The sequence below is a fragment of the Echiichthys vipera genome (genome assembly GCF_963691815.1).
Source record: "Echiichthys vipera genome assembly, chromosome: 5".
Classification (NCBI taxonomy): Eukaryota; Metazoa; Chordata; class Actinopteri; order Perciformes; family Trachinidae; genus Echiichthys; species Echiichthys vipera.
In genome coordinates, this window is record NC_139830.1 from 26,594,086 (window position 1) to 26,856,694 (window position 262,609).

Genomic DNA, 262,609 nt, shown 5'->3' on the forward strand with positions numbered 1-262,609 from the left:
TTACTGGCAGCCCACGAGGCTGAATTGGGAGTGAGGAAAGCAGGTCCAGACCCGTTGGTAAGTCCCAGACTTAAGGGCAGTGACTACATGGAAAAATTAAACACACATACTGTACACATGCACATGAAAACACTGAACCCACTGACACACAGCCATGGCTCAAGCACATCAACGTCAAATACCTTACATAAGCTTTGTGCTAGAGAGTGGTGTGGGGGATGCTTGTGCTGCTAACAAGGTGACAGTGATCTGTGCTATCTTGTTCCAGAGCTGGTCATGTTACCCAGGGTTCCTCTGGAAAGCACAGGAATTTTCCTCCTGCGAGTCAACACAGAGAGTACGTGTTTGGAAAGTTCTCTGTTAAGGCACATAAACAAAGTAAAATGAAACATGATCAACATAATTGAATCCCCTTTTGTCTCACCTCTCAAAATAATTCCCACTGATCTGTTGCCAGGTCTTGATTTTTAATGGTGCCAAAGCACAATATGTACTTTTTTATCTTGGCAGATGTAATTGGAATGTTAAAAGGGTTTTTTTCTCTGGATCATTACCAAACCCAAACACGCAAAACATGAGTTTTGTTGGAAGAAACAAGATCATTAAAATTTGTTTCTAAAAATGCCAGTACTTCCACCTGCTTTACTTTCTCTGTAACGACCAAACAAGGGGTATGGATGTCAAGAGGCTCATAAATCCATCATGGTGTTAATGGAACAGTCCCAAAGGGAAGTCAAACTCAAGTAGGCTTGTCCTTCTAACCAATGTTCATTTCTCAGCAGCTGCTTCCCCTGGAGCCCTCCGGCTTTTTATGGGACTGAAACAAAGTGCTGACACCTCCTGCCACATACTGAAGCACATCCCACAAAATGCTCCATCCAAAGAGAAAAAAAGGGGGCACTTGAATCCATCGTTCTGTGTGCGAGTGTTACGCAAGAGAAAAGAGTGAAGACGGATGCCTCCAGCGTTTCAAGGTCAAGCAGGTGTTCTTTTAGCAGTAACGCAATCCACGTGCTGAGCTTATATGACTGCATGAGTAACCGGAAAATTCTTCTGTTGTTTCACTTCATGTGAATAAGTCAATTTTCACTTAATTGGTGCTTTAATTGCATCCATATGCTGAGATTTGTTTTCTTTTATCTGTGAAAAAAAAGGAAGGCTATGTTTCATTTCATGCTGCTTAAAACATTTTTCTCTTTGGGGCACTTTAACATGTTCATCATGAAAACGGATCATGCTATATGTAAGCTGATTTTGCCACACCTCAAATGTTATGTTGGGTTCTGTCTTATTACAACACCCATGCCATTTGCAATTATACGTCCGCTGATCTTTTGCCACAACTGGTCATTAAAAGTGGAACAGTAAAGCGGCCTGGTGTAATTCCTGCGGACTCAGAAGGAGCTGGCTGTGACCTTAATAACACACTGTGGTGTCCTGCTGCTGCTCAGCTCGGCTTCACAAACACACAGCTGCTCAAAGCCATTGTTGCTCCAGGTGCTGAATCTGTGCATAAACACACTCACACATCAACAAACATGCCTTCCTACTGCAGGTTATAACTGCAGTGTGATTATTAATGTGTTTCAATTTTCATTTCAATTTAAGACTAACTATTTAACTATATTTGGGTAATTCTAACTTCCACATCTTTTTCTCTTTTTTGTTTATTGTCATTACCTCCACTAAGGAGATGAAGGTTTCAGCTTGGTTTGTTTATGTGTTTGTCTTTCAGCTGGATGACAGAAAACTATGGCCTAACTTTTGTGAAACTTGGACAAAACCGAACAAACCGTTCCATTTTGGAGCAGATCCGAATCACAAGGCGGACACACGTTATTTTTCACTTTTTTAACATTGCAAGATAGGGCATTTAAGGTGACTGATGAGGCGTCAGAATAATCACTAAGATAAGTCCCTCCCTGGGAAAATTGAGACTGCATTAACATTGTGAGATAGGGCATGTCTTGGCAGATGTTTGCTTGCCCTTGTAGTTTTATGTACGTGTTAATTTGAATGTAGATTAGTTTGTTTAATAACATTTTTATTTATTTTAGGGAGTCTGGAAGCCATATAATAACCATTTAACAAGTAAAATCAATTTAATCTCAAGTTTTACTTCATGGAGAGAATGTATTATAGTTGTAGTTTACATTTCCAAAAGTTTACTTTATTTCTTGACTTTAATATGTGCAGATTCCTACTTGTATCCTCATGCCTTGACATAGATTAAAACACTCGCACTTGCATTCCTGTACTTCTGTGTTTGTAAAGACCTTTCACTTAAGCCTCATTATTCAAATCTTAACTCTGACCTGAAAAAAAGGTCCTTACTGTCAAGGTCTACCAATCAGTCCCCACACAGAGAGAAGTACAAGAACTGTCTCTCTCTCTCTCACACACACACACACACACACACACACACACACACACACACACACACACACACACACACACACACACACACACACACACACACACACCCTATTGCACTGAATATTTTTGCGTGACTGCTTAATTGTTGTAAACTAAACTCTTGGTTTCCTCAGTCCTCAGAAATCCACCATAGTTTCTACACACGGTGATTATTGAGATGTGTGAATGCAGAACTGCTGAATATGCAAAAGGTCAGCGGTGAGTTGACAGGGTTTCCCCTCTCCACCTGTCTTGCCTTCCCCGGCATCCTTCTCACTTCACACCTGCAGTTTAAGCCGAGATGTTTATCGCAGCCTGAGTCAGCAGACCAGATCTCTTCTTCTCTTTGTCTCTTCTTTTCTCTCTCATTTTTATGTTAACCCTTGCCAGCTCTTTGAAGACTCCCTGGCCGTTTGGAGTTATCACCTGAACTAAACAAGGCAGGCGATAGGGGAAGAAAACAGATGGAGGCGAGTGAATGAACAGAGAATAAAAGACCACACACCTCTGCTCCTCAGCTAAAATGTTTTAGCACTAATGTCTACAAATCAAAAATGAACTCGGAGAGATGGAACAACATACTCACAAATGAGAATCTTGCATTTCCTTTTCAACAGATGGTGTGCTCTTTTGTTAGTACATAACCGGTAGCTAACATCATAGCTTAATACAGAGAGGATCAAAGACAGAAGAGAAACTGAACCCCTCTTCAAAGCGAAAACTACAAAGGGAAAATATGATAAACCATGTGAGAGTGTCTGAGTGTGGTTTTAAAGCATGCTGTGCCCTGACTCATTTACTGGACCTCAGTGAGAAACGTTTTCTAAAAAAGGAAAGGTACCAATTACATCTCTGGACTGGCTCCTTCTCACGGTTCCGCCCCTCCGTTTCCTTCCTTCTCAGAGTCTCTTTCTCTCTGCCTCTCTCTGTCCCTGGACACAGAGGGACACATTTTTCCCCCTATAAACAACTACCATCTCCCAGGGTAATAAACAGAGCAGAGGATCTGACTCTGGGGTCTGAAAAGACAACACTGACCATTTAAACACCAGAGGAGAGGCAGACCCTAAACAGCAGTGTATTCTCACAACCCACGACTGAGGAACGCACCCCTGTGGGTGATGGTGACGGTGGAAGTGGAGGAGAATTGGGGAGGTTTGAGGGTCCCATTAATAGCCTGAAGCTGCTCCTAGCTAGGCTATTGCACAAGCATGTGTAACTCAATGAGTTTTTAATGAAGGGTTTCTTTCAACGGTGTTTTCTAACATCCCTGAACATCTTTTGGGGGTTTTCTGGATGTATTAAAAACTACCTGCTAATATACTGTTGCACTGGCTTGTCAAATTTGAACCGTTTTAAATATTCAGTTATTGTTTTGGTCAGTTGGGGACAGAAACATTAGGATGACTGTCAAATGGCTTTGATATATGATTACCTTATAAAGTCTTTTTGGCTAACTATAATTAAAGTCCCTTTTTCAAATGCACTGCAAACCTAAAATTATTTATACATTACCCGGCTGAGCTGTATGTATGAAAGCAAATGTCTGAATCAGTTGGATTGGACATTAAACAGACTTTACCATGCCAGCTCCCTATAGTACAAAGTCTTTGTAATCTCAGAGTGAGTCATGGGTGAATATAGCCACTCACTGTGCTGCAAGCAAGTAGGCATGTTGATGATGTTTCTATTATGCGGCTTGTGAAAGCAAAAGAAAATAAATCTCCGAGGCAGAAAAAGAAGAAGAGTGATGCTGTCTTGCCCTCATTGTCCTCTGTGAACTTTGCTCGAAGTGATGTTGCTGTGTTTCATGTGGAGTGAGCTCTGCGCCAGACTCCATTTTGAAATAACCTTCTAAATGCTACTGTTTGTCAGCAACAGGTCATATTGTAACTTCAGAGGCAATTTGGCCTTATGTTCTCCGAATAATTTGGCCTGTAGTTCTCACACCAGTCATAATTTAGTTTTCATGAAAAATGAAATCCTGGCGTTTGGTGTTCTTTGGCACCACTGCTTTGGAAGAAGGAAATTAGGGGAGCACAGGTGAACGAGCTGTAAAAGTGACATATTTTCTTTTTAAATATGACCGTGCAGGTGTGAATGTAAAGTTGGTTAATGTCATTTCCCAACATAACTGGTAATTCACTAACAAGACCACACCATTGTACGATATTGGAGAAGTTTAATTGGAATAGTCGGGGAATACGAGAAGGTGGGGTGAGGGTGCGTTTAGGTAGGATATAGAGAGGGGTCGAGGGAATGAGGAGATGGCCGGGGATGGAGAACAGAGTTGATTGCCAGGGATAAGGGCCGTGGGTCGATCGTCGGGGATAAAGGACGTGGATCGATTGTCGGGGATGAAGGACGTGGGTCTATCGTTGGGGGATGAAAGACGTGGGTCGATTGTCGGGGATGAAGGACGTGGGTCGATTGTTGGGGATGAAGGACGTGGGTCGATTGTTGAGGATGAAGGACGTGGGTCGATTGTTGGGGATGAAGGACATGGGTCTATCGTTGGGGGATGAAGGACGTGGGTCGATTGTTGGGGATGAAGGACGTGGGTCAATCATTGGGGATGAAGGACGTTGGTCGATCGTTGGGGATGAAGGACGTGGGTCGATCGTTGGGGATGAAGGACGTGGGTCGATCGTTGGGGGATGAAGGACGTGGGTCGATCGTTGGGGGATGAAGGACGTGGGTCGATCGTCGAGGATGATGGCCGTGGGTCTATCGTCGAGGATGAAGGACGTGGGTCGATCGTCAGGGATGAAGGACGTGGGCCGATCTTCAGGATGAATGGTGCGAAGCGGGTTAGGGTGTGTATGGATGTCAAACCTGCCCTGGGAGCGTGGCTCAGAGTGGGGTTACGCCTTAATGTGCACTGCTGCTTCATCAACCCCCCCGGTTCATGTCCAGAAGCCTTTTATTGTAGTGTGGACTACTGAGCTGCTGTCTTAAAAAGGAAAAGGGGAAGAGAGGAGAAGAACGGGTTTTCGAGCGGGGTAGTGTTGTGAAAACTGGGCAAGACACGAATATATATATGGTTGCACAGGTGGTTGTGTTAATGGGACACAGGTTGTTTTATTGTGAGGCGTGAGTGGTGGAATTAGTGAAGGGAGAGGGGTATGGTCTTGTTCCTGAACCTCAGTTAAATTAACTACATATATTTCAAAAACGTTTGTTGTGAACAGAATAGAGGCGGTGCTATAGTGAGTGTTTAATTACACACCTGTTATTTTTCATGAATGTATTTTGCACAGTTATCCGGCCAGGGGTGTAAAGTGGAGGAACCCTTCCCTATTTTGCACCTCTCCACTAACAGCATTTCCCCCTGTCATCTAATTTTATGGTTATCCAACATGCCAAAGCGCACTTCCAACCCTGCACAGATGGAAAAGAAAATGTTTAACAACAAGTTTGGGAACTTTTGTTCTTTCACAGGAAATTAGTTGATTAGTCTATCAACAAAAAGTTTACCAGCAACTATTTTGGTAATCAGTCAGTCACTCAGGCTATCTAGGTTTCTAATTTTTGGTCAGAAAATACAATCGCTTTGAAGACACTGGCTTTAGGATACTTTGACTGCGAAAAATTGGAATTGAATTTTAATACAATTCAATTTTATTTATAGTGCCAAATCATAACAAAACTTATCTCAGGACACTTTACAGAGTAGCTATAGACCACACTCTGACTTATTTATGGTTTACAGAGACCCAACAATTCCCCCGTAGAGTACGGTGGCAACGAAAACCTTCCCTATAACAGACAGGAACGTTAGAGACTGATCAATTAATCGTTTTATCAAGAAAACAATCAGCAGATGAATCGAGAATAAAAATTATACAAAACGATAAAAAGATTGTTAGTTGCAGCCCTACATGACCTGTTATGGTATGATTCATCACATAAAGAAAAACATATTAAGTGACAAGTGGAGATAAATCCTGTTTCTTTACCATGGATCAGGCATCTCCTATCCTGCTCCTGGAGGGCCACTGCCCTACATGTTTTAGGTTTCTCCCTGCGCCAACACTAATGCAAGTCTAATGCTCGCGTCATTATCAAGCTTCAGCTGCTCATTATCAAGTACCTGAAGCTTGTCACAGGTTTGATCATCATTAGACTTAGGTGTGTCAGGAGCGGAGATGCCTGCCATAGATTGTATCCTACTTTTAACATTGCATTGTTGGATCATTGTTGACCCCTATACAGGATCTAATAATGCTAACTAAACGCTACACTCCACAACAGCACACCATGTAGTGCACTTTACAGTGGATAGTGAATAATCGTGAATACAACCAAACCAGTGGAACAGAGGCATGATGGGAGACGGGACGGGGCTTCAGCGCTCCAGAAACCCCAGTGAGCCTTGCTGAACTGAGGCTGTGACCCTCACCAGTGGGAGTAAACTTAAGTTCATTCACACTCTATTACTCTCTCTCTCTCTCTCTCTCTCTCTCTCTCTCTCTCTCTCTCTCTCTCTCTCTCTCTCTCTCTCTCTCTCTCTTTCTCTCTCTCTCTCTCTCTCTCTCTCTCTCTCACACACACACACACACACACACATACACACACACACACACACACACACACACACACACACACACACACACACACAGACATGCTGCTGACCCTAATCAAGAGAGGTGTGACTAAAGACACAAATCACCCACACTGGCGTTAAACTGACACAGTGGACAGGAAGAAATATCATCCTCCTGCTATGTGAATACACACACACACACACCACACACACACACACACACACATATTGTCTGTATCACATGGTAACCTGACTCTTCTTATTGGATAAATGGGAGGTTAGGGAGGTGTTAGCTTGGTATCGGCTCTGTTTTAGATTAGTCAGCCATGATCTGTGGCCTCCTGGTTCAGTGGGGCTCTCAGCTGTATTGATAGGCGTACAAGGGTTATGACAGCAGAGAGAAAGGCTCGGCAGCCTGTTCCTCCATTGCCTCCACTCAGAGGGACATTAGGTCAGCGTGCCCCCACCCCTCCTTCCTCTCCCTACTGGCTCTGAATTCCCCAATGAACAACACATTCCTCCTTCCCAGTCCCTCTGTTTATGACACGCCATCCTTTGAAGCAGCATGTGAGTGTTTGTGTATGTGCGTGAGCATGAGCACCGGTGCACAAATGTGCGTGTGTTTGTGTGTTAGCCTTGAGCAAGTGAGCCTTGGTAAAAAAACATAAACGTTTCAGCATGACACTATGAAAGTCGGAGCGCGTGTTTGGAGCGTTGTGAGTACACTGCGGATCGGACACACCTGAGCAGGTATGATAAGGGCATACATCTGTGTGACAGCTGTTTTTTACAGCGCTGCACCGAAGGCAGAATCTAGGCCAATTCCATCACACAGAGAGAGGGAGGGAGAGTGCATGAGAGTGATGGGTGGAGGAGAAAGCTATGAGTCACCACCAAACTTGGGATGCGCTCGTTTTAAGAGGCAGACACTGAGAGGGGCAGACTGGGTGTTGAAACGAGGGAAAACAAATGAGTTGGTTTTCCAATTAAAGCGGCCCTGGAGGAGAGGGTGGGGTGTTAGGGAGTTGGGGGGGTGGAGGTCAAAGCCAGCTAAGTCATTCCTTTACACCCATATCCTGTGATCGGGGCACAGCAGGGTGAAATTATGTGTTTGGTTTATGCAATCCTTCCTCATTCCTCCTCCCATTCAATGCACTCTCACACGCAATCACATTATACACGTTCCCTTGAGAACATATTCAAACACAGCGGTTCATACATGTGCAGTACTGTATATATGCACGTGCTCACGCATATACATGAACTTATACATATGCAGTCAGTGGCATACACAACAGGTCTTTTTCCATATCTGTTCTCAGAGAGAAATATTACCTCAACTTAATCAGGAAAAACAATCAATTTGTTTTTAAAGATTTACTTTTATTCACTACTTTTACTTTTAACTGCATGTTCTTTCATCTTCTATACCCCTTATTTTTCACTTTTAACTGGCGTTGGAAAGTAACTGATAACCAGTAGATTTAATGCGTGATTATAATACTCCTGTACAAAACTTGAGTATTTCAGTGGTATACTTTAAAAACTTCTACATTTCAGTGATATATAGTGATTTTTAGTTTGTAACTTTGCAGATTTTACTGAAAAAACAAAATACATTCCATCTCAACCAGCTACATTAAAGTGCTGTGTCCCCTCAATGCACCAGTAACTAGAAGGGCCCTCGGAGAGTGCAGACCTCCGCCAAGGCCATGCCCTATCTCGCAATGTTAAAAATCATTTGTGTATCCGCCCAGTGATTCAATCTACTCCAGAACTGAATAGGTTCTTCCTTGACCCACAAAGTTTCATGGATTGTAGCCCAAGATTTGCAAAAGTCTTGCAACATGGTTCAGGTTAGACATTAACGTTGAATGTTTAAGGTTAGTAAAGGTCGTTAGGAACTAGATCGATTGTATTCCTAATGTCTTCTTTATCCATTTTGAAAGTTAAAGTTTCTTCTAGTCATAGAAGTTGGTTATATGGTAAGGATGTCCTCTTACCTTTTCTTAGCTGACAGTTTTGGCTGTACTCCAGCCTTCCTTCCTAGTTGGGAACTGTTTCTCACAAGAGACACAGGTACCATCGAGACGCAACTCAGTAAACAAAAAAAGTGAACTGAAATATAACTTCCTTGCCAGAGAAAATAATAATCAAATGATGTGTATAGCACAGTATAATGTAAATTGTCTACATAATCTTTTGATATATAAGTTCCTTTCTGCTGTTAATGTTAACATTTTGAATGCAGTAGTATTTTGACACTGCGGTATTCATTTACTGTAAGTAGGTAATCCTAATACTCAACCCACCACTGCTTTTGATCATGCTCATTATGTCTCACTTTTGATGTTGATCTTCTTTCTCTGCCGACACCTCCTCCTGCTTTATTTCAAATTACCAAACAAATAAATTGGACTTGACATCCATGCCATAAACACTGACACATGCACACACCTACAGTGCACATAGAACACACAGAAGAAGCCAGACTTCAAAAGTGGGCACTAATTCAAGCCAGTCTATCTTAGCATGGGCACCACAGCCTGGCCCTCTAGCATTGCTGAATCATAAAAGCTGAATCCACCGGAACGGCTCGGAGCTCCACGCACAGCATGCCTTTCTTCCCTAGTTGCATCTCAGCCCTCTTTGACAAAATAAATTTAGGGTGATCAGGTTTTTGATCACAGTGATGATAAAGAGAGAGGTCATAAAGTCTATTGCATTTCACTGGGGTCCAATGAGAGATTGTAAGATGCCATATGTGTCTCAAAAAAAATTTAAGTCAGTTTGGGGATAACGATGACCTGGACAAATGAGATTATTCACAGGCTTATGCCATATGTGGTTGATTTCTGGGTCACACAGCCTGATGAACTCCTGTGACTGAGCCACTGAGTGTGGTCCTCATTTTCTCTTAGATGAACTTTACGCTTTCTGTACTTCAAATAGGTGCCAAGAGCCGTCTGCTCGAGAGAGAGTATTGATGCTGCCTCCCCTGCCTGGCCACCCAAGTGTACAGGATGTGAACTAATACTTTACAGTAAGGAAACAAACTCCTTAGAGATAAAAAAAAAAAAAAAAAAAAAGGCTCAGGGATGAGTCTGGAAGGCACCCAAAGCTCTGTCAGTGGTTAATGCTAACTGACAGGAAAGTCCAACAGAAAGAGAAACAGGAAGAGGAAACTCTCCCCCTCCACATCCTGGATGGCTTGCCTATGTGTGACTGGATATTTTCAGACACTGCGCAGGGTTTCTGAGTCTGTATTTGTGTTTCACAGCTGGTATTAACATGGCAAAGTTTTACTGTCTCATTAGTGACTTAAAAAGCATCTGTGTTCCAGTTTGTGTTTGCCCACTATTACGCAGTGGTTGGGAAAGTAATGTTGCTCTACTGACTGATGTTTACAGTTTGTCTTGAACACTTGTGACAGGGGTGTCTGTCTGCTGCTCTGCTTGTTTGTTATTGCTGTCTCGCCACATTGGATCTCAGCTATTCACGCCACTTGAGACAATTCGGCCGCATTACGAGAGGCTGCGATGGTTTTTTCAACAGTTTCTCTTTCCACCTTGTTTGCAGAGCCCTTTGGAAGTCTTCCTTCTCTTTTAAGTCCCATAGTCATCTAATGGTCAGAGTGCGTGCACCCAGACATCCTGAGTCACTTATGATGTGGGTACCCTTCTGTGGGAAAACTTGACCATGTGCGCTGTGTGTTGATTGCTCATAAACAGTAGGAGCACAGCCTGCGATGTAAAATAAACTAGCCGCCACAGCATGTCGTCGCTACCGTTAACATCACCACCAGATGAAAGGACTGCAGCGGGTCACACCACCGCTCTGCTTGTGCACCACTGTCACTTTGACAGGTTACTCCAGGGCTCTTTCTTGTTTTATGAGCTCCACTGTTAGAAGGTTGCCGTCTAGCACATTAGCGGTGTGACGCAGAGCCTGTCACAAAGCTGGTGTAACCTCCAGGTGAAATGAGCCAACAAATACTGCACTGTCTGACTCCAAGTGAGCTGTTGGTGTCGTCCGCAGCCTGAAATGAGCACTGAAAAGGTGTTGTTGAGAAAAACAAGGTGACCGGGCAAGCTGACATGCAGTGAAATGGAAGTTTTTGAACCCTTGATGGTTTCAGGAGGATGGTTGATGTCATAGGGCGACGCAGAGCAGCATCTGGGGTGGTCACTGTCTATAAATATTATACTCAGGGTGTTCCTCCTCTCTCTTTCCTCTCGCTCACACACATATAACAACCTTTTCACCTCCAACTTTTACAGCCTCTTGATTCAGTGTGTCTATTTCACATCCTCCACAGTCCGCCCTGCTCTATCTATTTGCATTCCTCTTTTTCTGTCTTTCTCTCCGAGGCGCACGGACACGGGTCTATTTGCTTGAATTTTCTCATTTCCTGTTTGGGGTGTGTATCCGATCCCTTGTTCTCGTGCCCAGCACACATCAAACACTCATGCTGCTCAAAATGAGAAAAAGAGACAGAAAGAGGATATACAGAAAGCATATAAATGAGGGAATGATGGCAAAAGTTGATGTGAATGGGAGAGGTGTGTGTGTGTGTGTGTGTGTGTGTGTGTGTGTGTGTGTGTGTGTGTGTGTGTGTGCATGCGTGCGTGCGTGCGTGTGTGTGTGTGTGTGTGTGTGTGCGTGTGTGTGTGTGTGTGCGCGTGCGTAAGTGTGTGTTGAGAGAGTTGGGATGACTGTGAGGACAGTGGAAGGGAAAATCCTGACTGATGACACAGACGCAGCGAAAACCACAGGAAAATGAGAAAGGAGTAGTAAACACAAAGTGGTTAATTATGATGATACTCACAGATATGGCCAAATAAGGTCAGACTCGTGCCAAACGCTCCGTCCGTACTGCAAAAATCGTTTTTCATCCTAATCTCATTCTTAAGGATAATGGGGCTGCTTTCACTTCCCAGCGCAATTAGTTTTTATTTATTGTAATTATCTGTTTAGCTGGTCATTTTCTAAATTTCCTTTAACAAGGCTGTGGTGCCAGTCGATCCGGGGGTGGCTGCTTGGTATGAGCCATAAAAATAAAAAAACACAACCTCCCATAGTCTGCTTCACATTTCCACCGTCGAGAATTGATTCCATTCAGTCTGTGTGTGTGGGCTTACACCCAGGTTTGAAGCCGTTTTTCTAAAAATAAGTCACAGTCTGTTCTAGCAGCAAATAACCTATAATATAAAACCAATACTGCTTTTTGTTATCAACGTAGTGAAATGAAAAAGGATGTAAATGATGAAGGATGGAAGAGTCTTTGAGACACACTGGAGACAGTCAATTTAAAAGCAAGTTTTTCTTTGTGGAAATAAGTTTTTCTCATTTTTTAAAACAAATCAAAAATGTCAGCAGTAACATCTTAAACCCCTCTGAAACATGCATTGTTTTATTAAGCTATAAATCCATAGCGACACTCTGATGTGGTCATTATTATCAAGCATAGAAAATAACTGAATGTTTATTTAGGGTTGTTATACCTAAAATTGGGAAAGGCATGTTTCTTGTGCCGTCACTGGGCAAAAGAAAAAAATCCACAAGACCCTTTTGAGCAAGGTGGTCTGAGAGAAAACTCGACTTTTGCACCTCCTCTTGGCTCTATGTTCAGGCTTTTAAAAGATCTAGCCTGTGACGTAGACTTTGGCCAATCACAGGTCATTTCAGAGGGAGGGCATTCCTATTGGCCATTCTACAAATGCCAATGTGTGTGCACGTCCCTTCAGAAGGTAGGAAGAAGAAGAGATCTAAATAATGTTCTGACAATTAACACAATAAAACGTGACAATATCGCAAATGTAGATAAATGTTGCTTATAGTTTGCTGCTAACTGTATCGTGTTTATGTAGCTAGCTACTAGAGCCTAGGCTGTCATCTCAAAGGGCTTTACAGGCCCACAAGTTTTCAAAGAATCGAAAAATGGACAGAATACCAGTCATAACACAGAGTCACCACCAAAAACTTGGATGTCAGAGACATTTGAGTGTTATTACTAAGAACACTCCACTTATGCTGTTCTTTGTTCTTTATTGTTTGTTCCAAAAATCAATAAAATATGCAGGTTAGCACTGTCGCCTCAAAGCAAGAGGGTTCGAATCCCGGCTGGGGCCCTTCTCTGTGGAGTTTGCATGTTCTCCCGTGTTTGCTTTGGTTTTCTCCGGTTTCTTCTGCTTCTCCGGAGTGTGAATGGTTTGTCTCTATGTGCCCTGTGATAGACTGCCGTCCTGTCCAGCATGTGCCTCACGCCTGATGTCAACGGGGATCAGCTCCAGCCCCCGACAGGGACAAGCGGTTGAAGATGGATGCATGGATGGTTCCCTTGTCCTGAAGTAGATTTTTTGAATGGGTTTTTGGTTAGATGGCTGAAATAAAGTCTGTCTAAAGTAATCCAAACACAGGCTGAATAGATTTTCACATTCCAATGTTGAAGCTTGTAGGCGATGCTAGAAAGTGACTAAATGAGACTACAAATGTCATGACAAATCTCATGCCAAACACGAGAAATCAGTTGGAAGCTAGTGGGTGGTGTAGTTTATTTACAGCCTAATGTTAGGTTTTTATCTCTGGCAGTTGCAATTACGCTTCAAAAATCATAAAGGTGGTGTTTATTTGTGAAAATTATCTTGAACAAAATGTGTAAGCATTTTCTGCAATAATCCAAAATCCCAAGGAAAAATCCTACTGGCTTTTTGTCGAGGGAAAGAGAGCGATGCTAACTTAAAAAAGACCTCATCCCTGCAGCGCTCTATACAGCACGCACATATGCCCGTGGTTGTCTTGATGAGGAGCGTTGGTCACTACCTTTTAACAAAAGCCCTTTTGAATAGCTTCATAGTGACTAAAATGTGTTTAATTGCATAAGTTAGAAAATAATTGAAAGAAACAAACAAAGCAAAAACATTTGAATTGACCTTGAATCAGATTCATATAAAACCATATCTGCTCACCAGGACTTCCACTGCAGGCACTGAAGGACAACCTTACTTTATACTTAAAACAGCCCTACAAGAAATGTAAACAGACGCTCAACAAAATATAAACACAATTGCCTTCTATACCCTCCTCCAGTCCCCAGGCCACCCCTCACCACCCTGGTTACAAGTCCAAGAAACACATGGGGGGAAAACAGAGGGGGGTTTAATGTGGAAAGGTAAATCCAGCGGCAGAACTTTTACGGCAGGTATGCATCATGTGTCTTTTTCCTATTACATGAAATTTCCAACTCCTCACTCCTGTGTAACGCAAATAACTTCAGTGAATGTGTCATTTCAGGATTTACACACTGATCACCGGGGGGTTCACTGGTACATGGAGGAGATGCTTTGTAATGCTGCCATATAACGTGAGCAATAACTGAGATTTGTAGATGACTCAAAGAGTATCTGCGGAAAAAAAAGTCGGCTTACACAAGAACTTAATCTAAATGGAGCACAGGCTAGATAAAGGGGAAATAAGAAACAGGAGGAAGGGTGGAGCTCGAGAGGATTTCTCCCCCCAATTTATATTTAATTTTGCTTGAAGTCCTTTGCCCTGCCCGCTAGAAAAACATATGGTTCAAATAAGTGCGACCCCCCACAGACCCCCTGGAGTCAAGCTCTCATTAGTGAATTATCTGGACGGAGTAGAGCAGAGGAGGAGGAACAAGCCCGCTGCTATTTCAGCTTCCAAAAAATACTGGCAAATCCTGACATGGCCTTTAAAAGGGTGGCGTAAAAGAGTAACAGGGGGTGTTCGAACCACTTACGCGGCACTGGTCTTACATGCTACAGGATAATAAATAGTAAGATTGTCTGGATCAGGTCTATGTAACATATACTCCACTGACTCGGAGGCCTCATCATTCATTGGCTCGCGACCTTGGAATGTCACTCACATTCCCCCTGACCTTCGTGTGTCTCTTTCTCTGGTTGCTCGTATATCTGTGCGCTCCTCCACTCGTGTTTGTTTTAACTTTCTCAGGACCCCTCCAAAACCCACGCTCATGCATCGTACACCCAAGAGGACAGCAATTTCCCTCCTCCGTCCTCCCGGCAAGCCAGATTTTCTCTCCCTCCCTCTCTCTCTCTCCCTCCCACACCGTCTCTCCCACTCACTGTCTGCGTTTACTCTCATGTGGGGCTGAGGCCGTAACGTCAGCTCGTTCTCAGTCAATCTCGTCGTGTTTTTTTTTTCTCCTCCCTCAAGCGCTACTAGTAAAACCATCACAGAGCTAGACGTGTTAGGGCTCAGAGAAAAAGACGACTCATAGGTGCTCTCTCGAAGAGAAAGTGAGCTCACACTGTGGTGTTCGACGGAGGTCACGGTGAGTCAGCCGGCTGCTTGGCCTCTTACTCTTCGCTGCGGGATGTCGCTTGTGAGTCAGGGCGGCAGACTGGACTGGGCTGTATCCTCTGTGTCACACGCTTCTCATTCTGTTGAACTTCTAACCCTACCCATTTCAAACCCAAACACACCAAACCACAAAACCATATCTCAAAGGGTTGACTTTTCCTTTCTGGTAAGACAGATGTCCCTGTCCTGACTCCACTGACAACAGCACTTTTTTTCACTACAGACAGTGTAGGGTTTCAGGCGAAGGAAAGGTGTTTCAGCTTGGATGTGTTCCTGTTCAGTAGGGTACTTGAGAGGAGGGGGGTTGTGGCAGGGGCCCCCTTTGGTGCTCCCATATTTTAAAAAAACAACTTCAAAAGTGCCCCCTGAGGTAGATAAAACATAATAAAAATGCCCTCAGGGTGCCATTGAATGGAGAAAACGTGATGAAGTGCCTTTTAGGGTGTCCTTTGAGTGGAGAAAACATGATCAAGTGACCTCCATGGAGAGTGGTTCCCAATCTTTTTTGGTCTGAGGTCCCCCCTGCAGCCCATTCATCGATTCCCAATATGTTCTAAAATTATATCTAAGTGGATATCGTTAATATTTGCATACAATCGAACTGACAACACTAGGGCTGGTTTTGGTTAGCAACTGTACTACTATTGGCTACTATTACTTGGAGTGAATGTATCAAGCGTTTATCCATTATTTTAAGAGAACAATTTAAACTGTTTATCCCAAACTGTAAGCTAATTATTTAAACTGTTTAGTAATAACTTTTAGCTACTTATTTCTATCACTTATTCATTATTTGTATGTATCTGTTTTTACCTCTGTGCTCACTTGTTTTCACTCACTCTTAAATAACTGCAACATTGTGTTCAGGTATTACAATGGTTAATGTTAATATGTGGATGTATTACTTTAATCGAATCATAATTTCTATTATTTATTGGTGTATTTTCCACGTATACCCCGTGGCAACTGCAGAAGGACCCCTGTTAGGAATCACTGCTCTAGGGTTCCCTTCCAGGAGAGAAAAGGTGATGAAGTGCCCTCTGGGGTCCTTAAAATTGAGAAAACATCAGCTGACATGCTAGAAAACTTTCTGCGTGCTCGTGCCCCGTCGTGTGCAGCTGCTGCCCTCTTTACTTACCCCTCAGAGAGCCTGAGTTCACCACTGTTTCTGCTTAAGGTTGCTTGATGTTTTTACACAGCACTTATTTGAGGCTGGGGTGCGTCAGATGCCACGTGCGAGTGACTAAAGTTGTGGAGATGTGCACCTGTGCCACATTTGTCCCCTCATTGCCAGTAGACCTACCAGTCTGTGGGTGCCCGGAGGCCAACATTGTTGCATTCAGACGGCAGGAAACTTCCACTGCAACATCTTCAAGCCCTGAGGCATCTGGAAGCGAACCAAAATGACTTGTGACTGAGGCTGTACTTTTGTGTTACATAAGCCTACATTTGAATTGATGGGAATAGTACTGCAGTTCAGTCAGAGAGCTTTGAGGTCAGGGCATCTCTGAAAATGTAAGTCCTAATTCCTGATTCGCCAGGGGAAATTGGTTCCCATGTGAATCATTTACCTAATCTTTAACTAATGATTCAGTTGTAAAACATTACTCACTAACTGAACATTTCTTTGGTCAACCTCACATGAACAAAGTTCCCTTGATCAGCAGTCTTATGAGTACCTCCCAACCAGTTATGCTGCTACAGATCATGGGTTTTTCAATGAAGGTCTATACTGACCCCTGCTGGTTTATAAAGTAAAATAGCCAAAATCGAAATATTCCTACTTGATATAACCATCTTTCAATATAGGCTATATATCCACCAACACATAGGCCTCACTTTCATTTAAACTAATGGGACACAAATACAAAGACCTCAACACAATTACACAATGAATTCACCACAGAATAGTTTAACCTGAATTGATGTATTGTAGTTTTGCATTAGAATTATTAATCAGAATCAGAATCAGGTTTATTACTAAGGAGGTTTACACTCAAAATAAATGTGTCTTGGTATTTTGGTGCATAACAACAAACAATTAAGAATGACTTAACAACTTATTTATAGCTTTGTATTAACTTGTCGTTTACCACAGTGTATGTTGTATTTATCCAGTAAGCTAATAATAATAGTAATAATAAACATCTAGGCCTAACAACACAAAATATTAACTTTGAATACAATTTTAGGGCAATCATAAAAAGAAATAGTAACACATGTACGTTGGGTTCTCCATATATTTAGGATTAATTTGTATGCAGAAGTTTTTTTTTCAATTATTTAAGTTAACTTAAAAAAAATACCTCAATCATTTAAGTTAACTTTAAAAAATCGCCCTTAACATTTAAAGCGGAAAAAGGGACTTTGCGACATTTGCGACGGCGCAGTCAATGGCGCACGAATCGGAATACGGCAGTGAGAAGAAGATGGCGGAGGGAGGTAATGATGCAGAGTTGCTGAAGGAGAAGGCGAATAAGTACTTTAAAGGTAATGCGACACACCTGTCAAGTCAATGGCTTAATATCCGAAGTGTATAACAGACAACGATGTCACTGTTCATCACAGTAGCGACATAATTGTGTGGCGACAAGCTGCAAGCCGGAGCTGGTGGCTAATGGTCAGCTAAGCTAATGTTGCTGTGAAAGCATGCTAACCGTGAACCCATTCATTGGATTACTGCTCTGAAGTGAGGTTAGCTGAGGGAGCTAACGCCAGCTAGCTGACATAGCGTCGACGTTAACACATGTCGTCACGCGTGGCGGCTACAGTGCACCGCTAACAGGGTCATATCTGGTGTTTTGTGAGGGTTTGAACCGCAGTGTTCACCCGTGTGCTCGTGTTCAGTCGTGTTAGGAGCTTGTCGGGCAGCTTAAAGCGAGATTCACAGAAAATAACATAATAAACAGAAAATAGTGTGTTAGCCGGCGGGCGCGTGAGCAGCAACAACAAATCAGTCACATAACGTTAATATTCAGTGTTTCATTGTTTCAATGCAGTTACTATTTCATGAAGATGCACATTGGACAGCAGTTCATTTTCAGTCACAGTGTGCCGTTTTTGGGCCAATAAATAGTTAAATTGCCAGTGGTGGAAGAAGCATCACTCAGATATTGTAGTCAAGGGAGAGTAGCAGCAGTGTTAGCTCATTTGAAATAGCTTATATACTGCTGGCAGCTTAACTTTTGAGTCTTTTTGCTCTTTTGTAGTTTATATTTTTGTTCTATTCACATTTCTAACTTCTAATTATTTGACTTTTGTTTATATATCTGCACCTATTGCATGGCCTGCAGCAGCACATGGGATTTCCCTCTTGGATCAATACAAGCTTATTTGAACCCATAATTATATATCAATAATTATATATCAATGTATTAGTTTAGATGTATGTTTTGTATTAATCTGAATCTGCAAAAAAAACTGGTGACCAAAGCTTCAAAGTAATTGTAGTGCAGAAAGTATAGTGGAGTAGAAGTTGCATGAATCAGAATCAGGTTTATAACCAAGGAATTTGCATTACAAGGAATTTGCCTGGATTTGACGGTGCGTACATGGAAACAGACATAAACATAAGCCTTAAAATAAACCTAAGCAGAATAAACTGTTAACCATAAAAATAGAAAGTATATACATATATGTATTTACACAAGTAGTGCAGGAGGTAGCTTGCAGTTACAGTGTCCAGTGATGAGGGGTGAGGGGTCTTTAGCTGTGTTCCAAAGCTTGATAGCATTTTTAAAATGTATAAATGAAAATACTCAGATACAGTACATGAGTGCTTAGTTATGTTTAACCGCTGTCAATTTGACAGACGGGAGCATCACAGTCAAGTTCTCTGCCTTCGGCCAACTCTGTAATCTCTGTTTAGATGGCTTCTTAATTTAGGTGTATTTTAAAATGACACTCAGCTGCCTGATTTTCCGAAGGCCAAATACTATAGAAGGTTACTCATGTTATTTTGGGAGATTTCAGGATATGTGTCATATATCTGGGATTAATAGAATAAGGAATGTATACATACAATTTCAAACATAGAATGCCAAATGTATTAGTTCAGATTACAGTATTCATGTATGCATTATTTTCAATTGCCATCAATTCTTGTAGGGAATAATAATAATAATAATAATAATATAATAAAACAACTTGCAGTGTTGCACATTTGTATTGGAACTTTTTAGAGTCTCAAACTTTCCAGTGAAGATGTGACATTTGTTTTTCAGAGAAAGACTATGAAAATGCCATCAAGTACTACTCCGAGGCCTTGGAGGTCAATCCATCCAATGCCATCTACTACAGCAACCGAAGCCTGGCATACCTACGCACAGAGTGCTACGGGTATGCCCTGGCTGATGCCACAAAGGCCCTGGAGATAGACAAAAACTACATTAAGGGATATTACCGCCGTGCCACCTCCAACATGGCACTGGGCAAGTTCAAGGCTGCACTTAAAGACTATGAAACGGTAAGAAATATATCATCTTTGACTATTAGTAACTTCACACTTTGAACTGTCATGTAGTCTGAACCTAGAACATGTGAGGCATGAGCAATGTGCACAGTAAACTAAATGTTTTTCTGATATTCTCAAAAAGAAGAGCTCTCCAGTTCCATCTGTTTATCTGTCACCATGAGTTAGGCTCTTCATCTTGTCCTAACAGTCTGGAATAGGGATTATCCTTTAAACCGGTCATGATGCCAATTAGATCCAGTTTGAGTATACTCATACCACAGCTAATTTGGTGTCTATTGTCGTTCGTGCTGTTCTCATAATAAGCAGTATAAATACACTGAGGCTTTGGCAACAAAGGCCTCTAAAGCGCTGCCATAGTCAAAGCAATTTATTGCACAAACTTGACCATGACAACAGTAAATGAGAGCTAATCCTTTTAAAGCTAGAGGGAGAGGTTGGAGCTAGATTTATTTGTATTTATTTATAGATCTATAGATGTAAAGGAAATACCAGTGACAGATTGTGAATGGTTTAAATAGTTCTCATCCAGTATAAACTGTGGAAAAATTAACAAATAAACTTTTAATATACTTTTATTAGTGTTTACATCCTGGTGTCCAGCTGCACAGTCAATTTCCCCATATCTGCCTTGATGCCAGTTGATGATTAACTAGTGTGGTTAATTTATTTAATTTCCCTGTTCTCATGATAGGTAGTGAGGGTTCGACCAAATGACAAGGATGCAAGGATGAAGTATGCGGAATGTAACAAGATTGTGAAACGGAAGGCTTTTGAAAGAGCCATCGCCAGCGATGAGATTAAAAAATCAGTTGTCGACTCTCTGGACATCGAAAACATGAGTAAGTTTCCTGTTATTGATACAAATATACAGTATTTATCTGTAATGGTAATGTGCTTTCATCAAAGTTGTGCTGTAAAACAGGCCCGTCCACATGAAGATGCATTTTCCTGTAACCCCACACCTTTTAGTATCGTTTTGGCCGACCATCCACATGCAGCCGGCATTATCAGAGCCTGAAAACGGTCTTTTTTGTAACCAGGTCCCAGAGTGGGACGTCCCCTGTGGCGTTGTTGTCTGGACGGCGAAAACACATACTTTGCCGTCATCTTTCCACCTCGGACCACTGACCCCCGCTGTATCACATAACAACAACAACAGCGCTGCTGCGTAGAGAGAGACTCAGACCCACAGACTGAACTGGACTCTGAGCCACATGCATAGGAATGAATTAGGCCGACCATATAGTTCTCCCTTTTCCCTGATGGTCTGAATAAGTCCCTAATTTTGTAGCTACTAGCTTTTTATAAATAAAGTTGCCAAGAAGGTCGCAAAAAGTAGCGAGACGGTGCCCGACTGTGAGTGCTTTGGGACTGGGAAGGGCTCACTGCAGCACCCGCTGCTCAGTGAGCAGTTACTACAGAGTGGTTCGCGCATCAGAGTCCAAAATGCCACAAAAGTCTCCAATAACACCAGAAACAGTCAACAGATTTTTTTATAGGATGGAGGAGGATTTGGGAAGTCTCCAGATTTTTCAAGAAAGTCTCTGGTGTTTGTATTCTCCACAGCGTCTCCCCGTATTTTCTTCTCTGTTGTTTGTGTATTTCTGTGGCAGTTACAGCACCACATCTAGTACTGTACTACAGCTTTTTCAGCTGGTTTCATGTGGACGCGGATATTTCTTGAGCCGAGCCCGCGTGGACAGAAAACCTTTTAAGAACAGAGAAAAAAGGGGTTGTTTTCGATCGTGTGGACGTTCCCTTAAACTACACTGATGTGAACATTGTGTGAACCACTCGATTCTTCCCTGTGATTCTTGATTTTTCACCTAAAATTAAGATGATCTTGTATTGCAGCGATTGAGGATGACTATGAAGGCCCACAACTTGAAGATGGGAAGGTTACATTGAAGTTCATGAAGGAGATGATGGATTGGTTCAAAGACCAGAAGAAACTTCACAGGAAGTGTGCTTATCAGGTAAACATGTTTGTTCTTATGAAACACATAAGAACAACAAACAAACTTGCTTCTACCAGTGATTAAACTTTTCTGTACTCTTTCAGATTTTGGTGCAAGTTAAAGATGTTCTATCGAAACTACCAAGTCTTGTCGAAATCACATTAAAAGAGGTGAGGACTTTGAAGATAATCACTAGTGAAGTGACTTAAAATTACTGGTGGTTAATGTGCAACAAATGCAACTGTAGACTTGTATTCTTCGATCTGCTCTTAATGGGACTGCAGTGGTGAGAGTCACAGCACGGGACTAGAAACATAATATTCCTGTTATTCTTAATGCTTATTATATATATTGATCTTTTCTGTTCTGTTTTTCATTGCCACAGACAGAAAAAATAACAATTTGTGGTGACACCCATGGGCAATACTACGACCTCCTCAACATCTTCACGTTGAACGGCCTACCCTCAGAGACCAACCCCTATGTATCCCTTTCTAAAGCCACCCATCAGCTTTTTAATTTGTGTTCCTGTTTGCATCATTGTTCGTCTAAAACCCTCAAATCATGTGCGTCGTAATGCTTAACCACAGAATTCAGCTCTTCAATGGCGACTTTGTGGATCGTGGCTCTTTCTCTCTTGAGGTCATTCTTACGCTCTTCGGCTTCAAGCTGCTCTACCCCGACAACTTCCACTTGCTTAGGGGTGAGTGCCCCTACAGTGTTTCTGTGCATGAGCCTGTGTATGCAAGTGTAATGTTTGTAGTAACATGCTATAATAATGTGGCACACTTGTGATGAAGTTCAAAGCACAACACTGAAATGAATGTATTAACCTTTTTACATGTTCACATTTCATTGTTTTCTATTATTTATGTTAATGTATAATATTTAAAGATTGTTTGATCAAGAGTTTTGCATGCAGGTAACCACGAGACGGACAACATGAACCAGATGTATGGATTTGAAGGGGAGGTTAAAGCCAAGTACACAGCCCAGATGTTCCAGCTGTTCAGCGAGGTCTTCCAGTGGCTTCCTCTTGCACAGTGTATCAACAGTAAAGTACTGGTAAGTAGTGGCTTTGTGAGCTGAAAGAAGTCACAGGGCCATGCAACTCATATTGTTATTCAACAGGTCCAGTTGGTGTTTGATATTTCTGACACCAGAAAAGATTTTGGGATAGAGTAGAACTTGCTTTGTGTACAGTTCTGAAACTGGGTCCCAAATCCTGTTTTACGTGTCACGGTCTCGTGAACTCAGCAGCATGTGCTTCAGAGACATGGCTGCACGATCAAATTCCAGACACAAACGTGACCATTGCTAGCTTTAGATGGTACAGGCGACAATAAGCATCTCTCAAGCACCAGATGTCAGGCGTTCTCCTCCTCTTCTGCTATCACTGCTCTGTCACCCAGGACCATTGTCATTGTTTAAAAGAAATACAAACAAACCAGTGCGGTTTTACCCATATACTGTACCAGAATGATAAGTAGGTGTAGTGAGACTCCAGTATTGACACAGAGCAGTGGTGATAGGTCTGGTTATGCAAGACTTAACAGCCATAATTCACCCACATCTTACTGATGACTGTTATTTTTGCAGCCGCAGTGGTTTGATATTTTGTACTGTGCACGCAGTCCTAAAAAGATTCTGTGTCTCAGGTTATGCATGGTGGACTGTTCAGTGAAGATTGTGTCACATTGGACGACCTCAGGAAGATTGAAAGGAACAGACAGCCTCCAGACTCAGGTAGGCTCAGACTCCATATCCACCACCAGGAGAAAACTGGCACTAATAAACCATCTCTCTAGGAAAAAGAAAAACAGGTACATTTAACACCTTCCTCCGCTCTTTCACAGGGCCCATGTGTGACCTCCTCTGGTCTGATCCACAGCCTCAGGTCAGTTCCCATCACCCAATGCCTCATTAGTCTGTTTGCTCAGAGTATCCTCCATCAAGTGGTTTGTTTTAGAGCAACATTCAGTCCACGTCTATCTCGGACTAAGAAGTAATGTTAAAATTCCACTTCTCTCTCTCTTTTGTACAGAACGGCCGGTCAGTCAGCAAACGAGGAGTGAGTTGTCAGTTCGGTCCAGATGTGACGGAGCGCTTTCTGGAACAGAACAAGCTAGACTTTGTTGTGCGTAGTCATGAAGTCAAAGCTGAGGGCTACGAGGTCACTCACTCAGGGAAGTGCATCACCGTGTTCTCAGCACCCAACTACTGGTACGTAATCATGCTGGCTAATGGAAGAGTGCACAGTCAGCTGTTACTAAAGCTGTCCTTTTAAAGCGTGTGTGTTGTATCCTGCTTTCCCCCAGTGATCAGATGGGAAACAAAGGAGCATATATCCACCTCAGGGGATCAGACCTCAAGCCAGAATTCCACCAGTTCACTGCTGTGGTCAGTATCCTATACTCTGGAAATACTGTTGTTCATAACAATTACTAACCACTGGTTTTGGAATTGGGCTTTCTAACTGTTGGGTCTTTTTGTCATCATGCCAGTTAGTTTTGGTTATAATTTACTGATGGGCTTCAGTGTACAGATTCCAAATAAGGAGTGGTTTTTTTCTACTAAAAACACCTTTGGCTAATAGTTTGGGACTAACTCAAAGCTGCAGTCGGCAATTGTTTTGATCATATTCACTGAAACCGCCACTATGCTCTGATAGAACAACGTAACTCATCCGGTTTTAAAAGAAAAAAACGCTCCTCTACGTCTGCCTAGAGCCTGTTTGTTTTACAAAAATCGACCGTGCCCGTATCATCCTGTCCACTCAGCACAGGGCTGTGTGAGAGCTGACTGTCAGTCACAGTTCATGCACACGCCACAGATCCCCCTACCCCCTCATGCATGTTACAATATCACATACCTCAAGCTAGGCATACGTTAAATGACTTTAGCAGTAGCTATCTATGAGTAAGTCAGCCAGCCTACCTCCATGTAGCGTGTACCCCATGCTGTTTATTGATGAGAGAAGACACATGCGCGTTCACAGGAATCTGGTGGGAGGGAGGTGGTAAAGGGGGAGGGGCCTGTGAGTTGTAAACATTCAAAATTTGACCGAGTCAACTCGATCTGCCAGACTTGCCGACTGCATCTTTAACAACAGGGTATCAAAAATTAATTTGGGGTCTTTTAAAACATATGTTGAAGCATGATCTAATGTTTATCTGCCTCTCACTCTCCTTTACAGCCTCATCCGAATGTCAAGCCCATGGCGTATGCCAACACGCTAATGCAGTTGGGGATGATGTAGAGGCCATGCTTATCTGTCTGTGACACTGACGACCTCCCATCTGACCTGAACCATCCCAGCCACCTCACCCCCTACAGTGCTCGGACATGCCGTCGCTCATGTTTAGCCTAAGGGATCCCTCTCCCCGACAAACTTCCACTAGTTGTGTACAGAAAACACGTGGTATAGTTCAGATGGGAAGAGATCACTTAACACCAGCCCAGTTCCGTTCAGAACTGGGTCCGTTGTTTCATGTTATGAGTTAAAACTGGAGAATTTTCCATTGTCTATTTGCCCGATCATGTGTTCCATCAATGGGTAAAACAACCTTTCAGATGAGTCTCCTTGGAGCTGCTTGGTTTTAAAATATTTGATATACTTAGCAGGTGGGATCAATTAGCTGATATGTACCAAAGATCTGTAATGAAAGTGATTGTTCAGTTTTTACAAGGAGCTTCTTGTGACTCTGAAACCTAGCATTGTACTGTTGGCCTGTGTACACAGCTTGGAGTATTGTAAACTGGGTTATGAGCAGCATGTCTCTCAGTGTTTCCCAAACTATCCCACAGTATGTCCACTTGTTTTATAATTTTACAGGAATACAAAAATGATTACATGTACGATCCCAGTCCAAAAGAAAACAAATAGTCTCTGGGTGCACTCTTTAAGGTGCTGTTTGCCATTAGTGGTGTATTAGTTGGTTCAGTCATGTAGCTGGTAACACTTAATTTGCACTGCTGCACTGCTTCCTGTTGAGGAAGATATTGCTGCTCTCCATGTTCTGTCTCCTCAACCGTCATTGTGCCACTCACCCGGCAGCTCCCGCACAGTCTACTCTCCAAACTAGCTTTGGTGTGAGGCAAACACTGATAGCACTCTAGTCTCCAATACACATCCAATTACTGGTGACCCACATGTGGATTTCTTCAGTACACAAACGTCCAAAATGAAATCCTGTCTTGAAACGCACAGCTGCATTGTCCGATGGCCCTCAACTTTTTAGATAAAAAAGAAGTACACCGATGTGTATGTATATATACTGTACCATTTAAAAGATTCCGTGTAATGTTTGGAGAAAAGTATTGAATAAAAAAATCCAATCCAGTGATTTTTAGAAACAATCTGGTATATTTTTTTCTCTATTAATGTGACTACCTATGCTTATTTTGTAACAGTGTTATTTGTGGGCAGGGTTTCTCACTATAACTACCTAGATGTTAATTGACATATAAATATTTTTAAGTTATTACTAAATTCACCAATGGTGGAAAGTCCATGTATGCAAATATTCTACTTTGGAGGTATTTGAGCTTTCTGCTCAGTTTCTATTCCACAATTCAGAAGGAAAATTGTTCTTTTTACTTGACTACATTAACTTGATAACCTTGATTACTTTGCACATACATATTAATACAAAACATAAATTATGTATTATGTATATATATCCATTGGTGACATTCAAAAGTTAACTCAGCAATATATACAGTAAAAAAAAAAGCACTTCAGCCTTTACCAGCTGCATCATTAAAGTGATGAGCATCAACAGCTATATGATTTTATAATATACATTACTTTTTGTAATATGTGTGTTTTGCGAGTGCAAGTGGCCCAGAGGGTCGCCCGCTTCAGATTAGAAGTGTTTTAATCTGATGACAGAGGAGGCCCAACACGGGAAATGCAAAGTTAGATTGCATTTAAACATTAGGGGGCGTGCAGAGCCAATATCATCCATTAAATGTCACTCTTTATACAATTGGTGATAAATATCAATATTAACACCGGCACTGATGTGTTTCATCACCGTAGAGCCAAATCATTTAATTTACAGCAAAAAAAAGAACATTTTAAATGGACACTACATAGACTTAGCGGTGGGGCCGCCATATTGGCCTGGTCAGTGTAATCTGTGGTGAAATTAACTGTCAGCGCGTTTAATTGATCATAACTCACTCACTGAATATCTAACTGATTTTCACACTTTTTTTTTTTTGCTGTAAAGGCCATACATGTAGCTATGATACAGGACACATGGTTGTCTTCAAAAACAAAACAGGGATAGTTTTTTTTTGGTCTATCCTACCTACTTCAAATATCACAGTGATATGTAAAGTAGGCTATGATGGGTATTTTGCAAATCACACACACTAAATATGATGGAGAAGCAGAAACACAGGGGCAGTAGAGTCAGCAACTTTAATAATTTGCAAAAACAATATATGATTAAGCTATATATATATATTTATATACACACATGTAAAATCTATAGTATATAAAAATATACGATCAACCTGGAGGGCCGATAATGGTTGATGGTCTCTCCCAGCCTTCCTTTCTCACATTGGACAAAAGAAAAATATCGTACACTATGAAAGGAAACATTGCAACTCATTGAACAAAAACAACAAACGTAGACCTACAAAATATGGAGTAGAGGAAAAAGTTGACATCATAGAAAACCCTCTTCATTCACTTCTTGAATCAAGCAACATCAGTCTCGCTGTTGTTCAGGCCAGGTTTGGCATCCACCGAACACAGCAGCCTGTACAAAAAATTAAGAAGGTATTTAACGGGTTCGCATCAATTATTTCCAAAAATTAAATTGGAAAACATTAAACCTACCTTTGTGATGCATGTGGATGTGAAATGGGAAAATGCAGAGTCTGAGGTATTTTTATGCCTTTGGGCCATGCAGATGGAGCGTGAGCTCTCTGTAGTCCTTTGTGTACTCATGGCCCTGCGCTGCCACGAGGTCTATCTGGAGATCTGTAATGGAATGAGCAAAAAGGAATACGTCCCATCAGATAATAGCTAAGGAGTTTAAGAATAGAGAGATTAAGAATAACATGAACATTAAGTGTCACTAAGTTTCTCTTACCTGAGTAGAATTTAAGTTTCTCTCTCAGCTCTTCATTGATGAGGTTCCTTCACTCAAACCCCCCAAAAGACTCTTCACTATGGTCTTTGCCCTCTTTTCTCTGGCCACGGCATTCTTCTTCTCCCGCTCCAGACTTTCCACTCTAGCCAAGGCCTCATTGAGTCTGGTCCTAAGAGCGGTAAGAGAAGCAGGAAGTGCATAGCCATGATCCTAGCAGAGAGAGGGATGAGCATGTTTGAGTCAGGGTTCACTTCACAAACAGCATTTTGACACCACTAGTTTATGGGCCACATTCTTTCTCATAGTAATCACCTTTCAAAGCCACTGCCAGCACTGTGTGCGTGCCAGGAATGCATGTTCAACGTGTCTTCAATCGTGTGTGTATGGGTTTAATTGTGAGTGTGTTTAATATGAGTGGCAGCAAACAAGTGAGATTTTAATATTTCCATGACCATTATGATATGATGTTTAAAGTATGTAAATACTCACATCATTAGGCTGAGGTTGTGGGTGTGAGGTATTCGTTTCTGGGGGATCCTGAGAGGCCACAGACAGGCTTTCTTTAGCTCTCCTGGAGGTAGACGTAGTCCTGCCCTTTTTCAACTAAAATGAAGAAGCATGTTACAATACGCATGCGCGCGTGTCTCACGCCGTCCTTGTATATTTTTTTATCTATTAATGTGACTACCTATGCTTATTTTGTAACAGTGTTATTTGTGAGCAGGGTTTCTCACTATAACTACCTAGATGTTAATTGACATAAATATTTTTAAGTTATTACTAAATTCACCAATGGTGGAAAGTCCATGTATGCAAATAGTCTACTTTGGAGGTATTTGAGCTTTCTGCTCAGTTTCTATTCCACAATTCAGAATGAAAATTGTTCTTTTTACTCGACTACATTAACTTGATAACCTTGATTACTCTGCACATACATATTAATACAAAAAATAAATGATGTATTATGTATATATATATATATATATCCATTGGTGACATTCAAAAGCTAACTCAGCAATGTATACAGTAAAAAAAAGCACTTCAGCCTTTACCAGCTGCATCATTAAAGTGATGAGCATCAACAGCTATATGATTTAATAATATAATTGTTCTGAAATGGGTCATTTTGTACAATTTTATTTTAATTGTGAGTGGCAGCAAACAAGTGAGATTTTAATATTTCCATGACCATTATGATATGATGTTTAAAGTAGAAATACTCACATCATTAGGCTGAGGTTGGGGGTGTGAGGTGTTCGTTTCTGGGGGATCCTGAGAGGCCACGGACAGGCTTTCTTTAGCTCTCCTGGAGGTAGATGTAGTCCTGCCCTTTTTCAACTAAAATGAAGAAGCATGTTACAATACACACACACGCGCGCGTGTCTCACGCTGCTCTGTGATTGATAGTCGATATTTACATGTATGAATGCTAACAGCCTTATGAGGCTACACCTACTCTTTGGAGGTGGCCCGGGATGCTGAAGACAGATGGAGTCACACCATCTCGGAGTCGGACAATCTGACCCGTCCTATCAAAGTCGCCCTGCTTAAAATGTTCACAGCAGAGCACTGACGAATCACTCGCTGTGAACCCTTCTCTCCCCATAGCCGCTTCCCACTTCTTCCTCACAGCTTTGTCCTTGGGAAACCTTGAACATGTGACAGTTGTAATCAGTTGTAAGTCAGTGTAAAGGAATATCACTTACGAAGTTTCAGTTCATGGAGGGCGCTAAACATAGCCTAGCTAGCTGGCTACAGTAATATCAAAGATCCTAGCTCTCTCTGGTAATGTTCTACCCACGACATACAGCCAATAGTACGGTAATGTTAAATCTTACTTGTGAAAAGTGATCCCCCGAGCCCTATTTGCGATGGTCCGGCGATTTGAGCAGTAATTCGACGCACAGTGCTCTGGCATCTTGCTTTCTTCTGTAGAAGTATGAAAAGTGTGACCCGGTCCAAGATGGCGGCCGCATTTATTGTACCCAGCAGCCAATGCGGCGTCGACTCCATAGACATAAAGAGTAGACGCCTCATCGAACGTTGGGCCTATTGGCGCTGACGAGCGGTGGGGCCGCCATCTTGGCCCGGTCGCCCGCTCCACTCAGTGTAAGGACAGGACACGGTTCGGCGTATTTTAATATTCATAGTGGGATTAACAGTAATAGAATATTCTGATATATGATATATGTGATGTATGATAGGTGTTTTACAAACACTATAAATATAAACACAACAATAGAAATCATTTATAGAGTATTAATAGGCTATATTTCATACATGAATACATACATCTCTCTCTCACTCACTCTCTCTCTTTCTCTTTCTCTCTCTCTCTCACACACACACACACACACACACACACACACACACACACACACACACACACACACAAACACACGCACGCACGCACACACAAACACACGCACGCACGCACACACACATACACACACACACACTCAGAGAAAATTAAAATACATATAAATCAAGAGTATCAATACAATTAGGTCAGAGAGAGAGAGATGACATTTTGGACACATCTAAATACAAGTCAAACAGACACACTTTCATTTAAAGCACTAAAAAAAACAAGAGCCGAACCCTATATGTTTATAAATATTCAGAAATGATCCATGCTCTGCCAGTCGCATAGTCGTGGTAGTGGAGAGGAGAGGGAGCGAGTGTGTGTGGTATAAAAATATATATAACATTTTGTTAAATCGATCATTTTCACACTGTTTTGTTATTGCACAATTACCAATGAGAGTGTAGCTCTAATTGGTAAAGACAGTGATGTTGTAGGAGTACTTTGTATAGTATCTAAAATGACTGTGTCCTTTGTTTTTAGGCAAGGTCTAATTATGTGAATGTCTTCTTTATTACATATTTTAATTATGTAGTAAATGTATTTAATGTGCAAACAAAAACATGGGGCATAGTTCAGTAATATCAATTTTAAATTATACAAATGATTTAAGATTTTTCCTTAGTTAAATAAATGTATGATTTTTTCTTTTCAGACTGTTTCAACTTCTGTGGTACAACTGAACTAAAAAAGCCTGGACTCATCAGCTCTGGTTTACAAACATGTGACGTTCGTCCTGCTTTAAGTGGAGATGTGGAGAACCAAGTAAAAATGTATGGAACATTTTGTTCAGCTGTGAGAATATCGGGCACAGAGTGGAAATACATGTTCACGCTTGCCTCGTAAATCTCTAATTAATTCTTTATAATAAAGCCCACATCATGTTGCTCCTGTTTGATGAAACAGTTTCACAGCAAAGGATGTTGATCAGATTCTGCCACTTCTACTTTGATAGACTAAACTTAAAAAAAAAAAGTGACATGACGTGAAAAATGATCTCATAATTCATCTCAATGTCATGTTCAATATTTAAAAAAACAAAACTGAGAATATCTGAGGTGACCTGAGATGAACTGTCTCTGAAGTGTCTTCCTCTCATGAAACCACAGCACATCCTCCGCTGACCTACTGCTGGAAATGTGCAACCATTTACACTAGACCACATGTACGACAACCCCTCTCCTCCCTGCTTCTCCTTTCATATCTACACACACACACACACACACACATCTGGCGGGGGGTAAATTAACTAAGATTCCCACAGAGGCTAATCTCCACGCCTCTACTGTGACAAGATAATAATAATAAAATAAGGGACAGCAGCTCCTCTGGCAGCTAAATATGTATCTACCTGCCACAGCCTGAGGGACTCACTATAACATTCAAAAATGCATGGATTTATGTATAATTGTTTAAAATTGTACTGTACCGTACTGATTATGAATTGTAATATTGTAATATTAGATTAGAGCAGGAATACGCTGCTCAGTGCTCTGGCATCTTGTTCCTTCTGCTGCTCAACTCATAGGCTCAACGAGTCACTCATAGAACTAATCTGGTAGGATGACCGGTCCAAGATGGCGGCCGCATTTCTCGCGGCCCAACGTTCGATGCGGCATCTACTCTTTGTCTATGGTATGGCTAAGTCGCATTTATTTGACGTCACGACTCTCAACAGCTGATCACCACTCGTCAACTATGCGCCAGCAGTTGACAACACACCAGCAGCACGCTTCCCTGTTGTCACCTTGTTGTGAACCCGGTCGGGCACGAAGAAAATCACGTCCAGAAGCGGCGCGGAGATGCCCAAATACTGTTCAGTCCAGAGCTGCAGGAGTGACTCCGGGGACGGCAGCGACAGGAAGAGCTTCTACAAGTGAGCTGCTGCTGCTGCTGTCTTTAATCTGTGGGCTCATGTTAGCTGTGCAGGCGTCATGTCGGACTTTAAGAGACGTGTTCCTATCCGATGACTCAGTCTTTCACCACATCTACGTGTACAGCATGTTTGCTGACTGTAGTTAGTAAATATCTGATTTTATTCTGCTGTTTTTTTGTTTGTTTTTGGTCTGTTTGGTAAAGTTCAAGTTTGCGTCGCCTTGTTTTGACCTTTGAGACACTTTGACTTCCTGATTGAATCATAGTTAGAGGCTGTGAGACAGTCTGTGGCTGAGTTTGTTGACAGGAAAATTCCCTTTTTCAGAGGCATTTCACATATTTATTTTGGAAATGTGCTGTTCAGTTTGGTGGATTTGTGTGATGGTGGAGGGTTGACTATAGTGATAAATGTCACCCACATCTGGAGTTGGTTCACAGACAGGAACAACTGCTGGGACAGTGGCGGGACAGGTACTCAGCAAATAGAAAGACCATAGTCAAAAAATACTCTAAACGTTAAAGTCCTGAATCCAGTTAGAATAAATCATGCTGAATGGCTCTTTTCACAGTGTTAGAATATTAGAATATTAGAATATTAGAATATTTTGGTCTTATCACTAGTGAATACATGAACAAGCATGTTAATGTTCTGCAATGTGGAGCACATTTAAAATACTTTGTATATAAGATTCAGGAAGGTAGAGCAACAAAGAAATTAAGAAAGTGACTTATAATTAATAGATAAATAAGTTAAATACCTAACAGAATAAAAAAAACAAGACGACAATTATGTACATGTTAAACAGGTGCAAATGGGCAATGAGCTAGATTGATATCATACAAGAATATTCCACTATTTTTATATTATAATTAAACAACACATCAAATAAATGTAGAGGAGTAAAAAAATATAATATTCCACTGAAAAATAAAATAAAGAACAATAGTTCAAGTTTGTCAAAATGACTTGGTACTTGAGCAAGTGTCCTCGGTTGAATTCCACCACTCATGATGGTTTTACTGGGAATTAATTTTGAATTCTTACAACTGGGAGCCCTCCATTCAAATCTAACACGGTGCTCACAGTGACTGGAACGATAGAAGCCTGTCTACAACATAAAGCAACAGGCTTTCATGTGTGTGACAGTATCGTTTCAAAACGTGCTTCTAATATCAGAAACATCCAACAACATGAATGGAATCAGATACGTGCGTTCAAGCCAAAACATGCTGCGTTCACAGCATGAGTCAGTTCCCTGATGGCAGCATCAAGCTGATGCTCAGATTTCCAGTGTATGCAGGTATTTTTTTTTTAATGTTTGTAGACTTCACTGTCAAATTCATTGGAACAAGCGCAGCTTATACTCAGTCTTGCGGTTTCTTTTTTGATGCCAAACACTTCACTGGAAGGAGCCCGGGTGTGACCAGTGTCTCACGTCTGGAGTCTTTATTGTATTCTAGATTCCCTCTACAGGACCCGGTCCGGCTGCAGCAGTGGCTGAGGAACATGAGGCGTGAGAACTGGACTCCCTCCCGACACCAGTATATTTGCCACGAACACTTTGCACCTTCCTGCTTCAAAGTGCGGTGGGGCATCCGTTACCTTGAGAGCGACGCTGTGCCCACAGTTTTCCAGGAGGCCGAGGTAAAACAAAAAGACAGTCTTATTCTGAAAATGAAGGGCCGCACAGTATTGGCAAGTCATTATAGTGCCATTCCTTTGCTGAATACAGTTTTCTTTTTAATAAGCTGGAGATAGTTCTTTAACATTTGTACCATTTTAAATTTTGTTTTTCTTCCATGTTTGTTTCATTTATAAGCCAGAAATTTGTCTCAGCAGCACAAAATAGTGTTTAGGAGTTGGTCTTCAGCAGACATCTCTCTGACAAAGTATTTACAACTTTATGCAACATGGAAGTTGAAGTACAGTAGTTTATATACGTAAGTATTCTTACCAGTTTTTTAAAAACATTTCCAGTAAATTTCAGCATGATAGCAGGGAAAACCACCTGTTGAGGGGTGATCATAAATTATATTTAAAAAGATTACTCTAATAGTTTATTAAGGTCATTCCAGGTAAAACAAACAAACCCTAACAAATAATGCGAAGCTACGAAAAAACAAATCTGTTTCCTTGATTAAAGTGTCATAGGTATGAGGACGAAAATCACATATTTGTAAGAAAAGATGTTGTACCACACTGCTTCACAGTGTCTTTTCAAAGTCTGGATGCTTCTGATCATAAGTGGATTCTGGGCTAAAATCATTTTAGTATTTCTAGTGCTATAAATTCAATTGCAAGTTATAACTGGATTAGGTCGTCCACTGCAGGCATAAACACAACAGGAGGCAGCGTCTGTGGTGTGAAGAGGTTGATCCAAGCTTGTGATGTGGTGTGACAAAAAAAAACCCACCATTTTTTTCCCCATGAATGTACAACTTTAATCTAGGAGGTTTTTAAATTAGTAATAGTTAATATTACCCTCTCACCCCGCTCGGTAATGTATTTATTTTACCTACTGTGGCCCTTATACGCCCTCGTACAAAACAGAGGTGCTTCTTCTTAGTTTTCTGTAATTCTCATTTTAATACATTTATGTTTAAATCATCCTCTTATTTCTAACTGTGTTGTGAGAACATTGTTGTGTTATGTAGTACGATAGCTTCCCATGCTTTGGTCAAAGTCAGTAAGTCAAGAGGGAAGAGCTGGGATTACAACCATAAAGTGAAACTCCTTTGATAAACACCCACTCCTGCTTCTTTCTAGAAACGGAGAGCCACGGATCACAGTGACAAGAAGCCAAAACGGCTTCGAGCTAACGCAAATCAAAGCATAGTGGTGTCGGATGACAGGCCGGTGGCTGTGGACGCCGTAGAGATGGAAAGTACGCTGCACACGATACACCTGTACGAGATCGCCGTGGACCCGGCGCAACAGGGAGAAACCAGCCTGCTGGCGTCCAGTGATGTTGGAGAATCCGACTGCTCTCTCCAGACAGACCTGAACCCGCTGACATCAGTGGACGGATTTGAAACAGGGGCAAACTTCCCTTTAACTTTATTCCAGACAGTTAATGATATAAGTAACAGTGGAGAGGTGGTAGTCGTGTCTGAATGCCATGCTGGTGAAGGTCAAGATGAGCTCCTGAATAAAATCACCGCTGCCATTTTAACTCAGGGCCCCGGGCTGGTCGTGAATGACTCCACACTCGGCTGCACTGATGAGGCCGCGGTGTCCCTCGGCGTTGAAGACGTGCCCTGTGCGACAGAGGAGTTCTCAGCTGCCCACGAAGCCCACGAAACTCAAGTCATCGCCTACTTTGAGACGATACCAAACGTTTTCCCCAGTGAACCCTCAACCCAGATCACCTTCCCTCCGGATACGGTGCTGTCGTCCGCTCTGAGCTCCAAGCCCATCACATCTACTCTGCCCATAGTGTCCAAACACGTGCCACCTTCCCCCACATCTCTGGTCCTTACTTTGGAAAGACTGTACACGGATGAGGGAGAAGGAGACGACGGCAAGTCAGAGGAGGATGACACAGAGGGGCAAGATCACCAGCTGGAGGAGCACTGGTGAGCATGGACTCTCCGTTTTACAGACCTTTCTGTTTTCAGGTGCAAGCCACACATTCTAGAGCTTTACCCTGTATTTAAAGGGATATTACACATTCTACTGTAGGTAACACACTGACTATCGATAAATACCTCATGCAAACACACTTCAAAACAGCCAAACTATCCCTATAACTAGGAAGTCACATTAAGATTAAAACCTCTTTTGCAAATGAGACCCAGCTAAGACGGTCACAGAGCAGCATTCAACACAGGGCAACAACAGATCTAACAACATTACATAAAACCGTGCATTAACAAGGTAGCAGTATTTTCTCAAGTGTTAGTTATCTGAAGGCGCTTTAACACCTGATGGTTCGTTTCTATTCACTACCCTATTCACTGTGCACACCACATGCGAAAATTAATAGTTTTTTGGTTTTTTCCCCCGCTGGTCTGGTTCAATTTCACACCTATTCATCTGATCTGGTCCGAATAAGTTGATGACTTGCTGAAGTGAACTAAAATGAACAATTCATAAAGCAGACCGAGACCACCTCTTCAACCAGGTCTCGGTCCGCTTATTTTGTCCACTTCTGGTGCGCCCCCGAGTACGATCGCTGCATTCACACCTGCACAAACGAACGGTAGCAAATAGGGAAACAATCCAGTTCCATCCTGCCGAACTAAATAAGGCTGGTGTGAGAGTGCTCTGAAACATATTACATCTCTTTCCATTCTCTCCACGAGCAGCTACCATAAGAACAGCCTGAGTAAAGAGCAGCTGGAGGCCATTGTGTCCGAGCTGCAGAAGAAGGTGAAGGTGCTGCAGCAGCGACACCGCCGACACCTGGAGAAGCTCCTGGGCCTGGAGAACACGGTCAGCCAGCTGAAGCAAAACAACCTGATGAACGAAGAGCGACTGCAGCTGCTAGAGAGGGTGAAGAGCTCGAAATCTTTACACAAAATATGTCCAGGGTTATTTCAAGCTTCGAACTGCTATTTTAAAGTTTGTTCTAGCCGTAGGTGTATTCAAATATTTCATCTGGAAATATCGAACTCATTATCTTTTTGTTGCCTCCTCTTTCTCAGGCTTATATACAAACCAGTGGAGCAGTGTCAGACGCTGGTCAGACTGTGGCCATCATCTACGGAGAGGACGATGCTGCATACCTGTATACTCCACTAATTAACACAGAAGAAAAGCTGTGAGATCGTCTAGCCCATCCGTGTGTCTCTCTGCTGCCCAAACACAGTGACGTGCTACCTAATTTCTTTCTCTTAACTAGATGAGATCTGGTTATGACATGTGGCAGCGTGTTGTTGGATCCGCTGTGAGCTTTGCACAAATATGAATGAGTAATATGAGACAATGTTGAGTGTGGGTTTGTTTTTTGTTTTTTTAAGGTTTTCACCACTCCCCTTCATTCTCCAACCACTTTTTGTTTGACTCAAAAGTTTGTGTGATGTACATATCAAATAAAAAAAAATAGTTTCCATGGATTTGTGCTTTATTTCTATAGTTTCTGTGCGTTTATTCTGTTAAAAGATCCAAGAAAGAGTTAATTTAATCAACATCGCTGACAACTTTGACCCCTTCCTCCTCCGCCGGTGGCAGCCGACAAATCTGCAGTAACTGCATGATGCTATCGAGTCACTATGGAACAATATGTCAAAAGAATGTTTCCAGCAGCTTGTTGAATCTATGCCACGAAGAATTAAGATCGTTTTGAAGGCAAAGGGGCATCTTACCGGGCAATAGCCGGTGAGTGTATTTTTAATTAGATTGGAGCATGGTGCTATATAGTGATTAATTTAACAGCGCAGTCAGTTAAAATGTGAAAGAAAACCACACGTTGTACAGTTGTGATCACTTCCATAGTTGATATGGCCCAAATCTTCTATCCAGATAAAGATTATTTCATATCTTGATAACGATATATGTCACAGTATAGCATGTTTTCTGGTAATAGTCTATATGAAATAACCACATGGTAAACCCTATTTCAGCATATTCCTGTGTGAAGTAAATACTTGACAAATGAAAATGACTTTAGCGCAAAATGAATATAACATGCAAGCATCAGAACGTGAAGTGTCATTACCATTTTGACAATATATATAATCAGATCCCCTAGCCCCTAAAATGGTCACATCATTCTTGATACCATGTAGCCATGTTTCTTTTTAAAGAGTTTGAAAACGTAAATGACAGTTGTCAGGGCATAAAACCAGCGATCTGTTGATCTCTACAAATCAAGACTCCATAGTCTAGCAATGCCACAGCATTCAGTGCTGAAAAAAGAAAGAAAAATGATGACTTCATAATTATGATCATGGATTGGGGGGAATCCTGACACCACTGGTTTTGAGGGAAATTACTCTTCAGGATAGTGTTTCCGTCATCTCTGGAATAACTTGATCATGTATATTGGTGTTAAATCACATGTTTTCTAATATTCACTCTGGGTGATTGCACTAAAAGTTATGAAAACATGTAATGCTGAGAAGAGAAGCTAAGGAAGATGCAACAGGAAATGACCATCTGAAAGTGTACTGTGGGGAGAGGAAGGAGATTAATTATTTTAGAGCAGATATGACTGATAGCAGACATGGTGAGTTTTCCACTGGGATTTTATTCACTTTACAGTAAAAATTGTTCAATTAAACATGTCTGGCACATTTCCCTCTTTGCACACGGAACCATTTCAGAGTTCGAACACGCGCATGTTTCTCCCACCCTTTGAATAAAGTCAGGGAGGACGAGTTCTGTCAGCAGCTCATTTACGCTGAAGGACACGAGCACCTTGGGCTCAAATGATCCACAAATGGAAATTCCCTTTTGATTTGCCATCCTTTGACAGAGTGGGCAGAGATCAGGGTCAGCTACACCGAGAAATGCTCGAGATTCACGCTGCTGCTTTAAGACACTCCAACAGGGTCGATGAAATAAACCCACATCCTCCAGCTGATGTTTTCACTCACCTTCCTGTATGATCTCACCAACTTCTGGCACTTCAAAATGTAAATCCATGTATTTGCTAAACCACTCATCGTGTATCTGTATACCCTATCGGTCCAAGAATGTCTTCAAATCTGAATAAAGGTTTTCAGAATAATTCTACACAAAACAACAGATGATACATTAGAAGTCATGCAGTCAGATTGCCTGGACGCTCTAATCGCTGATATTTATATCTTGAATTTTCAGCAGTAGCTTTCGCAGCACTTCTCCTCATCTCCTCCTCCACCTTGTGTATGAGCCGGGATATAGAAGTGGTTCTTCAGCTGCCTGGCTTGCAGCTGGTCCTGGTGGTGGGTGTAGGGGTGAGGAGGAGCGGAGGGGTGAGGCAGAGCGGAGAGGCGGCTTTCCTCTTGGCAATGGGCACGTGCCAGGCAAGGAGATGGATGGGGGCAGTGGCTGGATGGGGGCATGCTGGCACCAACCTGCACATTTAGTTTTGTCCCAAAAAACAAGATAGGTAGGTCGGTTCTTTATTGTCGTTATAACATGTAACGTACAACGAAATTTAAAATGCCAACCAGTCAGTGCACCATTCATACATTATCTGAACTAACAATAAATAAAAAGAGAAATAACTAAAATAAATAACATGATAAATAAAGAAACATAATCACACACAAACATACACAAGTGTCAAACACGAGTTACTTATTTCTATATAAATATATATTATTAAGTTCCAATAGTCCATTAAATGGCTTTTTGTACCTTTTTAAAGTTATTGAACTGTCATACCGTCACTATCACTACCATGACTATGTGTGGAATTTGCTGTAAAAGCCCCATTACTTTTAGCCTGATTAGTGATTCACTCGACACACATTTACAAGCATGCTTTCCATGTTTCCCCGTTGCGTCATGCGTCTGTTTTGTGTCAGGAGCCCCAGTGTTATTTGTGGCAGCATCGGGGCTCACCTGTGGCGTGTTGCTGCCAGTGTTTCTCAGGTCATCCAGGTCAGTCATCCCCAGCTTCCACCTCTGCCATTTCTTCTTTATCTCTGCCTGCACCTGCAAGCAAAGGATGAGTTACAGTTAAATAAAGAAGAGAGAGGTAGGGTTATAATGATGAGGAGAGGAGGTTTGCAAAGTGTGAGGTGGGCCTCCCCAGGGCGGCTCCAAACTGTTTCAGTGGAGGTTCAGTTAGCATCTTATATTAGTTTCTGTTCATTGTTAGCTTGTTAGCTTGTAACTATCAGTGGCTGACAGCTATAATGGCGGTGTGTTTTCTCTGTGTACTGACAGTCTGCTCTGAGCTGGAGGTTTCAGGTTTCTTTGCTGGTTTTTGCATGTTAAACAGTGATTGGCTTCCGCATTGTGACATACCAACTATAACCTACGTTAGATATGTTTGACTCTCAGAGTTTAGAGAAGTGCACAGACATCTCCTCCTTCAGGAGAGGAATGTGCAAACACCTCTGTAGTGACAAACCTTGCACCGATACAAGTCAGTATAGTCAGTGTCAGACATTGTATGGGACAGAAACAGAAGAAAAACACATATTTGACTGGAGGGGGACTTGAAGAGATAGTTCATAGATAAGGGCATTTTGAGGATTTTACAGTAGTTTTTCCCCATTTCCAGAGTCCGAAACAAATAAATCCTTTAGGACAGACCTTTTATATATTTCATATGAAGTTATGCCCTTTTCCAAGCTTTGTCTGAAGGGAAGCCCACGATCTCAGACTTTATTAGAAATGACAGATTACTGTGCTTTCTTACTAACTATGAATGACCAGAAACATGTCAGTTGGTGATTGAGTGAATGAGGAGAAAATCACACACACACAAAGTTTAATTTCATGCAGCGAGACACTATTCTTTACTAAAGATAGAAAATGTAAAACAAAAGCATGAAGACACCTTTACACTGAGAGAAATGTGCACAGGGGTGATAAAAACACCAGAAAACTACAACGTCCTGCAGACACCCACCCACCCGGACACACAGACAGACAGACAGACACACACACACACACACACACACAAACACACACAGATACATCACTTACCTCCTTGTTGATGAAACAGTAGAGGATGGCTACAAATAAACCCTGTGAAAAGAGGAAATGACTCTCTATGTCAAACCCAACATTCAAATAAACTGAAATGTGTTTTTGCGATGCTGCTTTTCTCCAGAAAAAGAACGCAGATGTATTTAGCCTGGGTTGATGAACATAGTCCTGACTGTACCTGGAAAGAGTTGAGGAAGAGTTGGAAAAAGAGGTTAACGTTGCGGAGGACGCCAACTGTGTGCTCCTCTGTTAGCACGGCAAAGACCACTTCATGGATCCCCAGCAGAGGGATCAGGGTCAGGGTGGATTTGGCCAGTCTGGACACAAAGACACAAAACAAAAGTCCTTCTCTTTGCTCTTCCTTCTTTTTGGAAGGTGGAAATACAGTGGAGTGTTGCCTTTATATCCTGTGTCAGTCAGTGTTTTGTTCAGAGACACTTGCTTTGCTTTGTTTGTTGAATACCTGCTTTCCTCCAGCAGAGCATCATGGGAGATAAGGAAGAAGCTCTGCTCGATAGAAATGATTCATGTAAATCAGTGCATTTGTGCTCGATAGCCACCGGCTGTGTGTGTGTGTGTGTGTGTGTGTGTGTGTTTGTGTGTGTGTGTGTGTTTAGTCTGAAATATATGGCAATAAGGAGGGTGTAACAAGATTAGGTGGATATATTGCAGTGGTGGAAAGTAAGTTTAAAATTTGATATACGATATGAAATATGATCATCTTAGAGATAGCATTGTTAAAGATTAAATCAATGGTTCCAAACATTTCTGGCTTGTGACCACCAAAGAGATACGCATCAGTATTAACACTCTACTGTAATGTCAAATAGAATATACACTGGAGACCAAAATTAGAGAATAAATTATAAATTCATGATTTATTCTGAAATACTGTTATTTTTTAATGTTCATAATTTGATAGACCATCAGCTGTGGCTATACCACTGCTGTGCTAGCATGGCACTGAGGGCACTTCTTCAAAAACCTTGTGAGAAAATCAGTGATCAGAATTAGAGAACAGTGTTCATTGTGTCAGAAGAGAAGATTCAAACATGTTTTCTTCTATAGGATTCAAAATGGAAGTGTAGAGGCCACAGCTTTGAATGAGTTCAGCACATCTGCACCCACAGGACGTCACTAGTTTCTCACACTGCTCTGGTTTGATCTGTGTCCATTCTGACTCAGTCTCTTCCACAGTTCAGTAAATGTAGTGGGTTTCTTAGACAATACTTAGACACACTTTGGGTTCGGTAGTTCCCCAGTCCGACGCCAGACATAATGATAAAAAAACATACTAGTACAGCAGTGGTATATCGATGATAAATATTCTATCAAATTCTGAACAGTAAAAAATAACTATTTATTTATATCAGAATAAATCAAGTATTAATAATTTGTTCTCTAATTTTGGCTCCATGTGTGTATATACACATTTTACTTTTGATACTTGAACTTTGGGTCTTATATGTTTTTTTATGGTTGCAGGCTTTAGTTTATTGCATATATTTTACATATTTATGTGCTTCATGTCTCATGTTGTTTCCCTACATTTCCAAATAAATAAAAATACATGCGGGTCATCTGAAAGCCAACACTCAACACAAGTTCGTGTCAAGATACCAAAGTGCTGACATGGTCTCTGTGCACCTCCACTAATGTTCATTCTGCTGTGATCCTTTATTGTTCGAGTGAGGAAGTTTCCCACACTACAGGTCCTATAGTGTTCACATGTTCACCACGTTCACCATGTTTCCAACTTGACCTGAATACCTTTAGCCTAATTACTGCCTACGGCAAATGCCCTTTTTCCTTGAGTGAGGGGATGTGTTTGTAGGGGGGAATGTATTTGTAGGATTTTTGCTGTCTTACCTGAATTTATATTCAGTGTATCTCATCTGATGGGCTTTCAGTTTGGATACAAGGATCTGGATGATGCGGATAAAGATGAAGAAGTTCACCTGAGGAGAAAAATGTGTTGCAAATGAGGGAGAACATGGTTCAGAACATAGATTCAATTCAGAATTTAGTACAGCTTATAGATATAAATGTTGTCTATGATGATGACAGCTTTGTTCTCTCTAATGTCATCACTCAGTATGCATGGATGGAGTACTGAACAGGCACACTGGGCACAGGCCCAGGGGCCCATAAGGTCAGGGGCCCTGACAAAAAAAAACACAAAACAACCACGAAGAGATGCTAAATGACTGAAAATAGACACAAAGCGACCAAATTGAGACAAAAAAATACAACACAGACACGCACAATGTTTAAAGACAGATGTAAAATGACCACAGAGAGATCAAAAAGATGACACAGGAATGTAAAATGACTTCAGATAGATGCAAAACAATCACAAAGACATACAAAACAACAAAAAATGGACTTAAAATGAGCACAAAGAGTCCCAAACAACTACAAAACAACTAATGGTAGACTCTTTGAATTTAGGTGTCTTGCTCCTTCGTAGACAGAGTGGGGGGCTTCTTACATATCTGTGCCCGGGGGCACATTGTCTCATGATCCATCCATGTCTGTATGCATGAATTTTAATCACTGACTGACTTCTGAAAGTCAAATATAACTGCAGACATGTCCTACCTTATTACATGTACATGTTTGTGTGTGTGTGTGGTTCATGGTTGAGTAATTAGATTGTGTAAGAGTGCTGCAGGTCATGTACTGTACATGTGTGCTATCTGCACTGCGAACTGCGAGCAGGCATGATGTCACGGAGAGAGAACGCCAACAAGATGCAGATAAGATGAGAAACATCACATGGAAACACAATGTACGGATCACATGTACCAACCTGTCTGCATTAATACTGACTGAGGAGTTAAATAGGCTCTGAAACATCCTGTGAGTGTGTGTGTGTGTGTGTGTGTGTGTGTGTGTGTGTGTGTGTGTGTGTGTGTGTGTGTGTGTGTGTGTGTGTGTGTGTGTGTGTGTGTGTGTGAGAATGTGCCTGTGTGTGCATTACCAGAATGGCGAGCAGGATGGGAGTGCGGATTATCCACCAGTGTGCCATTTTCTCATTTATCTCCCAACACCTACAAGAAGAAGAAGAAACACGTTATTAATCCCTCAATGGTGAAATAAAGAATGTACACTCTTTTGTGGTTAAATTCCACAGCAAGGCATGTTGGGAAACTACAATACTGGAAAGGTGAAACATGAAATGTTGAAGTGAAAATCTCATTCACATCTGTGGAACAGATAAAGATCAAGGGGGAAAATCCTCTATAAATGTATTAAAGATAAAAAGATAAAAAGGACTCACCTTGTGTTTTCAAACAGGTAACGTACAATAATCCAAGGAACCACAAATAACACTGGGGCTCCTGACACAAAACAGACACATGTAAGTAGAGAAAGTTCACAACACAACAGCAGATACATTAAATCAGTTTACACCCAGTGTAGTCTGGCTCAACAGATGCAGTGCTGGGGTGTACAGACCAGGGGTGTACGAAGACAAATATAAAGCCGAGGAGTTTTGGATGGAGTGGCCTTTCATGAGAGCGTGTTAAGGACACCTGTAGAACCTTTTTTGGAAGTGATTTTACTAGCTAAGGTATTCAGGCCTAGACCTTCACAAAAATGAAATCCCTCATCTTCCTTGCTGGAGCCTGAACGTGCCTGTGCTTAATGTAGAGCTACATTTGCATGAACATTTAGTAAAATTAATGACATTAATAACCTACACAATTACTGGGGCACCTGGGGACTCAGTGGTTAGAGTGGGTGTCCCATATACAGAGGCTAAAATCCTCAACGCAGCGACCAGGATTCAATTCCCACCTGTGGCCCTTTGCTGCATGTCTCCCGCTCTTTCTCTCCTGTTTCCTGTCACTCTTCAAAAGCTGTGACTATCAGATAAAGGCATGAAAAGGCCCAAAAAATTATCTTATAAAAAAAAACATACACAATTACCAAAAACTAACAATTGAACGGTAACAAAGATTTCTAATTCAGCAGAACGTTACATTGAAGGCAATAGTGGCTTTTCTCTTAATTTCTGATTTATATCATTTGAAACATAATCAAACTCTTTGCATATGTTTTTGTTTCTATTCATAATACAATTGCCTATCCAGCCCTGCACACTGCACTTGTACCTTTCATTGTATCTTTGCTGGCTCCTCCTGCCTGTCCTCCTCCTTCATCCTTTTTCTCCTCCTCATCATCACCACGACTGGAGTCACCCTGTGTCCCAGCATCACCTCCACTATAGTCACTGGACTTGACTAATAATAATAATAATAATAATAATAAACTTTAATATGTTGCTGTTTTTTCCTTTTTCATCTCAACTTCAGGGGGCAGTCCAAGTATGGAGGGGCTGTTTCGGCCTCTCGCACCTCTCTCTAAATTAAAGGTATTAAACTGGACCAGTCTGAGCATTGCTGAGGGCCGTACCGCCACCTGTTTTAATACGCCCATGACTGCAACTAACATTTGATATTGAAATATGACTGATGTGACTGCCAATTCGGTCCAGGATGGACCAGCCGTTCTGGATTTTTCCTGAACCTCCCGATGGCCCATCCACCCCTGGTACAGATGTTCATTACTGGGATAAAGCCTGGCATCAATCCGGTGTGTGGCCACAGAATAAGTTTATAATATTAGCTGTCCAGACATTCTAGCCAGGGCTTGAGTGTGTGTGTGTGTGTGTGTGTGTGTGTGTGTGTGTGTGTGTGTGTGTGTGTGTGTGTGTGTGTGTGTGTGTGTGTATACCCCAGCCAAGGAGTAGGTATCCACAGAAGTAGCGATTTTCAGAGAACACCATCAGCACCAACAGGTTGTGGAGATACAGACCCTCCACCAGCAGCCAGTAGTAGTTGGCTCCCACACAGTACTGCATCAGCACCTGAGCCACGCGGCAGCCCGACACTGCCTGGGGTGGGAGGGTGTTGCTTTTACATTTCAAGTCTTTCGAGCGTCAAGTCTCAGTAAATCAACAGTTTTGACATCAGCTATCACTTCAGTTCTCTAACTGGACCAGTGTCAATCATAGCTATGTGATAACCTTGGTCAATGTCAATAATCATTTAGTATTATTAGCTGTAAGTAAAAACTTGTGATCAGTAAAGGCTAGTGTGTGTGTGTATGTGTTCCAACCTGATCACTGAGTACTTCTGAGACGTCCCTCGTGTCTCTGAACTCAGGAGTGTCTCTGCTGAGCAAAGCATCTCTGGTCAGGATGGAAACAGCTCGCAGAATGAACGACGCAAACAAATTGGTGTGGATGTAGTTTCTGTGGCAGTGCAGCTTCCTGCAGGCATACATACGTTAAATGTGTGACACACAGTGGCTGAAGTTCCAGCACTCTTCAACCTTTTCTTTGTTTTGATGATGGAGGTCAGTGAAGAAGCTGACCTTGAAAAAAACTCATCTCAAACTGTCAGATATTTGTTGAGTGTTTATCTCAAGTCCGGTTCTTTTCTTTGTTCATGGTTGGTGCTTGTTGCTGTGATATATTTGCACATCATTTCACTTTACACAACTAACAATTCCTTCTCCTTAAGCCTATGAACAGCATCAGAAGTCTGGGGAAAGGTGGAGGGGAAAAACAGACATTTTTTATTTTTCTTTCTATATATGGGAAAGAATGCCTCATCAAACTGATGATAGGGAAAACGATAGGGGAGATAGTGGCATACTCATAGCCATGATGCACATTGATTTAATAATCCACTAACGTTTCGAGTATTGACTGCTATACCCTGAAGGCTGTTTGTCGAAATGTTACTTTCTTTATAGCTAGCACCTCTCCTCTCCTCTCCTCTACTCTCCTCAAAAACAAGCAAAACACTGTACACAAACATACTGGCTGTGGAGATAGTAGTTCCTCAATAATAAAAAGTGCAAATAAAGAAACAAAAAATAGGCTAACATATAAAATAAATAGAATAAATAAAATGTAAAATAATAGATAACAAGACAGGAAAATCCCAAAGCAGAAAACAGATTACAGAGATGTAGATAGCCTACCTGAAAAAGAGCAGAATAATCAGAGCCAGAGAGAGACTGGCCAGACTAACACAGTAACCCACTGTGTACATGACTCTGAAGTAGGCCAAGATCTTCATCTGCTTCTCCTGTACACAAGGCAACCATACAGTCAACTGGGTTAGTACTGTTGATAGAAATGTGTTTTTTGTGTGTGTGTGTTTATGTGTGTGTGTGTGTGTGTGTGTGTGGGTGTGTACCTGAGCTTCCTGTTGACTGTTGTCTGGTTTGCACTGAGAATGGTCGCTCCAGGTGCGGCTGGAGTTGCTTGTGGTCCAGTTACCATCAGGACCACACTCCCGCAACACAAAGCCGTTTCGCACTACACAAACACACAGCGGAGGATGAAACACACACCCTTGATCACACATTGTATGTGTGTGTGTGTGTGTGTGTGTGTGTGTGTGTGTGTGTGTGTACATGCATTGCTACCTTGGTTGTACCAGGGCAGGTACCAGGGGCAGGGCACCTTGACTGTAGAGTTTGGTTTCCCATCTGACCAGCAGGCGTACATGTCAAACATACGACCACAAAACACTCCTGAGGAGAGAGGAGGAGAGGAGACACCTTTATTATAGAGCTGTTACTGTATATGCACATGTAATCATAATTTTACAATGTGTACATACTGTAGTTAAAATATGTAGGTCTCCCTGTATTTTATGGAGTGAGATGCGCGTTGTTTTCACCTTGTGAGTCTGTGTGTGTGTGTGTGTGTGTGTGTGTGTGTGTGTGTGTGTGTGTGTGTGTGTGTGTGTGTGTGTGTGTGTGTGTGTGTGTGTGTGTGTGTGTGTGTGTGTGAATGTGTGTGTGTGTCCACCTAGTTGGTCCTACCACAGAGGCAGTTTTGAGTATTTTGCCAGATATTTATATGCTGTTCTTCCGTCTGTCTGTCTGTCCGCCTGTCCGCCTGTCTGTCTGTCTATCCGTCTGTCTGTCCATCTGCCAACTGTCTATTCGTCCGTCCGTCCGTCTGTCTGTCCCTCTGTCTGTATGTCCGTCCATCTGTCTGTCCGTCGGGTTTGTTCATAAGGAAGGGGCTATTGCCCTTATGGCTGGTGTGATTCAATCCGTCTCTAGTTTTAATTTATTTCTCAAAAAAAAAGAGGGCATTTTTGTTACCTGTGGGTCTGGGTTCTGTGCTTATCCGGAGCAGACATTCATTCCTGTAACGGGTCCATTCCTCCAACAGATCCTTTGCAGTCCTCCCTGACACACACTACACACGCACACACAGTAGAGCAAACAGACCTTAAGTTAATATCAGTCAAAGCCTTTTTTGAAGGAATTTGCTCTTTGACATATAGCTATCTATATATCTATCTATCTATCTGACTAGTGATGTTGTGTTCTGTCCGTCTTGTTGTGTAACAGACAGAAAAGAAGAGCCTGAAAAGACACTGACGAGGGTGAATAGAGAGGATGAAGGCAAGTCATGGAAGTCTTGCATTGGACTACTATTACATTCACTGTAGTTAGGTGTACCTACTAAACTGGCATGTCAATGATTGTTGCACAGGAACTGCTTGATATAAATCATCACAGAACAGCTTAATTCTAAGTTAATAATGTTTATCTCATCTTCAAATAGGCTGTTACTGCCAAACTATTTCCCTCAAACATAAAACCTACGAGAGCAGAAAAAGCAGCAGTTGAACATTCTTCTCCAGTATTCTGCATATTCTGACATGACTTGCTCCTCAAAAGCTGCTGTGTCATCAGTGAAACACCTCTCCAGACACATACCAGAGTCCTGTAGAGGAGGAAGAGGATGAGGAATGTGTGAGACGCCTTCATCACTCAGAGGTATGCCAGGGCGGCCGCTGGGAGATCATTTCACAGCTTTGGAGGTAAACCACGGGGTCACTGAGAGGTCATCAGAGGTAAAGTGGAGGGTCGAGATAAGCAAATAAAAATCATACAAATCAGAATAATAATCAGATGTCTCCTACTCTTGAAACCTCCCAGCCAATAATGTAACATTGGTTTTGGTCGCCGTCCTGGTGATAAACCTGGAAATGTTATGAACTGATAATCAGCGCCATTGTACTCTGTTAGTTTTGGTGACTGTGGGGTTAGAGCCATGAACATATGGGGCCTATATTGTGGGGAATTTAGTTTGAAAATGTAGAGGATTGTCAATCTGTTGATGTTTGTGAGGTTTGTGAGTATGCAGAATAATTTATATCTGTGTTTTAGACTTTTATACAGACTTTGGACCTTCCTCTGTGTCTATACAAAGAGTATAGAGGGTGGTATATGAAAGACTGCAGAATAATCCCATCTCTAATCCTCCGGTCAATACTGGTGGGAAGCTAATGCGACTAATGAGGAGCACGAGAGAATCTAAGAGCAAGGAGAAAATGAGAAAGGAGAGGATTAAAAAAAATCGATCACTGACAGATTCATCTTAATCATGGTGAATTTAAGCCCTGACTTGACACTTGAGCACATCTGAAATTTTCTCACTGAAACTAACGATATGTTGCCTCAATTTTATATGTAACAGTGTTTAAACTTTAAACACTGTTACATCTCTTTTCCAGGTTAACTTGACTTAAGATGTTAAGATATTGGGCCATAAATTAAACTAGCGAATGTGCTGGAAATAATTAGTAGGGTTTGACTGTGACGTTCCAGTTCCTCTGAACTGGATGTCCCTCTGTAGATATCATCATGTTTATCAGATCATCAGATATGTAGGTTGTATCACACTTGATAGCATGTAGCCTTTTTAAAGAAAGGTTTTAAAGAAGTGAATGTAAATGACAGTTGTCAGGACATAAAACCAATGATCCCTTGATCTTTTACGGATGAAAACTCCACATTCTAATGCCCCTGACACACCAAACTGACACTTAGGTGTTGGTCAAACTTGGGCCAACATTTACGTCCGCCGCCCTATAGTTTGTGCGATGTGTCCCGCACCTTTGGCACTAGTCGGCCCTCATCAGCAGCTTGCTAGCAAGTTGAGCATGTTGAATCGCTGGCAGACCGAGAGAAGTCACTCTGATTGGCAGTTCAGTCCAAGCAAGAGAAGAGAAATGAAAGAGGAAAGTAAACAAAAGGGTAAACGGTAGACGGTCTTCTGGTCTCCCCTCTTGAATGATGAATACAGACTACAGCGGCCTTAAACTTTGACCCCTATGCTCATATAAGCTGCTCAGAGGACTGTGGTCAGAATAGCCAGAAAAGCATGCTGGCTTGCATACTACAAAATGCGTCCGGATGCAGTAGAACCTTCTGGTGTTTTTTCATTCTACATTTGGCACATGTATTTATTTGGACATACTACATGGTACATGGTAGTATGGGTATTAAAACATTGCTGCAGTTCCCTGAGCCTACTCTCTCACCTGATTCCACTTTCCTTTATCAGCCATGCAGGTTACAACCGGCCCTTTTCCACACACTCGTTATACTTTTCAGTATGTCAAATTTGCCATGTACGTCATGCCTTTATCCTCTAGCATCTGTAATCTGTGTGCTATCTGTGCTCGGGTCCATCTCATGTTGTCTACATTCACCGGCCGTGACAGTGAACTATTAAATCAAATATAACAAGCACATTTTCTACTGTAAACACCTAAAGACACAATATGCTACAAAGGGTGAATTATTGTCAAAGTGATACACTCCTCCTTTTAAACTACAACAGACAAATAAACCAACAAATAAACATATCACACCATTTAAACCAATCAGAGTATCTAAATATTAGAAACACTCAGCACCACAAAATAAAATGCGTCCTCTAAAATGACCTCCTTTCACAGTACACACTATACATTATAACCATTACCTGTATAATGGATTCATTCCAGGGATGTGTAGACCGCATTAGTTTAACCTACCTAATACACTGTATATTTACATTGCAATGTTAAAAGTGACACGATAATATAGTTCTTATAAGTCAAATGTTAAATGAAAACTTACACAAGCTGTAGAGACACCTTCACCTGAATGATGAGGCCCTTTACGGAAAAATCCACAGAGATAAGTCTGTAATGAAAATCCAGTGATAAGAAGCTCATCAACCAGGGCGTTTGAGGCTGTACCAAAAATGATGAGCACACAAAGACAAACGTTTTTTTATTGAACTAATAATCTATGATGCTGAGAAGAGAGACGCTTAATGTGACTCTTGCGTAAGGCAGGTGTTAGTGATATGGCTGTGTGGTTACTGGAACCGCAGACACAGCTAAGCAGGCCTGCATTGAGACCTATGGTTTAAACTAATGCAGTCTACAACATCCCTGAAACCTTTATGAAAGTAATGGTTATTATGCAATAACAATACAGTTTTTCTCAGTCGCATTTTTTCGAATCATCCTCAATATTTGCAAAAACAGTCTTTTTCTCAAAACAGTTGGTACAAAGCATCATGGGTTACTGCAAAAGCCAGTCTCTTGCTCAAAATTTTTATCTCGCAAAAGTAAATATCTGTGTCAATGAACATGTCAGTGCCATCAGAGTGACGAGTCCTTGTGTCATTGTGTACGTATAAGACAGTCAAAATGCTTAGTCATGTTGTCAATATAACATTGTGCTCCGGAGGGGTGTTCTGATGTAAACTACAGCTAAAGCTCTGATGACAATTATTGTAAATTGTAAGTTACGCCTTAGTGTATGTGGGAGACAGGACAAGATCCACATTTACACTTGTAAGTACTGTACTGTTGGTACTGTAATATGTTGACAGACCATGTCATTCGATACAGAAAGTGAAAGACAGCTCCGCAGAAGTAGAAATGTAAACATAGGACAATCTCCTGAGGGAAAACGGTACATGCAGTGCTGTGAGAATGACAGTGCAGTCTCCCTACACCTCCTGACGTTCCAGTCTGCTGAGCCACAAATTCTCATCATGTTAGAGCGAGGGGGCTGCCAGTGACCGGCGCCCTGAGCAGTTGGGGGTTAGGTGCCTTGCTCAACAGCACCTTGGCAGTGCCCAGGAGATGAACTGGCACCTCTCCAGCCACCAGCCCACACTCCATTCATGGTCCACACAGGGGCTCGAACCAGCAACCATCCAGTTCCCAGCCCAGGCACCTATGGACTGATGACACTATGGACTACTACCGCCCCTATTAAGGACAGATTTAGAAAAAAAGTCTAATGGAACTTTACAGAAATATATTTTACAAATTATGAGAACTTGTTCAACCGTTTTGCATGTCAAGACTTATGTGGTAAACTAATCCCTAAATGTTAACAGAGACCCATTATAATACGTTTTGATCAACATGACATAAGCAATTGTTAAAGTAGGAAACAGCAGATAATTGTACAGAATCATTTGCATGGAATTATTAAAGCATTTGTAACTTGTTCAAAGAAATGAGAAACAGCCTTTCTGATGTGCACAAGTGACACAGTGATGTGAAGATTTGACCCTGGAAATGTACCAAAGCAAGAACAAATGTTATATGATTTTTAGAGGCTGTATTTTATTTTGTGGTGTTCTTGGGTCGTATTGTGTAATACTGAGAGTATTTAGTCTACTTTCATTGGTTTAAATGGCGTGATCAGTTTATTTGTTAGTTTAGTTTAAATTGATTTTGTCTCTGATGACCCACAACATGGCTTCACTCTGCTGCTGCATGTCTGAACAGCTAGACGTTTCTCTTTTTTTTTGTTTTGACTTGTTTGACACCTAAAATGTGTTACTACTGCAACACTGCACTCGATCACAGATCATGTCTAACAGATCTTACAGTAAATGTATACAGTACATTTACAGCAAAGTGGCCTCAACCTGCAGGACGTAGCCGACTGAAACTATAGGGGCAAACATATTTCATAAAGAACAAGGAAGCTCCTTGAAAGATGCACTCACCAGTGTTCAATGCCTCTCATATTATTTCCATATAGTTACTGCTGCTTAAATTCTGTTAGGTGTGTTTGGCCTTAATGATACATCATATTAAGGGAAAACACTGGTCCATGTTATGATTGCATTTTCAGTTGTCATGTAGAGCATACCTCTACATAAGCAGCATTTCACCACTGTCTCATATTTAAAAATGTGAATTAGGAGTCAAATGAAGATATATTGCAAACGGTTAAAAGATAAAAAGCACATTCAATCAAAAACACATTAACAATCAACCGCACATTGTTAAACATTATCCTACCTGTGCCTTTTTGTTGAGTGACACTTAAAAACCTCACACAGCTTGTTGAAAAATGACACTTTTAGGAAAAGCATCATTAGCAAGGATATTCTAGAGAGGTACACGACAGTACATGAGAGATGAAGAGAAGGGAGGTTGGTTTGTTAACAGGCAGATAAGGACTTCTCCATATAGTGAACACATTGATGATGTATTCTGTATGGACAGTATGCTGGCAGAGCAGTTTTGCTTGAGCATTATATAAGCAACATGAAACAAGTGTAGGAAGAAGGATGTCATGAAGGAGGTAGATGATTGTGCAAAAACCCAATCTGTCATGAGTCACTCAAATCCACAACATTTTGTTGGTCCATGATTGTTTCAAACATTTCCTTGGTTACATCATTGGATGAATACGTCTCTTTTAAAAGCAGTAAGGATTGTCAACCAGGAACAAGGGGCATGTGCAGGGGTAGGAAGTTACCTTTGAACTACGTTAAACTTGCTTCGTGCAGGAAAGGTAGGTACCTCTGCACAAAATATTTACAATATGCTTCAAAGAAAAACTAATGATAATGTCAGTCTTGGAAGCGCCACTGTTTGTTGTCCAAAGTCATGCAATTATGTGTGTTGTTAACAGCTTCAGCTGGGAAACAACAGCAGAACTATATAACATTAGATTCCCTTTAACAGCTAACTCTTACTTTGTGTGTGATTTGTCACAAAACTGCAGACCATAACCAAACATTTGTGATTTACAAATCCACACAGCTTTTTACAAAATCTCATATCAACCATGAGCTGGAGAATTAGCTGAATTGAATGAGCAACGATAGGCCTTTAGTCATTAAATGTTCAGAAGCTGCACAGTATATTATGAGCATGAAAAAAGCTCATTGTGTATGCAGCATTAACTCATAAGAGAGGCATAAATAGACTGAAATATCAATTGAATAAAAGGTTGTTAATATATTATATTTTATTAAATATGAAAAAGAGCAGCAGCAGGCGGTGGCTGGTTTGCTCTGCATATCATCCATGAGTGTGTGATGTTTACTCCAATGACTAAAATACTGATAGATTAAAAAGCATGCAAAAATCTGACCTCGGAACATACAGTTGTCTTCTTGCATCCCTAATGTGAATCTTCCTTTTTCTTTGTTTCTTGATTAAAGAGGCTCACACGCTTTTGTCACATTATAGCAAATTGTGCTACACCCAAGTCTTTCTAAACACATCCTCCATCTCCATCTGTCTACACTGACCCGAGGATTGATAAGCTCTTTCCGTTCGGAGGAGTCACTTGCCATGTTTAATGAAGTTCAAATGTTCAGCATTTCCTCCTAAATGAGAGAACTCCCTCTGCATTAGCCATCAGTGTAAAAACTAAGAAGAGGAAGTGTGTGTTGCATGAGGAGAAGGGAAAGACCGTCCTGCTGTCTGTTGAAAGGCCATCTCTTGTCTTTCCACGTAACAACAAAATGATCTTTCCTAAGAAGAGCCCTCAAATTTCCTCTTCATTGTCTGCATTGAAATTCTACTGGTTTTGTGGCATCACATACTGCAGATCAATAGGTTTTTCGTTTAAGCCAAAACCCAAGAATAAATAAAGGCCCCCTGTTATCAGAAAAGCGGGGTCCAGGGGTAAACTATAAGCACTCAATACAACAGGAGATGCCGAATTCAAGGCCTGCTTTTACTTATTAGATTGATCACAAGGAACAGGATTTAAACAAAGCACACAAATGCATCTACTGTCTGCTTCTGTTGTTTTAGATTCTTCTCTCCACTTATTTATTTTGGTGTTTCCTTTCATATCCATTCAGGATTAAATAAAATGGATAGTTCAGATATTCTGAAGTGGGGTTGTGTGAGGTGCTAATCAATATATTATCCTTATTGTAGTGGCCCAGGGTTTAAGTCTGACCTGTGATCCTTGGCTGCATGTCATCAACTCTCTCTCCCTCTTCCCTTTCTACCTTCAGCTGCATCTGTCGTAAAGGCAAAAGCCCCAAAAGAATTGTTAAAAAAGAAGAACATTTTTCACTGATTTCCCTTTCTCTCAGACAGAAAAGTAACAAAACTAACAAACTGAACAAACAAGGCAGCGGCACAGCAACTTCTGTGTTCTGCCAGATAAAACGACTGTTTTTTCTACCAGCTGCCATCTACTGTAATACACTGACTATGGATAAATACCTCCTACAACCACACTTAAAAAAATGAACTATAGACTCATAGTGAGCAGCATACAGTATTTCTGGTGTGGGTGAATTCTTTTTTTTCTGTTAAATCTCAGAATCTAATTTAGGATACTTCAGTTATAATGGTGTTGCAGGCATACACACATACAGTATACACACTTTGCCCATTAGTCTGAATAACCCTGCAGCCAACAGGTCTCAGTTTATGTAACAATGTAAGCATGCTATGTGTGTAGCAGCCAGTCCCTTAGCCATGTGCGTGTTATGATTCACACCACTAGTATAACAAAGGAATTAGCACCCACATTATGTTGTGAGTGACAGACTTGTTCAGTAATGACTGTGAAATTTCCTCGTTCTCTGTTTGTCACTCACTTTTTCGTTTTTCTTTCTTGTTTCTTTTTTTCATGAAATGCTATACACCAACAGCAAGGTTCCCTTAGGTGAACACTTTAATTGTAACTAATGATCTTTTTCATTAATCCTACTAATAATATCGACAATATCAGAGCCCACAGCAACGTTTTAAAATACATTAAATTGTTAATTGATTATTAAAGTGATCATTAAAGGTCGAATATGTTGAATATTTATTAAAAGCTATATTTTTTAAAATAACAATACACCCACGGGCGCTTTGAGGGGTACAGAATGGAAGAATTGCTTTTTTACAGAAACAAGAATCATTTTGAGTTGAGAGCTAATGGATTACACAGCACTCACAGAAAAACTTCCAGTTGAAGACTGGCTAACATTAAATACTGTTGGAAAAATGAATTGATTAGTCCAAATTAGTCGTTTCCCTGTGTGTTTCATCACTTGACACACTAGGCAACGAACCTGTCAACCTGACTGCTGTAATCATTTTTTGTTGTTGCGACTACGATCTTGAGACACTAGATGGCGGTGTTCTGCTCATTCTCCACATTCAACCTTTAATTGATTGTTTTCAGTGACTTGTGTCTAACAGATCATTGGGGAGCCTGTGTCATTTAATTGGAAAGTTATCTATTTTTTTTCTTGCTCTCCATTCAAGAGACACCTCCTTGGCCTAAAATCACTTGGATTTTGTTCACTGCCTCACCATTAACCTGTAAGCCCCTATTGTGTTTGCACTGGTGATTGAAAAGTGCTTTTGCAAAATTGTGCCATTATCATTACATGCAGTGGATGCTGAGGAGGTTGCAGAGTGTTTTTGGACCCCAGAGATTAATGTTCTCAAAATAAGCAACATGATAACTGTTTCTCTTTCACCTGACTGTTAAAATACTTTGTTCATGAGGACTGCCCTCAGAACATGGTTAAGACACTGATGTTGAAGTGAACTTCATGTTCTCTTCCTGCGCAAGAATAAATATCATTTTATTAGAACTTGTTTCTGTTCAGAACTGGTAATTGAGTGAAGAGTGTTTCTAACAACTGGGTTTCACTGTGATAAGCATTCACATTGTTACATTGTTATCCACTGCTTCTTTTTCTTTCTTTTTTTTTAACTGTGAAGTCATTAGAGGTTTTGTTTACATTTGTGTAGTGCTTATTCTTTCTGTTGAAGTGTGAAGTCATTAGAGGTTTTGTTTACATTTGTGTAGTGCTTATTCTTTCTGTTGAAGTGTGAAGTCATTAGAGGTTTTGTTTACATTTGTTTTGGGTCTTTGTGTTTTTCTGTCACTTCCATTTACTCTGGCAGACAATTACCACGCTTACATAATCCCCAAATACCACCGGCCATATTATCATGCTATAATAAACAACCACAATGAACAATTTCTAATTATCATTCAGAAAGAAAAGGCATACCAAACATTGGGAAAGGCTGTTAAACTGTCACAGAACACGAGGCTAAGGCTGAGAGATGAGAAGGTAATGGAAAATAACATGGACCTCACCTTTAGTCATGTTTTCATGTTTTCACTGTGAGAGTCTGCAGCCAAACCCCAGCAAGTCCGCGTCTGTTCTCCCGAGGGCTGTTGACAGTGACATCCAGGGAAAACACAGGCACAACCACCACTCTGCTGCGATCACTGATGGATCCAACCCGCCTCTCTCTCTCTCTCTCTCTCTCTCTCTCTCTCTTTCCCTCCCTCTCTCTCTCTCTCTCTCTCTCTCTCTCTCTCTCTGAAGGATGGGTCGGGTGTTGGCAGCGCAGGATGTCTCACTTCTTCTTTCCTTCAAAGCAGCTGCTTCCACACTTTTATTAAAACAAAAAAGTTGATATATCTCGATATTAAAGAATAATTTTACTGTATACTACTACTACTGTACTAATAAACATAGGTTAGTAAAAGTGATTAATCATTTCAAAGAAAGGGTTTATTTAGTACTCTCACATGTGAATATGTGTTCTTCTGTGAGAGTTGCAGCTGTTGTAGGTACCATATCCTGCTTCATTAATCATTAGCCAAGGATCGATCATATTAACACTAAACCATGACTCAACCTAAAAGTGTTCCTCTTGATGCACAAGATGATGTGAATGTGATAGAGTCAATCTCTGGACCCTTATTGCAACCTATAATCTTTTAGCTCCTCAGCAGTCAGACCCTTTTGTGTTGAGGCGATGTTAAGGGAGATAGAAGCGGTGTACATCATCTGAAAGCCGGGAACCTGAGGATTAATGTGAGATGGAGCTATGTGTGTCAAGTTCATCAATCTGTAATAAACATTGTGTTTTGGTTAGGCGCCTATTCAGTGTTAAAAGTTGAGTTGAGTGTAAGGGCTTAGGTGTGTCAAACTGATCCAGTAAAGGGCTGCTGTGGCTGCAGGTTTTCATTCCAACCAAGCAAGAACACACCTGACTCGACTTATTCAACCAACTGAATCACCTTTACACAGTTGGATTTGTTGGATCAACCTGCAGCCTGGATCAGTTTGAGACACCTGGGAGCATTGTGTCTTCACATAATGAAGTCCACTCTCATGCTCTATCATATCTCATATGGTGTTTCAGCAGTCTTTGGGTTGATAACATTTGTTACACAGATGTGGTGCTAAATATTAAAAAAAAAACATTTACCACTCAAGAATTGCAAAAAAAAAAAGTCCCAAATCCTTCCAAAGTACCACATTAAAGGTTGTATATGGAGAATGAGCAGAACACCACCATCGAGTGTCTCAAGATCGTAGTCGCAACAACAAAAAATAATTCCAGCAGTCAGGTTGACAGGTTTGTTGCAGAGTGTGTCAAGTGTGATCATACAGGGGAACGACTAATTTGGACTAATCAATTACTTTTACAACAGTATTTAATGTTAGCCAGTCTTCAACTGGAAGTCTTTCTGTGAGTGCTGTGTAATCCATTACCCTCAACTCAAAATGATTCTTGTTTCTGTAGCAACAACAGACAACCCTGGCAACTAGCAACGTCCAACACTATTGGCTGCTACAATGGAAACAGAACATGACAGAAAGTCGTTGGGAAAACCCGTCAAAACATTTAAAAAAATATAAATTCAGACTAAATATATTTGTATGGAAAAGCAATACTTTAAATAATACATATTTTACATATTCGACCTTTAGACACCCAGATCTTAAAGAACATCATAGAAAAAACAAAAACTGACATTTGGTGATTTCTTCCTTTACTTTACTTTACTTAGGCCTTTGAATTCCTTTCGGAACATAGGCCATTGATGAACCTTTTCACCCTTGTCTGTCTTGGGACAGTCTTTCCAGCTGTTTCCATGTCAGTCCTCTTTCTTTAGCTTCTTTCTCTGTGCTTCTTCTCCAGGTGTTTTTGGGTCTTCCTCTGCTCCTTTTGCCTTGTGGGTTCCATGTTAGTGCCTGTTTGGTTATGGACTTTTTACCTTTTCTTAATGTGTGACCTATCCAGCTCCATTTCCTCCTCAATAGCTGTGCCTCTATTGTTTCCTGTTTGGCACGTTCCCACAGGTCTGCAATAATTTAATTTATTGGAGACTGGATGGCGAGCACGTTCCGTTCTGAAAACTGCTCCCTTATTCTCAGTATACCAAGGACAGCCATCCATCCTCCAAGGTCTCTAGTTTGTGGTTCCGTTTCATGAGGCTGTGATTATCCTGGAGGTCAAAACAGCTCAGTTTATACAGTGAGGTCAATTTAAAAAGGCTCTACGATGAAATGGCTACTATGGGGACTAACATCATCACACATGAATACAATTGAGCTCACTGAATCCACAAGAATCCCAGATTTCCAGTCAGACACAATTTATGAAACCCCAAGACTGTTTAAGGACCCCAGTGGGCTGTAATATTCAGATACACCATTTTAAAATAGGCCAAAAGAACACATTCATACTGCAGGAGCAAAAAAAGGTTATGTTTTTACTACAAACTGTCTGTGATTATCATAAAGTGTGTGTGAAGAGGAGACTCGTGAGTACAGAACCCATTTTCATTCAGATATCTTGAGCTGAGAGGTCAGGGGTGCCGGTTATTTCTCTCACCAACATTAAGCCTAACTTTGGATTTAGTTTGGGTTATTTGCCCCCGTTAGATTGTCTCGTTTCATATGATCATAAAAAATAGTGGAGGTTCAACAGTCCATCACTCTGATGACTGTTCATGAAGGCACTACATTTCTAATTTGTAATAGGTTCTTTGACTTTGTATTATGATTTTTTAATTATTATTTCAAATATATAACATTGTTGTTACGGTGAGGTATGACTTTGAAGCTAAGCATCAGCCAATTGGAAATGTATGAGCGTAAATTCAGCATGAGTCACATTAGTAGTTGTGTGTTGTCTGAGGCCCCATCACTTTCTGCTTCAGTGACTTCACACCAGGAAACAGATTCAAAAAATAAACTGACTGACTCCCTTCCACAATGTCAGTATAAACACGGCTGCTCAGAGCTGATAGAACACAAACTGTAGATGTATTCAAGTTTTTTTATGTGTAGTGGACTCTAAGGGTGTGTCCAAGTACCATTCCATATGCACAGCACATAGTGTAAGTACACACAATGTAGAAATGTAGAAATGTACACAGAGAGATGTTATTTTGGTTTCAGGTTGTGACGGCCCTGTACCTGTTTGGTTGTGTAGGGTGTTTGCTCTGATCTCTTGCAGGTACATGTCACAGATGCTGACGCCTGTAAGTGCTCTCAGGGTTCATTTATCATTTTCACCCTCACACCATACTTCCCACACATCCACTTACTGAGGTTACTGCCATCCACATCTCACGTCTTTTGCAATTTAATTGTTGTTTTTGTAAATAAGTCCTTTTTGGATTGTCTCCTTTTTTTTTGCCATGGCCCTCTGAGTCATTCATGATTGGGCAGACCTCGGGGAGTTTCTTACTGGATTAAAATAAAAACATTTGTTTTCCTAATAGAATGTTAGACCTTCGGACACCGTGCTTGACCTTTTTGTCCTGAGAGTTGCTTCTCTGATGTTATGAGCTCAAGAAATTTATCTAAAAGTTGTCATGAATGGTATAACACAAAAGGTGGACCCAATGCAGACACAGACAAAAAGTAAAAGTACAAATCAAACGTTTAATAATATAAACAAATAAACGCAAAACACTACAAAGAATACAAATACAATAACTAACTAAACAAACACGGAAACAACAGGAGCGAGAAGACGACGGAAGATCAGGGAGACGGACGGGAAACGGGAACATGGGAAACTACGGAGAAAACAGAAAAAAAACATGATTAATCAACTTACTACGGGGAGCGTGATAATCACAACGAGAAAGGGGATGCCAATCCAGGGGGAATAGTTTTACCAATACAGGGTGGACGACGGTCCGGCGCTGCATGCCTGTCAGCTTGAGGTATTTAAGGTGGTGAGGTAATCAGCTGCAGCTTATGGGAACGCCTACCGGACCTAGACAGAGACAAGGGAAAGACACATGCAGGGAAACACAGACAGAGGGAGACAAACTCACACAAAAAGGAAGAGAGGAGGGTACTGACAGAACCAGATCTTGACAAAAGTGCAACTTTTGTTTGTTAGATTTACCCTGTACAGCAGCCGAATTCTCGCAATCACGCGAAATAAATGTTCACATGAAAATCCATCCTGTAGTGATGCGTGGTCATTCCAAATGCTAACCCAAGATTTAGCATGTCACACGTAAACAGAATTTTTGAGCTGAAAACTAAATGATATGACTGTACTGATGAAACACATCAATGCTGGTGTTAATATTGTCATCTCTCACCAGATCAGTTCAGGGATGAGGTAAGAATAAATGTGTGGGTGTCACCTCTGGCCACTGAGTGGGGTCGTTTACCCACGTCTCCTCCGGTAAGCTGTAGGGACAAACTCTTTGATTTTTCCATATTATTAATAAACTGTCTGCCTAACTAACTTTAGCCATACAGGAGGTTTCCAGGCCGTAAAATAGGCGAAATCAGGACAGATTTGTATTTACTGCCAGTCAAAGCCGGCAGTTTGTTTTCACTGGAATGGGGGCGTGGCCTCATGTGATACTGTCATCTAAGCGCCCTCTAATCTGAGGTCGGCAGCGCCCCTTGTCCTCTCTCTCTCTGACCCCCTCTGAGCCCTTTGCACGCTTTGTTGCATTTTTGAAAATGATGCAGTGGGCGGAGTTAGGCTCAGATCTTGGGGTGAAGCTACACTTTAATGCTCAATTTGTTCAATAATAGGTTTTGCAGGCCCATACGAACTGTTGTTTTCTGATAAGGACAGTCCTGTGACCACAGGAACTTATTATAACATATAAAGCGAAAAAGAATAAAAAAACAAACAAAATATTGGTCTACACATGTTCTTTTAATGAAAGAATGTCAACCATGGAGGACGAGGCACAGATTAGAAAAGAGCTCTGTGGTGTATTCTTTGTGTTTGCGTGCAAGTGTGTGTGACTATATCTGTGTGCTTTTTGTGTCTGTAGTGTTGACTGACACAGGTCTGTTCTTAATGTACGGTAGTTCTCTCGCAGAGTTGGGGGATACTGTGTGTAATGTAGTTTTAACCATATTAACATTCCTCCCATCTGACTGAATATAAACACAGTCAAACAGTCGTAAACGCAAACAATATCGTCATCTTACACATAGCAGGCCAGATGTACACACATGCATCATGTCATTAACACTTTGTTGTTTATCTCACAGTGGCAGAGAGTTGATGGTAATAAAAGGAAATGACAAGAGCAGATGATGAGATTTTTATGCTCCTCCAGTCGTTTTATATTTATTGTTTTCCTGTCCCTGCACTCTAAGGGGGCTTCAGTTTTATGGGATGCAAAAGCATCGGAGATAAAAAAATAAATAAAATAGTGATATTAAACAGGACAAAGATCCTAACAAATCATTTTTCCTGACAAGTGTTTTTTAAAGAAGTTTTAATAAATAAGTTCTTTATGCTTCTTAGTAATGAATTATGTAAATGGTAGTCTTAAGCTCTTTTAATTAAATAATTAATCAAAACTGTTATGTCTCCTAACGTCAGACCACGTCTCTTCTTGTTCAGACTTGAAAGCTCTTCCAAGGTCCTGACTGTCTGTTACAGGCTTATGACAGATACAGAGACATTTTGGGATGGGGCTAGTTGTACCATTGGTAGTAAATAGTTGGGGTATGCTTTAAGCATCTAAATAATCTTACTCTGCAGTTGGTTTCAGGTCGTTCTCCTTCACTTTTCACACTACCTATGATAAGTAATACACTATTTAATTTGAACCCATGTAATCAGGAGCCAGGATGGGCAGGGCTGTCTCTGAGGAGGAAGTCAGGCAACGCCAGATAAAGTGCAAATAATATCCCTGTAGGGAGGAGCACAGATGGGTCAAACACACAAGACTTTCACTCAGGTGGTTGCTGTTTGTGTCGGTGAGAAAGCAAAAGTCAACCTTACCCTTTTTTAACCTGAGTTTATGCAATAACACCACGACGGCCTGCACCCTAACCAGGAAGGGTCAAGACTTTTATCTGCAAACATTGACCTGAATATCGAGCCCTGCACCACCACCACCTACTGACAAAAACCCAGTGTTTGCATCAGGATGCAAAGTCACAGTTTAACACACCTCTCTGTGCCCTTACCAGAGATGCACAGCAAGCATAGCTGCAGTCTTACACAACTCTCCGCGCGCTCTGTGGATCACTTTACAGCTTAGTATCCCATACAAACGCTGTGTGTCCCACGATCATCTACATTAATTCCTATTCCTTTTCTCTCTAAGATCCTCGAGAAATTAGTCGCCAATCAGCTGTGTGACTCTTTACATAATAATGAGTTATTTGAGAACTTCCAGTCAGGATTTAGAGCGAATCATAGCACTGAGACGGCACTGGTAAAAATGACTAACGACCTTCTAATAGCTTCAGACAAACATATTTCTCCTGTCTTAGCTTCCTTGCACTGGCTACCTGTAAAATCTAGAATAGAATTTAAAATCCTTCTCCTTACCTATAAAGCTCTTATTGGTCAGGCTCCGTCGTATCTTAAAGAGCTCATAGTACCGTATTACCCGACTAGATCACTGCGCTCTGAGAACGCAGGGCTACTTGTCGTTCCTAGAGTCTCCAAAAGTAGAATGGGAGGCAGAGCCTTCAGTTACCAAGCTCCTCTCCTGTGGAACCAATTCCCAAGTGTTATTCAGGAGACAGACACTGTCCCCATATTTAAGAGTAAACTTAAAACTTTCCTCTTTGATAAAGCTTACAGCTAGGGCTTACGAGCCCTCAGCTATGTTGTTGTTGTTATTTTTTAAAGCTGATTTTGTTCTGCTTAATGATGCTGCTATAGGCCTAGTCTGCCAGGGGGTAATACTTTTCCAGATACTCTAAGCTTCTCTCCTCTCCTCTCCGTCTGTGTCATTCATGTCTCATCAATGCATGTCAATTCAACTTCTTCCCCGGAGTTGTTTGTGCTTTGTCGTCTCACAGGCTAATCGTGGTGGTGCCTACTGCCGCGGTCCTGTGGGTAGGTCTCTGCTGATGGTGGTGGTGCCTACTGCCGTGGTCCTGTGTGTAGGTCTCTGCTGATGGCAGTGGTGCCTGCTGCCGTGGTCCTGTGCAGGTCTCTGCTGATGGTGGTGGTGCCTGCTGCCTTGGTCCTGTGTGCAGGTCTCTGCTGATGGTGGTGGTGCCTGCTGCTGTGGTCCTGTGGTCCTGTGGTCCTGTGTGCAGGTCTCTGCTGATGGTGGTGGTGCCTGCCGCCGTGGTCCCTTGTGTAGGTCTCTGCTGATCGTGGTGGTGCCTGCTGCCGTGGTCCTGCATGACGCTTCCTGCTACTTCTATAACTATTAGTCATTTATACTATCACTAGTCTTATAAATTATAAAATTTGTAGCCATAAAAACACCATCAGTGGTATGTCTTGCTGTATCGTAGCTGCTGTTGCCCCTACTCATCATTGATCATGTTTGTCATAATTATTATCATTGTCATATTCTATCACCTTAGATGTGCCTGTTCCTACTATTCTGCTGTATTACCTGCCATAACACATAAGTCATATTCACATTATTATAGATATTGTTATAGTTACTGTTACTCTTTGGCTGCTTGCATCTCTGGAAGTGTGTCTGTCTCTCTGTCTTTTGTCTGTCTTTGTCTTTCTATTTTTTTCTCTCATTTTCTTCCTCCCCAACCAGTCAAGACAGATGTCCGTCCTCCACAGAGCTGGGTCTGTCTGACGTTCCTGCCTGTTATAGGGAAGGTTTTCGTTGCCACCGTACTCTACGGGGGAATTGTTGGGTCTATGCCTACTCTGTAAAGTGTCCTGAGATAACTTTTGTTATGATTTGGCACTATAAATAAAATTGAATTGAATTGAATTGAATTACGTAACTTATGTAACAAACATTACATATTTTAACCTGTATGACGATCTTTTCTAACCCTAACCAAGTAGTTTTGTTGCTTTAACTGTTGCTTTATATGAACTGTTGTATGAGGATACATTTTTATCACTGAATATATGTCGATCTGATGGCCTAACATTAAAAAGCTGTAACATTTTAGAAAAAAATATTTTATACTAGGATATATTAGAAAAAATCTCGACTTATGGTGGCACTTTGAATGTGGAAATGTTCTTCATCATCTTCTCCTGCATGTTACTGTTCTCAAAAGCCCTGCACTCCGTGAAACAACAACAACCTCTCAGTCAGATGAAAATGGCAAGTTTTGACGCAGATTTGGATCATGCAGTAAGGCAGTCCTGCTTGGAAAATGATTATAAAGATCTACAAAGAATATGTTTACGTCATAGTATGTTTGCCCTCCGATTATGGAAAAAGTTTAATTTTCCTAGCATCAGTCTGAGTTTGCAGTTGCAGGACTAAAAAAAATACACATGGGAAAAGGCAGGACTCTCAAGCCCGATGTTGATCCATTTCAGACACAACCATCTTCAGTCTGAGTTGATTTGCCACATCTTTAAACTCAGGCAGCAGCACGTTCCAGTGACATTGACTTGACCATTGTATTGATCCGATCTACTTCATTTGAGCTTCGCTGTGATAACATTATAATAAGTTTCTGCAAGAGCGACATACAGCTAGCAAATGGTTTGTGGTTTAAATGAGTCCAGAGAGCTGCTCCAAAGCTAAAGTACAGACAGGCTTCCCATCTTGTTTCTTTTCTTTTAGTAAAAGTCTCACAACAAAGTCGTTATACATCTTTAAAAAAAAAAAAATTTAATCAAAGAGTAGGTGGAAAAGCGACACCAGCCAAATACAGACACTGATATTGTGTCACCAAATCAGATCCTTCTCTGCCTTGGCACATCACGTTGTTTATCAAATCTGTCTGTCTGTGCTGAAACCTGTTGCAGAAGAGATATGCATGTTTATTCCTCTAATGATCTGTCTGAAATCCTTACCATTTCAAGTTTTCACTCAGAAGCAGGAAGCAAATGTATTCTCTTATAGTCCCAGATGAAATAATTTGCAATGAATGCCTTCTGGCACACATTTGCACCTTCTTATGACAACCAATTATCAGATATACCAACATCACTACAGAGGCCCCTTTTCTCCTGTGTACATTAAACCCAAAAGAACCAGAAACACTCTCTCTAAAGCCATTGCAAAGCATTTTAAGTGTGTTGTTGACACGATTAGAAAAGTTATAGTCTTACTCCGATTACTGCTTCGGGGCTTATGACGATTATGAATGATTTGATTGGATTTGACCAAAGTTTTACACAACCAGTGACAAAAATCCAACTGTAGTCTACAGTACACATTCCTAATCCATTTAAGATTTGCGTATGTCTGCATACCTACAAGTTCTAAGATTTGTGTGCATTAAAGACTTAATTAGTGTAATCTACTGTGCAGTCACAGTTTGTTACACACAAATCCCAGCAGCTGGTATTTGGTAATGTACTGTCCATAACTTATTAGCCGCCCAGGTGGGCTGGAAAAATATTTGTCATGTGTCCTCTGTTTATGTGCTCTACTGTGTGTATTTGCCATCTGGAAAACATTGATGGGTTATATCTGAACACTATATTATGAAACCAGAAACCTTTCAATCTCTGATATCTTCTGTTTTCAAGTATATAAATAGCTGCAGTTTAGTCCAAGCACTGCTCTGGTCACACATGGACATTCCCATCTCATTATCTTAAACGTTACACATGCATAGGTAAGGTAATACAAAAAATAATAACAAAGCAATTTTTAACCTAACAATGGGTGGTAAAAGCAAACGTATAAACCTTTATGTATTTCTAATTATACTGTTTTTCTAACAGTATTGTATTGCTACAATGATGAGCACCAACTCTTCAAACTCTTCAACTCTTCCTTTGTGCAGGCATAGCATATTAGCAGTCGGTTTCTGGGTCTATTTTTTAACAAGCATCCCCTAACCTTTAAAAAAAAACTCTGATAGTTGAGTTTCATATGAAAATACACACTTTTCTTGTACCATGAAAGTGTGGTTAGCACCTCAAATTTTAAATGTAAATTTAGACGCAGGAAGAAAAAAGAGAACATTTTCATTTCAGATTATCAAGAGCAAGTTAATTTGCCAAGCCTTTCTCTGGGAAAAAAGACAGTTTAGATATATCAGTGTTTGCACAGGGGGATTATTACACTGCATATTATCTGCTGTAACTGAACAGTCTTTTTATGGATTTTTGTTAGTATGACCACTTGAGGGCAGCAGAATATTTTCCACTGATTATTTCCTTGGGCCATCTCATAGTGCCTTACTGAGTCTTTTTGCTCCACTCCTCAGTTTTGTTGGAAGACTTTTATAAATGAGGATTTAAGAATATTATATTTGTATGAAAAGTAACATGTTAAGTAACAAGTGTCTGATGTCTGCACTATTTTTGACTTTTGGTGTTGTTTCCACAGCAGCTATTTAATCTTTATACCTGGCTCAACCCTCCTCAGCCGGTATCTTTTCAGTTAGTGGAGAATGTTTCACAGTTTTCACTCCCACCCACATTTCACCAAATGTGTCGTGGTATTGTTGTTTTTTGAACTATGAACATGTTGACGTGTTGTTCACCTACCTTCTATCTCATTAGGCTTCTGTCACCCCAAACTAGCTTCAACCTGACTTAATTCTACCGCAAAACTGAAAAGTGATGAGAGTGAGTGTTTCTTATCTCCGCTGGAAGGCACTCTGCTGGAATGTAAGGGAGGGTCTGCTCTTTTCATCTGACTGGGAAATTTATCAGCAGGTGCATTTGTTCATATGTGCCTCACCGATGAGCTAATACTCACACACACACACACACACACACACACACACACACACACACACACACACACACACACACACACACACACACACACACACACACACACACACACACACACACAGGGTTTTGCCAGTACAACCTGACCCCATGTGATCTTTATGTACCTTTCTGCACACCATCCTCCCTTAAACTTCCTCATTACGTTTTGGATGAAAAAAACAAAAAATAATCTATGACCAGCTCAGAGATTTAAGGAGTCTTACACATTGATTTAGGATGTGTATTATTTATGATCAGCTCAGTGATTTAAGGAGTGTAAAACCTTGATCGCCTTCAGCTGCTGGTCCCTTGACTACTTTCTCTTCAACAATTATGGGTGTACATTTTGAGATGTCTTATTTGTCTTTTAAATAAAGAAACATGACAGTTTGTAGGACATATTCACACACTTATAATCTTTAAATTAGATTTGTACATGATGTATTTATTTTTCCATGTGTTCTGGCAAGACTTTTAAGCAATCAGTAGGATTTGCAAACGTGAAAAGTACATTTCCTTCCTCATACAGTGGTCTCACATAGTAAGACCTCCAAAGCGCTGTCAGCGCCGTGATATGGTCTGGCTACTACATCCTTCATTCTGAGATAGGGTAAAAAGCTCTGGCTTGTCTGTATATCTTTAAACCAATCACAGTAGGCTTACCAGCAGTCTCCTTCCTTGTTTTTGCTGGCACATTGTAGTATATCTTGGTGTGTTACCTCCAGGGCCGGGAATCTAGCGTCAGCCCAGGTCAATATTCACCCACATCACAGACCATGTTGACATACTTTTTTCTGTTCACTATTTATGCCAGTAACATATCTTTTACTTTTACTACTGCACAAACACTTCAAACATCCAAAATACATAAAAACAGTGTGTCTTCAGTTTCCGCAGGATTTAAATAATTAAAGTGTAATTCAAGCGCAAAATCATCCCATGGTCTTTTTTGGCATCTACATACATCATCAAATAAGCCATCAAGACTGTTTTTTTCGTGTCACAACTCGTATTAACGTAGATATCCCAGAGAGTCGCTTACAGCCAGACGTGGCTAACACAGATTAACTTGGGGCAGTACTGTGAGGACCATCCTGATCTCGCAAGCTCTATTGAATTCTAATCGCAAATCAGTCTGGCAACCTGCGGCAGAGAAAATTTGGAGAAGGTTGCCCAAGCGGCCGAACCAATCAGCGTTGGTTTTGAGGCGGTTTTGAGGCGGCTCGAAGTCTGACGAAACGAGAAGCGACTGTTCAGTGTAAACAACTGCTGCTTTCGCGGATGAAGTGAGTGGTCGCTAGTGCTTTTTTCTCTTGGATCCTTCTGTTGGAATATGAATCGGGCACCTGAAATTGAGCCTTTTATCTGTAAATTCACGTTACACAAACGGCAAATATTTTTTTACCGGCATGTCGTTTTCTTTGCCTCGACACTCTGTTAGTACGTCATACGCTTCCTTGATCTGATTTGTTGATTTGGCCCATCTATCACCAACATAGGTGTTGATAGACAGATGGTTTATCCAATCAGCAACCAGTATTTCCGCCTCTTCCCAAAATATCTCCAACTGAGAGTTCCCGATAATTATGCTGAGAAAATGCAAATTATGCGAATCAATCCATCTTGGGGAGTCAGGTTACCTTGTACCAGCTCCTCTCGTAGTATTGTCCATTCAAGTCGATTATCAAACACAATCCAAAAGGAAGGAGCGCATTGGTGCTTTTTTTATGTTTAGGGACTCTTCTCATGCTACTGCAGAGGTTTGGTGTTATTTTACACAATATTAGTGGTTAAAAAAGCCGTTTTAAGGCCTTCACCCTACTGCCTGAGCTAATCAGTGTTAGCCACGTCCGGCTGTTAGCAACTCTCCGCGATTTCTCCGTTAATAGTTGTTACATGAAAACAATGTCTTGGTGGCTTATTTGATGGATGTAAGTGCAGGAAAAGACCATGGGATGATTTTGCTCCGGAATGACACGTTAACAGGAATAAAATCCATCCATACCTTTACTTTTTGTTTTGCACCTAACATTTCCTGACCTCTTCTGTTGACCTTTTTCTGAAGCTATGATAGCTCTAAGCAATTGGAGGTACTTCCACCCGACAGAAAATAGTAAACAAGTCTTTATTTATAATCTTACAGTCATGAAAGATTGAAAATACGCCTTTTCTTACATTGCATGATTAGTGTTGATGCCATTTATTAATTTTCTAAAACATAACGAATAAAGTTGGGAAGGATAGTTATGATATTATGAAGTTCTGAGGGTGGCCCTGCTAGCATATTTTTTATTCTTCAAACACTACACTTTTTAAAAAAACATTTCACTAAGGAATGGGCAAAAACAGTTTTCTCTGACTGTTCCCCTCATGGCATGATGAAACTGCTGCAGCATACGTGCGTCCGAAACGCAAATGTATGATCAACAGAGATTGTATCGCTTTAAACATGTGGTATCGAAAAAGTATCAACGTATCAATCCTTTTGACAACCTTACCTCGTTATCAGAGGGGAAACATTCTTTAGTAGAGTTTGGAAGAAGTTTCTGAAACTTTGGTTCAGAGAGAAGCATTCTTGTTGAATTGATTCCTTTGTGGGCCTGTTGTGGTTTAGATTTGGATTCAGATAACTCGCCATTGCAGGTAAGAAACCTCTGAGTTTCCGTTCTCGTTGAGTGAACACAGTGAGCCTGTGTTATTTTCAGTGGGGGTGCTTTCTCTTTCTGACTTCAGGTGCCAGGCAACCTCTCTGGCCTTCACATTCCCCAGTATCGGTCATGTGACCAGAGTTTGGCCAGAGCAAGCAGAGCGTGACGAGAGAGAGAGTCACAGAATGCCTTTTTTCTCTTCTTTTTTTCCTTTTTACAGTCAGCCAGGTTTAGGTATTTGATGAGATTCAGTTTCATCACGGCCTCAGAAACCATTGGTTTACTGGCCCGCTGTTACCTTCATAGTTTTGTTGTTTCTTGTCAAAATATGAACATCTCTCTCTCTCTGCCTAACACTCCTAAAGCAAATGTTTAATTTCATATGCTGTTATTTGTAAACCTTGTGAATTTGTGGGTGGCTGCGAAGTACACCTCAATGATCAATGATTAGCTTAACAATGATCAAACATGCCTAAGGGTTTAAGACAAGTCACTGGAACAGCACACAGGAGACTGCTCACTGGTAAACATCCTCTGCCATCACGATGCTCAGTCACAACTCTACAGAAAAAGCACTATTGATTTGCTCTTTACTGTTTTTTGATGTCCTACACAGGCCTGTTTACTGTTGCAGATCATTTATCATTTAGTCACAAAAGAACATGAAATTTAAGATAAGAATTTGTTTTTCATCAGTTATAAGCCTGTTTGTCTTCTAACTGTCTTCCTGAAAATGTTTTTTTATTGATAAATGCCTCAACGGTCACACATTCCATCTCCGGCACAGACCAGAGGCATCGTGCCCATTCAAGTTGGTTGGGCACCAGGTTTATTAGATCTGGGTTTTCTTATTTTATTACTTCATTTTATATTTTGTCATAATATACTTCAAAAAGTCACAATCCCCATGCTATTGGTTTCCTAAAGCTAGTAGCCATCTCTCAAGCTGGCTGTTTAACCTTTTGCTTTGCTAGCTAGTCTGGATTTAGGATCATTTTTTACCACCATTATCACAGGTTATAGCCTAGTTGGCAAAACACTGAATTCCATTTGACATCTCCAGGTCAAGATTTAGGGGAAAGTCTGCTTATTAATACAGAAACTCTTACAGAAAATTCTTAATACAAAAACAGAAAGCTCCAGGTCTGTCCTCAGCCAAGAGGTCGATGCAAGAGGTAGGTTATCTTAGGTGATATTTACAGTGATACGCTGTTTTTCCTTTATGGAGCTGTATGTAGATTTAATCGAAAGATTACAGAGTTAGTGACTGACTCAACTTCCACCTGACCGATGCACCCATTCCTCACGGACTCCTTAGAGTGTTCCCTGGAAACTTGCATCAATTAAAAAAAAACAACACATAAAATATAATCTTCTCAAATAATCATTAGAAATTAGCACTAATCTGTAGTTACAGTAATCGTGAGGTGAGGCGACATTGATATGGGAGTCAGGTAACGTAATGGGATATACTGTGGGGACCTCTCCCATGTTTACTATGAGATGCTCATTAATCTTTCAAGTTGCTTCCTTTGTCAGGTGTGACTGCGTGTCTCTTTTTGAACTAGAGAGGCTTGACTCATGTCTACCGTGGAAACTCTGGCTGATAGAGTCTAGATACCTCTGCTCTGCTTTGCTACATCTCATGATTACATAAAGATGACAGGGATGGCAAGAAAACCAGGACAGTGGAAGACTAATGGAAAGTAAGATTTCTCTGTGAAACCATGTAGACTTTAGGCTGGAACAATCCACTTGACTCTGACTAAAATACTGCTTTTGTATGCACTTCACTACTAGTATATCTTGTTATGTGGCCAACCGTAGAAGTCTGTGGTGATAACAAGGCAGCTCCCACAACTTAAATGAATATGTGTTGTATAAGTATGTGACAGGGTTTTGGAAAGTAAGTATAGAAGCTCAGTCAAACATTCAATGATAACTAGAGTCTGGGGGGTAAGAAAACAAATAAATCATGTAACCTGTCTGGAATGACTCCGCTCCTCTGTGCTCACACTCCTCACCTCTGCCTGCTAACTGATCCTGTGGCTAATTGTTTAGAGAATGTGCGGTTAAGTTGCCAGATGCTGGTAACGTAGCCCTTGGGATTGAATGTCAGGTTACTCTTACGAAGGCACCTGGATTAAACGCACTCCATCATTGTTGTTAGCGGTTTACTGACTCATGTGGGAGTGAATCATCCTGACTTAAAAATAAACACATTAAAAGGTAATTTGTGTTTAAAATGAAACAAGATATGCAGTATCTTAAAAAAAGACATGTTTATTATAAAAAAGCACTTGATAGATACATGTACTGCAGTTGTATAACACACAAAAATAATTCCTGTTCTGGATGAATCCCAGTTCTTTTCTGCTCTCTCTGTGCACACTGTAAGCACTCAAAGTCCTCTGCTCACCCCGGTACCCACCCTTAACAGGCTGCAGCAAAAGCTGCATTACAGTTATCCATCTTGACAGTTACATGTGATTAATGATACTCCTACTTCAGTATTTACAGCACATAATCCCATTGACAACCATGTCGTACCATTTAACACATCCAATTCTAACATTTTGTACACAGCAGTGCTTATTATGATGGTGACACATGAAGCAGTGATGGCGGTTTTTATATTAAAAAAAAATAAGTGATAAACATTAAGAAGCCATACACATATAAAAAGAATGTATACTGATTGTGACAATAACATTTGTTGTTGACCTTGAAAAAGGCATTAAACCATAATGTTATTTGCTTTTTTTTTTTAAACATGAGCTTTCCACTCCAATGTCCTTTGCGTAAATTTTCAGTCTCTCAAAAACGAAGAGCCTAAGTCAAAGGTACTTAACATTAAAAGCAAAATCAAACACATCCTTCATTACGGAGTCTCCTTGTTTCCTTGAGCTCTTCTCTCCTCAGTGCACCTTCGGTTACGTGTGGAGAGCAGCTTTGAGATTCAGTAATGTCTTTTCCTCTTTCACCTTCATACATAGTCTTTCCTTTCTAACCCCGGGCCACCTGCGGACCTCGGGGCAGAGTAAGCCATTCGTGAAGGGTTGTATCTGGTGTCACGTGGCGGACAGGAGCAGCAAAGCAGTCCACCACCAAGAATTAGGAGAGCAGCAGCTGCCCAGCCGATGTACAGTGCGGCCCCCAGCTCCCTCCGCTGAGCGTCAGTCAGTAAAGGGTTGTAGAAGTCCCTGATTATGGTGTTGGCTGACCAGGAGACAGGGATGAGCTGCATGACCCCGGAAACAATGAAGAAGACCCCAGAGATGATCATCACCTTTGACTTGGATGCCTCGTCATCAATGCAGTTGGTGCACTTTGCTCCGGCGATGCCAATCAGCACTGCCAGGATGGCTAACAGGATGGAGATAACGGTGAGGGCGCGGGCAGCTTGGAGGTCTTGAGAGAGGGCAAGCATCGAGTCATAGACCTTACACTGCATCTGGCCCGTGCTCTGAACGACACAAGTCATCCACAGGCCCTCCCAGATGATCTGAGCAGTCACGATGTTGCTGCCGATGAAGGCCGTCACCCTCCACATGGGAAGGGCGCACGCTACAATGGCAATTATCCATCCCAAAATGCACAGGGAGATGCCTATCAACTCCAGCCCTATAGACATACTGAAACGTTTTCCTCTTCTGCTGCTGAATGTTTCTCACACCTTAGAGGAGGTCACAGAAAAAAAAATCTGCAAAGTAGAAGAGTAAACCAGACACCCAACTAGTAATTAAGTTAATTTCAGGCCTTGCATCTGTGAGTGTGTGATGATCTGTTGCCTCAACTTCGACATCCTTTATAAGGCAGGTCAGGTGGAGAGGAGGAGTCCTTGAAGGAGCTGACATCACCGAAAGGGGAGGAAGGACCTAGACACACTGTGCTATCAGCTTACATGGCCAGCTTCACAATGGGCCTGGCCACAAAGAGGCCTTTTACAGCTGAAAGGGCACGCAAGTATTGCATGTGTTGTTATAACCAAAGAAACAGTTCTGAGGTCGGCATGAGCTGAGTGTGTGATTAAAAAAGAAGGCATTTAATTGCAGGTACAGATGCAAGAGAAAGTTGACTGATTTAGCTCTGTTGTAAAACAAACTATTTTCTTTATCACGCTGATGAAACCATTTGTAAATATTATACCTTTACCTGAAAAACTCTTTCTTTCAGTCTTAAGTAACTTGTAGATCACTTCCTCATAGGGATGGGTAACAATAAGAATTTATTGATACCAGTGCCAGTATTAATTTTGCTAATCAGTCCGATTCTTCGTCGATTCCCCTTTTTATTCCCCCTCAATTTTCTGTAAAAAAAAGGAAGCCTACAAATGTTTTCAGCGTCAACGCAACAGGTTTATTATCTGAATCTGAGGACAGTGTCGATGAAAAGAGAGAATATATGTACAGCATTCATTTTCCTTAGTCAAATAAAAAATATGCTAAGCCTGCCTACATGGCGCTGACGTATTGTGGCTTCTAACATTGGCACTCATGTGTAGAGTGTCACATACATGGCATTCCTGGAATTTAAGCCTCTGTTGTAGATGTTTCATGTTGTAAATGATCATTTTAAAGACATTATAAGCTGCACTGTTTCTCTCATTTTAGAAAGGCAAGCTTCACAGCAAGAAAACATGTTATTTGCTATACCTACTCTGTAAAGTGTCCTGAGATAACTTTTGTTATGATTTGACACTATAAATAAAATTGAATTAAATTGAAATATACATTATCAGACGGACAATGGATCATAGGTGTTTGTTTCTGGCTGCCAGTGTCAGCTAGCATGCTAGCAAGCCTTCATTTTCCAAAGTTTCCTAACTAAGAACATGTTATCTTACGGAGGCCTAAAGTAACCACCCACGTAGCTAACTAGTTAAAGCTTGTGTATTTCCACAAATTATTAAAACACCTGACTGCCAACTGGGTCACACGTGCCCAAGACTTGCGGTTTGTCTAACTATCTATGTTGTTTCTCTTTTGATAGGTGATCTAAACACTTGGGAGTTGTAACAGATAACAATCTGACAGGCTTGTGCTGTAACCTCGTAATGAAATTAGCACCTGCTACCTGCCAAATACAGGGCAAATGTAGCCTGTGGCAGGTAAAATGTTAAAATCACCTGCCACCATGGCAGATACGTTTTCCTTATGTTAAGAAATGTTTTTTAAAAGGAGTTCCAGAGTTAAAAATAGTCAGGGATTAAGGTTGATATATTTAATATTTCTACTGTCTGGTACCATTGACTTGAGGACAGGTGAGGAAAAACGTAATTTCAGACCCTGGCTGTAGCTCTATGGATTTCCCAGGGTGTTTTGCCCTACAGGGCTCTGTGGCAGTCACGTGACTGAAAACTATCAATAGAAAAATAATAATCAATAATAAGTAATTACATTTTGAAGTAGTGAAAAACCAAAGCAAGTTTATGCTGACTGAAAATGTGTAGGCTGAAGCATTAGCTTATTAAACCTTCTCTTTTTACCTTTATTATTTTATTAAAAAATAAATAAAGGACTGTGTTGTCAAAACCCTGCATGTCCAAAATGCTTGTGCTTAAACAAGCTTGCATTTAGCTTAACTGCAGTTTATCTTATCTTATCTAAATCATACAAAGAGTCTTTGAAAACGTGTTGTAAAACACGGGTATGGGGACTTTCTTAAACTTTACAGGAGTATGAGCTCAATGAGTTTCATGAGTATAACTTTAATACTTAGGGCCTTAGTTATAAGGCTTTCACCTGACAACGGTGTTATGTTTGATGAGTCTTAATGACTCTGTCTGTCTGCCAGATGCCCTTGAAATTCTTCAAGGCCGGGACTGTCTCTCTAGAAAAGCCGAACCCTGCAGTGTTGACAACCCCTCCCCCAGTCTCCCCCTCTGACATGAAACAGGCCCATTGTTTGGGAAGACAGTTCAGGTACTCGAGTGTGGGGAAGCTGACAAAGTAGCGGTTCTTGTTATCATAGAGTCAACAGACATGTGGGAGACAGCCAGGTGGAATGGTGCTGTGATAGGGACTCCCAGGCTGGATATGCAGGGTTCATGGAGCCTGTTGATATTTTGTAAAAAATGTAAATGACCAAGACAACTTAAATTTAAAAAAAACAAGGCATTTTATTTAAAAAAAAGTAACATGTCAGACATTATGTGACTTCATGACAGGCTTCATTGAATGTCTTAATCAAAACAAAACGAAAAAAGTACAAATGCAGATTCACCTATTCTCTAAATTTGAAAAACAAATCATACAATTATTTTCATAAGGTATAAAACACAGGGCACATCACATCTCATCTCATCTCCATCACTGATAGTTAGCTTCAGTCCTAACCTAAACCTACTAAGCCTCTAAGTTGAACACAAAACATTTAACAAAAGAAAACAAGTTTAGTTTAGGCATACATTATATGGTGGCATGAATATCACATATCAACATGAAGACAGATGTGTATAAGTTATTAACAAATATTTGTCCTCTCCTGTGCTCTCTGAGCAGTCTTTTCCATCATGGCAAAGGTGTGAGAAGAGAGCAGGTGTGAGTTCAGACGTAGTCTCTTCTATCATAACCGCTTGGGGCGAGCGACCTAGTTTGGGAGTACATCATCTTTGATGGCGACCCGTACCTTTTCTCAGGTTGCGGGGGGCAACTGGAGCAGAGGATGCCCCCTCCAATGAGCAGAAATGCGGCTGCAGCCCAGCCCAGGTACAGAGCCCCACCTATCTCCCTCTTCTGTGCCTCAGGTATGATTGGATTGTAGAACTCCATGATGATAGTATGGGCAGACCACGACACAGGGATCAGCTGGGTTAGAGAAGCCAGAATGAAGGCCACGCCAGCTGCTATCATCACCCGAGCCTTGGCTGACTCTTCATCCACACAGTTGGTGCATTTTGCCCCCATTATGGCCACTAGGACTCCCACAATGCCCAACACAATGGAGATGATAGTTAGGGCGCGGGCGGCCTGAAGATCTGCGCTAAGAGCCAACATGGAGTCATGGATTTTACACTGCATCTGACCTGTGCTCTGGACCACGCAGTTCATCCAGATGCCTTCCCAGGTGGTCTGCGCTGTGACGATGTTCACCCCAATGAAAGCTGACACTCTCCACATGGGCAAGGCACAGGATATAATGGCTGAGATCCATCCCAGGACAGCCAGAGTCACTCCAAGTATCTCCAGTCCCACTGAAGGCATGTCTGAACTCTGTGTGAGTCAAAGTGCACAGAGGTCTTCTCGTATTAGTCACAGGTGGATTAAGTGAGTATTCTCTGGAGTGCCGATTGCTAATATAAGCAGCAGAAATACAATAGCATAGAAGGTGGAGTCAATTGGTTATTGGCCAGAGAGCCCACCTTACTTGAACGTAAAAAAAAGCCAGCCTTGGCATGTAAACGGCCTCAGCTTAATCATTCAACTTCCTCTGCTTCGGTAGCTCTCCCACCTATTTGGGTGAGGGGAGAGTAAACAGAAAGCCTGTATCTCAGGTCTGGAGTAGTTAAAGGATAACAGACATGGTAAAGAATGGTGGATGAATGATTGAAAGTGGAAGCCACAATATCAACTCCTGTTGGGTTCTCATTGTACTCCTCTCTGATAGTTATTCAGGATTCTAAATCCTGACAAAAAATATTGCATGATGTTATGGTTTGTGTTATTAGGATTGCAAGTTGTACAAAAGTGTGAATCATATTTTACTTTAATCATACTTTATTTGTATGAAATGACTAAAGTTGATGAAGATGGAAGGAGAGGCATGATGGAACCGGTGAAAATGGGTGTAAATGGGTCGGGTTAGTTCTATGGAAACCAGTGGGAGTGCTCTGATTATCTGAAGGGGATTTTTGTAGCTGTCCAGTTAGAGTCTGTGTATCCTTCCAATGAATTTGATAAAACCATCATCTCAAGTTTTATGGAAGCTCTGTACTTTTCCATTTACTGTAACTGTCATCATTTAACAGCTTAAGATAGGAATTACATTTTTTTTATCAGTAGTCTTGCCATACAGAGGGTAAAACCATCACCTAGCTTTGAAGAAAATTAATATTTCAGTGTGTAGATGAGGAGTTATCAAACATCTTTGAGAGAGATGACGCACATAATGTTTTCAGCAACAATGCCTGACAGTTTTTTAATATAATGTTATTTCTCTCAACACAAAACAGATCTTCAGATATCAAAACAACACTTAAAATACTTTAATTTCAAAACCAGTGAAATATTGCGTAACAATGTTGAAGTGTGTGCTGCTATGTGATGCTACAAACAACTTTTCCCAGCTGCCTAGGTTACCATGGGAAGTTAATAACTAAGACCACATGTGGGAACTGCAATGCAAACAAGACAAAATCCCTGTAAACATACAATATCTGCATGTGAAAGGCGCACAGGACTCTTTATGAATAGTAAAGAGTGTATTTCTCTCATCAAAGACAGGGTTCTAGAGATGATTCTAAGGACGGGTCATAAAAACAGAGAGTGGGACAATGTGCTGGAAGCTGAAACAATTGTCTGTGTGTGTGTGTGTGTGTGTTTGTGTGTGTGTGTGTGTGTGTGTGTGTGTGTGTGTGTGTGTGTGCGTGTCTGTGTGTGGTGTGTGTGTGTGTGTGTGTGTGTGTGTGTGTGTGTGTGTGTGTGTGTGTGTGTGTGTGTGTGCGTGTCTGTGTGTGGTGTGTGTGTGTGTGTGTGTGTGTGTGTGTGTGTGCGCACAAGGGTCTTATCAGTGTCCTTGCTCTGAAGGTCACAGTGCATCTGGGGTTTTAACCTCAATTTAACTTTTACACGTGCCAGGGAAAAGACCCTCCTGAATAAACACACTCCAACCTCTAGTAGTTTCATCAATTTACTTTATTTAGTCAAAATCCTTACTTTGCCTTTAAACACATCATTTGATAATTGTGTAAAAAGCTAACATTATCTCTATAAAATAAAGTAGAATATAATAGAAATAATGTATTGATCCCAAGCTGGGAAATTGCAGTGTAACAGCAGCATTACACACAGACACATCAAAACAGTAATATAGAAATATGAGTCTAATAAAGTGTCTAATAAAGTTTTGTTATTCTACAACATTCTACAACACAGGGTTGCAAAACGACATTGCGAGTTGTAGTCCCTTCTATGCTATACAAGAAAACAGTCCCCCCCCCCCCTAATGGTTACTTAAAGTGAAAACCGGGTGTAAAATCATCCCAGGGTCTTTATAGGCAAATTCAGTCATTGAACAAGCCATCGGGACAATTTTTTTCGTGTATGAACTATTAACGTTGATTTTCCATAAAGACGCTAACAGCCTGCCGCGGTTAACACGGATAAGCTCGGGGGGCGAGTTGAAGGCATTAAAATGGCTTTTTTAACCACTAATACTGCTCAAAATAACACCAAACCTCTGCAGTAGCATGAGAAGAGTCCCTACACATTAACCGAAGCACCAAGAACGTAGTTAGTGAACATAAAATTTATTAAAAGAGTGTTTTGAAATACTACCCGCTGGCCCCGGTACCAGCTGTCCACTCAAGTCAACTACCAAATACTATCCAAAGGGAAGGAGCCCATTGATGATTTATTCCAGCAAAACACGTAAACCTTGTGGATTGCTGCACACCCGGTAATCCCTCTGCCTAAGCATCTCGATTGGCGTCTCAATGTCTAGATTCAAAACAATAAGCCACTGGTTCATCAGAGCGAGAATTTATCATAGTACTGCAATGGCAGCCTATGAAAGGTTTCTGGGTTGTAAGCTTTCATTTTTGATCCGCAGCCAGGAAAGATACAAACACGAACCATTCTGTCTTTCTTCACCGCAAGTTGCAGGCTAGTCGGCTTTACCCATGCCTGCACTCACTCTGCATCTTCTGGCAACACCCTGACCCCTGACCCCTGAGACCTGCGTTATGTTTGGGTGCGGCAGGGAAAGCTGTGTGGGACTTTTCTAAAGCTTTTACCATCTATTATTAACTTATATTTCACCAAACTGCCACAAACCACAACCTTTACGTGTAAAAATAAATCATCAATGGGCTCCTTCCTTTTGGATTGTATTTGGTAATCAACTTGAATGGAGCAGCTGATACCGGAGCCAGTAGGTAGGTCTTTCAAAACACTCTTTTAATAAACTCTGTGTTCACATACTATGCTGTTGGTGCTTTGGTTCATTGTGTCAGGACTCTTCTCATGCTACAGCAGAGGTTTGGTGTTATTTGGAGCAGTATTAGTGGTTTAAAAAGCCGTTTTAATGCGTTCAACGCGTCGCCCCAAGCTTATCTGTGTTAGCCGTGGCAATCTTTTAGTGACTCTCCGGAAAATCTACTTTAATAGTTCATACACAAAATAAAATTGTCTCGATGGCTTATTTGATGACCAAATTTGCCTAATAAGATCCTGGGATGATTTTACAATGGGATTTCACTTTAAGGCGATGAAGGAAACATTGACCAATAAGGATCAAAACTCTACCAACCCCCAAAAGCTGTTACGTTTTGTGCCGCTACTTGAATATGCAATTATTTTCATTGCTGATTAATCTGTCGATTATTTCCTCAAACAATTGATTAGTTGTTGTTGCTGAAAAGGGGAGATCAGTGTTTCCCAAAGGCCAAGATGATGTTTTAAAATGTATTATTATCAAAGACATTCAGTTCACTGTCAGAGGGCAGAAGATAAACTAGGAAATAGTCACATTTAAGATGCTTTAATCAGATAATTTAAACTTTCAAAAAAAATACTTAAAACTATTAATCTATTATTTAAATAATTGGTGATATATTTAATTGTTGACAAGTAATCGATTAATCTTTGCAGGTCTAGAAACATTTCTAGTAGTCACTCCCTTCGCCGTGATGTGAGTACACACCTTTCTTTTAAAGTAAATGTCAGCATTTCAGCAGCAAGTGGCATTCCTATGAAGTGGGAGCAAGTCCTCTTACGGTAGATATCGCAGTTTGTCTTCACTCTTGACTGGGCTAATGCACTTTCCCATTAACACATGACTGCACAGCTGGACTCAGTTACACAATCCTTCCAGCAGGGTCTCTGGTCACTCAAAGGGAGTTTTCAGAATATTTAGAAGCTGGTCCTTTTAGATCATTCACCTCATTCCTTTAGCCAAAGCAGGTTAGGAAGCAAGAATTGTTTCCAATCTGCATCTTCATTTTTTGTGCTTTCATTTTGTTGATTGGGTATTGCTTGCAAACCAGGAATACTGAATTACCATTAAAGTTTGTATACCTTCTATAGGCTACTTGTTGTAAGACTATGTTAAACAGTTTGAATGTACTACCTGAACAGAATTTTGCAGATTGAAATGTAGAAATGTTGTACAGTATGACAGCAGGCTAATTGTTGAGGTGCTGGCAAATTTCAAAGTCAAAGAAGAATTATTTTTCCTTCAGTACCTGCGTTTGTTATGTCATTTAGATACACTTGTATTACAGTGAATCCAACATGGGAAGTGAAGCAAACAGTTGGAAACCATTTGATCAATAGGGTCTTTGTTGCTCAGTTTGGACTCAGTTACAGTGCAGCTTACGTCCCCTTGGAGAAGGAGACTTTTATCTCCGACTCAGTTTCACTCTTGCAAATGGAGGACAGGCTACAATGGAAGGGAAGCATTAGGTACTCCTCTGAAACAAGCCACCCATTGTTTCTTTCCTGCATTTACATTGAAATCTAATACCTAATTGGGTGTGCACAGGTACGAGGCTTATTGGACAGACACTGCTGAACTCTACAGCTGGCATCTGTCCGTTTCTGCATACCAAAGAACCTATGCAGGTAAAGTTGTTCACTTAATAAGCATCGATTTCTGAGTCTTTCACACAAAAGACTCAAACTGTATCTCCACTATGAAGATGGCTTGAAAATGAGTAAATTCTTAAAATAATACAAAAGTTTAGTTTTATTTATTCATACTCTTGCTTTAATCAGAAACACTATGCAAAGACATTGTGTGTATTTAAGATCAAACACCCTCTGAATGTTTCTTAGAAGAATGCCAAAACCTAGGTGTAAAATGTATTGGAAATCAAATATAAACACCGCTATAAGATGCCCACAACTACAGCAAAAACGTTTATAACAAAAATGCAACATGAAACATGCAGCAGTGATTCACCCATGCCACCAAACATCCACCTACTGAACACAAAATGCAAATACACCTTCATCTGCGCCCACATGTTCATACATAGTCTCTTCTGGGGTATCCATTGGCAGACATAATCTTGACAGCTGAATAGTCCACCCGGGGAGGCATGGAGCCACCACCACCCAGTGCTGTAGCTGCTATGGGTGGGCAGGAGCAACAGAGCAGGGCTCCCCCTAGAATGAGGAGGCAGGAGGAAGCCCAGCCAAAGTACAGAGCATTACCAAACTCCCTCTTCCCTGTCTCCTCCAGCAGTGGGTCGTAGAATCCCAGGACGATAGCGTGCGCTGTCCAGGACACAGCCACCAGCAGCAGCAGTCCAGCCACCAAAAAGGTTACTCCAGCGGCCACCACAAGCCGTGGTTTACTTTTCACGTCCCGGCTACAGTTGGTGCACTTGGCACCAGCCACTGACAGACCGATTCCCACAATGCACAGTACCATGGAGACAATGACCAAGGCACGAGCTGCCTGCAAGTCCATTGGCAGCCCCAGCATGGAGTCGTGCACCTTGCAGTGCATCTGACCTGTGCTCTGCACTGAACAGTTCATCCACAACCCTTCCCAGATCACCTGGGAGATGACAATGTTCTGACCGATGTAGGCAGCTACACGCCACATGGGCAGGCCGCAGGCCACCATCACCCCCAGCCAGCCGGCCACGGCCAGGATCATCCCAAGGATCTCCAAGCCTGCAGAGTACATGGTTGGATATGGGGATGACGGAGCAGAACAAGACTCTCTTCCAGGGCTCTGTAGGAAAGAAGGCCCTCTGTGTCCGCAGGCTCAATCCTCCTGAGATGAGGGCGATATCGGATCCCGTTGGCTCAACGTCCTGCATAAGACTTTTAGCGAGAGAGAAAGAGAGAGGGAGAAACAGATTCTACCTTCTTTATACAGCTTAGATGACTGAAGGTGGAGTCAGCTTAAGGTGGCATCGTGTTTACCTTCAAACTACACGTGGAAATGGGAAGACTTCGTTTTTTTTTTTTTTAACTAGAATTGGTGTCCCATGGGTAACCATGTTTATGTTTCTGAAACTTGAAGTACTAGTAGAGTCTTTGACACCAGTAAACACATTACAACACATAACACATATGGATTCCGAATGGTAGTGTTGTCTTGGACCACATTTACAAAGGAAATGCTTACAGCAATCATTAAGTCAGTTCTGATTATACTTAATGTAGAGGTGATTATGCTAGCGTTCCTTTGTCTTTTACATATGAGAGTATGTATCTGAGTATGTGGCATGTGACAGCCTTGAAGAAAATAGCTGAATCACCATCTGAATGAGATCTCTGTGCAAGAAAAAAGAGCAACAATGACAGGCCTTGTTTTTTGCTGGTCAGCTACATAATCCCTCCTGGGAGAAAAAAGTCGTGGAGTTTGGGTTAACAGCCCTCGTTGTCAGTGGGTATGTTTGAGGTGTTTTCCCTTAAAACGGAGGATATATGATATGATATTATAAAAGCAGGATGTAAGAATCCCTTTAGCCCTACAACAATGATAAGAGACAGAATGTAAAAAACGGTTAGTTAAAAATGACGGTTATATCTGAAGTCGTAAATGCTCAACTGAAAACTCTAAACAAAAAGAAAAGGTAAAATGAGGTGAAAAAGGCTCATAAATACCAAGCTGTCTCAATAAAAGTGAGCGATATGTCTTTTTTTTTTAGCCTACACAAAATAATCCCAGCTGGTCTGTCTTTATGAGTCAACATCACACTTTGGCATGCTGAACACTAAATGAAACTAAGAATACCCCAACAGGTGGGACTGTCTTCGAAGACATCTAGAATATCTTGTTTGACAGACAACAGAGCCGTTGAGATTGTCTGACAGATGAGCTCTGTGTCATTACAGGCTTTCCTCTAATTAACAGAGGTCACCTGGGGTCAGTGGTCAGGATGAGTATCTCTGTTATCTTGTGGTTAACCTCCTCCACAGACACACATATACACACACACTCACCCTCCTATCCTCCCACACAAACATGGACACACACTTGATAGGAATCTTAGCATCTGGACCATTTTACTGGCAAAGTCAACTTTTTCACGATCCAAAAATGTGGCTTTTTTAAAAAAACTTTAGCCTCAGTGACTGTCTCATTTTTTGTAATCCAATTTAAAGCCCATTTAGTTCGTAAAACACGTGCCAAAGATAGCTGAATATAAAAGTCACACTTGTTCACATATGTTCAGTACATATAGTAAGAATATATCCAGAATATTTCCTTTATTAACAATCACATCAGGTATAACCAAAAGCAAAAATGGCCAAAAAACAAAAACTAGTTCTGAAAATGGTTTGTATTTATTATAAAAAGTTACATTCTAAGGTGCACTTTGGGATAGATTTTTGGAGACTTAATACAATAATTTTCAAAGACTGTAACTGTCTATATGCATTATATTGAAAACGTATGTTTTTACAGGCAGGGGGAGCCACTAGTGCCTTGTGTCTGTACTCTGTCTGTTTTTTCAGAAAACACCCTTCATAAGGATTTTGTCTGTTAAGTAATAATAACAGTAATAATATATCATCATGTGTGCATGTCTGATATCAATCTTTACTGTTTACACACAAAAAGATAAGTTGCCTGAGTCAGTAATCAATTAATTTATCTTTTAGGTTTGGTTTCTTTTAAAAAGGTTTTTATCTTATATTGCTGGAATATCAAATCATTTTATAATTTGTTGGTTTTAACTGTTGCTTTTCAAGTACTTTGTAACTTTGGTTTTGAAAATGTTTGCATAAATAAAGATTAATATTATTAAATTATAAAACCATTGGCGGTTAAGGGGATACTTTAAAAGGCGTGATTTTCAAAGGAGTTTCACAAAAGACAGCCAGTTGTTCTGATGCCTTTCCAAATTGTATTTTTCCATCAACTATTTCTTGTGGTCAACACACAAGGTGCTAAAAAAGTTTTCTTTCTCTGGGTTTGATTTGCAGCTGGCAGCTGTACTGTACAGCTATCTCTGTGAGTGTTCAGGATTATGGAGTTCCTTCTTCCAAGAAAGAAAAATAAAACATATTTTGTGTCTTGGAATCTCTTACAGCCAATGTTCAGAACTCAGTGAAACTATGGATTACCAGAGAAAGACAGATAAAACCAGATACAGCTTGATTCATAACAGAAGATATGATTGCCTAAACCGTAGGCTTAGTGTGTTTTTTAACCTTTATGCAGAAGCGGTTTTGTAAGCATGCATTTTCACACCTGGGTGACAAGTTTTGCACAATGTATCCGAATAGGCTCCGTAAGAAATACACAACATGTAAACCAATCTACACAATACCATAACGGGCACTAAACTGTTAAAATACACAAATCCTCTTCCTGAAACCTGTTATACAAATGAAGCGTGATGTGCATGCCAAAAGGTGCACCACTTGAAACTGTTAACACAGATTAAGCCTGAGGCAAGACGTTTGGGTGTTGCTGTGGACAATCGATCACTTTAGTTTCAAAAACACAACGATAACATTACACTCGCACCGCCTTTTTTCTAAAGGTCGACCAATATCTTACTCAATCTGACACAAAGAGACTCATTCCCATTTTGGTTTGGTCATCTCTGGACTTTTGCACTCCTCTTTTCACTTGATTTTTCCAAGAAGTCTGGCAACACTCACCGCACTATTGCGAAATACAGATGTAAAACACATATTACACTTGTACTACATTGTTGCATTGGGTGCAGTGGCTGTAAGATTTGGCTTTTAAATCTTATTAAAATGATTCAACTTTTTTGATTTGTACATGAAGACCCATGTCAGGATCCCTGTCCTGTCAGGCCTTTCCCTCTTCCTTTTGTGCTTGGTTTGTCTCCCTCTGTCTGTTTTTCCCTGCATGTGTCTTTCCCCTCTGTTTGTGTGTCTAGAGCTGGTAGCCTTGGTTCCGCCCAGCTGATCAACTAATCAACGTCTGCAGCATAAATAGCCAGATGTGGGACACATTCGGCGCCAGACCGTTTTCCTCATTTACGTGGTAACTAGTCCCGTTGGTTGGCTTCCTTTTTTTTCGTATGACCACATTCTCGTTCCGCGTTGATTTGTTTGCTAATTGTTGTTTCTTTGTTCCTTTTCGTTATAGTTTCCGGAGATCCCGTTCCCTCATCTGCATTCCTGACTGTTCGTCTGTTAGCCGTTCCTGCCTACCCTCGACTGTCTCGTCCCTTTTTGTTTTGTACCTTTTCCCCTGTTTTTGGATACCCTTGTTTTCTTCGTTTATCAAATATTTGTTAAACCGTACTCCATTTCCTTGTCTGCATTTGGGTCCAGTTCCTCTGTGTTATTCCCTGTACCGTTCATGTCAACCCTGTTCTTATATGAAGCACTAGATTTACCTACAGTAAAATGTATGTGGAGGCTGATTATTTTTTCTCTACCAAAAGACAGATCTGCTGCTCTTTACTGCATGTTTCTCTCTCTCTCTCTCTCTCTCTCTCTCTCGCTCTCTCTCTCTCTCCCTCTCTCGCCCCATTTCCTGTCTGTACTGCACAATAAAAAAGGCTTGAAAACTGCCAAAAAAATTATCTTTAAAAAATAAAGTCAGGGACAGCATGTTCAATTGTTACATCAACTTCCCTTAGTGCAACTTTGTATACCTTTCTTGTGATGCTTTATGTAAAGCAGAGACTTTTGATTCAAGTAAATCACATGAGACTGATATTTATACAAAAATGTATCTACAGAGTCATGCATGCCCATTTTATCATCTTACAGTATGTGTTGTTTTTCATAGATCTATGCAGTAGATCTCTGTGTTAGAGCCATTATTTTTGTTTGTTATTATGTTTGATGTATCGCTTAAATAAGCAGGACTAATTTGGCTTGGTTACTTGAGTTACTTGTTTGCTTAATTTGTTTCTATTTTTTGAAAACACAATTTGCTTTGATGGGCTTGGGCTGCCGTAGTTGGTCTGATGGACGCACCTGTGTGTACTAAGGAGTGAAATCACAGGTGAATGAGTCAGACGGGAAGCAGCACAGTTTTTTGACCGCTCAGTGATCGCTTTGTATGATAGTTGTTTTTGTTTACCTTATATTCTGACTTTTGTTTACTGATGCTGAAATAAAGACCGCAAAGTTGACGGGAGATCTCGGCTTAAATCTTTTGTTTCCTGGAATCGAAGTTGACGAGCGTGTCGGATAGCCACATTCCCGAAGGAACATGATTAGTTTTGGTTGCCACAAAATAAATCATAACACTGAATAACAGGCCATTCTGAGCTCCTTTTATCTACACCAAACGTCCATTATTTAGGAGTTCAGCATTTTTTTCTGCAGGTGCAACTACTTGATTAGACATAACCTGGACATGTACAGGCCACCACTTGCAGAGCACCTTGCAAAACATTCACCTGTCATGGGAACGGGAACGAGTCTGACCGGTTTCCATGAGGCACTGGTGTCTGTCTATGTCTATGATAGGTTGATGTTTCCTTCACTGCTATTTGATTATTATATATGACCAAATCTGTGTACATCCAAATGCAAATTCTTAAAGCCCAGTAGTGATGGATGATGAAAACAACGTGTATAAGGAAGTTACATAATTAATAAACAGGAATATAAGGGAAGCAGAAGTTCCTGTGTTTTTGTTAAAAGCCAGTTGTCCTAATCCCTTTCCCAAACAGTGAATACAAATGAGGAACTAAAGGTTTCCTCAGGCCAAAATGCAAACCCCCAGTCACTCCCTATTTCACAATATAATAGCTTACTTGCATGGCAGCTTGGGCTGGGACAATATACCTTTATATACCTCCCAATTCAATATGTACTGTGATTTTTAAGTATCGCAGTTCTACAAGTATTGTGGTTCGATGTTACGATTTATTTGGGGGGGTTTTTGTCTACTTTTTTAACACTGGACTAGACCATGGGGCAAAGTTAAATCATACACTTTGACGGATATTTATGATAGAATCTCCAAATAAACAGAGTAAATGTATTGTATTTAGGAATTAAGCTATCCCAAGGTACAAATATGGAACATCCCCTCCGGAATATTTCTAAATTGATTCAGTGAAAATGCTTGAATTGTGTCTGTACTTATAGATTGCCCTGTGTCAGCGCGCTCTCCATGACATAGTTTACAGCTCTAGTGTCTAGTTGTGCTTATAATGTCAATTAATGTCAATGTTTCTATACTTTAATATAGTATGTGTAGCGTTTACCACACCCTGGATTTAAAATGTGAGGGTGCAGGTGCCTCCATGGATGTATCGCAGACCACCCGATATTTTCTTCTTTATGGCTTTGGCTTTTTTTGGTAGAAGTTGATTTGACATCTCGTCACCCGTAGACTACAAGAAAAGAATAGAATACAAGAATACTACCTCCAAACTCAAATGAACCAATTGAATCGATTCAGGTATTAAAGAATCGATTTTATAAATCGATCATATTGAATTGCGATACTTAAGTATATCGATTTTTCTCCCCTTACCCCTAGTAGCTAATTGTGTGGCTTATATTACATTTACACATTTAATTTAGGTGCACATCAGATGGGATGTGCAGCCGAATGAGTCCTACGTGACCAACATAACGAAAAAGAAATTGTAAGGCTCTGAGCCAACACTATAGATTGAACACAATAGAACAAATCCTGAAAACATAGTGTTCAATATGTATACTGTACACTATTGATGCCATTTTCACTGATCTTCTCCCTTTCATCACTTCAGCAGTCTCCTGAACACTCCTGTTTGTGTCATGTGATAATGTGTTATGCCTGAACATGCATGACTCACTGAAGATCCCACAAGCATACTGACTGTTCTTAAATTACCCCCTGAAACTGTGACTGTACCTGGACAATGGCCTTAGGGCTCACTGTGATGACATCACATGCCAAATACAGACATGATCCGCCCACACAGATACACACACATACTTCCCGCTCAGACACATGAAACTCGTAGCCCCCCCCAAAAAAAAAAAAAAAATAAATAAATTAAAAAAATAAAAACAAACAATGTAACTAAGGACAATTCTCATTCCATCACAGCGGAGCCTGTTCTTTCAGAGCCTCCATCTTGTCACATTCATGGTCACTATGCATGTTTTTTTTTTTTACTCTTTTGTCTCCCCCCTATATGTGACCCTCTTAAATCCACATACACATGTTCCTATTACACTCTGTCCTTACTACAAGCCTGACTCAGAAGTTTCCCATTACAGTGAACGCAGCATAACCGGCATTGGGATCTAGCTCAGCAGACCAGACGTTGTCAGCAGCGTCTCTAACATGTTGGCTTATTTACATCTAGGGCAGGAATGTCGCCACAGACACTCATATTGGAATACTCAGCAAAGAGGCAACACATGATTTCATTAGTGGGTCATACTTTCGATCCCCATTGTTTTAACTCACTCTTTGATTGATAGGAACTTAAAAGGCCTTTAACTGGATGAAAATCTTACGTACAACTTTTAGGCAGGGACAGTGTACAATAAATGCATTGTACCAGATATAGCACTACGCTAATTTCCATTTGTTGTCCCTGGGCATGCATATCATGCATATACAAGATCCCCTCATCACTAAGAAAGTGGTACACTTTAGTAACTTGAAAAAGTTTACAAAAGCAAGCACAACTAGACAATAAATACTAGGTGCTGGAGATGGAGAAATAGAGTCAGTTTAGTAACTTACACCTAAAATACTGTACTGCCACATTCCAGCATGTAATATCACCTCAGAATATTCATATTTACACCTTGTGATGTACACAACATGATCTTAAATGTATCATATATAATAACAAATGTTCTTTTGTGGCTGATCAATAGTGGGTTTATGATATTTTTCCTATCAATATAAGATCTCATATATAGTGAGCGACGGGGAAGAGATTTGTCAGGATCACCACAGCCGGCCTGGTGTTGCTGGCTTTTACTATCACCACCACCTTGAAACAAGAGGCCTTGCAAGGCAGTCATCCTCACAGTAATGTGCTCAATGCCAACAACATCAGCATCACCCCCATCACCTGAATATTAAGTATTTGCCAGGTGTTTACATATCTGTCTGTCTTCTGTCAGATTTTGTCACTGCAATAGTGTCAAACCGTGCAGGATACAGTCAGGAAACTACAGGTTTGCTTAAAAACGAAGGTTGAGTTGAAAGATGGGTGTGGTCCAAGCAAGGGCGCCAGAAATATTGGGGGGTGGGGGAAGGGGGGCTGTATGGAAGGGGCCATTGACCACTTTACACCCCCGGCCTGATATGACTCCATGGCTGGTTTGATTACATCCTAAGGTGGTCTCTAGTATTATGTTAATTCAGCAACAAAAAAAGGCATCCTTACTTTCAACCATTTGACTACTGTATGACTCAAATCAGCAGTGTTGAGCTTTTACACAAAGATTAGCGGAACGGTTAACATCCACAACCACCCCAATAAACTGGTGTCTTTTTGTTCTGTCACTCTCACAAGCACAAAGATACAAAAAAGACACAAAGATACCTGTTTCAACTTCTAGATAATAGACTATTCAGTCAATTCCAAACAACTTAATACAAGATAATATCCAGTGGTGGATGTCCATCCTTCTGTTTATGGCAAATCTGCTTTATAACCTTGAATCTGAAGTCCTACCATGTAGTTTCCAACCCTGAACATTCAAAATGACTGTAGTGTTTACAAATGTATAAACATATAATTAATTCATATTTTTGGTTAACTTTTTTTAAAATTAAACCTAGGTACACTTGATACACGAAAAAAAACTAACACCCTTCCCTACACTGCCTTTAACTTTGCATTGATGCATAATAACCCAGCTAGTTTAACTGAAGGGTTGGACGCCTGAGTGTCAGTCAGCCGTTATTGTGAAGCCTGGGCTTGTCTTGAACTACTTGCTTACACTTGTCACTTCAACTCCCTCTGGCATTTTCTCACGGCTGCTGAGTCTTTGACCCGTTGCTACAACGTTTTAAATGTGCTCTTTTGCAAAGTTTCTCGATGAGGACACCTAACCTTTTCATTACTGTTTTAACTAAATGATCATCTGAACACTAAAATGTTGACGTTATTCACAGCCTGTACTTGAAAAAAACAAAGTTTTACAGTACATGTATCAGGACTTTATTTTACGTTCAGTCTGATTGAAAAGATTTAATTGTGGCCTAATAGATTATTCAGTGTACTGCATGTGTAGGAGTTCCTTGTTTACTCTGAGAATCGTTCAAAAACATGAGTAGTGTGATTGTGGCCTCTCTGAGGACTAAGAGAGAGGGCCTCCTGGGCATTAGGACTAATCTCACCCTGAAACCATCTCTCCTCAGATTCTTAATTGTGGAAATTCCTACCTACCTCCTTGTGTGTGGAACCCAATCTCCATAGCCAGGCAGGAGCAGCTTTAATGATCCTACCTTGGATAAAATAGAGGCATTATAGTCCTAACGGCAGTTTTGGCCCTTAAACACTGCCTCTATTCATTTCTGAAACAATCTGATTCCCTCTCTGCCTCTCTTTGCCCCTCTTACTATTCCCTCTTTTTACGACAGTGTGTCAACAGGAATCACTTGGCATAGTGTTCGCCATTTTCCCTGCATCTCCCTCCTGATATCTTTTCACCACTGTGGAAAACTGTCGATACATCAAGTGGCACCCCTGGACTGCAGAGAGCACATTTGTCTCCCAAGACAAGCTACAGGAGTCGGCTACAACCCTTCAGCCTTTAAGGACTGACATCACTGCAAGGTCAGCTTTGGTTTCTCTTTTTTCACCTACTGACTTTACATGTTTTCTGTTCATGCACGCTCATATGAAGTACTTGTTTGTGATTGGACAAATCAGGTTCATGAAGTTTATTGTCATTGTGCAAATTGCAATTGCGGTCTATTTAAATTCTGCATTGTGTTTTCACACTGACAAAGACAAAGGCAAAAATATTACAAATAACAAAATAATATAAAGTTAAGCATAACATGTAGACTTGTATTACAAGAATAAGATAATATAAAGTACAGAATATAAACAGTCAAGTTCAAAATATAAGCAAAGTGAGGTATAACAGTAACAGTGAAAAGTGTTGGCGTGTTGAGTGACGTGGTAATATTGCACATAATCAGTTTCTGGAGGGACCAGAAAGTAACTATTGCAAATGTCCTATGATAGCAGCAAACTCAGTCACTGAAATTGTTATTTTTCCTTTTCCTTTTTTTAAAGACATCAACATAATGCTTTTGTTTTCCACTCAATAGTAATTTCATGGGCGTGTCCTTCAGCTGTGCTAAAAATGCTATTCTGTTACACTAATGTGTGAGAAGCCTGTTTAAATTAGTGTAATTAGCACAGGATGTAATATGTACTCGATTGTTAGATTTTTAAACACTGGATAGTACTTGGTAGTGCCCTATTCACTGTTACTGATTAATAGTTTATCAAAGATATTTAGTTATTTATTAAGCACAAAATAACATTTTTACCAAAACGCTGTTTCATGTTTGTTTGTGACAGCAGCTATCATGATTTTTTTAATAGCTGCAGTATAGGTCAGGGATTTCGCTTCAACTATAGTCTGAGTCTTATTGATTACTTTGTACTAAGTATTTAACTCTAAGATTAGAAAATAGTGAAGTAGAAGGGGGAGAATAATATGCACTTACATTCATACATACTGTAAATGTTTAGTCTATACTCTGTATATGATGTCTGTAAGTGTGTGTTTGACCTTTGTCTCAAAGAAAATGGAAAATAGAAATGTCAGGTCTACCTTCACTTAAGTGAGTGTGCTCGCATCAGAGGGTGGAAAGCACACCTTCACTCCTTTACAAACAAAGAGTCAATCTTTGATGAAAACCCAGAACTCTTTACTGCAGCTCTAATTTTATTTCCAAATGTCATATTATGTGTCCCTTTACAGCCTGAAAGGAACACATTTAGCTCTAGGAAACATTTTAAGAACTACATGGGTGAACTCAAAAATCTCTAAACAAAGCTGCTCTTTGAGAAAAAATACATTTTGTATACTCATAACTTTCAATTGACAATCTATTTTCAGTCAGTTACCACATCACATAACAGAAAACGGGACCAAAAAAACCGACATAATGACACTTTGAGGGCGTGGCTGATGCTTTTTTTTTTGAAAGACTGCTTAACTGACTCACAGTGGGGCTATTCCACCTGCAATGATTACCTGACATGAGACAAAAACTGACATGATGACACATGCCCACGGCTGGAGGTGGGGGTAGTCATCACGTCACTGCTCCCTGTGACAAGGTCTTTGTGTCAAGCCCCTCCCGAGTTAAGTGTATAAAAGACCCGCGCTAACCTTACCTAAACATTTACTCTTGGGGATCTCTCAAGCAAGACTTAACTGACTTCCAGAGACAAACACTTTTGGAACTTTTTTTTTTGGACGACTGTGCAAGAAGCTTTCTGAGGAGACATGGTGTCGGCCGCCTTTCAGATGGTGGGCACTGCCCTGTGCATTATCGGCTGGATTGGGACTATCGTTGTCTGCGCCCTTCCACAGTGGAAAGTGACAGCCTTCATCGGCCAGAACATTGTCACGGCTCAAACCACCTGGGAGGGCATTTGGATGACCTGTGTGGTCCAGAGCACAGGCCAGATGCAGTGCAAGGTTTATGACTCGATGCTGAACCTTTCCTCAGACCTCCAGGCTGCCCGCGCCCTTGTCATCATCTCTATCCTGCTCGGCGTCTTTGGCATCCTCCTCGCCATTGCAGGGGGCAAATGCACCAATTGTGTGGAGGATGAGGGCTCCAAAGCCAAAATCGGCATCGCATCTGGGGTGATCTTCATCCTCGCTGGTGTTTTGTGCCTCATCCCCGTTTGCTGGACGGCAAACACCATCATACAGGACTTCTACAACCCACTGTTGGTGGGCTCTCAGAAGAGGGAGCTTGGAGCTGCACTCTTCATCGGCTGGGGGGCCTCAGGCATCCTCATCCTGGGTGGTGCACTCCTCTGTGCCAACTGCCCTCCCAAGGATAACTACTCTGCCAAATACTCTGCTGCCCGTTCAGACGGACCCAAGGACTACGTCTGAGGAGTTAAGACAACTGACAAGGCCAGGGGAGTGAAATAAAGACTTGAGTCGAATGCTTTGTGGTCCTTGAAACTGATTCATGTTGCTACAATAAGTATGATTTGAACTTCACAGTGATTTTATTGTGCTCACAGCTCAGTTTGATAATGTCATGTTGATGTACTGCTCATGAGATGTGCACCACACCCAAACAATGTGGATTGAGAACAATGCTTTATCAGTGTGAGTGAAAAAATACATGTATGAGCATTGTATATTGGAACGTTTAACATGTTCATTTGTTTTTTTGATTATTTTGTTTAAATGCTACTTTGTTTTCATCCATTTTTGCCATTTTACATATCATTTTATTGCAAATGTGTATTATATGTGACTGTGTCTGAAACTGTAAATAAAGATGTTTTTTATCAGCACTGAATTATCACGCTTTCTTTGGTTCTTTTAGATTTAGAAAAACAATACAATTCATGTCAAGCCAAAATTGAGATTTCAGAAAGAAGCCATGAGGTGGGACCCAGCAATACATTACTCAGATATTTTAGCTGATTAATAGTTTTAAACAGAATCAGACTCATGACTCACTCATTTTAAACAATGATACATAATTTGTAAAATTATACAAAATTCTACATATTGTCAAGTTGTCCCAATAAAAAAAAAAAACGTATATAGTGTAAAATATTCCTAATCCATTTACCATGAAAGTGCTTTTTTGAAAAAGGAAAAAAAGGTTCTGGAGTGCACATGTACAAAAGTAGTATGAAAACTATTGAACGTAATTAAGACATGATATAAATAACTACTGTATAATAAAACAATCAATGGAGAAAGAAACAAAATATCCATCATACATTAGACTTTTCCTCAGAGATTATGAGGTTGATGTTGATTTTCTTTGTATACAGGAAACATTTCTGTGTCTTTACCTGTCCAACACTGCCCTTCACTGTAAACACAATAACACATCCTGTTTATTCTTGTTCAGACCTGAAACTTGAATCCATAATACAGTAGTTGTATTGAGTTTTCCAAATTAACAATTTGCATTTATAACTAAAGGGGACCTTTTTTAATCTTTCAGATGTATTTTGTGTCTAGTTTACATGTGTTTACATGCTCTAATGTTCAAAAAACCCTTAATTTTTGCTATACTGCTCATGGCTGCTGCACCGGCCACCCCAAACCACACCCCCACCCCACCCCACCCCCTGATACACCCAGTGTGCTCTGGTTGGTCAGGCACACTTTGAAAATCTGTGAAGGCTTGATATGTGACTGCAGAGAAGGTAGAAAAAACCTCCCAAACGAAGGCTTACATACAGAAGTCTGTATCCTGATTCATTAGGGGGTTAGACTGGTTAAACATAAACACATTTACCTCATTATTTGAAACTTTGGTCATGTTTAGCATGAACATTGACATCACGACAAGATATATATGACAGAAACTAAGGAGCATAATAGGACCCCTTTAAGAAAGTTTTTCAACAACTTCTGAAAAAAGTGTGTTTTTCTGTAATGTGCTGTGATTAAAGATTTATAAAGGTGTGAATTTAGAGAAAGCCTCATTTGTCAGTGTGTGCTTGTAGCTAAATGTTTTATTTTGAAATCTTTGACAGTTAGGGTATAAAAGGTTGATTATAAGGAAGCACTTTTCTTTCGTCTGTATCTGACCTTGAAGCTTTGGATTCTGCCAGGTCAGCGCTACTAAAAGTCACTGGGACTCTGTTTGTGTGTAAACTCTTACTAGCCAATGGGAGCTGAGGACTCTGGTATCACATACCCTCATGTCTGTGTCCCTTCTTCTCACACAACAACCTATAAATACAAGCTCCCATCATTCCACTTGTCTTCCTTTTTGCATTTGAGGAGCAAAGCTGGCAGAATGGTTTCTCAGGGGATTCAGATGGTTGGTATAGCGATGTCTTTGATTGGCTGGTTCATGGTCATTGTGGTGTGCGCCTTGCCCATGTGGAAGGTCACTGCGTTCGTCGGAGCTAACATCATCACGGCGCAGACCATCTGGCAGGGCATGTGGATGAACTGTGTGGTGCAGAGTACAGGCCAGATGCAGTGCAAGGTGTATGACTCCATGCTGGCTCTGCCCCAGGACCTGCAGGCCGCTCGTGCCATGATCATCATCTCTATCTTGACTGGAATCTTTGGAGTGATTTTGTCAATCGCTGGTGGCAAATGCACCAACTGCATCGAGGAGGAGAGATCCAAGTCGAAGGCTTGCATCCTGGCTGGCATTTTGTTCCTCGTCTCAGGGTTGCTCTGTCTCATTCCAGTCTCCTGGTCTGCTAACACCATCGTCCGCAACTTCTACAACCCTATGATGATCGCAGCCCAGAGGTACGAGTTAGGAGCGGCGCTGTATATCGGCTGGGCAGCTGCTGCACTGCTGCTGATGGGAGGGGGGCTACTGTGTTGGAACTGCCCACCCAAACATGAACACCCCCACTACGTACCCAAATTCATACCTGTGAAGTCAGTCTCCACATCAAGAGAATATGTATAAGATGGTCAGCACTTCCTACATGGACTCTTGGTCACAGTAATGAGAGAAATTATCATTTGCTATAAAACTTAAGCATATATATATATTCACTGGCTATGTAAATATGGCATGAAATCACAGCTTGCCACGAGCTGAATCCTGAGTTCCGTTTGCGTTTAGTATGTGTTAAAGTGACCTTTCTCACATTGGGCATTTTGTCTTGTAGAGTCAGGGTTACTAACAGCATAAACAATGACTGCATCCCACTTGGATTTTGCATGTTGGCTCACTGGCCCACCTAAATGTTACCATTGTGCTTTTTTCTGCTATGATGAGTCAACATGTTTGCGGTGAAAGAAGTCTGTCTACTTAACACCAAAACAGGAACTTGGCTCATGTTTATGTCTGTCTAAAATTTCTAAACGGAAGAGCCTTTTAAAAAAAATAATCCATGTTGTTTTGGATCTGGTTGATGAGTAAGTAGATTTGAACCATGATTGTTATAAATCTTTGTAAATATTTAATGAGATGATTGTAAGGATTTAACAGTGTAATTATCTTTTTTGGCATTCAGATGGTAACAACTCTACAAATAAAGGCAAAACAGCTCCTGTCTTTCATGTATAACTTCTACTTAAACACGTTTTGCATTGACTACATCTGTCCTGTTAACAAAAAATGTGTGTCAGTTGCAAGTAAACTCTGTAGCTTTAGAAAAATGTATGCATTTGTATCTGTTGTCCTTTTTCACACATCCTGCAAATTTCATATTTATATTTCTGTGTCATATTCTGTAAATAAACTATGTACTCACTGGATGATAACTGTTTATTTATTCTAAGAATCTTGAAGTATACAGTAGTATTATGAAGAGGGGATGATTTTGAGGCAATGCAGTGGACTTGAATTAACCAAGATCACAGCTGTGATGTAGTTTCTATTGGTTTCTACTCCTCACACAATACATTTTTAAGTTGTTTTGGGTCTCACCCTGGTGTACTGACCAGCCTACACCATCAGCACAAACTTCAACAACCTAGGATCTTCATGGCTTGAGCTCTTCCTCTGGTGATGAAAATGTACCTTAAGTTTCCAAGCATATGTAATGTCAAGCCTAGAAGTAAACATGTTCATTTTAAACGTTGAGGGTTTTCTACTAAAACAGGTTCATAACTTAAATCATTCATAGATGAGTTGGTTCACACTAAAGTAAAAAATTGCCAATATTTCTGTGTTTTTGAATCTTTTAAATGGACCCACAATCCTCTGGTTTCATCAATGGATCACATTGTGGAAATGGTTGTTTATGCAGTATCATGTTAAGGTGTGTGAAAGATGGAGCGTCAACAGTTGGTATTACCAGTAGGAGTTTGTTTGTTTTTAAATGCAAAGTGACAGCGTCAGCGGATATGACGGGCTCCTGTATCTCATCATTCCATCAAGGTGAGATCAATGCTGGAACAGATCTCCTCAGCTCGCGGCTGAGTTTCTGTCCTAACCCTAACCCTTGGTCTGCTTGCTGTTCAAGCCTTTCATCATCTGGCAGACTGATGTACAACATAAATTCAACATCAGTTATACTAGCTACAGGATGAGTCAATCAAAGAACAATCAATCAATCTTTATTTATACTCGTAGGACACTGAGGTTTCCCTCAAGTTTAAAAGTAACAGAATTAAACATGCAGCAAATAGCACCAAATCTAAACATGTAAACATCTAACCTTAAGAGAAGCAATATGTCATCGTATTTGACCAAACATTAAGTGACAAAAACATCCATTTTGTTAAAACATTTCCTTTCACCAAAAATGGCATCAATGTGGTAGAAAACACAACAGTATGAATGTCTCTATGCAATTTATCTGGAAGGAACAATAGTGAATTGCATTCTCTTTAGACTTTTAAATTAAAATAAAATATGACCTTAATAGTAAAAAGACCATTTCATCAGCTTTTTTCTTATCAGTTGTATGTGAGATTTCAACTTTGTCTTATGATGCCCTACAGCTACTCTGATTTTAAATGAATACAGCAAAGATCCCGTTGGGAAAACCACAACGAGACGTGATTTAATCATTTGTTATCTTTCACAGTCTGAGCTGGTTTCAGGCCCTTTGAAGTCCTTAGGTGGCTTTAACTCCAGCCAATAACCCCATCCTTACTGCAGGAAAATCCGCATATGAAAGTGTGTTTTACAAGAACAAAACCAAGGCATTGTTTTAAAAAAGGGGTGCCACTCCTTTAGCTCTAGGAACAGGAATCTCGTTTGGCCAGAAGAACTCACCTGATGCCGAGACAGCCCTCCTCCAGTACATTCTCTGACAAACAAGAGGTGAGAGAGCTGTGTCACTCTGAAAGAGGAGCAGACCTGTATACTGAAACGCTCTCATTCTCTCCTGCCGGACACAAAACCTCTTCACCATGGGGAGGATTGGAAAGGAAGTGGCAGGTCAGATCATAAGCTTTATAGGTCTAGTTGGGGTGTCAGTGACCTGTGGGATCCCTCTGTGGAGAGTGACGTCGTACATTGGAGCCAACATCGTGACAGGACAGATCGTGTGGGATGGCCTGTGGATGAACTGTGTAATGCAGAGCACCGGGCAAATGCAGTGCAAGCTGAATGAGTCTGTTATGAAGCTGTCCAGGGATCTGCAAGCCGCTCGAGCCCTGGTCATCATCTCCCTCGTTTTCGGCTTCATCGGCTTCTTGATCACCTTCATTGGAGCCAAGTGCACCAGTTGTCTGAAGAAAGCTTCATCAAACGCCAACGTGGTGATCATAGGTGGCTGTCTCATCATTGTTGCCGCCGTCCTGGTCCTGATCCCCGTCTGCTGGTCTGCAGCCATCACCATCACAGACTTCCAGAACCCCTTGACCATTGAAACACAGAAGAGGGAAATCGGAGCCGCCATCTACATCGGCTGGGCCTCTGCTGCGATTCTTCTGATTGGTGGGATCATCTTAACCACATCCTGCCCTCCTCAAAAACCCATGTATGGATACCCAGGCTACCCACCAGCACCTGTGTACCCTTATGCAGCCCCAGCAGCGTATGGCCCTGTGTATGCTCCCCCATCCAGCAGACCATACACAGGCACTGGGTCATACGTACCTGTCAAACCGTATGCAGCACCAACCGCATACTCTGCGAGACAATACCTCTAAAAACTGAACTGAAAGGACAGAAAGAGACTAAAGATTTCTGCCAGGATGGCTTTAGGAACTTATTATGTCATTAGAAAGTTAAATTGCACCAAAATAACCATTTTTTTTCTAAAACATGGTATGTATTCCAATATATTGTTGGGATTTAAAATGAATTCACTGTGACCACTGTGATTATTATCTGTCTTAAAAAAGAATGTTCCTTTTCGTATTTGGATTGATTTTGTGCTCCTAGTAGAAATCTTCCTAGTTTATAAAGTCTTGATATAAGATGAATATTGTGTCAACATGGTTTTGTGCATTGAAAGTTGCAATGCTTTTCATAAGAAAATCACTGTCGATATATTTATTTCCCTGTCATACAGAGCCGATTGTGTAAATAGTGATGATTTGTGATGTTTGTTTTCTCTAAATGCCACTTTATTTTTGAGATTCAAAATATGTTCAATAAAATGTTTGTACTATATTAACTTATCTGTTTGTGGAGTCATTATTACAACATATTACTATTTTATGCAATGTTATGAAATATTATTTCTGACATTTTACAAGGCCACAGCCCTTCTGTGTGTATGCGCAAGAAAAATAAAATTTAAAAAGTCAGTATAATTATTTGTCTATGAATCTATTAGAATTACAACCGTTATAAAAACCCAATATTTTATTTGATATTAATCACCTTGTCATTTCATTGTAAACTGTGAGGAGCTAATACAACCTCAAACACAAAGAAACGTAATACCCTATAAAAAAAAAAAGGCAATATGTAACAAAAGAGGTTTGGTTGTGATCCAATCAACTGCAACATTGATCAACGTAACTGCAGTCATTCTGATTGGAAAACAAAACTCAATCAATTCCTAGAATAGTATGTAATAATATATGACGATGATTAAACAAAAATAATGAGTGAAACCATAAATGGAGACTCCTTCCGCTTACATCTGTCATCCTGTGATACTTCTGCCCATGTTGGTGCTTTTTTCAAACCCGAAACAAGTGACTGGACCTGCTCTTCCGCTAACGTGCCCAATCAAAGGTTGGTCACTGGAAGACCATTGTTTCCATTGGGTATACAGTGCCTCATTACAATCCTCATTTACATAGTCGTTAAACTGATGTTCATCTCATCGAAACTACTCCCTGTCCACATACCAGATACTACGAAGAATCTGGTTGGGCAGGGAAGTCATTCAGTGCACTGGTTTCAGGTCAGAGGGAAGTACATTCTGACTCCTCCTTCAAGACAGACATTCTTATAACCAAAAGGAGTGTGCCGGAGTCTTTATTCAACTTTACAACACAAGCTGAACAACAGCTGCTCCTGAAAACTTCGACTCTTCTGCTTCTGTTCAAGTGACTCAACCAAGACCTCATCATGGTGTCAATGGGACGACAGATGCTGGGCTTTGCCCTCGGCATCATTGGCTTCCTGGGGACCATCATTGTGTGCGCTCTGCCCATGTGGAAGGTCACAGCCTTCATTGGAGCCAACATTGTGACGGCGCAGGTCATCTGGGAAGGCCTGTGGATGAACTGTGTGACGCAGAGTACAGGTCAGATGCAGTGCAAGATCTATGATTCCCTGCTGGCTCTACCCCAGGATCTTCAGGCTGCCAGAGCTCTTGTGGTCATCGCCATCATCGTTGCTGCCTTTGGGGTCATCTTGGGCATCGTAGGAGGCAAATGCACCAACTTTGTGGAGGATGCCAATGCTAAAGCCAAGGTGGCCATTGCTGCTGGAATCGTCTTCATTTGTGCCGGTGTTCTCATCCTCGTCCCTGTCTGCTGGTCCGCCAACACCATTATCAGGGATTTCTACAACCCCATCATGACCAATGCCCAGAGGAGAGAGCTGGGGGCTGCACTCTACATCGGCTGGGGCACAGCCGGGCTTCTCATCCTGGGTGGTGCCCTCCTCTGCAGCTCCTGCCCAGCCAAAGACAGCCCAGAGTACCCAGTCAAGTACTCCGGTGCCAGGTCCACAGCTACCAGCCGGGCCTATGTCTGAGAGGTCCATTTTCCTGAGAAAGACTTTATTATTATTTTACTATTGTTGAGTAACCCTCCTCCATTGTGAGTTTCTGAGAGCACCACAAGTTCTGTCTTTTTAAAGTGACACAGTGAGAACTGATTCTTTGAGGAATTCAGATTTCTTTGGTGGAGGCAAGAGAGTGTTTCTTGAGGAGCGAGAAACATTACAGAAGATGTGGTGTGAAACTATTATACTGGCAAGAAATAGCATGCCCACTGGACTGAATGAGAGCTATTCTATACAAAGCTTGCATCAAACCTATGTTTTTCCTGAATGTAAATCTAAGCTGTGCTAGAAGGAGGTTAATGGTAAACAAGAGCTAGAAGATAGAAGGAAACGTGTACAGTACCCTTGCTATTCTGTGTATTTACTGTAAAATGCAATATCAAAGTTCTGTTTTTGTTTACTGACACCACTGATTTATAATAAAACATTTACCTTAAAATTAATTTGTGCGCCTATTTCTAAAGTTCTTGTTTTTTTTTTTTGCTGTTTACATTTAAAATTTTGCTTTTAGATTCAGTCCAGAGCAATGCATGTATTTGTAGAACAAAATAGGTCAGCGAACTTTTTTAGTGAAAATAAAAATGCAGGACATTCTGCTTTTGTAAACTCAAATCAGGCCAGTCAGCAGTGATTGATTGTAAGCATTACATTTTTAAATTTTGGTCATGCCATACTGATACAGTAGCAACTGTTACAGCTTGATTGCATCAGAAGGGTTGTTCAATGAAGGGATGACCCGCCTTCTCATGAGGTGCATGTGTCTGTAACAAACACTGTTTATGCAGGAAGTGGTCAAGGTTTAGAATTCAAAGAGGTCACAAACTAGAACGTTTAATGAAGCAGTAGAGAGTTTAACAACAAGGTGAATTCAAAAGCATTCCCCAGTATGCAGTATTGCAGACGTTAAACTAGTTCAACCCGTTCTACAGTGTGGAGTGCCAGTAAAACTTTTGCATAGAATTGGCTGCACTGTATCGGCTTCAACACCTGTTAAGAGCCTTACACATACAACACCATTATTCATACATCAAATTCAACGACAGCTATGAGGTTCGAGGGCTGACTTTTAGTTTTAAAGGATAAGGCTGTGTATGCATTTCTTTTATTGCCAACAAACCCCATGAAAAGACCTAAACCAACAACCGCTTTCAGTACTTTCTCACTTCCCTACTCAGTCTCTGACACTGAGGCCAAGCACATTAGTTTCTACTGATGACATAAATCTTCAAATATGAGGTCACAAATGTACATTCTACTCTGATTCTGATTACAAGAAAGGCTAAATGAGTTACTATCCATGTGCTGTGGTTTTTAGCAAATGTCATTAAAACATTAATAAATTCTGCATTTATTGGAGACTCTTTTCAGTGGTGATTTAATACCCATTAGGTGCTGTAGAGCAGGGGTCTTCAATGTTGTAGGGTGACCATAAGCCTATACACATACAATTCTAGTCAACTTAAATAATTACTGACATTCATGTATTTATACGTTATGTTTAAATGTTAGACAGACATGTGGAAGGCACAGTGAATCCATAACTGTATCTGTGGATGGTTACCTTATCTATGGGCAAGTAAGCCTTTCATAAGTGGGGTTTCCCCCACAAATAGGCCACATTATCTCGCTAATAATATGTTTGAGTCACTTTAATGTATAGTTTTAGTTATATTTAAATTATAAATATATTTTTTTATTATTAAAACGATCTAACTCCTCTATCCCTTCAGCAAATGCCCTAAATTGACATGCTTTTATGTTTAAATTATAAAGCCCTCTAGTGTGTGTGTTAATTATGAGGAAGTCAAGTGACTTTAACGAGGAAGGCTGCTGTCAATTTCTTGTCAACGTTGGTTTCTTTTATCCGTGACCATGGAATGAAGATTCTCTAGCAACAAAGTAGTTATTTAAACCAAAACCATGATTTCCCCCCAAATCTAACTGAGTCATGTTTGTGTCTAAACAAACCAAACCCTGACATTATAAAATTGATTCATTATTCAAAAGTGATCTGTAACGGCTTTGGAAATGTTTTCATCTCGTTGATTAGAGCATCAGACCAGAAAAACACGGAACGTGTTGTTCAAAAGGCATTTACAAATAATGTATTTTGTCAGCTAATTATGAGGGTTTGTGTAACTATATCATCCAGGACATTACCTCTATTATGTTCCATCTCCTTAAAAATGTGATGTCAGCCCAGCATGACAAGGTGTTTCACTGGTGTGAACACACCCTGTTGTGTTGCTACATTTAACCTGGTTTCACATTCCTAAGTTTCACTCTGCTATTAGACAGAGCATCTACCCAAACCTGTTGATCAAACTCAATGATGTCAGAACACAAATGCATCACTAACTAAGCGTTGTTTGAAGAAATGGGTATCGGTCAGTGGGAAGTGAGAAAGTATTTTTCTAATGACTACCTGAACATGTACTTTATTTTCACCTTTTTAAAAGCCTTTATGCTTATTAGTAGTTGTGAGCATCTAAAAGGGAAATACATGACATTTTAGAAGTGTACAATACCCACTCACATACAGCTACAGAAATCAGCTCATGGTTTGAACATGTTGAAATTATTTAATAAAAAATCTACAGTTACCACATCCTGCCATATTTTATGGGTTTGCCTGGTTTTAAGAGAAACATCATCAAGTAAAAACATTTGTTCTCTGCTGACTGTTGTTGTGACCACAGTGTTAGGGGTAGGTTTAAAGAAATTGATTGTCATTTAAATGATCTGAAAATCAATTCATAAAAAAGAAAATCAATATTGTGTATCATATGCTATCACTGAAACTGGAAAACCTAAAGAATCCAAAAGGTACCAACCATGTCATGCTAGCTTGCCAGGGAGCGGGCTAAATGATGCTCCAAAATGACATCTTTGCGAGGGAAATTGGCATGACATTTTTCAAAGGGATCCACAAACCTCTGACTTCAAGATATCTGAATGTAAATGTCACTCAATACTGTGTTCACTGCTGTAGTGTGGTCACGTAAAAACAAAGTACATTAATGTAACTACTGGATGGGTCATTTCTTAATGTAAACATATAATATTTTTAACAACGCACCAAGTTAGAAGGTTCATTGTTCAATTCTTTAGTTCTCTGAAAATCCAAAGAACAACGATTTGTAAGTGAAATATCAATAAACTAATCGATATCGATATTGCGATATGTATCTTTTCACCCTAGTCTGTATTAGCAGCTTCAATGTTTTTGGGCATTTGTCTGTTGACAAATTCCAAAACACGTTTACGTAGATGATTAATATGTGTTTCAGATTTTGCTTTCAACTTAGCTTAATGTAATTGTTAATAAACACTTGGATTATTTTAGTTTTAGATTTAGATTTTCTTAGATGTATAAACATCACATGCCCTATTTCCATACTGTTGTAGTGTTTTAGAAGTGTTTCCTCTCAATGTATGCACACTGGTTCGTTCACAAATAGAAGTGATTTATTTCATGTCCATGGGTGTGTGCACACAGAGACATGCATGTGGAGACAAATCACTGTTTGCACAGTGTGGCCCTTCTGTCAACACTGCTGTATGTGCCGTCTCTCAAACTCTCCCTGCGCTCTGCTCTGCGTTCAACCTGCCTACATTTTTAAGTTGGTGCATTTTCTGTCACATACATCCCTTTCCTTGTTGAGAGTACAAACAAAACCCTGCGTAACATGACCCTCGTCTCCATCCCTAACCTTTATTGTCCCTACACACAAAGAATCCTGCATGGCTGGTATTTTTTGGCAGGGCTCCGTTGCGTTCTTAACAGGCTCTCACGCCTCCCATTATTCATTCTCATTCTGCTTCAGATGAACATAAACACTTGATCAGCTGCTAATATTCTCTCAGAGACACTCAGAGAGAGAAGACGATGGCTTCCATGGGGATGCAGATGGCGGGATGCGTCATGGCCCTTTTGGGGTGGATTGGGGTGATCATTGTGTGCGGCACACCCATGTGGCGGGTCTCTGCCTTCATTGGCAACAACATAGTGACATCCCAGGTCATGTGGGAGGGCATTTGGATGAGCTGCGTGGTCCAGAGTACAGGTCAGATGCAGTGTAAGGTGTATGACTCCATGCTGGCTCTGAGTACTGACCTGCAGGGGGCCAGGGCTCTAATGGTGGTTTCCATCGTCTTGGGCATCGCTGGACTCCTCATAGCCTTCGCTGGCGGAAAGTGCACCAACTTCATTCCAGAGGAGAGGGCCAAGGCAAGAGCTTCAGTGGCAGCAGGTGTGTTGCTCATCCTCAGTGGAATCCTCTGCATTGTCCCTGTTTCATGGACGGCCAGCATTATCATAAGAGACTTCTACAACCCTGTGCTAGTAGACGCCCAGAGAAGAGAGCTGGGGGCCGCTCTTTACATCGGCTGGGGGGCCGGGGCACTGCTGGTCTTGGGAGGAGCGCTTCTGTGTGCCAACTGTCCCCACAGAGAGGATGAGACCCCATCTGTGAAGTACCTACTCAACAAGCCTGGAGGATACAGCAAAGATGATTCAGTCGGATCTTTTACACCGAACAAAACTTATATTTGAGATTTCTAAAGGGACAAAGAGAAGTCTGGTTGATGTTTTTGTCTTCAAGAAGTAAAGGACACTTGAAAAGGGGCATACACACAGACAACCCACAATGAAGGAAATATGCACTTTGTCCATGTAAGAGAATAGTACTTTAGGTGTTTGAAGATGCTCTCTGTCCGAGATTGTTTTGAATACTGATGTTACTCTTGGTACTTAACATTAATATAGGGGTAATAATTATAGAAATTCTGTTTTATACGTTTGGGAAAGTGTTAAGTTTTAGTTGGGAAAATTAATTAGCAACTGCACTGTGCACCTTTTTGTCCTTTGATATTTATGATTCTATTTCTATTCTGTATTTATTTCACAATAAATGACCTTTGTTGTAAGGGTTGTTTCTCTCTTGCTTCCTGTCTATAATTTTAAAAAAATGCACCTGTGGTGATTGAAACCAAACGCAGCAAACCTGTATGTCAGGTACTTACCAAAGATCACTATCCAGGGAACAAACGTGGTGACTCAGGGACTTGTAAACCTGTGGGCTGATCAGTTCAGTCAAGCACGACCTGCTTTCTAAAGTTTCACTGATCACCGTCAACGTTTGCTGCAGGGGAGAAAATGGATTCAAGTAATTAAAAGGTTGTTAATCAAAGACACAACAGGTCATTTTAATTCTTCCCCTGAGAATCTCAAATATTTGGTTTTAAAGATGGTTTTGATTTGAAATGTTGATGTTGTTCACTCCCATTCCCACCCACCAAAAGGATGGGAGGGTTGTGTTTTCTGCAGATCAAGTGAAAATACAACAGCGTCAAATTACTCATGGGACAGGAAGTGTCTGAAATTCTCCACTGAGATTTCCTTTACTTTCAGGTTTTTCTCCACAGTGACTTTCTGTATTCTGAGCATAGCAATGGAATGCAAATAGATGAAAAGTATCAATAAGATCTACACTCATTCTTCAGATCACTCACTTTAATATAAGGGAAATATCCAACAAGACCTCTCAGGTGTTAGTGTAATGGTAACGTTTGCAATAGTTCAGTTCATTCTGGCTTTAAATATTTTATTGTGTTAGGGGAATACCTTAACAACTCACTGTCATCACATCACATGTTTATCACATAAAACATACGACACAAAGATTAGACAATGATACGATGAGATAATAATTTTTAAGATTCCTTAAATAAAAAGAAAGATTGATACTTACATTAAATGCACAGATAAAACTGATAAAGCCGTTAGTAAAGGGTGTTTTCCTGTTTGTTAGACATTACTGTCCCTTTACAACATTATATCTTTTTTTACAGTTCTATAAAAGTACAAGTTTCTCCCATTTCATTGGGAATGAATATCCCCAGGGACCTCATCGAGGGACTCCAACTTACCAACATAAATCATAGTCATCATGTATAGAACATAACAATGGTACTACTAATTGTGGTGCGTGTGACTATTTAGAACATAGAAACATACAAATAATAATGCATACATAGATAAAAAGTAAAAAATTGAACAAATTAAATAGATTTTTATAATCTGAAACCTTTTTTTTAAATCTAAAAGCACTGTAAAAGAATATTGGGAAAATTCTCTTGCAAATGAAAGGTGATTCTGACCTGCCTCCATTTTGCCGACACCACATAAACATTCTGATTTTTAAAAAGTTGTTTTGACATTGACTATACAAATACACTTCAGTCGTACGTTCATGTCAGCAACTATCCGTATTCGCAGAATAAATCATTCTTTTTAGATAACAAACATCCCATTTTGGGATGTCCAAAACTCAGATTCCTGACCTCCCGTCATCAACAACATATGACCCGATCCGTGTCACTGTGTTTGTCTTTGTGGCACACTGCAACCTAGTGGCCATTTGTCTCCATTGCTAGAAAATCTCTACATTTTGAACCAATGGCATAAGTTACAGCAGGGCTGCCCAACCCTGCTCCTGGAGGGCCACTGTCCTGCATGTTTTAGGTTTCTCCCTACCCTAACACACCTGAGTCTAAAGATTTTCAAACCTGCGACAAACTTCAGCTGCTTGATAACAAGCAAACCATTAGTTTCAGGTGCGTTAGAGCAGAGAGAAACCTAAAACATGCAGGACAGTGGCCCTCCAGGAACCAGGTTGGGCAGCCCTGAGTTACAGGAACACGGTTTACTGGAAAAACCTCTTTGCTGTTATCACATATAATAACAGTGAATACAGTTCATATGCACAATGACAAAATGTAGCTTGTGTCCAGCTTTTTTTTTTTATCATACCTCATGTATCTTACACAATTCGTAGTTGTAGGTTGAAATAAAAAGCCATACATGAACATTATGTTGACCTGGTGCAGAAGGACACATTAATGTGCATTACTGAAACTTATCACAAAGCAAAATATGGTACTTTCTGAACGGATCTCTATTTTACACCTGCATGCTGAATGTCAGGATAAGATTACATGTGTCCATTCTGAATAAAAGTTATCATGTCTTGTCCCTCCCCCCGCTCTGTGTTTCCCAGGGTGTGAGAGAGTCCCATGGCAGTGGAGGAGCTGGGCATCAGCCTGTCCATGATAGGCGTTGCTGGGACCATCCTGATCTGCGCTCTGCCCATGTGGAAAGTGACTGCATTCATTGGCACCCATCTGGTGGTCATGCAGGTGTTCTGGGAAGGCCTGTGGATGACCTGCGTCAGTGAGTACACAGGTCAGCTGCAGTGTAAGCTCTATGATGCCCTGCTGGACCTTGCACCAGACCTCCAGGCGGCCCGCGGACTCATCTGCATCAGTCTGGTGCTGGGATGTTTAGGATTCCTCATCTTCCTCCTGGGAGCACGCTGCACCAACTGCCTGAGCCACCCAAGGATCAAGGCTCGGGTGGTGCTGAGCTCGGGAGCTATCTTCTGTCTGGCCGCCCTCACCACTGTAGTTGCCGTTTCCTGGACGGCCAACTCCATCATCAATGACTTCCACAACCCACGCGTCCCTGAGGTGCTGAAGAGGGAGCTCGGAGCAGCCATATATATAGGCTTTGTGACATCTGGGCTGCTGTTGTGTGGGGGAGCCATTCTGTGCACAAGCTGCCCGCCACAGAGGGCCAGATTCCCCTCCGGTGGGTACACACTGGCCAGAACACCCACACACAGCAGCTACGCCATCAAGAACTATGTGTGAACTGAGAGCCCAACACACATCATAAACAAGTTACCACTTCTGGATAAATGTATTGGACTGTGTGATATAAGGCTGTGGTTCTCAAACTTTGTACATGACGTACCACTTCAGAAAATATCAGGCTCTATCCAGTCCCACCACTAAGACCAACGTTAAAAACGATAGCATAGGCCGACACTATTCAGCTACATATATGAAGGTTTATTCCTGATCAGAAGATTAATTATTGTTGACTGTTACAGGCTTTAAAAATATTTCAGGAAATGCTGAATTTATTTGAAATTACATTTCACAGATCTTAAAAAATGTATTTTCTTAGTATTATATTCATTTATCCTCAAAGCAATTTCAGTCAAAAACAACTGGACTTGGTAATTTGTCTAGGAAGACGTTTCACCTCTCATCCAAGAGGCTTCATCAGTTCATGTACGCATCTCACCAGGCTGGGACTGGTCCAACTAACTGGTGTGGAGAAACAACATAGTCATTCCGTATGTGGCTGGGAGAAACTCAGGAGGATCTTCGACAAAAACTGCATCCCTGTGTATTTCAAACCCAGTAACACACTCAGACAGAGACTAGTGGATCCCAAGGACAGAACACCACACACCCACTAAAGCAATGGCTGAAAGAGGAGTAAAAGAAGCCATCTATGCAAAAGTAGAGAAACCATCGCTAAACAGAGGAGGAGGTCTGAGACACCACTTATCTCCAAATTACAATGCTGCCCTTTCATCCCTTCCCAGGAGATTCAACAATTTAACCTCAAAGAACAACTGTTCACAAATGGCCTCCTGTGACCCCAACGACTGTCGTTCAGACTCAATAGAGCACTAACAAAGTCGAAACCAACTTCCCACCAACGACTGCCACTCTAACGACGGGCGTTGGCACTTGGAGCACAAAGGGTTCCAGTGACATCATCGGCCTTGTGAGAGGTTAAATACCTGGATCTCCACACCAGACAGTTGGACCAGTCCCAGCCTGGTCAGATGCGTACATGAACTGATGAAGCCTCTTGGATGAGAGGTGAAATATATATATATATATATATATATAGTCATAAGCTCAAGTGTATATTGGATGCTCTTAACTAGTGAAAAAATGACCACAAAGGGATGCTAAATGACCACAAGTATACGCAAAATGAAGAAAAATGACCACAAAGAGACAAACAATGACTATGAGGATGCAAAACGACAATGACGAGATGACTGAAAATAGACACAAAAAAAACACAGAGACAGCAAACGACGTCAGATGTCAATGTGATTAAAAATAGCGTAAAATGATCACAGAGAGAAACAAAATGACGACATAGAAACGTAAAAAATAGAAAATGTAAACAATCACAAAGATGCAAAACAAAAAAAAACTAAAATTGGACATAAATGAACACAGAGAAACAAAATGACTACGAAACGACTAAAGGTAGACTCTAGAATTTGTTGTCTCTATGTAGACAGAGTGGGGGCCTCTTACTGTACATGTCTGTGCCCAGGGGCCCATTGTCTCATAACCTGTCCATGGTCATAATGTGTTATTTACGACTGTTGATATGATGCATCAGAAAGCATTGTGTGTGTTTGTGAGAGCACTATGGATGTCACCATAATGCACTGTAGATGTGGTGTTACCATGATGGGCAGTACGTTCTAATATGTTCATTTTTCTTCAGAGTGAGATACTAGATTCAGCCATTATCAGTACAGTTACTTTAACTCTGTCCACAGTGGTGTCAGTACCTATGCTATTCACAGATGTTGGTCAATCTATGTCATATAATGCAGTTGAATTACTAGATCTCTATAAAGGGGGGAATACTTTATATTTCACAGTATGTCTGAGACAGCTATAACTATCTGACATGTTTTGAAATAAATGCAATCTCTCAAACTGAATCATAGTAATGATTTCTCATAAAAATGTGCCAGCTGAGTCAATATTCTGCAGTGAGAAAAGTATTGCATTCAGATAAGGTCTCATGAGGTGTCAGTGTTGTTCTCCAAACAGGAACTCCACTGCTACTGGGAGAACAACAGAGAATCCCAATATATCTGTCCGAGCGCGTGCTCTTTAAATCAAGTCTCAGAAACATGACACAGTGGCGGAATAATTAGAGCACAGTGGATGCTTTGTTTTTCCCTCTCCGCAGAAGCTGGGAGAGAGGGATTGTTTTGAAACCATGGCAGAGCAAACAGAGGGATTTCCCTCCTCCACCCAGCTGCAGTCACACCGTGCCTTCTTTTCATGAATACCAAAGAACTGGTTTTTCCTATCTGAACAGACATGCAAAACACACACACACCAACACACAAGGTCTCTGCCTCACACATGCACATACACACTTAAAAAAAACACACCCCACCCTGCTCCCAGCTGTTTCTGGTTAGGCAATCGGGCCTACAGTGAAGAGGAGCAGGCAGGCCGGAGTCATGGAGCGGCAGCTGGAGCTCGCTGCCCTTGGTCTGGCTCTCACAGGGTGGCTGTGTGCCATTCTGACACGCTGCCTGGCCCTGTGGAAGGTGAGCGGCACCCTGGACAACACCACGGCTACTCTGCCCGCCTACTGGGATGGGGTGTGGCTGGAATGGGATCACTGGGACTTGGCCCACGATGGCAGCCTGCACTGCTCCTTCTACCAGTCCCTAATGTCTCTTTCTGGAAGTTTTCGGACGTGGAGAGCCCTCATCATGGCAGCCATCGGAGCCGGGGCTTTTGCTGTGGTAATTGGAGCAGCAGGGGCCGTGTGGTTCCCTAAGCGTGGCCAAATCAAAGTGTTTTCTGGTTCTCTCTTTGTTTTGTCTGGGCTCCTGCTGCTGGTTCCCACAGCCTGGACGTGCCATCACACCAGTCAGCCTCTGGAGGGTGCTGTGCTGCTGAGGAGAGACTGGGGACCCGCTCTGTACCTTGGATGGATCTCCTTTGTTTTGATGCTGATCGGAGGGGTGTTTCTCACCACCAGATGCCCCACTGCTGAGAGGCCGGTGCAGCTGCCTGAAGAGAGCTGGCACCAGAATCTAGAGGAGGGGGCTAATCACCCACTTAGCCGGATCAACAGGACTACGTTCACACACAGCCAGTATGAACGCAGATCAGAGCCTATCTAAGAGGACTGTGAAGTAATACTTAACTGTGTGAGTGACTCAACAGCAGAGGAAGAAATCTGTCTGCAGTAATAATGCACTGAAGTAACTTTATTTTTTTAGTACTAATGAATTTGTTTTAATGGTAAGGATGTTGGCAGGACTTTGAATTGGCAACTTGCATTTGTGTTTGTTCCATTTCCATTGAAGCTAACACACTGTATGATGTATAACATTGTTTTCTTTTCTTTTACCCTTTTAAATATCACTGGAAAATGACACTTGTCTGCTCGCGTCACTTGATGCATGATTGATTCGAAACTGATTAAGACATTACAACCCTCTCGTACTTCTAATTCATTGTAATGCCTTAAATTTAAAAAGGGTTCCTATTTACTCAAAACTAAATACTGTACTGCACAGATACACTCCACTAGAGTAATGCCATTTGTTTTGTTTTGTGAAAAAATGTTTATATCCGAGGTGAATTCTTCTGCACAAAAGGGCCCTGTAGAATAAATGACATTGCAAAGTTATTTGACTTGAGTCGTGCATTAGGATGGTTGGAACTCATTATGCCACAGGGCACTTAAGGAGGTTAACAGTCATTTTGAAATGCACAATATTTTCTTTTAACAGAAGAGGACGCATGGTGGAAAAGAAGCAGACAATGCAATCTGATTTGATTTACGACTAAAGTAAAGTAAGAGTACATTTACAAACTATTCACAGGAATGATGGACTTTTCAGACTTCTATTTGCAGATCTACACTCGTGTTTAGCAGGTATTTCAAAGGATGTCAGTATGTTTCAATTCAGAATCGAGAACACGGTAAAAGAGTGCACTTTCACTTTGTCCTATCCAATTTCACTGACAGCACAATTTGTTTCCTTCTAGAGGAGCTAGATTTCATATATTTCTAAAACTCTTAGAGACACATATTTAAACACTGTATCATAGCCCTTTCTGAACACTGAATATATAAATCATGGTACAATATTAAACACAATATCTATAAAAGTCTATATTGTGGCACAACAGGTGGAAGTGCTTTAAATGGCACAGGTTTGGATGTTATGCTTTTTGTGTGTATGAGGAAATTCAGTGTACTGTACACAAAAAGAGAAAACATTGTGTTACATATTTATTTGCTAGAGAGCAAGCTTATTCATTATGACAAAATATAAGTTATCGGTTAAAGTAGTTATCCATAAAACTGGGTTATTGAGCATTAATACATGGCACACAGAGTCTGATGGAAGGCAGAAAAGTTCAGAGGAACTAAAATAAATCACTGAATAAATAAGTGAATGCAGGTCGGAAATATTTGCAAATTTTGGAATAAATGCTCAAAAAGAATTAAAAAAACACAACAACCTTACACCCAGTATTCAAATCTGGCAAAACCTTTCTTTCAGTCAAACAAATCTTTTTAACTCAGAGAGACTCAGAAAGAGAGATGGCTGATATTAGCATGAATCCCATCAAAAATATATTTTATTAAGAGAGTTTGCAGTTTGTGTGCCGCGGTGAAGCATGTTAGTGCGGATAAGGTGCAGAGTCCTGACTGGGTGGGTTCCTAGAATTTCTCATCTCCCTCCTCCACATCCCTCAGACTGAGAACCTCCAGAGAACCCCGACCTTTAGTCTCACAGCGGATCAGCTCATCGATCTCCCTGAAGCAGCCGGGATCCACCAGGCACACCTGAGCATGATGGGAAGAGAAATAAAGACATCAGTAAAGATATTTCATAAATCAGAAGCAGAGTAAGTTACAGTCTGCCCCAGCCACTAACAACATCCAATAATATTAACAATCTTTTTGTTTCCCACCATTTCAAGCTCCTCGTCAAAGTCTTCACTCTCCACCACCTGCAGGAGCGGTTTCAGCTTCTCCTTCAGCTTCTTGGCCTCCTTGGCTGGCAGTATCAATCGCAGCCTCATGTGGGCTCTCTGGATCTCCATGGACTCCTTCAGCTGCCGGATCACTTCCAGAGCCTGGCAACAACAGGACAGATGAGTTTGTTTTACAAAAGGGTTATCATCATCATCATCATCATCATCATCATCATCATCATCATCAGTCCAGAATAAAGGGAAGGAAAAAGCAAAAGACAGAGACACAGACTGTTGCAGCTTGATTGATCCTGCATACAGAACATAAAGATGGCTGCCACACCTTTGCCAAAGCGTGACCATGTCAACAATATTAAAAGCCATCTCCAGAGTGTTACACGCATCACTGCCAACTGTAAGTGCAACAGCGTGTTCACTCCTGGATGGTGCTCAGTGAAGAGAAAACATAGCAGGATGATACTTTGGCTACTTAACAGGGTGATATAATTACATGTTATACCACAAGGCGATATTATATCCATTCCTCTGAGAATGATATGATATTTTCTGATATCACAAAGTCTGCCACGGTACGATTTCAATTTCATTCACTTCATGGGCCTGCATTTGATATGAGACAACACCATCTTCCCATTGAACACAATCAGTTACGTTTATATTAATTCCCAAATATCAACTAAAATAAGATTTGATCATTTTATAAATGAGCTCTTCAAGACATTTAAATGAAAAACAAACTGTTCTTTTTAATAAAAAGATAACATATGACGGGAATTTCAAAGTAAAGACACATCTTAAACGTGACAATATGTATCGATATTTTGACTTTGCATCGACGATGTTGTTGATTGAATTGACATGTCAATCCACACTGATGGGTCGTTACACCCCTACTTATATACAATCATTTGGTTTATAATATATTAAGAAACCAATGATCAGGAGTCAGGGATCCAGAAGATTCTTTATTAATTAACTTACAGTTTTCGCCTAAATATGTAGGTGGCGGCTTGTCAGTGGCAGATGTTGAAATCAGGAACATTTAGAAGTTCTTGTGGATGCCTTACTGTTGTCTCAAACGGTCGTTATATTTGGGGAATATGTCAAGCTTTAAGTAAATATGTTGTTAAAGTTTGAGCATCACAAAACAAATGCCAGGGGGATCCACTTAAGTTGGTATGAGCTACAATATCATCAACGCTACCTGGTTAGAAAAATCAAACCCCATGAAAGATAAAAAATAGCCATCAGTGTGAACTCATTCTTTGCAGTGTTTCTAACAGATTTAAAATGCATCTGTGGCAGTCAAAGCAGTGACAGGCCAACTACAAAGTTAAGAAATCCTTTTGCCATTCTACACAATTACACATAAATGCACCATATCTGTAAACATTACATTTCCACACATACTTTTTGATCGATGTGGGATGGCAGCTCAAATAAATTCTACATGAGGGAAGCTTATGAAATCATTTTCCAGGAGTTTTTACAGCAACATATTATATGATGTATATAACTTATCCCCAATAGCATTTCAAATAATTTAGTAATTCAGTACGGCATCTATTCAGCAGCATCCATACTGACAGAAAATGATGAAGCATATGTAGGAAAATTGGAGTCCCAGAATAACTTGCAAAGTCGATATTAACATGACTTCGCAGAACTAACCAAGTGCAACGGTACATTAGAGAATCCTTTTACACACTAAAAATCCCTTTTGCACTTTAAAATGGCTAATCTACCTGAAATCAGCTAGAATTACTCCAAAACACCAGAAAAAAAGCCTAATTCTGAAATAGACTGCTGTTTGCTCCGACTTCACATGCGACTGTAATAGGGATGCAATGCTACACTGAACTCAAGATTCACAGTACGCTTCTATATTCAAATTGTGACGGACGTAGAGCGCCAACAACCTCATTTTGCTAGAGACAAGCTAGAGCTGAGAGTGCACGTTAAGTTCTGACCCTGTTGAAATGAACGCTCATAGTTACTGGTTCTAGCTTTGTTCCATGCTGTAGTCTTCGCGTCAATTTAACTTTTCCCCAAAAACGAAGTTTAAAAAAGAGTGACTCAACTTTCTACCTTTCTTACAAAAGTAACGTTCATCATTTTTTATTTAAGACCTGCCAAAATTGTATGTAAGACTTTTTACACAATTTAAGGCAATTTAAGGCCTAAAATTTGGATAATTTTGTTTTAGACTTTTTAAGACTTGTTAAGACCCAACTTATGCCCTGCATATTGTAACTGATTTCGCTTGCTCACAAACAGTCATATAATGTACTGTTAGGTAGTACTGATACATTTAACCTCAATTGCTTCTCCCAGGCGGGGTCATGACATTGGGCGTGAGGTACACCCTGGACAGGACGCCAGTCTATCACACTTATGGGCAATTTGGAGTTAACCTTACACCTGCATGTCTTTAAAAGCCATGCTGGAGTACCCGGGGAGAACAAGAAGACAGACAGAAGGGCCTGAGCCCAGATTCAAACCTGGAACCCTCTTGCTTTGAGGCGACAGTGCTAACCACCACACACCTTTTTTAAAATGATGCAGGATTCATGATGCAGGGTCTCAGGTTCATTACAGGTGATGGCTGAACCCAGCTTAATTGACTGACATTGGAGCCCAAATGTGAAGAGAGCATTTTTCTGTTCCGCTTTATGTCTGGTAAACACCCACATACATTATTTCCAGGATATCTGGTAGTTGTAATCAATTTCCAGGTGTTTCCATGACTAGAGAACGGGTCTCTACATTTCCAGGTTTTCCAGGATGTGTAGAAAACCTGTGTAATGATGAGAAAACACACAGACAACAACATGTGACTCCTCACCTGCTGTTTGGTGCTTTTGTTGGCCTTAACAGAGTAGTGGATGTCCTTCATTGCACGCTCAATGAGATTGACTGTATACGGCCTCTTGGTCTCTGGGTTGACACACTTCTCTGCAACAATAGTCGCAATGTCCCTGAACATCATCTCCAGCTGAGACTGCCTTTCCTTGTCCGACACTTGGAGCTCTCCTTTGGCCAGGATCTGTCCCAGAGAAAGGAAGCAGCAGAGGAACAGTCAGGAAGTGAAGGTGAACACTGCAGGTCTTTGATGAGGAGGATGATGATGATACAGTGTGAAAAAGAGGTGAGCAAGAAAATGTTTCCTACTTGTTTGCAGATTTCCGTTAGATCATCTGTCCCAAAAGATTTGGTCAAGTCATCCTTCTTTGCCACCTGACCTTTGGACACGTTAACGAAGACTGACTGCGTCTGCAAAACCTCATCCAGGTCTTTCTCTCTGGAAGAAAACACAGTGTTTACACATGAGATGGAGACGAGCATCGATAGGCCTTAAACTGACATTTCGAAAGCAAAACAGCAACTGGCCGTTGAGTTTTAATACGGAAGCCCTAAAGGGTCATACATTACATTCCCTCTGTTTTTCCATGATAACGAGATAATTTATTTGAGATCTGGAGAATCAGTGTAGCAAGGTCAGAGGAGCAGGAAAATATCGATCATCGCTTATCTCCTCAAAGTCAATACTGATGTCCTCATTAATTACACTTTTTTTTAACAAACTTCATTGTCAACAATATAATATTACAACAACACAAATACCAGTACAGGGAGGAGTTTTACAATGTGCACATAAATATACAGATTACAGTTTAATTTCACAACAGTAAATAACCAACTGAAATCATCCGTCAGTGTGGCCTATGGACCTTTTCAAATACGTGAACATAAACATTCCAAAACAGTCCTAGTTTATTGCCTGTTGCAGTGAATGTGAATGACATCGGCTGAAAGGAAGTTACCAAGGACTTCGGCTGTTGCCTAGCAATGGCATTCCGTTGAAAAGGTCTATAGAGTTCTTAAAGATATGAGAAGTCTTTACGAGGCATGACATGTCAGTTGTAGTGGAAATCTCAGGCCAAACACGTTTGATTATTTTTTTTTTATCAAATGAATTGTCGTTATCGCGAGAAAAGGGAGGAGATAAAATGTATGTAATGTATGACCCTTTAGGGCTAGTGGGTGCTGTCCATAGACTGCTGCCATTACTCACGCTCCTGCTCTCCAGTTCATCACTTTATTCTTGTAGCAGGCGATTTCGAACCGCTTCCCTCCCTTCTTCATCCGCACCACCGCCACATTTGTGAGCCGTATTTGATTTGTTGGCGTAAATATAGACATATTTGTGGTAAATGCGACAGAGGGCTCTGTCTGCTGTTGACAAGAAATGTACGCTGTCAGATTAGTCAATGCGATTCGGGAGTGCGTTTCCAGGGACTGTCCGCCGTGAAACATCGACGTCAAACAACCGTTCCGCTCCCGTTTCGTTTCTTCAGTCGATTTCAGTAATTTTGTGACTTATGACAAAGGGAAGCCTAGGTCGAAATAATTTATACTACTAAATAGTTAGCATTATTATATTTATTTGTCTGTTTTTTGTTTGTTTTTCTGTACTCTCTTTGATTTATTTATTAATTATTTCACCAATGTGCTGTTTATTGTATACCTTGTAATTTTGTACATTTAAATTGTTCAATAAAAAAAATTCCACTGTTGAATGTAGAGTTGCAAAATCTACCTGCCACTACAAGAGAACAATTAACACCATTGTGTCTTAGTTCCACAGATATGTACTGTAAATATATATACATCACCTCAAACAACACTTCCGGTGACTACTTTTAAAATACGGTGACCAAATCACATATATATATACGGTATATATGGTACATACATACCGTATATATATACGGTATATATATATATATATATATATATATATACCGTATATATATAGCGTATACGGTATATATATATATATACCGTATATATATAGCGTATACGGTATATGTATACGCAAATACTTTCAAAATACGATGACCAACATCGTATTTTGAAAGTATTTGCCGGATGTGTTGTTGGAGGTGCTGAATGGTGCAATTTCTCTCTGTGACCACTTGAGGACAGTAAACACTTACAAGTCTCTCCACCTGTCTTCAACGTACCACGACCATGGGTGTCTTAAACACAACCGCCCCTCCTGCGTCGGGCGTCGCAGCAACAAAACAAAGAACTACATTTCCCAGCATGCGCCCAAACAAATGGTTGCACACAATATCAGCTGTAGAGGACTGTGTATTTTAACATATTATTTGCAGCTATGCTGGGGTTCTTCCTTATTATTGTACTTTGTATAAGTCGTGTGTCTACTTTGGATACTAAAGGTGAGTTAACTTAACATTTTAACGGGACAGGAAACTAATTTGGCGTTATGTTTTAGCTAATGTTAGTAACATTGATAGCTAGCATGTATTGTTAGCGCCCCGCAGGTGAACTCTGGTTGGGGTTAACCCGTTGTATTGTTCGGTGCCGCTTTGGGATTTATCAACCGTTTCTGCGGTGTATTTGCGCACCTTAACGTTAGTGGAGGAAGCTACCCTTAATTATAAACATCACTCAACCTGATGTATTTTGCCCCTCCAGTCTCGCAGAATGCCCTCAGTCCCAGTGACAGCTATCTCATGTCGATATGGCACAACAGGCTCTACCTGTATTCGGCTGCTGCACTCGTCTTTGGCATCTGGTTCTCACTGAAGGTGGCTTTGAAGAAGGTGAGCTGTCGCTTCCTTATATCTTAAACATATTGTCCTATTTGTATTTCTGAAAGTGGCTGCTGGTTCTCAGTCGAAGTGTTTAGGTAGTGCTCATGTTTCCAAACATTTAAGGTCGTGCTCCTTGCGTGAAAACGAATCTCCATATGCAAAGACCCCCCTTCATTTATGCCTCTTTGCATTATTTGTCATCCATCTGTATGCTTTTAGAAAATTTTCTCCAAAGACGTCCGCCCGTTGGTCTACAAAGCTGTGAAGAGCAATGAGTGCTCTGACAGAGACACTGTGCTTCATGTGTCAGGAGTTAAAATCTTCTACGGCTCACAAACTGGAACAGCAAAGGTACAGACACAGTTTACTGATCCTCACTGGCTCATGATGTCAACGTATAGTCCAAATAATGTGATGACACAGATGATGACATGATGTTCTACCTCACTACTTTTTGTAAATAGCAGTAAAAAAAAACAACAACAATCAAGTGCAACAGTACCACCAAATGTAGCCTCCAAAATGACTACAGGGTAAGCATGCACAATGTGGATTTCCCCCCCAAGTCAATACTGATAAGCGATAATTACCTGCTTCTTGTGGCCGATAAGATAACACCTGAGAGTAAATAAGGCAGTGGCTGAATCCAAATGTCCGGACTTCACAGCGCTTGCTGACTCGCAGGCTTTGCTTGAGCGTTCCTGGGAAGGCTGTGGGTCAATTCATCCAGTCAATACTGATTAGCCATAATTTCCTGCTTCTTGTAGCCGATAGCGATAAGATATCACCTGAGGTTAAAAAAGGCAGTGTTAGACTTTCTGCAAACAAACCTATTATGAAGGTGTAGTCAATTACTGTTTTAAACTGTTACTGCATGCATGTCAGAAATAATATTCGGCCAAGTCATGGTAATAGAAATATGTAGAAGTATAGACCGAACTGACATCACTATTGTTAAAACAACAAAAACAAACAACACAACAGTCCAGACTCAAATATTCACTCGTATTTTCTTGTAAATAACATAAAAAAAACTTCACAAACCTACTTTGGCTTTTTAAGAGCCATTGCCGAATAATTAAAATTAAATGCTCTGACATAATCCGTCTAAATGCATTTAATACTCTGTGTTTATTGTTGGATCGCAACCCAACTTTAAAGGTGCATACTGCTACCTACTGCATTGGAGTGTGTAGATGCTGTGCTTTTTAAGTCAATAAAAGCAATTTGGGTTTGTAATATCGGTCGAAAACGTATTGGCTATAATTTCATTATAATACATAATCTAACTTTTCCATGATCAGCCAATACTTTATTGGTACTATCTGGTGCATCCCTACCACAGATTAATACATCTCTGGTAAAGTTCCGACAAAATCTGAACACGTTTCACAAAACTAGGATTTAAAGGATTTAACTCCGGTATACAGGTGGACCTAGTGAACCAACTTCCAGTCATGATTGCTAAGTTAGATGCTAGACAGACTGGCCGCTCACACACAGTATATGTACCGTTCTGAGATGTGCGATAAGCATCAACTGAGACTCTTCATTTGTTCAGGGTTTTGCAACAGAGCTGTCAGAGGAGGTGAAGACTTTGGGTATTCCAGCAGAGGTGATTGACATCAAAGACTACGATCCAGACGATCAACTTGCTTATGAGGTAATCTAGGTCCATGGAGAAGATGGGTTTTATTGGGTCAAGTAAAGGAAGAAAAGCAGGAGGATATCAGTCTAATAGATTGTGTCCTTGAACAAGATACTAAACAGCTTCTAACTTCAGAGCTGCTCCTCCATATGTAACCGCTCATATGGACATTGTGGAATATAACTGGCTAATTAATGCATCCATTAATTGTTGCACCATGCTGTGTGTACCACGAATTTGCTCTGGGGTGTTAATTAAATCTTTAAAATGTAAGACCAACCAACTGGCAACATGTACTTACAGACGAGGCTTAATTAGACCAGAAAAGTAAAACAAATCACAACTATGCGTTTTTTATGTTTGCTTGACAGCAAAAAGTACAGTAAGCCTCAAGTTCTGTAATTTTCCTGCTCAGCCTTTGTTCATTTTTTTTTGTACTTTTTTTTTGGACAAATGTGTTGCACAAATCTTGCTCAGATGAAGAAAGATGGATATTTTCATCAGTGTTTCCTTTTTATTTTGTGGGAGCAGGCACCGTGTAGTGCATTGACAGCTGAAAAGGGGATTGTTGGGCTGGAGCACAGCAGGAGAGAAAAAATAGGAGAGTGATCCCGTTTTCAGTGATGGGAAATCTCTACGGGGAAATTACTGTAGGCAGTCGCTCCCTAGATGCAGTTGATCCTTGACCATCAGACAATTAGGCACTATTTGTTTGGCAGCTGAGACCCTGTTAGACATGAGACAAGAGACCCACTTCTGAACGTTTCTGATTATTTACACAGGGACATGGAGTGTACTTGATTTATATTTTCAGTGCCAGTGATAACTGCGGCTAGAGGCATTATGTTTTCTTATTATTCTTGTGAACGCAACATCTCAGAAACCCCTTGTAACCCAGTCATTTTATGAAAAAATGTTGAACAAATTGCAACAGAAGCAAACTGCTTTTTTATCCTCAATATGTCCTGAGTACGGAAAACAATCCCTGAAAAATCCCAATAGGGGAAGGTTTTTTAAAGAGACCCAAATATACCCTATGCAAGTTTTTTTTTTAAATTGTTTGTAAACATGGGCCAGCATAGCCAGCTGAAAATGTCTGGTTGAATCTTCTTGACATATAACCGTAACCCGTGTGTGTGTGTGTGTGTGTGTGTGTGTGTGTGTGTGTGTGTGTGTGTGTGTGTGTGTGTGTGTGTGTGTGTGTGTGTGTGTGTGTGTGTGTGTGTGTGTGTGTGTGTGTGTGTGTGTGTGTGTGTGTGTGTGTGTGTGTGTGTGTGTGTGTGTGTGTGTGTGTGTGTGTGTGTGTGTGTGTGTGTGTGTGTGTGTGTGTGTGTGTGTGTGTGTGTCTCAATATACCTTATGCATTCAACTATTCATTATTTTTATAATGAATAGTTACTCGGGACATATTGAGGATACAAAATCAGTTGTGTTTGCCTCTGTTGCAATTTGTTCAACGTTGACCCCTATTTGGGCTTAAAATGACTGGACTATTGTCACCTCACAAATATGTTTTCGGCTGTAACTCAAGAATTTATATGATAATTATAGCAACAGTTCTCAGAAATCAGGATCAAATGAAGTGATGACATTTTATATCAAAGGTCAAACTTTACTGTGACATCATCATGTTTCTGTCCATTATTAGACTCCATAACTCAGGAACAGAAGGTTAGCAGGTCGTCTGCTATACTTTACATTAAGATTTAGTTTTGAGACAAATCTCTTTTATCACATAAGTAATAATTCCTGAAAAATCTTCATATTGGCAAGTCGTCTTTCCTGGAGCAGTCCTGCAAGGTTCTCAATGCTTTGCAAGATTTGTTTTTGTTTAGTTTGACTTAAAGCATTTTTGAATACATTTTTTTGGTGTCTCAATTTTGCTCTGTAGTGGTCAGAAATGAGTAACTAATTTTTTTTCTCCTCTTGTCCAAATTACCAACAGTGTTTGATATTGTTGTTCATAGTATCCCAAAAAATATATTGGATCAGGAAACCTACATTTACAAATGTTTAGTGAAATGACCTTACGTCATTGTTTCATAGTCTTCCTTGTGTCTACTGCTGTGTTTACCTCTCCATTCAGTGCACCAACAAGTCAGTGTGCGTGTTTCTTGTGGCCACCTACACTGACGGGCAGCCTACAGAGAGCGCCAAGTGGTTCTGCAAGTGGTTAGAGGAGGCGTCCACTGACTTCAGATATGGGAAGACCTACCTCAAAGGCCTCAGATATGCAGTGTTTGGTCTCGGCAACTCTGTCTATGCTGGCCATTATAATACGGTAAGAAATGCTTTCCGTATTACCTTCTATTAGAATGATTGTGTATTTCAAAGAATATGAAAATCTACATGGTTTGACAACTGTCAGCATAATGTGGGTCCAAACTAAATCAAAATTAACTTGGTCAGTATTCAGTAACTATAATAAGCACCAACCAGACTTAATTTGTTTATTTTACCCACTATTCTTTGTGTCTCACCAGGTGGGTAAAAACATTGACAAATGGCTTTGGATGCTGAGTGGCATGCGAATCATGACCAGGGGAGAGGGTGACTGCAATGTGGTGAAGAGCAGTAATGGCAGCATTCAAGCAGACTTCCTGGCCTGGAAGGTGAAATTCCTGATCCGCCTCCAGGCTCTGGCCAAGGGTGAGAAGAAGAGCTGCAGTGGGAACTGTAAGACTGGAGGCTCCTGTAAGAACAAGAGGAAAGACGGACAGCAGGAGGAAGAGGGGGAGGAGGCAGCTCCGCAGATTAACAGCTCTGAGGTAATGGCAGAAAATTGTATTTGACAAGTGGTTAGAAATGATTCAGCCCTGTGTGTTGGCAAGCATTTGTCCGGCTTAAGTGTCCTTAAGCACCTCCTGGAGCAGGTTTCTGGACTATGATGATGATGATTATTATTTCTTTGTAATGGGGAACTATTGATCTAACATCGTAAGCCCTGAAAATGTTTTGCTTCATAATAGTTTATATATCTTCTTTTTCCACGATAACTGACTTTCAAGCAATATTATAAAAGAACGTTCCCACTCTGTATGGACTAATGCACAAGTTTCAAGTTTCAGAATTATTATTGGGAGTAAAAAATTGTATTGACCATATCTAGGTGACTCAGTGCTCTGATCAACTTGACGGGGTCATTATGTTTTAAGATCAGACTTGTAAAATTCCTAACTGTTAATCACATGTCTGAGATGTTGGTGAGATGTTTTGTCACTGACTGGCCCAAAAGCTGCGTCCATCATTTACAAAAGACCTGATGATATGTTTGGCTAGCTCTCACAGTGGCAGTTTGTCGATTGTCCGCTTTTATGTAGTTTCCTCTAACAGTCTCCTGATCATATGACAGGGGGACAGAAAACTTTAGAAAACTAAGGATGTCAGTGAACTGTCTGTCCATTTGATTAATTGGACAAAGAACCTGTCTAAAATGCCTTCCTGGGTTCCTCCTTTGTGATGACACTTAGTTACTTTAAGATTTTAAGATGCATACCTGTGTGGTGTTTGTTGTCTTCTATATGCCAGTGCCTAAGACAAACTTCTATTTTATGTATCTTACAGAAAATAAAATACCTGCATTTCCAAAATGATGGTAAGATACTGATAGTGTTCATACTATTCAATAAAACCTGAACAACAGGATGTTAAGGACTCAGTTTAAGTAGCAGTGCAACACAAAATGAAAGCACACACCCATGTTACAACAGACAGTTGCAACCTTACTGCTGCCTGGTGCACTATAAAGCCCTATTCGGACGGTATTAGTTTAATGTGGGGACAAAGGGTAAAATAGTCTTACCTCAGGACCTCTGTAATAAAAACGGCCAATTTGCACAGGATTCAGAAATCCCTGTATCCTACCAGTGGTGGGAGGGGTTACTCGATTTACACACTGCTGTCACCTCCCTGTCTCCATGTGCGTCCTACGTAGCTTCCCGATATCACAAAATAAAGTAAACCCAAAACTAAAGGACATAATCGATTATCTCAAAAAAATGATAAGGGTGCTTCTTCAAGCGCCTCCATGCTCAAATAAATGAGGAAACTACGTATCGACGGGATATGACGGAATATCAACGTATGTTTTACTGACGTCGTATTCGGACGAGACTTTTTTTACCTGAGGTATTTTTTTCCAGACCATTTAACAGAAGGTGAAAATCACCGGATTTTTTTACTGACATTCTCCGGAATAATTACTGACATGGCACATTCAGACAGGACTAAAACCTCTGTTAAAAATGACTTTACCCCACGACCCCACATTAAACTCCCATCATCAATCACAGAATTCAAATAAGCAAGTAAAGACAGTCTGTGAATATAAGGAGAAGAAAGGCACAGCGCCCAGACTCTTTAACAAAATGTCCTCTGAGTTGTGATGATGCTGTTACAAGGGCACCTTAGACATCAAAGCACCTTATCACAGGAGGCTGAAGTGGGCTGACTGCAGCGAGTCACCATTTGATTCAATTTAAACTTTCTTTTTTTCTGCACTGACTGCTATGTCATTGTTGGATTATGGAGTCATGATTCGTAAAGATAAACAGGTCGTAGGTTTTATGTCATTTTCAAAATCTTTAAAAGATAGCCTACATGGTATCAAGTGTGATCTAAACGCCGTCTTTTTTGAGCATGTACCACGCCAATGGGGCACCAATGTTTGTTTGTTTTTTGTCCTGTTTGCATGCATGACATTTTTAGTGACAGTTTCAGCAAATATGAAAAAACAAACATATTTTTCTTTGAAAGTTACTGACTTCAGTTTCAACAGAGGGCATCTTGACAGTTTTTATTCATTTCTTCTGGAGAGCAGGAGAAGCAGTCATGCAGTGTGTGGTGGGATCGTTACGAGTTTGGGAGGGGCTTGTGGTGTGTTCACAGGTCTGTATTTGAACAAAAGTTGGCTAGACTTTAACTTTGTAAATGAGTCTGTCCAGCGTGACGTGGTTGGCTCACAAAACTTGGACCAAGCTGACAAACTAGACAATGTAGTTTTGAAATAAAAGATTCAGCAAATTATATAAGGAATCGGCTACAACATGGCTTTGACTGTTTCTTCCCTAAAATGTTTTAAAAAATAGATTTTGGTGGATTGTTTAGACACAATTACAGAAGGTATACCAGCAGGCCGCCATGTTGTTTCCTGTTTGAAACGGTGAGCAGAGAGCTTGTTTATCTAATCAGTAGCATTCCACGGTAGGGAGCACACCTACTTGGGAAACACGTGTGCGTGCGTGCATGCGTGCGTGCGTGCGTGTGTGCTTGCCTGCCTCATATGCATCAGAAAACAGACACAACCAGTTGTCATGGTAGCACTAGCAGGCACCTCAGAGACAATTCTAGCTGAGACTTCTTCCTCTCCGTCTGCAACACTGATTGCACTCAACAGAGGTGACATTCAACCAGAATCAAGAGTAGCTGAGAACTGCGGTGAGGGGACCATTATTGTGATTTATCCGCCCACTGCACTGCTCATGCATTTTGTCCTGCTGTTGCACGTGTGGGCAGAAGTTTCCATCATGGTCTGCATTGTGATAAATCCTACATAAACATGCCTATGGTTTTATATATCTGGTAGGCCAAGTGGAGATAAGGGTGCACCATAAATGCGTTCCGTATGGGCTCCCTCGCTTAATCACAGAAAACATTTTAATTGGTTATCGGTTGGAACATATCGTTGCTGTCGGGTGGAAACATTGCATGTCCAAAACTGTCATTTTTCAGGAATGTGAAGTTTTGCCGACAGTTTGAGGATCTAATGGAGTTACAAGATTTAGTCATAAGCTCTTTTTAATACTTTTCATTGGTTAAAACTTATAAAACCCACCAGACGTTAAGAGTCACCAGTAACACATGAAGAAAAATAAAAATGACAAAATATGGAGATACAAGGTTTCTCCCAGACAACGAAGAGACGTGAGTCTTTCTGTTTAAAGCGGCCTTTTATTAACCATGTGTTGGACTTTCTGTTCTCTCCTTTCTTGTTTCAGGAGGACCTGGTAGAGTCCAGCAGTGATGAGGAGGAATCTGGCCTGCAAGATGAGAAGACATCAGGTTCAGTGGTTGACATGGAGGATCTGGGCAACATCATAAACAGTGCCAAGAAAGCAAAGGTTAGACTCTGTTCACCACCACAGTTACGCCACTGTCCGTAATGTTTGAGTTTATTAGCGTTCAAGGTCTCAGTTAATCGCTGAATAGAAGCAGAATTTACATTCCTACAAATAGAAATAAATACCTTTACACGATTGTATATCATTAAAATATATAGGGCTGTACTCCAATCAAATTAAAATCGGATTTAGCTGTTCAATATGAAAACACAAATATTCTATCTGACTGACTATCTTACAATCGCAAAATCCATTGGCAAGAGTTTCAGTGATCATTTTGACCACATTGACATTGTCAAATGTTGGTCGATTGCTGTCAATATTTGTACACTTCTCAAAGGATGACAGTCCGCGTATTCCGCCCAGGGGATTCAATTCTGCAGGTCATTGGCAGCCGCTCATGTTGGAAGATTCCCTCATCCCCCCGCATTTCCTCTTGGTTGACTTGGGAAGGCTTGGGGTTAAGGTGACTCGCGTCTCCTTTACAGCACCCCCAGTATTTATACCGATTTACTGAAAAGCAAAAAGACGAGAACTGAGGGGGACGGCCCTAAAAATATCAATCTATACATTTTCTATATACAAACATGCAACCATACATTTATACTCATACACACACATTTACAAATACAAACCATACCATTACACACAACAATGCATACATTCAAATAAAGATAAACGCCTGAACAAACCCTAAAGATTTCAGCTATCCATCTTTAATATTTTCCTGAGTTTAAAAAAACACTACTGTTCAGGCAAGAACAGAAAGAAATATAATAATGAAACTAAGCATTCAGACGCGTAAACTGTGCCTGTAAATTTGAATTAGTTCTTGGCTGCCTGCTTCAGAATATTACAGTTAGCTTATTGTTGAATAATTTTCAACTGGGATCCAGTCATCCTCCATCAGGTTTATTTTCAGCGTTTCCGTGTTAAGGTTTATGAGCGGGAACCATCGTGGCTTTATGCTTCCACCCCAGTCCAAGTGTGTTGAGTCCTTCATTGAAGGAGAAGTGGCAGATGGGTTGATAGACACCAGACCCCGGCAGGCGTGAAGCGGAGGCTTGCGAGAGCGAAGACGCCCACTTCACAGACTTCTGGGGAAGAGTGACTCAAGAAAGCAAGAAAGATGAGAAGGAAGAGGCATGATCAGTCTGCTATGAAGTGTAAGGAGATGTGAGCTATGGGAATGAGGGGAATGGAAGGAAAATAAGTGTAGGTATTCAGTATGCTTCTTGAGTGGCAGATCATTTTGGGGAAAGCACTAATATCATTTTGCATTCAAATATCCATCAAACAAATCAAAGAAAGCACCCATGGGTGCCATAAAGGCTCTCCAGAGAGAAAGCCTGTGAATTTGCTGCTGCCTGGTTTATACTACAGGCTATGGAAAAACATCAACTTTAACTTCTTGCTGATCTTCCTTTGAATGCATCTGTTTTTCCAAAATATTGTTTCATTTATATCCTTATAGATTATAAAATGATGATTTAGTCCCTTTGCTGTAATAACATGTACAGTAGCAGTTGTATCAAAGACAATGAGATTGAACAATAAGCCCTGTCTATTCACATCTGTGATGCAATGGATGTCCTGTTACTTGACACCACTGGCCACTCTGAAATGATCTCTGCTTGCATTATGTGCAGCTCCTGCCTCAATTGGAGATTACAGGTCATAACAAGCAAGTTTATTCTTTGTGGAAAGCTGTGAAATTAATTTAGTGTATTTTTCAGTCATTCAAGTGAATGCTTAAGACAGTAGCGTAGTTGACTGGGGCCTTTGTGCTTCCTACATTTCTCATGAAAGCATAATGCTTTAAGTTAATGTCGTGCTAACGGTGCTGGACTGCTGCAGGAGTGTCAATGTCTCATACAGATATGAAACATGACTTTAACAACTGATTCTTGCAGGCTCCTCTATTCTCATGCGGCATTAATATTCAACTACATTGTGTGTAAGCTCTGTGTGGGTTGGACAGGTCTCTTTGTTAGCCCTATGTGAATGTGTTTCATACGTCATGGCTGGGGAAGTTGAACATACATCAGCTGAGGACATGAGGAGATGCTTAGTTCTCTCTGCTGCTCCCGTATAAACCCAGACCGCTTTCAATTTTCAGGAGGTGTTAATTTATTTTTTATGAAGAAGGCATATCTTCCTATTTAGCTGAGTCATGTATCCAAATAGACCTACAATTAGTAAATTCAACCATGGAGATGCCCCCCAAAGAATCATGCGAGTACATACAATTAAATATAACTGCTTAAAGTGCTACATTTTAGAAACAAGAGAGAGACATAATTATTTCCTGTGATGACTTGTATCATCACACTTTGTTGCTGTATATTTGTGGTAACACATTTATCTTGTTTTTGCATAATTTGGTCACAAAGAGCAGACAGTGCATGATGTAATTATTTTGTAGATTCAACATTAGCAACTGCCAACGGACGACAAGTATTTAGTCAAACTGCAAATTAAGTGTGAACAAGGAAATTCCCCCGACTGGAATATGTTAGTTAGCTAATTAGAACCAGCTGAGGTCCGGGAGATTAGTATCTGTTTTGTATGTCTCCCTGTTATTAAGATGAATATGTTGTAGGATTTTATAAGCTTTAGTCTCAGGTTATAAAGGTAGAGTAAGGTTTACTCTCAGTGTTGTAGTATTAGAAAACAAGCTAGAGATCATCCATGTATAGTTGCAGGTGGGAGCTCACTTTGGTCATGTTTGACCACTAGGTGATGGCAGAGACTCTCAGTTAGATGCAGCTCACAACTCTGAGTGAACCACTTTCACACCACATTGCCATTTCACTTCCAAACCAATTTGCATGAATTCTCTGCAAACATCAGCAAGATGGATATTTAGCAGATTGTGTTACCATTGCTGCCTCTTTGTAAACAAAATTAAACTGTACTATGTGAGTCTGGACACTAGCTCTTTGATTCAGGGTTAGTGAATGTTCCTAGGTGATTTGCCACGGATTATTTCCAGATGATTTACAACACCAGTCAAACAGATTCAGGAAAAACTAATTAACACAACCCTGGGTGACCCCAGATCTGAAGGACCTACTCAACAAGAAGAAGATGGTCTTCAAATCTGGGGACAAGGACGAGCTGAGGAGAGTGCAGAAGGAGCTGAAAAAGGGGATCAGGAGAGGAAAAGACAGCTATAAGAGGAAGCTGGAGGAGCGGCTAAAGGGGAGCAACGCCAGGGAGGTCTGGAGAGGCCTGAAAACCATCTCTGGCCACTCCAAGGACAGTGGGAGGGGCCCTGTATCAGGTGATCAGGTCTGGGCGAATGAGCTGAACCAGTTCTTCACCAGATTCGATGGCGACACGTTTCCCTCCCCCGCATGCTCCCCCTCGCCCCCTTCTCCACAGCAGCTGTCCTGGTCGGCTCCCCCATTCCATCCCACTGCCTCTCCAACAGCAACAACTACACCATCCTCACTCCAAGTCTCCCACCTCCTCCCCCTTTACCCATCCCTCAGCCCCTCCCCTAGCCTCGTCATAACAACAGACCAGGTGAGGAGGGAGCTGAGGAAAACCAAGGCGAGGAAGGCTACTGGCCCTGACGGCATCAACTCCAGACTGCTTAAGGACTGTGCAGATCAGCTCAGCAGTGTGCTCCTGCACATCTTCAACCTGAGCCTCAGTCTGGAGAGAGTTCCACTCCTGTGGAAAACATCGTGCGTGGTTCCGGTTCCAAAGACTGTTCACCCCAGGGAGCCGAACCACTTCAGGCCAGTAGCCCTCACCTCCCACCTGATGAAGACCATGGAGAGGATCGTACTCTCCCACCTGCGTCACCTTGTGGACAGTGAGATGGACCCCCTGCAGTTCGCGTACCGGCCTGGCATCGGTGTGGATGACGCTGTCATCTACCTGCTGCACAGGTCCCTGACACATCTGGAGAGTGCCGGGAGCTCTGTGAGAGTCATGTTCTTCGACTTCTCCAGTGCTTTCAACACAATCCAGCCAGCGCTGCTCAGGGGGAAGCTGGAAGGGGCGGGAGTCGACCGTCACCTGGCTGCATGGACCATCGACTACCTCACCAACAGACCGCAGTACGTGAGGCTTCGAGACTGTGTGTCTGATGTGGTAGTCTGCAGCACAGGGGCCCCGCAGGGTACGGTGCTCGCTCCCTTCCTTTTCACACTGTACACCTCAGACTTCAGCCACAACACCAACAGCTGCCACCTCCAGAAGTTCTCCGACGACACAGCCATCGTTGGACGGGTGTCCGAGGGGGATGACCTGGAGTATCGAGACGTCATCGCCAACTTCGTCGCCTGGTGTGAGGCAAACCATCTGCTCATCAACGCCAGCAAGACAAAGGAGGTGGTGATAGACTTCAGCAGGAAGGCTCCCACAACAGCACCGGTGAACATCCAGGGTTTGGACATTGAGAAGGTGGAGCAGTACAAATACCTGGGTGTTCACCTCAATAATAAACTGGACTGGTCCCACAACACCGACGCCCTGTACAAGAAGGGCCAGAGTCGCCTCCATCTACTGAGGCGACTGAGGTCTTTTGGAGTGTGCAGGGCACTTCTGAGGACCTTCTATGACTCTGTGGTAGCGTCTGCTATCTTTTATGCGGTGGTCTGCTGGGGCTGTGGAAGCTCAGAGAGGGACAGGAAGAGACTAAACAGACTGATCAGAAGAGCTGGCTCAGTCCTAGACTGTTCCCTGGATTCCATTAAGGAGGTGGGTGAGAGGAGGATGTTATCCAAACTAACATCGATCATGGACAACACCTCTCACCCCCTCCATGACACTGTGGGAGCCTTAAGCAGCTCCTTCAGCCACAGACTGCTGCATCCAAGATGCAAAAAAGAACGCTTCCGCAGGTCGTTCATCCCGACCGCAGTCAGACTGCACAATAATAATTTGTAATGATTGTTATGTTTATTTTGTCAATTCACCCATGTGCAATTACACTTCCACATCATCACAAGTCACTTTTGTAATGCATATTTGTAACATCTGTACTTAGTATTTCCATCCACTGTAGTTTTTCCACTTCATATTTATGACACATAGTGTAAATTGTTGTATATTGTATATAGTATATTTTTCTATTCTTATTTTTTATTTTTATCTTCTATTTTATTTTTAATTATCTTTGTTTACCTTATGTAAACTAAGGGTCTGTGTTGTAAGCTACTGCTCACGTGAATTTCCCCGCTGTGGGATCAATAAAGTCTATTCTATTCTATTCTATTCTATTATCTTTATGTCACTGTAGTCTTTACTGCACTGAAGGTTATATGTGCTCTCCTGCGGGGCTGCTTTCAAGATATTTTTATTAAAATGAAGACTGATCACAAATTCAGTATTTCACAAGTTTGCACACTTTCTTACTGGTTATGACAAAATAAAGCCAACACAGAAGTGCAGTAGTTCCTCGAATGGCCACTAGAGGCTTGCTCCAAAAGTGAGTCAACCCCATAGAGCTCCATGTTGAAATGACCAACTTTACAACAGAAATGTTTAAGCCTGGTACAAAAGATGTTTTTGGTCTCTATAGCTAATTTTCCCATTCACGACAACTGCACAGGGGGTGAATTTTTATGTCTATGAACTGATCATATTTGTTTACTCAGACACTGCATAAAACATGAGGTTGCAGAAAACATCAGCACACTCCCATTCCCTGGTATTAATATCATATATTGAAGCTCTGTTTATTTAGTCCAGCGGTCACTCTTGATCTTCTTTTTTATGAATCTTCCCAGCATCCCAATTTATAAATCACAATTAGTTAGTTAGTTTGATTGTTGTGTTGTTGAATTGTGGTGCAGACAATAGCAGAGCGCGGGATCTTCTTCTTTTCAAGACTCAAGGTATACCTTCCAACGCACCTACATCTAAGATAATTGGATGTGTGAATATTTAATTTGGAAACATATATTCTCTTATATATTCTAATTCACTCCAAAAAGCATCCATGGAAGCATGTAGCATTAATTGTTGAGTTGTCAATAAATTATTAAAAAGAGGAATGATTTCACATCCCAGAGAGAGGACAAAATCTTTTTATGCTTGAATAAAATATTTTATACACAGTATTGATCTGTCTGGACGGCCCAGTTTCAAAAACCGAGATACAGCTGTTTTTACTCACTAATGAGTTTCATTTTTTGTTGCATTTCCTGCTAACAAACCTGTTACACTCATCCGCCTGTCTGTGGAGTTTTTACAATTGTCAGTGTTACAAAGCGTCAGTAGCTGTCTACTTTCTTCACAGATCACCTCTCAATTGGATAAGTATGTTACCTCATCCAGTGCTAAATGTTTTTGCCAGCATGCCTGTTTGTTGAGGCCAGTCCATAATTAAAATAGAAGGCTGTAGAGCTAAATGTGGCACAGATGGATATGTCTGTGTTGATGTCAGTGGTGCTTGTTGCCAGGCAGGAATAAGGATGACTGGATCACTGCTAAAATTGATGGTGATGCATATTTTTCTTTAAGTGTACCCAACGATGGATTGCCAGACACGCTTTTGATTGGCTGCCAGAGTGCAGAGTTCATATTGTCCAGCCTTAGTTTATATCAGTCTTTGGCTATAGTCCTACTTGTATTCTGCCAAATGCTAGTAAGCATCGTTTCCATTGTTTCCTCTAATTGATTTTGAACAAATTTGCATTGGCATCCAAACTTTGTCCTAGGAGGCTCCTCTTTCTGCCAGAGTGGTCCATTTCATGCTGTGGGTCTGTTGCTCGATAGGAGTTGGTGTGGAACAGATCGTTAACTCGCGCAGCAACACAGTTTTCTAGGCGGGTTTTGATGTTTTCAGCTCAGTGTCGTGAGGGAGAAAGCAGTGATGAACTACAATGACTTAAAGTTGTCATACCTCAAACACAGTGTTGACATTGTTTAAAATGAATGTTATCTGTTGCCACATGTGTTCAAATTAAAAAGGAAGAAGTTCAATTTTATAAAAATAAAATTTTGTCATGTCGGCTCATACTGTCACTATATCCTGACTGGCAGCACTGCAGCAGACAGATAATCTGTGAAAATGGCATCTGCAAGATTCCACTGCGCCCAAAGGAAAGCAACCAATCCGAGCCGATCAGTCTCTAACACAGTGTCAAAGACCGCTCGTGAACTGAAATCCAACTGTAGAACTAGGCAGAGCTGATCAAATATGAATCAATATTCCTTTTCTGCTGCTTAGTTTCACAGTTTGATCGCAGTTCACAAGCAGTCATTGACACCGCCGCAGAGACTCCCCCTCTCTGATTGGATGTTTTCCTTCAGGCTCGGTGGAGTCTTTCAGTTGTCACCAGGTGGAAGCAGACAGAATATAGTTACATACATTTGACTTCAGCTGACTTCTAGACTTGTTTTAAAACATCACATACTAAAAATCACAATTTATTTTCCGATTGCAAAACAATTGCATCTATTTCTCATCTCTTATTGAACGACATAGAATCTGTCGATATGCATTTAACATTATATTAATTAAAAAAAACATAAATATTATCAATAAGTTCATGGAAGAAAAGTATTCAAATGAATGCCAGTGCATTCAGTAATCAACTTGTCTGCCTCTTAATATGGACGTAGCCGGCTGCTCAGGCTTGTAGCAAAGTAAAACAGTCATTTTTGATAAACGCTGGGTTTGATAACTACATTGTTAATGCTTCGTTTGTGTGTAGGATCTGTTATCATGCTACTGCAGAAGTTTGGTGTTATTTTGAGCAGTATTGGTGGTTAAAAAAAGCCTATTTGGATAGTGCTCCGCCCCGAGCTACAGCCATGTCCGGCTCTTAGCAGCTCTCTGGAATTTCTCTGTTAATAGGGAATCAACGAAAAAAATGGTCTCAATGTCTTATTTGATGTAAATTCATGCCGAAAAAGACTATGAGATGCTTTTACGGCGGAATTACACTTTAAGGCGACTACAAGGAGCTTTCATTTCATATTGATTTTGGCGGCCCCTGTGGACTAAAGCCATAGTGTTTCCATGAGCACCAATGCTGCGCTTCGTAAAAAGATCTTGATCTCGGAAGAAATTTGCAACTTATTTGTAATACTATTCCTCTTTTTCAAACACAGCTCTTTGCAGTATGCATAGCAATGAGATGTCTACTCCTTGTAGCTGGTTTAGGACAGTGCTGGGGATTGCGTAACTTAACACAGCTTTTAATTATTCCATTGTATCCAAATAATTTCGATCTTGATTAATGATGTCTCATTTATTTATTTTGTCCGCAAGTCTTCATTCTACCTGATCCCTCTCTCTTGTCCTATCGCTCTCTCTCTGGCTGACAAATGGATGTACTGTATGTACTGTATATGTGTATGTTTAGTCCCATGATCACCAGCTTGCTCTGTGTGTTATCGCTGCACTCTCCGTCTGCATCAGCCCCATGTTGTATCATGGTTCCAGAGCACAACAGGGGGTTTTGAGATGTCCCAGTTCTGTTAGTCCAGACAGGCCCGGGCAGGGCTGGATGTCTGTGAGCTCACAAGCGAGGGTGAATGCTGAACAGTGGGAACCAGGGACTGGGGCCAGATGAATCGCCAGGGCTGCACGCAAACACCACAGGGACAGATTGTTGCACTGTTGGCCACATGTTGCTTATGCTATCAAAATCTTACATGTCACGGATTCAGTAAGTGAAGGTGGACTTACTGCTGGCTGAGAGTGATGATTCCCATTTTGAGGTTTAAATCGCAGGCTACAGAATTTTCTCCCCAGTTTAGATATCTGGGGAACTTAAACAGCTATTTGAGCCACATCCTCCTGATAATTGTACCTCTGGGTGGTTGACACTGTCCCAGACTGACTGCTTGGGTTGCTAAGTTACTGTATGCCTGCACTGATAACTGGGTGATTTTAAGGATGCTATAAGGCATGTCATCCAAAGTAAAGCTGCACCCCACATAATTTGCAGAGAGATGCATCCATTTTTCAAATGTCATCCAGCACAACAGCAAATTGTCCACCTGAGCATGAGATGTGGGTGGATTCTGAAACAGCACAACAGCTTACTGATTCAAAGCACCCATTTGTGTGATCATCCGAGGGACCGCTCCTGCTGTCATAAGTGTGGACTCTTTCCCGTCCCCATCCGCTAGTTAATGGTGGGCACACATGGCCTCAGCTATACAGAGCAGATGGAGCTGCTAGAAATGGATACATGGGCTTAAATTATTTTTGTCAGTTGAAACAGATGAGCTCTGAACACCAAAGGTCATGCCTTTTAAATTAATATCAAAACGCTCTCATTAAGTCCATGAACGATTTACTACTTACCACTGATTCTGGGGCTTTTTTCGATTTGGATCCTGCTTGATTTGTCGATCACGATATCTTTATAAATCACCTTAAATACTGTGTTGTATTAACAACACTGTTTTTGATTGGTTTCACACTTATCTCTGTGACAGATCTTTCTCTGTTGCAGCAGGTGAATCCTCCTCAGTTCCCTCTTGTTAGGCCCAGGCAGGAATGAGGACTCAGATGTGGAGGTTCGCAGATCAACACTGAATTTAATAGCTTGACAACAGAAACATGGCACAGAGCAAAAGCCACAAACAAAAAATCACTCCGCACAGGAGGAACAAAAAGAACGGATAAACGAGAATTCAAAAACACTACACTTACTTTAACAAAACAAGGAATACTATCACCTGAACGTGGAAACAATAAACTCGATGGCATGAACAAGACTGTGGGAAAAAACGCTGGATACATTCAACACAAGGTGAGAAATAATCTGGCACGGAACAAGAGGAAAGACACCGACTTTATACACATGAGTGAAGGGGAACCACAGGTGGAAACAATCGGGATTCAGGGGATGACTTCAGACCTGTGACACAAGAGGAAGGGCAAGTGACCTGGAACGAGAGGAGAGTTCTTTTTCAAAATAAAACAGGAAATTCACAAGACAAAAAACCCAAAGACAGGACTGACCTCACAGAGGCGTGACACCTCTTTAGTAGTGTTCCTCAAGGTTTAATTCTTGGTCATTTGGTATTTCTGTCTACATGCTTCCTTTAGGTCCAATAATTTGTAGATATCCTAATAATTTATATTACTATGGGGACACAACTTTATGTTCTGCTGACTGGTAGTGACACAGACAAATGTTCTGGTCTTATGGCTCTTCTCTCTGACATCAGATGCTGAATGTCACAAAACTTCCTCCTTCTCAATGAGTCCATAGCTGAGGTCTTTTTCACCTCATGCTTGACCTATCATTTGAAAAATAACCTATCCTCCAATGTCAAGCACTCTATAGCAACTATATCTTTATAATAACAATGTGTGAAAAGAGCTGCTTGTAGTGATGTACCTACAGAAAAATTACGACCTGAATCTGCAGCTTCCTATGGCTTTACCAAGCTTTATAGTAAGTTTCAGCTCATTGTTTAGCTGCCTGGTCCGCAACTTCAGTGCTTTGGTTCAATGCCACTGCTCTCATAGCGCTGTTTTCAAAGACAAATCTGTCATAATCCACTGTACACTAAATGCTCAGAACAAAATGGCAGTCAGACACAGATAGTGACTGCCAGGTGAACATAGTGGAGTATTTAGTTGCTAAAGATATTCCTCTTAAGAGTTGGTAAAGACCAAAACAGAGCTAAAAGGAGACTGAATATTGGGCTTGGATTCATCAGGTGGACAAAAACAAAAATACAAATGCATGATAATAAGTATCGCTCCAAGGATCCAAGGGGGAATTATTTGGAAGATACTGAAATGGCGACTTTTGTAATAGAACTCATGGGTTTTGAGTAAATATGTGTATAGTTCACACTACTTTAGATTCAGTGGTGATCAGACTATTTTAGCTTATGCACACAGAGATTATTTCCCAAGTGTTCCTAAAGCCCACTTTAGAACGGAAGTACAGAGAGGCGTTGCTATGGAGATGATACACCGTCTCGCCTCGTTTCACTCGTGTGAATGGGCAGGTTTCAGAACGTTGCAGACCTGCAATCTTTGCGAATCTTTGGTTTGAACTGGGCTTAAGACTCAGTGGCACATGTCCTTTACAGATGTTCAGCCAGATAATTAAGTTTAGTGTCCCTTAGCAAAGCTGCAAAGGAACCAGTGAACTGACGTGTCAATTCTTCAGGAGTACATACAGTATCAGCCCCTAATGAGGGCTGCTGGGCTGAGAAGATGACGTGTAGATCCCTAAAGACAAGCTGAGGCAGAGGCAGAAGCACAGTAATTGGGAAGAGCCGTCACTTAAACATTGTTAATCTCAAAGGCACCTTGTCCATCACACCTTTCTGAAAAGTAATATCTGTTCCCATGCACTGGGCAACTTTTCCTAAAAGGACCTAATCAATCTTCTTTTGTATCAACAAAACAGCACACAAGATATTTCGATTAACGTATACATGCTGTATACTATAATAATTTAATCCTGGCCTGAAGGAAGTTGTTAATCTTTCAAACAAATTGGCTGCAGCAGCTCTATCCAAACAGCCATTGGCAGTATAAAGTCCAACGATAGTCTTGTTATGCTAGACCTTTTGTTGCATCTCACGGGGCCCCTAAAGGGCCAATCAAACCGATATTACTGTGTACTGTCTGGACAGGATGATGTCCCTTTATTAAAAAATGATCATGTCATGCAGTGGGTAATGATTATGTGGCACATAGTAATAAAAGGACTGCATTATCACAACCCTTGATCTTCAGTCCTATCCAACATCAAACACTTTGGAGGAATTTCTTGCTTTTAACTTGGTTCCTTGAAATGGTAAGCATCCACTCATGCAGGAGCTACATATTCAAACTGAATCATACTTTTAAGCTTTGCTGAATACAGTTTAATACTTTTGGATTTAAGAAAAAAGATATTTGTACAGTGCCATACGTCTTTGACTCTCTTTATTCCATTGACCTTCTCTGTTACTGTTAAAGTTGTTTTGCTTTTGAAAAGGAAAAGCCCCCCCCCCCCCCCCCCCCCCCAAAAAAAAAGAAAACCCTCAGAAATAGCAAATGAGGACGGACAAGCGACAGACGTGCAATATATATTGTGTACAGAATAAACACACATAATAAATTTACAATATAGACAATCCATGTGACAATATGATACATAGAATGTGGAGGACGTCAGCTTCCAGGTGTCGCCAAACAGCCTAAAGTCTGAGCTGCACGACCTCTCCACCATGCATTCTGGAAAGAGGACAAGCTACATAAGAAACAAAACTGAAGCACATCATTCACATATTCACGCATAAGAGGAGAGGCTGAATCTCCTGGTGGGTGGAAATCCATATCCACACAGTCGGTTGAATGACAGCATGATCAAATAGACATCCATTTTACTCTTTAATAACTCCTAGCTTAGTGTTGACATGAATATCATAGTTCTAACATTTAAAGTGTTGTGTTTGCAAATGTGTTCATTTGGTGTTAAGGGTGAAGGAACACTGATGCACAGGTGGCTTCTGCATATATTTCTTATCAGGGTTGGAAATTAGCCCCAGCCAACATCCAAATGCTCGTAAACCATGCTAGTGGCCACTAGATTTGCTCCACTCACCAGCACAAAAAAAAACACGGTAATCTATTAAGTGGGAACATGAGAACATGAGCACATTCACAGGCCTATTAAGTGGCAGGTAGATTTTGGAATCCACAAGCCACATTGGCAGGCAGACAAAAAAGTTTTATTTCCAATGCTGTTTTTCAAGCTTGACAAAGTTGGAAAAGATAGTAACAATCAATGCATGTCAGTTGGGTAATTAGTGTAATCTTCTACATTCAAAGCTTTGAATATTACTCAGTTTGAAGCCTTGAAGTCTGTTCTGTTCTCGTTTGAAGTCTTTAGGGGGTTCCCAAGTGTCCCATGAAGTGAATTATTGGCATCTGGTTGGTCTATGATTTTGTCGGCTGAACCGCTTTATTAACTTTTTTCCTACAGGAGCAGCTGAAGTCTTTTTTTTCTTCTCTCAACATAAATTTTATAACATCATAGATTTTGATTTTATAGTTAAGACAGACGCCAGTAGCAACAGAGCATACATTTTCATAGATGCCATCGTGTTTCTAAAGAGTACGTGACTGTGAGTTTTGTGTCTGCCACAGAGCAAAGAGGAGGGCCGAGGAGACGGCCAGATGGTGAAGCTATCCAAGCTGAACGGAGTGAAAAAGAAGATTGAAGATGAAGGGGAAAGAAGAGAGATGATCACCCCTGCCCTAAGAGAAGCGCTGACAAAACAAGGTGAGGAAAATGAGGATTTGGATTTAGCAAAAGTCATAGATTAGAGAAATACAACAAATAGGAAACATGGTGAAGAGGACATCAAATAATATGGTCCTTATAACTGACACTGCTTCAGGCACTGGTGGAATTTTATGAACCTTGTGTAAAACTGTGTTGCCATTTCCAAAAGAACATCTGCTGGTGTCACTACTGGCTGTGGATAATGTATTCAAGTTATCTAGCTGCACTGCTTTGCAATAAAAAATATCCACATTACACACCGGCTGCTTGTCAGCATATCCTTAACCTTTCTCTTTCCAAAAGGGCAGCAAAGTTGTAATTCACTTTAAAACATGAATTATGAACCATGCTGTTTTTTATTCATTTATTTCAGCAGTAAATCTAAGAAACATGCACAAATTAAGTAGTTTTTTTCTGGAAAGTATTCACTAACGATCAAAGTCACTAACAGAAGTATCCCCTCTCAAACTCTATTGACCTTAGGTATGTAAATATGTTTTTTGTTATTCATATAGTGTCTCAAATGCTAATTACTTTGGCATACCATGCAGAAAGAAGTAACCCATTGGAGCCTCTGTTTGGATTATGTTGAAGTTAATCAGCTGCTGAAATTGCATCCTTTGTTTCTGCCTTTTTTTCTTGACATCCTGACAGAGAAATTGGTCAATTAAAGCTGGTCGTAGGTGCTGCGTGAGGATAAGTGTGGAGCCGTGAAATGTGTATGTGTTGTCTAATGGCACTTAATGATGCATTTCAGTCCAATTACCGACTCTGCCTCCTCCTCTCCTCAGGGTGCAGTCCCAAGAGTCTCAGTTCTCTCTCCTCCCAAAGCAAAAACCTCAACAAAACTGCTCCTAACTTGGTGATGCTCGTACATTTCGTCTCTAGGGCTGGTCGATATGGTCAAAATCTTCTATCCCCATATAGATTATTTCTTGCCTGGAAACCAGACCAATCTGCTAAACTCATGTTTCATTTACCTCTACCTTCAGACACGATTTCCAGCTACCTGACAGTATGGACCAATCGAAAGTGAGGCAGGTTTAAAACGATGTCTGACAGCTTCAGCGTCCAGTCTGCAGTTCCGTTCAGTGCAGTTTTTTGGGCTCGAGAAACTGTTAAACAAGGCATTGCTGATCAAATATTATTCGATATTCGCACAAAACATTATCAGAAATATATTTTAGTGAACTGTTTAGCTGTAATTTGAGAAAGTTTCTTAACCTGTCGCCATTGTTTTCCACTGAGTAAGCATCGCCGTCTCGTTGCGGGTGTAGGTCACATTTTAATTCCTGTAATTGGTTGTAGGTCAAGTTTCATGGCTCTGATTGGTTCTAGGTTTATCCAGTTGAGTCCAATTGATCTCCTTGGAAAACAAAAATGAACAGAGTGAGCCCAGACAGATATGCATTTGCGATTGGTCTGGTGATGCCAGGCTAGGGCATTTCATATTTTTATATATACTGTATATCACGATATAGCTAGATATGAAATAACCACACAGAGAAGTCTTTATTTTTTTGTTTTTATTAATTGACAAATGAAATCTGAGTATTTTAAAAACAACTTTAGTGTAAAATTAACAGAAAATGCGACAATCAGAGGGGAAAGCATCGATCCAAATGACATATACGCTATAAATGTTTGTCATTTATATGTTATAACGATCTATATCATTATATCGCCCAGCCTTAGTAGTCTCCCTTCGAGGACTTGACATTAACTCACTGAAATATCTCTGATTACACATGCACACATGATAACCATAATGTACAGGCAATATTACTTTCCACCCCATTTTTTAAAATCAGATTTTGGATTTAAATCGCATTAAGAATATGTGAAATTATCCCACTGCCTGATCTAACGTTTGAATTTTAAGTCAAATCTGAAGTGAGGCTTTACGTATCAAGTATTGCTCAACACATATGATAGTGTACCTTGTGTTTTGGTAAATGAAGCTACATGTAGTGTAGCCATATGTCCTCTGTGCCTCTCATAAAGCCTCAGAGTCTCGGTTTGTTAACTCCTTAGATTCGTCTGAAACATTTCACTATCTCTTCTCTGTTAAGTCCATTCACTAGTACAACACAGGCCAGTCATTATCAGCCAGAAACCCCCACTGTTAGCTTACACAACACTCTATAAATAGGACTCTGAGCAAGACTTTATTTGACCAAATGTTGACCTGTTTCATGGTGTTTATGTTGGCAACAGTCAGTCCCAGTAGACATTTTTTTTTATTTGCAATAAAAGAATGAAGGATGAAAGTTTTGGCATTGTTTAAATGATATTGAGTCTTAAAAGGCCTGGATAGCCTTTTTTATGGCATGACATGGATCCAAAAATCACACATCTATTCAAATTCTTGTGTAATGTCCAAGAAAGTTTTAACCTAGAGCTGAACATTTAAAGGGGACCTATTATGCTCCTCATTTTCTGTCATACATTTCTTGTTATAATGTCAGATGTTCATACTAAACATGACCAAAGTTTCAAATAATGAGTTAAACATGTTTATGTGTAACCAGTCTAACCCCCCCATGAGCAGATCTGCTCAGGATACAGACTGCTGTTTAAGCCTTCGTTTGGGCAGTTTTTTTCTACTTTCTTTTAGCCTTCTCAGCCTTGCGTTGTTCATTACTCCCTAAATTGTGTGTTGAATGTGTGTTTTTTGAACATTAAAGCATATTCTAGAAACACAAAATACATGTATAAACCTGAAAAAGAGTATAATAGGTCCCCTTTAAGAAAATAGTTTTCTGTGGGACTCAAACGTACAGTATCATGAAAAAGTATTTGCCCCCTTACAAATTTCTTCTGTTCTGTTCTTGCTTTTTTTGTGACACTTACATGTTTGAGATCATCAAACTGATGTTAATATCCGACAAAGATAACCTGAGTAAAGACAAAATGCAGTTTTTAAGTGATGATTTCATTTATTAAGGCGAAAAGCTATCCAAACCAACCTGGCCATATGTGAAAAAATACTCCCCCGGGGTTACATCATGAATTAACTGTTAAAAACAAAGTAATTTTCTTTTATAAGTCACAGAAGGGTTACAAAGCCATTTCTAAGGCTTTGGGATTCCAGTGAACCATAGGGAGAGCCATTTTCCACAAATGGAGAAAACATGGAACAGTGGTAAACCTTCCCAGGAGTGGCCGGCCGACCAAAATTACTCCAAGAGCGCATCGACTCATCCAGGAGGTCACAAAAGAACCAGAACAAAATCTAAAACACTGGCCTCACTTGCCTCAGTTAAGGTCAGTGTTCATGATTCAACAAGAAGAAAGAGACGGGGCAAAAATGGCCTCAAAGGAGAGTTCCAAGGCAAAAACCACTGCTGACCAAAAAGAAAACAGCACGTCTCACATTTGCCAAAGACTTTTGGGGAAATATTGTATGATAACGAGTAAAACTAACACAGTATTTCAGAAAAAGAACGTCATACCAACAGTCAAACATGATGGTGGTAGAGTGATTGGGGTTATAACTCGGGTTATGCAGTAGGACAATGATCCGAAGCACACTAGCAAGTCCACCTCTGAATGGCTCAACATAACCAAAATTAAGGTTTTGAGTGGCTTAGTCAAATCTCGACTTAAATCTGATTGAGATGCTGTTACATGACCTGAAACAGTTCATGCTCGAAAACCCTCCAATGTGGCCGAATTAAAACAATTATGCCACAACTGGGGCAAAAATTCCTCCACAGTGATGTGAAAGACTCATTGCCAGTTATCGCAAACGCTTGACTGCAGTTGTTGCAGCCAAGGTTGGCTCAACCAATTATTCGCTTTACAGGGCAATTACTTTTTCACATAGGGCCAGGTTGGTTTGGACAGCTTTTTCTCAATCATAATTTATTAATTTTAATTTAATTTAATTTAATTTTGTTCAGGTTATCTTTGTCTGATATTAAAATTAGTTTGATGATCTTAAACATGCAAGTGTGACAAAAAAGCAAGAACAGAAGAAATCTGTAAGGGGGCAAATGCTTTTTTATGGCACTGAATAGCTTACCTAAAATCTGTTCCATTGAAATGTGTTAGTGACAAAAAGAGTCAACATAGTGGGCAGACATCCCTTAGAAATTGTCACTGTAATACTGAGTAGAAGGCCCTAGACGGTGTATACAGTCTATGGTTAGGGCACATATATCTTGTCAACTATAATCAATAGCAAAAGCTAAATTTCTTCACATGATCTAAGAACTGGCACTTTTGTTGCAACAGTGTCTTTAAGAGAGCTTTAAATACGGTGGTATCTAATTTAATAAGCTTGTATAGTGAAAATATTCTATTTCTCATCAGAATTTTCACTTTTGCAGATAAAAGTGCAGTTAAAAAAATATGTATAAAAAGAATTGTCCAGTGTCTCCTTTTTTATGACTTCTTGGAAAACTAGTTCTTTTGAGATCTCTGAGACCTCTCCAAACAAATTAGGCTGATTTTCTTACCCGTTGAGGAAACGCATCCTCCCCCTGCTCATTTTATTTCCGAGAGGCAACTCAGAGTGGAGGACAGAGTCTCACAGATTATTATGAATAACTTATTTACGTTCACAGTTGGCCCACTAGAGAGTAAGATCCTGATCAGACACAGCATTGCCAATTGCATCTTCTTTTAATACTTGCCAGGCCACCACCAAATCATCGACTTAGCCTAACTGTTATCCTGTGAAGTTAAATGATGAGTTTTTTTCAACTTGAGGCGTTCAGGGGCAGGGCACTGCAAAAACTCAAGCTACACAGTGCAAAAAAACATGAAGCGCTCAGCAACACAAAAGCAGCAAGCAAAACACTTCACTCTCATTGGAAAAAAAAATTCCCAAAAGATGCCTAATCTGCTAAAACAGGCTCTGTTTGATTGTGCTCTTAATCTGTAATTGCATTTTGTGCTATACAGATCAAAACCTTCTGGATAAGCTTCTAATTGTGATTTGGGGTGTTAAAGTTTTTATCACATTACGATATAGCGACTCATAGGACAACAATCCAATACTTGTTAATTAGAAAGTCTGCCACAATATGTTTTTGATTTGACTCAATTCATGGGCCTGTGATGGATATGAGACGATATCATCTACCCATTAAGCACAACTCAAGACATCGTTATATCTCACAAAAAGCAACTAAAATATGTCACAATTTTATTACAGAGTTTGTTTTGACATTTAAATGAAAAACATAAGAATAAATAGAGTGATGGTCAAAATAAAGGAACATCTTAAAGATGATACTATGTATTGATATTATCATTTTGCATCGGTGATATTTGATGTTGTTACACCCCTAGCCGTGATATATTAACCATATAAAATGTCTATGACATGTAATTCCTTTGCGATCACTCATGCAAAAAAAACTGTCGTTAGACAGCCCTTTCTGATGGGGAACTGAAGCCATTATCTTTGCTCTAATCAAAGCAGTAATTTTACCTCACAGATCACAAGAGCTGCTGGTCTTCCATCTGTCTTGATCGTTTAGTTTGTTTGTGCTATTGTGTGACTTTAATGAATGCTAGCTGCTAGTGTAGGCTACTTTCCATAGTAACCTCCTCAGTATGTGCATGCAGCCAGGAGAGCCTATTTTGTTGTTTTTGTTGTTGTTGTTAGTTATTTATCTTATGTATCTATGACTTTCATATTGCTTATACTTGATGACCGTTTTATAAAAGCAATAGCTCACGACGGGCCGTGGTAAGTTTTGATTATATCACAGCTAAAGAGGATTGTTGTCCCTCCGCCTCACATCCATGCATGTACATATTATACCCGTTTACTCTTGTTGTTATGATGCCTCCTGGCGAAGCTGTGTGTCATTTTGCCCTTGTTTCAAGTATTGATGCCTTGCACATCGAAGTACAATTACTTACAGCACATATTGTACTTTTTCAGCAGATGCTATTTCTCAGAGATAACAGAGAGGGGAAATAGAAAGACCTTCCTTTTCTTCTCTCCTTCCACCTCACCCTTTCTCTGGCTCGATCCCTCTTCCCTGACACCTTGATGAGGATATTGAGGCATTGAAAATCAATTTCCCTAACAAACACAAGATGGGAATTGTTGCTTTCATTAAGATCATTCATGGTTAAATAAACTGCCAGTGGGTCTAGTTCCTTTTTGTTGGTTTTCAATCTTGTTGGCCTGATATTACATATTTTTATGTGACTTGCAAGGTCAGAGGAGGACATCTCAAGGTATTTTCAGGTGGAAAAACAATTTCATGCTGGTCAGCAAGTGTTTGCCCCAAAGAGGAAAAGACACAGCAGACCATAGTTGTTTGAGCAAAAGAGAAAGTGGATTCTGTGTTTGTGCAATCATAGTTAAAGTGATTTTTCTGCTTATCAAAAGTTATCTTCTATCAGTGGCGAGCTGTTTCATTCAGGTGCTAAATCAAAAATGGGTATTTTTTCCATTTGTATTTGACTCATCTAGCATCAAACGTGCGATCTGTGAAAACTTTGAGATCTCATTCACACCTTGACACAAATTTCCAGCGGGGTTTTCATTTCTGATATTTCGACCAAAAGGATTTAATAACAAAATGCATAAAGGTTCCATAATGCTTCTTCCTGAATTCCACATCAGGATGTTCTGCCACTGCATGGCTTCACTAGAAAGTCTTTTTAAATGTTGGGGCTTTAAAAGTGAGCCCTTCTTGATTCCTCTAGAAGCAATCACAGTACCAAGTAAGTGTAACAGATGAAGCTCTTCTCTTTGACAGGCATCACAGAGGAGGTAAAACTAATACAGAGAAGCCTGCAAGGACTCACCCGAGCGTGGCCATTTGTACCCATTGGTATTAGGCGGTAGCCGTATGAGACTATAGAGAAGCCGACTTGTGAAGAAAGTGAATTTGAAGCACTTTATCCTCCTTTTGTGCTGAAAGATAATTTGAAACACTATCCGTCCTTCCTACTGATGATGGGCCCATGAGTTGCCCCTAGCTTTATTAGCACCCTGTGAATGAAAGTGACTTTGTAAATGTTGAACTGGGCTTTGTTGATGTACCACTCAAAGAAAATGTGATCTCCACCTTTCCATGTGTTAATTACCTACTGAATTTGGCCCATGTGGTTCTGGGTCAGAGAGGTCTTTACTATTGAGAGCCGTATTTTTCTCACATGTTGTTCTTTTTCTTTCTGTGCAGGGTACAAACTAATTGGAAGTCACTCAGGAGTGAAACTTTGTCGATGGACCAAGGTAATGGAATTCACTCTTTGCAACAGAGCATCTGATTTTTTTTACTAACTGAATGCATGAATCACATTAAAGGTGTTGTTTCTGTTGGTTAGTCTATGTTGCGAGGGAGAGGAGGCTGTTACAAGCACACTTTCTATGGTATTGAGTCCCACCGATGCATGGAGACTACCCCCAGCCTCGCCTGTGCTAACAAGTGTGTCTTCTGCTGGAGGTATGTACCTGAAGAATTAAATAAACTGCTCTAAAGTTCAAAGGCCAGTTTCACAGAAATGGACTTTGGCTATGGCTTAGATCAAACTAATATTCAGTAATATTCATTGCAGTTCAGACCTGTAGCAGAGCTGAGGTGCTTACGTCTGCCAACTCGTCATTCAGGCTCAGGATAGTTTCTTTGGTCAAACAAAAGCAACTGAGGGCGCACTCAGACTGTCCAGCCGTACCGTGCCCCGTGCTTTAGGGTACTTGCCCCCCCTTCCATCTCCCCCCGCGGCCCAGGCAGTGTGAGTACAAACGGGCGAAGGCTTTTTGCCTGCCTGTACGTCATCACGCTGTAACATGTCACACACATTGATTGACGTCATCGTGGTGCGTTGCTTTGTTTACAAAGGCGCGTGGTCTTTTGGCCACATAATGGAAAGCAGCGCAGAAAACACGGTAACGTTTTGACCAAATCTGCAGTAAACACTACACCTCCACATCACACCAACATGAACCTTTCGCCGCCATTGTTTTAAATGTCCGCTCATGTTCCATCCTTCTTTTTTTCTGTGTCCCAACAGATGCACATAAAATGACGTCAGAACCGCCGTAGGCCTCGTGCTCGTACACGTGTGCACGCTCGTGCTCGTACATGTTCAAACGTGCTTTACAAAAGCCCACCTCTCCCAAATGGGCCGTGGACAGCAAGTGTACGGCGCCTAGACGCGGTACAGTTGCACTCACACTGGTCAAACGAACTAGTTTAGCCGTAAAAAGTACTTGGGCATGATACGGATAGACAGTTTGAGTGCGCCCTTACACTGTCTTCACTGCTGTAGATAAACATGACGTCTGCTCTGAAACGTCGTTAGTAAACCACAAATTATGAGCCATGTTTTCTTCTTTGTCATTTCGTGCCACTGGTCAGCAGCTGTGACTGATTGTTACCATAAAAACATGACTCTAGTAATGAGTTAGCTTTGGGGGAGAGTGGATGTATATTGATGTGCGATTACGGTTTCTTTGTATGAAACCCCGCAATTCCCGCAAATGCGGCTGGTCTCAACACAACATGATGACCCGACCCCACCCTAACCGTGGATTAACCACAGGTTAGCAGCTATAAATGCAATTTGTGCATCACTTATCTTACTTTCTGAATATATGCCCTTTTAAACAGCAGGGAGATATTGTGCCATTTAGTTTAGACCAGATTTTTGTTGGTCAATGGAGCGATCACTTTCAATACATTCAACAATGAGCCATATTTGCCTGACAACACCTAATTTTAAGACCAACACACCCATGTGCACGGGATTGGATTGTCTTAGGTTTGGATCTACACAGACTTTAAATGACTAATAACAACAATAAAAGTGTACTGCTGTCACAAGACTTTAATAGGTTATTAAATAGTTATTCAAGAGCGCAACATATGGCTACTTGACCCATAGCGGAATGAACCACAGGTAGGCAAGGTACTCATTTTAATAGCATTCAGGGATTATTACATGCATCCCTAGATTTCTCCTTGTCTTGTTTACCTAGTCAAGATCACTCACACATTGAGCAATAATCTCTCTGAGGCAAACAAGTTAATGATTTAGGTGCAGAAGACTGATGGCCAGTATAACTGCAAGGCCTAAAGGGGGACACTGATTCATCATGACATTGGCAAGAGACTGGGCCTTTTACTCCCCTCAAATCCTATTTAAAAGGTGATTGCGCTGAGCACTGAAAGGTCGCTGTCAGGATGTGCTGCCGTGAACTGTTTCCCTGTCACCACAGATATCTCTGTCTCCCTTAAGGCAGTTATGTAGGTTGACAGGATGTAAGCAATTGCAGGGCACAGATGTATTGTTCAGCTGCCCTCACATCCACCTCTTTGTAGCAACAGGTGGAATTAAATGTGATGTGCAAGGCCAGTATGTGTGGTGTGAATGTGTGCATATGCATGCGACAGACTGTCTGACATTTGTGGTGCCTCAGGACCAGTTGTTGCACCTAGATATCACACTTAGACAGTCAGGAGGTGTTGTTAACACCCAAAGGAGGTGTTTTTTATTTTTCAGCATTCTTTCACGTAACATGTTTTTATAGGGTGAGAATATGTAAGGCCATCAAAATTCACTTTCAGTTCTTCTTCGGTCTTGAGATTATTCACCTTGTTAGAAGGATGCTCATCTAAAGGCGCTTTCCTGGTGCACACCAGATGTGAAAATTAATAGTTTTTTTTTCCCGCTTTCACACCTATTCATTTGATCTGGTCTGAATCAGTTGATGACGTGCTGAAGTGAACAGAAATGTAGCTGCACGTCGGCTCAATAAAGGTTTGGGACAAAAAAGGAAAATTAAGCACTTAACTCAATGGTCAGATGTGTCTGAGGCGGGCGCAGTAACTTAGATCTTGATTGGTCAGAATTGACATGCTGGCAAACACTGAGAATGTAAACCGAGTGACAACAGACAGCGCACCCACCACAAGTAATGTCACAATGGAGAGACGACTCAGAAGTCTGCTAACTTGTTGCTCTCGCTACCAATATTAGCTGCTCTGTTTCATCAATGTTGGGCTTAAAAAACCTATTTATAAAACCTATCTATTTGCACAGAAAATTGATCAGGGATCAGTAAGGGAATTGATAAAAAATCGGACCGATAAGCAGAATCATTAATGGCATTGGTATCAATCTTATCAATTCCTATACCTAGTTTTTCTGTTCTGTTATATCTGTTTATCTGTGTGCCCCACTAACAGACACCACACCAACCCTGTGGGCACAGAGTGGCGCTGGAAGATGGACCCTGCTGAGAAGATCCTGCAGGATGCCATGGAGAAGCACCAGAGTATGATTCGACAGTTCAGAGGTTAGTCCTTTAGCAGGTCAAAGATGTAAGCAAGAGTGTTCTCTCCTGTCCCTGTTTCTCTAGAAGTCTGTCTGGAACTTTAATTATCTATCCATCAGCTCATGAATTTTAATTCATCTTGGAGAAATGGTCACACACACACACACACACACACACACACACAAATCGTCTTCATCATGCACGCTTTTCAGCTTTATTTTACTGCTTATGACCTCTTGTAACTGTGTAATGAAGCAGAGGGAAGATCAAAATGTTGATGTTCTTCCAGCTGTTTCATCACACTCGTGCTATATTTCCCATGCAGTAATCTCTAAACCCCCACACACAATTTAATTTCCCCACCTAAATTCCGTAATGTGTCATTTTCACTTCTTCACTTCTTTGTTTTCTCAAAACGTATCAACATTTAAGCTGCATTTAACCTCATTTCGGGTTCTACAGAATACCAGCTAAATTGGATTTACATTTTGTAATGGTTTGTAATAGAATAATTAGCTGTGCACTCACATTTTGGGGCTCCATTTGTTATACTTGTACTAACACTGTTGACATTTGGGACATATTGTAGCTGGCTGTTACCAGTATTGGCGAGGACGGGTGCCCAAAGCTCAGTCAAGTGATCATCATGAGTGTTCTCTGAGCAGATTTTCTTTGAGGGGTTTAAAACTGTTGTTGAAACATGATGGTGGCACATTTATCCAACATAAAAAAAACGTTGTATTCCAAATGAATTTATAGGTTTTAAACAAGATCTTCACTGCAGCTAATTTTTATGGCACTGACATACTTTATGCGGACAGCTGTGGACCTGTACGGTCAGAAGGACATGCATGTGGTTCCATTCAAAAATAGAGGGTTTACGTCAGTCTGGGGTTCCATGCATGCACATTTCTCAATCCACCAGCATTTCTGCAATTGCTTGCTGTTTGGCTGTCTTTGTATCCCTTTAAAGGCAACTTACATAAATGTAGCGGAGGATGTCCTTGCACATACTCTCTCCAAAACCAGAGGTGCGTAAGCCACCAACTGCACTAGACTGTGGAATGAGAGATGTCCATGGTCCCAAATAACTGGCTACACATAGACGTCTACATAAGGGTTCACATGGACCCTTGCGAACATGGGTGGATGATGACGAAAGTATGAAACATGCTTTATTGTTGTGATAGATTAATCTATCTATAAGTTTCTCAATTAAACAATTGTTAATTTAATTAATCAGATGCATTAGCAATGTAGGTCATCCAAGAACTTCCTGTGTCCAGTCTTGCGGAGGAGTTCAAGTGCTCCAAACAGCTCCTACTCTCACAACTGGAAGGAAGTAAACTCCAGCTACAGCACTGGGACATCTTTGGCTACGTGCAGCAAGTGAGAGGAGGCCTTGATCTGGGGGAGAGCAGACCGTTCTGGAACACCATCTCAGTGTCAAGGGCCTATGGTGGAAAGAACAGACAATGAGGTGTGCAAAGGCCATCTCTCAATCAAAACAAGGACAGTGGATGAGATCGGACGAAGTCAAGAGAAGGAAGTGCTCTTGGAAGCAGCTGTGGGGCATGGAACACCCAGTGTGGCAGCTTTTTGAAGAAGGGTGCCCACCCAATGACTCAGTTTTTAGATTTTTAGTCCCTCACCCTTCTTTCCAGTTCAGCTCATTGTTGATTTCTTTTGTTTTTCTAACTCATATGAAAGCTAGTAACAACACTTTCCTTTGGGATGCATAGTTTACACTGGCTGGCCCTGTGGCCTATGTTAAATATTTCACCTTTCATTTAACAATATCTACAGTACATTGACAAAGATTGCTTAGCTGACATGTATGACTGTACCTCCAGCCGAAGTAATCTTAGGGCGTGATCACACTGTCCTCCCGGACCACGACCCGGACTTTAGGGTACTTGTCCCCCCTCCCTCTCCCCCCGCGCCCCAGCCCCGTTTGTACTCACACTACCTGGGCCTCGGCCAATGCTTCTTGCTGTCCATACGCCATCACGCCGTAACACGTCACACGCATTGATCACGTGTGTGTGGCTTTGTTTACAAATCTTTCCACAGACCTCGGAGTTTTTGTGCGTCTTGTCGACTGTTTTTGAATATTTTCATCCGACCAAATCTGCAGTAAACACAACGTGAACATTTCACCACCATTGTTGTTGTTGTTAAATGTCCGCGCATGGTCCGTCCTTCTATTTACATGTCCGAACAGGCGGACATAACGCTACTGCCGTAGGGGTCGTGCTCGTGCTCGTACACGTGCGCACGCTCGTGCTCGTACATGTGCAAACGGCTCCGCTAAAGCCCACCACTTTCAAGCGGGCCGTGGACGGTCCGCTGGCCGCAGTTGAGCGCGGAGCGGGTGCGCTCACACTACTTAAAGGTACTAGACTTTAGCTGAAAAACCGGTTTTGGCCACGGCCAAAAGGATAGTGTGAGCACGCTCTTAAAGCCTGGCTTGACCCTGCAACCTTGCTGTCAAAGCCACTGCTGATTCCATTATAAAACAGAGCAGCAATTGTACTCAGGAAATGGTATAGATGCCAAATGCTGAAAGCTTTTGAGACATTTCATCTTCAAAGAGCTACTTTATGGGTAATATCATTCTCAGAACAGTTATTCATGATGTATTTATAATGCATGTCATCATAGAAAATGTAATTTCCTGATGTTGTTAAAATGAAACAATGCACATTAGCTTATTGACAGTAAGCTGCTTTTTAGTTCACTAATGTAAAAAGAAAGCATGTGTCACAAAAAGGATTACAGTTATGACTTTTTATCCAGTTAATAAAGAAAAGCACATTTTCAGATGCTGTTACAAAGCAACACTTTCTAATTAGAAACATACTATGGCAAAAAGAAAGCCTACATTGTCATTATCATGCATCATTTTCTTTCCAGTCCCACTACAAAATCACATTAAGCAGCTTTCAACTCTATTTACCATCGACAGTGATATGTTTTGTAATGTCTAGTGCAATGAGCTACACAGACAATGCCTCTGAAAACCCAAATTGTGATTAAATAGGCTGGTTTCTGCTCGGACTACCAGATTTACTGCTTAAAAGCTCTCATTAAATAGCAGTTTTAAACATCATGCAACAGTTTACAATGAGAAGTCATTTATCACCCTTTTAAATGTGAAAAAAATGCACTGTATTGCCCTGCCAACTGTCACTTAAGTCTTTAAAGGGAGTGTGGTCTGACAACCTAATGGGGTTTTACTATTTGGCTGTTTCGAGCCAAACCCTACATCACTGATTTGCATTTTCTTCACCATAGGGAACACTGACACAGTACAAAACATAGTCTCAGTGTTTTCTGTAACATGAGAAACTTTTAAAATACTGATGTTTAAAAATACAAAAAAACATCCAAAATAAAACTGCCAAAGCCACGCCACTGAAGGCACCGTCAAGTGATTTAAATGATAATGCAAATCCCAGTCAGAGTCAAGAGTTGATCCAAGCCAGCACACATGTGTATGAAAAAACGGCATTAAATTAGGAATACACACTTGAGTTATGCTTCCAGAGTGTACTGTAAAAACCTAGCCCAGAGGTAAGTATTGATTTTGAGCTCAAATTGCATAGTAAAAGAGTATTGTATCAAATGATATTCTTGTCTGTGTTAATTGTTGACTTGAAAGTCCCCGTGAGATGGGATTCTCCTTAACTCCAGTTAAAGCAGGATGTTGTTGCTGGATAAACTGTTAGGGATCATTTTATTTTTTACATTTATTTTGACCAATACTTTGTTTGATTAGTTTTCTTTATGTGTTTGATCATTCGTTCTTAGGACATAATACAGTATAAGCTCTTGGGTTGGCAATAAGTGCATCAGTGTTTGAGGCAATATGATAAAGTTCATATGAGCACGAGCCTACTTTATTTCACTGTGCAGTTCATCACTATATGTACATGAAGAAGCTTGAGTAATGCGCTAACTCTTGCAGCCAGTCAACTTATGAATTAAATATTTTTGTTCTGTCATTCTCTTAGCTACAACAACACAGCAATTTTAATTTTTAAGATGACTCACTCCAGTCATGCATACTGTACTTCTACACACTGGGCCCTTTCATCCAAGCACCCATGTACTTGTGATTTTAGTAGACACCAAACAATGCCACCAGGAAGTGTTCAGTGTGTTTTCTATCTCACACATCATAACCAAATTAAACAGGAAGAAAGAGCATGACCATCTTAAGTCTTGCCGTCGAACCAGAGAAAATGGAGGTCAAGTCAAGAGGACATAGATGGTCTTTGGTCACAGCTGCCTTCCCTTGAATCAATTCTGCAGCTTCTAATTCAGTTACCTTAATTGCACTACTTGTAACAAAGCCCACATCCTCTCTGGTAGACTTATTTTTTATCTGAGTGATCCACTTCAGAAAGAGAGCCCCCGCCCCCCCACCAAATGACCTCAAGGGAGTGAATTATGTGAGACTATCAATGCACATAGTTAACACAGATACACCATCCTCTCAGCCATCTTCATTTGAATAGAGTTCAGAGATCTATATTTACAGTTTGTTTGCAGTAATCTGTAATTTATCCTTGAAAGCTGACACAGTAACAGTTGCTTTCTGTGGTTCACCATACAAAATGCTGCAAACTTATCAATAATTAATAGATGGTGTTATAAAGCATATGAGGGCAACAGTCCAATCAACCAAGATTCACTGCATCTGCTAGAGCTACAGTAATATCATATTACATCCTCATAACAGCATTCAAAAGTTTTTCCCCCTAAGCTTTTAGTATTTGTTTATTCCCTGTCCATCACATTTTTGCTTTGTTATACAGCAGTTAATGCTTTATAGTCAGCAGAAAGCAGGCTTATATGATCTGTTACTTTACTTGAAATGCTCTACATCCAACCAAGTGGTAACCTCTGGTGCTGACGAATGAAGCCAACATGGAAGTGCCAAAAACTGCAGCTCAATTGTCCGCTTGAGGCAAGCTCCAAAAGCTAGTAAATCCCTGTAGGCATGCATATTAAACCAGCAGAATATAAGTAGTTTACATTATAGCCTGGTACAAAAAAACAGTTTGCCAATTTCCCCATTCAGGACAACTATACAGGGGTAGAATTTTTATTTTTTAACTCCCCTGTTTAAATCATAGCAAGGCTTAAAGTTCTGCATAATTAAGGCTTGGACACTCTGAGTGAAGCAGACTTGGATCAAATCACAGCTTTTGCATATCTACATATTCAAATAAAGACTTGCATCAGCTTTTCAGCTCTTATTCATGTCCCACGGGGCTGTGTTTGCTAATCATATTTTGTTTGTCCTGGAAACTGAGACTTGATTCCTCACTCGCATCATATTTAGGAAATCAGTCTAATTCACAGCAACATCTGCTTCATATAGCTTTGGTTTGTACTGTTTATAATAGTTGTTAGATGCCTATGTGCTCCTATGAATAAATAATTTTTCAACATTCATCCGTAATACCCATGAACTTATGCTAAGCATATTTTTAGAGCACACTGAAGTCTTTGCTGGTAGAACCACTGAACATTTGGTCCAAGACCACCCAGTAGAAAAGAGGAGCAAGGGAGTGGAAGAAAGATAGACTGGGCTTCTTGCCCGACTCCCACAGCTCAAACTTTCAACACATCTCCTCTCTTCTGCTGATTTTTCATGAACACCACTCATCTCTCTTGTGCCTATTTAGTTGTATTTAATTACTCCGTTTGATCTCGCATCAAAGCCTGACCTCATGTTGGTATTTCACACAGGTTTTTTTTAAAAACATTTTTTACCTGGTACTGTTTTGATTTATGCTTCCACGTGTGAGGCTCCTCATTTTGACATTGATTAAGTTAAAGGTGGAATCTGCATTAAAACTATCATCTAATCAGCCGCTGATCCCTCCTCCTGCAGGTGTACCTGGAGTGAAGCCTGAGCGCTATGAGGAGGGCTTGGCAGTCAAGCACTGTGCCCTCTCCCTGGTTGGTGAGCCAATCATGTACCCCGAAATCAACACCTTTATCCGCCTCCTCCACTCGCACCACATCTCCAGCTTCCTGGTCACCAATGCACAGTTCCCCCAAGAAATCAGGTAGGGCTAAAAAAAGACACACTACTTGTTTGTGTTGGTGTTACTCTGTTTTTTTAAACTGCATGTGAACACACTGATTATAATCAGGTTATTGGCATACTCCAGTTTCTCTAACACCATATAAACACTGTACCCCTGGTAAAACAGGAGTTCTCACACTCCGGTTAACATTCCTAGATAACTCCTTTAGTAACCGTAATTCTCTGGCATCAAGATTCATCAACATTGTACCCGGATTATTTTCAGCTTTCTCGTCTGTGCATGTGCCAGGTTAAGAACTCCCCCCTCCCCACTCCTCGGCGGTGGCTTTTGACCCGGAAATAGACTAAACCAGGAAGCAATGGCGTCAAAAACAACATGAAAAATATAACAACAATAGATAGTTACCTTTACACCGAGGGAGGACTTCGCCATGGCAAGTAACATCACTACCAAGAAGACCTGTTTCTGCCGTAAATCTGTCCAAAATTCGTCTGTTTTCTCCCCGCTTGTGATTTTGACAAAGGTGAATATAAAGTTGTATTCTGACCAGCTGTATGAGGGCAGAGCGCCATCTACTGTACCGGAGGTCGAGTATCTCCTGTCATTTTCCTACTCAAGCCCCTTTTATGTATACGTAGGGAACTTGAATAATCCGATCATTCCCTTTACCTGGGTAAGGCCATTTTCGAGGTACTAATGTGCATTTAAACGCACTGACTGTTTTCTCTCAGAATACACATGCCAATCTTTTTTGGCTCATTATGTTTCTGTAGTATATTTTTATTCCCTGCCTACGCAAGTTCTTTTCTTTGATGTTGGGGGGTTGAATTGGAAAATAGAGAGTAGGAGTTTGTCACAGCACTTAGATTGTTCCCTAGCAGGAAGGATCAAAGGTTCAGCCTCCACAAGTGTAAGTGCTCTTGTGCGTGCTGTGTGTCCTTTAACAAAGAGCATGCAACACCATAGTGTTGAATAGAGTTTGTTGAATGTTTTTTAGGATCAAAACATTGTTTTTAAATTATTAATTAGACAGTTCGCCATGTGGACCGTAGGTGCTGGGGATCGAACCGCTGTCTTGCTGTGTTGCATCAATTTTTGCTGACTGTTATGTTAAAAGCTGAAAAAGGCATTGAAGTCATCGTTTTTAAACAAAACATTTTTTTTTATTGTGAATAAAGATAATGTTAAATGTTGTTTGAATAATTTAGTTTGTGCCCTTTCAAACGTAATAAATAAAAGTGTAATAGAGGGCTGAATTACTTTAAAAACACTTGTGTTATTTTTTCATAATTAAAATTTCTTTGTTTTCAATTTCATTTTATTTATAGTGCCAAATCATAACAAAAGTTATCTCAGGGCACTTTACAGAGTAGGTATAGACCACACTCTATTTATGATTTACATAGACCCAACAATTCCTCTGTAGAGTACGGTGGCAACGAAAACCTTCCCTACAACAAGCAGGAATGTCAGACAGACCCAGCTCTGTGGAGGACGGACATCTGTCTGCACCGGTTGGGGGGGAAGAAAAGGATAGAGAAAGAGAGAAAAGACGGACAAATGGACAGAGAGAGACAAAGACAGAGACGGACAGACGGACAGAGAGAGACAAAGACAGAGACAGACACACTTCCAGTAACTATAATAATATCTATAGTAATGTGAATATGACTTGTATGTTTTGGCAGTTAATACAGCAGAATAGTAGAAACAAGCACAGCTAAGATGTGAAAATGATAATAATTATGGTGGCAAACATGATCAGTGATGAGCAGCGGCAACAGCAGCTACGACACAGCGAGACATACCACCGATGGTGCCTCAATGGCTACAAATTCCATAATTTGAAAGACTAGTGATAGTATATATGACTAGTAGTTATAATAGTAGCAGGAAGTGTCATGCAGGACCACGGCAGCAGGCACCACCACGATCAGCACAGACCTGCGAGACGACAAAGCACAAACAACTCTGGGGAAGAAGTTAAATTAGTAACATGCATTGATGAGACATGACGAGTATCTGGAAAAGTATTATTCCTGGCAGACTAGGCCTAGAGCAGCATCATTAAGCTGAACAAACTCAGCTTTAAAAATAACAACATTGCTAAGGGCTCGTAAGCCCTAAGTGTAAGCTTTATCAAAGAGGAAAGTTTTAAGTTTACTCTTAAATACGGGGACAGTGTCTGCCTCCCGAATAACACTTGGGAGTTTGTTCCACAGGAGAGGAGCTTGGTAACTGAAGGCTCTGCCTCCAATTCTACTTTTGGAGACTCTAGGAACGACAAGTAGCCCTGCATTCTCAGGAGCGCAGTGATCTAGTCAGGTAATACGGTACTATGAGCTCTTTAAGATACGACGGAGCCTGACCAATAAGAGCTTTTTAGGTAAGGAGAAGGATTTTAAATTCTATTCTAGATTTTACAGGGAGCCAGTGCAACGAAGCTAATATATGAGAAATCTGTTCTCTTCGATTTGTTTTAGTTAGTACACGAGCTGCAGCATTTTGGACCAACTGGAGACTCTTAACAGACTTATTGGAGCAGCCTGATAATAAGGAGTTGCAGTAGTTTCCAGTCTAGAAGTAACAAATGCATGGACTAGTTTATCTGTATCTTTCTGAGACACAATGTTCCTAACTTTCGCAATATTACACAGGTGAAAATATGCAGTCCTTGTCATTAGTTTTATGTGAGAATCGAAGGACATATCCTGGTCAAAAATAACACCCAGATTCCTTACTGTGGTGCTGGAGGACAACACAACATCATCTAGAGTAATAATATCTTTAGCTAATGAGTTTCAGAGGCCTTTGAAGCCCAAGCACAATAACTTTGTTGTTTTATCTGAGTTTAACATCAGAATATTGCAGGTCATCCAGCTATTTATTTCCTTAATGCACATTTGAGGTTTAGCTAACTGATCGGTTTCTTCTAGTTTGATCGACAAAATACAATTGTGTCTCCTCAGCATAACAATGAAAATTTATGGAGTGCTTCCTTATAATATTTATAATATATATATATATATATATATATATATATATATATATATATATATATATATATATATATATATATATATATATATACGGTTAATAGAATCGGTCCAAGGACAGAATCCTGTGGAACTCCGTGACTGACTTTAGGTTAGATTGTTGAATCTCCTGGGAAGGGATGAAAGGGCAGCATTGTAAATTGGAGATAAGTGGTGTCTCAGACCTCCTCTGTTTAGCGTTGGTTTCTCTACTTTAAGAGACAGAATGAATGCATTGAAGGAAAAAAAATATAATATGTCATCTCCTCTTTTTCATCGTAACTAAAATGAATGGAGATTTTGGCAAAGTTTTTGTTTTTTAAACTACATTTTCAACTTGTCTTTTTTCCTCCAACGTTAATGCATGTGGATAATGGTTACAGTTAGTGTTAATGACAGTACCGCCATTGTCTCGTCTTAGTCATGGAAAAAAAGTTAGTTGACGAATATATTTCGTCTTAGTTTTCGTTAAGGAAGTTAACACTAATACAGTGTTTGAGGTGAGGCCACGTTCGTTCCTATGAAAGTTTGCTCAGTAGCGCATAAAGCTAATAAAGTACAACTTCCACCTTTTCGGGTTTGTTGTTTTGCATCTAGTGACCAACAAGGAAGTTGTAATTCCACAGTTTGGCCACTATGTCAAATTGGCTTCAAAGTCCAGCACACTTCCTTGGGGCCTGATCCCTACCTGTAGGTAATGTTGTCGGAGGTAAACAATACATTGTGACTTTTCTGAAGTGCTGCATTTCAAATTATACCCCAGTTACAAGAATTCTCCACCCATGTTTCTTTGACAGGAGTTCACCACAGGCACAGTTCATAGAAACACATACTTTATGCACCTACAGTAACTATATGAAAAATTCATAAAGGCAATAACATTTCAGCTCGGACGACGAGATGTGGGCGGGTTTGTGAGCATCAACAGGAAAAGTTTTGTGACTACATACTCAATTCACATTAAGGGTAGTGCTCTTCTGGTCCCTGTGGCGTGTGTATGTCTGTCTGTCTGCTATCAGATTTTGTCGCAGTGATAGCATCGTAACCATGCCAGATACAGTCAAACAGGTGTGTAGTTTAGGTCTAAATGAAGGCTGAGTTTGAAGATGGGTTTGATTGGAACTACATAATGCTCTGGACGTAGGTAGGTGGAAAGGAAACGGTCCTTGGCTCCCCCTCTTTACACCATTTTTTTATTATGTTATGTTATTTTCTTTTCAAATGCTCCCATGCTTTTGTACTACCTTTTCTTATTTTTCTCTCAAACTGGATCATTCATATCTTCCTTTCTCCTCCATGTCTTCTGTCTTTTCCAGGAGCCTGGTTCCAGTTACCCAGTTGTATGTAAGTGTGGACGCCAGCACTAAAGATAGTTTGAAGAAGATTGACCGACCACTTTTCAAGGACTTCTGGCCTCGCTTCGTGGACAGCCTCAGAGCCCTGGGAGAAAAGGTAACCTGCCCACTGAGCGAGTTTGATTTCCAGCCAGATGGTCAGAGGTGAACTTGTGAAAAAGAGTTTTATCAAAAACAATCTTGAGTCTGCTCAGTCATATTTACCTGCGTTAATGAGGTTAAACATTTGAATTGAATTAAAGTAGTACATTTATGCCTGAACCATGAAGAGCATCACTGCACGTACTGTATCGTGTGGACATATTCATCCTTCACCAGTTAAATTGCTCATTTGATTACGAAGTTTGTGGTTGACTTCACAATCATAATTGAAAATATAAATAATTTGTTATCAGCAGGTTTTGGTCATAACACAACGACTCAAAAAAAGCTTTGTGCCCCACCCTGGTCAAAGACTTTGAAATATATTTTTTATAGACATGAGACAATATAAAAATAACATATCCCAAATACCCTGGCCAAAATAACTGCAATTCATGATATTATCCTGAATCATCAAAATATATTTAGAACTCTTAAAATGGCACTAAAACCTACAGAAAATATTTTAATGGCATCAGAGATCGGACACACATCTTCTTTTGAGAAACCCGAATACGCTACCTGGAGTACTTCAAAAGAAACCGGGATACTGCTGCATGTATACACCTTATCCTGGTTAATGAGTGCCGCCGACTATCTGCACAGGCACGGCTTCTTCCAAGTGATGTCATGTAACAGAACTACAAACAATGGCAGCAGCAAAAACCTCTCACTTTCTGGATTGCTGTAGAAACAGTTCGTCTTGCATGGGGGTGCACACACACAGGGGTTGAACTCTTGGGGGTTGAGCAGAGAATAAATTAGCAGTAAAGTTGTCTATTAGTAAAAGTAATAAATCTATAGAGTGTAGTGTTTCATATTTCTCGTCCCTGGTAGGTTTCTGTAAACACATCGGCTGCGCAAATAGAATGCAGTGAGCAGGTGTATTTATCATGTATTTGGGGAATATAAATAACACAATTTCTCTCTGCTCATGTAAACACCATATTCCAAATATGATCATAACTCAGATAATCCTCATGAACAGGATATTCATGTCCATGTAAACACACTTGTGTTATATACTGTATATTAACCCCATACACCAGATGGTTTGTTATTCTCATATGATCTTGTTAGATCACAAGAATCCAGCTGCCATGCAAGGTAAGTTGTACATGGTCGTTGATGAGCATAGTTTCTTATTTAAGTGCTTGTCTGACTTACGTTAGTTCTGATAATGATAAAGAATTGGAGAATCTAGGGAGACAGAGAAATTGTTTTTTTTCATTTCTTGGTAAAGTAAATAAAAATATGCAGTTGTGATCTGTGCCAGAGCATCTTCTAACCTTTAACACTTTACTAAAGTGGGGAAGAGTGGCTTTTTGTTGTTTCTTGAGACTTTTAACAGTTTGGCTTTATAATGCCACTGCCACCACCGTGAGAATGAAAACACCCAGAGGTGTACATTTCCATTAAGTATGTGATCTGTGTCCACAGGAAAGTGCATCCAATAACCTTGCATGCCTTTAAGTCATTCGAGAGCAGAGGGAAAGTCGATTATCACAGCCTGCATGTAACCACCAGAGCCCTTGTATATCGATTTTCCCTGTGTGTTGCCTAAAAGCCAAAGTGAGGGGGGAAATTAGTCCTTGGGTGCACCGGCAAAATGACCTTGAGATAGATGTGAGCTGGGAATTTTCTCAATTTCTCTGTTACACCTATCTGTAATGGGCTGGCTTCCTATGGTTTAATGCTTCAGAAAACTATGGAACTCTCAGCTTGAGGTGATGGTGACTGCTTGCCCTGAGGCAAGTCACTGGCGATGGATCATTGCTCTCTGATTGGGGTGTGAGGTAGCCTCTGAGATGAGCCAAATAACAGGGACATCTGAGAAGTTGAAGAATCAATAGCCTACTATCATCATGATGTTAAGATGTTTCATTTCTGTTAGCTCTGTGTCAAGTCTGTGGTCATTTTTAAAGTCATGACAGTAATGGATCCAGTCGCCACATTTTATAGACCCTGAACTCTTGGCATATGTTCTCATGCAACCGCCTCAATCTAGACTATAGTTGGTGTGTATGATGTTAGCATGGTCTATCCTAGAAAAGTTGTTAGGCTCTGTGTCAAGTGTTTTTTTTTTTGAGGGGAGCCTGGCGTGGGCCAGGGACCGACTGATGGTAGCGTTAAGGTAGGCCCTTATAGTTTCTGTGATAACAAAATCATGGACAGAATCGTGAAATTGAGTAAAAAAGCCATAGAACAGACTCCATAGATCCAGTCAGTGCTCAACTGAGTCACCTCAGTGTAACTGTAGTTTAAAAAAACATTTTTGAAAAATTCATCTATGATGCTTAGGCCCAGTCAGGGGTCAACTTCAGCTTGCATACAAACAGGAAAATCCTATAGTGTCACTGGTTTCCCATCTTAATCTTAATCTTGTGGTGGCTGTGGCTCAGGAGGTAGAGTGGCTCGTCCTTTTAATCAAAAGGAGGGCTGTTTGGTCCCTGGCTCCTTCTGTCTGCATGTCAAAGTAACTGAACCCCAAGTTGCTCCCAATGCGCAGGCCACCGCCTTGCCTAGCGGCTCTGCCACCATCAGCATATCAATGTGTGTGGGAAAGGGTGAATGAGAAGCAAACTGCTTTATCCAGTAGGGTAGAAGATGCTATATAAATGCGGTCCCATTTACCATTTAATCTAGGTTAGGGCAGATGGATGACAGTCTCAGGTGTAGCAGGCAATTTTGCCCACTGGTACATTCACTGCACACTCAATGGATTCTCTTTATGTCCAATACTGAATTACAGTCTGACAGTTAAAGGCTCCAGTGAATTTATTTTATTGTCGACCAATTTATTTCTCACATGAAATCATATAAAATTAAATGTAAATGTAAATAAAGTTAAATGTAATCCTTTCAGTTCCTTCAATACATGAAAACTGTGCAATGATAAATATATACGTATGTATGATGGTCCTCATTTAAGATCCTATTGGCCTGAGGGTAGAAGCTGTTGTGGGTCCAGTGTTCTTTCCCTGACCTCAACAGGGAGAAAAGCTGTTACCTGCACACATATCAGTCCAGTCAACTTCACACTTGACTGGTGTATTGCTGAAAACCCAAGAGTGGAGTGTGAAGTCAATCGGATATGCGGTTCTCGAACGTTGCAAACAGCGCTTTTGGGAGCTTTGCAATTGGCATGCTCCAAACAGACACATTCTGAATGGTCAAATTTTCTAAATGACACGCCACCTGCAACGCTGCAGGCAGCAATACCAGGAGCATGTTCTGAACGAGCACCGTACTAGTTTTATAAATGCTTAACATTTTGTATCTTCAAACTAACATGTACTTAACGATCCCCTGACTCAGTAAAGTTTTATGGCTACAACACCAACACCAAACCAGACATTTTTCCATACAAACATACTTTATATGTTTAGGATTATTATGATTATAATTAGACTTGTGTTTTTGTGCATGTCAGTGTGACAATATGGTTTCCCTGTGTGAAACTTCCCAGTTTCCAAAAATAAACTCTTTCTTTCTGTTCCCATCACCCCCTGTCTCCCTGTCACAGCTCCATATTCCTAAGTCTGTATTCATGGTGAGCTCTATCTCCATCCTTCCTTAGCGCTTATCCCTCTCTGTTCTCCTCCACCTGGCCTCTCTGACAGCGCTCTGGGGGATTGATAGAGCTGTGGCGGATTTGAAATCGAAGCACCTTGAAATACCTCACCTCCCTGCTTCCTTCCAATTATCCCCTTCCCTACTGGGCTGAAAGGACCTAGTGTCATAGATAACTGTACAGTAAGAAAGTGAGGAAATGAGTGAAAGAGTGCTCTCTCATAACCCTTTGTCATTTACTTGTTTCTTTGTATTATCCGTTTATCATGTCCTCTGTCCTCACCATTTGTGTGTTTCATCTCCCCGTCTTTCCCTTTCTTTCTTCTTCTCCATCACATTCTCAGTAATCCTCTTTCTCCCGCTATAGAGAAACAACAATAGCCTGAATCCACACCATTGAGCTTTGAGCAGGGCTTTTTCAGTACTTAATTTACCCAGGGAAAGTTAACTGAGCACGTTGAGCAACGGCCAAGCCACATGTCTTGCATGAGCAATTCAGGGCGGGTACCTCATCTCAGATATGGTGTCCTCACATGCAGCAGATGCTCCTGCGGCCCAGCCTGCCTTTCTACACTGAGCTTGCCTTTGATAATGACCATAAATAAAATAATGTTTAATTTCATTATAAATGTGATTTATATGTTTTTAGACAGAAAGGGTTAAGATTCTGTCCACAGAAATGAAGCATTTTTCATGTCTGCGACATTCTACATATACACATATGGAAACAGTAGTGAAAGTACTATTTTGATGTCATTATGACTGTCAAAAGGCCATTTGACTGTCTCTCTTTTTCTTTTGCGAACCGCACGTGTGTCACAGTAAAAAATAGTTTATCTTGATTCGAGCATGAGCCGAGTTGCTCAGGCCAGCTGTGTGGCTGCTCCACCTTTTTCACAGCAGAAATACATGAAAAGCATGTTTCTGAAAACACCTTATGCAAGAAATAGGCAAAACAGTAATAGAGTCATATTTGTAATATTTGATCAGCGTTGTATGGTTTGGCAGTTTGATCTGAGTTTCATGAGCCTGGTAAACTGCAGATTGGTTTGTCACATTCCAAACTGCTGAGAATCTGCCTGAATGGAGGAGGTGCAAGATGTGTCTGCCAGAGCAAATGAAACATGAGTTTGGCAGATTGGTCTGGTTTATAGGCTACACATAACTTGCTTCCACATCCTTATTTAAAGGTTCTGGCTGCTCCTCCCTCTTCACTCGCTGACAATACTGTGGAGTTCTATTATTTTGTGGATACAGGTTGGGGCATTGACAGCTGGTATACCTGGAGTAAGTAAAGTATTGGAAATGTAATTGGAGAAGGTGTCACATAGTGGAAACTGTTTCAGGAAAAACAAAATCCTGAGTGGCCCTATCCTTCATCCTTAACACACGCATTTCTGTTGTAACGCAGCAGTTGTCCGAGCATTAGTAAACATGCTAACCTTCCCCTAACCACTCTAATATAACTCAGACTGAAAGTGGGTGGTTGTCAGGACATCTGTGAGCTGCTGTGTTGCCTGTGGAGGATAGATGATGGTGACAACAAACTGTCTTGGCCATTGAGTTAAAAAGATCAGTGCAGAAATTTGAGCTTGAATTGAGAAAAATAACTAAAAGTTAGGAGCATAACTGGGATTGTTTATAGTGAGGGCGACAACTAGTGATTTTATACCAATGTGTGCCCAAGCAGAGCACCATATGCTTGTTTTCCCTGATTTGAATGAATAACACCTGCTGACTTTTTTTAATTTCCAAACGGAACTACAGTATGACCCTAAATCTTTTTTTTGTTGAATGTTACAGTTGAGGTTAGATCATGGCACTCACTGTTATAGCTGCTAATATAATTCTGGTTTATAGCAGTGCCCAAGAAACTGTATGAATTCTCAAATTAATATGAGGCCCTTTACTAAAGTATAGGTTTCAACTTTTCCATAAAAAAAATCCACACAAAAGTGTAGCACATGCAAATGTGTTGGCTCAGCATCTGTCGAGCTATACAAAGCTGTTGAACAAAATTAAAATGTCTTTGTTGAATGTGGTTGTTTAAGAAAAGAATAGACCTATAAAACATTAAATATGGATATATTAAATATGGATATATAATATATTACTTATACAACTATCTCATGTTTATTCCTTCACTTTTCTACACTTTCCATGAATCCCAGAGACAGAGGACGGTGTACAGACTGACGCTGGTGAAGGCCTGGAATGTGGAAGAGATGCAGGCTTACTCGGAGCTCATTGCTTTGGGCCAGCCGGATTTCATTGAGGTCAAGGTAGGGTTCAGCAGTATACTTTATATCTGCCTGTGTTTTCTCTTCCCCTTGTAGTTGATGTCTTATTTCTCAGTTCAATAATTGTCTTCATCCTTGTGCCAGATTTGTTTTTCTTCATGTCTCTGTTGATGTCCGTGTTTTCTCATTATTTTGCTGTACTGAGTTTTGATGCGTGTCTGAAGTAAACCCTCCTAATACCAAAGCCTTTTGCATTTGCTCCTAATTCATTTGTTTTTCGAAAAGCAGTTTTTTACAGCAATAATTTATTTGAGAGAAAATCTTACCAAGTTATGACATATAAGGGACTGCCCTTGTCTTAAAAAGTGTTATTGTATTACCAGCTGAAAGGAAACAAGTGAGAATGAAATGGCAGTTTTAATTGGAAACATTTGTATTTAATTAGTTCAATAGCCTCGGACATACTGTACCTGAATATTTTAGATGAAGGCGAATGATCGGCATCATGGCTCTTCTATCTGGCACGCCACCAATTTAAACATCAAGGGAACGAGCAAAACAAACAACTTTATATTCTAACTGAGAGCTGAACTTTCTTCAAGTTCTGCATCATTTCTAATTTGTTTCATCTGCAATGAAAGAGCCACCATGGTTCCAAATAAATATGATTGATGATGATAAAGCTTTAATTATTTAAGAACTGCAGGGTTCTCTTGCATGCAAACAAATTCATGTTTGTCTAACTTTATGAATTATTGACACTGTGTGAATGGTCTCCTTTTGTTGGTGAAGAATTTAGTCTGCGAGTTTGCCATTGAGATTGCGAACGTCTGAGCTAGCTTGACGACTTAGTTGCTTTTACATCTACTAAGTAAGTGTAAACATTATGATTCAGCTTGTGTCACTGTGGTGCTGGATTAATAGGTAGATGCCCTCAGATAAAAATGAAACTGATGGATAAACAGCCACTGATCAGAATGAAATGTAGCGTAGAACAACAATGTTCTGTTCACTTTCCGCCCTTTAGCACACCTTAGGCGACCACTCCTCTGTTGCCAGGTAAGCAGTGTTGTGGGTTCATTCTCTGGGGGAATATCCACTGGCCAGTCTACTTTTTGATGTCTTTTGGACAAAATAATTGAGAAAAAGTAACTCCACCTTTTGACGGAAAATCATAAGTCAATGGTGTTCCGTACGGAGCATATTACATGGTTTCAATACAAATTTCAAATGTTAAAATATTTAATTGATGTAATTAACATTAATTTTATCGACCTTACTAAGCAACACTTCTGTAACATCATCATTGCGCACAGGATGATGTTTAATCTGCAGACTTACTGCTGCAGTCTTGCATTGATGTTAAAAATGCCCATTTCAAAGCATTTATTCAACAAAAGCCATATTTGAACAAATTGTGATAATATAATAAACCTTTCTTCCTGAATACAGCACTGTTAGAAGCATACATTAAGTCAAAATGTACATTTTCATCTAAATCATCTTCCCTCTCAAGCTGCAATTGGGACTGGAGCTTCCCTTCCCACCATTGTCAAATGCCGTGGGTTCACCTAGCAAACTGACCGAAATCTCACAGAAACACATGGCATAGGGGTCTCATAGATCACCCGGGATGACAGAGATTGGAATGAAGATGATGCAGATATAAATGTTATATACAACCTGTTAGCATTTATTCAGCGATTGATGGGAAAAGTCAGCTGCACGGATCATAGTTTTTCCATGTTGGTTATTCATTGCCAAACACCAACACTGCTGTTATGTTGATGCCCTGCAGGATTTATGTAGCCAGAATGTCCATATAGATGTCCCTAGATAAGGGTCATAATTCATTGGAATGGTGGTCTGTGTACTGCATCGACCTTGTCACATTTGGCTGACATGGTAGTAATAGTATGAGAAAATCGGGAAGGGGCACCCGCCGGCAGTCTGAGCCATGGTTCTCATAGTGACAAATTTGTCTGAGCCTGTATTCATTATTCAGTGCATCACATCAAGTTATGATCCCAGTAATAATTACAGGGGAAGTAGTAGTTCTAGTAGTGACAGCTTGAGCAGCAGTAATAGATCCAGCCATCTCTCATCTCTTCTCTCTTCCTGCCTGTAAGTGACAGAACCATCTTCACCTAATTCACTGACGTTTTTTGAATCTGAGTTAAAACCCCCCTCACATTGTCTTGGTCATACTCAAACTAGAGGGCTCAAAACCTGCAATTTCCTCTTTAAGAGGAGAACTCATCCTGCACTCAGACGCGTTTACAAAACGTAATCCAATCAAATGAGACTTTGGGAGACTAGCTAGCTACATGTACAGCAGATTTAAAATGTGGTCCTGGAGACACCTACTGTAGCAGAAACTACCACAGAAGCAGTTTGGAGTACTTTGTCTGTCCGCAGACAAATTGTGTCAGCACAGTAGCATCACAATAGTGCAAGATGCAGTTATGGAACGTTACAGGTCCTAGCAAGGGTACCAGAAGCAGGGGGGTAGGAAGTGGGGAAGAGGCCATTGCCCCCCACACACTAGGCCCCCGGTTTGAAGTTGCTCCTGGTGTGATCCCATCACAAGATGGTCTCTAGTTTTAATTGGTTCTTGTAACAGTCAATTGTTTTATATATTTCTTTTATGTGTGTCACATTTAAGTGCTTTGTGCAGCGGCCCTTTGTTCATGTCATGTTTTATTAATTTCTATTTTCACCTCACAACCCGTCACATGTGTTTCTTCAGCCAGTATAAATCTAAGATAACATGAATCTAATTTAAGCACCCGTACTGTGTAGGGGCTTAATATCTGAAAATAATGGGCAGTGTTTGCTTCTCTGACTGATGTGACTGCTGAATTATGATTTCATTGTTTTTCATCTGTTCTATGCAACATCATGCTTTTTATGATTATTCATTTCTTTGTTGTGTGTCCAACATGTTTTTTTTTTTCCAATAATGATGAGCTTTAGACATAAAGGGACTCACAGTGTGTTTATTCCTATATAGCTATTATGTCCGTCGGTGTTGAACTTTTAAAAACTTATTTTAAAGCACTTTGTAACCCTTTGACTGGGGTGCTGTTCTTTATTATTGCATTTAGTTCACTTCTTCCCCCCTTCTTGTTTATTTTGCCTTGAGCATAAAACACTGCACTAATGTGAAAAAGTCAGACTCTGAGCTCTTGTTCTTTGTTTTGATAATGTATACTGCCTCTTCACGGTAAAAACTGTACTTGAATTTGCTGTCAGGCGCAGTTAACCTCCTATTCCTTTTAAACTGTGCCTAGATTCTCTAAAAGAATCAATTAATTGTCTACACCTCAGTTAGCAGAGATAAGAGAGAGCCCTGACCTTTGAAGTCAACTAAAGTTAAGATTCAGTTGTATTCTATGCTCATTCCACTACAGGGGTGTGTGTTATTTGGTTTGAACAGGCGATTTGCTCAAGGCCGCACATGCATCCTTCATCCTAAACGTCCTGCTATAAAGATATAGAATGGGCGAAGTTAGCATTCATGAAGCACCTCTTTCCACCTGTAAGCGACAAACCTCTCAGTCATCCAGAGCACATCCCATTCTTGCACTGCCTGGTAACACAACTAGTCTCCACTGGGATCCCACTGTTCCAAGCATTTGCAGCTATTATTTTCTTTAACCTTCATGTCTCCAGGCTTGGTTTACTGAGCTGAATGGTCTTTTTCAGCAGCCAGCTCACAGTTACACAGAATCACACCAGGGAGCTGCCCAGGACAAACACAGTCTTAGACAGAACAAATAGGAGCATTTTGGTGTTAAGGTGTCTTTGTGTAAGGCACTTAACAGAGAGCAATGAGGGAGAGCAGGGGAGTCAAAATGATGTGTGGCTTATATGATCTGTCAGCATTATCTTTTCTCAGATACCAGATCTGTGACAAATTAAGGGAAAAACAACATTGAGATGAAAAACATTTGGTGTGTTGATAATCGTGGGAGAGACAATACAGCGATCAAAAATGTTCCATAGGAGATTGTGAAGTCCTCAGTCTATCATTATTTCCAGACTCATCAAACAATTCCCTTGTCCTGGTTATCAAAGTGTTTGTTGTGTTTCCCCACTCATTTACATTTCCAGGTTTGTCCTGATCACCCATCTGTTGACTTGAGATGGGCATGAGAAATATTATCCCAGATTGAGACACTGCACAGTTCTGCGTAGTAAAAAAAAAAAAAAAAACCTTTTCATTAACCCTTCACCCCCTTTAGGGGACAAGGCATCAATAATGTTCCTCCACATATCTGTCTTTAGTAGGTCATAGAGCGTGTTGGTAAAATGGCTGATGACATTATAAAGACAGTAGAAAAGTGTCTGCTTTGTTGTCTTGGCTATTTTTCTGTAAAGCAGCAGAAGCAACTTGTTTATGTACTCTCCCTTTCTTTGTTCTCTTCTTGGTGTTGTACAGTGGTGCTGATGATGCAAAAATAGGAGCACACCAGAATTACTTATTATACGATCCAACTTATTTTGTTGAAAATTTGCAGGCACATACAAGAGTGGAAGTAATAGTGCTGTAGCCTCAAGCAGCCTTTTCAGTTTAATTATTCAAGCTAGAAACTCAAGCGTTATCTGCAGATTATCAGTTTTCCAACATTGCAGCACTGTAAACAGACAGGCAGCACAAGTGAAGATAAAACATCAAGAAAAAAAGCATCAAAGTAGATCTCCTATAGATTTTTCTAATGATTGTCTCAAACATGTCAAATTCATCATTCATTTTGCACTTGAATAAAAAAGTCTGACACACATATATCCTATGATTGCTAATCACTATGCACAGTATCTGTAATGCAACTCCATATGCAGATGCAAAAATGCTGTGTCATTTAAAAGATCACATTTAGAGGTGGATTTTGCGGCTCTGGTTTGTACATTTCATTGAGAATGAAAATCTTCATTTATACATAGAATAGAATAGAAATACTTTATTGATCCCAAGCTGGGAAATTGCAGTTATTTACGTAGCTGACCTGCCACCAGGTACACAAACCAAATTCATCAAACACTTTTTCACAGTGCAAACCAACGAAGAGCCTCAAATTCACTAACATTCATATAACTTTAACTACAAGAACGCTGTGAAACTTCCAGCACTGTCAGAAAACTGCAGCGGTGTACTGGTTTTTAAAATAATGAGATGAGGGCGCCGCTGCTGTAATGAGAGGCTCCTGCAGTCGGAGGGTCGAAGCGCGTGGTGTGTGGAAACTAAACAAAACTTTCTGAAGGGCCAACAGGCAGAGGTGTGTGTGTGTGTGTGTGTGTGTGTGTGTGTGTGTGTGTGTGTGTGTGTGTGTGTGTGTGTGTGTGTGTGTGTGTGTGTGTGTGTGTGTGTGTGTGTGTGTGTGTGTGTGTGTGTGTGTGTGTGTGTGTGTGTGTGTGTGTGTGTGTGTGTGTGTGTGTGTGTGTGTGTGTGTGTGTGTGTGTGTGTGTGTGTGTGTGTGTGGGGCTGTGGGGGGCTGTGGGGGGCTGTGGGTGTGTGTGTTTCCCTCTAATGAAGTGTTTTTGGGAATCTTGCTGGCCTTGCAGCATGTTCCCATATTAAGCTAACAAGCTCACACTTCTTCCATCAATCATCACTCCAGTGCCTCTTGTGTGTACTGAGATGCACTGTGTTTGTGTTGTCCATTTCTGTTAATTGTCTATCCAGCGAAATATCTTTGCAGCCATTCACCATGACCCATGTAAAATATAAAGCAGTATGTGACAGTTAAAGCTGGAATTATGCTTTCGGGGAATACTCATAAATGTCTTTGCAAACCTACGCCGAGGTTTGTCTCTGTGTAGCCTGGAGAAGGATGATGATTTGGGGCCCAGTTTGTGCAGTTTCTGCCACAGGGACAGTTGTGACAGAAGACATCTGTTACCTAAGCCCTTACTTAGAATAGACTGATTAACCTGCTTAAACAAGTGTTTTTTTATTAAATCAACTTTATTTAATTACTATAATGTGTCAGTTTTGTCAACATGTAGGTAGCACTCAAAACCTGAATAGGCCAGTGCAGAAGTTCGCTTTGATCATCACTTGAGAAAATAAAAATAAGTCATTTTACACACACCTCTTGTGTTCGAAACCAGAGGAAGATAACTGGTACTTTTGTCTTTGCACAGTAAGAGGGCACAGTCTGCCTCTCACAAGATTGATAAAAAAAATGTGTTTCTGTTTAATTATATGATCTTTGTTGAAGAGTGACAGGAAATGGGGGTCAGAGAGAGGGGTTGACATGCAGCACAGGGACGCAGGTCGGAGTCAAACATGGTGCTTGGGCCTTAGCAAGCACCTGGAGCTAAGCAGTTCCTAGACAAATAACCTAGTGCAGTTGCTTTTGGGGATTGCAATGACCTGGACAAATGAGAACATTCACAGGCTTCTTGTTATTTAAAGGTAATTGATGGTGCTGTTGCTGTTAGACCGCCCCTTTAATACAAGTGTATACAGGCTTGGTATGCAGAAAGCAGAAAACAGTTAAAATGTTGTTTTGCCAACAAATATTGATAAAAGAATAATATTTTGTAGGATAAAAATATTGTTAATGTTGGAATTGACTTTTGCACTTTACAATGCTGTGGGATTATTGGAAATGTATTGATCACACAAGTGAAAATCATACACAGCCTCCACTGGAATCTAATCTTACACATAGTGTACTACTAACTAACTATTAATGTATCCTAATGTTTATCTGCAATTGTGCAGAATTACTGGGTTTAAACACAATGAAAAGAAAAGCATTCAAATGTTGATTTAGAATTTGATGGTCAACATTTAAGCCAACTCAAATGTGTCACGTTGCAAAGCATTTTTGTTGCCATCTGTGCAAAAATGAATTCTACCAGCTGTGTGGCAGTAAGAGCATCCCTGTCTCGATCTCCTCTCTTTCTTCTCAACATTAAGCTAATCTTGCCTACTTACACAGCAAGTTTAATTGCTACTTAAATAATCAACAAATTGCTTCCAGCGAGTCCTGGTTTCATCATGGGGTTTTATGATGCTCGGTTAATAGGTGAAAAACACACATTTCTGGATCTAAGTTGTCCTCTGAGACTTGGCTGGCTTTTCTATTAAAGATTTCTCGTAGGAGTGCGTATTGATCCAACTCTACAGGGCATTTCATTATATCAGAGAGAGCACAACACTAACAAGACAGCAGGGAGCATCGGATTGGAAAGGTAGTCGTAGATAACCATCAAATGTGTCTGAGCACACTTTTAAGCTCCACTCACATTTTCAAATGTGTTATGCACAGCTTCCTTTTATTACACAAGGAGCACGAGAGCAGAACACATCAATTCTCTACATTTTTCTAACCTCCCAGAAGATATAAAGATGGATACCAATAAGCACACACAAAAATACATGGATTCAACAACGATCCTGATAATCAACTAATTGCATGCCATTAGTGTGAAACTCTGGTTCCATCTTCTTCAGTGTGAACATTCAAGTGAATAATGTCTCTGGGCGTTGGACTACTGGTTGAACAAAATCGATTTGACTTAACCTTTTTAAAATGCTTTCTGGCATTTCATAGACTACATGATTAGTCGGAAAATAATTGAAAGATTTATAATATGAGTAACACTCGATGCTACTCCCTCACAAATTATCAGTGGTTGTGGTTGCGGCAATATGTTAAGTTTTCATATTTCATACGCACCTTTGACCTGGCATTTGTCAAAAACTCATGTCTACAGTTCGCAATGATTCATCTCCCCCGTTGTCATAAATTGTATTAAGTGTTTCATTTCCTCAAGTCTGACCTTCACAACAGAGAAAATCGCCATAAAATCTCCCTCTAATCCTGACAATCAATTATTTAACCAGTCTCACTGGCACAGGTAAAGGGTCGCTGCCAGGGTGAACTCTCCCTCTCTTTCTCATCTCTCTCTCTCTTGTCTTTTATCTATCTACTGTCTCCCTTTTTTCTCTCTGCACTCCTCACTTCCCTTCATCCAGACTATGAGCTGTATATCGTCCTTCACTGTGAACAGATGAACCCCTCTGGCTGCTGAGCTTTGGGCTGCAGCATCATGAGCTCAGTAATTAGAGCGTCTAGGATGGACTGGTGGCAGTTTGATGGAAAGGGTTGCCCTATCACATCATCTACATTCAAATTAGCGCTGACTGATGGGAGACCAGGGGGCTGTTAAACAAAAGTAGAATTAAGACATCCGGGGTAAATGAAAAAGCCGGCCTTGAAATGGTCTGGTCTGATCTGGTCCTGGCTTAATTGATTGCATGTACGCCAAACCAGGATGAGAAGCCACGGCATTGTGAAGCTAGGTGTAAGTAATTCTGTTTAGTGCGCGTTCACAGATTTCAAAGGAAGACCTCGAGGTCGAACACAGATTTACTGATGCAGACATGGGAAAGACATGTCCAGCTTTCTTCTCTGCATCCGGACAGCAAGACCCAATGGAAACTTATGAGGAAGTCATTCATTTATTTAAAAAAAAAAGGGTGACGGGCAATATCAGACTTATTGAACACGTTACCCTTAATATTGAGCGGTGGAATTAATGTTACTCTGGAAATTTTCCATGCTAATTGCAAACACTTATCCAAAATGTATGCACGTCTCTCTGACCAGCCCAGAGTTCAGATCTCTGGAAAATCCATAGCAACAAAGTTATGTGTAATAAACCCACTACAGTTAGTGAACTGTGGAAGAGACTGAGTCAGAATGGACCAAGATCAAACCAGAGCAGTGTGAGAAACTAGTGATGTCCTGTGGCGCAGATGTGCTGAAGTCATTCAAAGCTCTGGCCTCTACACTTCCTGTTCAGTTTTGAATCCTATAGAAGAAAACATGTTTGAATCTTCTCTTCTGACTCAACAGTTACTGTTCTCTAATTTTGCTCACTGTGTTTTTTTCCACAAAATAAAGGTTTTTGTTGAAGTGCCTTGGTTATTTTAAAAAGCACGCTATTATAGTGGTATATTTTATCAAATTATGAACAATAAATCAAGTTGTTCGATCAAGTTGTTAGATCAAGTACTAATAATTTGTTCTCTAATTTTGATAGACCCTTTTTTTTCACAATGTTGAGTGTTGTTTTCTTTTCTTCCTAACTCCATATATACAGATGGATGAAAGGGAAACAACAAAATAGCATGTTGCAGTACGGTGTTTTCCACCAAAAGATCTTCGGTGCTTCTGGGCATAGATTATCCAAGTGTGTGGAACGCCACAGTGATAAAAATTGGCTCTTCCAAAAGACAATTCCTCAATGAGTTGAGGTCTGATGACTGTAAAGGCCCAGGATAGTATAAGATTCATCTATCCGCTCTAAAACTCTAAACTATTCAGTGAGCCCTCACGCCCAGTAGCAGCCTTTTCCTCCGATGCTGATCCAATACTATAGGATAATTAGGCTGACATTGGATCAGATTTGCGTTCCCCATTCGAGGCAGGTGTTAACCTATTCTTTTCCCAAATGATCCTGTAGCGCAAGGGGTTAAAGGACGTAATGTTAATGTTCTAGATCGGGGTCTCTGTGATTTTGAGTCTTTGGATTTGAAATCCTGCAGTGTGAAAGGATGGATTATTTAGCAGAAAGCTTCATGGCGAGCTGATTTCCATCTCACCTTTGATGCAAGTTTCTGTGAGATCCCAAGTTCCTGGAATCGGCACTCTGAAAAAGAAACCAGGTGCTTGGTCCTGTGACTTGGCTGAACCGTCTAGTGTTTGTTTTCTCACTTGTCAATTATTCAAAATCGGTTAAATCTGTTATGTCTGTGGTCTCCCACGTTTTTAGAATCAGTTCAGAATTGAAAAATCCTCTTCTGTGCACCAGACATATGGGGAGAAGTGGACCCTAACCATGTCAAGAAATGCTTCTCACTTATATGGAAGTGTTAGCACTTGAGATGAATTCCCCCTAAATTATTCAGTCTGTTCCTTTTAATGTGTCATCCATCTATCTTTTATGTAGACATATGAGTTTTGTGCAGCTTTTTGATCAAGATGAAGTGTGGATGCGTAAAAATGATGTATTGCATGGTTGTGCGTGTGTGTGTGTTCCCTGTTGCCAGCAGTAGGACCTTTGTTATTGACCTATTAATTATTAGTCCATCATCTTATCCAGTGCAACACGCTCTGTCTGAGCAATTTACTGTGCACTGCCCAACTGTTGTTCAATGTGTGATTTATCATCTATGTGCCGCATCAATACCACTTACCTGCCACTGGCCCCTCCCTTGCCAGAGACAGAGAGAGAACAGTGCGGGGGGCCTTGTGGATCAGCATTTATGATGTACATTACAGATTATTGAATTATGTAGATTATTTGTGAACAGGTGGAAAGCTCTCACTCTTTCCCTCCCTCTCTCCCACACTCTCAACTCCCTCAATAATACTGTTCATCCATTCCCTCTGTATATCTCAACGATCTTTTCCCATCTCCTCCTATCGCTCGTGTCTGGCCTATTCCTTGTGATTTATACTGAGTCCTAGATGGTTGATCTTTATTCAGCGGGCCTCCAGGCAAGGCTGATAACACCAAGGCCCCTCATCAATTCTTTCCATCCTCCCTGCCCTGGCTTGCCCCCCAAGCAGGATGCTTTCTCACTCTCAACCCTTAAAGTTTTCCTTGTGCGGTGAATTGGCAAGCAGCCCTAACAAGATGTATGTGGTCAAATTACCAGAGAAATGGCTGCAGTTCACAACTGGATGCGGAGACCCTCTATGGCTGCTGAGTGGACAGGCTTGAACAGATGTGAATGGTACTCTCAAAATAGCTGAGCAAGTAGGAGAAAGGGATCAGTTGTGAGAATGTTTCTTGTGTAATTTGCCACAGAGTAAAGCAGTTAAACACCTGAAAGGAAGGAGAGAGTTTTCTGTTTCCTAAAACAAACCATTTATTTTTTGTATATACAGTATATACCTCCAGTTGGATTATGACTCTGCATCCCTCAGGTTGGAAAAATTTTGATATCAGGTATGGTGCGTTGAGTTCAGAGTCATATAGTCAGAATAGTGCTGAGTACAGATGTCACAATTTCAATTTGAAACAGAAAATTACCCAAAAATAGCTCTCAATAATCAAAATTAGAATAATGACGCTCCCAGGATTTTTCACCTATATCTACTTGCGTGTGTCCACAGAAAAAAAACACATAGACACAGCATAGCTTACCCAACACTAGTATGCATCTAAAGAAACAGGGTAACATAAGCCTACCAGTAGCCTGCAGCAGCACTTTTCTAGACACCATGGCCACTGGAGACAACAAAATGTTAAATCCTGCTGTTTCCCTGAAGTCACTGGTGTAGGGACACTATAGACATTCCCCTTGAGTTATCTAACACATGGGTGCCCAACACCTGACTCTAATGATGTGCTCGTTATTAAGCAGCTGAAGTTTGTAACAGGTTTGAAAATCATTAGAATCAAATGTGTTAGAGCAGGAAGAAACCAAAAACATGCAGGACATCTGCTGTAAACAGACAACGATAAAGCGTGCGGGCTCTGACGGGACCTTATGGTGCATTTAAGTGCCCCTGGTTACTGTGGTATAGCCGTCAGTGCTGGAAAAAAATGGAATTGAAAGGTGACCTTTGAAGTCCTAAGTTAAATCATAGATTTAGAGAATCGTGATTCCCCTACTGCTGAGGGAGGGGCTTTTCTATCACCTCGTAACAGTTTTAACAATATTAAAAAAGATGAATATTGATAAATAAGAGCTATGCCATGAAGATGTTTTTTTTTTCCAGCATGTATTGTTTTGATAATTTTATATTTTTACTGCATATTAAATCTTTAAGGACAGAAAACTGCTCCACTGGTCTTACTAACTGCCACAATATATAAGCAGTTAGTCTGGATAAAGGGGTTTATATCCTCTGGTAAAATATTTCATGTTCCTTGGTTCACCAAAGATTATTAATAAGCCACCGTTTTTGAGAGTAGTATAAATTGTCACAGGAATATGATGCAGGATGTTGGGCGCAAAGCTGTTCATCAGGGAGTGATTATAAATGGCTTGCTGGAACAATGGGCTCATGCAGGTATCTTTACATTTACAGTACAGAGCTTTTTGTTCGCTGCTGTTTTAGGAGATTATACCATTACCAGAAAGACTGAAGGGAGGACGGCTAAAAGCTTGACTTTCTCATTAACATGCCCACAAACACATTCTTCTTCAAAAAGCAGACACACACATAAACAAACGCACACAGTTACTCTTGTTCTTCCTCCATGGCCTACCTGGGTGAGGATCAGACAGTGTTCCTGGCCAACACTTCAGAGATTACGGTAGCCTTGTAGCAGCTGCTGCCTCGGCACTATTACAGTACACTGACACACGTGTGTGTACATGTGTATGTATAAAGATTGAAACTGCGTGACAAACTTACAATTGTTTAAATAAAACAACTTTTAATTGATTGTGTGTAACTATATATCAACGTATATGTTTGGCACTGCAGTTAGCAGAAAACTCGCACACACCAACCTTTTATTATGTAGGGCAGAAACTCAGACATACTGTATAGACACTTCTTTGGAATTCTTAAAAGGTTTCTTTCCCCTCTGCTAGTCTGCTGAATTTATGAGTTCCTTTCAAAGTCATACAACCGTCCAACACTTTGATTTGTGAAGAGATTTCTCCAACACATAATTACATGGTATACTGTACATTCTTGGTTTGACCTTTACCTTTGGTTTGAAAGTTTGTTAAGGTACAGTATATGCCTGCTGAATATCATCCCTGTTACTGTTACCTAAACTTTACCTTCTCTCTCTCATGAACTATTTCAAGACAATAAAATAGGAAAAGGGCTACTGCTGTGATGCATCAGTGAAGGCGCGTTCACACCAGGATGTTACAGACATGACAAATCACTTGAAACGTCAGTAATGTGTGGCCTGATCATATTTGTACCATCGTTCCAAACGCGTGAATGACGATGATCACGAGAGCCAGCTAGACCCGGTCTGACCTTTGCATACGTTGCTCGTTGGTGGGTGGCCCTGTGACAAAACAACTAGGGTCCATGGGAGCCTTCAGGACTCCAGCTAGTCTACTCTGCTGTTATGCTCGGGTCATAGTAAAGCAGATACAGGACAGATACATATTCACACAACTTACCAGGGTTGTGAACCTCCCTCTTGACTTCGACCCACGTTTGCACCATGTTGGCGGCATGGCAGCCAACACTGATTGCGTGACTCACCTGGAAAGTTCAATATTTTCAACTTGCACGTTTGCCGCTTTTGACGCAATTTACCTGATACATCGTGTCCATTCTGTCACGTGAAATGCACCTAATGTGCTGCCCGTTCTGAAGCCGCGTCTGTACATTGACTTTGTATGGAATCCTGTCGTGATTGATGCCTTTGTCGCTCCCCAACCCCCAATCCCAGTGGCCAACGTGTAATATGTCTAATGAGGAAGTGAAAAAATGTAATTTCCCCTCAGGAATGAATGAAATACTGTATATCTTCTTCTTCTGATGTCTCCCTCTGAGGTGTTCTGCCCTCTTTCTCCCTCCCTTGTTTCTCCTCTCAGGTTTTACGAGACTCTGAGAGGCTGATTCAATGTTGATGCTTGCCGAAATACTAACAAAATAAATGCATACAATCTATGCAGATCCAAATCAGTTGTATCTGGTACCGTTAAAATATGTTTGGTGTGCAATTCAAGAGCTCTGCCAATGACAGTGATTTGTTAACACAAAGGTCCATCCGGGTAAATAAAACAAATATAAACAATTTCACCCATACTATTTTTTAGTAATTGAAACTACTCTTGAATCGATTTAACAGCCCAGATTTGAAAAGTAGCTATTATCTGCCTCCTGTTGCAGGTCTTGTATTGGAGGGTACTGGTTTGGAACCTGCTGCAGATTGTTTGAATGACGCACTACCTTCATGGCTCCTTCACACATTTGTGCACCCTGCCAAACTCGTCAATAGTTTGTCTCTGCCATAGGGAGCTATTCTCCTCTCAGTGCTTCTCCATCCTCATCCGTTGTAACCACAGCCACTATTGATCAGAAAACACTCCACGTCCAGCAGCCTGCTGTTTTGATTGATTTTTATGGCCATGGCCAGATGGTTTTCCACTTCCTACTCCGTTTCTCACACCCACTGAAATGGAGAATTTATGTCAGTCTTACTGATATTCAGCAGTTGTTGTTGTGCATGAAGCCTTGTTGTCATTCATACACTCTAGACTACCAAAATATATATTTATAAGTAGAGGTAGCTATTTTATTTTATTACTTTCGTTTTCTGTGGAAACATGAACGCTTTAGTTGCCCTGATCCGATCATTTCGACTTCTGCATTCATCTGCTAATCTGTTTAAACCTCTAAACCATTTCTCATCATTATGCTGCAGTTCAAGATGCCTTGTTCTGGCCGGTTTTTGACTTCCATGATTATTTATTGCAGTTCACGTCAGATTGTAGCCCCAAAAAAAATCAGCACACTGAACTATTTTGGTGTGAGATATTGTCCAACGGAGAGAAGCAAAGTGCAATATGACATGCTGTCAGTAACTGGACCTAACTGTTGCCAAGTAGCAATGTAGCCAGAGGACAAGTCACCGAAATTGTCCAAAGACTGAGACACTTTTTGCTTTGTAAGTTTGTTTGTGATGTATTGGTATGTTGTTAGGTTTGATGTTCAACATGTACTATTATGGTTACTGTTACTGTTTATCCTTGATATGAAAAGTTGCAGTATTATATTTTTTTAACCCCTAAAGTCCTATTACTCAGAGTTTCTCTTTCCCATGGGTTAATTAATTGTAAAGTCTGGTCTTTTCTTTGCTTCGTTTCTGATCATGTGTTCATGTGTGTTCAGGGAGTGACGTACTGTGGGGAAAGCTCTGCCAGCAGTCTGACCATGGCTAACGTCCCCTGGCACCAGGAAGTGGTCGCCTTTGTCCAGCAGCTGGCTGACATGTTGCCTCAGTATGAGATCGCCTGCGAACACGAGCACTCCAACTGTTTACTCATCGCACACACCAAGGTAAGAATACCTACTCAACGTACCATATCTGCTGCCTGAACCAATTAAACATAGTGAGCCCTCTTATTTTAGAAATTGCTCCTCCTGAAAACTAAAGTTCAATCACATAGACTATATAAAAGAAGTGAACGTAGCAACCATGACGTCACCCTTTGGATTGTGAACTTCCGTTGTGAACCCTCAAGCATGGCATTTGGCCGTCGCCAGATGTGCCCATATTTGAAAGGGTGAAGCTGGGGAGGAGTGAGGGAAGGATCTAACTCAAACTCGAGGACCCTGCTGTGGTACTGACTTATCAATTAGCAACTGTATCACCAGTCGCCAGTTTGCTGGTATTATCCCTATCTGGACGGATCCAGTCTGCCGCAGTTTCCGGTCTTTTCGTAGTGCTTTTACTCTATGATCACCACAGGAGGGCATGTAGAATTTATTTACACACTTCTAAGAATCTACAAGTGAAGTTACAAATTTGTACATGAGCATTTACATGTCAAATTAGTAACAATGATAAGAAGTTAGACTTTTATACCATTAAATAAACCCAAACATTATACCATCATTTATATTTTTAGATTAAACATAAAGTTTGATAGAATGTTGCCAAAAACTGTCCGACTGGTGACAGAGTTCTGTTACAAAGTGAATATCATGCTGTGTTGAAGATGACTTGAAACTAGCGATTAAGAAAGTTAATTCATTAGGTCATTAAGTGTCTACTGAGGTGATACATTTAGTGAGAAGAAGGCTTATTCTCCCATTGACTTCTATACAAACAGACCTATTTTCAGAGTCAGTGGAGAAAATATTCCACAGAATAAAGCATGAGGTTATTAAACCTCATAATATAATAACATAAAACTTCTCATTTAGCAAATTTAAAGTACAAAAAGTCAACAGTTCCAGCTTCTCAAATGTGAATGTTTTCAACTCATACAGATCTAAAGATTCAGCGAGGAAATAATCAGCAGGTTAATTAATAATGAAAATAGATGTTGATGCAGTGTTGATAGAAAAGGCTTAAGCATTAATTGTAATTAATGTTGCTTGCAAGTAATACACTTACAGTCATTTATCTCACTTAGTGATTGTGTTTGGAATACAAACACTAAAGTAATACTCATATTTGATGTGCCTTTTCTTGCTTGCTGTTTATAGGGACAGGCACGAGTAATGTTTTCCCTAATTATACTTGCATGAATTACTCAAGGGGGGATTGATTCCTTGAAAAGGGAAATCTTTGTTCAAAATGCATCTACCATGACCAACAGCATGCATCCGATTATCGCACCAACGCTCTGTCCATACTGAATCTGTGCATGTTAAATATGCACAGAACGTGCATATTAAACATGACAGAAGCTGTAAAATATACTCCTGAAAAACAGCTACATTCCCTGCGCACCACCTGACCCCCAAGGTGTTTTAAAAAATAAGGAGCCAGCACCATCACTTCACATGCTGTGTCCCCAAAGCTCCACTCTGCCACACACATACGCATAGACAAACAAGTATCCCTGCGTGACACACTCATCACCACCATCACCTCTGGTCTTACCTTATCTGGCCCTTTTTAGGTCCAACACAGTTATTTTGGTTTTGTAGTGAATTGAGCAGGTGACATAAATAACTTAAATGGCCCGTGTTCCGCTGCACAGCTCTGCATTTGGAAAAAAATAAAAGATTCCCTCATTACGGTGAGAAATCAATTACTCACCATCCATCCCTAGCTGTTTATCCTGTTTGCTGCATCAAACTTGGCTAAATCATAAGTCAGATACAAGAAATTATTATAGACGATAGAAGGATAAATTTGTATTTCCAGGGCTAATATATAGTCTAGTGTAGTGTTAACAGTTACAATGTAGAATCTAATCTGCTGACATACAACGTTCATGTGCAGGTGCAACAATCTGCTGAATGTTTACACTATGAGGCTCAGCTTTCTGGCTACTGCTGTTTTTACATATATGCGTTCCTAAGTTATCAGTGGATCCTGCATTAGATCGGCTCAGCATCTGTTGTTCTTCTGCAGCACTTCTTTTCAGACACAAACACACACTTTGTCCTTCGTCTCCATTTTCTTACAATTTAGAAACTCACTGCGGGTTCCTCGTTTTTTAAAATGTCTTGTTTTATAATTTTCATAATTTAGTCTGCCCTCTGCTTTCTATTTTAAATAAGCAGTGGTTTATTCTGACAGAGGCTCGCCTGCTTCACAAAGTATCCGTTAGTATCCATGGTGGGTTCTGCCAAGGCAACTGTCCATCAATAATTAATGAATGATGATTAATTGCCATGTTGGCTCTCTCTGACAGAGTAAAAATGTCATACAGCCAACTAGACACCCACACCTCTGTATTACGCACACATAAACACTGTGCTCGATGTGGAATCAGAGTTTATTTAAGTACACAAACTCCTAATGCTCCTTTGTGTTTATTTACTGGAGCTTGTCTCCATGAGACTTCCCACGGATTTATTTACCTCTGTGGTGTCTGTATGCTCTTTCTGGGCCTGCAGGGATGTTTATTGTTTATTCCACCTGGTGTCTACTACACAGTAAAATGATTATTTTATGTTTTCATGTAAAGTGCTGCACAAATTAGAAGATTTCTGAGAAACAAGAAGTCACAAGAAACCACAGTTGAGTACCATTCTGCTTATTTAATTCAAGATCAAGATGTAGTTCAAACAGGATGTTGGCAGCACACATTTTCTGACGTTACAGGTGTCATATGAGGACTGGGATAGAGGAGGGGAGGGTTGTTCAAGAATTCTGGGTCTGAATTTTCATTTTTGTTAGTACTGTTACATAGTAACTTCTAAAAATGAATACTGAAGGTTGAAAACATGTCTATATGCCTAATGCCTCCTGTACAAAACCTCCTGGAAATTTGAACAAGTAACAACAAATCATGTTTTATGAGTATAAAGATTAAAATCCACAAATTTTCATTGTAATACAGGATTGAATTTATTTGAATCTTACTGGAAACACTACACTACAAACATTGTATGTCTCATCTCTCCGTTGTGCTAGTTGCATGGCTCCTTGGGATGGTAATACTGGGTGGGCAGTCTCATCACTCTATAATTCAACTACACAAATATATCCATAGGCCATTTGTGCAACTGCTTTAGACACTTTGATTAATTTGCACATCCCCGCCTACAACTGTCAGTAGGACTTGATATACAGTGGGTACGGAAAGTATTCAGGCCCCCTTAAATTTTTTACTCTTTGTTAAATTGCAGCCATGTGCTAAAATCATTTAAGTTCATTTTTTTTCCTTTTAATGTACACACAGCACCCCATATTGACAGAAAAACACAGAATTGTAGACATTTTTACAGATTTATTAAAAAAGAAAAACTGAAATATCACATGGACATAAGTATTCAGACCCTTTGCTGTGACACTTGTATATTTACCTCAGGTACTGTCCATTTCTTCTGATCATCCATGAGATGGTTCTACACCTTCATTGGAGTCCAGCTGTGTTTAATTCTAATGATTGGACTTGATTAAGGAAGCCACACACCTGTCTATATAAGACCTTACAGCTCACAGTGCATGTCAGAGCAGATGAGAATCATGAGGTCGAAGGAACTGCCTGAAGAGCTCAGAGACAGAATTGTGGCAAGGCACAGATCTGGCCATGGATACAAAAAAATTTCTGCTGCACTTAAAGTTCCCAAGAGCACAGTGGCCTCCATAATCCTTATATGGAAGATGTATGGGATGACAAGAACTCTTCCAAGAGCTGGCCGTCCAACCAAACTGAGCAATCGGGGGAGAAGAGCCTTGGTGAGAGAGGTAAAGAAGAACCCAAAGATCACAGTGGCTGAACTCCAGAGATGCAGTGAGGAGATGGGAGAAAGTTCAAGAAAGTCAACCATCACTGCAGCCCTCCACCAGTCAGGGCTTTATGGCAGAGTGGCCCGACGGAAGCCTCTCCTCAGAGTAAGACACATGAAAGCCCGCATAGAATTTGCCAAAAAACACATGAAGGACTCCCAGACTATGATAAATAAGATTCTCTGGTCTGATGAGACAAAGATAGAACTTTTTGGCCTTAATTCTAAGCGGTATGTGTGGAGAAAACCAGGCACTGCTCATCACCTGCCCAACACCATCCCTACAGTCAAGTGTGGTGGTGGGAGCATCATGCTGTGGGGGTGTTTTGCAGCTGCAGGGACAGGACGACTGGTTGCAATTGAAGGAAAGATGAATGCGGCCAAGTACAGAGATATCCTGGACGAAAACCTTTTCCAGAGTGCTATGGACCTCAGACTGGGCCGACGGTTCACCTTCCAACAAGACAATGACCCTAAGCACACAGCTAAAATGACGAAGGAGTGGCTTCGGAACAACTCTGTGACTGTTCTTGAATGGCCCAGCCAGAGCCCTGACTTGAACCCAATTGAGCATCTCTGGAGAGACCTCAAAATGGCTGTCCACCAACGTTCACCATCCAACCTGACAGAACTGGAGAGGATCTGCAAGGAGGAATGGCAGAGGATCCCCAAATCCAGGTGTGAAAAACTAGTTGCATCATTCCCAAGAAGACTCACGGCTGTATTAGCTCAAAAGGGTGCTTCCACTCAATACTGAGCAAAGGGTCTGAATACTTATGTCCATGTGATATTTCAGTTTTTCTTTTTTAATAAATCTGTAAAAATGTCTACAATTCTGTGTTTTTCTGTCAATATGGGTTGCTGTGTGTACATTAATGAGGAAAAAAATGAACTTAAATGATTTTAGCACATGGCTGCAATTTAACAAAGAGTAAAAAATTTAAGGGGGTCTGAATACTTTCCGTACCCACTGTACACACTCACACACACATTCCCTTCACAGTTTTCCACTTCCTGCTTTCAATCACGCGGATCAGCAGTATTAGTGCTTGATGCTCTGAAGCAGCATCTCTCTGCCTGTTAACTTATAGCTCTGGCTGAGCCACTGTGAGAAAAACAATTTAACTGGAGCAAAAATTGAATAAGAAATAGATTATAGATTATCACATGGGAGAGAGATATGCATAAACTAAAATGAATCTGTCACAGAATGAAAATAAATATGAGTGACCAACGATTATTATCCATCAGGAAGGAGATCATGTGTTGAGCTGAGTGTGTGTGTTTCTGTCTGCAGCTAATTACGCGTACTACTGGAAATCATTGCACATTTAAGTCTGTACAGTATGTTCAAGACCCTTTGTGGTTGTGGGGTTTCGACCTTTTTTGAAAAACCTATTTTATTGACTGTTTTATATGGTCATTGACTACTAACTCATTCGTCATCCTGCTGCTTCCTTACTTCTAACTCATCAGTCCTCTTAAGCAGCAGCGAAGGGCTGCAAGTGATCAATTAGCTGCTTCAGAAAGACATTAATGGCAATCAACAGAGCTCCAGAGTCAGCCTTTGCCGTGGCTCAAACTTGAACTTGAGCATGTACATTTCTATACCTGAAATGTTATGATCCTCCAAAGTTAGGCATACAAGAGACATAAATCCTGCTTATTGATAGCTTCGCCGCCATTTTAACTTTAGTATGCACACAGCTAGTGAGATCTGCTCTCTACTGAGTGCACTTTTCTAGTCTATACATTATGTTCATCTTGGAGATTGTGGTAAACACCGATGCTGATTACATTCTTTTTTTAGGTTGACAACTCATATTGACTTATTTTCTCCTCATTTTTGAGCACTCATAAATAATCCACCAGAGTTTGGGAACTGGGTTCCTCCTGTGAACATAGAGTCTGGTGTTTTTCTGTCTTCAGTGTCCTGAATGTCTTTGTGCAGCATAGTTTCTGCTGGAAGAGAATCCAGAATATGAAGTTTTGGTGTTAACTTACATAAGAGCCAAGTTTAAAATGCATCACAGGAAAGCACAGTCGTCTCATTTTGAGTGTACACGTGCGTGTCTGCGTGCTTACTGCACAGTCCTCAGATCTTCTAGTTCCAGATGAATATCACTGTTTGATGTAGTCCTTTAGTAGACATCAGGTGTGTGTGTGTGTGTGTGTGTGTGTGTGTGTGTGTGTGTGTGTGTGTGTGTGTGTGTGTGTGTGTGTGTGTGTGTGTGTGTGTGTGTGTGTGTGTGTGTGTGTGTGTGTGTGTGTGTGTGTGTGTGTGTGTGTGTGTGTGTGTGTGTGTGTGTGTGTGTGTGTGTGTGTGTGTGTGTGTGTGACACATCATGATCATTAGTTTCTTTTCAATCCCTGGGATCTTTGATAGGTATTCCTCTACCTCCCTTACTCCTTATTTTACTTTCTCTGCCAGCCCAGCCCTTCCATCTTTTATTCCTCTTATTCTCCATCCTCTTCCATCTCAGACCCATTTCTCTCAGAGGAGGCTCTAATGAAAGCAGTCCCAGACCTCCCAGAGATAATCCTTCTGAAAGACCTGTTGCATTACAAATCAGTAGACCTGTTAGGTTTGTGTTTTGTAGTCCATGTCAAGGTATCCCTTTTTGCAGACATCCTTTTTGATGTATGCATATTTCTTATAAGATTAAGCGTATATTGGCATATGTAAAGTTATAAACAAGTTTCCCTGTGAAATGAAATATTTCCTTTTCCCTCTACTCTGAATAGTGTTTGTAAGGAAACACGAGGTAGAAAGTAATAAATACAACAAAATAATAAAGAACACAATATACAATATACAGAAATATCTATTGTTGAAATTGTTATTGCTAGCTTCATAGCCACACCAGATATAAAAATGAAGCCTACATCGGCTGTTTTTATGTTGCATATAGTATAATTTATAGTAGTTTGTTGACAAGGGAAACCAGATAGAGTACATGGCTCTTTTCAGTTGGTTCAAACAATCGTTGTGTTGATTTTATTTAGATGTAACTGCTGCCTTTGGGGGTTTGCATTAGTTTTGTCACCAGTTTGCTGACACGTCTGTAGTTTTTTTTTTTCACCAATTGGGTTGTACTAGATACGTGAAAGGCTTTTCACACAGCAGCATTTCTTTCCTGGGTGGATGTTTGTTTCTTGACGATTCACTTTAAATTGGTATTTTGACACGCATTCCGCCTTTAACAAATATTGCACTTCCTGCTATATGAAAGTTGCAGTAGGCCATATTGCAATTTGGTTAAAATATCAGCTGCTTAGCCTCAATGTGCTTCTAACAATGATGTGTCCCTGCACAGAAGATGAGAAAAATAATTTAGGTTGCAGTTCAAAGTCTGAAATGGCTGTATGGAGGAAAAAAAAATGAATGTCGACAACATGCTGATAGATAGGGTTTGCCATCACTATACAGAAACACACACACACACATACAGTGGGTACGGAAAGTATTCAGACCCCCTTAAATTTTTTACTCTTTGTTAAATTGCAGCCATGTGCTAAAATCATTTAAGTTCATTTTTTTCCTCATTAATGTACACACAGCAACCCATATTGACAGAAAAACACAGAATTGTAGACATTTTTACAGATTTATTAAAAAAGAAAAACTGAAATATCACATGGACATAAGTATTCAGACCCTTTGCTCAGTATTGAGTGGAAGCACCCTTTTGAGCTAATACAGCCGTGAGTCTTCTTGGGAATGATGCAACTAGTTTTTCACACCTGGATTTGGGGATCCTCTGCCATTCCTCCTTGCAGATCCTCTCCAGTTCTGTCAGGTTGGATGGTGAACGTTGGTGGACAGCCATTTTGAGGTCTCTCCAGAGATGCTCAATTGGGTTCAAGTCAGGGCTCTGGCTGGGCCATTCAAGAACAGTCACAGAGTTGTTCCGAAGCCACTCCTTCGTCATTTTAGCTGTGTGCTTAGGGTCATTGTCTTGTTGGAAGGTGAACCGTCGGCCCAGTCTGAGGTCCATAGCACTCTGGAAAAGGTTTTCGTCCAGGATATCTCTGTACTTGGCCGCATTCATCTTTCCTTCAATTGCAACCAGTCGTCCTGTCCCTGCAGCTGCAAAACACCCCCACAGCATGATGCTCCCACCACCACACTTGACTGTAGGGATGGTGTTGGGCAGGTGATGAGCAGTGCCTGGTTTTCTCCACACATACCGCTTAGAATTAAGGCCAAAAAGTTCTATCTTTGTCTCATCAGACCAGAGAATCTTATTTATCATAGTCTGGGAGTCCTTCATGTGTTTTTTGGCAAATTCTATGCGGGCTTTCATGTGTCTTACTCTGAGGAGAGGCTTCCGTCGGGCCACTCTGCCATAAAGCCCTGACTGGTGGAGGGCTGCAGTGATGGTTGACTTTCTTGAACTTTCTCCCATCTCCTCACTGCATCTCTGGAGTTCAGCCACTGTGATCTTTGGGTTCTTCTTTACCTCTCTCACCAAGGCTCTTCTCCCCCGATTGCTCAGTTTGGTTGGACGGCCAGCTCTTGGAAGAGTTCTTGTCATCCCATACATCTTCCATATAAGGATTATGGAGGCCACTGTGCTCTTGGGAACTTTAAGTGCAGCAGAAATTTTTTTGTATCCATGGCCAGATCTGTGCCTTGCCACAATTCTGTCTCTGAGCTCTTCAGGCAGTTCCTTCGACCTCATGATTCTCATCTGCTCTGACATGCACTGTGAGCTGTAAGGTCTTATATAGACAGGTGTGTGGCTTCCTTAATCAAGTCCAATCATTAGAATTAAACACAGCTGGACTCCAATGAAGGTGTAGAACCATCTCATGGATGATCAGAAGAAATGGACAGTACCTGAGGTAAATATACAAGTGTCACAGCAAAGGGTCTGAATACTTATGTCCATGTGATATTTCAGTTTTTCTTTTTTAATAAATCTGTAAAAATGTCTACAATTCTGTGTTTTTCTGTCAATATGGGGTGCTGTGTGTACATTAAAAGGAAAAAAAATGAACTTAAATGATTTTAGCACATGGCTGCAATTTAACAAAGAGTAAAAAATTTAAGGGGGCCTGAATACTTTCCGTACCCACTGTATATATAAGTATGTGCATATATTTTTTTTACTAAGGAGAGCACAGGAAACTTAATTTACAGAGCAGACCTCTATATGAGAAAGATAGTAATTCAAGTTCCTGAAGACAAAGATAAGATGTGATGATCTTCCATCAGTTTTCTGTAAATGTGTGTGTGAAAGTACTGTGCAGCTCTTTGGCATGTACAGAAACATGAAGGCACCTCCTGTGGTGCTCAGCAAAGAAGCTGTCCTCAGTGATCCTCAGCAGAGACGCTGTTAGTAAAAACAACAGGCCGTCTTGTTCTCATCCAAGACAACTTAATGTTAATTTGTTGCTTAAAGACTGACGTTGTTTGTCGGATGCCGACTGAACAAATATCATCCCTTCTCATTACCAGAAACATTAACTCCCAATAGGAGCTGCTCTCATTTCCCACCCATTCCTCAGGCCTCATTAGCAATGCAATGGGTAGCTTTTCTCTAATGGCTGAGGCATCAAAAGGCTAACGCTCAAATGCTTAATGCCGTGACTCCCTCAGTGGGCTGCCGTCTCCAGCAGCAAAGTTTTTACCTTGGCGAATAAATGTTGGCCCTTTTATGAGTATGTTTTGTCATTTTGAGATGCTGTTTTTGGCTGGCTGGTTATCTGCAGCGCTTCCTCATTGGCTCTTTCAATGTGAATTGGCGCCACAGTCAACTGATTTACGTCCTCAATAGGCGGTTGTTGTGGTTGCTGCCACTGCTGGACACCATTTCAATGCACAGACTTTAAGCAGCACTAATGCAGTACATGCAGATGAACCCCAGTGTAGGTTTCAGTTTGTCCATGAATAATTTCTCTTCAAGACCAACTTTGCAATCTGAACAGCAACATTAATTGCACATTTGTAATCCGGAACAACGAATCGTTGAAAAAAACGTAATTATTTTATTGTTACATTAAAGCAGTCCTCAATTATTTGTCTCGGAAATAGCTTAACCATGTCATTGGATATGCTCCTACACAACAAACAAATATTACATATACAAGTATTCACATTATAGACTAGAGATTTTTTTTTGTGTAGCCAATAATTGAAGTCCGTCTATCATGTTGCATTGATGCGCTCTGTCCACACTGAATCTGTTAGATATACACTGAATGTGTGGAGGGGGTTCTAAAATATGCTCCTGCAAAAACGGCTCAATTTCTCGTGCACCGACTGAAAGAGCCAACACGTCACTTCACCTACGGTCTCCTCAGCGCTCCGCAGAGCTGCAGACACGCGCAATTAGCCCTGCAGTGCACCAAATACACTACATTTCCCCAGAGTCTCCTCTGGTTTTACCTTATCCTTAGCTTCAACAACACATTCACTTAGGTTTTTGTAGTAAAATGCGATGGTTTTGCATTTATTTATTCATCAGCTCTTCCTTGCGGCGCTTTCAATGCAATCAACAGAAATAATACCAACTTGGACAAAGGTTCAGCTCAAAGTTGCACGTGGTATCGCTCACAGCCAGTTAGGACACTCCAATGGAAAACAATGCAATCAAACGGATTTTGTTACTGACACTAGATCTATTATAGGCACCACTATGAGTGTCCCTGTAAAACATTTGGCCACAAGCACATGACCATATGACCAGCCGTATACTAGGTTTTTACCGAGTCTTGTTCTGAGAAAGTCAGAACAGTCAGAATGTCATGCTAGCTCTCTTTACCACCCGTTGTGTTAATAACAGTTGTAGAAGCTGTTTGGGGTAAGTCTGAGAATTTTAAAGAAGCAAGGCACAGTGCACATGCAGGGGTCTGGCCAAAGCAGCCATTAATCTGAAATAGCTTTTGAATACTGAGAGCAAAAAGCACAACAGGCGTCCTCAGTGACAACTCTGCACCATTATGCATCCAGTCACAGGTTTTTTTTAAACAAAACACACAAGTGAGTTAAGTCATCAAGGACCATTTGAAGTTCAGAAAAGGGCTGCCATACACGGCACCAGTCTTCAGAGGAAAGGTTGTATTGTATGTAATACAAATACCTCTTTTGATTCTTCTCGGGTCCTTCCTATCTTTGCCGACAACTAGGCTAAAATGGTTTTGTATCAACTGGAGACCACTGTTGCATGCTGGGAAAGTAGAGGTCACACTCTTCACCCTGTGTGCTGGTTTGGGAAAACCAGCAGGATTAGAGAGGCAGAGTGATGTTGGAGGCTTTGCCCTCATTGTCAAATACTCAATACATTCTCTCTGTCTCTGGCAGTTAGTGTGGCTCTCAAAAACAAACACACACAATCCTTTTCTGCTCCTCGCTCTCTTTCTGTCCATTTATTTCCTTCTTTTTTTCTCTTTAGTAAGATGGATGGCAAGTTAGGTGATGGAGTAAGAAGCAGTGAGTGATAAAAGGCGATATGTGAGGAGAAAGCATGTGGTAGAGCTGGTGAATCTGCAACCATTTTAAAGAGAGACTAAACTAACAGCACGTGGCAGATGTGGAGTGAAAAACTGTAGTCACTGTGTTTGCTTTTCGATGAAATCTTTAGGAGTGGTGTGAAAGCTCATTGGAACTCTGGTGCGGACCAAACAACCAAAACTCAGAGCTCAGTTCATTTCAGGAAGTGAACCAAAAACAGTGCCTGCAATTTCAATTAATTCAACCATGCGCTCAATTAACAGACATATACAGGTCTATGATTTAATGGGTGATAACTTTCAATCATTAAGTTTTTATGACCATGGCCTGCTCATAATTACACAACACATCATGATCTCTCTCTCTGTCATCAGGGCCTGTCTTTACTCAGCTGCTCATAGTGCTCGCCTTTATCTAAAATAATAGAAACACCAAATCTAACCAGAAAAACCAAGACTTGCATATATTTGGTGTTGCTCCATTAATTCTGAGAGTTTCAGTGTTCTCCATGAAAAAGGTAACAATGTTGCAACTTTAGCCCGAATCGCAGTCTACTGAAACTACTCCAAACTACTCCACTTTTCTACTTGAGCGTTACTTCTACTTTCTCTCTCTGTATCTGAGTGTATGGCTTTACGTCCAATTATAGGCAATGTGCTTTATAAATAGAGTTTACTATTCTTTTTTTAGCTTTTAATTAACAGTTTATGTGTAGGTCCTTCAAAAGTTTGACATATCAAATGATCTAAATGTCACGCTGCAAAATGATCACGATGTTTCAAATATAGTTTTAGTGATCTTAATTTCCCATCATGCTACAAAAGATCAGCACATGAAATTAGACAGGACATGATTCAATTTTTCTTCAAATTTCTGGTTTTGTCCACAAGTCAAGGATATTCACTTTACTAAGCAGGAAATATCCGAATATAAAGAGCTGTGTGACGTTTTCTTTTTAAAAAAATTACTCAAACTGATAAATCCATTATCAAAAAATAGTTGGCAATTAATTCAGCAGTTGTCAACTAATCAGTCTAATTTTAGCAGCTTGTGTGTCCAACAGGTAGACATGTTTCAAATAATTGATCGGTTCATGAAATATAAATAATTCGATTATTTTGAAGAATGCAACCAGCAGTGGTATATTAACATTCTGTTTCACCTCCAGTAGGATTGGATATTCTTTACAAATAAGAATTTTCCTGGTTTCTTTACTTAAGTTGTTAAATTAACCTTTAATTACAACGGCCGTCATGGCTACAGATCCACAAACACTGCTTGGATTTCTGCCCCTCGCTCATCCACCACCTTCCTTCTCTCTCTGTGCTTTCAGTTCAAGGTGGACGGCGAGTGGTGGACATGGATCGACTACGAGCGTTTCCAGGAGCTGGTCCAGGCTTACGAGGAGAGTGGGGGACAGCAGGGCTTCTCAGCCTTGGACTACATGGCCAAAACTCCCAGCTGGGCTCTGTTCGGAGCCAATGAGCAAGGTTTTGACCCCGCCGACACACGCTTCCAACGACGCAGTAAAACCAAAGACATTTCAGGATGCTGATAGATGTGAGAGAGAGAAAGGGAGGTAGGATGAATAGAACAAGTACTGATCTTGATAGCAGACAAAAAAAGTAGGGTTTTTCTGTTAAGTTCCCTTTGTCAGTGAGTTTAAAGCTTTCTTTAACCGGACAGGCTTTTTTAACGGTTCCTAGCTGTCCATGTTCTCACTTAAAATCCTTCTCCCTCTTTGCATTTCTCTTCAGTTTGGATCTTTTGTTGTATTAGCTTCGGAATCAAGTCATTTCCTAGACATTCCCCTTCACGTTCCCTTTAAGGCTTCTTTTGCTTTCTATATGTACATAGATCTTTGTCACGTCCCTCTGTTTTGAAAGGGTCATTATTGTAATTGTCAATGGCTTTGCTCTGTAAAACCATTTCACTATGTTAAAGTTGAACCTGGAAGTGGTTTCAGCATCATTTCTGGAGCTTTTTTAATAATCCAGTTAGACAGCTGTGTAGCTCAATACATGATTAGCATATAGGGTGAAGCTCTTCTCATCTCGTCTGTGGGGGCGATACTTTCCCAGACACCTTTCCTCCCACTCATTAGGACAGTGGTTGTCTTTACTTGGTTGAGATAGACTCAAGCAGTAAGAGAAAGGCATCAAGGCTGCGTCTCCGCTGGGAGAGCCAGGCCTCTTATTGCTCTCTCTGTGGTATTTTTTGCACTGTTTAACATTCCCAGCAGTGTTGGCCCTGGTTGGTTACAGTGCTCTGAGCTGGGATGGGAGACACTATTGCAGCTTTTGAAAGATAGTTCTGCTATTCTGAAAAATAAATAATATAGGTTTCAAAAAATCACCCATAATTATTAGGGGTGTTGCAATTTCAATTCTAAATTGGAAAGCAGTCGAAATGAGATTTAAATGATCTAAATCAAAAGTAGGATGACCAACTCAAATAGATTATTTCAATTTGACCATATGGCCTTATCGTGGTGCATTCCAAAACAATATGGCATTCATATCACACTTGATACCGTGCATGACAGTTTCCAGAGCATAAAACAATCTGTTTTTCTCACAATGTCATAGCCATCATTACTGAATAAGACATTTAATTGAATGGTTACCTTAAAATAGAATGAATTGTAGATTTTGAGAATTGCAATGCCCCTAATCATGATACACTTGTGTTATTTGAATAACTTGATATAAAGTATGTGAGATTTTTGCAGTAATTTAGCTAAACTTCACAGTAAAATAAAGGCACTAAAAACAATACAAATTATATCAGTGTTTTGTATTGCACTTCAACATAGAATAATTCACAATTGAAGTTATAACACAACATTGTGATCACCACATTCTCAGGGAATATCAAGTCTCAAAGATAAACTGCAACTGTACAACCACCCAACTCCCAACGTTGTAAAATTGTATGTTGTCTGATCTACATCTAGTCACAAGCAAGGATCTGGGGCCTCACTTAAAACATAGGCATGCATGCGCATAGAAATATTGGGATTTATAAAACAGTGTGCACGCACGTCCTGCTTATTATTTATAAGAATAAACTCCATAACATGCAAATATTGTTTAATAATTACAGAACATATTTATAACTCATGAGGGTTTTTTTCAAAGATATCTTCATTTGAATTTATGATCAAACAGCTGTTTGTGTATTATTGTAAGAATGGTTGATTGAGAGGTAATATTTCGATTTATTTTACACCACGGTCTCAGTTTCACAGTTTCTCTTGTTTCATCCTTTTGCCGTCAGTGTCACCGTTTCTCATTTCTCCGGTTAGTTTGCGTACACCCGGGTCAGCGTGTGAGTTTGCCTAGAAAGTGGCGTGTGCCCTGTTCTGTGCTTACGCCCCCTTTATAAATGACGCCCCAGGTACTGTATTAGTATGAAGAAAGGCATCATGGGTGGTGATGTAGTTTTTCCAGAATAAAAAGCCTTAACTGATATTTTACTGAATCCAGATTGAAAATTCAAGTCCATTTTATTTTGTTTTATTTGAATGTAAATCCAGATGTGAAAATTTAAATCCATTTTTCTGTGTTTTGTACGGCTTGTGTTGCAGCGACTCCCTGTTGGGAGAAACAGCAGGTGTGAGGATATATCACTGTAATAAATGTATGTGGAATCATCTGCTTTGTCATTTGTGAATTGCATATGCAGCCCACATACACACAGATCCATGTTTCATACTGTATTTATGGAAGACATTGTATTTCAATTATTTTTCTTTTCTTTTTTTGTTCTGTTATTTCTTTCTTTTTTACTGGCAACAAAGTGGGAAGTTGACATTTTGAGTGTACTGTACTTGTGCTGAAAGCTTTCTGGGCTGCACTTAGAGGCCAACAGCAGAGCTCTAATTGAACAAGGATGGAGGCAGACGTGAAGTTCAAAAGTGATACAGGAGCTCCAGTTATTTCTATAGATTACTCAGATATAATTTGTTGTTACTGTAGTTTAGAAATATCAAACTGCCATACATTTTGTTAATGTGTGATTGTTTTTTTTGCAATATAAAATACAAAATCCCATTTAATAGTTGACACATTATAGATAGGACTTGTATGATCTAATATTATACCATGGCCGGAGTGAATACTCGATTCTGATTGGCTGCAGGGTGTCCATTAAGTAAGGGTTAATGCCTGACGAGGTGTCCACTATAAGGAATTAATGGATGACGTGGACGCCAGAACCACCTGATGCACAGCAGAGGCAACTGTCATCGTGGTAACAGGGTCAGGCACATAAACACATTGTTTCATACCCAAGCTGTAAGAGCTGTTTTATCAAACCCACAATGTCCATCTCCAATTTTTTTTTTCTGTGTCCATAATGTAGCTGAGTGCCTTGCCTTCGCTGGAAATCTTCGTTGCTTTGTCCTTTTGGTTTTCTGCAGCGCAAAGTCAAAACTGCAGGTAACAATTTAGATCTGCTGAAGAAAGTAAACAGGCTCCAAAACTCTTCTGATTAAACCTCCAAATCCTTTAAGCAATATGACAGTGAGGGTGCTGAGGGCGGTTTTTCCACGTATAGGTATAATTGGATTATTATAGTGATTGGTTCATATGACGTTTTTTGTCATCCACATTTTTCTTTCAAAAGAAACTAAACTAAACAGGTCATTGGCATTAAATTTGTACTTCTAGAATCCAAGCTTACTTTAAATCCTCTCTTGTGATAAAAATTAATAATAAAAACAAAGATAAAAATGTCATGTTTGGCTTTTGTATTGATTAGGTTTCGTTATCATTTAATTTGAAGTAATAATAGTAGGTGACACTGATTATCCACTTGCATTAAAGAAAGCAGATCCTACTTCATGTTGGTCTTTTGGGGAAACTAAAAGACTAAATCAGAGTTGAAGAGTTGTGTAACTTAAAGGGCAACTACTACGCCCATTATCAAAATTCATACTGCCTCTATGGTCTAAGGCAGTCCAAAAATATTAGTGAACATGAACTCTGGCCCAAATTCAAACACTAGAGTGCTAAGTTTCAGATTTGTGATGACAAGTATAAGTGTTGAACTGCTGCATTAAAAAAATCAATTTTGATAGAAAAGTCCCCTGGGTGCTGTCAGTCTCTTCTGAGTACATTTCTGCCTCGCTACTGACAACAACACAATAGGATAGACTCATTTGGGTATATTAAAAAAAAACCCAACATAATCACTTTCTCTTGAACGGTCTATGGATCAGCTCCAGACATTATCCTTCTCTGGTTTCTGGCTTTGAGAGAGAGAAGTTCATGTTCACAAATATTGATTACATTTTCGTAGGCAATGGAAATGACAGCAATAAAAAAATCTTAATGAAGATGTTCCCTTTAATCTTCACTACATCCATCCATCCATCTTGCTGCTTGTCCCTGTCGGGGTCACAGGGGGCTGGAGCCGATCCCAGCTGACATCGGGCGTGAGGCGGGTCCACCCTGAAAAGGACGCCAGTCTATCACAGGGCACATAGAGACGAATGGAGACAGACGCACCTACAGGCAGTTTTTTAGTCATCAATTAACCTAACACATGCATGTTTTTGGACTGTGGGAGGAAACAGGAGAACCCGGAGAAAACCCACGCAGACACGGGGAGAACATGCAAAATCCACAGCAAAGGGTCCCAGCCGGGATTTGAACCAAGAACCCTCTTGCTGTGAGGCGACGCAAAATGCCCAAAATGATAGAATCCTCCACTCTCAGTTCTATAACCCAAAATGCATATTTCCATCCTAATAGTTAAATCGTCTCAATGGCTCTTGTTTGTGATTTTAAAAAAGTAATACCAGAGAAACAAAAATCAAAAAGTACTATCATCATTAATGCAAGAAGAAGCAATGTCTTAATTATTACAAATTCTGCTGCACATCATCATCTAGCAAATATAACTATCAACAGTTACCAAACAGCAGTAATAATCTGAAACTGCAGCATGGCTACATACACAATTGTTTAGTCTTCTACCTGAGCTTTCAGTGATGTGATATTACACAAAGCACAAGGGAGAACGCACCCCTCAGTGTGTAAACTGTAGATGATTTAGGCTGCTGGCTGTGAAGTCATGTAACTATAAATATGTAGCAGGGTGGGCTGCACTTTAATTGTCTGTAAACAAGACAGGAAAGGTTGACGAGTAGAACACTCCTGACTAGTTTACACACACGTTTCCATGTCCCAGCATGTGTATGAGATAAATGACAGGAGCAGGAGTTTCACTTCCCAGGGGAAAAAATCTGCCAGGATATGGAGAGAAGAACCTGGGGGATGATGGGTAATGACTCCAGGACCAGGTTGTGGGTACCACTGAGTTTAGAGAAACCGGCTGCAGACACATTTTACACTCAGTAGTTTTACTGGATAAAGTTCAGCCATTAAAAAAAGCATAGTGTCATTAATCAATGATAAATCTCAACATTGGCTACAGATGATATCTTACGAAATTTGACTATTTAACAATGTGAAACAGCGACCAGTACAGGAACGTGGCGGTGAAGTTTAGAAAAAAGGTGATCCTGGTTCGGCTTCGTACTTCCAGGACTAGAACACCTGTCCCCCGGTCAAAGACCTGTTTTTTGGGACCCCTCTACCACCCAAACCTTCCTCCCTATACCCATTATGCCACTCTTGGAGTCTATCATCTGATTATCATCGTTGCTCTGGATGTAATTTCTACCATTATAAATACATGGATCGTATACAAATGAGTGCATTACTTTTATAATGTATATGTACAAACAGTGAATAGGACAGCCTGCTAAATTATTCTAATGGGTTTTAAGTATGTATCACTTACTAAACGGGAATGTTTTGACAAATTAGTTGATTTGAAGATGTTTCTTATATTTGTTCCAAAGCAGGTTTGATCTTTACATATCCCTCCTTTGACATTTCCTCCCTACTCAAACACTGGAGAATATTGAGTTTCCAAGGACTTTTCATGCACTTCCATGGGAGATGAAAAATGTAAATGTAATATTTTTGTCCTCAGCACCTTGCACTGCACTGTTTTGATTGATATAGCCTGATTTTGTGATTCTTCTAATGTAAAAGCTACAAAGATAACTGTTCATGTCCGTCAGACTGCATTAGGAGAGTGCACAGAGCACAACACAACTAAAAGATAACTATCAGCCCATTTGGGGAATGAAACAAGGCCCTTCTTCTGCTCTATTGTCTTTATGTGTTTAGGGAAGGGTGGAGTGTTAACGTCATAAGGCAGTGCATGGTTTCCAATCTGGCTTGACAACTTTTATTAATTTATGTTAATAAACTAAATGGAATTGTTGTTTTTTTTAATTATAATGTAAGACCTAAACTCACAGGATAAGGTTACGGTGAAGACCTGAACACAAGCTTTATTCACAGAGCCGTCCCTCTCCTGCAGTAGAAAAGTGTGCCGTAAAAAACAAAGAGCTAATAAAACAATGGCCAAAGAAAACACTGAATTTTTCAAAAAAGAAGCCTATTAAGTATGTGTGATTGTTCTTTGTACAAATATACATAATACATAGCATTTAGTATGAAGATGTCCTCAAAATAACAGGAAATCTTGAATATTCACAGGAATTTAGGAAATAATAACCAATCGCCCTGTGACTCTGACATCTGCACTCTTGGACGTTTGCTGCTGTCATTTAACTTGTGCACTCCCTTAAACTCACTCCGAATGCTTAAGCTAAATGACTGAATTATATAAATGAGGAGTGGTGCTTTTTAGAGTACAGAAACTCAGCTCTATACGCTACCTTTGCACAATGTCTAATACAATAATTGATGGTTATAAAACAGTTTCTATTACCATTCTATAAATATGTTGACCTTTTAACCTGGTCAAAGTCTAGAGATCAAGACTTTGTGTTGCAAAGAGACTCTTGAACTACTCGTAACAAAACAAATGTAATTGAAAAAGAATCAAACGTTTTCAGAGGCAGAAATATAAAATAAAACACAAAGGAGAAAGACAAGCATCACATGTTCCTTGAACTGACTCGATTCTCTCTTGTTGTCACATACAGAATGTGGCTTTATCGTCCCCATTTTTTACCTGGCGCACACCAATGTCCCTAAAAGTGCTTTCATAATTATTTTTTCATAATGTGAACGCATGCTGTGATAATTTTTGAAATGGAAATGACTTTTTATAGTCCCCCAGCAATCGTCCCTTAACACGAGAGACAGTGAATAATTGAGACCAACTGAAACAGTAATTGTTTTGAACAGAAAGAGTGTGCATGCTCCGTAGGAGGGCTGAGAGAAAAGCAGAAAGGGGGCAACATCAGAATTAGTTGTCTTCTGAATTTCTTTTATAATTCTGTATGTATCACACACATTACTAAAGGCTGAGTTTTTTTTTTTTTTTAAAAACCCTTCTTTCCATCAAGGACTGGATCCCAAGCCCCAAACATGCTTCAGCATTTAGCTAAAACATATGTAAAGCTAAACACACGCACACACACACACACACACTTGGCTGTGTCCAAACAATGACAGATGGAGACTTAAATGGCTTCAGTTCATCCAAAAATGCTTTGTACTGTAGTTCCTTCACTGAATGTGTTGCACTGTGGAGTGCCATTTGGAAAGGACCCAATACAAAGAAGATCTTTTTTGGCTTCTCGAAAATGGAACTTATTTTATTTTTTAAATAAGTTTGGAGCCCAATATAACTCTCTCCGGGTGGCCTTCAAAATAAGGGCAAATAACAAACAAAACAGATAAATTTTTTGTTATTGACAGGTTATCTACAGGCCCACAAGGTACAGGTAAAATTCTCACAGGTCGATGTGTTTGCTGGGCAGAGGTCGGCTTTGTCAAAAGGACAGCAGGGTGTCCACAGAGACCCGATAGAGACTGCTGGGGGAGAAAAGCTGTAGCTGGTGAGGTTTTCCCTGCTTTTCTCGCAGGGGCTCTCTCATCCATTTTTAAGCTGCTGCTGCTGGTGGTGGCGGTGGTGGTGGTGTGTACAAGCTCAGCCTGTGATGGCAAGGCTGTGAACAGTTTGTTTGCGAGTCCATGTATCATGCTGCCTGTCAGTTTCCGCTCAGCACTCAGACTCTGGGATCATTTGTATATTTATAAAGGTGATGCCTGAGTGTGTGCCTAATAACCCCCTCAAGGGTATGTGGAAGTGAAAATGATTCTTGCTGTGGCTGGTAAATGTGTTGGAGGATGTCATCTGTGAGGCTCATCAGATAGAGATGATGAAAAGAGGGTTCAAAGGCTGTTCTGCCCCACCACCAGCTCAAAACATTACTCATTACTACGATGCTCCTCCTTCCCCCCAGCTTGTGTGTGTGTGTGTGTGTGTGTGTGTGTGTGTGTGTGTGTGTGTGTGTGTGTGTGTGTGTGTGTGTGTGTGTGTGTGTGTCCTGTTTGGGCCAGATGTCCAGAGACTCTGAGCTCCAAGCAGTCGTCCGTCCCTCAGCTCATCCTGTCAGTGTCCATGTGTAAGCACCCCTCCGGGCTGATGTGGCTTGTCTCCATAACCTGCTCCTGGACGGTTAAACCAAGCCATGGATAGGATCACTGTCAACAAATGGATGGGTGCTAAATCCATAGACTGTATAAAAAGGCTAATTTACTATTATGGTTTACTTACTGTCTGCATTCTGACAATATGATCAAATTAAATTTTGAGTCCAAGCAAATTAAATTACAAACTAAGCAATTATAATCTATATATATATTCAAAGTGATTGAAACATAGGGACACAGTTAATTTCACCGCATATAAATTGGACTATTCTATATTTTGATTAATCTGATATTGATTTTTGCATTTACCAAAACGATTTAAATCAATACTGTGGAATTAAATGTACTAGTATGCTTGTATACTTGCAACAAGGCAATTCAAAGTGCTTAAACAGAAAATGTTTAGGAGCAATTAGAAACATTTATAAACAGTAATTAAAGAGATTATAAGTAGCTAAAATATTATGAGTACGATAAATTTAAATTGAATCAATGTTTCAGTTCAGTGTAAGAAATGAATAATTATTTGATTTAATAAAAGGCAGCCGTAAACAGAAAAATATTCAGTGTCGATTTAAAAGATCTGAGAGTTCCTGCGAACCTGCAGTTTTCTGGGAGTTTGTTTCAGAGTTGTGGTGCATAAAAAAAGAACGCTCTATGTTTAGTTGATATATTCTTGAATTGATAGTAGACTGCAGTGTACTATCAATTTGAAAAAAATGGACAAGTCAGCTGACTTTTTTATTGTGATGTCCATTTTCTTAAATTGCCATTTGAAGCTCAGTGCTGACTCTGATTCTCTCCCCTTTAGTTCCAAAAACAGCTACCTCAGGTTTGTCTTTGTTTAATTGAAAAAAGTTTTGGCACATCCAAGTATTTATTTGTTCAGTGCACTTACTCAGTGTTTGTATTGGACGATAGTCCCGTGGTGATATGGGTATGTAAATGTGTGTGTCATCTGCATAATTATGGTAACTTGTTTTGCTGTCTTCCATAATCTGAGCCAGGGGAAGAATGTAGATGTTAAACAGAAAAGACCCCAGAAAGGAGCGTTCCAGAACAAAACTATTATTGGAACAACCCCTCTGTATCTCCACTCACTACTCAATATCTCCAACAGAAGTCTGCACCTCCATTGGCCGTCATTCGTTCCACTTGGCTGCTCCTAGTGACTGGAATAAGTTGCAAAGGTGCTAAAACTATACATCTTCTTTCTGTTACCGTCCTTAGTACCTCATTACAAGTGATGGTTTCTGAACACTGCACCTGCTTTTGAATTTGCTTCTCTAGAACAGTGAACATAGAGCTCTGTCATCGTAGACACTGCATTTATTGTGGCGTTCAAATTTTGTCTATTGTTTTACTGCACTAGCTGTTTCTGTGTTTTAATGTCTGGTATTGACTCACCTCCTGACGCTGACTCTTGGCCAGGTAGTCGTTGTAAATGCAAATGGGTTTTGAATTGAGTTATGTGATTAAATGAAGGTGAAATAAACCATGAGACCTGAAAGAACAGATGTATCTTTTAAATACAATATAAAAATGTTAAGTGTTCCTAGTGGGCCACTCACACAAAAATAATGTTCTCAGTGTATGTCCAAACAGTTTGATCTGTGTGAATCAGTGTTTGCTCGTGTTCAGATGTCTGTGTGAATACGCGTGGCTTTGCCTCTCTGTACATGAATGCATTCAGACGTGAAGCGATGAGCTTGTCGGCACTCGGTCAAACCAACAGATTTGATGGGAGCGGGAGCCAAATGTTAAGCTGCCTCTGCCAAAGGAAATTGCTGAAAATGACATCAACACCCCAAAACAAATTAGAACACAATGGACATCCTTATCCAGTTCCACACTGCAGAGATGCTCCACTATATTCTAATATAATATACTGTATTATATTATATTATATTGCGGTATATGACTACTGAAATATTTATCATTTAAGTTTAATTCCATTTTCCTGTAATATTTCCCTATAAAGGGGTAAATAATTGATACAGTGCTAATAAAAGCAATCACATTTGAGGTGCTGTAGCAGGGAAGCTGAGAATGTGTTTGTCATCTGAATTTTTCTGCTCCAGCTGTATTGAGGCCTCTTTGTCCAGGACCACAAGCATTTTTCACCTCACTTGAAGCATCAGTGGAGCTCAGCTGTGATTACCAGGCGGCGACACAAATGTTCTGACAACAGACAAACACAGCTGACCTCTTGTGGTGTGGGAGTTAAATTAATTTTCCTCGCCCACTTTTGTCGCTCATCTGGACAACTGGCTCAAAACTGACAATTGCCCCCTGAAGCATTGGGCTGAAGCGTCGCTTTCTGCCTCTTAACGCTGCCTCTGTGTGAGACAGGTCCCGTGGGGTATGACCGTGATTAGCTCATATGCTAATCCCCTCTTTAAACAAAGTGACTCAATTAACCAAATGACCTTCTAACCAAGGCATCTTCTTGCATATTGATGCTGTATTTTAGTAGGATTTGCATTCTAATAGCATAATGAATTCTCGCCTGACAACTGACTGGTGATAAATCACACAGCAATGCTATGAATCTTAAAAAAATCTGTCTCAACAGTGAGTGCAAAAAAGCATTCGGGGTATAGAGCGATTAGGAGAGATATGCGCTAATTGCCTGCTGTGTGGATCGTTCTTTCTCTCCTCAGGCTCAGCTGTCATATGGTCTGTTTAACAACTCACTGAATAAAGAGGGATGGTTCACGCTAAAGTTTGCACCATCAAAAGCAATTAAAATATCACTTAAAGGTTTACTACATTTCCCAGGTAGCTAAACTGACAGATTGATGTTGACTTGATAACATATCAAAATATGTCATCCACTCAAAACCCATACATTTGAATATATTGTCTATGTCTTAGTGATAAACACCCAACGAAAGAGGACAGAGAAATCATGGACTGGAGCACCCCAGCAGCTCACCTGGCGTGCGCCTAATGTAAAAGGCTCTGTTCTTTGCAGTGGCCTGGATTTAAATGTGTCATTTGCTGCATGTCAACCCGTCTTTCTCACCCATTTCCTGTCTTATAAAAGGCATACAAAGCCCCAATTAATACTCTTTAGAAAGAAAACACAATGGACCAATTTAAGACATAATCTGCCATTCCTGTCATTATGGGGAGGGGAGTGAAACATTGTTGTAGTAGTTAAGAGGGAGTTAAGAGACAGTTATGACACAAATCTGAAAAAAATGGGCATTTAGTATTTTTTTTATTTTTAAATAAAGAAATATGTAAAAGATAATAAGCTGCCATTGTGTTCCTAATGCGATCTATGGGTGCATGTTTGGGCCCATGTGTTGATAAGGTAAATGCGCTCCTTGTTGTTGCTGCACTTCCTTTCACTTCTCCTTCCCTGTTGTAATAGCATTATTAAAAATGCAAAGTTTAATTATACGTATGGAATAAGTCTTGTTGTTTTTTTGTTGTTGTCTCATGTTGGAGGTTTTGTGTTGTTATTAATTGTGGCTACATGGGCACTGTCCGGTGCTGTAGTCTTTCACCTGAGGTGAAAGAAGTATCATTGCCTTGTGGTTACTTGTATTAGGCTTATAGCTATGCTTAATATTCTTTGGCAAAGTCTATTTAAAATTGCATTAATATCAAATGTGCTGTATGCCATATCTGCTTTTATTGAAAAAAAAACGAGAGCTTCCTTTTAAAATAACTCTGAAGTCAAGATATCAACTATTTTCTTAACAGCCCAGGTCTTAGTCATGCTCCCCCTTAGCACCTGTAAAGAAAAAGTCCTGGCACCAGCCATGACTTTAGTAAGCAACAATGTAGAAGTAGACCAATTTTTTCATTTTTTCTAAATGTTAATCCATTGTAAATCCATCATGGCGTCCTCAATAATCTCGGATGACGGGGAGTTTTTGAAGGATGCTCCAGGCGGACTTGAATGCTGAGAGGAAAATGGCTGCGCTCCATTATGCCTCTTGCAGTCGAGCAAGGAACAACTTTCTTCTCTTAAATTTATTCCATGCACGGTCAGTGTTTCATCAAATTAATCATGTTGCCAGTCTTGGAAACAATGTCCTTTTTGCATGTATTGCATTGCTCACTATTAATTTCAAGCCTGATAAAACAGAACTTTTGATCTCTTTGCCATGTTTAGACCTATGCGACACAAACTGTAGTCAAGCCTCTCAAAATGAGCCTCCTGGACATAACATAATGTTTTTCCTGCTTGCCTCTACAATGAGTAGCATTATACAGCCAATCGCAAGTATTATTAAATATGGGTACAAGCCTACAGTATACTTATTGGCTAACTAAAATTTGGTACCAAATGATGAGGCATTTTTCAATTCCGAGTCTACAGTATCAAAGCAATTCAGAGGGTGCATTAAAAGCATTGACGTTTGGTATCCAGCCCTTATGGTGACATCAAAACTTGGTCACTAAGATCTTGGTCTAGCACATTCATTGTAAGGATAGAATAAGAAAGAAAAAGGTGATCAAAGAAATATAAACCTTGTGGATGACACCAGGATGAAGGATATCAAAATAAGATAAAAATTGAAAATAAAACTCTTGTGTCTCCTCACTTACTCAATCACAGAGGGTGCATGTGTTTGCATGTGATCAGAGAGATCGTTGGTGGGCGCCAGGTGAAGCACATTTCCCTGTACCCTTTATGTCCTGTGGTCTGTGATGTGCTGCTGAGGCTAGAGCGTTTGATTGATGAATGAACCTCGGGCAGGTTAGCAGGCTGGAAGCCAGGTCGGCCTGTGAGCTGAATCACACTGGGCTGATTGTTATCCTTCACACAGACAGGCTGAAATAAAGACCTGTGACACTTGAATCAGCTCTTGGTAAGAGATTTTTTTTATTGACCCTGAAACGGAAAAGCTGTTAGTGCCACTTATGTATTACGCAGGTTATGTGATACACAGGTGTGTTCTGTTTGCTGCACTTAACCTCTTGTACAAAGTACAACTATAACACAATGTTACAGCTGTGCATGTGTGTACTCATACTGCTGCTGATGGAGGCTGCAATATGAACTGTTTGTTCTGCACATTTAAAGCCACACGTCAGTGATCAAAGCTGTGTCCTGGTGCTGGTCAATCATGAATGACTGAAACACACCTGAACGCCTCTTTGAGCATCTGAAAAAGAAAATCTCCATCGTCATCGCCGCCCCTACCCTCTGGAACTCAGAAACACTCCCATCATTCGAGAGTCAGCTTAAACAACTCCCCTACAAGAACTAAAATACATTTTTTTTTTTTTAAATGTTTAACTAAATTTTATTTTTTTTAGGTGTAAAGTGTCTTTAAGTACTGAGAGAAGCACTATATAAAACTGATCTATTATTATTATTATTATTATTATTATTATTATTATTATTATTATTATTATCTCAATCCAATGTGTTATTATTCACCTATTCTAAAAATGGTGTATTTGGTATAGAATTGTTGTAATGTATCTTCATCCATTCGTCTCTTTCACTCCAACGTAAAAATGTACGTCTTAAAACAACAACAGTTTTCCAAACATAAGATTTTTTTTAAAATCTCTAGCTAACACCGTATTGCAATAAATTGGAATATCCTGAATCACAACTCCTGTGTCATGGCACAAATGGTATCGCCACATTCTTGCCAATACACAGCTCTATTCCCCAGCATGTTCACCGTAATAATGAGGCGATTATTTACCAAGCCTTTGTGTCCATTAGGTGTGCTGTCGTAAATGCCAAACAACAGCTGCCCAGATGTAGTGATTTTATACTGATTATGCTTCTTCCTGCTGCTGTTGTTGTGACAGGTTGAAAGGTTATACATAATTAACCAAAGTTAAATTCAAAGTGCTGTAATGATATTTTAAAAAGATTATATATACAGTTCATAATGACTGACCACAAAAGTGGGTTAAATACATCAGAACTGTCACGTCTTAAAAACGGTTAAAACATTTCAACGGTCCTTCCTCTCATATGGTTGGATTTCTTATTATTGTTTTCCTTAGGATGTGAAAGTGTCTCTCTGTGGTCTGTAAGGTGGTCTCAATCTGAGATCTGAAATCGTTTGCTTTTGTCTCTTTGCACATACCAGGGGATATTTTCCTCATTCAACTAAAAGTTCTTGCTGGAAGACAAGCAGACTATCACTCTCGTGATTATTTGTCCCAACTTCCAGGGGCGTAACATTGTCAATTAGAGCATGACTGTATAACTTCATGACCATGCAAAAAGACTTCCATCCATCCATCCATCCATCCATCTATCCATCCATCCATCCATCAAGCATGTCCTCAACCTTCTCCTGGAACCAATCCAGGCCAGATGGGATATGTAGTCCCTCCAGTAGGTTCTGCGTCTGCTCTGGGGGGTCTCCAACCCGGTTGAACAGGCTCAATATACCTTGATTTCCATCTGTAAAAAGTCATAGTCGTTTATGCTGAAGCTTGTTTACCTCTTACATATATTTTTCTGGCGGCCTGTGGTTTGGCACACAGTCTTCTGTACATGATTAAATGTATGGATTACAGGCAGGTTGCCAAAAATAAAAGCCATGCTTCGAGCTAAATTACACATCTGGGGTCCGTTTCACAAAGCAGGTTCAAAAAGCTCTGAGTCTAACCCTGAACTCTGAGTTGATCTACTCTGAGATAGGAAACTCTGAGTTTTCGGTTCCAGAACAGCAGATTTGCGTTAGTTTGATCAACTCAGAGTAGTTTGACCTGGAGTTAAGCGCGTGCACCACAAGTAAAAAAAGACAGCATCAATGGAGCCCTGATTCGACGAGTCACCATGGCAACGGGGAAGCGGCGGGCTACGCTAAAACTGCAACTGTAAATATGAATGCGCTCATACGGTGAGTTTGAGCAGGTTTACACCGCTGCTGCAGCAAAAGAGAGGGAGACGGTGCAGGAGAACATTGCTGCTTGGGTCAGTGCATAAGTTTAAATGTAGTCCTGTTGCAATCACAGTAATATCACAGGGGGAACTGCTTGAGTGGTAGCCTATTAATTTATTGCATTTAAGTGCAACCCCGCGGGGGAGAGGCGCAGCTTAAGATGAAACATAAAAACATTTTTCAAACAGGTAAAACCTCAGCACAGTATCATGGTGACGCCTCATTTTGAGCAGGTTTTACATGGTAAAGTAAATATTACGGAAGTGGCTGTTTTTTATACATCATATAAATGTTGTATAAAAAACTCCCATTTGCAAAAAAAACGCAGCGCAACACACAATATCTGCTGTGATGTGAGAGCATTACTGGTTGTTAATGTTGGAAATGTAAGGAGGGGTGAGATGGACTGTGACATGAAAGGGTGTTGTGCGTATTCAGCCCCCTCGCATTATAGGTGATATTCTGGATCAGAAGGCTATAAAGGAGTAGTTTATATACCGGTAACCCAACTAAAAGCACACACTTTTGAACCTATGAATGCAAGAAAAGCTGGGATTATATTTAGGAAACGCTAAGTCAAATACATTCAACTTGCTCAAAAGATCCATTTCATTCATTTTGTAATTATGGCTGCAGTATATTAAGGACGTCTATGCGCGGTCTGATAATCATCTCCCGACCAATATTTAATTCTCTTTGCGGCAATGCGTCACCTTTATCCACGGGATCGTTATCAAAAGGACATGCCATGGTAGTGTAAATATTCACCACCTAATATAACTTCTAATGTAGGCCTACTGAATGATTTTTATACGTGGTATACAAAAACTCCCGTTTGCAAAAAAACGCAGCGCAACACAGAATATCTGCTGTGATATGAAACGGTACCACTCAAAAAGAGAATTGCCTGGAAATGCAAGAACATCTATAATCAATAGTTTGATAATCATCTCCCGACCAATATTTAATTCTCTGCGCACTAATTCTGCACCTTCATCCACGGGATCGTTATCAAAAGGAGATGCCATGGTAGTGAAATAGTCACCACCTAATATAACTTCTAATGTCTGATTTTTGCAGTGAGTTTCTGAAAAAACAGACGGAACTATACTACGCCAAAACTCGCCCGCTGACTGAATAAATGAGGAAATCAAATACTATGTGTGGCTGAAAGAGGGCGGAGACAGAGAGAAACTCGAGGTTTTCTGAAAACCTGACCAGGTTAGTTTGCGTGTAAAGGTAAAAACACTAAAGTGAGCTCTGATCTGCTCCAGCGTTGTTTGCGTTTAAAGGTAAAAACACTATAGTGAGCTCTGATCTGCGTTGTGTTTGCGTGTAAAGGTAAAAACACTAAAGTGAGCTCTGATCTGCTCCAGCGTTGTGTTTGCGTTTAAAGGTAAAAACACTAAAGTGAGCTCTGATCTGCTCCAGCGTTGTGTTTGCGTGTAAAGGTAAAAACACTAAAGTGAGCTCTGATCTGCTCCAGCGTTGTGTTTGCGTGTAAAGGTAATAACACTAAAGTGAGCTCTGATCTGCTCCAGCATTGTGTTTGCGTGTAAAGGTAAAAACACTAAAGTGAGCTCCGATCTGCTCCAGCGTTGTGTTTGCGTGTAAAGGTAAAAACACTAAAGTGAGCTCTGATCTGCGTTGTGTTTGCGTGTAAAGGTAAAAACACTAAAGTGAGCTCTGATCTGCTCCAGTGTTGTGTTTGCGTGTAAAGGTAAAAACACTAAAGTGAGCTCTGATCTGCTCCAGTGTTGTGTTTGCGTGTAAAGGTAAAAACACTAAAGTGAGCTCTGATCTGCTCACGCTGGCTCTTGTGGCGTACGTGTTTCCGTAACATCCGTGTGCAGAGTTCAGGTAAACAACAACAAACACGTGGGACTGTTTCCATCAGTGGGACGTTCAAGTGTCCTGGGTGGAGCCGAGGCGGTGGGAGGCTGCAGACCATGCTGCAGATCCCTGTCCCACTGTACGGCGTCCTGCTTCTCCGCTGTTAGGGAGAGAAGGACGTTTCCCAGCATGCACCAGCTCTGGGTGCTGTTGTGTGTGCATGCAGATTTCCCCCCAAAGGAGACTCCACTTTGGGTCTAATCTAATGTTCTTCTTCTACGTTTTTGCTCCTCAGGTATGATGATCTCAGTGCTGCTGTTAGATAAACTCCTCCCTCTGCTGTTGAGGAAACCACCGTCCCTCCATCTCCCGCTGGAGGCCAAGAAGAGGATATTAGCGTCCAGAGCACATGTGGGGGATTTTTATTACGGACTGTTCACCTGCTGCCGATTTCAGTCACACACAAGTTAGAAACAGCACTTGGATGCACTTTTTAAAAAAGAGACTTCAGGACCTCAAGAGCACATTTTAGGGCGCACTCCCACTGTCTGTCCGCCCCGTGCTTTAGGGTCCTTGTCCCCCCCTCCAGGCCCGTTTGTACTCACACTACCTGGGCCTCGGTGAATGCTTCTTGCTGCCTATACGTCATCACGCCGTAACACGTCACACGCATTGATGACGTCATGGCGATGCGTCGCTTTGTTTCCAGATCTTTCCGTAGACCTCTGAGTTTTTGTGCGTCTTGTCGACTGTTTTTGAATCTTTTCATCGACCAAATCTGCAGTAAACACTCCACCTCCGCACCACACCAACGTGAACCTTTCACCTCCATTGTTTGAAATGTCTGCGCATGGTCCCTCCTTCTTTTTTCTATGTCCCAACAGGCGCACAGGAAATGACCTCAGAACCGCCGTAGGCCTCGTGCTCGTACACGTGCGCACGCTTGTGCTCGTGCTCGTACACGTGCGCACGCTCGTGCTCGTACACGTGCAAACGTGCTTTACTAAAGCCCACCTCTCCCAAACGGGCCGTGGACGGCAAGCGTGCCGCAAATAGGCGTGGTTCGGTTGCACTCACACTGGTCAAAGGAACCAGACTTTACCCGTAAAACCTGTTTGGGCACGGTATGGATGGACAGTGTGAGTGCGCCCTTAGAAGCCAAACAGAAAACTTAAGACTCTAATTTTAGGGTTTTTGTAAAAATAGATCTCATAAATAAGGCACCTGGAAACTTTTTTACTTTACGAAGTGGTTGGTCGGAGAGAAAGGCCTGGTCCACACGAACACGGGTGTTTTTGAAACCAAACTTTTTACACAGGAAACTGCAAAATCAGCCCCCGTCGGCTGGTCACTTCTAGAGCGCTCCGCAAGTCTCCATGGATACAACTGTCAAACAATGTCGACAACAAAATTGCGGTTTCCCTCTGTTTTCATGTCCACACATGACGGCAGGAACCAGGAGCAACAGCTGCGGTTACGTGTGGATGAAAGGACGAACACATGGTTTCAAAAACACCCGCGTTCGTGTGGACGGCCCCTAAAAACCATTGATACGCCACAGTTCCTTTCTGTCTACACTCGTCTGAGACGGACGGACAGACTGAAATATCAAACACCTGTCTATAGAATATAACCATCATGAATAAAAGGTATCATATCGATGTCTCCATGTTTTGTTGTGTGTGTGTGTGTAACTGAATTTTTTTAAGCTAATTCACTAATGAAGCACCCGTAACATTTATGATGTAAAGTGGAGAATAGACAGTTGTGAGTATGATTATATAACATGGATGTATCAGGCTACAAGAGCTGGATACCCGATTCCAAAATGGCCTCTACTCAGTTCAAGGATAATTGCTCGTCTGGCACATGGGCCCAAAAAGTTTCTTGGCTTACGGATTAACTTCCATGATGTGTGACCAAGCCCCCACCACAGCCACTTCCTGGTTGATCCAAACAGGAAGTGCCAAAAACTGCAGTGCTCTGAGTGTCCACTAGGGGCATGTTTCATAACAGAGCAGTTTCTCATTGAGCCCCGTGTTAAACAGGCCGTTTACACAGCATCATTAAACCTGTTTAAGGCCAAAAGAACATTCTAGTCTGTGTGTTTAGGTCATATCTCCATGACAACACTGAGGTGGTGAATTTGTTTGTACCAGGCTAGTTTTTATTTTATTGGAGGTTAAAGTTTATGAATAATTGGGGGCGGGGGGGCTCCTGGGTGACAGCTAGTTGCTGGCCCTCACTTCTCCTCGGAGGCTAGTTGCCAGGATTAGCATCATTAGCATGCTAACTCCCTTATCTCAAATTGGACTGCATTCATTTGTGTGGTGTTGTTTCCATAAGTAACAAGATGGTTTCCTCTTCGATCGTCTGAACCAACAGATGGTTTAGGAACACACCGTGTTAATGTTAGCTCTGTTGTGCTAATTAAATAGCTGCACTCGCACAGTGACTTAAATACGGCCGGCTAACGATTGCACAGACACTAGATGCATGATTCGGGCCGTGAGGGTCGGTGTTTAACACTCTATTAGCATGGGACTGTGTTGAATATCAGTTTAAACCAGAGATCAGAAATGCTGCCGGCTCTTTACTCCCTGAGACGGTGTGTTTTCCACTAAAGACACGGGAGTGCCTGCAATCGACTCTACCCTACGTCTTCTGTTAGCCTAGCTCCCAGGTGGTGATGCTAATGCTGCTAATTCTGTAAACGTCAGCCAGATGGACGTATCTCCCTCCCCCGAACGTCACATACATGCCCTTTTTTGGTCCGACAAGATGGCGGCTCCCAGAGGCGAGGACGATTGGATCAAGTTGAGAGAACGGCCCTCGACGGAGACGCTATGTCCGTTTTTTTATTCAGTCTCTAGTTTGCCTCAGACCAAAACTAAAGAGCGAGGGCCACAGAGCATTTTCAGTTGTGGCCCCTGACTTATGGAACACCTTACCCCTCCACATCAGAGCAGCTGAGACTCTCAAGCATTTAAATCACTTTTAAAGACCCACCTCTTCTCATTGGCCTTCGACTAGCCCTGACCTGTTATTGTCATCTTTTAGTATGGCTTTGATTTCATCTCATCTCATTCATCTCATCTCATCTTCAGCCTCTTATCCAGGGTCGGGTCACAGGGGCAGCCGCTTTAGCAGGGGACCCCAAACTTCCCTTTCCCGGGCCACATTAAACAGCTCTAACTGGGGGATCCTGAGGCGTTCCCAGGCCAGTGTGGAGATCTAATCTCTCCACCTGGTCCTGGGTCTTCCCAGAGGCCTCCTCCCAGCTGGACGTGCCTGGAACACCTCCCTAGGGAGGCGCCCAGGGTTCATCCTTACTAGATGATCCTGAACCACCTCAACTGGCTTCTTTCAACGCAAAGGAGCAGCGGCTCTACTCCGAGTTCCTCACGGAGCTTTGATTTGTTTTACCTTATTTAAGTAATTGTTCTTATTGCCCTATCTTTATTGTTAATGTTGATGAGTCATGCTGCTATTGCTAGCACTTGACTCTATGTATGTTGTGCAGCACTTTGGGAAACTAAGGTTGTTTTTTAAGTGTGCGATATAAATACATTTTGAGTTGAGTTGTAGTTTGACCAATTCTGACCATTTATATCACAGACGTTCTGAGGTAAGACTATTTTACCCCACGTCCTATCCTCGTCTGAATAGGACTTTAGAAACACTTTAACGCTGGAACAGGTGGTTTTCACATGATGAAATACGGTGGCAACAGTAGATTTCTTTGAATTCACCACATTAACCCTTTGACCTGAGTCAACCTGGATCAGAAGAACTTCAGCCCCATATGAATATTTACAGCTCTGAAAACAAATGAATTAATAATCAACACTTTTATTGGATCGACCTTTTTTTTTTACTCTCCTATTCTAAAGAGTCCAATCAATGGTCCCTCTTTTAAAGAGGCCAATCACTGGTCTCTGTCCTAAAAAAAAGACTCAATGGTGTCTGTCCTAAAGAAACCAATCACTGGTCTCTCTCTTAAAGAGGCCAATCACTGGTCTCTGTCCTAAAGAAACCAATCACTGGTCTCTCTCTTAAAGAGGCCAATCACTGGTCTCTGACTTCCCCATTTCAGGGGAAACACCGGTTCCACAGTCGACGGGTGCAGGTCGCGGCAGATGAGAAGAACCTGCGGATGCTGCTGCCCTTTGGTGGTCCCATCAGGTGGTCTTTGAAAGACGAGGCGATGTAGTCTTCAACTGCTGGTTCCTCTAGCAGAATTTTAGCCAGCACGGTCTCTGCACATCCCCACTCTTGGCACAGCTTCTTGCAAATGGCCTTGTCCAGGGTTTGGAATGTTTCCGGGGTGATTTCAAAATCTTCGCCTTCGATTTCAGCCCATATGTTGTCAAACAGACGCTGAATGGTGGTCTCGTTGATTCTCACCTTACGACTTACCTTTGCTTTGTTGACGATCCTTGTAAGCAGCTTATCCTCAAGAACCATGACGGACATTTTCTTCTGTGCCACTGACCTGGTGTCTGAGGTTGTTGGTGTCGCTGACTTCCTGTCTGAGGTTGTTGGTGTCACTGACTTCCTGTCTGAGGTTGTTGGTGTCATTGACTTCCTGTCTGAGGTTGTTGGTGTCATTGCTTTCCTGTCTGAGGTTGTTGGTGTCGCTAACCTCCTGTCAGAGGTTGTTGGTTTCACTGAATTCCTTAATAAGTCTGTTGGTGTCACTGACTTCCTTAATAAGTCTGTTGGTGTCACTGACGTCCTGTCTGATGTTGTTGGTGTCACTGACTTCCTTAATAAGTCTGTTGGTGTCACTGACTTCCTGTCTGATGTTGTTGGTGTCACTGACTTCCTTAATAAGTCTGTTGGTGTCACTGACTTCCTGTCTGAGGTTGTTGGTGTCACTGACTTCCTGAAAAAGTCTGTTGGTGTCACCAACTTCCTGTCTGAGGTTGTTGGTGTTACTGACTTCCTTTCTGAGGTTGTTGGTGTCACTGACTTCCTGTCTAAGGTTTTTGGTGTCGCTGACTTCCTGTCTGAGGTTGTTGGTGTCACTGACTCTCTGAATACGTCTGTTGGTGTCACTGACCTCCTGTCAGAGGTTGTTGGTGTCACTAACTTCCTGTCTGAGGTGTTTGGTGTCACTGACTTCCTGTCTGAGGTTGTTGGTGTCGCTGACTTCCTGTCTGAGGTTGTTGGTGTCACTGAGTCTCTGAATATGTCTGTTGGTGTCACTGACTTACTCTCTGAGGTTAATGGTGTCACTGACTTCCTGTCTGAGGTTGTTGGTGTCACTGACTTCCTGTCCGAGGTTGTTGATGTCACTGACTTCCTGTCTGAGGTTGTTGGTGTCACTGAGTCTCTGAATACGTCTGTTGGTGTCACTGACTCACTGTCTGAGGTTGTTAGTGTCACTGACTTCTTGTCCGAGGTTGTTGATGTCGCTGACTTCCTGTCTGGGGTTGTTGGTGTCACTGACTCTCTGGCCTTTCTAAACACATCCTCACTGTGGTCTTCAGCTTGAGTGGTCTGCCACCACTTAATCAATCCCAAACATTGTGACGCTTTACGCCGTATGTCACCAAATAAGGCATTAGGTGCCGGGGAAACGCGGAGAACTTCTCCCTGGACATTGTTGGGTTTCCTTATGGCGTTTTCCAAGAGGAGTTCAGTGAGTTCTGTGGATGTCAGGGATTTCCCACCTTCTTGTGTCGTGCCATTCTCTGTCCCAAGCATGGCATCAACACCATCGATTAAGGACTTCATCGAAGCCTTGTTCTCAGCTTCTGTGTCAGAGTCGTTTTTGGGCTTCGCGTCTTGCGCACTGCGAAAAATGAAGATTTTGGTGTACAGTCTGCCGAAGAAGTTCTTCGCCTCGGTCTTCACTCCATTGAAGCGCTGATTCTCTTTGTGTTCTGGGTTGATATTTGCAGAATCTCCCTCTTCCAGACTATTTTTGATCATCGGTGCGATCGCGTCTGTAATGTTTTCAATGTCCGGGGACAAGGCAGTTTGCATCTGCTTATACTCGGAGTCGGTCAAGTCATCCAGAAGAGGTTCTGAGATTTTCTCAACCTCTTCCCTGATTTTATCCTGGATAGCTTGAGTTGTTGGATCCACAAAGCTGTCCTGGGACCCTCTCAAGTCGTCACCAGGGGTTTCCGGTTCACAGGGATCACCACTGCACTCCTCCTGGTCCTTCGTGGTGCTGTCCTGACTTGTTCTCTGTTCTTGTTCTCTGGTTCTCGGCCTACGTGGTCGAGGTGGGCACCGAACTTTAATCTTGCCGATGAACGATTTGAGCATGTTGCAGGCTTCATTGACCAAGACGTTCAGTGTGTTGGGCGGAGTCACGCGGTCATCAAGATCCGAAGAGCACTTGTTGACTGAGTTGACTTTTTCGGCAATCGCATCAGAAAGTGCTTTTGACAACCTGTCTGAGCCCGCACAGCTGTCTGGGTCTTTGAGGTCCTGCAAATCTCCGAAGGCCAAAGGGACCGCGTTGCCCAGACTGGACAGAACCGCCTCTTGAGAGATGACTTCTTTCTTGCTGGTTCTTGCCAAAAATAATTCTGACAGTAGTCTCGTTAGGTCCAGAAACAGCTCTGCCAACAGGATTTTTGTGGCATCATCCGCTGTGCCTTTCTTCAACAACCCCCACTGCTCCTCTGTGATCCTTTCGTAAAAGGATTCAACCAGCGGACGTAAGAGGTCCACTCCGATCTTCGGCATCTCCTCTGTCTGTGAATTTCCTGTTCCATCCATCACCGTATTATGATGGATTGTCGTTTGGTTTGGTTTTAGCTTTGTTTACATGTAAGTCTGTGTGGTAACTCAGAAATGTGTGTGTGTGTGTATCGATCCACTAATCTCAACTGAGCTTTGACTGAGAAACTCCTGCTTTATACCAAAGCCCCCAAACTGATGTCATAAAGCCAAGCTTCAAATGGAACGCTAAGCTCCGCCCCCAAACTGTCGTCATAAAGCCAAGCTTTGCATGGGCCGCTAAGCCCCGCCCCCAAACCGACGTCATAAAGCCAAGCTTTGAATGGGCCGCTAAGCTCCGCCCCCAACCCGACGTCATAAAGCCAAGCTTTGAATGGACCGCTAAGCTCCGCCCCCAATCAGAGAACGCGCCTCAGCAACCGTTGCTATGCTCTGGGCGGCAACTTAAGCCCCGCCCCTATCAGAGAACGCGCCTCAGCAACCGTTGCTATGCACATGGCGGCCCCTTAAGCCCGCTGTTGTTTCTCTTTCCAGAGTCACTGGAGGTTTTTCTCGTCAGGTGTCCGCGAGCACGGAAATAAAGCCGGAAGTGCCTTTCTGCCTCTCAGCGTGCGTCGATACAGCCGCCATCTTGTGTAGGGGTTCCAAAGGCACTTGAACCGCGCTTCTGTGATGGTGAGAGCCAGAGAAGCTTCCAGACTTTCGGCTGCAGGAACGAACAAAGACGACAAAGGCAGAACTTTTCATAGGTAAGGTTTTATTTTGTCATCTTGTTTGTTAAGTTTTTAATAAATTACTGCTGTATTCATCACCCTGTGTAAAGTCATGTGGTGCAAGGAAACTAAATACTGTGAACATTGCTATGAAGTGTATATAGTATCAACAGTTATTTTACCAAACTTTTACACGTCCTGTGTGTAAAGACCTGCCCTGTGTGTTTTTTCTGCAAATAAGCAGGTAAATGGCTTTTCAGCTTTCATACTAAATATTAAAATATATATATTTTAAAAATCGTTGCTTGTAAAATATATTGTTTATGTAGCCGCCAGAGGAGGGCGGGGTTATAAATTAGGACAGGCAGATTTAAGGATGCCCCAATCAGGCAGATGGGTTGCTGTCTGTCTGGAGTCCCTGTTAGGAGCTGTTCCTGGAGGTATGTTTGTCTATGAATAAAAAGTGTCCACTGTTCACTCAGCAGGTTGTGTGTGTGTGTGTGCATATGTTAAAGCTGACCAGGGGTCCGTTTCACAAAGCAGGTTAAAAAAAACTCTGAGTTTAACCCTGAACTCTGAGTTGATCTACTCTGAGATAGGAAACTCTGAGTTTTCGGTTCCAGAACAGCAGATTTGCGTTAGGTTGATCAACTCAGAGTAGTTTGACCTGGAGTTAAGCGCGTGCACCACAAGTAAAAAAAGACAGCATCAATGGAGCCCTGATTCGACGAGTCACCATGGCAACGGGGAAGCGGCGGGCTACGCTACCACTGCAACTGTAAATATTAATGCGCTCATACGGTGAGTTTGAGCAGGTTTACACCACTGCAGCAGCAAAAGAGAGGGAGACGGTGCGAGAGAACATTGCTGCTCGGGTCAGTGCATAAGTTTAAATGTAGTCCTGTTGCAATCACAGTAATATCACAGGGGGAACTGCTTGAGTGGGAGTCTATTAGTTTATTTCATTTAAGTGCAACCCCGCGGGGGAGAGGCGCAGCTTAAGATGAAACATAAAAACATTTTTCAAACAGGTAAAACCTCAGCACAGTATCATGGTGACGCCTCATTTTGAGCAGGTATACATGGTAAAGTAAATATTACCGTAAGTGGCTGTTTTTTATACATCATATAAATGTTGTATAAAAAACTCCCATTTGCAAAAAAAAACGCAGCGCAACACACAATATCTGCTGTGATATAAGAGCATTACTGGTTGTTAATGTTGGAAATGTAAGGACGGATGAGATGGACTGTGACATGAAAGGGTGTTGTGCGTATTCAGCCCCCTCGCATTATAGGTGATATTCTGGATCAGAAGGCTATACAGTATAGGAGTAGTTTATATACCGGTAACCCAACTAAAAACACACACTTTTGAACCTATGAATTGCAAGAAAAGCTGGGATTATATTTAGGAAACGCTGAGTCAAATACATTCAACTTGCTCAAAAGATCCATTTCATTCATTTTGTAATTATGGCTGCAGTATATTAAGGACGTCTATCTGATAATCATCTCCCGACGAATATTTAATTCTCTTTGCGGTAATGCGTCACCTTAATCCACGGGATCGTTATCAAAAGAACATGCCATTGTAGTGTAACTATTCAACACCTAATATAACTTCTAATGTAGGCCTACTGAATGATTTTTATACGTTGTAAACACAAACTCCCGTTTGCAAAAAAACGCAGCGCAACAGAATATCCGCTGTGATATGAAACGGTACCGCTCAAAAAGAGAATTGCCTGGAAATGCAAGAACATCTATAATCAATAGTCTGATAATCATCTCCCGACGAATATTTAATTCTCTGCGCAGTAATTCTGCACCTTCATCCACGGGATCGTTATCAAAAGGACACGCCATGGTAGTGAAATAGTCGGCACCTAATATAACTTCTAATGACTGATTTTTGCAGTGATTTTCTGAAGAAACAGACGGAACTATACTACGCCAAAACTCGCCAGCTGACTGAATGAATGAGGAAATCAAACACCGTGTGTGGCTGAAAGAGGGCGGAGACAGAGAGAAACTCAAGGTTTTCTGAGAAAAACCTGGTCCCGACCAGGTTAGTTTCAGAGAGCATGTTACCATGGTAACTGACCGAGAGGTTAAGTTACCTCTCTTTGTGAAACAGGCTAGAGTTACCCCTCTCTCTCTGGTTTGAGTACCCTCCCTTTGTGAAACGGAAAACTCAGAGTTTCCCTCATTTCAGGGTTAACAGACTCAGAATTTTCACTAAACCTGCTTTGTGAAACAGGCCCCTGATCTGCTCCAGCGTTGTGTTTGCGTTTAAAGGTAAAAACACTAAAGTGAGCTCTGATCTGCTCCAGCGTTGTGTTTGCGTGTAAAGGTAAAAACACTAAAGTGAGCTCTGATCTGCTCCAGCGTTGTGTTTGCGTGTAAAGGTAAAAACACTAAAGTGAGCTCTGATCTGCTCCAGCATTGTGTTTGCGTCTAAAGGTAAAAACACTAAAGTGAGCTCTGATCTGCTCCAGCGTTGTGTTTGCGTGTAAAGGTAAAAACACTAAAGTGAGCTCTGATCTGCGTTGTGTTTGCGTGTAAAGGTAAAAACACTAAAGTGAGCTCTGATCTTCTCCAGCGTTGTGTTTGCGTTTAAAGGTAAAAACACTAAAGTGAGCTCTGATCTGCTCCAGCGTTGTGTTTGCGTGTAAAGGTAAAAACACTAAAGTGAGCTCTGATCTGCTCCAGCGTTGTGTTTGCGTGTAAAGGTAAAAACACTAAAGTGAGCTCTGGGGCCTGTTTCACAAAGCAGGTTTAGTGAAAACTCTGAGTATGTTAACCCTGAAATGAGGGAAACTCTGAGTTTTCCGTTTCACAAAGGGAGGTAACTCAAACCAGAGACAGAGGGGTAACTCTAGCCTGTTTCACAAAGGGAGGTAACTTAAACTCTCGGTCAGTTACCATGGTAACATGCTCTCTGAAACTAACCTGGTCGGGACCAGGTTTTTCTCAGAAAACCTTGAGTTTCTCTCTGTCTCCACCCTCTTTCAGCCACACACGGTGTTTCATTTCCTCATTCATTCAGTCATCGGGCGAGTTTTGGCGAAGTATAGTTCTGCTATAGTTCCGTCTGTTTTTTCAGAAAATCACTGCAAATATCAGTCATTAGAAGTTATATTAGGTGGTGACTATTTCACTACCATGGCGTGTCCGTCTGATAACAATCCCGTGGATGAAGCTGCAGCATTACTGCGCAGATAATTAAATATTCGTCGGGAGATGATTATCAGACTATTGATTATAGATGTTCTTGCATTTCCAGGCAATTCTCTGTTTGAGCGGTACCGTTTCATATCACAGCAGATATTCTGTGTTGCGCTGCGTTTTTTTGCAAACGGGAGTTTTTGTATACAACGTATAAAAGTCATTCAGTAGGCCTACATTAAAAGTTATATTAGGTGGTGAATATTTACACTACCATGGCGTGTCATTTTGATAACGATCCCGTGAATGAAGGTGACGCATTTCGCAAAGAGAATTAAATATTCGTCGGGAGATGATTATCAGACCGCGCATAGACGTCCTTAATATACTGCAGCCATAATTACAAAATGAATGAAATGGATCTTTTGAGCAAGTTGAATGTATTTGACTCAGCGTTTCTAAATATAATTCCAGCTTTTCTTGCAATTCATAGGTTCAAAAGTGTGTGCTTTTAGTTGGGTTACCGGTATATTAACTACTCCTATACTGTATAGCCTTCTGATCCAGAATATCACCTATAATGCGAGGGGGCTGAATACGGCACAACACCGTTTCATGTCACAGTCCATCTCACCCCTCCTTACATTTCCAACATTAACAACCAGACATGCTTTCATATCACAGCAGATATTGTGTGTTGCGCTGCGTTTTTTTTGCAAATGGGAGTTTTTTATACAACATTGATATGTTGTATAAAAAACAGCCACTTACGGTAATATTTACTTTACGATGTAAAACCTGCTCAAAATGAGGCGTCACCATGAGACTGTGCTGAGGTTTTACCTGTTTGAAAAATGTTTTTATGTTTCATCTTAAGCTGCGCTTCTCCCCCGCGGGGTTGCACTTAAATGAAATAAATTAATAGGTTCCCACTCATGCAGTTCCCCCTGTGATATTACTGTGATTGCAACTGGACTACATTTAAACTTATGCACTGACCCGAGCCGCAATGTTCTCCAGCACCGTCTCTCTCTCTTTAGCTGCTGCAGCGGTGTAAACCTGCTCAAACTCTCCGTATGAGCGCATTAATGTTTCCATTTCCAGTTGTAGCGTAGCCCTTCGCTTCCCCGTTGCCATGGTGACTCGTCGAATCAGGGCTCCATTGATGCTGTCTTTTTTTACTTGTGGTGCACGCGCTTAACTCCAGGTCAAACTACTCTGAGTTGATCAACCTAACTCAAATCTGCTGTTCTGGAACCGAAAACTCAGAGTTTCCTATCTCAGAGTAGATCAACTCAGAGTTCCGGGTTAGACTCAGAGTTTTTTGAACCTGCTTTGTGAAACAGGCCCCTGATCTGCTCCAGCGTTGTGTTTGCGTGTAAAGGTAAAAACACTAAAGTGAGCTCTGATCTGCTCCAGCATTGTGTTTGCGTCTAAAGGTAAAAACACTAAAGTGAGCTCTGATCTGCTCCAGCGTTGTGTTTGCGTGTAAAGGTAAAAACACTAAAGTGAGCTCTGATCTGCGTTGTGTTTGCGTGTAAAGGTAAAAACACTAAAGTGAGCTCTGATCTTCTCCAGCGTTGTGTTTGCGTTTAAAGGTAAAAACACTAAAGTGAGCTCTGATCTGCTCCAGCGTTGTGTTTGCGTGTAAAGGTAAAATACACTAAATTGAGCTCTGATCTGCTCCAGCGTTGTGTTTGCGTGTAAAGGTAAAAACACTAAAGTGAGCTCTGATCTGCTCCAGCATTGTGTTTGCGTGTAAAGGTAAAAACACTAAAATGAGCTCTGATCTGCTCCAGCGTTGTGTTTGCGTGTAAAGGTCAAAACACTAAAGTGAGCTCTGATCTGCTCCAGCGTTGTGTTTGCGTTTAAAGGTAAAAACACTAAAGTGAGCTCTGATCTGCTCAAGCGTTGTGTTTGCGTGTAAAGGTAAAAACACTAAAGTGAGCTCTGATCTGCTCCAGTGTTGTGTTTGCGTGTAAAGGTAAAAACACTAAAGTGAGCTCTGATCTGCTCCAGCGTTGTGTTTGCGTGTAAAGGTAAAAACACTAAAGTGAGCTCTGATCTGCTCCAGCGTTGTGTTTGCGTGTAAAGGTAAAAACACTAAAGTGAGCTCTGATCTGCTCCAGCGTTGTGTTTGCGTGTAAAGGTAAAAACACTAAAGTGAGCTCTGATCTGCTCCAGCGTTGTGTTTGCGTGTAAAGGTAAAAACACTAAAGTGAGCTCTGATCTGCTCCAGCGTTGTGTTTGCGTGTAAAGGTAAAAACACTAAAGTGAGCTCTGATCTGCTCCAGCGTTGTGTTTGCGTGTAAAGGTAAAAACACTAAAGTGAGCTCTGATCTGCTCACGCTGGCTCTTGTGGCGTACGTGTTTCCGTAACATCCGTGTGCAGAGTTCAGGTAAACAACAACAAACACGTGGGACTGTTTCCATCAGTGGGACGTTCAAGTGTCCTGGGTGGAGCCGAGGCGGTGGGAGGCTGCAGACCATGCTGCAGATCCCTGTCCCACTGTACGGCGTCCTGCTTCTCCGCTGTTAGGGAGAGAAGGACGTTTCCCAGCATGCACCAGCTCTGGGTGCTGTTGTGTGTGCATGCAGATTTCCCCCCAAAGGAGACTCCACTTTGGGTCTAATCTAATGTTCTTCTTCTACGTTTTTGCTCCTCAGGTATGATGATCTCAGTGCTGCTGTTAGATAAACTCCTCCCTCTGCTGTTGAGGAAACCACCGTCCCTCCATCTCCCGCTGGAGGCCAAGAAGAGGATATTAGCGTCCAGAGCACATGTGGGGGATTTTTATTACGGACTGTTCACCTGCTGCCGATTTCAGTCACACACAAGTTAGAAACAGCACTTGGATGCACTTTTTAAAAAAGAGACTTCAGGACCTCAAGAGCACATTTTAGGGCGCACTCCCACTGTCTGTCCGCCCCGTGCTTTAGGGTCCTTGTCCCCCCCTCCAGGCCCGTTTGTACTCACACTACCTGGGCCTCGGTGAATGCTTCTTGCTGCCTATACGTCATCACGCCGTAACACGTCACACGCATTGATGACGTCATGGCGATGCGTCGCTTTGTTTCCAGATCTTTCCGTAGACCTCTGAGTTTTTGTGCGTCTTGTCGACTGTTTTTGAATCTTTTCATCGACCAAATCTGCAGTAAACACTCCACCTCCGCACCACACCAACGTGAACCTTTCACCGCCATTGTTTGAAATGTCTGTGCATGGTCCCTCCTTCTTTTTTCTATGTCCCAACAGGCGCACAGGAAATTACCTCAGAACCGCCGTAGGCCTCGTGCTCGTACACGTGCGCACGCTCGTGCTCGTACACGTGCAAACGTGCTTTACTAAAGCCCACCTCTCCCAAACGGGCCGTGGACGGCAAGCGTGCCGCAAATAGGCGTGGTTCGGTTGCACTCACACTGGTCAAAGGAACCAGACTTTACCCGTAAAACCTGTTTGGGCACGGTATGGATGGACAGTGTGAGTGCGCCCTTAGAAGCCAAACAGAAAACTTAAGACTCTAATTTTAGGGTTTTTGTAAAAATAGATCTCATAAATAAGGCACCTGGAAACTTTTTTACTTTACGAAGTGGTTGGTCGGAGAGAAAGGCCTGGTCCACACGAACACGGGTGTTTTTGAAACCAAACTTTTTACACAGGAAACTGCAAAATCAGCCCCCGTCGGCTGGTCACTTCTAGAGCGCTCCGCAAGTCTCCATGGATACAACTGTCAAACAATGTCGACAACAAAATTGCGGTTTCCCTCTGTTTTCATGTCCACACATGACGGCAGGAACCAGGAGCAACAGCTGCGGTTACGTGTGGATGAAAGGACGAACACATGGTTTCAAAAACACCCGCGTTCGTGTGGACGGCCCCTAAAAACCATTGATACACCACAGTTCCTTTCTGTCTACACTCGTCTGAGACGGACGGACAGACTGAAATATCAAACACCTGTCTATAGAATATAACCATCATGAATAAAAGGTATCATATCGATGTCTCCATGTTTTGTTGTGTGTGTGTAACTGAATTTTTTTAAGCTAATTCACTAATGAAGCACCCGTAACATTTATGATGTAAAGTGGAGAATAGACAGTTGTGAGTATGATTATATAACATGGATGTATCAGGCTACAAGAGCTGGATACCCGATTCCAAAATGGCCTCTACTCAGTTCAAGGATAATTGCTCGTCTGGCACATGGGCCCAAAAAGTTTCTTGGCTTACGGATTAACTTCCATGATGTGTGACCAAGCCCCCACCACAGCCACTTCCTGGTTGATCCAAACAGGAAGTGCCAAAAACTGCAGTGCTCTGAGTGTCCACTAGGGGCATGTTTCATAACAGAGCAGTTTCTCATTGAGCCCCGTGTTAAACAGGCCGTTTACACAGCATCATTAAACCTGTTTAAGGCCAAAAGAACATTCTAGTCTGTGTGTTTAGGTCATATCTCCATGACAACACTGAGGTGGTGAATTTGTTTGTACCAGGCTAGTTTTTATTTTATTGGAGGTTAAAGTTTATGAATAATTGGGGGCGGGGGGGCTCCTGGGTGACAGCTAGTTGCTGGCCCTCACTTCTCCTCGGAGGCTAGTTGCCAGGATTAGCATCATTAGCATGCTAACTCCCTTATCTCAAATTGGACTGCATTCATTTGTGTGGTGTTGTTTCCATAAGTAACAAGATGGTTTCCTCTTCGATCGTCTGAACCAACAGATGGTTTAGGAACACACCGTGTTAATGTTAGCTCTGTTGTGCTAATTAAATAGCTGCACTCGCACAGTGACTTAAATACGGCCGGCTAACGATTGCACAGACACTAGATGCATGATTCGGGCCGTGAGGGTCGGTGTTTAACACTCTATTAGCATGGGACTGTGTTGAATATCAGTTTAAACCAGAGATCAGAAAGGCTGCCGGCTCTTTACTCCCTGAGACGGTGTGTTTTCCACTAAAGACACGGGAGTGCCTGCAATCGACTCTACCCTACGTCTTCTGTTAGCCTAGCTCCCAGGTGGTGATGCTAATGCTGCTAATTCTGTAAACGTCAGCCAGATGGACGTATCTCCCTCCCCCGAACGTCACATACATGCCCTTTTTTGGTCCGACAAGATGGCGGCTCCCAGAGGCGAGGACGATTGGATCAAGTTGAGAGAACGGCCCTCGACGGAGACGCTATGTCCGTTTTTTATTCAGTCTCTAGTTTGCCTCAGACCAAAACTAAAGAGCGAGGGCCACAGAGCATTTTCAGTTGTGGCCCCTGACTTATGGAACACCTTACCCCTCCACATCAGAGCAGCTGAGACTCTCAAGCATTTAAATCACTTTTAAAGACCCACCTCTTCTCATTGGCCTTCAACTAGCCCTGACCTGTTATTGTCATCTTTTAGTATGGCTTTGATTTCATCTCATCTCATTCATCTCATCTCATCTTCAGCCTCTTATCCAGGGTCGGGTCACAGGGGCAGCAGCTTTAGCAGGGGACCCCAAACTTCCCTTTCCCGGGCCACATTAACCAGCTCTAACTGGGGGATCCTGAGGCGTTCCCAGGCCAGTGTGGAGATCTAATCTCTCCACCTGGTCCTGGGTCTTCCCCGAGGCCTCCTCCCAGCTGGACGAGCCTGGAACACCTCCCTAGGGAGGCGCCCAGGGTTCATCCTTACCAGATGATCCTGAACCACCTCAACTGGCTCCTTTCAACGCAAAGGAGCAGCGGCTCTACTCCGAGTTCCTCACGGAGCTTTGATTTGTTTTACCTTATTTAAGTAATTGTTCTTATTGCCCTATATTTATTGTTAATGTTGATGAGTCATGCTGCTATTGCTAGCACTTGACTCTATGCATGTTGTGCAGCACTTTGGGAAACTAAGGTTGTTTTTTAAGTGTGCGATATAAATACATTTTGAGTTGAGTTGTAGTTTGACCAATTCTGACCATTTATATCACAGACGTTCTGAGGTAAGACTATTTTACCCCACGTCCTATCCTCGTCTGAATAGGACTTTAGAAACACTTTAACGCTGGAACAGGTGGTTTTCACATGATGAAATACGGTGGCAACAGTAGATTTCTTTGAATTCACCACATTAACCCTTTGACCTGAGTCAACCTGGATCAGAAGAACTTCAGCCCCAGATGAATATTTACAGCTCTGAAAACAAATGAATTAATAATCAACACTTTTATTGGATCGACCTTTTTTTTTACTCTCCTATTCTAAAGAGTCCAATCAATGGTCCCTCTTTTAAAGAGGCCAATCACTGGTCTCTGTCCTAAAGAAAACACTCAATGGTGTCTGTCCTAAAGAAACCAATCACTGGTCTCTCTCTTAAAGAGGCCAATCACTGGTCTCTGTCCTAAAGAAACCAATCACTGGTCTCTCTCTTAAAGAGGCCAATCACTGGTCTCTGACTTCCCCATTTCAGGGGAAACACCGGTTCCACAGTCGACGGGTGCAGGTCGCGGCAGATGAGAAGAACCTGCGGATGCTGCTGCCCTTTGGTGGTCCCATCAGGTGGTCTTTGAAAGACGAGGCGATGTAGTCTTCAACTGCTGGTTCCTCTAGCAGAATTTTAGCCAGCACGGTCTCTGCACATCCCCACTCTTGGCACAGCTTCTTGCAAATGGCCTTGTCCAGGGTTTGGAATGTTTCCGGGGTGATTTCAAAATCTTCGCCTTCGATTTCAGCCCATATGTTGTCAAACAGACGCTGAATGGTGGTCTCGTTGATTCTCACCTTACGACTTACCTTTGCTTTGTTGACGATCCTTGTAAGCAGCTTATCCTCAAGAACCATGACGGACATTTTCTTCTGTGCCACTGACCTGGTGTCTGAGGTTGTTGGTGTCGCTGACTTCCTGTCTGAGGTTGTTGGTGTCACTGACTTCCTGTCTGAGGTTGTTGGTGTCATTGACTTCCTGTCTGAGGTTGTTGGTGTCATTGCTTTCCTGTCTGAGGTTGTTGGTGTCGCTGACCTCCTGTCAGAGGTTGTTGGTGTCACTGAATTCCTTAATAAGTCTGTTGGTGTCACTGACTTCCTTAATAAGTCTGTTGGTGTCACTGACTTCCTGTCTGATGTTGTTGGTGTCACTGACTTCCTTAATAAGTCTGTTGGTGTCACTGACTTCCTATCTGAGGTTGTTGGTGTCACTGACTTCCTGAAAAAGTCTGTTGGTGTCACCAACTTCCTGTCTGAGGTTGTTGGTGTTACTGACTTCCTTTCTGAGGTTGTTGGTGTCACTGACTTCCTGTCTAAGGTTGTTGGTGTTGCTGACTTCCTGTCTGAGGTTGTTGGTGTCACTGACTCTCTGAATACGTCTGTTGGTGTCACTGACCTCCTGTCAGAGGTTGTTGGTGTCACTAACTTCCTGTCTGAGGTGTTTGGTGTCACTGACTTCCTGTCTGAGGTTGTTGGTGTCGCTGACTTCCTGTCTGAGGTCGTTGGTGTCACTGAGTCTCTGAATATGTCTGTTGGTGTCACTGACTTACTCTCTGAGGTTAATGGTGTCACTGACTTCCTGTCTGAGGTTGTTGGTGTCACTGACTTCCTGTCCGAGGTTGTTGATGTCACTGACTTCCTGTCTGAGGTTGTTGGTGTCACTGAGTCTCTGAATACGTCTGTTGGTGTCACTGACTCACTGTCTGAGGTTGTTAGTGTCACTGACTTCTTGTCCGAGGTTGTTGATGTCACTGACTTCCTGTCTGGGGTTGTTGGTGTCACTGACTCTCTGGCCTTTCTAAACACATCCTCACTGTGGTCTTCAGCTTGAGTGGTCTGCCACCACTTAATCAATCCCAAACATTGTGACGCTTTACGCCGTATGTCACCAAATAAGGCATTAGGTGCCGGGGAAACGCGGAGAACTTCTCCCTGGACATTGTTGGGTTTCCTTATGGCGTTTTCCAAGAGGAGTTCAGTGAGTTCTGTGGATGTCAGGGATTTCCCACCTTCTTGTGTCGTGCCATTCTCTGTCCCAAGCATGGCATCAACACCATCGATTAAGGACTTCATCGAAGCCTTGTTCTCAGCTTCTGTGTCAGAGTCGTTTTTGGGCTTCGCGTCTTGCGCACTGCGAAAAATGAAGATTTTGGTGTACAGTCTGCCGAAGAAGTTCTTCGCCTCGGTCTTCACTCCATTGAAGCGCTGATTCTCTTTGTGTTCTGGGTTGATATTTGCAGAATCTCCCTCTTCCAGACTATTTTTGATCATCGGTGCAATCGCGTCTGTGATGTTTTCAATGTCCGGGGACAAGGCAGTTTGCATCTGCTTATACTCGGAGTCGGTCAAGTCATCCAGAAGAGGTTCTGAGATTTTCTCAACCTCTTCCCTGATTTTATCCTGGATAGCTTGAGTTGTTGGATCCACAAAGCTGTCCTGGGACCCTCTCAAGTCGTCACCAGGGGTTTCCGGTTCACAGGGATCACCACTGCACTCCTCCTGGTCCTTCGTGGTGCTGTCCTGACTTGTTCTCTGTTCTTGTTCTCTGGTTCTCGGCCTACGTGGTCGAGGTGGGCACCGAACTTTAATCTTGCCGATGAACGATTTGAGCATGTTGCAGGCTTCATTGACCAAGACGTTCAGTGTGTTGGGCGGAGTCACGCGGTCATCAAGATCCGAAGAGCACTTGTTGACTGAGTTGACTTTTTCGGCAATCGCATCAGAAAGTGCTTTTGACAACCTGTCTGAGCCCGCACAGCTGTCTGGGTCTTTGAGGTCCTGCAAATCTCCGAAGGCCAAAGGGACCGCGTTGCCCAGACTGGACAGAACCGCCTCTTGAGAGATGTCTTCTTTCTTGCTGGTTCTTGCCAAAAATAATTCTGACAGTAGTCTCGTTAGGTCCAGAAACAGCTCTGCCAACAGGATTTTTGTGGCATCATCCGCTGTGCCTTTCTTCAACAACCCCCACTGCTCCTCTGTGATCCTTTCGTAAAAGGATTCAACCAGCGGACGTAAGAGGTCCACTCCGATCTTCGGCATCTCCTCTGTCTGTGAATTTCCTGTTCCATCCATCACCGTATTATGATGGATTGTCGTTTGGTTTGGTTTTAGCTTTGTTTACATGTAAGTCTGTGTGGTAACTCAGAAATGTGTGTGTGTGTGTATCGATCCACTAATCTCAACTGAGCTTTGACTGAGAAACTCCTGCTTTATACCAAAGCCCCCAAACTGATGTCATAAAGCCAAGCTTCAAATGGAACGCTAAGCTCCGCCCCCAAACTGTCGTCATAAAGCCAAGCTTTGCATGGGCCGCTAAGCCCCGCCCCCAAACCGACGTCATAAAGCCAAGCTTTGAATGGGCCGCTAAGCTCCGCCCCCAACCCGACGTCATAAAGCCAAGCTTTGAATGGACCGCTAAGCTCCGCCCCCAATCAGAGAACGCGCCTCAGCAACCGTTGCTATGCTCTGGGCGGCAACTTAAGCCCCGCCCCTATCAGAGAACGCGCCTCAGCAACCGTTGCTATGCACATGGCGGCCCCTTAAGCCCGCTGTTGTTTCTCTTTCCAGAGTCACTGGAGGTTTTTCTCGTCAGGTGTCCGCGAGCACGGAAATAAAGCCGGAAGTGCCTTTCTGCCTCTCAGCGTGCGTCGATACAGCCGCCATCTTGTGTAGGGGTTCCAAAGGCACTTGAACCGCGCTTCTGTGATGGTGAGAGCCAGAGAAGCTTCCAGACTTTCGGCTGCAGGAACGAACAAAGACGACAAAGGCAGAACTTTTCATAGGTAAGGTTTTATTTTGTCATCTTGTTTGTTAAGTTTTTAATAAATTACTGCTGTATTCATCACCCTGTGTAAAGTCATGTGGTGCAAGGAAACTAAATACTGTGAACATTGCTATGAAGTGTATATAGTATCAACAGTTATTTTACCAAACTTTTACACGTCCTGTGTGTAAAGACCTGCCCTGTGTGTTTTTTCTGCAAATAAGCAGGTAAATGGCTTTTCAGCTTTCATACTAAATATTAAAATATATATATTTTAAAAATCGTTGCTTGTAAAATATATTGTTTATGTAGCCGCCAGAGGAGGGCGGGGTTATAAATTAGGACAGGCAGATTTAAGGATGCCCCAATCAGGCAGATGGGTTGCTGTCTGTCTGGAGTCCCTGTTAGGAGCTGTTCCTGGAGGTATGTTTGTCTATGAATAAAAAGTGTCCACTGTTCACTCAGCAGGTTGTGTGTGTGTGTGCATATGTTAAAGCTGACCAGGGGTCCGTTTCACAAAGCAGGTTAAAAAAAACTCTGAGTTTAACCCTGAACTCTGAGTTGATCTACTCTGAGATAGGAAACTCTGAGTTTTCGGTTCCAGAACAGCAGATTTGCGTTAGGTTGATCAACTCAGAGTAGTTTGACCTGGAGTTAAGCGCGTGCACCACAAGTAAAAAAAGACAGCATCAATGGAGCCCTGATTCGACGAGTCACCATGGCAACGGGGAAGCGGCGGGCTACGCTACCACTGCAACTGTAAATATTAATGCGCTCATACGGTGAGTTTGAGCAGGTTTACACCACTGCAGCAGCAAAAGAGAGGGAGACGGTGCGAGAGAACATTGCTGCTCGGGTCAGTGCATAAGTTTAAATGTAGTCCTGTTGCAATCACAGTAATATCACAGGGGGAACTGCTTGAGTGGGAGTCTATTAGTTTATTTCATTTAAGTGCAACCCCGCGGGGGAGAGGCGCAGCTTAAGATGAAACATAAAAACATTTTTCAAACAGGTAAAACCTCAGCACAGTATCATGGTGACGCCTCATTTTGAGCAGGTATACATGGTAAAGTAAATATTACCGTAAGTGGCTGTTTTTTATACATCATATAAATGTTGTATAAAAAACTCCCATTTGCAAAAAAAAACGCAGCGCAACACACAATATCTGCTGTGATATAAGAGCATTACTGGTTGTTAATGTTGGAAATGTAAGGACGGATGAGATGGACTGTGACATGAAAGGGTGTTGTGCGTATTCAGCCCCCTCGCATTATAGGTGATATTCTGGATCAGAAGGCTATATAGGAGTAGTTTATATACCGGTAACCCAACTAAAAGCACACACTTTTGAACCTATGAATTGCAAGAAAAGCTGGGATTATATTTAGGAAACGCTGAGTCAAATACATTCAACTTGCTCAAAAGATCCATTTCATTCATTTTGTAATTATGGCTGCAGTATATTAAGGACGTCTATCTGATAATCATCTCCCGACGAATATTTAATTCTCTTTGCGGTAATGCGTCACCTTAATCCACGGGATCGTTATCAAAAGAACATGCCATTGTAGTGTAACTATTCAACACCTAATATAACTTCTAATGTAGGCCTACTGAATGATTTTTATACGTTGTAAACACAAACTCCCGTTTGCAAAAAAACGCAGCGCAACAGAATATCCGCTGTGATATGAAACGGTACCGCTCAAAAAGAGAATTGCCTGGAAATGCAAGAACATCTATAATCAATAGTCTGATAATCATCTCCCGACGAATATTTAATTCTCTGCGCAGTAATTCTGCACCTTCATCCACGGGATCGTTATCAAAAGGACACGCCATGGTAGGGAAATAGTCGGCACCTAATATAACTTCTAATGACTGATGTTTGCAGTGATTTTCTGAAGAAACAGACGGAACTATACTACGCCAAAACTCGCCAGCTGACTGAATGAATGAGGAAATCAAACACCGTGTGTGGCTGAAAGAGGGCGGAGACAGAGAGAAACTCAAGGTTTTCTGAGAAAAACCTGGTCCCGACCAGGTTAGTTTCAGAGAGCATGTTACCATGGTAACTGACCGAGAGGTTAAGTTACCTCTCTTTGTGAAACAGGCTAGAGTTACCCCTCTGTCTCTGGTTTGAGTTACCTCCCTTTGTGAAACGTAAAACTCAGAGTTTCCCTCATTTCAGGGTTAACAGACTCAGAATTTTCACTAAACCTGCTTTGTGAAACAGGCCCCTGATCTGCTCCAGCGTTGTGTTTGCGTTTAAAGGTAAAAACACTAAAGTGAGCTCTGATCTGCTCCAGCGTTGTGTTTGCGTGTAAAGGTAAAAACACTAAAGTGAGCTCTGATCTGCTCCAGCGTTGTGTTTGCGTGTAAAGGTAAAAACACTAAAGTGAGCTCTGATCTGCTCCAGCATTGTGTTTGCGTCTAAAGGTAAAAACACTAAAGTGAGCTCTGATCTGCTCCAGCGTTGTGTTTGCGTGTAAAGGTAAAAACACTAAAGTGAGCTCTGATCTGCGTTGTGTTTGCGTGTAAAGGTAAAAACACTAAAGTGAGCTCTGATCTTCTCCAGCGTTGTGTTTGCGTTTAAAGGTAAAAACACTAAAGTGAGCTCTGATCTGCTCCAGCGTTGTGTTTGCGTGTAAAGGTAATAACACTAAAGCGAGCTCTGATCTGCTCCAGCGTTGTGTTTGCGTGTAAAGGTAAAAACACTAAAGTGAGCTCTGGGGCCTGTTTCACAAAGCAGGTTTAGTGAAAACTCTGAGTATGTTAACCCTGAAATGAGGGAAACTCTGAGTTTTCCGTTTCACAAAGGGAGGTAACTCAAACCAGAGACAGAGGGGTAACTCTAGCCTGTTTCACAAAGAGAGGTAACTTAACCTCTCGGTCAGTTACCATGGTAACATGCTCTCTGAAACTAACCTGGTCGGGACCAGGTTTTTCTCAGAAAACCTTGAGTTTCTCTCTGTCTCCACCCTCTTTCAGCCACACACGGTGTTTCATTTCCTCATTCATTCAGTCAGCGGGCGAGTTTTGGCGAAGTATAGTTCTGCTATAGTTCCGTCTGTTTTTTCAGAAAATCACTGCAAATATCAGTCATTAGAAGTTATATTAGGTGGTGACTATTTCACTACCATGGCGTGTCCGTCTGATAACAATCCCGTGGATGAAGCTGCAGCATTACTGCGCAGATAATTAAATATTCGTCGGGAGATGATTATCAGACTATTGATTATAGATGTTCTTGCATTTCCAGGCAATTCTCTGTTTGAGCGGTACCGTTTCATATCACAGCAGATATTCTGTGTTGCGCTGCGTTTTCTTGCAAACGGGAGTTTGTGTTTACAACGTATAAAAGTCATTCAGTAGGCCTACATTAAAAGTTATATTAGGTGGTGAATATTTACACTACCATGGCGTGTCATTTTGATAACGATCCCGTGAATGAAGGTGACGCATTTCGCAAAGAGAATTAAATATTGGTCGGGAGATGATTATCAGACCGCGCATAGACGTCCTTAATATACTGCAGCCATAATTACAAAATGAATGAAATGGATCTTTTGAGCAAGTTGAATGTATTTGACTCAGCGTTTCTAAATATAATTCCAGCTTTTCTTGCAATTCATAGGTTCAAAAGTGTGTGCTTTTAGTTGGGTTACCGGTATATTAACTACTCCTATACTGTATAGCCTTCTGATCCAGAATATCACCTATAATGCGAGGGGGCTGAATACGGCACAACACCGTTTCATGTCACAGTCCATCTCACCCCTCCTTACATTTCCAACATTAACAACCAGACATGCTTTCATATCACAGCAGATATTGTGTGTTGCGCTGCGTTTTTTTTGCAAATGGGAGTTTTTTATACAACATTGATATGTTGTATAAAAAACAGCCACTTACGGTAATATTTACTTTACGATGTAAAACCTGCTCAAAATGAGGCGTCACCATGAGACTGTGCTGAGGTTTTACCTGTTTGAAAAATGTTTTTATGTTTCATCTTAAGCTGCGCTTCTCCCCCGCGGGGTTGCACTTAAATGAAATAAATTAATAGGTTCCCACTCATGCAGTTCCCCCTGTGATATTACTGTGATTGCAACTGGACTACATTTAAACTTATGCACTGACCCGAGCCGCAATGTTCTCCAGCACCGTCTCTCTCTCTTTAGCTGCTGCAGCGGTGTAAACCTGCTCAAACTCTCCGTATGAGCGCATTAATGTTTCCATTTCCAGTTGTAGCGTAGCCCTTCGCTTCCCCGTTGCCATGGTGACTCGTCGAATCAGGGCTCCATTGATGCTGTCTTTTTTTACTTGTGGTGCACGTGCTTAACTCCAGGTCAAACTACTCTGAGTTGATCAACCTAACTCAAATCTGCTGTTCTGGAACCGAAAACTCAGAGTTTCCTATCTCAGAGTAGATCAACTCAGAGTTCCGGGTTAGACTCAGAGTTTTTTGAACCTGCTTTGTGAAACAGGCCCCTGATCTGCTCCAGCGTTGTGTTTGCGTGTAAAGGTAAAAACACTAAAGTGAGCTCTGATCTGCTCCAGCATTGTGTTTGCGTCTAAAGGTAAAAACACTAAAGTGAGCTCTGATCTGCTCCAGCGTTGTGTTTGCGTGTAAAGGTAAAAACACTAAAGTGAGCTCTGATCTGCGTTGTGTTTGCGTGTAAAGGTAAAAACACTAAAGTGAGCTCTGATCTTCTCCAGCGTTGTGTTTGCGTTTAAAGGTAAAAACACTAAAGTGAGCTCTGATCTGCTCCAGCGTTGTGTTTGCGTGTAAAGGTAAAAACACTAAAGTGAGCTCTGATCTGCTCCAGCGTTGTGTTTGCGTGTAAAGGTAAAAACACTAAAGTGAGCTCTGATCTGCTCCAGCATTGTGTTTGCGTGTAAAGGTAAAAACACTAAAATGAGCTCTGATCTGCTCCAGCGTTGTGTTTGCGTGTAAAGGTCAAAACACTAAAGTGAGCTCTGATCTGCTCCAGCGTTGTGTTTGCGTTTAAAGGTAAAAACACTAAAGTGAGCTCTGATCTGCTCAAGCGTTGTGTTTGCGTGTAAAGGTAAAAACACTAAAGTGAGCTCTGATCTGCTCCTGTGTTGTGTTTGCGTGTAAAGGTAAAAACACTAAAGTGAGCTCTGGGGCCTGTTTCACAAAGCAGGTTTAGTGAAAACTCTGAGTATGTTAACCCTGAAATGAGGGAAACTCTGAGTTTTCCGTTTCACAAAGGGAGGTAACTCAAACCAGAGACAGAGGGGTAACTCTAGCCTGTTTCACAAAGGGAGGTAACTTAAACTCTCGGTCAGTTACCATGGTAACATGCTCTCTGAAACTAACCTGGTCCGGACCAGGTTTTTCTCAGAAAACCTTGAGTTTCTCTCTGTCTCCGCCCTCTTTCAGCCACACACGGTGTTTCATTTCCTCATTCATTCAGTCAGCGGGCGAGTTTTGGCGAAGTATAGTTCTGCTATAGTTCCGTCTGTTTTTCAGAAAATCACTGCAAACATCAGACATTAGAAGTTATATTAGGTGGCGACTATTTCACTACCATGGCGTGTCCTTCTGATAACAATCCCGTGGATGAAGCTGCAGCATTACTGCGCAGAGAATTATATATTCGTCGGGAGATGATTATCAGACTATTGATTATAGATGTGCTTGCATTTCCAGGCAATTCTCTGTTTGAGCGGTACCGTTTCATGTCACAGCAGATATTCTGTGTTGCGCTGCGTTTTTTTGCAAACGGGAGTTTTTGTATACAACGTATAAAAGTCATTCAGTAGGCCTACATTAAAAGTTATATTAGGTGGTGAATATTTACACTACCATGGCGTGTCATTTTGATAACGATCCCGTGGATGAAGGTGACGCATTTCGCAAAGAGAATTAAATATTCGTCGGGAGAGGATTATCAGACCGCGCATAGACGTCCTTAATATGCTGCAGTCATAATTACAAAATGAATGAAATGGATCTTTTGAGCAAGTTGAATGTATTTGACTCAGCGTTTCTAAATATAATTCCAGCTTTTCTTGCAATTCATAGGTTCAAAAGTGTGTGCTTTTAGTTGGGTTACCGGTATATTAACTACTCCTATATAGCCTTCTGATCCAGAATATCACCTATAATGCGAGGGGGCTGAATACGGCACAACACCGTTTCATGTCACAGTCCATCTCACCCCTCCTTACATTTCCAACATTAACAACCAGTAATGCTCTCATATCACAGCAGATATTGTGTGTTGCGCTGCGTTTTTTTTGCAAATGGGAGTTTTTTATACAACATTGATATGTTGTATAAAAAACAGCCACTTACGGTAATATTTACTTTACGATGTAAAACCTGCTCAAAATGAGGCGTCACCATGATACTGTGCTGAGGTTTTACCTGTTTGAAAAATGTTTTTATGTTTCATCTTAAGCTGCGCTTCTCCCCCGCGGGGTTGCACTTAAATGAAATAAACTAATAGGCTCCCACTCATGCAGTTCCCCCTGTGATATTACTGTGATTGCAACTGGACTACATTTAAACTTATGCACTGACCCGAGCCGCAATGTTCTCCCGCACCGTCTCCCTCTCTTTTGCTGCTGCAGCGGTGTAAACCTGCTCAAACTCTCCGTATGAGCGCATTAATGTTTCCATTTCCAGTTGTAGCGTAGCCCTTCGCTTCCCCGTTGCCATGGTGACTCGTCGAATCAGGGCTCCATTGATGCTGGCTTTTTTTACTTGTGGTGCACGCGCTTAACTCCAGGTCAAACTACTCTGAGTTGATCAACCTAACGCAAATCTGCTGTTCTGGAACCGAAAACTCAGAGTTTCCTATCTCAGAGTAGATCAACTCAGAGTTCCGGGTTAGACTCAGAGTTTTTTGAACCTGCTTTGTGAAACAGGCCCCTGATCTGCTCCAGCGTTGTGTTTGCGTGTAAAGGTAAAAACACTAAAGTGAGCTCTGATCTGCTCCAGCGTTGTGTTTGCGTGTAAAGGTAAAAACACTAAAGTGAGCTCTGATCTGCTCCAGCGTTGTGTTTGCGTGTAAAGGTAAAAACACTAAAGTGAGCTCTGATCTGCTCCAGCGTTGTGTTTGCGTGTAAAGGTAAAAACACTAAAGTGAGCTCTGATCTTCTCCAGTGTTGTGTTTGCGTGTAAAGGTAAAAACACTAAAGTGAGCTCTGATCTGCTCCAGCGTTGTGTTTGCGTGTAAAGGTAAAAACACTAAAGTGAGCTCTGATCTGCTCCAGTGTTGTGTTTGCGTGTAAAGGTAAAAACACTAAAGTGAGCTCTGATCTGCTCACGCTGGCTCTTGTGGCGTACGTGTTTCCGTAACATCCGTGTGCAGAGTTCAGGTAAACAACAACAAACACGTGGGACTGTTTCCATCAGTGGGACGTTCAAGTGTCCTGGGTGGAGCCGAGGCGGTGGGAGGCTGCAGACCATGCTGCAGATCCCTGTCCCACTGTACGGCGTCCTGCTTCTCCGCTGTTAGGGAGAGAAGGACGTTTCCCAGCATGCACCAGCTCTGGGTGCTGTTGTGTGTGCATGCAGATTTCCCCCCAAAGGAGACTCCACTTTGGGTCTAATCTAATGTTCTTCTTCTACGTTTTTGCTCCTCAGGTATGATGATCTCAGTGCTGCTGTTAGATAAACTCCTCCCTCTGCTGTTGAGGAAACCACCGTCCCTCCATCTCCCGCTGGAGGCCAAGAAGAGGATATTAGCGTCCAGAGCACATGTGGGGGATTTTTATTACGGACTGTTCACCTGCTGCCGATTTCAGTCACACACAAGTTAGAAACAGCACTTGGATGCACTTTTTAAAAAAGAGACTTCAGGACCTCAAGAGCACATTTTAGGGCGCACTCCCACTGTCTGTCCGCCCCGTGCTTTAGGGTCCTTGTCCCCCCCTCCAGGCCCGTTTGTACTCACACTACCTGGGCCTCGGTGAATACTTCTTGCTGCCTATATTTCATCACGCCGTAACACGTCACACGCATTGATGACGTCATGGCGATGCGTCGCTTTGTTTCCAGATCTTTCCGTAGACCTCTGAGTTTTTGTGCGTCTTGTCGACTGTTTTTGAATCTTTTCATCGACCAAATCTGCAGTAAACACTCCACCTCCGCACCACACCAACGTGAACCTTTCACCGCCATTGTTTGAAATGTCTGCGCATGGTCCCTCCTTCTTTTTTCTATGTCCCAACAGGCGCACAGGAAATTACCTCAGAACCGCCGTAGGCCTCGTGCTCGTACACGTGCGCACGCTCGTGCTCGTACACGTGCAAACGTGCTTTACTAAAGCCCACCTCTCCCAAACGGGCCGTGGACGGCAAGCGTGCCGCAAATAGGCGTGGTTCGGTTGCACTCACACTGGTCAAAGGAACCAGACTTTACCCGTAAAACCTGTTTGGGCACGGTATGGATGGACAGTGTGAGTGCGCCCTTAGAAGCCAAACAGAAAACTTAAGACTCTAATTTTAGGGTTTTTGTAAAAATAGATCTCATAAATAAGGCACCTGGAGACTTTTTTACTTTACGAAGTGGTTGGTCGGAGAGAAAGGCCTGGTCCACACGAACACGGGTGTTTTTGAAACCAAACTTTTTACACAGGAAACTGCAAAATCAGCCCCCGTCGGCTGGTCACTTCTAGAGCGCTCCGCAAGTCTCCATGGATACAACTGTCAAACAATGTCGACAACAAAATTGCGGTTTCCCTCTGTTTTCATGTCCACACATGACGGCAGGAACCAGGAGCAACAGCTGCGGTTACGTGTGGATGAAAGGACGAACACATGGTTTCAAAAACACCCGCGTTCGTGTGGACGGCCCCTAAAAACCATTGATACGCCACAGTTCCTTTCTGTCTACACTCGTCTCAGACGGACGGACAGACTGAAATATCAAACACCTGTCTATAGAATATAACCATCATGAATAAAAGGTATCATATCGATGTCTCCATGTTTTGTTGTGTGTGTGTAACTGAATTTTTTTAAGCTAATTCACTAATGAAGCACCCGTAACATTTATGATGTAAAGTGGAGAATAGACAGTTGTGAGTATGATTATATAACATGGATGTATCAGGCTACAAGAGCTGGATACCCGATTCCAAAATGGCCTCTACTCAGTTCAAGGATAATTGCTCGTCTGGCACATGGGCCCAAAAAGTTTCTTGGCTTACGGATTAACTTCCATGATGTGTGACCAAGCCCCCACCACAGCCACTTCCTGGTTGATCCAAACAGGAAGTGCCAAAAACTGCAGTGCTCTGAGTGTCCACTAGGGGCATGTTTCATAACAGAGCAGTTTCTCATTGAGCCCCGTGTTAAACAGGCCGTTTACACAGCATCATTAAACCTGTTTAAGGCCAAAAGAACATTCTAGTCTGTGTGTTTAGGTCATATCTCCATGACAACACTGAGGTGGTGAATTTGTTTGTACCAGGCTAGTTTTTATTTTATTGGAGGTTAAAGTTTATGAATAATTGGGGGCGGGGGGGCTCCTCGGTGACAGCTAGTTGCTGGCCCTCACTTCTCCTCGGAGGCTAGTTGCCAGGATTAGCATCATTAGCATGCTAACTCCCTCATCTCAAATTGGACTGCATTCATTTGTGTGGTGTTGTTTCCATAAGTAACAAGATGGTTTCCTCTTCGATCGTCTGAACCAACAGATGGTTTAGGAACACACCGTGTTAATGTTAGCTCTGTTGTGCTAATTAAATAGCTGCACTTGCACAGTGACTTAAATACGGCCGGCTAACGATTGCACAGACACTAGATGCATGATTCGGGCCGTGAGGGTCGGTGTTTAACACTCTATTAGCATGGGACTGTGTTGAATATCAGTTTAAACCAGAGATCAGAAATGCTGCCGGCTCTTTACTCCCTGAGACGGTGTGTTTTCCACTAAAGACACGGGAGTGCCTGCAATCGACTCTACCCTACGTCTTCTGTTAGCCTAGCTCCCAGGTGGTGATGCTAATGCTGCTAATTCTGTAAACGTCAGCCAGATGGACGTATCTCCCTCCCCCGAACGTCACATACATGCCCTTTTTTGGTCCGACAAGATGGCGGCTCCCAGAGGCGAGGACGATTGGATCAAGTTGAGAGAACGGCCCTCGACGGAGACGCTATGTCCGTTTTTTATTCAGTCTCTAGTTTGCCTCAGACCAAAACTAAAGAGCGAGGGCCACAGAGCATTTTCGGTTGTGGCCCCTGACTTATGGAACACCTTACCCCTCCACATCAGAGCAGCTGAGACTCTCAAGCATTTAAATCACTTTTAAAGACCCACCTCTTCTCATTGGCCTTCAACTAGCCCTGACCTGTTATTGTCATCTTTTAGTATGGCTTTGATTTCATCTCATCTCATTCATCTCATCTCATCTTCAGCCTCTTATCCAGGGTCGGGTCACAGGGGCAGCAGCTTTAGCAGGGGACCCCAAACTTCCCTTTCCCGGGCCACATTAACCAGCTCTAACTGGGGGATCCTGAGGCGTTCCCAGGCCAGTGTGGAGATCTAATCTCTCCACCTGGTCCTGGGTCTTCCCCGAGGCCTCCTCCCAGCTGGACGAGCCTGGAAAACCTCCCTAGGGAGGCGCCCAGGGTTCATCCTTACCAGATGATCCTGAACCACCTCAACTGGCTCCTTTCAACGCAAAGGAGCAGCGGCTCTACTCCGAGTTCCTCACGGAGCTTTGATTTGTTTTACCTTATTTAAGTAATTGTTCTTATTGCCCTATCTTTATTGTTAATGTTGATGAGTCATGCTGCTATTGCTAGCACTTGACTCTATGCATGTTGTGCAGCACTTTGGGAAACTAAGGTTGTTTTTTAAGTGTGCGATATAAATACATTTTGAGTTGAGTTGTAGTTTGACCAATTCTGACCATTTATATATCACAGACGTTCTGAGGTAAGACTATTTTACCCCACGTCCTATCCCCGTCTGAATAGGACTTTAGAAACACTTTAACGCTGGAACAGGTGGTTTTCACATGATGAAATACGGTGGCAACAGTAGATTTCTTTGAATTCACCACATTAACCCTTTGACCTGAGTCAACCTGGATCAGAAGAACTTCAGCCCCAGATGAATATTTACAGCTCTGAAAACAAATGAATTAATAATCAACACTTTTATTGGATCGACCTTTTTTTTTACTCTCCTATTCTAAAGAGTCCAATCAATGGTCCCTCTTTTAAAGAGGCCAATCACTGGTCTCTGTCCTAAAGAAAACACTCAATGGTGTCTGTCCTAAAGAAACCAATCACTGGTCTCTCTCTTAAAGAGGCCAATCACTGGTCTCTGTCCTAAAGAAACCAATCACTGGTCTCTCTCTTAAAGAGGCCAATCACTGGTCTCTGACTTCCCCATTTCAGGGGAAACACCGGTTCCACAGTCGACGGGTGCAGGTCGCGGCAGATGAGAAGAACCTGCGGATGCTGCTGCCCTTTGGTGGTCCCATCAGGTGGTCTTTGAAAGACGAGGCGATGTAGTCTTCAACTGCTGGTTCCTCTAGCAGAATTTTAGCCAGCACGGTCTCTGCACATCCCCACTCTTGGCACAGCTTCTTGCAAATGGCCTTGTCCAGGGTTTGGAATGTTTCCGGGGTGATTTCAAAATCTTCGCCTTCGATTTCAGCCCATATGTTGTCAAACAGACGCTGAATGGTGGTCTCGTTGATTCTCACCTTACGACTTACCTTTGCTTTGTTGACGATCCTTGTAAGCAGCTTATCCTCAAGAACCATGACGGACATTTTCTTCTGTGCCACTGACCTGGTGTCTGAGGTTGTTGGTGTCGCTGACTTCCTGTCTGAGGTTGTTGGTGTCACTGACTTCCTGTCTGAGGTTGTTGGTGTCATTGACTTCCTGTCTGAGGTTGTTGGTGTCATTGCTTTCCTGTCTGAGGTTGTTGGTGTCGCTGACCTCCTGTCAGAGGTTGTTGGTGTCACTGAATTCCTTAATAAGTCTGTTGGTGTCACTGACTTCCTGTCTGATGTTGTTGGTGTCACTGACTTCCTTAATAAGTCTGTTGGTGTCACTGACTTCCTGTCTGAGGTTGTTGGTGTCACTGACTTCCTGAAAAAGTCTGTTGGTGTCACCAACTTCCTGTCTGAGGTTGTTGGTGTTACTGACTTCCTTTCTGAGGTTGTTGGTGTCACTGACTTCCTGTCTAAGGTTGTTGGTGTCGCTGACTTCCTGTCTGAGGTTGTTGGTGTCACTGACTCTCTGAATACGTCTGTTGGTGTCACTGACCTCCTGTCAGAGGTTGTTGGTGTCACTAACTTCCTGTCTGAGGTGTTTGGTGTCACTGACTTCCTGTCTGAGGTTGTTGGTGTCGCTGACTTCCTGTCTGAGGTCGTTGGTGTCACTGAGTCTCTGAATATGTCTGTTGGTGTCACTGACTTACTCTCTGAGGTTAATGGTGTCACTGACTTCCTGTCTGAGGTTGTTGGTGTCACTGACTTCCTGTCCGAGGTTGTTGATGTCACTGACTTCCTGTCTGAGGTTGTTGGTGTCACTGAGTCTCTGAATACGTCTGTTGGTGTCACTGACTCACTGTCTGAGGTTGTTAGTGTCACTGACTTCTTGTCCGAGGTTGTTGATGTCACTGACTTCCTGTCTGGGGTTGTTGGTGTCACTGACTCTCTGGCCTTTCTAAACACATCCTCACTGTGGTCTTCAGCTTGAGTGGTCTGCCACCACTTAATCAATCCCAAACATTGTGACGCTTTACGCCGTATGTCACCAAATAAGGCATTAGGTGCCGGGGAAACGCGGAGAACTTCTCCCTGGACATTGTTGGGTTTCCTTATGGCGTTTTCCAAGAGGAGTTCAGTGAGTTCTGTGGATGTCAGGGATTTCCCACCTTCTTGTGTCGTGCCATTCTCTGTCCCAAGCATGGCATCAACACCATCGATTAAGGACTTCATCGAAGCCTTGTTCTCAGCTTCTGTGTCAGAGTCGTTTTTGGGCTTCGCGTCTTGCGCACTGCGAAAAATGAAGATTTTGGTGTACAGTCTGCCGAAGAAGTTCTTCGCCTCGGTCTTCACTCCATTGAAGCGCTGATTCTCTTTGTGTTCTGGGTTGATATTTGCAGAATCTCCCTCTTCCAGACTATTTTTGATCATCGGTGCGATCGCGTCTGTGATGTTTTCAATGTCCGGGGATAAGGCAGTTTGCATCTGCTTATACTCGGAGTCGGTCAAGTCATCCAGAAGAGGTTCTGAGATTTTCTCAACCTCTTCCCTGATTTTATCCTGGATAGCTTGAGTTGTTGGATCCACAAAGCTGTCCTGGGACCCTCTCAAGTCGTCACCAGGGGTTTCCGGTTCACAGAGATCACCACTGCACTCCTCCTGGTCCTTCGTGGTGCTGTCCTGACTTGTTCTCTGTTCTTGTTCTCTGGTTCTCGGCCTACGTGGTCGAGGTGGGCACCGAACTTTAATCTTGCCGATGAACGATTTGAGCATGTTGCAGGCTTCATTGACCAAGACGTTCAGTGTGTTGGGCGGAGTCACGCGGTCATCAAGATCCGAAGAGCACTTGTTGACTGAGTTGACTTTTTCGGCAATCGCATCAGAAAGTGCTTTTGACAACCTGTCTGAGCCCGCACAGCTGTCTGGGTCTTTGAGGTCCTGCAAATCTCCGAAGGCCAAAGGGACCGCGTTGCCCAGACTGGACAGAACCGCCTCTTGAGAGATGACTTCTTTCTTGCTGGTTCTTGCCAAAAATAATTCTGACAGTAGTCTCGTTAGGTCCAGAAACAGCTCTGCCAACAGGATTTTTGTGGCATCATCCGCTGTGCCTTTCTTCAACAACCCCCACTGCTCCTCTGTGATCCTTTCGTAAAAGGATTCAACCAGCGGACGTAAGAGGTCCACTCCGATCTTCGGCATCTCCTCTGTCTGTGAATTTCCTGTTCCATCCATCACCGTATTATGATGGATTGTCGTTTGGTTTGGTTTTAGCTTTGTTTACATGTAAGTCTGTGTGGTAACTCAGAAATGTGTGTGTGTGTGTATCGATCAACTAATCTCAACTGAGCTTTGACTGAGAAACTCCTGCTTTATACCAAAGCCCCCAAACTGATGTCATAAAGCCAAGCTTCAAATGGAACGCTAAGCTCCGCCCCCAAACTGTCGTCATAAAGCCAAGCTTTGCATGGGCCGCTAAGCCCCGCCCCCAAACCGACGTCATAAAGCCAAGCTTTGAATGGGCCACTAAGCTCCGCCCCCAAACCGACGTCATAAAGCCAAGCTTTGAATGGACCGCTAAGCTCCGCCCCCAATCAGAGAACGCGCCTCAGCAACCGTTGCTATGCTCTGGGCGGCACCTTAAGCCCCGCCCCTATCAGAGAACGCGCCTCAGCAACCGTTGCTATGCACATGGCGGCCCCTTAAGCCCGCTGTTGTTTCTCTTTCCAGAGTCACTGGAGGTTTTTCTCGTCAGGTGTCCGCGAGCACGGAAATAAAGCCGGAAGTGCCTTTCTGCCTCTCAGCGTGCGTCGATACAGCCGCCACCTTGTGTCGGGGTTCCAAAGGCACTTGAACCGCGCTTCTGTGATGGTGAGAGCCAGAGAAGCTTCCAGACTTTCGGCTGCAGGAACGAACAAAGACGACAAAGGCAGAACTTTTCATAGGTAAGGTTTGTTAAGTTTTTAATAAATTACTGCTGTATTCATCACCCTGTGTAAAGTCATGTGGTGCAAGGAAACTAAATACTGTGAATATTGCTATGAAGTGTTCATTCATTCATTCATTCATCTTCAACCGCTTATCCCGGGGTTGGGGTCGCGGGGGTGCTGGAGCCGATCCCAGCTGACATCGGGCGTGAGGCGGGGTACACCCTGGACAGGACGCCAGTCTATCACAGGGCACATAGAGACGTACAGAGACAGACAACCATTCATACCTACGGGCAATTTTTTAGACTCATCAATTAACCTAGCACGTGCATGTCTTTGGATTGTGGGAGGAAACCGGAGTACCCGGAGAAAACCCACGCAGACACGGGGAGAACATGCAAACTCCGCACAGAAAGGCCATTGTAAATATTGTGAAGTTAGTTTAGTATCAATAGTTATTTTACCAAACTTTTACACGTCCTGTGTGTAAAGACCTGCCCTGTGTGTTTTTTCTGCAAATAAGCAGGTAAATGGCTTTTCAGCTTTCATACTAAATATTAAAATATATATATTTTAAAAATCGTTGCTTGTAAAATATATTGTTTATGTAGCCGCCAGAGGAGGGCGGGGTTATAAATTAGGACAGGCAGATTTAAGGATGCCCCAATCAGGCAGATGGGTTGCTGTCTGTCTGGAGTCCCTGTTAGGAGCTGTTCCTGGAGGTATGTTTGTCTATGAATAAAAAGTGTCCACTGTTCACTCAGCAGGTTGTGTGTGTGTGTGTGCATATGTTAAAGCTGACCAGGGGTCCGTTTCACAAAGCAGGTTAAAAAAAACTCTGAGTTTAACCCTGAACTCTGAGTTGATCTACTCTGAGATAGGAAACTCTGAGTTTTCGGTTCCAGAACAGCAGATTTGCGTTAGGTTGATCAACTCAGAGTAGTTTGACCTGAGTAAAAAAAGACAGCATCAATGGAGCCCTGATTCGACGAGTCACCATGGCAACGGGGAAGCGGAGGGCTACGCTACAACTGCAACTGTAAATATTAATGCGCTCATACGGTGAGTTTGAGCAGGTTTACACCACTGCAGCAGCAAAAGAGAGGGAGACGGTGCGAGAGAACATTGCTGCTCGGGTCAGTGCGTAAGTTTAAATGTAGTCCAGTTGCAATCACAGTAATATCACAGGGGGAACTGCTTGAGTGGGAGCCTATTAATTTATTGCATTTAAGTGCAACCCCGCGGGGGAGAGGCGCAGCTTAAGATGAAACATAAAAACATTTTTCAAACAGGTAAAACATCGGCACAGTATCATGGTGACGCCTCATTTTGAGCAGGTATACATGGTAAAGTAAATATTACCGTAAGTGGCTGTTTTTTATACATCATATAAATGTTGTATAAAAAACTCCCATTTGCAAAAAAAAACGCAGCGCAACACACAATATCTGCTGTGATATGAAAGCATGACTGGTTGTTAATGTTGGAAATGTAAGGACGGATGAGATGGACTGTGACATGAAAGGGTGTTGTGCGTATTCAGCCCCCTCGCATTATGGGTGATATTCTGGATCAGAAGGCTATAAAGGAGTAGTTTATATACCGGTAACCCAACTAAAAGCACACACTTTCGAACCTATGAATGCAAGAAAAGCTGGGATTATATTTAGGAAACGCTGAGTCAAATACATTCAACTTGCTCAAAAGATCAATTTCATTCATTTTGTAATTATGGCTGCAGTATATTAAGGACGTCTATGCGCGGTCTGATAATCATCTCCCGACGAATATTTAATTCTCTTTGCGGCAATGCGTCAGCTTCATCCACGGGATCGTTATCCAAAGGACATGCCATGGTAGTGTAAATATTCACCACCTAATATAACTTCTTATGTAGGCCTACTGAATGATTTTTATACGTTGTATACAAAAACTCCCGTTTGCAAAAAAATGCAGCGCAACACAGAATATCTGCTATGATATGAAACGGTACTGCTCAAAAAGAGAATTGCCTGGAAATGCAAGAACATCTATAATCAATAGTTTGATAATCATCTCCCGAAGAATATTTAATTCTCTGCGCAGTAATGCTGCAGCTTCATCCACGGGATCGTTATCAAAAGGACACGCCATGGTAGTGAAATAGTTGCGACCTAATATAACTTCTAATGTCTGATGTTTGCAGTGATTTTCTGGAAAAACAGGAACTATACTACGCCAAAACTCGCCCGCTGACTGAATGAATGAGAAAATCAAACACCGTGTTCGGCTGAAAGAGGGCGGAGACAGAGAGAAACTCAAGGTTTTCTGAGAAAAACCTGGTCCCGACCAGGTTAGTTTCAGAGAGCATGTTACCATGGTAACTGACGAGAGGTTAAGTTACCTCTCTTTGTGAAACAGGCTAGAGTTACCCCTCTCTCTCTGGTTTGAGTTACCTCCCTTTGTGAAACGGAAAACTCAGAGTTTCCCTCATTTCAGGGTTAACAGACTCAGAGTTTTCACTAAACCTGCTTTGTGAAACAGGCCCCAGATCAATTCAATAAAATAACAGAATCAACCGTCACAACTGACCAGGCAAAATCTGCTGGAATTGGACATAATTGTTAATGTGACAAAGGTGAATCTGTGCAACAGTGTGTGTACTATGCCTCATGCATTAGTTATGCAACATACTACAGTTGCTGCAGTATACATGTTTCGCATTATGCTATGGATGAGAGAGGGCTACACATGGGAATCACCTGTTCTCCTGCTAGCCTTTTCCTGAACTCATCTAAAACATGCTGAGCTCTGTGCTTGCTATGCTTTGTGGATTGGCAACAGCCCAGAGGGTTTAATTCAAACTGGAAAACATCCTCACAGCTCTCACTCAGGGCTTAAACTGTTCCATTTGTGGGTGAAAAAGAAAAAAAAACACCCATGAGATTCTTCTTGTGGTTCAGGATAAAGCCTAGTCCAGGTCAAAACGATGTACTTTAGAAAAGGGAAGATACATTAAAGTGATAAATGTTATCACTAAAGAAGCAAAGTGACATTACAAATGTTTCTTTGATCAGTAAGTGCTCACATGCTGTACAGGCAGTGATTGATGTGCGTACAATATGTAAATACTCTTTCATTACCATGCAAATCTGTAAACAGGGGGCATTAGTAAGCGTAAAGGCATTTATTTCAGTCTAGGAGCAACGTGTAATGCATATGAATCTGTCTTTAATCTTCAGTCCTCTGCTTCAAACGTACCTGCCTCCTTTTCTTTGCTCCTGCCAGGACAACTTTATTTATTTTATTATTTATTACCAACATGACATATAATATTGTTTATTATTGTATTAAAATACAAATGTATAGTTGGAGTACTTCTGCTTAATGAAAAGAATTCCAGAGTGATCATGAGAGCTTTTGAGTTTGTATATGGTTTGTAGGCAAGGCATGTTTATTTATAAAGCACCATTCAGACACAAGGTAATTCAAAGTGCTCTACAGGGGCATACAAATACAATAAACACAAGATGTTAAAGAAAACATTTGAATTGCAATTAAAAGACAATAAAAACAAAAAGTAGAAGCAAGCAAATAAATAAATAAATAGTTAGAGGTTGAAAATAAGTTAGGTTTCTAATTTAATTCAAAGTTGAAGTCAATAAGGTTTTACGCCCCGATTTAAATGAGCTCAGTTTCACACAACTAAAAGCTGCTTCACCTTGCTTGGTTTTGATCCAGGGAACACTATGAACCGTCAGATGACCTGAGGGGCCTGGATGCTTTGTAGCGTACAAGTAAACGTACTATTTTGTGCTTTATAGACAAGCCGCGATAGAAGAATTAATCAATTAATCTGTACTTATTGATCATGCAGTACAATGTTCCCTGTCAGGGATTTCCCATTATATCTGATGTCTGTGAATTAATATTGCTGTTGCATTAATGTTGTATTTTCCTGCTGTAGAAATTTCAGGTGGGCGGCACAGTGGTGTGGTGGTTACCACCATCGCCTCACAGCAAGAGGGTTCCTGGAGAACACACAAACTCCCTTCTGTGTGGAGTTTGCACGTTCTCTGTATGGGTTCTCTCCTGGTTCTACAGCTTCATGTGTTAGGTTAATTGATTATTCTAAACTGCCTGTAGTCTCAGTTTGTTTCTATGTGCCCTGCGATAGACTGGCGTCCTGTCCACAGTGTACCCCGCCTCACACCCGATGTCAGCTGGGATCGGCTTCAGCCCCCATCAGGGACAAGCGGTTAAAGATGATGGATGATGGATGGATGGAGCTGTTTCAGGTTGAGCTTATCTGAACTCCTTTATAAACTGTTGGGTAGTTTAATCTACATCAATGCATCAGATTCTATAAGATCATAATATGTTTGTAGTGTATATAGCGGAGTAAAAAGTAACACATTTACCTCTGATATGTAGTGGAGTAGAATTTTAAAGAAAGCATAACATGGAAATACTCAAGTAAAGTACAATTATCTTCAGTTTTTACTTCTGTACATCACCTGAGTAAATCTAATTGGTTACATTCCACACCTGTAGACAAGTAATAGGATTTTAAAATCATTAATACACAGGAAGCCAGTGCAGTGATTCATGGACTGGTGTAATGTGCTGTAGATAGTCGTCTCTGCACATGGACTCAGTGTTAAACACATGACCAGTCACAGAGCACAGATGCCTCACATTTGGTTGTTGTCCGGAGAAATTGTGCATACTGTACTCTGCTCAACGTCTGTGAACAGCGAGCTTGGCAGAAATATGATTGACCAAATATAGGAGCAGGACCACTGTGTGATTATGAGCTTCTCACCAGGCGTGATGAAAGGAAATGTCACTACAGCAAGCAGTCCTGCTGGTGTCAGTAGTCGATGCAATCTAAGAGGCCATTTCATTATATACTGTGATTGTTGCAGCATTCGGATGATATCGCTGACATTTTGTGCTTAACTTATTTTGAGCTCTCGCAACACATTGAAAGCAAACAGTCAATCTAGAAAAGACATCACTTCTGTAGGCAGTGCAACGGAAGATGAAGGTCATCATGCATGATAAAAAGCACAGCACTTGTGGGAAATGATTAGGTGGATCAAAGGAGTAAGCACCATATTTCTTCCAGCTGTTTGTGTATTTTTGTGTGTGGGTCAGCGAGTAGTCTGGCTCCGATATACAGTGCTGGATTAAAGCTTTGTCCTTTCTATTGCTCCCTTTCCGTTATCTGCGTTACTGTTCTCAAAACCCCTTTGCTATGGGAAACAACAGCAACCTTAGAGCAAGAAACCTACATTTAGCTATGGGCTAAAGTTTTGCAGGACTAAAACAATTTCTGAATGCACCTGGGAAAAGGCCAGACTTCTTCTCACAGGACTCTAATGCCTGATGTTGATCCATTTTCTAACATGACCATTGTCAGTTGGAGTTGATTTGCCACATTTGAACTGGCAGCGGCATGCACCAGTGAGTGTACTGATCTTTTCAACTTCACTCAAGCTTCTGTTATAAAGTTTTAATATGTTTCTGCAAGAGCGACATACAGCTAGCAAATGGTCTGTGCTTTTAATGAGTCCAGTGAGTAAAGGCAGGCTTCACCTCTGGGTCACCGACCATCAAATTATGTTTGTCTTTTCTTTTAGTATAAGTAGCACTGGAGAAGGGACTGGCAAAGCGAAACCAGTCAGTGAGGGACCTGTGACTCAGCCCAGATTATTTATTTTGCAATGAACTAAGTACAATTGTTTCAGTATTCTTTTAACTAAAGTAATTGTTTCTCTATCCTCAGTCACTTAAAGAGATAGCCGGATGATTGTGAATGTGTCATCCAGCAGATTTCGGCATATCTCTGATGCTCTGTTCCTCAGGGATTCACGCTACGGAGACAGGCCAAACACTGTTCATGTGAACACAATGTCCACATGACACAGCAAAAAACATTTTTGCCACATTGCTGGCACAGACCTGGATTAAATAGGTAATGTATTCCTTTTAAGGGCGCACCGTGCCCAAGCATGTTTCACGGGTAAAGTCAAGTTCGTTTGACCAGTGTGAGTGCAACCGTACCATGCCTGTTTGCGGCACGCTTGCCGTCCACGGCCGTTTGGGTGAAGTGGGCTTTTGTAAAGCACGTATGCACATGTACGAGCACGGGCGTGCGCGTGCGCATGTGTACGAGCATGAGCACGGGCACGAGGCCTACGGCAGCTCTGACGTCATTTTATGTGCGCCTGTTCGGACATAGAAGAAAGAAGGACGGACCATGCACGGACATTTAAAACAATGGCAGCGAAGGTTCACGTTGGTGTGATGCGGAGGTGGAGTGTTTACTGCAGATTTGGTCAGATGAAAATATTCAAAAGTAGTCGGACAAGATGCACAAAAACTCTGAGGTCTATGGAAATATTTGTAAACAAAGCGACGCATCGCGATGACGTCAATCAATGCGTGTGACATGTTACGGCGTGATGACGTAGGTAGTGTGAGTACAAACGGGCCTGGACCACGGGGGGAGAGGGAGGGGGGCACAAGTACCCTAAAGCACGGGGCACTGTACGGATGGCGGTGTGAGTGCGCCCTCAGTCTAACTGGGTGAAGACAGAGTGCCTGCAAGTGGATGTTACAATGTCTAAGTGGACAATGGACTGTAAAGATCCACACTGGTTAGTTTAGACTTTTATACTCTACCTTTATATTTTTACTCTTCCTACTTTGTTGCAAGTGCTGCACAGCAATTTCCCTCAGGATAAATAAAGGTGTTCATCTTACAGTATATAATCTTACACCAACAGCACACACTGACCCAGCCTTAAATCTCAAAGAGCATAAAGAAAATGGCACAACTTAAAAAAAGGGAGAAGGAGAAGAAATTCACAGAAAGTTGAAATAATCCAAACTCAGAGTGTAACAGAGGTAAGTCCAGTTTACTGTAGATAACAACAAGGCCATCTAAATAAGTGTGACTGAATAAGGCCTAGTATGTAGGTCCATGATAAACAGAAGGCTTTTGTCATTCTATCTGTGTATCTTATTTGTGTCATAGCATGTACCTCTCTGTCTGCACAACTGATTCATGAACCAACTCCAAAAGAACAAACTACAACTATTAAATAGAAAAAATACTAAACCAGAAAAGTATTTTGGTCCAAAGGTAAGAATAAATGTATTTTAATGACATTGCCATGGGCTACAGAGGCAGCAGGAGCAGCTAGACTGATGCTTGACTGCCTTAAGACACACTTGCTTTTCTGAAGCTGCTGCAGTGTTGAGTACTTAGCTACTGGCTTCTACATTTACTTCGAAAACCAAGGCAAGGTGGTTTGTAGCTAATGTAAAAAAGACCATGAGGTCCATTTTCGCCGGACTTACACTTTAACGGAAGCCTCTCTTTGGACTGTGGGAATAAATTGATACTCTAAACTTCCCACTGACTATTTGTCTTTCAGGCTGTAGTGGGCTCAGTTGTAAATCTAGAGTGAAGATGTTTGTTGAATGCTCCAGGTCTCTAGTTTGTGGCTGTAAAGTTTCCTGAGGCTGTGATTATACAAGAGGTCACAACGGCTCATTTTATACAGTGAGCTTAAGTTTCAAAAAATACTCTCATTACAAGGAAACGGCTACTATGGGATGTAACATCATCACACACAATACACCTGGAGTCTCAGCTTTCCAATCAGACCCAATTGATGCAAATCAAGACTGTTTAAGGACCCCAGTATGCAGAACTATTCAGATACACCATTTTAGAATTGGTGCAAATAACACATTTGTACTGCAGAAGGAAAACTGGTGTTTGTTCCCAAAACTTCAGTCATTAAGCCATTCTTCCCGATAAGCTAGCATGACATGACTAGTTCCTTAGATTGTCTAGTTTCATATGATACCAATATCTTATAGCTATAGCTTCTTTAATATGCTCCCATGGATCTCTTACTATCTCTCCCTGCCTTTCACCAATGTATATATTTATGTTGCGGGCGGCAGTAGCTCAGTCCATAGGTGACTTGCCTGGGAACCGTAGGGTTGATGGTTCAAGTCCCTGTATGGAGTGTGGATGGTGGCTGGAGAGGTTCCACTTCATCTCCTGGGCACTGCTGAGGTGCTGTTGAGCAAGGCACTGAACCCCCAACTGCTCGGGGCGCTGGTCACTGGCAGCCCCCTCGCTCTGACATCTCTCCTTAATTGCATGTATAGGTCTGTGCATGTGTGTATTTTGGGCCTGTGTGTAACATGATTAATAATTAGAGTGAAAAAATTAAATTTCCCCGTTGCGGGATAAATAAAGTAATTCTTCTTCTATGCTGGGAAAGAAATTTGAACTGGTTTAGAAAATATACTCGATACTGAATACCATTTTTGATAGTGAGGGGGAGAAAATTTACAGAAGCCCTAAAAGGGAAGGTTATTTTTTTTTTTCCCCACACATTTTTGGTCAAAACTTAAGTTTACCTCCTATGTAGGAGATAGTATCTCTGTATCGCTGTTTCTGTCGTTGCTGGTTGAATTTTTTATTTCAGTTATTTTGTCATCCTGTTATATCAACATGTCTTTACGTTAGTCGGGCAGGACTTATGATGGCTGCTGCTTAGCTCCGCCGTTAACGTTACTGTTTCTAATGAGATGCTAGCTGCAAGCGGCTAGTTTACATCCATAGCCCATTTCCCTGGTCGTTAGCCTTGTATGCTAAATACTTCCAAACAGCACTTTTGCTTTGATCATTTTCTACTAAGACTGGTCCTGAAGGTACTCCAGCAGCAGCAGCAGCAGCTGTGTTCAGTCAGCTCAGTGTTGTTTACGTGATGAACCAGTGTGCATGTGCTCAGAGAGACGAGCTGCAGCTTCTGTCTTGTTCGGCTGCAGCACTGCTGGGTGATGTTAACGCTTCAACTGGAGGAGGCGGAGGATGCACTGTTAATGGCAGAAGTATCAATACTTTTGCAAGTTAGTATTTAATCCGATACTAATCTTTAGTATTGATTTTTTTAACAACCCTAATGCCATCACAATTAGGGTTGCAAAGTCCCTGAAAAAAAAATAATGGACACCTTATTGGCAGGCCCGGCTGCCTTCATTTTTCTTGCTGTAGTGAATCTTTTTAGCCCTCTTTTGTATATTTGAAGCGATTTTTTTTACTATTTGACTCAAACCTGAATTGAAGTGAAGATTCATATTTGAAAAAGAATTAACAGAATTAAATACACATCTTTCCTGCTTAACTTAAAACTGTATAAGTGAATATAAAACAACACAAAGCAGAACATAGTACACAATTAATGCAACAAGAAAAGTGCAAACATGAAGTCTGAGTAAAACGTAAAGAAAAAACAGTTGTGCCTCAAAGGCCGTGACTGTAGCCTACAGTTGTAGTCACTCTATTTGTTTTTCCCTCCATCCTTCTTCTGAGCTCCTGCTGCAGCCACCAGCTGTTTGTCTCTCAGTGCCACAGAGTCAAACTCTGAGCAAGACATTTCATCATTTAGAGGGACAATGAGCTCTCCTTTAATTCATCATCTTCATTATTGTTATTCATTTATGTATTAGTTTGATGTATTATGTATCTTCTTGATGTACTCATCTAGCAATTGTGCTTTCTTATTACACAGAAAATAATATTGTTATATATTTCTCCATACAATTCAGACATTCTTTGTACTTTCCCATTCTAACCTTAGCCAGAGTGTTGAAATCATTATTTACATACCATATCTGCCTCTGGCGTTGCCTGGTGGACAATACATTGGTCTGGGGTTCCCCTAGATGGTATCCTGCACTTTTTCCACCCATGTTCTTCCTTCTAACCATTCCTCTCAGTATTTTTTCATTCTTTTCTGTTTTTTTCTTGAAGGAGTAGTTGCATTGCTGCTAGAAGATGTGCCGCCCGAGACCTGTAAAGTACTATCTGCATCACTGCCGCCCATGCTGCTTTGTTGTCTTCTGGTTTCTTCTTCGCAAGCAACAATACCTCGGCCAATGAGATGAGCGGGATTCTGGGTCATCATACTTGTGTGTGAGTGTGCTGTCAACTCATTGGTCACTGAGCAGGAGAGGCTAAGAACAAGTTTACTGTAAATGTTCTTATAAGGCGCCATTTATTCATTCATTCTATTGGCATTACATACTATTTTTGATTCTCATGGTAATACGGGACCAAGTGCGTCCCTTTTCAGCTCAATACGGGATGCGTACTTTTGTTTCTAAATATGGCACGATTCTGTTTTTCAAGGGGCAGTTGGCAACCCTAATCACAACTCACACCCTGCAGGTTGCTGGTTTTTCTCCTCTCCGGTCGGTAGGGGTGCAAGTGATCAACAACTACTTTAATGAAACAGTAAAAAAACATGTTTGCCAGTCAGCTCAGCTTAAAACAAACCTTACCTTGTCTTGTTGTTGTGGCTCAAAAATGACATCCACAGAAAACATTGGTCTCATTTTGAACCAGAATATCTACATACTAATTCCATTACAAATCCTATATTAGGATACGCTAAAGTAAGCCACTAAAAAAGGTGAATAAATCCCTGTTTTTGCCATATTCGCCGTCATCTTGACTGGAGCCAGGAGGTAGTCGGTTGTAATGAGATCTCACGGGAGCAGTTGTTAAAAAAATAAACTGCAGGTCCCAAGATTAAGCTAGAACTAACCAGAAGGATGGAGTCAACAAATTAAGTTGAGAAGAAGATTACATCAGGTCATGAACCACTGCACAGTCCCTCCTGAACTGATGTTTGTATCAGCAGAATTCGGTTAAAAAACAAGGAAATAACATCAGGGCTCTAATTAGAGAGCAAATGGACCAATAAAGTGAGCTTCACCATTGTTTCTGAATCTGTCCAAGCATCTGCTGTAATTCTGCAAACACATAATCCACCAATGAAAATGTGTTAAAGTATTATTGTAATCATATCCAGGTATTCGCTCCTCTTCTTCTCACCAAACATCATCAAGTTTCTCATTAACATGGAATGAACAAAAAGGAAAAACTAACCGATGAGACATTTTTTTCACAAAGAACACTTCTCCACACAACACAACGCTTTCTACAGTTTCTGTGTTGTCTTCCTCATTTTAGCAGCTTTCCCTTCACCAACTTCTCAAAGGACTTCAAAACAGTCCCACAAAGGGCAATCAGTGAGATAGAACTCTTCTTTCTTTGGGAGCAGGGAGACACACTGACACACTTTTGTAGTTGTTGCAGTAGGACAATGTAACTTTGTACTGTATTTTGCTTGTGATTGGTTAATTGTAGTTTAACTTTGAACACTTAAAGCTGCAGTCAGCAACATTTTTTTGATCATATTCACTGACTCTGTGCTCCGATAGAACAACATAAATCATCCGGTTTTAGAAAAAATAACGTGCCTCTACAAGCACCTAGAGCTTGTTGTTTGTTTTGCAAAAATGAATGGCGCCCATATCATCCTGTCCACTCAGCAGAGTACATTAGCCAGCCTACCTATGTGTAGCATGTATGGTATGCGGTTTATTGATGAGAGAAGAGATGGTCGCGTTCACAGGAATCTGGTGCCCGCGTGCTGACGAGCGCTTAATTGGGAGGGAGCTAAAGAGCTTGTTGGTCGTGGGGGAGGGGCGTGAGAGTTGTAAACATTCGAAATTTGACTGAGTCAACTTGATATGCCAGACTTGCCGAGTGCAGCTTTAAACTTTGCTTGGCAGATATTGCATTTATCTAATTTTCTCTTTTACTTTTCTTTACTATTTCTGTATACCTACAACGCCATTATATATATATATATACTGAATATATATTATATATTTGACATTACATTTTCCTTGACAAAGGGTAACATACTGTCAACTCAGCGAAATAAATTATCAGGATGAATTAGGATTTTTTATTGTTAACAGATATTTCTTTTTAGAAAAAAGTGACAAATACTAAGCAAGATATTAGACTTTGCCTTTAAGGATTTATTTTATTTCTGAGGGTAAATTCCATTGGATGTGGTCACCAGCATCACAGCTTTGACAATATTCTTTTAATGTTTACCGCGTATGTAAGCACCACAGTGGTGTTGGTTCAGTTTTAAAAAGATCCCTCCGCAGAAGCTTTCTTGTCCTCAGCAGCTGTCAGGCCGCATCAGTGATGACTTTAATTTCATTGCAGCAAATCCAGAACAGACTTATTGACTCATTAGATTCCTTTTTGAAAAAAAGTTGGATGAAGCCACAAAAGGAACAGAGATACTGTGACTCATTTTTATCAGGAACACACACACACAGACGCTCAGACATGCACATACACACAGCTCATGCTGATGAGCTTTCCAAGGCTGAACCAGTGAAGGAACTGAGCACAGATTGGATATGTGACACATGGAGTGTGCTGTATTTGTGTGTGTACTGTATGTGTGTAGAAGTCCGTATGAAGGAAAAGATCAGAATAGCTCACAGTGTTCCTGGCATGAGGAACATATGAAACACAAAACCTGATAAAACTGCTAAGACTGCAATTTCTTTCAAAGTTCATTCTCTAAATTGCTTTAATAATATTACTACTCATTTGTTGCAGAGTTTCTCTTCAGTACTGTATTCTTGTGTATTATCATTTCTTGTGTGAGACATGGTAATGCTATAACCAGGGGTTAAATTGCAAGAGCATGTTGGTACAGGTTGTTCCTTCCAAAAATACTTACATATGCGCTCATAATAGTATGAGAGGCACATGAAGCAAATCAACCCGCATGTAAATTACAGGCCTGTGATTGGAACCTACAATCATGGAAATCTGTGTTTTTTTCTACTGTATGCTCTGATTACAGTGTAAAGTACACTGTAAAAATGTAACTGTGATATCAACAGTAAGGTTGTGGCAGATCATTGGTTTACAGTACACCAAGCACAGAAGGCTTATACAGCATCAGTGTGTATGTGGAGAATGTATTTATCTCTTCTGTTTCTTGTTACAGTCTTTACAACTGTTATAACTGGCATACCGTTCTTCCTGTAGTTTGGTGTAAATCCACACAGTTATTTTTGTGTCTTTGCTGTTCTCTATGTTCTATCTGTGTGGTATGTTGTTGTCGGTAAACATCCGACAACTGCTAGTACTGCAGTCTGCAACCCATCCACATTCATGTAAATATATAGTGAAGTAAAGAAGTCTTGATCACAGAATGAAGTCACTCTCCCTCTGTGTGTGTTGGAGTTTTTCTGTTGTTTGTTGCGATAAAAGGTCCGGACGCATGTTCGTGTTAGTACAAGTGGCAGCGAAAAATCGTTGTTTTTTCATATATTGAGATTAGAGCCTTGAAGTTTGATGTTGTGAATACTTCTTGGCTAGGTTTAAGAAAGGACCATTAATGAGTATGTTACAGACATACAGTAAGTCCGTGACAAAGTTACATCCATGACGTGATTACATCCACAACGTACTAATATAGTTACAAAGGTTAGCATTAAAACAGACTTTTGGTTTTCACATGGGACATGAACAGCAGTCCCCTGGGTAAAGGTTTGTTTGACCCATCCATCACTCTGACCTCCTCCTGTGACATGACTTCCTTCTTTTCTCCCGCCATTATATCTACGCCCACTAGAGGGGGTTGTAAATTGCTGCTTGCACATCCGACTAATATGGATGTTTATTTTGGTGTGGACGGCCTGGGTACAGGATATGCAGTGTGCCCAGCACATCTGGTGACTACACAATAACCAAACGGTCGCAACCACCAATGTATCCACTCCTCAGACGTCTAACTCCTATGTGCTGACTCCCACTTAGTCGCACTGGGTGCCTTCAAATGTTATAAATAATTGTCGTACCTTGACAATAAAGAAGTGGGTGGCATTTTTGGCAGGGTGTTTTTGTCCTCTGGCACTCCTAGTGGGCAGATTACCCTGAATTTAGATTACCACTGTTAAATTTACAATATCCTGTCAGACATGGGCATTCATTTGATTAAACTGTCAAGAAAAGGAATAAAGGAAGAGAGCGGGCCTGCAGAAAGTGCTCTGCCATCAGCCTTGTACCCTTCAGGAGAAATCCACCACTGGCCTCTAACAGGCATCTCATAGAAATCTATTCCACTCTTTATTCTTCATTTTTTACAATGATCATCTTCAAGACTTTTTGTCTTGCTAAATATTATTCCTATCTTTTCTTTTGATAAGCAGTAATTCCTTCACTTTTCAACTAGACATTGGCAAAACATTTGACTTTTCATCACAAATCATAAACTAAATGCTAACTGGCTTATGTTATGTTATGTTATCTTATGGATTAAGACATCGAGGGACATGACTTCCTGTCAAGTAGAGGGTTTTTTTCCCCTGGGCGTGAGTGTCCTGCTTATGTGTTAAAATTTTAAAATGTAAAACATTTCATTAACTATTACAATCTCCATTTTATGGTATTAATCTGCAACACAAGATTAATACCATTAGAATCAGCATTCTAAATGATACTTTCCTTGTGCAACATGCTCAGTCAATATTAAATCAGAGGAACTGTGTGATTTGCATTGAAGTTGCAACCTACTTGCCACTCGTGCCGGACATTAAGTTTCTGAACTCATGCTTGTCGTACGGCAATGACCTCCAAAGAAAACCCAAGAAGGAAACAAGGCAGATGTAAAAAGTCAAAATATAATCCACACTGAACAAAAAATAAACGCTTCCAAGCAAAATCCTGGGTAAACGGTCTGTCACCTCAAACTATTGATAATAATAATAATAATAATAATAATAATAATAATAATAATAACAATAGAAAAAAAAAGCTTTTTATTCCTAAACGTCGGTAATGCTAGAAAATTGTTGCTCACGTCCTGCTCTAACAACCCAATTTAAAGCTGAGACATAGCTCATTTACGACTCACAGCAGTTATCTGTGCTTTACAGCAGTATTTGTGGTAGCAGGAGAAAATAAGAGAATAATAAAACCATATCTACGGAAAAGACATTAATTACATTAAGAT

At 41.3% G+C, this 262,609-nt stretch overlaps 14 protein-coding genes and 1 pseudogene across 16 annotated transcripts; 9 read left to right on the forward strand and 6 right to left on the reverse strand.

Moving 5' to 3' along the window:
- Positions 1-17,706: 17,706 nt before the first annotated feature.
- Positions 17,707-26,024, forward strand: ppp5c (protein phosphatase 5, catalytic subunit; the record flags this gene model as incomplete). Its single annotated transcript, XM_083914369.1, has 13 exons — positions 17,707-17,803; positions 19,537-19,778; positions 20,479-20,626; positions 21,642-21,763; positions 21,850-21,915; positions 22,131-22,229; positions 22,343-22,448; positions 22,668-22,810; positions 23,404-23,491; positions 23,602-23,642; positions 23,790-23,968; positions 24,064-24,145; positions 24,942-26,024. The coding sequence occupies 13 exons, from the start codon at positions 17,707-17,709 to the stop codon at positions 25,002-25,004; spliced, it is 1,476 nt and encodes a 491-aa protein (XP_083770495.1). The 3' UTR covers positions 25,005-26,024.
- A 1,317-nt stretch (positions 26,025-27,341) lies between these two features.
- LOC310947459 lies at positions 27,342-29,798 on the reverse strand (annotated as a pseudogene). The gene is made up of 7 exons (XR_014593868.1): positions 29,697-29,798; positions 29,315-29,507; positions 29,083-29,196; positions 28,348-28,461; positions 27,859-28,068; positions 27,603-27,746; positions 27,342-27,522 (listed from the first exon to the last, which is right to left on the reverse strand). The product of XR_014593868.1 is annotated as an uncharacterized misc_RNA (transcript).
- Positions 29,799-31,970: 2,172 nt separating this feature from the next.
- On the forward strand, positions 31,971-37,154 carry LOC310947194 (THAP domain-containing protein 5-like). Its single transcript, XM_083913926.1, has 5 exons — positions 31,971-32,099; positions 33,560-33,743; positions 34,866-35,674; positions 36,407-36,593; positions 36,746-37,154. The coding sequence occupies exons 1-5, from the start codon at positions 32,026-32,028 to the stop codon at positions 36,863-36,865; spliced, it is 1,374 nt and encodes a 457-aa protein (XP_083770052.1). The 5' UTR covers positions 31,971-32,025; the 3' UTR covers positions 36,866-37,154.
- Positions 37,155-38,860: 1,706 nt separating this feature from the next.
- Positions 38,861-48,506, reverse strand: gipr (gastric inhibitory polypeptide receptor; the record flags this gene model as incomplete). The annotated part of the gene is made up of 14 exons (XM_083913336.1): positions 38,861-39,100; positions 39,594-39,686; positions 40,689-40,730; positions 40,870-41,008; positions 42,561-42,649; positions 43,675-43,744; positions 43,975-44,035; positions 45,435-45,594; positions 45,819-45,972; positions 46,692-46,798; positions 46,910-47,031; positions 47,142-47,249; positions 47,832-47,928; positions 48,456-48,506. The coding sequence occupies 14 exons, from the start codon at positions 48,504-48,506 to the stop codon at positions 38,861-38,863; spliced, it is 1,533 nt and encodes a 510-aa protein (XP_083769462.1).
- Positions 48,507-72,709: 24,203 nt separating this feature from the next.
- Positions 72,710-74,117, reverse strand: LOC310947050 (claudin-3-like). Its single transcript, XM_083913685.1, has one exon. It carries the CDS (start codon positions 73,991-73,993, stop codon positions 73,346-73,348), a length of 648 nt encoding a protein of 215 aa, XP_083769811.1. The 5' UTR covers positions 73,994-74,117; the 3' UTR covers positions 72,710-73,345.
- A 2,790-nt stretch (positions 74,118-76,907) lies between these two features.
- Positions 76,908-77,564, reverse strand: LOC310947049 (claudin-3-like; the record flags this gene model as incomplete). Its single annotated transcript, XM_083913684.1, has 1 exon — positions 76,908-77,564. One exon carries the CDS (start codon positions 77,562-77,564, stop codon positions 76,908-76,910), a length of 657 nt encoding a protein of 218 aa, XP_083769810.1.
- A 4,984-nt stretch (positions 77,565-82,548) lies between these two features.
- LOC310947048 (claudin-9) lies at positions 82,549-83,217 on the reverse strand (the record flags this gene model as incomplete). Its single annotated transcript, XM_083913683.1, has 1 exon — positions 82,549-83,217. One exon carries the CDS (start codon positions 83,215-83,217, stop codon positions 82,549-82,551), a length of 669 nt encoding a protein of 222 aa, XP_083769809.1.
- Positions 83,218-93,824: 10,607 nt separating this feature from the next.
- Positions 93,825-94,972, forward strand: cldna (claudin a). The gene has a single exon (XM_083913630.1). It carries the CDS (start codon positions 93,936-93,938, stop codon positions 94,557-94,559), a length of 624 nt encoding a protein of 207 aa, XP_083769756.1. The 5' UTR covers positions 93,825-93,935; the 3' UTR covers positions 94,560-94,972.
- A 1,457-nt stretch (positions 94,973-96,429) lies between these two features.
- LOC310947011 (claudin-4-like) lies at positions 96,430-97,875 on the forward strand. The gene has a single exon (XM_083913628.1). The coding sequence runs from the start codon at positions 96,445-96,447 to the stop codon at positions 97,078-97,080; it is 636 nt and encodes a 211-aa protein (XP_083769754.1). The 5' UTR covers positions 96,430-96,444; the 3' UTR covers positions 97,081-97,875.
- A 1,518-nt stretch (positions 97,876-99,393) lies between these two features.
- On the forward strand, positions 99,394-100,700 carry cldnf (claudin f). Its single transcript, XM_083913624.1, has one exon. It carries the CDS (start codon positions 99,483-99,485, stop codon positions 100,224-100,226), a length of 744 nt encoding a protein of 247 aa, XP_083769750.1. The 5' UTR covers positions 99,394-99,482; the 3' UTR covers positions 100,227-100,700.
- Positions 100,701-101,499: 799 nt separating this feature from the next.
- On the forward strand, positions 101,500-102,725 carry LOC310947012 (claudin-4-like). The gene has a single exon (XM_083913629.1). The coding sequence runs from the start codon at positions 101,605-101,607 to the stop codon at positions 102,235-102,237; it is 633 nt and encodes a 210-aa protein (XP_083769755.1). The 5' UTR covers positions 101,500-101,604; the 3' UTR covers positions 102,238-102,725.
- Positions 102,726-106,156: 3,431 nt separating this feature from the next.
- Positions 106,157-109,980, forward strand: LOC310947010 (claudin-4-like; the record flags this gene model as incomplete). The annotated part of the gene is made up of 2 exons (XM_083913627.1): positions 106,157-106,249; positions 109,339-109,980. 2 exons carry the CDS (start codon positions 106,157-106,159, stop codon positions 109,978-109,980), a joined length of 735 nt encoding a protein of 244 aa, XP_083769753.1.
- Positions 109,981-112,374: 2,394 nt separating this feature from the next.
- On the forward strand, positions 112,375-113,541 carry LOC310946814 (claudin-4-like). The gene has a single exon (XM_083913371.1). The coding sequence runs from the start codon at positions 112,416-112,418 to the stop codon at positions 113,088-113,090; it is 675 nt and encodes a 224-aa protein (XP_083769497.1). The 5' UTR covers positions 112,375-112,415; the 3' UTR covers positions 113,091-113,541.
- Positions 113,542-114,204: 663 nt separating this feature from the next.
- On the reverse strand, positions 114,205-119,194 carry sbds (SBDS ribosome maturation factor). Its single transcript, XM_083913623.1, has 5 exons — positions 119,000-119,194; positions 118,096-118,225; positions 117,770-117,970; positions 114,901-115,065; positions 114,205-114,772 (listed from the first exon to the last, which is right to left on the reverse strand). Exons 1-5 carry the CDS (start codon positions 119,125-119,127, stop codon positions 114,647-114,649), a joined length of 750 nt encoding a protein of 249 aa, XP_083769749.1. The 5' UTR covers positions 119,128-119,194; the 3' UTR covers positions 114,205-114,646.
- Positions 119,195-120,034: 840 nt separating this feature from the next.
- tyw1 (tRNA-yW synthesizing protein 1 homolog) lies at positions 120,035-198,152 on the forward strand. 2 transcript variants are annotated; one of them, XM_083913884.1, is made up of 16 exons: positions 120,035-120,170; positions 120,430-120,557; positions 120,768-120,899; positions 122,110-122,211; positions 124,283-124,477; positions 124,680-124,964; positions 128,193-128,315; positions 141,403-141,538; positions 148,699-148,751; positions 148,844-148,962; positions 151,708-151,817; positions 157,705-157,882; positions 162,216-162,351; positions 168,140-168,250; positions 183,058-183,225; positions 195,876-198,152. In XM_083913884.1, the coding sequence occupies exons 1-16, from the start codon at positions 120,107-120,109 to the stop codon at positions 196,095-196,097; spliced, it is 2,262 nt and encodes a 753-aa protein (XP_083770010.1). In that variant the 5' UTR covers positions 120,035-120,106; the 3' UTR covers positions 196,098-198,152. The 2 variants fall into 2 exon arrangements, 1 of the variants encoding a protein (XP_083770010.1); XR_014593209.1 differs by lacking the exons at positions 183,058-183,225; positions 195,876-198,152 and having other exon boundaries at positions 162,216-166,159; positions 168,140-168,169.
- The last annotated feature ends 64,457 nt before the right edge of the window (positions 198,153-262,609 follow it).

What these genes read in the sequence shown, in the direction of transcription:
- LOC310947050 (XM_083913685.1), bottom strand. Translation starts at nt 73,993, where the DNA reads ATGTCTATAGGGCTGGAGTTGATAGGCATCTCCCTGTGCATTTTGGGA.
- LOC310946814 (XM_083913371.1), top strand. Translation starts at nt 112,416, where the DNA reads ATGGAGCGGCAGCTGGAGCTCGCTGCCCTTGGTCTGGCTCTCACAGGG.
- LOC310947194 (XM_083913926.1), top strand. Translation starts at nt 32,026, where the DNA reads ATGCCCAAATACTGTTCAGTCCAGAGCTGCAGGAGTGACTCCGGGGAC. An exon ending in GACAGGAAGAGCTTCTACAA is followed by an intron (nt 32,100 to 33,559) that starts GTGAGCTGCTGC and finishes ATTGTATTCTAG; the next exon opens with ATTCCCTCTACAGGACCCGG. An exon ending in GACTGCAGCTGCTAGAGAGG is followed by an intron (nt 36,594 to 36,745) that starts GTGAAGAGCTCG and finishes CCTCTTTCTCAG; the next exon opens with GCTTATATACAAACCAGTGG.
- LOC310947011 (XM_083913628.1), top strand. Translation starts at nt 96,445, where the DNA reads ATGGTTTCTCAGGGGATTCAGATGGTTGGTATAGCGATGTCTTTGATT.
- LOC310947012 (XM_083913629.1), top strand. Translation starts at nt 101,605, where the DNA reads ATGGTGTCAATGGGACGACAGATGCTGGGCTTTGCCCTCGGCATCATT.
- sbds (XM_083913623.1), bottom strand. Translation starts at nt 119,127, where the DNA reads ATGTCTATATTTACGCCAACAAATCAAATACGGCTCACAAATGTGGCG. An exon ending in ATGAACTGGAGAGCAGGAGC is followed by an intron (nt 118,226 to 118,999) that starts GTGAGTAATGGC and finishes GTTTTCTTCCAG; the next exon opens with AGAGAAAGACCTGGATGAGG. An exon ending in TAACGGAAATCTGCAAACAA is followed by an intron (nt 117,971 to 118,095) that starts GTAGGAAACATT and finishes TCTCTGGGACAG; the next exon opens with ATCCTGGCCAAAGGAGAGCT.
- tyw1 (XM_083913884.1), top strand. Translation starts at nt 120,107, where the DNA reads ATGCTGGGGTTCTTCCTTATTATTGTACTTTGTATAAGTCGTGTGTCT. An exon ending in TGAAGGTGGCTTTGAAGAAG is followed by an intron (nt 120,558 to 120,767) that starts GTGAGCTGTCGC and finishes GTATGCTTTTAG; the next exon opens with AAAATTTTCTCCAAAGACGT. An exon ending in TACTCATCGCACACACCAAG is followed by an intron (nt 183,226 to 195,875) that starts GTAAGAATACCT and finishes CTGTGCTTTCAG; the next exon opens with TTCAAGGTGGACGGCGAGTG.
- cldnf (XM_083913624.1), top strand. Translation starts at nt 99,483, where the DNA reads ATGGGGAGGATTGGAAAGGAAGTGGCAGGTCAGATCATAAGCTTTATA.
- cldna (XM_083913630.1), top strand. Translation starts at nt 93,936, where the DNA reads ATGGTGTCGGCCGCCTTTCAGATGGTGGGCACTGCCCTGTGCATTATC.